This window comes from Mytilus trossulus, chromosome 3 (assembly GCF_036588685.1).
Source record: "Mytilus trossulus isolate FHL-02 chromosome 3, PNRI_Mtr1.1.1.hap1, whole genome shotgun sequence".
Lineage (NCBI taxonomy): Eukaryota > Metazoa > Mollusca > Bivalvia > Mytilida > Mytilidae > Mytilus > Mytilus trossulus.
In genome coordinates, this window is record NC_086375.1 from 57,980,844 (window position 1) to 58,220,576 (window position 239,733).

General features: G+C 31.4%; 2 protein-coding genes across 9 annotated transcripts; one reads left to right on the forward strand and one right to left on the reverse strand.

Moving 5' to 3' along the window:
- The first annotated feature begins 7,412 nt into the window (after nt 1-7,412).
- On the forward strand, nt 7,413-104,711 carry LOC134711964 (sodium channel protein para-like). 5 transcript variants are annotated; one of them, XM_063573024.1, is made up of 31 exons: nt 7,413-7,716; nt 32,739-32,813; nt 56,389-56,719; nt 57,178-57,296; nt 58,981-59,070; nt 61,677-61,805; nt 64,163-64,263; nt 67,170-67,388; nt 67,897-67,957; nt 68,260-68,404; nt 68,928-69,092; nt 69,728-69,748; nt 71,456-71,614; nt 73,248-73,703; nt 75,351-75,447; nt 76,191-76,241; nt 76,690-76,931; nt 78,488-78,661; nt 79,347-79,715; nt 80,382-80,497; nt 81,261-81,496; nt 83,735-83,781; nt 84,063-84,416; nt 85,428-85,601; nt 86,010-86,150; nt 87,550-87,825; nt 88,830-88,883; nt 89,560-89,700; nt 93,158-93,265; nt 96,791-97,061; nt 98,494-104,711. In XM_063573024.1, the coding sequence occupies exons 3-31, from the start codon at nt 56,429-56,431 to the stop codon at nt 99,585-99,587; spliced, it is 5,901 nt and encodes a 1,966-aa protein (XP_063429094.1). In that variant the 5' UTR covers nt 7,413-7,716; nt 32,739-32,813; nt 56,389-56,428; the 3' UTR covers nt 99,588-104,711. The 5 variants fall into 5 exon arrangements, with proteins under 5 accessions (XP_063429094.1, XP_063429092.1, XP_063429091.1 ...); XM_063573022.1 differs by lacking the exons at nt 7,413-7,716; nt 32,739-32,813; nt 56,389-56,719; nt 57,178-57,296; nt 64,163-64,263 and adding an exon at nt 64,320-64,411 and having other exon boundaries at nt 58,986-59,070; nt 76,855-76,931; XM_063573021.1 differs by lacking the exons at nt 7,413-7,716; nt 32,739-32,813; nt 56,389-56,719; nt 57,178-57,296; nt 64,163-64,263 and adding an exon at nt 64,320-64,411 and having other exon boundaries at nt 58,986-59,070; nt 73,248-73,670.
- An 11,410-nt stretch (nt 104,712-116,121) lies between these two features.
- On the reverse strand, nt 116,122-204,379 carry LOC134711966 (1-phosphatidylinositol 4,5-bisphosphate phosphodiesterase beta-4-like). 4 transcript variants are annotated; one of them, XM_063573027.1, is made up of 35 exons: nt 204,226-204,379; nt 198,355-198,458; nt 193,552-193,662; nt 184,612-184,692; nt 181,553-181,618; nt 175,450-175,587; nt 172,333-172,412; nt 161,963-162,016; nt 161,082-161,163; nt 160,251-160,351; nt 154,953-155,013; nt 152,325-152,433; nt 150,783-150,993; nt 150,033-150,126; nt 147,696-147,775; nt 145,488-145,572; nt 145,070-145,160; nt 144,171-144,284; nt 142,997-143,086; nt 138,199-138,335; nt 137,541-137,685; nt 136,328-136,412; nt 132,379-132,451; nt 130,729-130,832; nt 129,307-129,409; nt 127,871-128,035; nt 127,232-127,331; nt 126,334-126,438; nt 124,883-125,092; nt 121,471-121,705; nt 120,977-121,043; nt 119,961-120,136; nt 117,711-117,812; nt 117,031-117,175; nt 116,123-116,467 (listed from the first exon to the last, which is right to left on the reverse strand). In XM_063573027.1, the coding sequence occupies exons 3-35, from the start codon at nt 193,633-193,635 to the stop codon at nt 116,399-116,401; spliced, it is 3,642 nt and encodes a 1,213-aa protein (XP_063429097.1). In that variant the 5' UTR covers nt 193,636-193,662; nt 198,355-198,458; nt 204,226-204,379; the 3' UTR covers nt 116,123-116,398. The 4 variants fall into 4 exon arrangements, with proteins under 4 accessions (XP_063429096.1, XP_063429097.1, XP_063429095.1 ...); XM_063573026.1 differs by lacking the exons at nt 136,328-136,412; nt 198,355-198,458 and adding an exon at nt 133,636-133,720 and having other exon boundaries at nt 116,122-116,467; nt 204,226-204,372; XM_063573025.1 differs by lacking the exon at nt 198,355-198,458 and having other exon boundaries at nt 116,124-116,467; nt 204,226-204,372.
- Between the last annotated feature and the right edge of the window lie 35,354 nt (nt 204,380-239,733).

The following is a 239,733-nucleotide window of genomic DNA, read 5'->3' on the forward strand; positions in this document are numbered from 1 at the left end:
CAAAGCCGAAACAGTTTAAAAGCAACATTTCCAAATACGACCTAAAAACCAAATCCATATAAGTTTGACTTAGCTTTAGGGAGTTGATATCTTACTTTCTACAAATTTCAAATGTACTAACAGATATGAACATTGTTGGGTGTTGATTACGTTCAAAGAGTTGTTACCAGTTTTTACAGTTGAAGGGCTTTTTTTTTTTACCAAATATGGCCTACAAAAATAGCCAAATTCATCTAAGGTCAATTTTGCAACAGGGGATTGAAACCTTAGTTTCTGATAATCAAATTAAGTACTGACTTTCATGATAATGATACCCCCGTTGACTGATAGTTCACCAACAGAGGAAACGACCATGAGTCTTCAAATGAAAACAACATGTTATAGCCTACATGCGTCTGCAGCGCTTTTCTACATTTACTTTCATCCGAAACTTTCAAAGTCAAATACTTGAAAGCCAACAACATAGATGTATCAGAACCGTAACAATTTTTAATTTCTACTAATTTCAAGTTTATTAATCGTTAAGGATAACTTTAGCAACTAACAATTTGTTATAAATCATGTAAGTACCGAGGTACTGACTACTGTGCTGGTGGTACGCTCAGAAAAGGATAATCCACAAGCAGAGGTATCGACTCAGAGCTATAATAGTTATCAAAGGTACCAGGCTTATAATATAATACGACATACGCGCGTTTAGTCTACATAAGACTCATCAGTGACGATCAGTTCAAAATAGTTAGAAAGCCAAACAAGTACAAAATCAAGTTGAAAAGCATTGATGACCCAAAATTCCTAAAAACATTGTACCAAATACGGCCAGCATATACATGAAAACAACACTATAAACATTTCATGCGTCCGAAGCGCTGTTCTGGATTTACCTTCATCAAGAACGCTCAAAGCAAATATGGCATTAGAAGATTACTGACAAGATTCATGACTAATCATTCCATATCAACTTGATATTAGCAAAACATCATGTTCCATAAGTAGAACACGAACTCTTCATCCTAATATATTGATCACGTTGCTGTCCGGTTTTTTTTTTGTTTTTTTGTATAAATAAATGCATATTTAAATATATTTTAAGAATACAAGAATTAATTAAACTTAAGTATGTTTTTCAATGCAATTTTGTTGTCCACTCGGTTGCAATTGTAACAATAATATATAATACTATTATTTATTAAATGCCTTCATTATTTCACTAAGCGATGGCGTAACTTGTCAGTGATTCTGTCTTGTATCAATTTGTAAAGCGACTATATATTACATGGGAGGTAACTCTAATGATCTTAATAGATTACAAAGAAATGTGAATTTGCTTTTATTTTAGAAAACGCTGTATTGAAATAGAATGAAATATTTTAAGATATCTCTACCTTTTTCAATTGATGTTTTTTTTAATTCTCATATCATAACAAGAAAACTGATCAAACGAAGTTTAAAGCAATATATAGAGGGCCCAGTATCTAAAATGATAACTGAACACAAAGAAAAAAGACGAAACGCGCGTCTGGCGTATACACTAAATTAAGTCCTGGTATCTATTATGAGTTTATTTATAAGAATACTAGTATATATTAGCTCTTTGAGTAATTTATCAAACAAAACAAAACAGAGAACTGGCAACAAAGATACCAGAACAAAAAATACGTTATACACTTTTTATAAAATTGACAGTTGACACTCTAGGGGAATAAGAATAAGTGCATGTGGTTACTATTGAAACAGTTTAGTCACACCTTACACAAAGTTAACTTACGAAACAAAAAGACAATAAAATTAACGATCGATTTTTTTCCGCATTTCGACAATTGATGTCTCTTAATTAAATGATGCTCGATGCATGACATAAATTGTGTAAGGCTTTAGTGTTTGTCATAGGTAAAACACATTTCAATGAATATCCCCTTGTTGTCACCTTGTTGTCACTATCACAACTCCGTTTCTTGATAGTATTGTGCTTTACCTGTCCAAGGGTCAATTGGAGCAACAATTTTACCTGTCATTCGTTATGTGTGCAATATCAAATAACATGGCTGATAATAACGGCTGTGTCGACTATTTCTAGAGAGCGGAGGATTTTTTTTATATCTCAAATAAGCTACGAGCTATTGTGACTCAGAAGAAAAAGTTTCCAACGGATTTTTAAAGGTGAAAGGAAGATAACAATAATAAAACAGACACAGAAAACACGTGAACTATTACATAGTGTAGCCAACAGCAAGGTTTACTCAAAAATACAAAATTGTCACCTCTACTTCTTAACTCTTAATAGATATAGGAAGATGTGGTGTGAGTGCCAATGAGACAACTCTCCATCCAAATAACAATTTAAAAAGTAAGCCATTATAGGTTAAAGTACGGCCTTCAACACGGAGCCTTGGCTCACACCGAACAACAAGACTAAAGGGCCCCAAAACTACTAGTGTAAAACCATTCAAACGGGAAAATCAAGTTCATAAAGAGACTTATTTCAAAACTGGTGTCTTTTTATTTGCTATATTACATAGAAGCGTCCGAGTGGCATGGACACATGCATTTAATTTCATCGCTTGTAAACAGAGAGTGTCGTTCTCTTTGCAAGTAAAGAAACATTGCAACAAGTTGGATAGGCAAAGTTTCTTACCTTGCCTAATGAGCATCTTTTTGATTGCCCCCTCAACTCACACGGTCACAAAATACAATCGAAGCAATTAATCTAATTTATTGTGCTCCTGTTTTAGATAACGATTTTTGAAAATTGGAAACAGTTCTCTCTTCTATCCTGTGTTGATTGAATTCATAGTTAAAGTTTTACAAACTTTTAACTTTATATTTTCTATAATAATTTACCAAAACAGTTGTAGGATATTCATTTACTAGACGATTCACTTGACTTGTAGTAAAGCTTATTATTATGGAATTAAATCCAGATAAACTATCTCAATAAAACTCCATGTCGTATTATTTTTATTTAGCAATTCCAGCAAAATATATAATGTTCCAACACCGATCAACACGTCACAATAAAACACATTTTCAAATACCTTTAAAACATTACATTCTATCTGTAATTTCCAATAATTGGTAGTTCTGTACATTTATTTCTTAGCATTGATCAATATTTCTTTGAAGTACTTCATCTATGAAGACATTTATATTTTATACAATACTGAAGCAGGTCGCTGTTTCATATATGTATTTACATAATTGATATGGTAAAATTGCTGTCTATTGTCAGGAACTCATTCAATGATCACGGTGAATATAATGTCCCAAAAGATACATTATCATGCAGGTTCTACGAGAAAACACGATATAAGCTCGATTCTATTGAACTATTGATCAGGTTATAAATGTTTTGGTTCCAGCTCGACTGGAAGGGAAGCGTTAGGGGAATAGGAAATACTCTTTACGTATGGAAAATTATATTTAATATGGAAGGTAACAATAATAAAGGAGTGTATGAATGATTAATCATTTACTCAGTGCTGAAACGATAAGGTCTCAACTTCATAAACATTACAATTAATAACGCGATTATGTATATGTATGTGTGTCTGTATGTATGCATGTGTGTGGAAGAACAAAGTTAAACTTTTAGTGTACATTTACCTGGGCTAGAACTTTTTCCTATTACTTAGATAACAGGCTAAAAAAAATATGACGCGCCTTTCTAAAACTAACGACTCATCTGTGACGCTAAAATCAAAAACGTTATAACTACCAAATAAAGTATTGAGTTAAAAAAAACATTAAGACCCAAATTCCTGTGGAAGAACATTTTCAGTATATGTCATATCTATATCCAGCCTCAAATCTGGTCTTTTTAAGAATCCCTGTCCCACCAAATATTGTGTCATATATGTCATAAGTATAATTTCCTTTTTTTGAAATGTATGTTCCGTTCATGGACTGTCATGTGTTGCGTTACAAACGTCAGAAACATATGTGTATGGACACTTATAAATGAATGGCTCTATTTGTCATATTTTTGACAAACAACAAATTCGAGGCTGTACATGCGTTAACTGCAAGAACTTTTACTTAGACCAGACTGGAAAATAGAATGAAATGGTCCGAATTCACAAATTCTAGCTAGTAGGTGTTTTGTATTTGGTGGTTAACTATGAACGGATCACGATATTTTGTTTAGCGCTATTTGTGTTTCCAATCTTTTTTTGAACAATTAACACTGTAAATGTATTTTGGTACAAGTTTTTAAATGTTTATTGTTTACCGCAGTTTTACCAAGGTGTCAATATTTTTACAGTACAATTGAAAGCAATACCATTATTATAATTATTATAATCAAGCTTATCTATGATAAAGGTTAACCTAGTAATCCCTTTAAAGATGACGTATTAAAACATTAAACTTGCTTAATTTCAGCTGTTGGATTCAATCTGAAAACAGTGAAGATAAATGGTAATGTCAAAACTCAATAAACATTTCGAATGGTGGCGTACTTTACAATTACTGTTGTCTTTTCTGAGTGTAATATAAACATATTTATGTCCGTTTTGACGTGTAAAGTCGCTTTTAGAATAACGACGTTTATGTCATTTATCCGTTTATCTGTTTAAATTATTTAGAGTTGTTTGTTGTTAATTTGATTAGATAGTGTTTCAGCCAGTAAATCAAACTGCTGAATGTTTCAAGCCATAAAAACCATAACCATTTACACACTTCCTGCAATTGTCTTGGTGATTTTTGAATTTCCATATTTCAGTAAAATGTCAATGGTGGCATATATAGTTTTGGTCCTTGTTTCGAAATAAATCAAAATGACGTCACAAAGCTACGGGTTATCATTCAAATTATCGTTATTCCCGTGATGCCTTATTTCAATATGTTTGTCTGTCTTAATCGATAATGCGCAACAGCATTATTCAAAGTCAAATGACATTGTAATTTATACCTTCTTATTTGTGAAAGCGACAGTAAAATATTCCTATTTTATAACCAAGCACCGTTAGGGAGTTTCCTAGTAAACTATTACTTGGAAGCTCTTAAGGAAGCTGGCTTGTCATGTTTTTGATTTTTTTGTCAGATTTTCGTAATCCTCTGGTTTTATCCAATAGAATGCCTTTAAAAAATTTGCCCGGTGACACCCATTTTTCTTTTTATAAATCTTTTACAAGTATAATGATAAGCCATCTGTAAAATTCATTTTCATTACTTTTTAACAGTTTTTGATAACTTCAACTTGTCAATGATAAAGTTTTGAAAAGTCAAGAGAGAATATTTTCCCGCCAAAATTTCAAAGGCTTATATTTCGAAAACAAGCACGGCGACCTATATATTTGTTTTGCTCTTTGGATTCCTTTATTAATCCCCTTTCTATATAAACTAGTGATTTGATAAGTTTAAAATCACTTTGAAAAGGAGGAGCGAGCTCCCTTAATCATAAACTATAAATAGGGATCCCGTATTTATAAACTGTATCTATCGAGTTCCCATAATTATAAAAAGGAGCTATCGAGTCCTTACATGTTTATGAATAGTAGTTATGTAATCCCTGTTTATAAACAGTAAATAGGCGATGACGTTTGTGCATGTAAGCAATTATAGGTACATTGTAACCGTAAGTTTTATTTCAGAACAAACTGTTGGTTAAGTTTAATTATGCAAACACAAACAGTGTTTTAAAGTTATTATCTAAAATCTCTTTTGAATAAATCTAAGTTTATACGATTTACCTGGGTTGTTTTGGGTTTTTTTTTTGTCACAAAGAAAATGTATTATTGTTGCGCAAAGAATATATGTTTTGTGGCGAAAATGAAATATAATTTGGAGCAAAGGCAAAGCATCGGTTGGCTAGTGTTGCAGTTGCTGTCTGCCATAATTTTCTTTCGTTTTTTGTTCCATTAGCTTAAAAACAGGTCATCAGTTGACGCTTTTGTAACGTTTCGCTATATAGGGATTGTTTATTGCTTTATTACGTATGTAAAATGATTTGTTCATCACCGAAGTTGGTATGGTTATCTCTTTAGTTATAACAATGAATTTTTCTACGTTCTTTGTGGGAAAGTTTCATTGGCAATTATAAAACTGTTTTATATTGTACTATGCACTACATGTACATTGTATGTCTTATATATTGAATTTTGCAGCACCAACGATGGATGAAAATCTATAACGATTTTTGGTGATATTTACTCCCAGTTTCTGTGGGGTTCGTGTTGCCTAAGTCTTTAGTTTTCTTTGTTGTGTCTTGTATATAGTATTTTTTCCCATTTATCTATATCTTTTTTTAGCCATGGCGTTGTCAGTTGATTTTCGATCTATGAGTTTGACTATCCCTCTGGTATCTTTCGCCCCTCTTTTACAGAATATAAGATACTAATTATTGGGTGTCAAAATATAAATGAAAGAGTACAATGAGCGAAATTATAGATAAAAAAATAAAGAAACGATTTACACCCATTCAGATCCTCACCTCAGCGATTGAATGTTTTATTGTTAATAATTAACTACAACAATTTTAAAATATTATATTCAAACTCTTTATTGGAAATATTAACACTAGAATGTTTTGTAAAAGCATCCAAAGTTAAAGATATTCTGTAATAAAAATATTGGATTAACAAAATTATCAATAAGGCTTAATATCATTATGGTCGTATTTTTCCATCGATTTGTTGTAAAACCGATTGTCTCCCTTTCTATCTATCAACTTATAAATTATACATTACACAGACATAAGAACGAAAGAATGAAAGCAAACTTAGTAGGGTGTAAAATAAATCGACTTAAACTATGATATATCAGAATATTTATTATCGTTTCAGACAAAGAATATTTCGGTTATGAATAACAAATACTAAAGTATAAAAAGAACGGTCTACAAAACGTATTACGAATCTGTCATGTCATTGATAAAGTTGCAAATACAAAATTAAAACCGATGTTCATCAGTTTCATATCTGTGTCATGTCATTTTTTTATATCTTAATCACTAAAAAAATATATTTGAAAATCCAAGTAGAAAATTGAAAAGGTAAATTTTGTTTAAGAAGTACGAATTAGATCATATATACGTGATCATTTTGATAATGCTGCAAGAGAAGAAAAAACTTCGGTACCAAGAAACATTTTTTTTTACTTAATAGTGAAATGATTGGAAACTACGCATACTTCAAAAGCAATCATTATTTGATCATGTTTTCAGAAAAGGCAGACATTTCAAAATTTCCAATACATATTTCGTTATATTGTTTTTAATTTTATCTATAAAAGAATGGAATAAATAAATATTGCTAATTTGTTAAATGATAATGGCTGATGTTATTTATTTGATCGCCGGACCGGAGTCGTTGGCAATATTTATACAATTTGTTGCATTCTATCCACCTTACAACAACACAGTAGAAATCGATCAATAGATAGCTCATTTAGTATGCTGAATAAACCTAGTACAGTCCTAGAGAATTCCGAGTACAACAATGCGTCCAAAGGAATCACATCCTCTCGTGTGTAGATATTCATAAAAGGTGTACACTATAGGTTCCTTTTTTTGACAGAAAAAGAAACTCATTTATAAATTCTTATTGTGTCCATATAAGCAATTATTAGGATGTAGTCGATTTGTTTAATTCCATATCGAAGCTGGTGGAAATCAATATGGCTGCCGAAGGCTTAAGATCGACGGAATAAATGAAACTGTGTGTTAAATTGAATATTTTCTGTACAATTACGAATAAATGTAGGAAAACACATCTTAAGGTAAGACTTATTTTTGCTTATATGATTGTATAAAGATCTAGTTAGGAAAACGGCATTGGGAGGAAATGTGTTAATAACGCTCATATTTTTGAAAAAAAATTCCACATGTGTATTTACATAAGAGGGGGGAAAGGATTCACAATGCCTCAATTTAATACATGGGTAATATGAACGTCGATGTTTATGTTCATGTCATTTTCATACATAGAAAACACGCTTGATCGCAATTAAAGTACTTATCTCAAACAATTGAAAATCGTAGTAATACTATATTTACGTTTGAAATATTCCCGTTTGGTGTTCCTTTTAATTTTTAACATTAGGATTAAGAAAAGCTTTATAAAATGATGAAATATAATTATAATTCTTACACAGAAGCAAATATCCCAAAAAGGCTTATATGTTTCTATGCTTTTTGTGGTACTTTGAAGATAATTTAACATGTTAAAGCTGGATTGAGGTTTACTCCATTTGAACATCAACTTGAAGAATTTAAAGCAAAATATTTTCCAAGTATTTTTTAATGCCAATTATTACTTTGTACTACAGACGATGTATATGAATAGGAGATCCATCGACTGATAAAATATGTGTTACACGTTTTAAAATGTGCAAAAGAATTATGGTTGATCGTTTTACGAATACACGTAGTTGCATATTCTTGAACCTTTTAATTTCCTGAATGCTTCATATTTGCTTCCATTAATTATTGAATTTGTTCTTTTAATACCAAACACAATGATTCATATAGTTTCCCTTAATATCATTTGTGACACGAACGGCACTTAATACTAAATATTTAATTTGCTATTGGAATTTTATTTCATAGGCTTATTCTATGAGTAATTAATCTGTGACTTTACCCATTCAATAATATATGTAGCAAGCAATCAATGGAAATAGCCTGGACTATTGACAGGCCAATATTTCCTTATTTTTTCATGTTCAGGAACATTCTATCGCGTTTATACAAACATCCAACCAAAATTGAGTTAGTATCAACTCACGTGGTACAGATCCCATGGGTTTCATATTTCTAATGTATTATATTATACAATACAGTAACAATAATTTACATATACATATATATTGGAGTCAAATTAGAGATATTCGATTTTCGTTGACGTATAAATCGATGCATCTCATATGACATAATTCAATGTTCGTAGCTTGTACTTAATATGATTGCCTATTGGCAAAACTAACAATGATGCCAATTTTGAAATTACTATAATATTTCAAAACTTAGACATGTTCGCAGCTGCGGTGTAGGTGTAATTATTTCTAGAAACTGACATAAAATTGCGGATTTGAGTCACGTTCTCATTATCTGATTTCATTTATCACTTTGTTGTACATCCATCATTTGGAATCTTTTGAAAGATTTTATCTATTTTTGAAGGGGATATTAATTTTTGTTAACATAAAAAGACGAAGACAATAATATTGATTAATCAATATGGACAAAATCTTTCTTACATGTATAAATCACTTATATTGAAGTTATAAGAATATAATGCTTTATAAGGAGGATTGTCTGTTTACCGACTGTTAGATATACATCATTCCATACTGCATGCCTGTGGTTTGAAGAAAGACTCTAGAACGACAACCGTCTGTCTTCTGAATGTAGGACATAAATTATCCCCCAATAGATGACTGTTGCTAGAAGGTCAAAAGCTCTATAATAGAGATAAACTTTTGTCTATTGAGTGTAAGATATAAATATTCTCTGACTGTACGGCTGTTGGTAGAAGTGAAGCTCTATAATGACAATCGTCTGTCTTCTGAGTGTGAGATATAAATCATCTCTGACTTGACGGCTACTGGTAGAAGAAACTTAAAGCTCTATAAGGACAATCTCCTGTCGAGTGTGTGCAAGATTTATATCATCTCCCTTGACTGTACGACTGTTTTTGGGAGTAAAGCTGTATATTAAAGGACAACCATCTGGTCTACTGGATGTTAGATATAAATCATCCGTGAATGCACGACTGTAGGTAGAAGTAAAGCTCTATAAGGACAATCGCCTGTTTACTGAGTGTTAGATATAAATCATCCCTGACTAGACGACAGTTGTCATAAGTAAAGCTCTATAAGGACTATATGAAAATTGTCTGTCTACTAATCATCAACTACTGCACAACTTTTGTCAGGAGTACAGCTCTATAATGATAATTGTCCGTCTACTAATCATCGGCAATTGTCTGGAGTAAAGCTCTGTCTACTAAAATAAATCATCAACTAGTACACGATTGTTGTCAGTAGAAAGATTAGTTAGCTCTACAGAGTGTGATATCTGAATCATCACTGATTGCGAGACGTTTCTTAGAAGTAAAACTCTAGAATTACAACTGCTTCCTAACTGGAGTGTCAGGTCTAAATCACCCTTACTGCACTACTGTTGTCAGAAGAAAAGCTGTATAAGGTTATTGTATATCCATTATCGAAAGGGAGCTTGACATACCAAAGAGATACTTTTTTAATTTTAAATATTGCCTTTTGATATCCGTTTTAGGTACAATGATATAATAAATCTATTAAAACAGAATCGTTCGTAGCAACAACATATAATTCATTTTTAAAGTTCTAGGATGGAATTTGAGAAGTCGCTATTTAAGTATTTTATATTTATTTATAGATCTTTTTCATAAAAATTTAATTGATTGAAATTATAAATATTTCAAAACAGCGGTTTTTTTTTCTATATTTAGTTTCACGAGCTCTTTACAACTGCGATAAAGTGATTAAAAGACAATACAACCAGTACAATCCGGTATAAAACCAATTATAATTTTCAGTAATATCCTAAATCCTACTAAAATAGCACACTCCAAAAATACTTCTAGCACAAATATGAAAAAACTAACTTCTACTTTTGCTATTCTGATTTGCAAAAGATTTAAATTATTTTTATAGCATCATAAAAATTCAAATCTCTACTGTATACTACTGTAAGCAAAGATTCAATTTTAATTTGTTCTTTTGGATTATACAGAAATTAAATTCGTACTGTTACATAATAGTTTAAGGGTTAATGGACGACATGTGATACGGTGATAAATACTCGATTAGTACACGATTATGGCAACCATAAAACTTTCAAATTTCAGTGTTCGTATTACGTAAATATGTTAAGCCCACTAATAGAAAGTTTACAAGAGAGAAGATAAGCAACTACAATGTATTTAAAGTTTCGCACATCATCAAAGCTCAACCTGTATTTGTGATTCAAACATGTCTACGTTGTTTAATATTGATCATGATATTAAACAATTTTTAAAATTCAGCCAAATTATTTAAAACTACGATGGAAAAGATAGAGATTGACGAAAAATACCATAAAAGGGCATTCAAACTTATAATTCGAAAATAAACCGACACTCCATGACAAAATACGAAACTAAAAAGAAAAAACAACAGTCTTCAGAACACAACATAAAAAACTAAAGACTGAGCAACACGTATCGAACAAAAAACTCGGGGTTAAGCTATGTAAAAAACGAGGCTTTGTTCGAAATTTATATACATGTGATTATCTTTCAAGTCTGTTGCTTAAAATGCAATGGTATGCATTATCTAGATATTCAGACGACAACATGTCAAATTAACATTGTAATACAATATTAGGTAGGTTTTGAGAATGCGGTGAATATGGACTGTCACTGTGAATACAGGTTATAATGGATAAGGCAGAAATTTTGTCTTGCGCAAAGGACACCTTCGGCTTCCTTAGAGAGTTGCCGATTGCTCTATGGCACATCAAAGCAAAAGGCTACATTGGAGAGTGTTTTAACATACATAGGGATCGTGGCAAAAAGAATCGACATTAACGTTCCTATTTCAACCGAACGAAGGTGCTTATTTATAAATCAGACACAAGACACAGCCAAATAGACATGTCAAATAGCAAAGATTTTTACACCAGGTCGATAGAAGCACAGAAAGGACCATATTTTCATACCACAATCAACCGTTGTAGTCTAAAGTTTATACAACAAGCTTTTTCGAGTAAATTATCAATACCAACTGTTGTCATATGATTCAATAGACCAGAATATTTATTACATAAATTACTACATTGCATTTTTATCATTGTCGACGTCAGTCATTGATTTACTGCCAAATATTTGGCTTTCCAACGAACCTTAAGTGGATCTTGAAAACATTTTCTACTATAAAATCTTAAATTGATGTAGCCATAACTTCTGTAATTGATTTTAAACCGTGACTGTTAAATGCATTTTGGAATAAACGCAAACGTTTGCTGCACTTGCAGAGCTTTTATACGGGTAAACGTGGATTTTCTCCAATCAGAATCATGACTGCAATCAGAGACTTGAAAAACGTTTTGCATTAGAATATAATATCATGGTTGAACTTGGTTCTAATCCAATGTGACACGTAACGCCTCTTTTTGGATAGTTTTATAAATTTAATTTAGAGTTAACGGTTAGGCTGAATGGGGTCATTAGCTACAAGAGCATTCCAAGTTTTCGGGATACTTCAACTTTTTTTAAAATTTGATTATTTTACGATAATTGCTTTAGAAAAGGAATAACAGAATTGTTATTGAAGAGTTTGGTCGCCAGTAGAACCTATTGACAAATTCGATTCTTCAAATGCAATATAAAATGTTATTCTCTAATTATATTGTCTTTGTTTTAATGCCTTTTGAAATAATAACATTTTATTAGTATCGTCTGGAGAATGAACATCTGAAATAGTTTGCTTTATGGTCAATAACAAATATGTTATTTTAAAAATTCAATGCGGTTTACGTCCTGGTGCCTTTTATCATTAATAATAGAATTTTGTTTACTGCATGATTTTAATTGCTAAAGTGTATGAAAAGTTCCCAAAAAAATTACAATGTCAAAAGACATGTTTGATTAGGTGTCATAGTATAAATCAAGCATGCATGTACTATGCATTGTTTTCAGTATACCCAAATAGCATAACTTTTATGTTTCAATGTAATTTCAAAACATGCACTTATTAATGGAAAGAGAAAGAAATATGGAAATTAATTATAATGGTCTGTTATTTCATATGTTAGTTTCATGTCACTGGTTTTGCATACAATATTATTTTAATATTATTATACCAGTCTTTGGTATAATAATTGAATATTCGTACTGTGGTCTAGAAAATAAAAGTAAATTAACTTTTATAAATGCTTTTGTGCGCTAATTATGCAGGCATTGGAAAAAAATGTCGTACAGTTTAAGATATTGATTACAAAAAAAAAACATAACTAAAAGCTGATGTATATAACTCCGTTCTAGCAGTGGGCTTATTAGCATGGCCTCCATGGGTACTCTGAAAAAAAATGACTTCATTCAGCCGTTTAACAGCTTTTACGATTTGACAAGCACCTTCGTTTCTGATGGTTTCTTATAATCTGAAACAAGAGTCAGGGTTGCAAAAATGTGTCCCAGCTATTGTTATTTAACAAATATTATCCAAATAAAGTAAACACCAGTGAGTACACCACCGATGGAAGAAAAGCGATGTTGTTAATCATGATGCGTGTGCTATGTTTGGGTACAACAAGAATGTGTCCACAGTACACGGATGCCCCACTCGCACTATCATTTTCTATGTTTAGAGTGCACCGTGAAATTGGAATAAATTCTCTAATTTGGCATTTAAATTAGAATGACGTTATCAAAGGGAACATGAACACTAAGTTTCAAGTTGATTAGACTTCTACTTTATCAAAAACTACCTTGACCAAAAACTTTAACCTAAAATTTGCACTAACATTTTCTATGTTCAGTGAACCGTAAAATTGGGGTCAAAACTCTAATTTGGCATTTAAATTAGAAAGATCATACCATAGGGCACATGTATACTAAGTTTCAAGTTGATTGGACTTCAACTTCATCAAAAACTACCTTGACCAAAAACTTTAACCTGAAGCGGGACAGACGGACGGACGAACGGAGGCACAGACCAGAAAACATAATGCCCCTCTACAATCGTAGGTGGGGCATAAAAATGCATATGATAGTGTTTCTCGTTTCTCCTTTTTAACACCGTTGTTTTTCCCGTTTGAATGGTTTTATACTAGTAATTTGGGGACCTTTATAGCTTGCTTTACGGTGTGAGCCAAGGCTCCGTGTTGAAGACCGTACTTTTACATATAATTGTTTACTTTTACAAACTGTGATTGAGAATTGCCTCATTGGCACTCACACCACATTTTCTTATATCTATACACCTCGCCAAAAGTTAAGCAACACCTAAATGTTTTTGCTTCTATTTTTGTTTTAAAGTTAAATTTGATACTGCTTTGATTCCATATATTTCGTAAATCTATTGTTAATCGACAGGTAGGAATTCAGGTACAAATTCTATTCCTAGGTACCTTAAAAAACAGGCTTTATAAAGCTACATACAAGTTTTATCGTTGCAAGTTTCGTGTAATGATATGTAACGGTTAATCGCAGACTAAATTGTGTCAATTCACGTGCCCGTAGACCAGTCAAAAGACCATTTCTGACTCGTAGGCATCGTCAATCTCCACATCAGTGGCCCCTTGGTCACTGCAATTGGATTTTGAGATAGTTGCGTTACGTCCATTGGTCTGACGAGAGAAGATTCCTCCAACATCATATTGATGAGCGCATGCGCGTATGGCGTCCTCGGAATAAAGCATATAGGAAACAGCACATTTATGGAAAATACAACGTTTGGTGGTAAGGTTTTGACATTTTGGAGATGCTTTTCATTTGACCGCAAAATGGACCTTTATGTTCTGGATGGGACTATGACGTGTCAAAAATATCGCGATAACATACCCGAGATATCGATGTGCCACATTTTGACTATCACAAACTAGACAAATATTCACTGACGATAATGCTAAGTCACACAGAGTATGGTTTCAGATTATTTACGCAAGGAGGTAACTGACACTATTATTCCTTGGCCACCCATGTCACCGAATATGAATCCCATTGAGCATGTCTGGGATGATATTGGTCGAAAAATCAACAACAGGATTCCTGCTAGTAAGAATTAACAGGAATTACGAGCAGCCTTGATTGAAGAATGGTAAAGAATTCCTGTTAGAACATTACGACGCTTAATTCAAAGCATGAGACGATGTGTAAATGAACTTGTCCGGAAGCGTGAAGTTTACACTCGCTAGTGACCTAAATTTTACTTTAATGTTTTCACAAATTGTCACTCTCGAGTTTTAAAAAGAATTTTGTGTATAGTGCAAAGCAAATTTTCAAAACACGTCAGTATAAGTTGAAACTTTATCTTGTATTTTATTTTGCCATTTTACAACCATTGCCCCAAAATAAAATGGTAGAAAATTCAATCATGAAAACAGTTCAAACTTGCACTTGTCAATCAATATGATATATGTTATCTTATGAAGACACATATTTGATTAATTGTACCGATATTTCGATAAGTTATGGATTCAGTAAAAAACATCCTGGAAATTTATCAGGTGTTGTTTAATTTTTGGCGAGGTGTATATATATGATAGACATGGAATGACCAGAAAATACTGTATATTTGTAGAGCCACTGCTAAAAAGGGATATTTTGAAATAAACCCGTTTGCATTTCACATTATTTTAAATCTTTGGTAGGTTTATTTTGATTTTACAAATTGTATGATAACAGGATTAAAATATTAGATGTTTACCTTTAATTGTATTTCATATAAATAAATCGTAGGGATGACAACTAACTAAAACGAAATCCAATTTTACTTGTGTTTATTTTATTCTAAACGTAGATTAATGTTAAATTAAACAGGTGTTACTGAAACACACTGGACAGTACAACAGACAACATAATCTTACAACATGATCAAGCAATAATGGAAAAACTGAAGAAAACAAAAACACCGTAAATAATGAAATTCCAAAATATATCTGCAAAACATCCAAAATTACGAGGACTAAACCACACATACATGAAACAACCATAGATCTACAAAAAAAATGGGCACAAGTTCGAGTTGAAATATATTTTGTTAACATTTAAATCAATGCATGATGTCAACGAAAAATATTGCACATCACTTTAACATTGATTGTTTTACAATTTTGCCGTTGCAAAAAAAAAACCAAGGCTTTTCCTTTGGTTATAAATGCTTTCAGTAAATGATTCAAAAATAAACTAGTGTCTTTATACCGTTTCCATATGTAAACATCATATCAACGTGCTTATGAAAGTTTTCAATAGAAATAGTTTATCCGGGATTGACTGCGATTCCTCAAGAATTTTCAAGATAAGCAAAAACAATAACAAATATTTATGAATTTAAAAGTCTTTGAGCTAATTTCCAATTTAATATGGTTAAAACTACACAAGTGACATATCATTATAATTACAACTAGAACACACCCGTGATATCGCGGGTCCGTGACTGAATTAAAGTATATAACTATGCGCAAGCCTTATTTTAGTATTAGTATTGTCATCTGATAAAGTCATGCCGATTATAAGATATACAGTTTTCTCTGCTTTCAAATCTTTCTGTTTGAACCCGTCGAACTGGAACTTATCAATTATTGGTAATATTAATTATTTGGAAAACAAAAGGTCCTGGAATGGAGTATTTTTCAATCAACAGCATTGTCCTATATTAGTTATAAATAAAGTTGAATTCTTTGATTCGCTGTGTTACGTCATGCCCGCTAACAAATTGAAAACTGTACCTATACGCCTTATTTTAAGTCCAGATTTTTAGTATTCGTATTGTTATCTTAGAAAGTCTTACTGATTAAAATACTACAATAGGTAACAATTTGACAATTTAGTAGTGTCAACCCTGTGATTATGACCCATGTATATAGCATATTAATGCTGAATACACCGTTTGTTGGTGCGCCGGCCAGATGCGGAACGTACAGATAAGGTAATGGGCCATTCCAGTTAATTTCTGACAGGTGGGGATGGATGGGGAGATTTTATTTTACACCTATCAGATAAAAACATCATGAAAACTACCTATCAGATCTATAAATTAAGACCTATCAGATGTAGAGTTTCTGTTCATATTGGGTGGATGGGCTTTCATGGGAAAAATTGACCTATCAGAATTTTTACTGCAAGGATTGTACCCATCCGAACTTTAAATCCAATACCAGGAAATGCATAATACGAAACTGTCGACATTCCAAGGCACCCCTAAGATATGAAATAGGTATTTTTTGTAACCCCTAAGATGTAATTATATTTAATTATTTACTGTTGCAAGACCCCTCAGAAATTGTTGAGTAAAGTGTACCTGTCAGATGAAAAAAACAAAAATTTCACCCCTAAGATGTATAAATTGTACACCCCTCAGAAAGGACCATCCATCCCCCATTATCAGATATTAACTGGAATGGCCCAATAGGTAACAGGTGAATATACTATTGGTATCGGTATCGGACTCGACCCGGAACGTCTTAATTATTGGCAACATTAATTACGTGGAAAACAAAAGGGCCTGGAGTGGTGTAATTTTTAATCTACACCTTTGTACTATATTAGTTATATATAAAGTTGAATTCTTTGATTCGTCGTTTTACGTGATGACGGCTGACAAATTGGACCTCGTAATTTTAGTATTATAGATTCACATTGAAAAAGTCGATAGGTAAAAAATAGATCAGTAATAAGACAATTGATTGAAAATGGAATGTAATCGATGGGTCTTTTTGTAAATTGATAATCTTTTTTGGAGGTAATTTGTGTAACTATAATATTTAAATTAAAAAAAAAAACATAATAAAGAAATGAGACATAAACTTTGTAAAATAACGACATTCTCTTATTATAAAAATGCAAAACTACATTTCTCAATTTATACCCGACTCGAGAACTTTTGATGCTTTACACAAACACAGTTCTACTATTTTCATATTCATTTTAGATGTATAAGGTTTATGAACCCTTCTGTGGCCTGTGAATTATGAACTTTTGGAACTGCGATAGTATCAAAACAGCAAATATAATTTAATAAAAATAGGCCACAGACTGGTTTATGTACACCTTCTGTAGCCATTTTTGTACGATTTTTTTAAACATTAATTGTATCAAAACTACAGATATAATAAATAATAGAGACAGGCCATTTTGAACATATACTAGGGGGAAACTTGATGCAAAGCATTATTATTTACTGTTGCATTGCATTTAATAGAAAAAGAGTACTTTGTGGAAAATAAATCAAGATTTTTATAGAAAATCCACAGCCTTTAATACAGAGATTTTTATTATAAAATTTGAAACATAGATTACTCACTTGCTTTTCTATGATGTGCTAGTGTTTATTTTTTGCAAAAGGTTCTAAACAACTTGTAAATTCCAAAATACCTCGTGCTGAGTCATTAAAGTCGAGCGCACCCTAAAAGGTATACTTGATTTGGTCTATATTTTTATTTGTTCTAACCAATAGCTACATTGATAAACTTGTTTTAAGGAAATCAATGCTAGCACTGCATGCAATAATCCTATATCTATTGGTCATTAAATTGCCAAATATGATAGAACAAGAATAAAGGCTGTGGATTTTCTATAAAGTTTCCATATGTTTAGCATTGAAGCAACACAAGGGTACATAATCCTTAAAGTACAAGGATATTTGTTATGAAATTTGAAACATAGTTTAATACGCAATTGTTTTTCTATGATCAGCTAGCGTTTATTTTTTATAAAAGGTCCTGAATAACCTTTAAATCCCAAAGCACCTCGTGCTGAGTCACTTAAGTCGAGCGCACCCTAGAAAGTGTACTTTAATTAGTCTATATTTATATTTATTTTAACCAATACCTACATTTATTATCTTGTTTTAAGGAAATCATTGCTAGCATTGCATGTGATAATCCTCTATATATCAAGTTTCGAATTGCCAAATGTGAGGGTACAAGGGAACGACTGTGGATTTTCTATAAAATGTCCATATGTTTAGCATTGGAGTAACACAAGGGTACATAATCTTATTAGTAATATAATTTAAAATACTGTCCATAAACAGACTAAATCACAGTTGAAAAGTATTTAACAAACATATTTGCTTTTTAACGACAATCGTTCATTTGTATCATGACTATGTTGGTTGGTTATGCCTTCTGGTCTACTGTCCAATATTTACAGTATTTTTTATTGTTGCATGACTATTTTGTCTGTTGTACTGTCCAGTATTTTCCCTGATTTCTATTATCCTTTGTATGAAGAACTATGAAATTGATTTACCTGTATTGCAATCCATTCCAATTGCAAATATTTTTATTAATACAGGAAACAAAAAACATATTTACAATATTTATAAATCTCTGCCTTTGATACAACAAAACATTTAGGGATTGTTCACATAACTTTAACCTTTTTAAAGGACATGGCAATGTCATTTGTGTTTACAGAGAAAAGTCAGAATCGATCATACCCATTGATGAGGATCATTTAGTCACGTGAGGATCATTTAGTCACGAATTTCACATTGATTGTTATGAAAAACGTGTGTGCAAATATTAATTCGTGTTAAATTTTTGGAAAGAAAGAAATATATCTATATAATTAAAAAATGTTAAAAATGTCAACAGAATTTAATATTGAAAAAGTCATGTAAAGTGTTAATTTTATATCGATTATATAAGAAAAAGGTACGGTACACCTACATGTATATATGATTTCTCTATGAATGTAAACAAAATCCATTGAAGACCCTTTTAGTCTACTAATCAGCAATTCGCATGGTTACTGCTTATAAATTGGAAATATCTGCAATATTTATTTAAGCTGATCTTATTATTAAAATTCTTTCTTTGCTTACTTCTTTTCTATGGGAGAATACGACTTGTTTAAGAATTGAATACACACACCACTTGAGCTTGTAGTTAGTAATTATCAGAATTCCTTTGCTGTTATATTCATGGAAGCTATATATGCCAAGACATGATATGTTTTGTTTAAGTATTGGAAAATTTAATAAATACTCTAATTCATCCTTCCCCCACATTTTTACTCGGATGGCCGTATCCTTTTATACATTTATCATATTATCACACATCATGAATTTCAGTAGTTCGATTAATTTACGCATTTTTAAGCATTTCATGTTGTAAACATTCCATATAAAATGGGATTGATTGCAGTTTACTCGATAATTGTTTTCTGCTTCTCATAAAATAGTCGACATTAATCCTAGGCTATTTCATCTACTTCGATGGCTTATCTGGTTAAAGAATTCCATCAGAGCATTACGTATTGGCTCGTTCCTGTATACAATATTCAGGTAGGCGTGCAATCAATAGACAAAAAGACAGGTTTATGAACACCGAAGGAAATTGTTTAGCTTGCTTTTTACAATGACTAATGCCTGGAAATGTTTCACCTTTGACTTACAGTAATTTCTGTAACCAATAAAATTCATATTGATCAGTCTGCAAAGAATATGACGCAATGGAAACAACAGGTTCGCAATAACTGTTCAAACTGATATTTAATTAAATAGTCAATAGAAATCAACACAGATACGCAGCACTAAACTATGTTGACAAAGATAAGAGAAAACCAATTGCTTATTGTTTTATACCCATGTCATCTATTTCCTGGTCCTAGGTAACCTAATCTGTCAATCTAAAAACAGCATTTAATCCATTAAATCTGACTGGCTCACGCGAACGTAGCAGTTGCTGTAAGTGGAATGGCCGGAACAACATAAAATATCAAAGTTAAAACACTAAAGAAAAAATACATATTGTTAAATACATGGACGAAATAGTAAATACAAATGTTATTATAATCTTTAATTTTCGGTTTCAAATAAACGTATTTTTCAAATTCTGTGTCTAACAATCTTTTTCTTTGAACACCATAGTTTTGAAATCGTACATCTCATCAATACATAGTCAATATATGTATCCAAATATCTGAAAGATTAAAAAACACACAAGTAAAATGAAAATTTTGATATAATTTATTGAAAATAAGATGCTTGTGACCTATAAATGTTTATGTTTCACACATTGTGACTTGGAAGAAGAACTGTCTTATTGGCACTCGTAACACATCTTCATATTTATATTATATATTTATTGTAATATCAGTCTGTGTGGTTAAGATTGTGCTTACAGTCAGTGCCTCGTGTAAAAATCATATATAAAGAATTGAAAACGTCATCTCTGTGACAACAATTACTGTAAGGAACATATTGATTACATATCGTTCAACGATACCGAACGTTTCACTTTACATTAACATTGACGTGACATTGGAGATTATGATCCTTTCTCATCTGACGTACAACTTTTGTCTGATTTATTACAGAAATGTCCACAAAAATCTTCGATCTTTGCAATTGTATCCATCTACTGTCCAAAACTGTAATATATAATTGTGTGTGTTTAGGAACAATCAATAACGTACGGTGATATGTTTTATCATTAATACATCAGAATACAGATATTAATTAATTAATCTATGTTCAGCGATGACTGTTTTAAGTAAATATATTTATTTGTTTTATAATAGATAGAAAAATATCAAAGTAAATTGAAAATCAATGCACCTGTATCAAATTAAACGGTAAATATAATAGTAAATCGGTCCGTTATTGTATTCTGTGTTCTGATCTGTTTAATTGGTCTTAATGGTCAACTAGAATTACTTCAACAAGTGTGCCATTAATATTTCCAAATAACATTCAAGTAAACATGTATTTTAAATTCAATGATTCCACGTGTAGTTTACCACAAACTTTGGCGATGTTTTGATGTTCCTGGATTATTTTTTTAATCTCGTGCCATGCATTTTTCACCACATACACTTTTATGTTCCTTTCTAATTCAGTGTCCTTCAATAACTTCTAAATTGTGTTTAGATCAGAATTGTGTAGCAGCCTTGCTTTTCCCTTCAGCAAATATCAATATTGTCAATTTATAACTAATAAGTATTAAAAATGACTATCTATTGATGGCAAGGGGATATAAGCTGCAAAAGTTAGGCCAATTGAATTTATTCGAATTGTTTACTTAATTTGATAAATACTTAAACTTATTATCAAGAACAACAGAAGTTCCATAGAAAACAATAGAGGTCTAGATTAATTTTGAAATATTAGTATTCCTGACTGGACGCCATCTGACCCATCAGAACTGTCGATGGACATGTGACACCAATATAAACAGACCTTAAGTCTGTGAGACAGACAGTAAAACTTAAAATAAAACAGATAGGCAAGCTTATACAACAGCATAAGGTAGATTTTCTTAGTTTAATATTATCTCATTTCATGAACAAAATGTTATATCCATTTCATACATATTCTATTTTTTCCCAATAATTAATTATCCGTAATGGTGTGTGCAAATAAAATGTATAAATACGTTCATTTAGAACGTAATTATATTTATGAATTACCAATTTTAAGCATCGTAATCCATATTTTATGTGGCAATACTCTTTTATAGTTCTTTTTGGATTATTCTGAACTTTCATACTATATATGTCATTTTGTTGACGTATTCATTCACCCTATCCACTGATCCGTCAGCCATATTGATTTTTTATCTAGATTATTGATGCGTTTGGAAGGATAGTATTTTTATGCTATTCATCAATGTCAATAAGTACTTATTTGTGATAACGAGAAATTCATGGACGATACAAGTTGTTCCATTTTCATTATATTGTCAGACGAAACAACAATTTGCACATTAGTGAAATTACAGCATAATTTTGGCCATTTTTATGTCCAGAACACATTAATATCCATTAGGCCAAAAGTCAATCTAACTGATGTTACGAGATTTCTAAACTAATATTGATTGTAACTACAAAATACACTTTATACTAGTGTTTGCATATTATTATTTTTTTGGAAGTACGTCTCTTTGCGATGAAACGTTAGAAATCTATAATTAATCGTTATTATAACAACCAAATTGAATGATCATTTGCAATTCTTGTATTTCATGTTAGTGTATTTTCATTTTTATTCTGTTTTGAGCACCAATGGTTTCAAAAGAATTTAGAATTCCCATATATACGCATAATTCAGTAAGGAGAAACGTGATCAGAAATACTTCCAAACCACTTAACAATTCGATGAAAATGCTGAATTCTTTCGGCACATATTAATGGTTGGAAGGGTTGTCTTTAATTTCTATAAATTCTTTTGAATGTATTTCTTCTAGTAAAACTATTTTGACTGTTTATGTTGCAGTCTTGTAATTGAAAGCGCCATAGGCTTACAAGCAAAGCAGCTCTTCTTCAAATATTTTTTATTGAACAATGCTACATGGAATTTTGTTTTAATGTACATTAAGACAGCATTAGATAATGTTATACTATGATTTTAGGCACCATGCCACGAAAAACAAGTTAATCTATCTCGAAGTAAAATCTTATTTTCTCCTTTCTTTTTGCTGTTTTTATCCGATCCCTCAATTAGACCAACATGTATTAACCAACATTTTCTCATTTTTCCTGTATTTCATTTCGCTCAATCATATCAAAATAAAATAAGTTATATATAATTGTTAGTGTCGTTATTATTTTTCGTTTTAAATTGTTTTACTTTTTTCATTTCGAAGTATTTAATAGCTGATTATTGGGAATGAGTTTTACTCTTTGTTGAAGGACTTCTCTTGAACTGAATTTTAATGTGCGTATTGTTATGCGTTTACTTTTCTACATTGGTTAGAGGTATAGGGGGAGGGTTGAGATCTCACAAACATGTTTAACCCCGCCGCATTTTTGCGCCTGTCCCAAGTCAGGAGCCTCTGGCCTTTGTTAGTCTTGTATTATTTTAATTTTAGTTTCTTGTGTACAATTTGGAAATTAGTATGGCGTTCATTATCACTGAACTAGTATATATTTGTTTAGGGGCCAGCTGAAGGACGCCTCTGGGTGCGGGAATTTCTCGCTACATTGAAGACCTGTTGGTGACCTTCTGCTGTTGTTTTTTATTTGGTCGGGTTGTTGTCTCTTTGACACATTCCCCATTTCCATTCTCAATTTTATCTATAGTTATCAAGGTACCAGGATTATAATTTAGTACGCCAGACGCGCGTCTCGTCTACATAAGACTCATCAGTGACGCTCATATCAAAATATTTATAAAGCCAAACAAGTACAAAGTTAAAGAGCATTGAGGATCAGAAATCTCCAAAAGTTATGCCAAATACAGCTAAGGTAATCTGTGCCTGGGATAAGAACATCCTTAGTTTTTTGAAAAATTCAAAGTTTTGTAACCAGGAAATTTATAAAAATGACCACATTATTGACATTCATGACAACACCGAAATGTTGACAAATGGGCTGGTGATGTTGATTTCTGTGTCATCTTGTTGTTTTTTTTTAGAGTTGTCTCATTGACACTCATACCACATGTACATCTTCCAATTTTATATGACATATTTGCAACTGGAAGTTTAACAGTCAACAATCAATCAATCATATAGTCTTATATTCCGATATAAGAAGTAACAACCCACATAGGAAGAAAAAACTACTCATGTAGAATTCAACCCACATGATTTATTATATGATAACTTATATTTTCATTTTATCTAAAAAGACAAATCCATTATTTTAATCTCTACGACAAGAATGTTATAAGATTGGATTATTCTTGAACGTAATACTTATGTAAGAGTTATATTGATTTCACTCACCAATCGGTTTACCACACGTCTATTACAATCATTCAATGATACATTTTATCTCATTATAGTCTGATCAATATCATACGATTACAGAGAAACAAGTTAATAATTCCCTTTTGTAATACATATACATTGGATCGTGGTTTTACTTCTTTTGGTCTCCTTTATGTTACTTGGTTCAGTATGGTCGTAAAATATTATAACCTGAAAATGTTTGGAGTAGTGAGTATGCGAATATATGAGTTAAATTGAGAATGGAAATTGGACGTGTGGCAAAGAGGCAACAACTCGCATTAAGAGCAGACATCAGCCTTGGAATATATGAGTATGCCCATGCAAAATGCGTGTAATATCTGGCTTGAAAAATTACCTTTAATATTACAAATTTTCTTTAGTATGGCGGACAGTTCGAGTTGTCATCTAAAATAGTTTCTAAAAACCGATTTAATTATTAAAATCATTACGACCGTCAAACAAGTGAGAGATTTATCTAGCTATAAAAAACCAAGTTCAATCCATCATTTTCTACATAAGAAGAAGCCTTTACCAAGTCTGGCATATGACAGTGGTTATATATTCGTTTGATGTGTTTGCACTTTTGATTATGTCATTTGATTGCGGACTTTCCGTTTTGAATTTTTTTCGGACTTCGCTATTTTTGTTATTTTACTTTTGGCCATCACTGTTAACTGATTCGTTTAATAAAGTTACGATAAAGATTCACAGAATTTTACTAGAAGTTGAAATGTAACATGAAGTAAACACATTAATACATGGGAGGCTCTACATGGTAATGATACAGTTGTCCTTACGAATGACGACTTGGAAAGATAACTTCAAGGCATTTCTAAACGGATTGCATTGAAGTCCCATTGATGGCATTCGGCTGTTGTCTGCTTTATGGTCGCGTTGTTGTCTCTTTGACACGTTCCCATTTCCATTTTCATTTTTATGTCCATCATTAAGACTACTATTTTACTAACAGACGAAAAAGTGAACAGGATTAAGACACTTTTACACTAACTGAGACAAGAACATTCAGATTAACTGAATTTTAAGACGAATTACGACAAGAAGGTGTGTCGCATATCATTGTTATTTTGCATAACTTTAGTACATTCAGTATATTGCGCAGGATTGAAAGTGAACTTGACCTTATGATTTTATATTTGATTTTGATGCGTGTACGTAATTTTTTAGTCATGTGTATTTATGAATGCTAAGGTGTCTCCGGAAATCATAACCAACACTCTTATATCATAAATCGATTAATATTCAAAATACATCAAATCCCTTTTCATCAGCCGTATCTATTCGTAATTGGCATGATAAATTTTGCCTAGTGCACAGTGTACTTTTTTCATAATGATTATGCACTGCCGCCCCTTTGTTTCTTAACTTGTTTAATAAACCAATATAGATAATATTTTGACCAATAAACTTAATTCCTACTTGCACCAGTACCACATACATGTATGTGTGATGGGCCTTTTTTATTGCTGTGATTTCTGTGATTGAAAGGGAGACATATGTATATACATGTATGGTTTGGTTCACTAAAAGAGTTCATCCTAGATCTGGATAGTAACTTTACAGACGTGACCGTCCGTATTTCAACCTGGTCAGAGAAAACAACTGAATTCATTAAGACATAGGTTCAGACAATACAAGATATATTAATGAAACCGTTTTTGTTATCTATGCTGGACAGTCTCAATGTCCTTAGAAATAATGGATGGGTCAAACACACCCAAATATATATGTTTTGATTTTTATCTGCCCAACGACTGATGTAAAACATTCAGTGTCATTTTCTTGAATTATGAATATATTTTCATTTCAGTCGCTTTATAGTTTCCGAAAAAGAAAGAGATTTTTTTGTATGTATAATCATCGATTCTTGATTGAATGCACACGATTTTCAGTATAAATTAAATTAGTTATCTTAACGTTAACGTAACCCTTTATCTATAAAGGTATATAATGTCAGATATCTGTTTGATCAATTGTCAATGAAATCAATCGTCTTTTTGTTAAATTTTGTTCATTCGTTTAAAGGATATTAAGTCTATGCTTTGTTCTAAAAGGCATTGGATATCAAAGTTTAGTGTTCAATTTCATATATTTAAAGTAGTTTAGCATATTCTTTTTCGTTCTATTTGTTCCAAAATATGTATGGACAAAAGGATTTTTTAATGATAGAATGCTCTGAATCGTATCTGAGCCACGACCTATTCTCTTTACACAATCATTTAACTTATTATTTATGAGTAATTAACCGTTATGTGTTGATTAACTACTCCAGATTTTGACTTTTATAGTCAAAATTTTTTATTTCATACGTACGATATATTGACGTAACTGGCTTACCCTTTCACAAAATAAGTTCAAGTTCAAACAGATGACTTCATACTGATATTAGTTTTGCTGGTGTACTATTTTTTGAAATTGTGAAAAAAAACTTGGAATACTCATTCTTTTCAATTGTTTGCAACACGGAAAAAAATATATAAAATTGTGTTTAAACAGGTATGTAAATTCGTATGCCTCAATTAAAGATAATGGTGCATCAAACATTTTTGACAGAATAATTCAATCAAAATGAATATTCTTTTATTAGCTTTGCATGTAAAAACCTCACAGATTTTAGGTCAATTGACAAATAGAGAGAACCGGTCCTAAAAATAGGCCGTTCTTCTGTTTCCTGTTATTCCCTGCAGATCAATTTTATGCTGAATAGACCATGTGTTTTCTCCTATCTATTTCAAAATGTCCAATTTTACAATTTTAAATTGTAAATAGAAAAACATTTATAAACCATTTAAATGGCAGAAAACACAAAAACTAAATATAGTTAACGTATTCGAATGGCATATTAGAAAACAAACCGTTTGACAATGACACAGAAGAAAACGCCTTGAGAACCAGTTACATTAAAATAAGCTGCAAGATAAATTTGGTTCATATTTGGGTGGTTTTTTTTTGTATACGCACTGCAATGAAATGTTCCTCGCTTAAAATGGATGTGAAATATTTTGGGGTGTTTTTTTTTAACATAATCAGAGACATGTCTTTTATAGTAAATTGGCAATTCTGGAGGTGGTTTATCTAAAACAACGGAGTACAAGATTTTGGTATCACTTTGAAATCGAATATTGGAACCGAATAATTCTTAAAATTAATCGAATACAATAGCGTCGGTGTGTTAAAATCAGCAATTAATTGTTCACGAAATACCTCATTTTCAATGCAGATCCTATTTAATTACCATTTCAAAAACGTAACCGAAGATAACGATATGTATTGCCTTCTACGTGTAATCACACAGCATCATTGTCTTTGTTTGAATAAAGCCATCAATATAATTTAATTTTGAAACGACAATTGTTTGCATATATCATACAATTCCTAAATGTAATATTTAGGAACAATATATATATAAATGTTTAAATAAATGGCTACCTGTTGTATCGCCTGACACAGAAACCATCCAGTGTACTGTAAGTCAGACTCAATGTCATGTTCGGCTGTTACGGTTACCTCCTACAATACTATTTAATTTAACCCTAAAATATCGTTTAGGAGTATGTCAGCAATCAATTATTGTTAAGCCAATTTCGGAATTCAATGTCAGTACATTCTCAAGAGGGATGAATGACAATTTCCTAACAGAAAATAAAACAAGAAAAATCAGCCTTTGTCCGAAATATACCACTATACCTAACATGTGTAATACTTTGAAAATGAAATACGATTTTTTTTTACGCTGTTTTGTAATATTTTGTTAAACGCTATATACCTATAATATTGAAATGCGAGATAAATGGCTTTGTTATAAAAAAAAAAAAAATCAGAAACAAAGTTCATGTTTCTGTTCCTTTTATGGTGCATCGAAATACAATTTAATGCTTTAAAACGAAAGGGACTATCCCTTATTTCCAGAGATATATATACACATAATTATATATAAAGTGCCTAGAAAATCAACCTAACGATGTTAGAGTAGATGTAATTCGTAACTTTCTCCCCGGCGCCGGGGCTGGAACCTGTACTTTTTATTTCTAACTTCTATATATATATGTCTCTGTTATATCCAATACAATACTTTTTTGCAAAATACAGAACTGAACTATAATAGAGTTAACAAAACTGTGCGAATACACAAATTAATCAATATATATTGATTTTTTCCTTATTTCCAAATCCGAGGGTGGATGACCTTTTCTTCATGTATATCCCAAGAGGAGTTCATCTTTTCAGAACCTTCGGAAGTAGTAGCAATCGATACTGACAGATAACGTATTTTCGCAACAGAAAAGCGGGATTATTTGCCTGTTTGTAATCTATTTATTCTTTAGAGATTTCACGAACTATATTATATAGATATAAATTGAGGGAGATACGTTAATGAAATAGCATCATAATGACACACAAAAATTAACAAGAATGACAAATCTAAGGGTCAACTATCGGTCTTCACAAATTGACAAAAGTTTATACAATATTCCCAAGCAATTTAAAAATAAATCTAATAGAAAATATCATAGTAATACCTTCACCACCATCAAATTTCTCCGAACGAACATTCTGGCTTGTGGAGGACTCGCAAACATGTTGTAGTATGATTATAGTCTACTTATTTTTTACTTCGACTTTTCAGTTTAAACCTCGGTAGGCAGCGCACAACTAAAAAAAAATTTTATAAAGAAAGCACTTAATTATTTATGTTATTTACAAAACATATACATGGAAATAAAAATATTCTATTTTATACACAACATATAAGAACAAGCAACAAATACTTAATACATTCAAAGATTGCTATCAGCTAACAAACGTTTTCTCAAAGTGCTGAACCTCCATATAGAATGCATGCTGTCATAAACTCTTATGTGGCGACAGTATTTCGGACCAAGGTAAATCAAATTCAAAATTCCAGCTGGCTAAGTTAGTATAAGTAGGCGCTAGAGAGTCTATGACATAGTAGTATCACCTTTACTATTTTATTACATTAAGTTTCAAATAACAGAAACTGCTAAATTATTCATTTTGCTATAATTGATAAATAACTTATTTCTTCCCTTTACTGTTATATTGTATTATGTAAGAATGTGAATATCATATTTTTTAATCAAGGTTGCTGTATCGATTCGAACAGGTAAATCAAATATAAAACAAGGCGGGGTTCGTTGTGTAACTGAATGGGACTTTTATATTTTAAATTATATAATGTCTGTCTGACCGTCAGTAATTTGTTACAGTTAACTACCTACTACCATGCCAAGTACTTGTATGATGTCTTTTTCCGAAAGAGAGCAGTTTATATCTTTTTTTTTCAAAGACCAAACGGTCACACCCGAATGCACCATTGTCTCAAAGTCAGTCAATAGTCGCACACTTATAATTAATATGTGAATGTAAAAAAATAAGATGACTTTTTATGTATAGCATCTGTTTTAGTGACGATTTGTTCAATTTAGAAAAAAATGTCCAGTTCATATGGATTGAAATAGTGAGAAAAAAAATAGTTCAAGCATAGCTTAAAGTGCATTTAAATGTTCGTTATAGACAATAGTACAGTCAACGCTGATTAATTGATTGATCGCAGGAACGGGGAAACCCTGGTTTTCTCCCGATCATTTTCTAAAAGAAAATGTATTATATATTGTTGAATGCATAATAATGATATTAAAAGATGGAGAGTTGTCTCATTGGCAATCACACCACATCTTCCTATATCTATATATAACTATATTAGGCTTTACTTTAATATACTGACGTTCCAAATGTCTAAGCATGTAAGCGTATTTTAGTGAAAGTGATGGACTTCTGGCTATCAAACTACACGTAAAAAGGGATGGACTTCTGGCTATCAAACTACACGTACAATCTAATAAATTTTGTGTGTTTCATCCAAGAAGCATCAAATCAATAGAGTTTTGTGTTTGATGTTATATATCATTTATGTTTGAATGTCAGTTCGCAGCTTTTGAAGCTGATTGCGTTGAATTATAACAAGTAATGACCCGGATCCTTTGGCAGATAACAATTTATATTATTTATTAGTATAAGAAAACAATTTTACTAATAGGTAATTATTGCTTTGTCTCTTTCCGAGATGTCATTATCAATATCTTTACACTTACAATCCTATAAACCGACAAAGATATCTAGTTTTAATATGGAGGTTATAATGCTTCATTAACTGTTGGTTTAGATCATATCACATATGCTCGGTTCTATAGTTACAGACAGCCATTGTAGATGGGATATTGATCGGAAAATACATAGCAATGTGTGTGTTTAACTTTTTTTAATCAGCATACAGTTATTAAAGTTTATCAAATGTGCATCAAAGAGGTTGCATGGGCAACAATGCATATATAATTCGTCTTGTAATATCCTCAGTATGTTAAATCCATGTTCGCAGAAAAAATGAATAGGTAAGGATGTTTTCTCCTTCATGTTGATCAAAAAAGGTTAAAATCAAGTATTTTGTTGTCACTGTTAGTTTCAATTGGGTCATTAAATGTTTTGTAGCGGGGAAAAAAGGTTTACCAGGTACACAGTGTAATGTGAGAGATACACCCTGTTTGTCTTCTTCAAATTATAGGTCAGTGAGGGTGTTTTCTTTCAGTTCAGTTTTTATTTTATTTACTATGTCATCTGATCAATAATTTACATCCAAGTATGTAATCGGATTTATCCTGTAATTAGGCAACCATTGTACAAATAACAGATAAATTCTTGTACAAATAAAATCTCCTCTTACTCCGCCTGTATATTGACCAAACGGTAATTGTGAATATTTCAGATTGTGTGAAAGTTATTTGTTGGGTCCTCTTCGCGGTCCGCGTTTGAACTATGTCTATTTACTTTCTTTGAAAAGTTAAAGAGAACTATTTGGATTTAAACAGCTAAACATTGAAGTGCTGGTTGTAAATTGCAGGATTAAAACAAAACATGTACATTGTCAAAAAAACAAAAATTAATTTATGCTCGCTTCGACACAGGGGAAAAGCTCGGCTAGTTTAGTTTTTCGTCCTGTTTTTAAAGCTCTTCCTAATAAAGTATGTATCAGCAATGCAGATACACGTTCATCATATTATTATATTTGCCGATTTAAACATATAAAGGATCTTAAATATGCTTGTATCAATCATTATCTACTCAATTACTGATAATTCAGATATCTAAGTGTGGTCTACAGCTTTTGGAGATTTTGCGATTTAGTTGTATTCTGTGACATGAATCCGTACACATAAAGGTCTAGTTGTCAAGTATCTCTCAATACAAACTTAGGATACGTCATTTATCGCGATGATATCAATAATATTAAATCATTAATGTTCGAATTAAAACCTTACATTAATATGTCATGCCAACTTATTCGGAGCAAATCTAGCTTCAAAGAGTTATTTGTTTCAAGTTACCTGTATTGAATGGTCTACCTATTGTCACCTGATAATACCGATTATACAAAAAAGATAATGAAATTATTTATATAGTCTTCTCATTAATTTTGCAAGATATGAATCAATACCCCTACTAATTGATTATAGTCTCTCTCTTTCTACCTGGAAGATTAATACGTTATTTTTGTTGGAAAAAATCTTCTTCAGCTAAATATAAATATATGGAATTCAAAAATGAAAATCAAAAATGTAAGTTATTCTATGTGTAATTAAAATGCAACTATTATTTTAACGGCTACAGACTATGTGAGGAATATTTTGGTTAAGAGTACATCGCATGTTGTTTCGGTTGAATACGATAAAGGAAAAATATATTTGAGCAGCAATTTAATGTAAACTTGATTTCCTTATTTTCATATTGAATCTACGACCAAATTCACGATACAGCATTATATACATTTCTATAAATTTTTTTTAATTTTTTTAGCGTTCAAAATTTATTTGCCTTTTTTGGAATATAAGAACATGTATGAATGACTTGCATTAGCATCAGCATTATACAAGCAGGGAATTCAGTTACCAACCCCAAAGAGATCATATAAGTGAATGGTCATCATCACTTTTTCTTTTAACTGGAATGACCAAAGTATCGGTAGCAAAGTGGAAACAAGTTTGGGTGCATCAAAAGTATGTTTCCATCAAAATTATCCTGAGAGAGTTGACTGTCGTCAGGTTTAGGTACACATGTTTTTATCATTAGAGATGCACGTAATGTCAGTACATTACATGCACGAACAAACCCCAGTCAAAAACATGAACTCCGGTGCTCCGAGAGGTATTCATTATTGCTCCAATAGTTGCACCCTGTCAAAATCCGAAAATGACATAAGTACGTCAAATTTAGTTTTCATCAAAAATTACTTATAATCGTGAATTGCTGGATGACATTATTTCAAATATTTCTCCTTTTATTTTAGATTATACCATGGGATTTATTATGTTATTGGATTATTTTTCATCGAAATGTTAGTGCAGAGCAATAGAGAAAGAAGGTAAGCTATATATATCAATAATTCATTGTTTATATTGCAACTACTTTTATGTCATACTAAATAAAAATACATGTACAAAGAACAATAGTATATATGTGGTGTCTATTGGGACATGGCTTGTACACAGAACAATAGTATATATGTGGTGTCTATTGGGACATGGCTTGTACACAGAACAATAGTATATATGTGGTGTCTATTGGGACATGGCTTGTACACAGAACAATAGTATATATGTGGTGTCTATTGGGACATGGCTTGTACACAGAACAATAGTATATATGTGGTGTCTATTGGGACATGGCTTCTATTGATTGTTTTACACCTACATTTTTTTGTATCAGACCAATACATAACCATCACGAATCAAGTTTAGACTGAATCGTGTGTGTGTTAAATAAAAGATTAAATAATAATAATGATGATTTTGATAAGTTTACCCTCATTTTTTTTATTATAGTACTCATAGTAAAAATCTTGTTGCTGCTCTCGTTGCCTCGAGTTCGAGTTCCAAAGGAATTGGTATTCGATGTGTCTGTGCTAACTTTAATAAGCGACGAGAAAAAAAGGCAAACAATATGCGTCTAGGTCGAAACCGGAAAGTAGATATATTTCAGTGTTGACTTGTGACTATAGCATGCTAACCACACTGACTTGCATGTCGATTTAGTACAAATTTAGGCTCGCAGTCATTTCTTGTTTACATGGAATCTGTTCTGAGTATCTATTTAATAGTTAACAATGGTCATTTAACAGTCATTCATCATTCAATCTAATGGAAGCGAACGTTTTTTTTGTCCAAACTTCAAGGTTTCTGAAAACATCAATATTCTCTAAAACGGAGAGAGAAAAAATGTTTTTCAATTAATTACTGTAATTTTTGGAAATAATTTGTACACTATACTTTATACAATGGAAAACTATCAACATTTGAGAGAGTGTACAGAGATAGGAAACACAAAACTATAAATATAATGATAACGTTGATTTGAGGTACTAGCTTTTCTATTAAAGAATTATTAACTGAACAATAAAAATGTTTTGGATTTTTCCTTCAAATAATTCGTCTGAAGCGATCATTTAATGTACCCTTCTCGCCCTGCTGATGCCGTGAACTTAAATGTACTTAAATAATCTGTTTAGTATCTATAAAAGTATAATATATCACATTTTAAATGAAATTTTAGTAAAGAATGATGATCACTGATGTGTGGTGTTGGTCTTATCATGGAAGTATTATATAGTACTTTCATAATCATATGATACTTCCATTTCTATGGTCTTATCAAGTATGCACCAGTCTACGTTTTCATTGCAAACAATGACATGTTGTTATAAATCTTTCTTCCAATTATACAGTTAAAAAAACATGCTTGTTTGGACTTAAAAGAAAAAGGATCGTGCCGTAAGCTTATCGAATTCATAATTGTCCATATTTGTACTATGCTGAAGAATGTTGGGTAAAGTTCAATTTCTCGAGTCTTCTCTAGACCTCATGTCAATGTCACGTTTTGTTTGTATGTTTAATACTTTTTTCGAAACAGCTGATTGCTTGTTTTATCAGATTTCACATGTAGTACCTGCATGGGATGGTACAAAACAACGATATAGTCTGAAGAAAGATTTCAAATTTCAAATGTGTAAAATAATATTATTTTTTTTATACAAATGTGCAATCGAACAGGAACATATCTTTGGAATCAGCGCAGAACTTGTAACTACATATATACATGTATATTAGCAGTACATTTTTTTCTAACAAAACATACAAAAGGAACACAACACATGATAATACATTAAAATTCTAGACGAAACAATAATCGTATTTGATTAATTTTATTAATTTATAATGACACATCATATGAAGAAGCAAATGAAATCTTAAGTTTAAAATATCCTCGTTTGTAGCAGAAACCGCATATATTACATTAATTAATGGTGGTCAAAGTAATCTACTGTCATGTCATGTTTAGGTCAAAGCACGTTTGAATTTGAACTCTGCATATTGCATGAAACTTCGCACGATGATAATTGTCAAAAACTTACTTAATATGTCGTTCTTTCAATACATTTTGAAATTGAATTCCGATAACCTTTGCCTTTATTTCTGAAATCAATAACCGCATCCTTTATCTTTTTCAGTTTATTGACACATTTGACAAAATTTTTAAATGCATTCTTTAAATAAGTAGTCTGTCATATAACCTCTGCCATTGTGCAGTGTGTATACTTTTACATGCCATGTACTTAATGATTAGCATATGCATTGTATATTTTATTGCACAGACTTAGAATAAGTACATCTTTAATCTTTTAAGACGTATAGTGACAATATATATTCATGTAATCATTACATTATTTTTGGAAGAATATTGAGTCAGTCGTGAGAATTTGGTAAGTGTTTTTATCATGCAAACTTCTCATCATATTGCCAAAGATCAAATTGATAAATGATGTCTTGTAGACGCAACCATATCTTATTTGCATTTCAAACAGACACATTCTCAATCATTGAGTGTTTCGAGGAATATGCCAGCAAGCGCGACGCAAAAAGACGGGAAAACAATAAACGTATAAACCATACAGACCAACTGAGAAATGGTATAGTAAATCTGCCTAAATGGCTGGAATCTATTTTTTTCCATAAACATTACATAAAATGTACAGTTATAAACAGTTTTGTTTTTAGGGGGAAGGTTATTCACACATTAGATATTTAATTTGAACATATTTAAGACAATACGTAAATTTAAATCATTTATGGTCTTTTGTTGAACTATTAAAAACGTTTGGTGTTGAATAGTTTGTGTTCGATCGTGACATAGCCCTAATGGTGTGAAGCTTTTGTTTCCAATTAATCTTGCTGTAACGAATTACAAAAATACACAATGTGTTTAATTTTGTTTGCGGTGCTCAAAAATGAATGCTTGAATGTACCTGTTAAAATTGTGTTACCTAAAGCAGAATTAACACCTCTTATAGTTTCTGATATATATAAAGCGTGAAAAAGAATTACAAATCGGAAAATAGATAATAGACGGAAAAAAGATAATAGACGGAAAATAGATACATCTAAAGACCAACCTCACAAGACATGGTCCAGATCAACAGTTTTTATATAAAATGTATTTCTAACGTGTTAAACCTGCTTTACAATTAAGGTGATAGTCTGCACTTAAACTAAAGTCGGAGACAATTAGCAATGAATTTTAAATGAGTTACTGACTCACAACAATGTTTCCAATTAATAATAAATATATTGTAGACAGGATTTTGATTGACTCCAGATGGGTCTGTGTTAAAAATACATGCAAAGCAATGTTACGTTAGTGTAAATCTATGAAACTCTAGTAATTGAGAAATTCTCCTTTTATTTGAATTAGTTTTCAAATTGCGTTTTCAGTAATGTTTTTTTTAGATCCTTTAAAGGTTCGTGTTGCTTACTCTTTAGTTTTCTATAAAAAAAAAAAAAATTGTTGGGAAATGTATGTCTTTTCGTCGTTATGTGGTTTTGCTATTGCCTAATCCATTCTATAGGTTCCTTTGATATAAGTTCAGCTATTTTATTACATTTTAATGTCAAATATTTACTGATTATTTCTATTCTATAAAGGCTAGAAATCCATAGCAAAACATCATAATATAAAATTCCCCATTTACATATAAGTAGTTACATGCCCTTCTTCGGAAGTGACTGTAGTGCGTTGACGCTAATGAGATAGGCGTACAATGTACATGTACGTCTATCGTCATTTCAACTGTAAACCTTGGTCTTCTTTATAAGACGAAGTAAATACGACAAGATTTTCATTAATATAACTGTCCTTTAAAGAGTAGGATTACGAGAAAAGACATACAACACACGTAGGGGTGTGTTCGTCAACTGTTATACTGTAATACTGTCTACTGGACGTTAAATCAGCACCCACTAACGATGAAAAACATCCTTGTCGTCAAGTTAGCTTTAATAGGCTCCTCCTATAAACTTAAAATATATAATTCAACAGAGACAAATAGTGTAAAGGTATGATATACATTTTTGTAGCTTGCTGTTCGGTGTGAGTCAAGGCTCTGTGTTGAAAGCTGTACTTTTACAAATGTACCTATAATGGATTACTTTAACAAATTGTGACTTATATAGAGAGTCATCTCATTGGCACTCTAATCGTATCTTCTTATATCTATAGCATTTCATAAGTTTTAGAAAAATACCATAAGTGTTAAATTTTTTTCATGTGAAAAAAGTACATTGGTACTAAGAAGACCCATGATTGACGACCTTTGTGTTTTGATCTTAAATAAATTTGATGGATGTTGCGATAATATTATTTTTCGCAAAGTCAAACATTTAACAATAATGTTTACAATGAATATGTGGTAATGAGGCGAATTTGATAGGTTCAACATTCAATAAATGTTTTGCATTTCAAAAACTGGAAAGAAAAACATAACATGACATCCTTCTTATTTTTACCAAAATGCACATCCGTTAAATACTTCATGCAAAGTCCTCCAACTCAGATATTTTGTCAATTTCGTATAAATGTAACAAATAATTCAAAATTAAAATACTAAAAGATGGAGTACGAAAAAAAGTGCAATAAATTAAAGCTTTCCAAAAACTGTAGTCCTAAAAACAATTGAAATAATAAAAAAAAATGTAAATGCAAACAGATGCTTCATTATCGAAAAGAGGCAATACTAATTCATTTACATGTACAGTTTATGTAAAACAGTTGCTTTAAATAAGCAATTGTAACTTCAGCAACATAGCTAAGTACATTTCCTTTGTCTAGTCCTTGTGACTGACATGATGACCGTCATTGATTGACAGTTGTAACAGGTAGATAAAATGTCTATGCATGATGAAAAATGTCACAATGTGTCAATATTTAATGTTTTACGGTAGTCATCTGGATTTTTACAACTTTTGGAATATTCAAAGAATGAGTGAATCAATTTGACTGGAACTTCGATCGATTGGTATGAATTGTTTTATTTGAGTTATTGTTAGTTGTATCTTTACTCTATAATTGACCCTCATTTGTTTTGTTTAATTGTCTATGAAGCCTTTACATTGACAGTTGGTTATTTTCACTATAAAAAAAAAGTAAGCAGCATTTGATGGAAACTCGTGACATGTTTCTCGTATATCCTGGAGTATCTGATTATCGTTATTATTAATATTTCGAATTCAAATGAGATTTTAAAATGTAAGCAAAATATTATTGTAAACACTGGTCTTTAGCTAACAACATTCAATCAAGTGTTATCAAGAAGTAAAATTTGGTGTCCTAAGAATATATATTGCATTCATATCGATATTTACATTTCTTGCAGAATAAATAGGTTGTAAAATATGAAAGCCCAATTTGATACAGCAATACCCTGAGATAAATACAGACCAATAATTGTATGGTGTGAAATTATACGAACGTTTAAGATGATAACACATTATTGACTGCTGTACCCCTATTTTTGACATTTTTACTCTTGTATGTTTGTTTTGTTCATTCATCGTTGACAATGTAATGGAATTTGATGCGACTTTCATAAAAGTGAGAGGTTTAGCTAGCTATAAAACCAGGTTCAATCCATCATTTTCTACATTAGAAAAAGGCCTGTACAAAGTCAGGAATATGACAGTTATTATCCATTCGTTTGATGTGTTTGGACTTTTGATTTTGCCTTTTGATTTTTGATTTTCCTTTTTGAATTTTCCTCGGAGTTTAGTATTTTTGTGTTTTTACTTTTATTAAAATAATCAAATGATGCACGTATTTGTTTCTATTGTTCAATGTACTTGGAGCATTCTGAATTACCTATCATATACGACATTCTCCATTTAATTTGTTCCGGATGCCCTCGGCAAAATCTAAAATAACACGTAGAGGGAAAATGAATATGATAATTCAATTGGTTTTGCTCCTGAAATCGACACAAAAAGAACTATTAATCTTTTAAATAACTGCTGCTGATTCTTTTATGATATTCAGTCATATATCAGTATTTATATATCATTTTGATTTTTTGTCGATCATTTGCTTCTAGCATTCAGAAGTCTTGCAGGAAAACAGCAAATAATGCAGATCAAATATCAAATATAATTCTCATAATAAAAATATCATATATCTATTAGTTTATGTCTTAAGGACATAATTATGAGAAGGATATATAATTTCATATATTTTAAAAGTTCAAGGAACTAAAAAGTGGCCTTGTATTACTCTCTCCCTATGGCTCTTATCATATATCATGCTTTGCCATGATGTCCTTGATATCAAAATTGCCTTAAAAAGCATTGAGTGGTGTTTAATATTATTTGTGTTTATTTGAAATAAATTGTTTACAAAATTCGATTGTTAGATATTCGCTCCAACATGTTTTGATTTCAAATATTGTTAAGTTTCATCAAACTTTTCGGTTTTTAATAAATCAAAAAAAGTGGGGGCCTTGACGAACCAACACAATTATATTTTGAACAAGTGTAGTCTGGTCACTTGTTCATGCGCCTGCCTGTCCGTGATTAAGAACATCGTCAGTGATAGTATTTATACCCTCTTCCCCTAAAGGTAATTAAGTGTAAACTGGAGTATTTTGGAGAATTTTAAAACTTTCGTCTCTCTAGAGTAGATTCAGAACGTTTTAGAGCTTGATCTATATTGCACAGACACCTGTCTTTAAATGAAGACGACTTGCTGACCTCCGGATGAGTCTTTTGACTTTTACGTGTCAGCTGCATTTTTTGGTGTATATCCAATATTTCATTCATTAATACAAGAAGTTTCTCTAAACTGTATACTAGTATATGAGCAGTTAAGGCCAGAGTATTTATGATTTACCGATAGAATTGATGAACAATAAAATGTGTGCAGCTTTTGTACACATTTGATTTATGGCGACTAATATCATTATTTATACCAATTTATCGCTTCCAAGATTTGGCATCGAAAAATAAATACCTTCTACTCGCTTCACACTGCTGTAAATTCTGTTGAGTAGATTTAGTTCCATAGATGGTTCCATACTTTTGAAGTACTCTGAAATTAGGCCTAGTTACAGCTATAGGGCTTTTAACAAAACTCGATCTAATGTATCGCAGATTCCAATTGCACATGATTGATGTAACAAGAAGCTAATTTCGTTTTGAACCTATCTAAAGAAATAATAGATTGTGTACAAAAATATATTTTTTTTTAATAAACTAAGAGGTTACGTAAATTGTGTAAGTAAACCCAAAGACTCAAACACCAACAGACCTCTGAAGATAGAGATGAACAATGTTTTAATGTGTTTTATTATAGGCAGTTTACATATCTCTAGGGATTCATGACGCCCCTTTTCCTCCCGACTCTTTTCTGTATTTGAACGAGCCTGGCTTGATACAGGATATGTTAAAATAAGGCTAATTTAGTTGTTTCTGGTACTAAATCTTTTAAATTGTTTCTTATTCTGTCATGGCTAGACCTTTTATAGTGGACTACTTGTATGGGCTTTGTCTATTGTTGCAGGTCATATATGACCAATAATTGTTTAAGTATATCCGCTATTTCAAACAGTTGTTTAATTTGTACCACATTTCTGTTTTTCTATATCTTAAAGTGATGACTCAAGTAAATGGAGTAATTGTTTGCAGAAACGTTTCGGAAAAAAACCAAACTCAACTAGTTTATTTTTGAAAACAAATAGATTACAATATACTGAATTGATCACAATTGCTTATGCAGTTATATTTTAAAATAGATACTAGTAAAGGGATTGTATATAAATGTTTAATTCCACTAAACATATAAATTCGATATAAAAAGAATCATAGATAATTATGTTTGATAATGTTTTAGAAAAATCTGTCATTATGTTCTTTTTCACTGATATCTTTGTGGCTACATATTTATTTGGCTACCAGTATCTTGTGAAAATTTACCCGAAAACTCATTTTCTTCATGTAGTTACATTGCTCCTTAAGAACCTCAAATCTCCTTGTATTCATAAATGATTGGAACAAAATTGACAGCAGAACAATGCAATACAACATTTGGTGATATATTGTTTCATCTGTTCGAAGCATTATATTAATGGGATAATGTTTTGGTTTAGCTATATTATTTATTACTTCTACCATTTGTACAAATAACAATAATATAAAAAGACAAAGATGTGTTATGATTGCCAATGAAACTAAACGAACAGCGAGCAGAGCACCCAAAAAGATAGTTTGCCTCCAAATTAAACAAATGATCCTAGCCTGCATCCAAATAAAACAATGGTAAAGTCAATGATATATTTAGAGAAATCCCCAAACAAAACATGTAATAAGAGATGCATAATAACATTGTACAAAAAATAATATATTATATTTTAATACGAGGTTTAATGGAAGTTACTGAACAATTGGAACCCCAAAAGTAAAGCAACAACAAACAAAAAAAGCATGCATGGTTTGCTAAAGCAAAACCTAGAAAAAATATCCGATAAAAAGTGGGAACAAAGTGCAATGTAGTTTGCAATACGACAAATTATATGTCATTACAAATTTAATCTAAAAATCATTGGGATGAACAAATGAAATAACAGATGCAAAAGTTCACCGAGTGAGTAAAAATATATGACAGTGCATGATATACGAAGACAAACGAGTTTTATAACTTGCAAGTATCCATCTTAAATGAAGATAGTATTATGGGGCAATATTTCGACCTTCGCAAAGTATTATAAATTTAAAAACTCGTTGCAGTTTTAGACATATAATGAAAGAATGAATACTTTATTGCAATCATACCATATCATATACTCGAACCGTTTTATTCGATTAAGTCGGTAAGTTTTGCTTTTGAGATTTAACTCGTTTGCGCTGACAGAAATGATCTCACACTCCCATTTTACCTTCCCTCCCCCACCTCGAATGAAAAAAAGAAGCTGTGAATAACGGAAGTGTCGACAACCTTCGATGATCCTATTAGATATATAGTTGCAAAATTTTACTAAATTCTTACGTCGCCGTTGCATACATGTACAGGTTTTGAATAATTCCGATTTTCTTCATATCATTTCAGGTAAAAATTGCAATGAACAATTCCGTTTTTTCTTCATGTTTTTATTGATTCGTTTCAATGTTTACTTACTAGCTGCAAAACTGTGCACTTTATGAGACTTCTAGTTATCGATTAAAGTGCTGGAGTGTCTTAATGTAGTATAAAAACCACTCGTTTTGGTTTTATATCCCTATATGCATATACCGACAATTCCACGTGATGTCCCCACTAAGTGAATACATAGTTACGTATTACTAAATAAATTAATATTACAACTCTAAATACAATAAGATGACATTTTGTGTTTATCTTATTCGGCTATCTGTCTATTATTTTCTAAAATCCATTTTACTGGATTTTTCCTATTAAGTTTAGTAAGTCACAAGAGGCTACCTGCACATACTAATTAGAAACAGTGGTTGCACAAGAGAGCATCAGTAGACATACCAATCCAATATTATATTAATGATAATGGATTATCGAATACATTTGTGGAGTTCTACAGTGAGACGATTTAATGATTTTGTAAGCAAATTACCGTTCCAGTAATGACTAGTGTTGACTTATTATGACACTTATTTGACTTCACGAAACAGTTGATTCAAAAATTGATTTCGGATTAATTCGGGATTATGAAAGACACGATCAAATGAAAAATGAAATAATTAAATTATTCCAAATTCTCAGATTCGACCATGCTTGGTTTTTGTTATTTTATGCGAGTAGTCTGGTGTTAGTGTAAGTACTTGCATGTTTTATAGCTTTTTGAAAGTTTCGAATGTTTGCTCCAGTGTTCTAAACAATAAAATGTCACTCAGGACGTTTTTAGTACTATTGAAAATCATACATTTGCATACTGAAACGTTTTAATATGCATAAAGATATTTTATCCATTTTCTTATCAAGTCCGTTTCTAATAAATTATTAAGATATAAATGGAATTTAAATTGAAGATACTAAAACTTATGACAAAAAAGGCAGATGTTTGTTCCTTATTGTTATTTTTCCTTTTTTTACGTTGATGTTCTGTCGGTATCTTTCTTAAGATGTGTGAATTTTCCCCAGATTTTATAGATTTTAATTAACTTGATATACATATATGCATCTGGTCGTTCGTTCTTCGATGATTATATATATTGGCTTTGCATAAGGTCAGGTATTTTTAGACAGCTTTCGGTGTTTTAATATCAAAAACGTTCAAGGTGAACTGATTGAAAATTTTGATTATTTCTAGATAAAAATAAGGCTTTGACCTAGCTTTTAGTAACTTCAGAGTAATCTTGAATCGGTACTTTGTGTCATTTATTTGTTGTTTTGCCGTGTGTCGATCTGATAAGGAAAGCCTTTCCCTAATGTTTTTTTTTTGTTATTCTCTATGTTGTTTTGTTCTAGTATTTTAGAAGGATAAAGCAAAGAAAAAAAAACCTTGTCTAACCCTTCTGCATGGTTTGTGAAAGCATTTGGTTTGACCTTCCCTTTGCAGACAATAACGAAAAAGCGGTTCGGCCGATCCAGATTTATAACGCGTTATCTTAATTTTTCATTAGCTTTTTGATTGTATACATTTATATATGTCATAATTAAATATTTAAAGCCGGATACTAATAGTAATACGAGATAAAGCATGGGAAATGTCATTTCAATTATCATTTGTCAACCACTTTTCAAGAGATATTCCTCTTACGTTTAGATCTCGTGTATGAGCACATATGTTTTCAAACATAGATGTGCTCTAGTACAGGAGTGCCATGTGTTCTCATTGATAAGAGTATGTATGACACACATGCAGATAAATCATCCTTAATTGTGTGATAATTGGATACTAATTGCGGGAAATGTGTTATTAATTTATCCTGTACATTCGTTCATGGAATTTTCATAACTCAATCTATGTTCTGACAGATTAATAATATATCATGTTTCTGTAGTAAATGGACGGATACAAGTGTACTATTAATGTGATGATATTCAATTAGCACATTTAATACGCTGATGGATCATGATTGCGCGCATCATATTTGAGTCACTTCAAGGGTTGACAGAAACTTGAGTAACTTTTTCAGGATTGATAGAAACTTGAGTTACGTTTAAGAATTTACAGAAATTTGAGTTTCTTTAAACTTGAGTTACTTTAATAATTGACATAAACAATAACGTGCTTAATAAATTGGTGACCAAAATAACCATATTAATTTATACTATTTTCGTCTTCTTTTTTTAGGGGGTAAAGGGGTTGGTGTGGATAGGGAAAAGGGATTCACCACATGATTGTCATACTTGGAGGATGATGTATTATATTAAACCAAGTATTGCCATACCATTGAGGATAGTCGAACACAATAAACTATGATTATTTCAACGATTTCCGTTCTGAGTAGAATAGTCTTCCATAGTTATTTCTATATTTCACAGTTAATGATTTTTGTCTAATGCTGTGACATCCGTGATCTATAAAGTCCAATTGTTTAAGAAGGAACTACCCATTTATCAATGCAAACTTAGTTTAAACTTAGTCGACTCTTAAGTGGTGATTGTCTCCAAGTTAAGCATAATTTATTATTTTTTTTAGTTTTTTTACATGTATTTACCAAGCAGCAACCACGACCAACAAATGCTTTTTGATTTAATGAGCTTAACAAGATTGATATAGGTGCCGTAGGGAAATTGTATGAAATATCCTTGTTACTTATATTAATGACTGCGACTCGTTTACATGTTTGGTGTCATTTATGTGTTGTAAAGATTTAATGGGCTGTTTTCTGGACTTGGTAATTTTTTATTATATTGAGCGAAAAACAAGTGTTTTTTACTTCTATAAAAAGATGCACAAAGTATTGGCCTATATGTATATATTTTTCTATCAATCTATATTTAGTCTATCACTAACAAATAATATTTGTACTTCCAAAATGAAGAATACTTCAGGTTTACTTCACATTTTCAATTTTCTGTATGTCACAAAAGTTCTAATAACAGATATAAAAAAAAGAAGATGTGGTATGATTGCTGATGAGACAACTCTCCATAAGAGACCAAAATGACCTAGAAATAAATAATTATAGGTCACCGTACGGCCTTCAGCAATGAGCAAAGCTTATACCACATAGATGTCTATTTTTGTCGAGGAAGAAGGTTGATGTTATGCTTAGTCTGGAGTATTGTCTACAATTATTGTTCTTTCTATTATAATGTTATGCATATAAAAAAAAAGATGTGGTATGATTGCAAATGAGACAACTCTCCACAAGAGACCAAAATGACACACAAATTAACAACTATAGGTCACCGTACGGCCTTTAACAATGAAAAAAGCCCATACCGCATAGTCAGCTATAATAGACCCCGATATGACAATGTAAAACAATTCAAACGAGAAAACTAACGGCCTTATTTGTATAAGAAAAAAATGAACGAAAAACAAATATGTAAAACATTAACAAACGACAACCACTGAAATACAGGCTCCTGACTTGAGACAGTCACATACATAAATAATGTGGCGGGGTTAAAAATGTTAGCGGGATCCCAACCCTCCCCTATCCTGGGACAGTGCCAGTGGTATAAACCCTTTTTGTCATATATATACTAATACAGCTTAAGGACCATGACTTTATGGCATATTAATATTTGGTAACATGCTAGAAAACATGGTTTCTATCCACATGACGAAAAGTAACCATGCTCGGACACCTTATATTGTTTCTAGTCTTAAATTCATTCGTTTAACCTGGCCGGGGATCAAATATCACCTTCTGCACGTGAGGAAGGCATGCTACATGTACGCCATTACCACGGAGATGTGATTCGATTACGAAAGAAACTTTAAACTCATTATTATTTGACATTTATCATAAAATAAAGAGAACCGGTGTTTCCGTTTTGCATTAATAATCTTTCTTTATAAATTATTTTGTGCATAAATACGAATTATTTCAAGTAACTTTTTGAACTGTCTCAGGATCTCAAATTTATAGGAAATTTTCACCACTAACTTATAGCATGGATGTTACATGTATCATAAGTATTTTAAATGATAACTATCACATATTTAACGATAATATAGTTCAAGAACGAAAATAAGGTTATACTAGATATGTCCTATTCTTTTAAATATTTCATATTTTATGACAGCTTGTAATACTCAGTTTGACATCATAAGAGTTTATACAACCGTTTCGACTCGTAACTTTTATTTTGTGTGGGTTTTTTTATCTCTGGTCAAAGGTTATTTAACTTAATAAAAGATGTGCGAAAGATACCGGAGTAATAGTCAAACTCATAAATCGAAAATAAACTGACAACGCCAAGGCTTAACATGAAAAAGACAAACGGACAAATAATAGTACACGACCAACAACATAGTCAAACTAAAAACTGAGCAAGACGAACCCCATCAAAAACTGGGGGTGATCTCAGGTACTCCGGAAGAGTAAGCAGAAACTGATCCACATGTGACACCCGTCGTGTTGCTCATGTTATAGCAAATCCGGTAAATAGTCTAATTCGGTAGGGCACATTCATGCAAAGGTCAGGGGATTCTAGTTACGACGTAAGTAACATATCCGATATCATCTGTGAAACGGTTATTCCATAACGGTCAACTGACTCGTGATGGCGTCCGTAAAATTTACGAAGGGATAATTTCATCTTCATCATTTGGAACTCTTGGTTTAATAGCTTCCCTGTGAGAATCAACCCTCAAACAAGAATATCATGATAGAAAATGCAAAAAGCGCGGGAATATCGTATCAATTGGGAGAATTATACTCCGTATGCAAGCGCTGCTGGAATGTTGCTACATAGAAATGAAAAGTTCACAATTGGGGAGCTGAAATCACCTTGTTTGTCGTAATGGTTTTTTTAACCAACCCTCATTGTCAATTTCTAAATAAGCTGGCCAGTACTTTTTGTTTGGTACAGATGTTTAAGTTATATACATTATATATGTAAATAAATGGTTTGAATAGTTTTTACCTTATATCAAATATATATTACATACATGTATATCTGCGTTGTCGTGCGAACATACACGTTTCAAAGTTTTTATGTTTATTTAGCCTTTATCTGTGGTATTATTCATACATTTGATGAGGCAGTGATAAATATATACCTAGATATTGTTTTATGTTAACATTGATGGGTAGTTTACAACAGGAGAAGGACTATTATTGATAAACAAGCACAACATTATGTTGGATATTATCGCAATCTTGAAACCGCATCAATGTCTTACACTTGTTCGATTCCAACTTACTTATGATAATAAGATATTAAAAAAAAGTACAAAGGAAGTAATCAAAAGAAAATACTTTATACGTTGGATTTATCTTTCATCATGGTAGTAAAACACCCATCTATGGTAATGATGGTGTTGTATTCTATCAGTGTAAATATATATATAAAAAAAGGGAGAATACAACTAGAAATTTTTACTTACGCACACAATTTGAATTCTCAAATATTTATTTTTTGTCCACACGCTTATTCTTGTAAATTATTTGCTTCATGTATATATCATCATACAGATTTAAAAAGACCATTCTGTATCATGGCATTTTGCGTTAGCTGCTGTATTGTCTAGTAGCGATTTAGGTTTTATTTGACAATGTTATCTTGACACGATATCAATGTCTACCAAGTACCCTCTGTATGAATGAAGTATTTTTTATAATTGATACCATATTCTCATAGCAAGTAAAGTTATACTCTGTCGCTTGTTGATTATATAATTGATGCCAATGGTCTTTAGAACATTTGATCAGAAAAGCGTGAAACAATCGTTATATATCAATAAATCTGAATGAATTTCTCCCACATAAGTTTTATGATATTGTTGAAGTTTTGTTTACATTATTTACAAATCTATATCAAACCAAATGAAATGTGCTGTATACTTGAATAAGACAGCAAACAACTGGACACAAAATCCAAAACAAAATGAAATTTACTGTATACTTAAATCCATCAGGACCCAAATTGTAACATTTCAATCAGTTGAAATATGGTCTTCAAAAATAGAAAAATCTCTTATCATATGTCGTGCTCTTAATTGCACAACTCTCGACAAATATGAAGGAGAAACAATAACAGAGACTTTAACATTATCGATTATATGACATTAGCACCTATTTTCTTAGAGATGCAACCCCATTTAATTATGTAAATTGGGGACATTAAATAGCATAAAGTAAAAATCAGTTAATTAAACTCTGATATTAAGGACATCAAAACAATATCATATGTATCATACTGCACCAAAGAATAAAAAGTGCCCTTTTCAATAAAAACATCTGTACAGCTTTTAAGATGTTTATAGAACGGCGGTAGGAACCGTACGGGATAACCTTGTGAGATAGAACAACTTACTAAAAGTCTTTTCTCAAACTATAAGTATAAAAATTGATCATAAAGCTATTATCAATCAATAATATCCTGTATATTGGTATATGTTTTGTAGGTTAAGTCGTTTACATGGTTGCTCAATTTAAATGTTAAATGATATGACCTTTAAATGCTGGACGTGAACTACCATTTTTATTTAATTCCTGCAGAAAGTGAAATCGTACCTCACAACCAAACTTTCTATTTCACCAATTCACAATATCTGTACTCATGTCTTTTGTGAATGATTTTTTCAGTAATTGAAACAAAGCATTCAATGATGCCACTGCTGATGAGTTCATGTACAACCACTGGGTCCGTGACACTGCTGGTGAAGTTTGTTCTCTCGGAAGGTATCACCAGCCCAGTAGTCAGCATTTCTGTGTTGAATCATCATTGATATGGACCAGGTCATAGTTAACCGTTTATAAAACTTAAAAGTTTTGAAACACGAATTTTTTTTTCTGTCTTAGGAATAGATAACATTAGGTATATTTGACAAAACTTTGAAGAACTTTTGGTCCTCAATGCTCTTAAAGTTCATACTTTATTTTGGCCTTTATAATTTTTTGTATTCGAGCATCATTGACTGATCAGTCTTTTGCATCTACGAAACGCGTGTCTGACGCTAATGTAAAATTGCCAATCCTGGTATATTTTACCTTCTGGGGTCCAGTGTAGTGCTGTCTTTGTGATATTCCCTTGATATTTCCGTAGGACATAGTCAATCCACACCCAGCGTCTTCTCATTATAGTTATGGCTATATGTTAGCATCTGCAAAAAGGTTCTCGTTTGAAACTTTTTGTGGCCAACATATTCTCAGAATCCCGGTTCTCAAACTTTTGGTACAGACAGCTTGTTTTGACCGTGTTCTGTCATCCTCCAACATTCTGAACTATGCAAAAGTACAGGCAAGACACAGCTGCTGTAAAGTTCGAGTTTTGTGCAAATGGTATATTGTTTTATTCATGTGTTACTGTTCAGCATTTGCAGACGAATAGCACGTCTGGTGTACAGAATGTTAAGCCTGTTATCTATGATGAATATATTTACTGCTTTTTATGTTGTTATTGAATACTAAAGTAGTAGAAGATAACGGTTATGTATAATCATATGCATAAGATATTTATTTAAATGTAATAACTAGTTTTTGTAGACCGCCGTTATAAAAGGCAACTTAATCAATAAGTTTGTAAATCTTTGTACCTGAATTCTTCTATCTACTTGTGCACATTTATATTATGTGTCATGCACATTAAATGTAATGGGTCATGCACATGTACTTCTTAATAATTGATAGCTATTTTCTATAGAATCATTGGACATGAAAACCACCAAACAATTAAAATAATAACAACTGTTTGTGGACGGAGTAATATAAGAGGAAACAGCTCTTAAATTATTGCCGTTGAAGGTTCTTAACAAACACGATTATTGATTTATATATTGTCTCTTTTCTTTGAATATGGTACTAACTAATGGTAATACACACTATTTGGCGAATCCGGCTTATTCAACACGAACAAACGAAAAAAACAGACATAGTAAAAGTTTACACGGGAAATACAAGTTCAAAGTGACGAACATAAACATCATATTTAAGAGCTTTAATGTCACAAATTAAAATGCGTAGTAATTTTTTTTATATCATTTCTATTGGAAGAAAAACTTTGAATTCAATCGTAACTTTATCCAGAATGATAAAAGAAATAACTATAACCCAAGCAATTGATAACATGAGCGCGCAAATAAATTGCATTGTCTATGCTGTTATGGAAATGATTCTATATGCGGACTGCAAGAAGAATGTATGGAACGGTCACATATTACCAAACATCATAAAAGACGCAATGAATTTTATGATATACAATTTATCACATGCTCAAAAGACAGTACTCTGATAAATGACATTAATATCATATTTAAATTTTAGCTTCTTCTTTTTCTTTAAAAGAAGGACGAAAGATACCAAAGGGACAGTCGAACTCATAAATCGAAAATAAACTGACAACTCTATGGCTAAATATAAAAAAAGACAAACAGACAAACAATAGTACAAATGACACAACATAGACACTAAAAAATAAACAACTCGAACCCCACCAAAAACTAGGGGTGATCTCAGGTGCTCCGGAAGGGTCAGCAGATCCTACTCCACATGTGGCACCCGTCGTGTTGCTTATGTGATAACGAATCCGGTAAATAGTCTAATTCGGTAGGTCTCATTCACGAAAGGGAAGGGGATTGTAGTTACGATGTAAGGAAAATATCCGATATTATTTGTGAAACGGTTATTCCATAACGGTCAACCAACTCGTGATGGTGTCCATAAAATTTACGAAGGGATGATTTCAACTTCCCCATTTGGAACTCTTGGTTTAATAGCAAGCACTGAAATATCGTATAAATTGGGAGATATATACTACGGAAATAAACCCATCATAGATAAGCAGGTGCTGCTGGAATGTTGCTACTAAGAAATGGAAATTTTACAATTGGAAAGCTGAAATAATCTTTTTTGTCGTAAAGTTTTGTTTTCAAACGACCCTCATTGTTAATATCTAGATGTAGGTCAAGATATAAGATTAACTGTATCTGTAGTATCCTTTATATCTAGTTCGATGGGATAGATGCGTTCCACATAGTAACCAAATTTTGAATCATTTAGTGAAAGAATATCATCTATATAGCTAAAAGTAGAGTCAAAGGATATCGCTAACTTCTTATCTTTCTTCCTAAGCAGTTCCTGCATGAAGTCAGGCTCATAATAATAAAGAAACAAGTCGGCAAGTAGAGGTGCAAAATTTGTAGCCTTTAGAATGCCGACAGTGTGTTGAAAAACACGTCCTCCGAACGTAACAAATATGTTGTCAATCAAGAAACCAAGCATTTTGATAATATCAGTTTCAGAGAATTTTTTGTTTGAATCAGAGTGATCCTTTACAAAGTAGGATGCATCCCTCCCCAAGACCAGATACTTATATCTACATTGGACATTCAATTTTATGAAATTATATGTTATACCAATTCTTTCAATTTGTCTTTTAGTTTGGAATGTGGAATACATGTATTTGTGTAAAGAGTAGAAAAGTTATTTTTTAATACTATTACAAGATGAAAGAGAGTTAGATTGTATGTACTCTAAAAGATCTTTGGAATTTTAAGTATCCACATCTGATTCACGCCAGCTCTAGAATAGGCAGTTTCACAATAACTTTGAAGTCCGTCTTTGATTGCTGATAAAATAGATGTTAATAATTTAGAAAGAGATTTCTAGCTTACACACTTGTTGAGAATACGTTATACTGCATAAAACCATATCATATATACATCTATGGTTTTACCATTTGCGTTTCATTTGTAAAGTTAATATATGTCACTACAATATAACCTCAGGTGCGTTGTTCATCGCATTAGTGATACAGATAGCTAACCCCAGAATAATTCTATTTCAGACATATTTAGTTTTTGGACACTTAATTAAAATGCAAGTCAACGTGGTATCTTTCTCAAATTTTCAATACCTTTTTTTTTAAATTTGCAATATAATCTGATTTTTTTATTGATTTACATAACATCAACTGTTTTCACATACAATTTCTTACTATGTTTAAATTACATTTTAGTTACGCTTTCTATCCGAGTGCATATAATTTATCACCAAGACCAAGATGCTAATAGATGGTGTAAAAACTTCTTTTTTTTACACAAAACAGCTACAGCACAGCTACATAATTGATTTTATGACTGTTGGAATGTCGTGTTCGATCGACCGATGCTGTGTTTTATGTATTGAATATTGGTAAATTGTGTAACAAGTGACTGTGATGTATTGAGGAAGAATTTCCTACGGCTAAATCAATATATGAGTCAGATAACGTTGCTATTAGGGTATTCTCAATAGATTAGGGAGGCACCGGTATACACATGTATCTGTCGATGTATACGGTATCATGCAATATAATTGGATCGATACGACCACGTGTATTTCTCTGTCTGTTGAGTAAGGACAATGTCATGTGTTTGTAAGCATGGGCTGTTTTCTGTTCTGTCAGAAATTCATAAACTTAGAAATTTGCTATATTGTGTAATATCTTAATTGGATTCTGATATTTTTTTCCAAAATGAAAGTTTCTTTCTCGTGATGTACATCAAATGACTAATTGTTTTGTTGTCGTATTTCTTTTAATATTTTCATTCTCTTACACTAAAATCTTCTGACTGATTTCAATAACGTAACGCTTTATTTCAAGACATCTCAAATATTAAAAAAAAATGCATCGATTTTTAGCTAATAATCTTAAGAAATCTTTGTTAATGTGTCATGATTGGGGAAATCTTTAAATGTAACCAGTTTGATTTATTGCGGGAATTTAACCTTGTTTCATCAGGCACTTCTAAAAGATAAAAGGAAAATAACAATATTGCAATCATTGCAATCAAGTCCAGTCCAACTAATTCAGAAAACTCAATGATAAAAAAACATAAGAAATAAAACGTAAAAAACATTGAACAATAATAACAAAACTCTACGCAGAACACTATGGATTTGCAACAGCAAAGTCACCACAAACTTTGGTAAACGGAGGTGATGCGCATTGGTGAATAGTTCCCGTGTTAATAACAACCGTCGTGTCCGATCAATTCACAATCCAGAAAAGCAACAGGGTTAGGGTTCTGACAAGCAAAAGGATATTTCCGATGTCCTGTGACACTTATATCTCATATACAAAGAAGATGTTTAATTTTCGAAAGAATGACATGAACTTTAGCATTTGGAAACTGTGGTACAATATCTTCCTGGTTAGCAGCAACCCCTACCAAAAAATCATGATAAAAATCGCAAGCAATGGGATAGTGTTTCAAATCAATATGTTGAATATTTTGTTAACAGTTTGGACGCAACTTCAAATATGAGTTAACGTTGAGACCGGAAAAATCAAAAATTCCCCCAAAAAATATTCTGACAAATATGGCTTACGCACCTTTACCTAAATGTAGAATTCTTTTTTTTTGAAATAACTGAACTTTTACAGTCTAAAAATTACAGTAAAATGAACATACATGTAGACTACTGGGCGGGTAATACCCTTAAGAATAAAACGTTTACCAGCAGTGTCATCAACCATATACATGAACATATGTAGTCTAGAAATCAAAATTTTTCTATATTTGTACTCATATTTTTATCATGAAAGTACTAATTTGCACCATTAATCGTTTTGAAGATTTGTTTAAAAATATTTTATTGTTCAAAATGACAAATGAATTAGACACAAGTTCAACTTTTCAAAAGAATTGAAATTTGAAATTATTTTTAATTACATTTGTCTTTTAATTACGGTTGTTTAACAGTGCATGGTAGGCGACTTCTTGTTCGTGAAAAAATGTCAATTGTATTCTATTGGTTCACTATTCTGTGTATTGCTTAGCAACTGTATTTTGCCTCTATTTGTGCTCATCTTTTGTGGATTTAGGTGCAGTTACAGCACAATAGATTACGATGTCTGCAAACAGTTTTTCCCTGGCGGATTATCTGCTTAAAGTAATCAATTTACTCTAAACATTGTAAATGACCATTAAGAATTTCTCCATTACGTAATTTTATTGTGCAGAAAATCAATTTTATGGAGTTAATGGTTGAAATAATGATACTTTGATACACTTTAAATGGCTTTTTCCTGGTTCATTTATGTTCAGTTTCATTACATTTTATGTAATTATCCTGTCAACGTTACGAGTGAATACATATATACGCATTGTTTTAATTGGTGGCAAGCCTCTGAGTATATATTCAGTTTATTAGATAACCGTTAGTCTTCTATGGATAAACTTGTTATTGGTTCCTTGTGTTTCTGTCTGGTACTTAACATTGCTTTAAACACCTATAACACATACAAGTATATATTAATAAAGTGTTTTCCAAAGTGATTCAACTATTGTCACTCCGGTTTAAATATTAAAGGTTGTACCAACAAGATAATCATAATGCATTACATATTGGATCTACTGCGGGCTGCTACTGCATTGAAACCGTATGTTCTCTTTCTTTTTTTTTCTTCGTGACATAAGTTTATAATATTTTTAAAGGAGGCGTTACTTTAGTTCTGTTGTGACAATCACAGTGCTCCATCAAAAATTTGGCCACATAAATCTTTTTACAAGAAATTTTGATCAAAGTATCTGATGAATCAGAGAAAATGGATCTAATTGTCCTACAGAACTACTGCATCGAACTTTCACAATTGTGAATAACCACTGGGATAAAACGAATAAAATCGTACATGAATAAAGGCAACAGTAATATACCGCTGTCATAAATCCATTGGGTGAAAAAAAATCCATGAGTGGGAAGAAGAGGGAAAAAAGCTGGTTGCTTTAAAAAAAAACCAAAGAAGTACACTCAGCTCTTAAGCTCGGTCGAATTATTTTATAATGGACTAAGTTTTATTCAATCTTTTTCTTGGTTTCGTTGAATCAATAATCAGTTGGTTTTTTTTTTATAATTCATCCATTTCAATCTACGCCTAGTAATTTTCTTTAACTCTCACTGGAATTCATCTTTCTTTTCTCCGCTAATTTTGACTGTTGCTCTTGTTGTGTTAAACATGTTGTATCATTCCTGCAATATGATTGTCTAATTGAAAGGAACTAGTGTAAAGATATCATAAACAGCTTGAGAAAAGCATGACCATGTGCAATGTCAAAATTTGAATATCAATACGATAAAGGCAAACAAGTTTTTATAGCTGTATAGTAATTCATACTAAGTAATGCATTGATCTTTTGCATACAGAATCGGTGTAAGTAAGTACAACACTTGCTTCTTATATCACATAAAATTGACCACTTTTTATCTGAAACAAAAAGATACATCTTACCAAATATTCTTTCCATTCGAACATAACGAAACAGAAATTGCCTTTTCCCACTTCTCTTAATATAACTTGACTGACTTGACATTTTCTCTAAATCTACTTGATTTGTTTCCCATCTGATCTTGATATGACAAAGGGTCTGTCTTTTCTCAATTAGAAAATTGTGTTAATAGGTTAGAATACGCATAAGATGAGATGTTGGAATCTGTGTTTTGTCATCATAGACATATAGACATCCTAACCATATTATGACCGTGACATATCTGGACTTAATTCAACTACAGCACTACACCAGTGGAAATTTTCATTCACAGCTATATCCGTCTTACGACGAACTCAAACAATATGTATGAATATGATAAAATATGCTAACAAATCAACGAAACATCCTACAACCAACACAAAGAACCGACAGACATTTTGAAAATATTACGATATTTATGCATTTTCTCTCTTAACTTAGTATTTTACAAACCCGTATAGGAGGAACTTGATATTCGCATTTATGATAAAAGTTATAAAATAAGCTTGTATTAAACGCTTAGTTTGACTATCCCTCATGTATCTTTCGTGCCTCTTTTATGTTCTCGGACTATAATTTGACAGTGAAGATCTGTTTTATAACATAACTGAAAGACAAAAGGGATGACTAATATTTCTGAACATTGCTTCATTTTAATGTACTTTTTTTCTAACAGTACATGTATCGTAATTGATACTATGCCTCTGCATTGTTTTCATCATATATATTCATCATTTGAACACACGTTCTAGTTTAAAAGTATGGACCATTTTGTAGAACATGGGTTTTCACATCTTGTTTTGGTTCTTGTAGGTAATTTTGTGACCATAAACATTATGATTTCTCGTTTTTAGAAAGTTGCTGTTATCAACGTGAATCTCCATTCTATTTTTTTATATGATGATTATACGTATTCTAAATGCAATTATACATAGAATTCACAAGCAGATCCTTCAAGGCAGGTACATTTATGATCTGTTGAGAATGTATTTACTTTGCTGTTTTTCAGACCCATTTGTTTTGTTGAATCTAAATTATGATTTAAATGAACAGATACCATTTATCAAACATAATAAGTAGACAAACGAAAGAGTTTGAAATACAAAAATGATATGGAATACGTAAACTTTCAAATCTATTTGTTGGTTTTTGAATTGTTGCCATTTAGGCTTAAACTTATTGAAGGGAACTAACAAAGATGAAAATTATAAAATAGCCAAATTAATGCTCATTTGTTTGTATGCCTTTTTGCATTTTTCAGAAAATGTTGTAGATAACGGTAGGTCAAACTGACATTCAAGATGGATATGTTGGAGGAAGAAGAAGATACGGCCCCTTTCGTCCTCTTCACCCCCGAATCTCTGGCTACCATTCATGCCAATATAAATGATCTTAAGGCGATCAAAAAGGCTGATAAACAGGCGGCTGAAGAGGGAGAGGAGGAGGAATTACCTCACCATGAAGAAGAACCAAAACCAGAACCTAAATTTGAGGCTGGCAAGAAACTACCTAGAGAACTGATTGATGACTTTCCTCCAGAATTTGTCGGTAAACCAATAGAAGACCTTGATGAGTATTATGATCCACATATGGTAAGGAATATATAGTTTAAATAACATTATTCGGTATTTACATATATATGTAAAAGTAAGATGTTATGTTATGATTGCCAATATGATAACATTCAATAGCATACGCGAAATTTAATACAAATAAAACAAACAATACAATATATGCTCACTCAAAAAAAATGAAACCAACATGACAGGCAGCAAACACAAAATGGTTACCACAAAATTTCATATTCCTGATTTGGGACACGTAAATAAAGAATATTGTTAATTAATAAACATCATGTTTTAATGTTAAATCCTCAAACTTATCTAGGACAGCGATATAACAGCACAGTTATACATACGAACAACTTGTATAAATCATATAATTTGGGATTGATTCCTCAAAATGGCTTGAAGCACAAAATACAATTATTAAAAAGACAAACGAATTATTATCTGCATTTCGACGTTTCTTATTTTTTTTTCTATTTCAGACATTTTGTGTAATAGGAAAAGACAAAACCATATACCGATTTAGTGCTACAAATGCCCTGTTTCTCCTGAGTCCTTTCAACCCTTTCAGAAGAATAGCTTTATATTTATTAGTTCATCCATATCCTTTTTAAATATAGTATGAAACACGAAACATCAGAAGAATACAGCCATAAGTGTATAAATTATTTAATTACATTACAATTGTATCTGATTCAATAGATATAAGAAGATGTGGTATGAGTGCCAATGAGACAATTCTCCATTCTAGTCACAATGTGTTAAGCATAAACAATTATAGGTCAAAGTACGGTATTCGACACTGAGTCTTGGCTCCTATCGAACAACAAGCTATATAATGGGCCCCACATGACAAGTGTTTAACAATTTAAAGAGGAGTCTAGATCCTGATATAAATAGCCGTCTTTTTACATTGTTGCAATCAGTTCTGTTTCAAGCAGAGCCATCACAATTTCTCTTAAAACACGAAAAAAACAAACATTGCGAGATTTGGAGAGAATTAATCACTCTAACTCTTTGTTCAACTTTCAAATGAAAGTTTCCGAATCATTATATGCAGTGGATACAGCAGCCAATTTAACATTCCAATGCTTTATGTGATTAATTTAGATACAATACAATTTGAAAGATTTTTAGCGTATTGTACAAAGCGTTAGGAACGAGCTGATCTAATAGTATTGTATATATTTTATCATATCACTTCGATCAATGCAAACTTACACAGTCGTACGATATTTGAGTTGACATTTAACTGAGTGAGACGCATTCTTTGCTAATATAGTTTATCATATTTGGAATCAAGTCTACCAATATCGATTTCCTGTAGGATGGCGCTATAAATAAACCAGTCGTTAACTTTAAATAGAGGTTGCGTCAAGGAAACCGATATCATCGTAGAAACTTAATAATGCTTGAACGACCTAGCAAATAAAAAATACAATTTTAATCTATTTTTCCAATACATTTTAACATAAACTCTTAGTGATGAATGCAGTTGTAATTTTCATATTAATTACAATGCACAACTTAGTATTACCTAGATGAAAACAAGGGTTAAAAGGAATGTTATTCTCTTTCAGATGCCAAAAAGGAATAAAAATTATAAAAATTCACAATCTCATATTCTATCCGTCAAACAAGGCTAAGTGAAAAAGTGAAACTACTAATATCAGATATGACATATTAATATATAGTTTTTATTGATTTTTGCATTTTGATTAGGTTTTCATTTTCCCTGGGAGAGCTCTTTTTTCCATTATGATACGTTTCAAGTACAAACAATAACTTGGAAATGTGTATGCATTGTCCTACAACTCCTACAAACATGTTCCTTTTTCATAATATATATATAGATATAGTTTTCCTGTAGAATTCCGCATATGTTTGCATATTTTATACATATTTTCAGGTGATGATGAATTTGTATCATATATATACACATGTGATGCTGAAACTTAAAAACTTAAAAACTGGAAAGAAACGTTTATCACGTATTGTATAACACATACTTTGGCCAGTTCATCATTCATGAATGTCATTTCAAAACGTTTATGAAATGCATGTGCTTATCAAACTTGTGAATATGTATTAATCATTGAATTGTATATTATATAATACTTTTTAGTGATGAAATGATTATTTCTCCTTGAATATTTTCATTTTTAAGGGACGAGCGTTTTCCATAATGCGTTGAGATGGTGTGTTGATATACCCAAACTCTTTAAAGAGCAAATAATTATGTTAATGTGTGACTTCCTTTTGAATGATTTCCTTAACTTTTTTACTCTGTTTAATGCCCTTGTGATTATAACCATTATTGTCAACTGTGTCTTCATGGCCATGCCGGAGGATAAAAAGTACGGAGATTATATTGAGTAAGTATGATATTTTTTCTATATATTCGTGCATCCTAAAAATAGAAGCTGGGGATACCTAGGGGAGATTTAAACAATCGCACTACCAGTTGCACACAAACAAAATCATTTGAAGCATGTATACATACACATGCCAAAAGATGACAAATTATACCAAATATTGAGTGATAATAAGGGGATGGAGAGCGGAAACTTTAAAAACTTCTTAATTGGGATGTTTTATCGAATATGTTTATATGATAATGGAAAAAAGATAAAACATTGGAGTTTAAAAAAGTTGAAAAGAAAAAGCAACTTTACCAAAAAATGCTTGTTTGTCATGTTAGTTATAGGCTAGATGAGAAATGTTATAACGCAAATAGTTATCAAAGGTACCAGGATTATAATTTAATACGCCAGACGCCCGTTTCGTCTACACAAGACTCATCAGTGACGCTCAGATCCAAATAGTTTTACAGCAAAGCAAGTACAAAGCTGAAGAGCATTGAGGACCCAAAATTCCAATGAGTTGTGCCGAATACGGCTACGGTAATCTATTCCTGGGATAAGACCATCCTTAGTTTTTCGAAATATTCAAAATTTATGAAACAGAAAATTTATAAATAAAGACAGCAGTAGTATACCGCTGTTAAAAACTCGTAAATCTATGGACAAAAAACAAAATTGGGGTAACAAACTAAAACTGAGGGAAACACATTAAATATAAGAGAACAACATTAAAATATAACACACACAGAATTGGACTAAGCATTAGACAAAATCCGATGAGAATAACAAATATAACAACAAAACCAAATACATTAATTTGGGATAGAAAAGTACCGTGACACGTCTTATAGTAATGTGAATTCACACTCAAATATAAGAGAAAATAAACGACACAACGTTAAAATGTAACACACAGAGAAACGAACTATAATATAACAATGGCCATATTCCTGACTTGGTACAGGACATTTATAAAGTAGAAAATGATGGGTTGAACCTGGTTTTGTGGCATGCCAAACCTCGCACTCTATTGGTAATATTATATATAACATTAAAATTACAACATAATATTACAGGACTACAATACGAATAAATAGGAGAACATATTAAACAAATAATAATAGCTAAAAAAAAAGGCATCAGGTTATAAGAATGACCATATAATTGATATTCATGCCAACACCGAAGTGCTGACTACTGGGCAAACTCTGTCTTTCGCTTTATTTAAATTTGTTTTTTTTGTTGTCCGTTTGGCTTATGACTGTACATGGGGGTCATGAATTTTGAGTCGAAATGAATTTTCATATATCAGGAAACTGTAAAACAAGTTTGTTGTTGTCTCTTCGACACATTTCCACATTTCCATTCTCAATTTGATTGCTTGAACTAGATTGAACAATGTTTCCAATGGACACAATGCTATACCTACTGTTAGTATTGACAATGGTAGTAAACGATCATTATCCGATACAGAAATCAGATGGTTATTGCATATTAAAATAGTAATAAATCATTTAGTGTTGTTCAGAATGGTTTTAATAATATATATATCTGATACAAACATTTATTTAATGATATTTTGATGATTGTTTTCCATGATATATAGGTAATATAGCGTTTAATAACTGTCACATGGGTCACCGTTGCAATCAAACACAACGTAGATTTGATATTGTTTGCCAAATATAAATACTATGTGAATACCAAAGAAATGATATTGGTGATAACGTTCATAAGTGATTGTCTGGTTTTTAACGTTTGCAGACATACAATCTGTGGTATGATTGCCAATACGTCAAGTATCAGTAAAGACAAAGATGAAATATAATTACATATTTTAATAGAGACACTTTGGTTTTTAAAAATAAAAATAAGGAAGGTTGAATATTAGATATATAAGACCATGCATCTTTTAAGAGTCAATAATGGTATTTGGTCAACAATAACACGCATTGTTTTGTAAAAAATGTCGTTACTATATGTTATTGAAAATTTATTTGTGCTTTTACACTTTGAGCACGAACATACGTTGAATGAACAATGCCTACTATAATTTAAGCTTTCCAAACCTTGGTTCTCCCTGTAATTGTTAATGTATTTCCAGAAACACTAGGATATCACATCGTTAACACATTTGTTCCTGTTACAAATTTGAAATCGTGTTAAAGAAAAAGAGGTATGAGTGCCAATGAGACAACTCTCTATCCAAGTCACAATTTGTAAAAGAAATCCATTGTAGGTCAAAGTACTGTCTTCTCAACACGGAGCTTGGCTCACACCAAGCAGTAAGCTATAAAGGCTTCCAAAAATGACTAGTGTAAAACGATTCAAATAGTAAAACTAACGGTATATTCAGTATAAAAAACGAGACACGGGAAACATTCATGAACCACATCAACATACGACAACCACTGAATATCAGATTCCTGACTTAGGACAGGTGCAAACAAATGCAGCCGGTTTAAAAGTTTTATATGCACATTGCAAGGAGTTATGCATATACAATGTAACATTATGGCAATCAGATCGCGTTATTATTGCCGTTTCTAAATATTGTCATATCTAAGATTAGGGTTATTAAAATAAGCATAAGAACGTGTTGTTTTTTCTCATTTCAGATATGTGTTTACAGGAATTTATACAATAGAAGCAGTTGTTAAGATTACAGCAAGAGGTTTTATTCTTAAACCTTTCACGTACCTTAGAGATTTGTGGAATTGGTTAGATTTTACTGTTATATCTTTAGCGTAAGTAAGCTTTGTGTACCTCCGGGTGACGGATTTTTTCGCGTGGTTGAAGCCCCATTAAATGCCTCGGGATTTTTTCTTCACTATGGTCGAGTTGTTGTCTCTCTGACCCATTTCACGTTTCCATTCTCAATTGTATCTATAAATGAAGGTCCTATTCCGTAGATAAAAGTAAAACTTTTCTTCTAAAAAAACAAGGAATATTTTCTAAATTTTGCTTTAATAATATTTTGTCTATATTAATAAGTATTCTATAAAATATTTCAGTTTGAACTCTTATATTTCAAGTTAAACTAGTGACAAAAAAAAACAATTCTAACATTTTTTCAAGATGTTTTCTTAATGATAATACCGAACATTTTAGTGGTAGTATTTATAGATTTTAAATGTTAATAGACACACAACAAGCATTCGCGTTCTCTTACATGTACATGTAGCAGGCCAGAAATTTTTTACTTCCGTACAGTTAAAATTAATGGAACAAATAAATTTCACTTGTCGCGTGTATTTATCAGAATATTTAAAAAAAAAATTAAAAAAAATAAAACAATATACCTCGTGTTATTCATATGGTATGTATATATAAGTTGTTGATATATTTCATATCCTTATAAAATTGTATCTTGAGCTTAGATTATTAGGTGATAATCCATGTATCTATATATATATATGCTGCTGTTCAAATGCATGTGTATGTAATCATAAAATTTGTTTCATTATTATACTCATCATTAGTTTGTCTTATATTATGCTTATTTAAAAGTATGTTTGAATTGATTGTTAATATATTTTGCTTCTTCTTTACACTTTTGATGCAATATTTTTCCCTATTTTTTAAATTTTAAATGAGTTAAAGTTTGATAAGGGAATGATGTATACTTTCTTCGAGATTTGGTCTTTGTCAATTCATGATATTCAATACGATAAAATGGACATCAGCCTGTTAATCCTTGATTCAAATATTCGCCGTGGAACCTTTTATATATTATTTCATCAAAAACTGGATATGAACTTTGGTGGTCGAGAATGTCATCATTCCTACTCCACTCGATTCTGATCTTGATTTAAATACTCTTAGCAAATATAATATTACTAGTGTATCCATGATTAACACAATGCATTAAGACGTCTTATGTCTTCTGTCATGCTGCAACTATTGTAGACTATTTTTTTCAGTTGGATAGTACTGTCATAGATATCACAATTTCATTATAACATTTTTTTTTATGTATCACTGTTACCATACTTGTTAACTAATTCCATGAATGTAGATAGGCTGACGCTGTGGTACTGTTTACAAAACAAAGCAAGGATTAAGAAGAGGGACTATAACTAAACATATGTTTAATGTGTAAACAGCCAACCTATCTTCTTATGCTTTATGCCATTTTTTCTCTTCTTACATATAAGCTTTCAACCTTGCACATTCAATCAGTTTGTTTAAATATATAGCATCATAGACTCAAATAACTCAAATATATTGACTTTACAACTTGTTTGTAGCAGTTCAGATTTCAGTACAATTGTTGTTGACTGATTCCAGTCACTTTTTTCAGCATGTAGTATAAACATTTACGCATGTATTCTTCTTTCATGTTATGTATTTGTTTTTGTTATGTTTGGATTTCTATTATAAGCTTACAAAAATCGTTTTGTAAAATCACTGGCAGTTTATTCCTTTTGTAAAATCCCTTAAATTTGAATCTAAATGTTACGTCGCTGAAAATTTCTCAATACTTTGTAATTTCTTTTAGGCAAGGGAAGTTCTGTGATATTTTTACTGCTATTTCAACGTTTATGCACAGATAACAAAAGTTGTTGATACGAAATCTGTTCAAAAGTTTTTTTTAAAGGTTTTTATTTGCTTTGTCTTTTCTCCGGTGTTCAATATTTCTTTATTGAATGTATCTTTGTCTTCAAAAGGAACTCTAAACTAAAAACTATACTTGTGGACTGCGCCATGTGCCATATATATTGTATGCAACATTTTTTTCAAATAAAACATATACTATACAATTTACATATAACTTTGATGCAAGATTTTAAAATTACAGAAATCACGTGTCTTCTAATGATAAATGTTCACTTTAAAATTGTTGAATCTCATATAGAAGAGAAATAGTCTATTTTTTTGTTTTATATTGTTTCAAGCCAAATATGAAATTTAGATTTCAGTCAATTTGTAAAGTCTTTGATCAAAATAGGAAGTCATAAAACATGTTTTTCTTACTCATTATACAAAAACTTGGATTTTCTTAAATATATTATGTTTGATTTTTAAAGTAGCACATTCACACAGATGGTTTAGTTATTTATGTTTTTTATTTCCTTATTAGCACAACCTAATTTTGTTTCAGATATGTTACCATGTTGCTTCCAAAGGACCTTATAGGTAACCTTGCCGCCATTAGAACATTTCGTGTACTTAGAGCTCTTAAAACAGTGGCTGTAGTACCAGGTATTTGTTTTGTGTCTGACAAAAAATTTAAATATGAAGCATAATCGTTATTTCAGATATATAACCATGGGTGTTGACCTAGGTAACCTTTCAGCACTTCGAACATTTCGAGTTCTCCGAGCTCTTAAGACTGTTGCCGTGATACCAGGTATGAAAAGATTATCTGCATCGTAACATGTGCAAAAACACATCAAATTGGTTTTCTTAGAAAAGACATTTTTCTAACAATTAAAAAAAGAACTGATTTGAAATGAATGATGTAAACTTTGCACATTTTATGACTCAGATGTGTGATTGCACCAACAGTTAGCGTTTGCAAATTCATATCCTAATAACAACGCCTAATTTGTAGAACAGCACCAGAATTAGATTTATATTATTTACTAAATACCCACGGCATGCATGTGATTTCTTTCACTAACAGTTTGCTTAACAGATTAACAGAAAACATAATTACTTGTTACACTTATTTTAACTTTTAAATGTTTGTTTTGAAACACAATATAATACACAATTTCACATTATCATTTTTTAGCTGTTTTCATTTCATTTCAAAGTTATATCTTATGAAAGGTATTTTAACGCAAATTTGACTTCATTTGACTGAACTGTTAAAGAAGAAGTAGTGTCCCTGTACATTCTTATTCGTATTCTACACTTTGTTTCGTTGCACGTTTATAACATGATCCCTTAAATAGTCTCATATTATACCATAAACAGACGAAAAGAAAGGACAATGTACGATAAGGCCTGTTTTTGGCCCCCCTATTTTCTCATTTTTCAAATTCTGTTTCGGAAAGCTACTTATTACGTTAAAGCATTCCCTGAGGTTTAAAGTGTTTTCGAATGAACTACAAAACCACTTATTTTCGCAATTGGGAGCGGTAAGGGGGAGTAACTTTCTGTTATCATTCAAATATTGTAATTATTATTCATTTTGCAGGTGATTTAAATCTTTATTATTTAGTGCCTGCGCCGACGTGACCCAGGATTTTTTTTTCCAAATGTCTTGAGAACTGTTATTGCTGTCTAAAACGGCATATTTTTTCTGGGTCACGTAGGCCCACGCTATGATATATTACAAGAAATAATTGCCAAAAATCGTAATTTTTCCTTCTTTTGACGTTTTTGATGATCTTTTACCCCCATTACCTCACCAATTTTCTAAAGTTAAGGATTTTGAGGTTCACCCAAACAAACTTCAAACCTAAGGGAATATTTAAACGTGACAAGTAGCTCTCCAAAACAAAATTTAGAAAATGAGAAAATAAGGGGGCCAAAAACAGGCCTTATCGTACCTTGTCCTTTGTCAAATTAACCCAAGTCTCATGGACAACTTTATTAATATGGATAAAATGGGATAGCAAAGATAACGACAATATGACCAAAAAAATCAACGTTTACATGACGTAAGAACATAGAGGTAAAAGTGAACGACCCAGTTTATATATTGAATAGTTTTTATAAATCCAGTCACACAAAATTAGTGAAATTTTTATCATTTTCATGTTTGTTTTACGATAAGTTATGGAGCATGTTCATTAAGATACGAAATTTCAATCACAAATTTTAATTCAAGAAAATTAAAGAAACGCTTTCCACCTGCGATTCTAAAATTGATATTGTAGACATTTTTCTCTCGTGAAAACCGAAAAGAAAAATTAATGTAAAAATAACAATTCGGGGAGCTTCATTGTGATCAGTTAACTGGAATGAAAAAAAAATCTTATTATATGTAGAATGTGTATTTATCTAAATTAACCACTAAAACAATTATCCATCTATACCTAGAATATAACTTGCTACAAATCCCCATGTTTATTGACCATGCATACGTTTTGTTGTTCAAATGACCTAGATTTCTGTTACATTACTTCATGTCAGTAGTACAGTAGAATCAATTTTGTTCGAGGGTACCAATTAACGTGGATTGAAGAATAAATTCGTTTTGTGGATATTTGATTCCTTTGTTATGATTAGACTATAGAAAATGTGTACAACGTTGAACATTTTATTTCCGGGTTTACCTATATCCATGCAAATTGGTACCAAACGAATAATATTGAATCCACAAAAAAAAACTTCTTAAACATTATACGTTGATTTTTACAATCTTTCATAGAAATATTTCTCATTAAACGAGACTTGGTTGCTGTTTAGATGCATTGTCATTGTGTTTTGTGGGAAAGTTCAGAGATCCCTGATGTCATTTGTATTGTCTATATTTATTAATCTTTTTCTTTCGTTTATAATTGAAATATTCACAAAGTTTAAATTGATTTATTTTAACGAACAGAACATTGAATCTTGTGAAGAAAATATCAATAAAAAGAAAAATCATGCAGAAAAGATTAATGATTTTTTTGAAATTTTGTCAAAAACAAATTCATTTGGACATTAACTTTATTCGCTGTTAATATTGTACATTTATGAACTAAAATCAAGGATTCGGTACAGTTTATGTGCAGAAATTGAGACAATCTTTACTCAAACCACTTACAAAATAGTTTAATCAAATTTGAAAGTAAATTCAAATTAGGTTGAAATAATGATTAAAAAAAAATTGTGAAGCATTTCAGGAAACCAGATATTTTCTCCAATGTTCGGAGTCACGTGGCTCATAATACCAAAAATTCACTTTTCATGCTAAATTGATATACACAATTGTCATTTTTGTTATTATCATTATGCACAAACAATTGATTCTTTTTAGCTATTGTATTATTGTTAAACGAGTCACAGGCGCTAGGGGTATAGAATAAAGGGGTTCATTCCCTCAAGCGCCTTTGAAATGATTTGAAGGAAATTATAAATAATTGTTCATGTGCAACTGTATTAAAATTATGTCGTTTTTATTTTATTTTGATCATGGCACCATTAGATTCATTGAATAAATCTATTTACAGGGTTGAAAACCATTGTGGGTGCCTTACTTGAGGCCGTTAGGCGGCTACGTGATGTCATTATACTTTCAATCTTTATGTTATCCATTTTTGCCTTGATTGGAATGCAACTTTACATGGGAGCATTGCGTCATAAATGTGTAAAATTGGCTTTAAACGAAAGCGGTGCACAAAACACGAACATGAGTGATACTGAATACGATAATTGGGTGATGAACGAAGGTAGGGTTTCCTCTCTTCCAATTTTTTTTTTTAAATGAGCAAATGTTTTCAATTAATAGACATATCATTCTAAGAGGTCTAAAGACAAAAACAGCAAGTTTTGTTACCATTTTCAAGATTTATAGTTTTAAATACATGTAACTCTTTTATTGATTGAAAATTTCAATCTGTAACTTAATATATATTTGTTTGAAAAAGTGTCACAACATCATTTAGTTCTCGCTATAAGAACATAGTAAAACTTGTAGCAAAAAGTTTTCCTTCTTTTTGCTAGTTGCAATAAGTTTTGTGATAAGTTCTTAATTTTTTTAAATGACCTCTGAGTTCATTTATTATTTGATATTTTAACTATGTACATTTAATACAGATGTAAAAATATAATTATTAAGAAATGAATATTTAATTTAAGAAATGATCGAAAAAATTGCGTGTTTTAGAGCCTGTTTTTGTTATATTGTCAAAAAAGAGCACTTTGAAATGAAGTATTTTAATGATTTTATTTTTGTAGAAAACTGGGAAGTAAAAGCCGGTGACGAGTTTACAATGTGTGGAAATGCCACCGGTGCTGGGTATGTGATATTGGATTGCATTAATTTCTTTATAGTTATAATTTACATATACATGTCAATGAGACAACTCTTCAAGAAACCAAATGGCACATAAATTTACACCATACGACCTTCAAGCATGAACAAAGCCCATACCATTTAGCTTTTTATGTCTCCAAAATCAAAGTTCAACGCGAAAATTTTCCTACACGTAAGATAGGGAATATATATCATAGCAAAAGAAAATCAGATACATCAGTCTTCCTAAAAAAAGAAAATAAAAAATGTAAAATCAATTAGGTGTAGTTCTTTATTGTTTTTAGAAAATGCAAGGACGGATTTAGATGTATTAATGGCACACATTCGAATCCAAACTACAACTACACTCATTATGACAACTTTGGAGTGTCACTGCTGTTATCCTTTAGACTGATGACGCAAGATTACTGGGAAAATTTATACCAACTGGTAAGTTATACTCCCTTTATCTGCCTTGATGAATTTCAGTACTAATTTATTAACAGAATAAGTTTTAAACTCTCTCAGACAAAGTTGACAATTGATGCATTTAGTTATTTTCGGTCATACAGATTTTCAACTGTTTCACTTCTTAAACGTCATCGGCTTTCAAATATTTGACCTTGAGCGTTCCTGATGTAAATCCAGAAAGGTGCATCGGACATATGCATTTGATAAAGTGTTGTTTCCACTTTTTAACAATTTCAATATATCATTAATATTTTTGTTATTCTAAAATAAATAGAATCAAACTTACTAGTATTTATCAGACCAATACAAAAAGTGATTTTGATTATGCTATTGACCAAGTATGGTGAACAGAGAGTCTTATATTTTTTTTTTGCTGTGTTAAAGACCAATTGGTCGGCTTCGAATGTTTTTGTTCTTTGGTCAGATTTGTTTTCTCTTTGACACATTCCCCATTTCAATTCTATTATTGAAGACATTTACTTATTTTTTCTGTTTATTGTAGATTTTGCGAGCAGAAGGTCCTTGGTATTGTCTATATTTCATGATAGTGATATTTCTAGGATCGTTTTATCTCGTCAACTTGATTTTAGCTATAGTAGCTATGTCGTACGACGAAACACAGAAGCAAGATCAAGCGGATGCAGAAGAAGAAGAAGAAGGGAAAAGGGTACATTTTTACTTTTTTCTTCTTAGAATTGATAGATTTTCATGCGGTAGTTGACGAATTATACCACAAATATAAAAGCATTGTAGAGTGTGAGTGAAAATATAGTAGTATTCACTATCGAACTTTTTGTCATAAGATATTCTTTTAATTTTTGTTTTGTTTCAATGTATCCAAATCTTGTTGTATAAAACGAAAGCAATACAGCTGTAACGACAAATAGAATGGACAGACTTAGTTAAAAAAAATCTAAAATTCAAGGTAACAAAGATAATAAAGTATTACGAAATTTTATTCACATTTTCTCAGAAACACCAAGCATCACAAATACAGAAAAAGATTGATCAGGTATCTCATTCTTTATACAAATAACACACAATTGATATTAACATGCTCGTAAATTAACTGATTTTATATAATCATGGTTTGCAGGCTTAAATGATTTAACGCTATTTTGAAACAATTGCTTTAAATCTATTGATGATAGCTTCCATTCGCTGCTTTGTTGTTTGTAACCAAAATGAGAGGTTTACCATTAGTTGCTGGACAGTTCCGATGTTTTTTGTTTTGAATAATGCGGTGTCTTTTGAATAATTCTTTTGTCTTATACTTAATGTTTTAATCATTTGAAATTAAAGGATGCCTGTTTATTGAATACGGTAAGTTGTGGGTAAGGCGTTTGAACCCATCTATCCATTCACTTGCTTATAAACCTTTCACGTGATAAACCACGTGGTATGTATCTTGAACCAGTTCCCACAACATGGTTTGCTTCTTCAGTTCTAACATATAAATAATACACTATTAACAGTTTACTTTGAAATAATGTATGATAAGATAGTCTTATTGTTTCGCTCACATAGGCTTTAGTTATTGCTTGATATTAGCTTCAAGTATAATCCATTCATTTAGAAAATGTTTAACATCTTCAGCAATTTCTGGAAAAAATGGTTTATTTCAACTTTTAATAAACAACTTATGACTATAAAAGTTTTGTTTCAATTGAAATTGGTTTTTCGAATGAATATGGTTCTGTCATTGTCTCATTGACATATATCCAGCTTCTAATTCAGCAGAATACTAACACAAAAATAATGCATTTCATGAAATACACTTAATTTTTAAGTACGGGATACCCGTATAACTGTAATTTCACAGTTTATCATATTAACATAATCTAAGCTATATCGTATACTTATATCTTTACTTAATAAAATGATGTGATATGATTGCCAACGGTACATGTATCCATAAATAACTTTTAAGTATTTAGAAAAATACTATGTAAAGGAAGTGGACCATGCTAAACCAATCTTCTACGCAAGAATTGGTTAGTTGTTCAAAACTGTTTAACATGTTTTATTATATCGTGGATTTAATTCAATTATAACGACCTTTTTAGGTAATTTTATTATGTTTTTATATAAGAATTGATCGCCTTTTTTTTAATATTAAACGAAATGAAAACAAGTGACCATCACATTTTGCATGAATCGTGGCAATCAAACATTCAACACATAGGTCAGGATAATCTTGTCAACTTCTTTTTAGATCAATATGATTTGCCTTTTTCTTTTAAAGCACAATCATTTGTGCGAAGTATACGAACAATCCAAAAAAATAGTGTCGATTAGGTGGGTAGAGCTGTTATGCTTGGGTATGTGTTGCTTTAAGTCGTCATCGGTAGGTTTCATACGGTTTGTTTTGCATTCATTGGGCATATGTTGCTTCCTACAGACAACACGAAAGCTTATGTCATAATCAATTGATTTGTCTTGCAGCCAATAAAAGATCAGCATATCTTGTTAATATCATAGGCTACAATATGGCGTATATATAGGTATTGTGTATTTGGATATTGTCTTGTTTCTATTTTATTTCCTGGAATTGTTTTGCGGTTTTTAATATGTCCGAAAGTTGACTATTATCTTGGTCAATTTTTTCCCTCAAAATTATGTTTCGATTTCAAAAGCTCACACTTTACTACGTTTTTGTCCATTTTTAGGCGGTCATAATTTGGTAATGTTTAAAAAAAAAATCATATGAATGAGATACTGCAAATTAAAAAAAAAGATTATAGGTTGATTTTGAAATAGGATATGCATAAAATAAATGCAGATTAAATTGGCTCTACCTCTTTACAAAATTGAAACAAATTTATGAAAGGGTTGTAAATATTTTTATAGATATTAACTTCCAATCTCTCTTTCTCTCCATAAACCTGATTTCATGCTAAAAAATAAAGTAGTATAAATAAAGTTATTAAGTTATATCGAGTGTTATGTTATTCTAATTTAGTATTTATATGCAATAAAGTAAACGTAAAATTAATAGTTACCAAACATGTATCATTCTACTGTATTTAGCTTGAACAAGAAAGACATGAACACGACAAAAGAGAGCTCATTGAGATGCTTACAAAGGAGCCGTCGGATATTACAGGCAGTTTGCATGATATAAATGACGACGAGTCTATCAAGTCAGAAAAGCCAACTGCAGTCGAAAATCATTTAAGTGTAACGAAGGTAACTGCTATGTGTGCTTTTACGAATGATATTCACTTTTTGACGAAGTTTTATTGACTTATGTGATTGTTTGTTCTGCTTTAGCCTAGGTACAAAATCATTAAAGTGTATCGAAGATTATATATGTGTTTTGAAGACTGTGTATTTACTACTGGACGAAGTTTTAACGACTTATGCAATTGTGAGTTCTGATATAACTTACATAAAAATTGTATATTTTGCAATTTATTGGTCATTTAAACGCATTCATAACTTTTAAATAACATGCTTCGCAATACCGTTTAAATGTTATTACATATAGCCATACGTATTGCCTTTGCTGAGTTTATTTCCTAATATTTCCTAATAAACTCGTTGATATATAGGTGACTCAGTAGTAATGCTTTAAACATTCATTGAATATCTACATAATAAACAGAAAAATACTGTGTTGATTAATCTATTCGCAAAGATGTCATTTCTGCTTATGGTAGCTTTTTGTTGCAAGAGGGCTTGCTTCAAATGCAGAATGTTTATTGTTGCTTTTGATTTTGTAGAAGATTAACTTTTTATAGAAACATGCAATGTCTGTCAAAGATATTTGAGAAATGAAGCTTCATTCCATCTTTATGTTTATATGATTGTTCTTTTAAGTATCCAATAATAAGTCATTTCCTTTTTTCAGCTAAAACTGATTTGAGTGTCTAACATTTTGTAGTTCTTTTGATTTCTTTGGCACCACAGTTATAATTATCATGATATAAGTGTTAATGAAAACCTCAATCAAGAGTTTTTCTAGATAAATGTTTTTTACTGTTGATATATATAGATTCTTTATTTTATTTTATTTTTCAATTCGAACTAATTTTTACTATCCCCGAAGTGTTTATTATTCTATTTTTATATTCAAAAGTATTTTCTCAGTTCTACATTGGTTAAAAGTAAATAAATACAACCCAAATACCTAACTATCCTTACGTTTTTTTTGGGGTATGCCCTTGTGATGTCCCAAAAAAGAGAAATTGTCTGATGACATCTGGAAATCACACATTTTTGTAGATTATTGAAAAAGAACTTGTTTTGCAACATAATTTAAAACAATTATCCATGGATATGATATTACAATAGTATTGACATTTCAGAAACCAAATGGTTTAAACCGCTTTTCATTTGACTTTCTACTCTATAGAGTTATATACACATATCTTTTATCGAAATATTTCATTTAATTTTCATAATGTTAATATATTTTAAATATTCCTATATTTAGACGAATAAATCATGTATATACATAATAGTTTGACAACAATTATTTGCATGTTCAGAAGCAATATACCTATCACCCATGATATTAAGCTTTTGACTAGATTAGGTTTGTGACCATTTATGTAGCTTACAGTTTATTCCTTTCGAAAGTTACACACGAAATAATATTATGGTCAGCAAGAAACATCTATACGATATTTTTAATGATTACAGGTGTGCATAGTTGTTCAAAAAGATTCAATGCTAGGTTTTTAAACTATTTTGTTTTACCAATTAGGAATAAACTAAAGTTGTTTACTCCTCTTTCTATTTTTCAGTAAGTGAAGTATTATTTCGTGTGTGACTTTGTCTAGACCCATAGTTTTATGAGTTGTCAATTTCATTTCAGCCATGTTCAAGCCTTCCTAGTTCTCCATTTTCTCGCCGCAGCAGCTGGAGGATGAAATATGCCAAGCACTTACCACCTTCACACCCAGACCATCAACCCCTAGTGCCACCATTTTTAGATATTCGGAACAACCTACCTTACGCAGATGATTCAAATGCAGTAACGCCAAACTCTGATGATCTATGCACATTACCTATTAACAAACAGTTTTTGACTGCACGAAGAAGTAGTTTTGCTTCAATAGGTCGCCGTTCACATGGTGGTGACCCACGGGCGTCCTCGAGACGCAGCAGTTATGCTTCACTAATAAGTAGGGCTTCAAGAGCAAGCATACGTTCCCGTGAACACCCCCGATCCCCAAAAGATAAAACAGCCAAATTGTTAGAACGTTGGGCAAAGAAACATCCACATCTGTTACCTGAGGTAATTGTGGATATAACTAAATCTGCTGAAAATGTAAGTTCACCAACCTTCAAACTGAAAACTTAAATACATGTTTTTAATTAATTTTTGGTTATATAATAAGTGATGCTTTCGAAAAAAAGAATTATAAACATTTGGCAAATAAACTGTAAACAATATTTTTAACAGAAGTTTGAAATGTGTAAAAGGTTGGTTACTCACTTTTTGTACAATTTAATGCACCTTTAAAGTGATAATTTATTAGAAACTATTTAGAACCGGCATTTTTTATGAACACATTCCAGCATGTTTAAATTTGAGAATCAGATCGATATATGAAAGTGTGCATGTTTGATTTAAATTTCGTAAATAACATCAATGCCATATTCTACCAATGACAAATTTTTGCGTCAATTTGTTTTATATTTTTCGTTTGGAACATTTTTTATTCCTCATTTACCTTGTTTGGGACCCTATTTATTTTCTGTATGCTCGTTCAGAAGTCAATAATATACTAACAATGAAATTTAAGACAATACACGTGTGAAAAGATTTATGTATATGTAAAACGCCCAATGTTTTGTAGGGTGTTTTGAGATAAAATAGCTTTTTAACTATTCTGACAATAAGGGATTGTATACGAAATTCGTTATGTAAGTTTGAAGATCATAAATTCTCAATAGATATGGTGCATACACAAGACGGTCAGATTTCCGACTATTTGAAAGTGGATTGATTTTGTTTAGATTTCTGTGGATAAAACTTGGATCTAATCCTTCATTATATATATACACAAATCTTTTCAACGGTGATAGCTTGCTTTAATCTTAGCATACTAATTGTGTTACATGTAATTTGCTGTGTTCACGGAGCTTCAGTGTGCATCCTCTAGTATCAATTTGTATAGACGTTATTCTGTAAAATGCTCAAATGACAAGATATATTAAGAAAGATAGCTCATATGACAAGATGTATTAAGAACAATAACTCATATGACAAGATATATTGAGAACATTAACTTATATGATAAGATATATTAAGAACAATAACTAATAAAAAAAAACTATTATCTCAATTATTATATAACAATGAGTAAAGTTGATTTTTTTAGTATAACAAACAGTAAAGCTATTTGATTACTAACAATTACAAATGTATTAACGTGATTTGTTTACTATATACTAGTAACAAGCAGTAAAATTGGTTGTTTACTATAAAATTCAATAAAGCTTTAAAAAGAAGTTAATTTAATTGTGTACTATAAAAGCAGTAAAGCTATAACTAACAGTAAAGTTATTTATTTAATCTAACTTTAAATACAACAGTTAAACGGTTAAATGTTTAAAAAACTATATAATAATCAAATAACCAAATTTTCAACGAAAATATTTTAGAGTATTTATTTACTTTCTGACAATTTTCGGTTTATGTTATTTGGTACTAAACGTGAGCCATATGTTCATGATGTAAATACGAATTATTATACAGAAACAGTTGTGGAAATCGTTATTTATTAATATATATACAGATAAGGCATGTAAAAAGTAAAATCACAAAAATGTAAAGGCTTTAAATCTACATTGTCCCCATTTCCATTCTCAATTTTATTGAACATATTTTTTGATTTTCAAACTAGATCTGACTTTACTTAATGTTTAGGAGGTAAAGGGTTTCTTTTAACACTTAAAAAAATGTTTGTAGGATTCCACTGCAGGATCAGAATATGATGGAGAAAAAAAGAAGGCAGACCACAACACTGTTTGTAGAACTTCTAGTGGGAGGACGGTTGATGTACAAGGTATTATCATGTTTTAGCACTGCATCCGTTAGAAAACATTTTTATTTAGTTTGGAAAGGTTAAGTATGAAGCATGATATGTTCATTTATTTGTTTTCGTTACTAAACCTTTCCTACATTCTCCGTAAATAAATCTCTTGTTTTGTTTTCAATAGAGATCCAGAGTTGTGATAAAAGGATTGTGATCCTTATTGATAAAGTTATGCTCATCCGGTCTCTAATTTAGTTACCGTTTACGTCTGTAGTCTCTACAAAGATATGAAAAATGGTTTAAATCGTTGCTTTTACGCTATTCTCTTGATATATATCGTGTACAGATAGTTTAAAAAAAGTGTTTTAATGATAAATGCAGCCTTGCGTTTTTCAGATTTTAGTTGTTCGCGCAGGGTCTTTGTCAAGTTTATTCCACGGATATAAATGGAGAAATGCAAGCTTTCTGGTTGTGAAATCACTGCAACATTTGAACAAAAGTGATATTGACGATACGTTTTGAATTAAAAAAAAAACCAGTAACCTTCAAAGATGACTGAAGTTAAAAAGAAAATTCAAACAATGAATTGATAATGATGTCTTGACAATGGTAGTTATCTTTGTCCTATTTCTTATAAATCGTTGTCTCATCGGCAATCATAATATATCTAACTTTTAATTTAATAATACTTTTAATATCAAACCGTTTGAAGACCCTCTTCGAACAAGATAACAGATAACGAATATATCTTTCATTAATCTCTCTCTTTGTAGATGTAATGGTATTGAAGGAACTTCTAGAGCATGCATCAAGTCACAGACCAAGTAAGAACATAATTATAGTGCTATCCCAATAAATTTATCTGTTTGCATAATCCACTAAAAATTGTCTTGAATAACAATAAAAACAAGAACAAATATAGCAATAATTGAATTACAGGCTACTGACTTGGGACAGACACATAAAGAATTTGACGGAGTTAAACATGTTTTTTGAGCGATCCACCTCCCCCTAACATGTGACAGTGGTGTCACAGCACGGCATAAGAACAAAAACTCAACATCAATTTTTATGCAAATATATTATTGTTACTAGGTTTAATTGATAATTTTATTCAAAGAATAACAAATAATTTATAAGTATTTCATAATCTTTTTCTATTTGATATCCGTTTTCTTTTTATATTCGTATTATTTAGAAATGTAAAGATCGTCTTAGAGGAATATGAAAATAATTTAGTGTTGCCTAAACTATTTTGATTTGGTTTTACAGGTATATTCAGTGAAGGCAGTTTTGAAGAAGAGAAAATGATAAAGAAATTACAACGTATTTTCTGTAGTTGGACATGCTGTCCTCAATACCTAACATTTCAGAAGATTGTTGCACTTTTCATCTTAGACGCCTTCATTGATCTGTTTATTACTATATGCATTTTAGTTAATACAGGATTTATGGCTGCGGATCACTATGGAATGTCACAAGAGCTGAGAGAATTTTTGGAAGCTGGAAATTATGTAAATTGCTATTTATATTACTTTTTAAATGTTGTTGTAATTGTTTTTAGTGGCAAACGATGCTCATTTGTATTTTATCCTCTCGATCTGGTTAAAGGACGACGTGAACCCTTGGTTGCTGGATCCAATCTATAGTCAAATTTACCAATTATGTGGATTCAGGTTGTTCACTTACTTAAGTCGAAAAAAACGGAACTATACATGGCAATCATACAAGTGGGAGGTTAAGCTATGTGTGAAACGAGGTTTATTACACCGTTTTGTTTTCTTCACAAAATGAATTTATCTAGTCAAGAGTATGAAATTATTTTTCATTCGTTCAGTTCGTTGATATTGTCGATCGTTTATGTTTGTCAGGTTGATGCATTTCCACCTTTTTTAATTTCCCTTGAGTTCTATATTTTTGTTTATAATATAGATAAGAAGATGTGGTATGATTGCCAATGAGACAACTGTCCATAAAAAACCAAAATAACACAGACATTAACAACCATAGGTCACCGTACGGCCTTCAACAATGAGCAAAGCCCATACCGCATAGTCAGCTATAAAAGGCCCCGATAAGACAATGTAAAACAATTCAAAAGAAAAAACTAACGGCCTTATTTATATAAAAAAATTAATGAACGAAAAACAAATATGTAACACATAAACAAACGACAACCACTGAATTACAGGCTCCTTACTTGGGACAGGCACATACATAAATAATGTGGCGGGGTTAAATATGTTAGCGGGATCCCAAAACCTACCCCTTACCTGGGACAGTTGTATAACAGTACGACATAAGAACGAACTATAAAATTCAGTTGAAAAAGGCTTAACTTTTCAGATAAATGAGGCTTTGGGTTTTTCATATTATGTCACAGGAAAAGGAAAGCGAAAAAGCTCTCCCGTTCACTGTTGACCTTATAGTATTATCAGAAGATAATCTAGAACAGGTTTGTCATTTTCTGGTATTGTAACTTTTGAAAAGTTTTGTTACTTTTGAAAACTCGATATAAATTGTGGTCCCTCATCTTTGTAAAGTTTCAGGGAAAGGGTTGTCACTTAATTGTCCACGGACATCGTCATTCGTCGGTAAAGTTCTTAAGTTTTTACCCATCGCCCTTTTGAATTTAAATTTCTTTATAAATCTGTTCGACGCATTTTTCAGGGAACTTAAATATTGTTTTTCTTATTTGGGAATAGGAGGATGATCATATTAAAGTATAACGTGCGTACATCAGGCTTTGATATTATGCAACTATTTGAATTAACACTTTTGCTTTTATTTGCCCAACAATTCTATATCCTTCTCTGTTCGTTAAAATTAAGAATACCTTGTAGGAAAAAACGTGTTGCCTCTTTTTGAATTTTGTATAAGAAATATCCCCCATTCTATCCCCTACATATTGACCAGCACTTATTTTTTTTATAACCTAGTGATGTTTGCGCATACGATTTTATAATGTTTTATTGTTATTTTTTGTTATATTGAAAATATTGTTATCTTTTAAACAAATACAGTTTTAGTTCACAGATTGTTTATTTAAATCATTTATGTTCGGATATAGGTATTCACTGGAATATTTGCTGCTGAAGCCTTCCTAAAAATAATAGCCTTAAACCCCATGGAATATCTCAAAGATCGCTGGAATTGCTTTGATATAGTAATAGTTATTTTGAGTTTCGTGGAGTTGGCACTTGAAGGTGTTAAAGGCTTATCTGTACTGAGAAGTTTTAGATTGGTATGTATTTTATATGTGTTGAATGTAAATGGTAAATCTAGTCGAAAAAAAAAGACGACATAACACATAACCTCAATGCCGTCCAATGATTGACACACAAACACACTCTTGACATAACTTATATTGATATCGTGCAATGTTGATCAGATATTTGGACATCATATAATCGTTTGGAATACCTACTTTTATGACATTACTAAAATATTTACACGAATTTCGACAATTTATGAATGATTATGAGTATGACATTAAGGTGAAATTCGATTTTAATGGATTTGACAATAACCATTTAAGACTTATTCTGATAAGTTTCCTCAAGCATAGGGGTATTTATTCTAAAGATGATGATGAAAAACTGTTTGGCAATTGTCTTTTAGATTTTGTGTCAGCATGTTATATAGTATATTACCCTTTCTGATTTATAACTCATCAGTTGCCCTTTTACCGAATACCCTAAGCGAGAGTTTCATTAGTAAGTCATTGTTTACAATGCAACTTGTATAAGAATGTTTATGAGTGAAAGTTTCTAATATATCAAGATGACATAACTCTTAATTTTGTTTTGATATAAAAATGATAATTTCAGATTGAAATGAAATTTTGTAATTTTTACACACTTCTTATAAAAAGAAATTGAAAGATTTGAACGATAAATGCATTTATTTACTCTTATTACACTTTGCAGCTTCGTGTTTTTAAACTAGCGAAATCCTGGCCTACTCTTAACATGTTGATAAGTGTAGTGGCAAGAACTATGGGTGCTTTAGGAAATCTTGTATTTGTATTGGGAATAGTGATATTTATATTTGCTGTGATGGGTCAGCAGCTGTTTGGGCAGAGCTATGAAAGATATGGAAATCAAAATGAAACCGTTGCTAGTTTAAGAGATTCAGAGAGACCTAGATGGCATTTTATGGACTTTTTGCATTCCTTTATGATTGTTTTCCGTGTTTTATGTGGAGAATGGATTGAATCAATGTGGGGTTGTCAGCGTGTTGCAGGATGGCCTTGTATTCCCTTTTTCCTACTTACGTTTACCATCGGTAATCTTGTGGTGAGTACTTTATTGTAATTTAATTTGATATTGCACAAAGAAAGGCGAAAGTGATATTCGAAGTCATAAATCGTAAAACAACTGACACTGTCATCGCCAAAAACAAATAAAAATTACTACTAAAATAGTACACAAAACACAATATAAAAAGCTGAAACTTAGAAACAATAACCCCTCTAAATCCAGAGTGGTCACAGGTGGTCTGGAGGAGTTTGAGTGCATTCCATTGGCTGATTTTTTTAGAAATAAAAAAAAATATGGCTGTTTACTAGAAAAAAAGGGAAATAATGAATTGGTTTAGGATATTAAAATTTAGGTAATCAACCTGTATTCAATAGTACCAACATCACGCATCTGATATAAATTTACTACATTAAAGTAGTTATCAAAGGTACCAAGATTATAAGTTTAGAAACGAAATATTAGCACATATTTGAAATGTGATGAATTGTTTACATACCTCTGAAACCTGCACACAAATGACAAGTTTTTATTTATGTTTCCTCTAACAGTAAAAAATCATAAAAGTTTAAAGTATGACCTAAATATTAAACACAAACTTTTTGATTTATTTTGATATTCTAAAATCCTTTTTATCCTAGAAATGCCATATATTTCTAATGTTACGAAATCAATGTAAAACATACAATGATTCATTTTTTCTAGGTATTGAATTTATTTCTTGCTTTGCTGTTGAGCTCATTTAGTAATGATAACGTAGAACCAAGCACAGCAGAACCAGAACCCAACAAATTGGCAGAAGCAATAAGTCGTTTTGAAAGGTTTGTACAATTGTGGAGAAAACCTCATTTTGTTTTCTATCAAACAGTATATCTACAAGGAAAACGATAGTTTTTGTTCATCGACCATAGACCACAACATAACATCTAATTAAATTTACCATTTTCTTTAATGAAACCCTAAAATATAACAGCTTTTTGTGATAAAAATAACTTATTGTTCTGTTTTAAAAATTAATTTTAAATAGTGGCATGGTCATCTCCGAACAGAGCTTGTATATAGTTTCCATGACCATCGTCAATTAAAATCAATGTCAGGAAACTTTTTAAGCTTTTTTTAATAATTCTCTCGAAACCATTTCCCTTTGTTTAGAACTGCTTATTGCAACTATGCATACTGCATTTTTTTATATTATAATAAAAAGATGTTTTACAAACATAAAATTAAGGAGGAGACTTACCATAGAAACAAAATATTTAAAAAATTGCTGGTAATCGTGTGGCCTTTTACAATAAGCAAAAAATATACCGTAGGTTTAACTACAGATTAAAGTGACAAAATGTGAATCGATATAGACAATAACGGCTTCATATATACTTCAACAATGAGCAAGTATAACACACAGCAATCAATACAAAAAACTACATAACAAGTTATATCACAGATAAGTTACAACTGTTGTGACTCTTAACCAGACTCATTATGGGTTAATGTGAAAATTGGCATTTACCCGTGTTTCTTTTACAAATACTTGATAAATAAAAGTACCAAACAATTTTTTACTTAAATTTTTGTTTACTTTAGGTTTTTCAGATGGATTAAAGTGAAAACAATAGTGATTGCAAAAAGTATAAAAGGTCGGTTGGTGACAAAACCTAAACCTCCAGCCTTGCCGCCATCATCACCAGAAGTATCCCGTTTTGATATGAACGGAAAAGACAGCATGGTTGATGGTCATCAAGTCATTGGTATTAATGGTTCCATAGATCCTCAGAACTTTGATGACCATCCCAAACTAACAATACAAGACACAGTGACAGGTCATTCTCTAACACACTTCCTTACGTCACTTCCGTTGTATCTGTCTTTTGTAGCTTTTTTTACCAGCACTATCTCTCTCTGTCTTTATATATGATTGCATCTTCAAATTGACCTATTTGGCTAGACTAAACAGTTCTAATACCGACTCAAGTGCATACTCATATTTATATCAAAATTGAAACTCTGTTGACATAACTAATGATTTACCTAAATAAGATAATCTAAAACAAACCAATGATTTACCTAAATCAGATAATCTAAAACAAACCAATGATTTACCTAAATCAGATAAACTAAAACAAACCAATGATTTACCTAAATAAGATAATCGAAAACAACAGAGAAAGCACCTAAGGATCAAATAGAACAATAAGTCGAAAAAAGACAAACGACTATGACCGTAGACAAATCGAATAGAAAACAAATAGACCACAAACTACTACATTGAGATTTAGACACTCGAATGTCACCATGAAGGTTAACCAATATTTGTATTTCCAGTTTCGTATCCCCTTGAAATATATCTAAACTTTAAGATCATTCTTTTCCTGTTGTATTTAAATCGAAAACATTAAATCATTACTAGATCAAAGATTAAACTGAACTGTGTTAATTCAGAAAAGTAGATATAAAAAAAATTGTCATAAAAGATTCCCCAAATGTTAAAAAACCCATTGCCAATTACTTTTATGAATAAATTTATATTGCTGTCAAACATAAATATAAAAATTACAAATGTATACGCCGGACACGCGAGTCGTCCTCAAAAGAAAAAAAGAATAAGAAATGTGGTTTATTTTTGGCGACAGTGGTATAAATTGTAAAATATTGAGAAATTGAAATGAAATGAAATGAAAGATCTCATATCCACATTTGTTTAATGGTTATTCTTTATTCGTATTCGGTTCATATACTTCGAGATAATTATCCGGATTTTATGAAGCCTCAATGATTTGTTTATCATCTGTTTATGTGGTTAAAATTTAGAGTAAAATTTAAACATTGAAATAAAAATAAACTGTTAATAACACTCACTGTATTTAAAGTGTTTCTCTCAACCTATTGCAGTTAATTCAAAATTCTAACCAAATAGCAGTTTACATCATCAAAACAGACTGATCAACTGGTCAGACATCTTAACGTATTAAATATATATGCAATGTCCACTCGCATAATACTTTACTGCCCAGTGTGTTTTCTAGCTTGAAATATTATATAGTTTCACTGATTTCATCTGGAACCACGTTTCATTTTGTTTCTTTTCATATTGAAAATAATTGTACAACTTTTATATAAGTTTCTTTCTTTGAATTTGGCGGCCTTTATTCGACTAACGGAATACGTCTGATCTAATCAATCAAATCTTGCATTCCATGGTAGGTAGTTAGATATAGGAAGATGTGGTGTGAGTGCCAATGAGACAACTCTCTATCCAAATTACAATTTAAAAAAATGTAAACCAGTATAGGTCAATGTACGGCCTTCAACACGGAGCCCTTGCTCACACTGAACAACAACATATAACGGACCCCAAAATTACTAGCGTAAAACCATTCAAACGGGAAAACCAACGATCTAATCTATATAAAAAAAAACGAGAAACGAGAAACACGTATATATTACAGAAACAAACGACAACTACTGTACATCACATTCCTGACTTAGGACAGGTGCAAACATTTGCAGCGAGATTAAACGTTTTAAGGGATCAACACCTTCTCCTATTTTCTGAAACAATAGCATAACATCACAACATAGAAAAACACACGATAAAATATCAATTTGCAGACTTAACTCAATCAAAAAACGTAAATAAATACATAATAAACGAAAATTTGATCTGCGATATCTAAACGAAAATGCACAGTTAATAAAATATTAGAGACAAACATTCAAGACCAAAAAGGGCATACATAACAGGATACATTTGCCATTTTGATACATTTGGTTTCGCCATGTTGATACATTCGGTTTTGCTACGTTTCGATTTTATGCGATTTCACCTGGTGATATTTTCTTTGTTTGTGAATTTAAAATAAATTTATAAGGTTGGGTTTGTTATACATAAGAAACATTTTTTATTACTTATACGAATATACAATGTTCTTTGGTAATTGTTTCATTCGCGTCTGGCGTATATACAACATTTAGTCCTGGTATCTAAGATGAGTTTATTTGTTATTGACTATTTCAAATAAAAAAACTAGTAATATAGCCATTTCTATCACTATTTTTAGTTGAAATAATAAATGGCGGAACTCCTGATACCATTGAAGGTGATAATGTAAGTATACACAATAATCATGTAAATACAAATCAATTTAAATAAAATAGGAGCATATAATGATAAAAAATATCAATTGCATTTAATGCAATTTATAGAACATTTTTTTATTTTTTATTCTTTATTTTCATTATTTGAAATAACAAAAAATATTTTTTAACCTAAAAATACGTCTTTTAATTGTTGTTGAGGATGAATATTGCAATACAGTTTACAATTGTATTATATGTTCTTATTCATTCATAGTGTTTTGACTTTCATATGTATTTTGTATACCATAGACTTCAACAAAATCTGCCAGTCGAGCCTCTTCCATCAAAAGTAAACATTCAGATGATTCTAAAAGTCTTAGTAGTAGTTCAACATCAGATGACGAAGACTCTAAGATAAGCTTAAAGAAAGTAGACGCAACAGGTGAACCAGAGATAAACGATGTCGAGGCTGTTTTTGCTAACCAGCCAGATGAATGTTTCTGTAGTATCTTTAGAAGGAATTGTGCGTGTTGTATTCGTTGTGAACACACAACAATTGGAAAGAAATGGTGGTCCCTTAGATGTAAAGCTTTTGCTATGGTGGAACATAAGTATTTTGAAACATTCATCATAACAATGATCCTTGCAAGTAGTTTAGCCTTGGTAAGTAAAATGGTCGATTTGTTTTGATTTATTCATTTTCTATTTCATATGCTGAATTTTATATATTTTAATCAAATAAATTTCAAAGAATTAAAAAACTATATAAGAAGATGTGGTAGAAATGTCAATGAGACAACTCTCAGTCCAAGTCATAATTTGTAAAAGTTAATCATTATAGGTCAAAGTACGGTCTTCAACATGGATCATTGGCTCACACCGAACAACTAGGTATAAAGGGCTACAAAAATGACTAGTGTTAAACCATTCAAACGAGCAAACCAACGGTCTAGTCTATACAAAAAAAACGAGTTACTAGAAACATTTATGAACCACTACAACAAACGACAACTACTTAACATCAGATACACTCAAGACATGTGCAAACAAATGCAGCGGGTTGAAACGTTTTGATAGGTACCAACCTTCACCCTTAATAGTGTAGCATCTTCACCCTTAATAGTGTAGCATCTTCATCCTTAATAGTGTAGCATATCCAAACTTAATAGTGTAGCATCTTCAAATTAAATAGTGTAGCATCGCAACATAGAAAGATACAGCTCTTCATGTGTAAAAGACGAATAACATCTATATACATTAAACTGCGGTATCAATGTTCTGAGCTATTGTAAAAAAAAAATGAAGATAAAAGTTTTAATAAATTCATATGACTTCATGTATCAATAAATTTCCTCATTAAATTTCGACAAATGTGTAAAATAGAATATTAAGGTCTTTTGTTCTCCTTGTGTATCATAATACAAAAATGTACAACAATGAAGAAATTCTACAATAGTACGATTACTGTTTCGACAGTACATGTCAATATATTATTAGTAATTTGCGATCAAACAGGACAATATAATTCAAGCTAAGTACTACGAATCGAAAATAAGTTGGAATGGTAGGCTCGCCTTCACTTTTTGCACGCATTCTTTTGAACGTTATAAAGTGAAGATGCATTAAGTAATCTAATTTTATAAGAAAAATAATTTTATTTATCCGTTATTTCAGGCTCTTGAAGATGTATATCTGCGTGAACGTCCAGTGCTGAAGGAAGTTTTGAATTACTTTGACAAATTTTTCACAGTCATCTTTATATTAGAAATGTTGCTAAAATGGGTTGCATTTGGATATAAAAAATACTTTACAGATGCTTGGTGTTGGCTGGATTTTGTTATTGTTTCTGTAAGTATGCACTCTTTTTCTTTGAAACGGAATACTATTCACTTTTAATACATATGTGTTCTACTTCATTTAAAACGAGTTTGGACATTGGTTGTTTTCTATGCAGTTGTTTTTTCTCCTCGATGATGTTTGAGAACATAGTGTTATCTTTTAAATTAATTAACTTCATAACGGGTTTTTAATAACAACTTATTTAGTAGTACATTTATTTATGTTTGTTTATGAGAACGCAGTAGTCAGTAAAGGAAATAAAATTCACGGTAACTATTTTAATGCACAAGATGCGCATATCGGCAATAAATGTCCCTTTAGTGATGCTCGAGGCTAACATATTTGATAATCCAAAGTCGCCTTTTGCGTCATATTATACACAGGTAAATGAAAATAATTTTGTATACTTCTTTATAGATATCTATCATTATGTTAGTTATTGAGAACTTGCCACAAGAGCCGGGACAAAAAGGTGACGGTGTAGGTTCTTTAAAGGCCCTGAGAACATTAAGAGCGTTGCGACCACTCCGTGCTGTGTCTAGATGGGAAGGAATGCGGGTATGATTATAGCTTTCATTAGAATTGCGTATGGTTTTATTATACATTTTATAAAGTATATGTACATGTTTTTACATATATTTAACAGTCTATACAAAAAAAATGTTCGTGTAAGATCTTGGTACTTATAAATGTAAGTTAATATATGTTACACAGCTTCTTTTGCATAGGTACTATTTCTGTACTAAAAATCATTTGTACTGGAAATTCACTTTTAATATTCAGTACATTTTTGTTACTTTAAAGTTATTGTAATATTTAGGTACCTGTATTTTACAGTACTTGATTTGACTTGAAATTTAGGTACTACAGATTTTCGGTTACTACCGTTACTTTTTCAGCATTTTGAAAGTTTTTCTATTTCAAATCTCTTACAATTAGGTTATTCAAGTACTGTAAAATACAAGTACCTAAATAGTACAGAAATAGTACCTATGCAAAATAGCTGTGTACGCATGGATACAACCCAAGGGTTCTTTATATAAATTGACTGCACTTTTGTATTTATATGTATAATGCAATGCAGGTTTTCATTCCGTTATTCATCAGTTTGTTTACTTTTTCGAAACTTGTAGATATGGAATTTATTATAGCACGTTAACTGAAATAAAAAGAAAGTTTAAATAGTGTCATGTTTCTTGTTTTTTTTTGTTAATTTCTACTAAGATAACAAATTAAACGTAATTTTTTTAAATAGAATTCAACGTACTTAGACTTATGACAATACTCCGTCTACATTTTTCATATGAATCTGATAGTATACACGTCTGTGTATAAATATTGTTGGCATATCAGGAAATCTCTAAATTTCTGTAAAGATTCCAAATGACAGGATATTGAATATACTTTGCAATTATACCCCCCCCCCCCCCCCCGGTTATCTCTTAGTCTTTTAAAGCTTAATTTTTTATATAATATAGACTTTTTGTTCTTTAATAAAAGGTTTGCATATTATCAGCACATGCATGTATGTGTTTTTCTTTATTTTTACTTAACATTTGTCAAAGAATTGATCTGAGGAATTTTCCCCTCTGTGACGTAAAATCATATAGTTCACCTTTGTCTTCTCACATAAAACGAAGAAGTATTTCTTTTAACCATTTTGTTATCATTAAGGAACATTTGAGAAATTAATATTTCGGAACTATATTCACTAATAACAGTTGCTTGTTAAAATGACTTTTACCGTCAGCGAAGATTTTTTTCAAACATGTAAGAAAGTATGAAGTTTGCAAAAAAAAATCAACAATATATATTCCACGTACTAATAAAGAAAAAACAGATATATAATTATAAACATAAAAAGTTACACATATATTTGAATGCTGTTTTAATCGTATTCGTGTCTTTTTTATATCTGTAAAACGATCTGGTAATGTTTTGTTTTGTTTTGTTTCAGGTCGTGGTGAATGCATTGATAAAAGCTATCCCATCCATTGCAAATGTGTTGTTGGTGTGTCTTGTCTTCTGGCTGATCTTTGGAATAGTTGGTGTCCAATTCTTTAATGGAAAATTTCACAGTTGTGTTGATGCAAACGATACCAGAGTATCACGGAACATAGTAGCTCATTATAATGATTGTATTAAAAATGCGAATGAAACTGGCTACAAGTGGGTCAATCCAGATGTCAATTTTGATACTGTTTATAATGCATATCTGGCATTGTTTCAAGTGGTAATTTTTTTTGGTTTTTTTATAATTTTTCGTCCTCTGATTTTCAATATTATTATTATTATTATTATTATTATTATTATTATTATTATTATTATTATTATTAAAGTTTTCATTAAAAAAATTAAAAACAATGATACATTCAAAAGAAACTTAGAAATATGGGACGGGGGTTTATAGAACTTCTTGGCCGGGTTTAGCTCCACTATAGAAATTTTTCATTTTCATAATAGTGCATTTCGTAATATCGAAATTTAATTAAAAACAATAATAAAACTTAAGCATTACAAAATTGACTTCGATAGCAACTTCAAAATCTTTTAAACATTTTAATATACTGTATTACCAATGTTATTTCAACTGATCGGGCGGAGCTTCCGTTTTAATTTGCATAAGGACAGTCTATTTGAAGATGTGTGTGATAAGGATGATTGCCGTTATAAATATAACTGATTTCTAATCACCTATCAGTGTCATCAAAGGAATTTACAAAAGAATGACTGGACACTTCATTGATGAGTTTATACTTAAATACCTATCTATAGATGGACGGGTTTATTATGAGCGAACCGATTAAACTCCATCCAGTCAAGTGAAATAAATTGAGTAATAAGAGATTATAAGAAAAAAAGACAAAAAACATAATAAGAATAAACAACATAAAACAACAGCGTTGACTACAAAACATACAAAAAGAAAAGAACACATCGATATCATTCTACACTTATGGCATCAATCAGGAAGCTCGTATAAATGATATAATGGGTGGTATTCGTTGATTCGTTTGAAGGATGACAAAGTAATGGAATGTGACTACGACATATTTTCAGATTGAAAAAACGAAACATATAAGACAGACTTTCCCAATGTAATTTGATTTTCCATTCCAGTTCGTTTATGCAACTTTAATGATTTGAATTGATGTAACGGCTTTGTAGATGAATTTCTATTGATGTTTCGCATGTGGTATCGTACACTGTTCAATATGATTCTTTCATTTTTGACAGGCAACATATAAAGGATGGACACTTATTATGGATAATGCCATAGATACTCCAACAGTAAGTTGATTGTTTTGAACAATATACAATAATTCTTTTTATAACTTACATTCCTCCAAATCAATTGCCCAATTCAAAATCTGAAAATTTTCATTTCAAGTTTATTCGTAGGTTATTGTGTTTTAACAAAAAGTTGTATACAAGGATGTCATCGACTGCAATCAACATTTCTTTCAAAACAGGCGTTAGATGACCTCCTTCGTCAGCTTTTGTTTTTACCTGCTGTCATCGCAACTTATCTTTATTTTAAGTTCTGCCATGTTTCAACTTCTGATGACTGTCATTTTGTTTCTTTTTGGTACAGGCAAGCAGAACTTAAATATTTAAAGAAAACGACTCTTTAAATTGTGATATCGGAATATAATCACAAGACCCGTTACAATACAACCACCTATAAATGAAAACTTTGTATTATTGGTTTTCGAAAGTAAAACACGTAAATTCAAATAAGCCAATCAGGCTCTTTATAACCATAGGTTGTTCAACGGAAATGGAAGAAATTCTATGTAACACATGTAGGAGACAGATATAATACAAAGGATAATCATCTGTCGACGGTTTGTTTTTGTCAGATTTGCAGTAATATTTTTAGTATTGCATAATTATTTTGGGAGTTTGAAGCCATCTTTATAAATTTGTTTCTTGATTATAGATAAGACAATTTTATTTTTTTCAGGAAATCGGCTATCAACCTGATACTGAGATCAATGTCTATATGTACCTGTATTTTGTCCTGTTTATAATTTTTGGGTCATTCTTCACATTGAATCTCTTTATTGGTGTCATCATTGAGAATTTCAATCAGCAAAAGAAAAAGGTATGATAGAATGTCGCCAATAGTATAATAATTTGTAAACAGACACTCAGTTGTCTAAAAACGCCAATTCAAAATATTGCTGCTTAATTATTTCCCAGTTCACCCAATTTATTTCAGTACCATTTAATAATTTTGAAAAATAATTTCTGAAAGATTGAACAAAATTATTATTTCAGTCATACCCAACTATATATTTTAAAACTAATGTAAAGTTTTCCAAATGTATTTCGACATAGCATAGAGGATAATTTTGTTCTATGGTTCTATATGTATTCATAAATATTATCATTGATTGCATTTATTCGTTTGCCATGTAAATAGCAGTTAGTCTAAAAATGTTCACCTGTACCCTTCGACAACTATTGATTTCCTAGATAGACAAATTTTTATTGTGATAATCCTATGACGATATTCCCGTTACACAGGTCGAAGGAGCAAGAGATTTTTCTCATGTTTTTATTCTAACTTTTTTTTCTTTTTGTTTGGGCATAACACAATTATAACCTTTTCTTATATATGGCCACTTTTTACCAACTGGAATAATGCATTTCAAGATAAAAAAAAATCTTTAAAAAATACTAATTTTCAAGCGAAATTAAGAAAAAAGTATATGCTTTTAGGATTCGTTGTTGGTTTATACGGCTAATTTTCGTAGGACAAGGTTTTGATTCTCACGAAACAACATATATCGCAACTTCATAAAATAGTCAATCTGGACTAAGCAGGGCTTATCTGCAAAATGTATTGCGGACAAAAATTGATTAAACTTTATGCGCGTTGATACTTAATAGAAAGGTTGAACTTTCATCACAATTCTTTTTCACTCATGCTCATATTTTGTTTCATATTTAACATTCAATTATTTTGTTTTATAAATCATTGTCTTATAGGAGAAGGTACAAGTATTGTTTTATCATACTTTTTTTTTTACATTTGCACTATTATTGAAATGTTTGTATCCCGAAAAAGGATGTTTAGAATACAATGAAATTATGGGCCAATAAAAGAGTACATGTTTTATTTTTTAATTTTGAACATGTTTGTTAAAAGCATAATTGAACATTGAAAAGAAGAATAACAAAAATACCGAACTTCGAGAAGAATTCTCATCAGAAGACCGTAATTGAATATTTTGAATTAAAAAAATGAAAATATGATTCAGATTCAAAAGAAATAGTTATACAATGTATTATCAAAAAAAGTCGGTTGTAATGGTCTTACTGTATATGACTATACGAATTGATGATTTTGACATTTTTTCATTACTAATCTAAGTACAAAAAACCCACACCGGGGAAAAACTTTGTTTTTATCGTATTATAAGGAGATCTACGTATGTATGAATTACACATTGTTAATTTGATTTTTATTTTTGTCGAATCTGAACAAATAAGGTGATAATAAATTAGAAGTTGCAAAGCTGTTAAAGATTATTTAATTTTTAGAACAAAATTAGAGTAAACAAAATAAAACGTGTTCTGATCCCTAAAATGTTTTTAAAAAAAGGTAGCTTCGGATGACAAATTAAGTCTATATATTTTATTTTTGATAACTTGTGACCAGTTTTAATTTCCTATTTTATTCAGTTGCAGGTACGTAAATTGGTTTTGGAAGCAAAGTTCATATTAACATGCTGTTTCTCGTTTCTCGTTTTTTTTTTACATATAGATTTGACCGCTGGTTTGAATGGTTTTACACTAGTCATTTTTTGGGCACTTTATAGCTTCATACACATATTCTTATATCTATATCAGGATTCGGATAATTTTTATCGGTCAAAATCAAAATTTACAAATAAACCATATACAAACATAGTGATAGCTTTAATTATTACATTGGTTGCAATGAATTACATTAATTTCCCAGTGAAATAAAAACCGATAATTTCACATGGGGAAAAAAACGTGTTTTTTTTCATTCTTCTGATTTCGAACAACAGTAGACAATTTCCAGACGTCGGATTAAAACAAAATGTGAATGCATAGAAAAAAATATAGTTCCTTACATTTTATACATAAAAAAAAACATTTGCCAATGTGATAAAAAGAATTACAAATGTAAAATGCATATTTATTTAAAAATAATTGATTTAAAAAATAAAATGAAATCAGGTGAGATTATAACTGATGTTCTTTCATTAAATCCAACTATCAAATAATACATGGAAACTTTTCTAACTAAATCATTCCAGGTGATATAATTTGAAGTTAAAAAAATATTAGAAAAAAAATAATATTAAATAAGACATTATACTACTGTTTACCAAAGTCTTCTTTACATATATCAGTTAACAGTTTAAAAACATTGTCAAAATGGTTTGGTACGTTCAAAATACTTCGTAAGATTTTTACGAACCTTGTCGTCGTTTTGGATGAGAGGAGCTTAACGATGGACTATGCTAAAACAGAACACCAGTAAATATTTTGAAGATAAATTTACTGTGCTTATCCAGTAACCCTTGTTGTATCACAATAGCAAGTTAACAGTTTACCAAATTGCAGTGTGGATTCTTTTTCCCCAAACTGATCAACTGGTAAAATATTTTAATAGATTGCTCAAGTGAATGGTTTAGTATGAAGTAAGTGCTGTGAAATAAACTTCAATTTAGTAAACTGTTTTAGCCATTGCTATTGTGATACCACAAAGGTTACTGGATAAGCACAGTAACCAAAGAGAAATTAATTTAATTCATTTTATTTAAAATAGTGCTACATTGTACCTTAAGGATAGATTCACATTGAACTAGTGAAATTTCTTTAGAAATAAATATATACATGGAGTTCACGCTTAGTGACATCAGATACTAACATACATTTGAAAAGACCCTAACATATTTTCACTGTATTGAACAACGGTATTGGGTTGCAGTTTTAGACATAACATTCATATAAGCAAAATGTGTTATTGGTGCTCATAAATGTACACATAATAAGAAAATGCAATGCAGTCTGCTTCAAAGAATTTTGTAGATATTGGTGCCTAAAGTAATTTTTTCAATGGATTATAAAATAGTTAAATGAAAAATCTTGTCCAATGCAATTTGACAGATTGGAATCCAATCAGCTAATTAAACACCTTTTTCATACTGTTGTCATTCACTAAAAATGTTCAGGTTATGGTTGTCACCTTACATAGTAGTTATTAATAAACAAAGCACAAATCGTTTATGTGTTGTACAATTTCATTAACACTTTAACATTATTTATTTGTATAGGAGTATGATAACTCTTTGTTAATAATCAATTAAAAATAATCAAACCAAGGAAGAAAGTTGAATTGGCACCTTCTTTAAATAAGTTATTACTATTTATTTTATTCCATCTCAATATTTTATTTTATTTCATTTCATCAGAAATTTATTATGTTAAGTCATTCATAAAAAAAAAACATTTATTTTTATGTTAAGACGTATTTCATTTTGTTTTTCAATTGTATGTATATTGCATGTTGTTAATAGGCTGGAGGATCGTTAGAAATGTTTATGACAGAGGACCAGAAGAAGTATTACAAAGCAATGAAGAGAATGGCCAGCAAATCACCACAGAAGTCTATTCCTAGACCTGATGTCAGTGTAAAAAGAGTGTTGCCCTCTATTAGTGCTTTCTCGGCTTATCTACTTGGTTTTCCGTCTTTCATTGTTTGATTGGTCTGAATGCACATTGTAAAATGTCTTTTAAATATCGTTTGATTTCATATAAAAATTACTGAAATACATTGATGTATTTAAGCCTATCAATTGAAAAAGGAATAACTGAGTAGATAATTGCTTCTAACCCTGTGGCTTCAGTCTTTGTAAAGCTCAATGGGGTCATTCTTTGTGTGCTGGACCATTTACTGATGGAATAAAGTATAGAATCAGATGCAAATATTTATGTTATAAAACAATATTTTATAAATATGCTATTGCAATTTCTTATTTGACCAATAAGTATGATTGTTTTCATATACTAAAATGAGTTTACTGCTCAGACTGTACTTAAATCAGTGAATGGTCCAATTATTAGTAAGCTGGTTTGTGGTTTGGTACTATCATCATCACATATTATCCAATGTTAACTTCTTTACTTCAGGCTGGAGGTTCTCTAGAGATGTTTATGACTGATGACCAGAAAAAGTATTACATGGCAATGAAGAGAATGTCATCAAAGGCACCCCAGAAATCAATTCCTCGGCCAACCGTTAGTTTTTCTAACTGTTGAATCACCAGAACTTGGAATGATTTTTGAGAAAAAATTTGTATCTCCCATTTTCAACCCGCACTAACAACTGAATGATAATTTACAAAAAAAATAACCAGAATGAATGAAACCGGCATGCAAACCATTATTTAAAGGGAATTTGAACCTTTATTAAATTTAAATCAATTGACATGTTTTTATCTTTTCAAAGAACGCATTCAATTTCACAATTCAACTGGGTTAAAAGATTTATTAAAAAATTAGTATAAATTTTTTGTTGTCCAAAGTATATTGAACTGATATCATTTTTATATTAAGAAAAGCTAAAAACTGTTAAATTAAACTCAAAGTAAAATAACTTTTGATAATTGTAAAAATTTAAATGAAAATCTAAATCTATTTGTTCTCATCTTTCTGCGAATGCTTTTCCTTTATAATTAAATAATCCTCCTGTTTATGAACCAAGTCTGGTTGTTTTCAATAGATTTTCCTTTTTATATGCACCAAGCACATTTATATGGTTATGGCCACCTTATTAACACTTTAGCTTAGTTTCCAGTTGGTGCAGATCTCGGATAGTTTAGTATCTGGACGTTGCCTGCTATCCATCCATATAAATTTGATATTCTTCACTCTCAGAAGAATTTTTGTCGTACATGTTCAAAGCTTTTGAAATATTTTTCAACTTTATTTCAAGTGGTAAAAAAGTATATAATTGATATTAAATTGTAAAAACAGAAGCCATACCAAACTCTAAACAACTGAATGAATCTTAACATTTTTATGACCTCTGATATTTTGTGCATTTATACCCATGTTTGCTTTTCATTCAAAAATCTTAGCATTTACCGTACCTAACAAGAACTTTATAATATCTTCGAAAAGGAATAAGCCATTGGCATTTGAAATGCAAGCTGCAAATATCAATGCTACATTCAACTGATATTGTATTTGTTGATATACATGTACATTATGTTTTACCTTCCCTTATTTCAAAATATGATGTGTGTTGTGTTTATAAATATGCGGAAACAGTTGAGGAACCTCCTCTAAGATTTAACGTAGTTAATGTTGATATTTAGAAGCACAATTTGAAACATTATGTCGTTTAAACATGACTAAAAAATAAAAGTACTTTCGTTATGGTAACTTTCAAATAAGGGTTCCGGCCAACTGTGATATCTTATGGAATATTTATAAGTATCATTAGTTATAGGGGGAAAAATAAATTTGAATTAGTGTGGTACCCAACACCTTCACTAAAATTAATTGCGCTCGTTTAATTTTCATAAAATTTTGACAAAGTATTTAAATTGACCCTTTGACAAAAAAATATAAAAAAATAAAAAATTGAACCAACCGTTTGACAATAAAAGAAAATATAAATATAAACTGATAAGCACCATACTGGTGGATTGTTGACAATGATGTATTACGTATAATTACATTTCTTCAAATGTTCGTTTAGTTTAAAGACAAAATAATACTGACATTTGTGTGATAAAACCAGGCAGGCTAGGTGGTTAGATCGTTTACACGACTTATTGCTTTAAATGTTTTTCTATAAAATAATAAAACTATTTAGCTTTGAACATTTTACGACAATTATTCTATGGAGCATGCTTTGTGGTGATTGTAATTTCATATTTTTTTCCTTAAGTGGGACACAACAAACTTATAAGATATAAAAGTTAAATACTTTTGTTGTCGGGTTAAAGTGAAATGAGGTTTAATGCCATCATACATTATATATAAAGTATTTCATTTGATCATGATACTTCATTACTGTTTGTTAAATACTTGTTAGTATATCACAAATGCAAGTTATATATCATTTGTACTAATATACACTTTTGTGTTGTATGTTGCATGTTTACAAATTTCTCTTATATATTTTTTTACAGTTTATACATAAAAATAAATTTCACTTTAAACGTTTTGTTATACAGTCAACCCTGTTTTAAAGGACCACTTACGGGAGAGGGTAAAAGTGGTCTTTTAAGATGGGTGGTATTTCAATACAGATTTAATTTATATGAAATGTACTAAAGAGGGATCTGAAGTTGGTGGGCTTTTAACACAATTTTTGGCTTAATATAGGTGGTCTCTTTAGCAGGTTTGACTGTATAGCCTTTTCCAACTATTATTTATATGTTGTGTCTCACGTTATTTGTATTTCATTAATATGGTATATTATATTACTCATGATTCTGTGTGTATCAATATTATTATCATTCGAATCTTATAGTAACATTGAAATATCATTTCGACTTTGTTGTATGATACATCAAAACAGAACGTTGAATCATGCACTCATTTCAACAATAAATAGTTGCATCACAAGAAAAGGTGCGAGAGAATACATAAATGATAAACAGCATACATTAAAGAACAGATAAACGTAGTCTACGAAGAAACAAATAAAACAATAATAATGTCAATCTTAGTAATTCGTCCATTTTTTAGACAAAATATGACCATTTGAACAGGAATATATTTACTTAGTGCTGTTTGTTCTAACAAAGGTTAGTCAGTCAAATCAAATAACCATTAACTCTTTTAAGTATTTTGTATCATACTGAAAATAGGAGTATATGCGCTAATGAGTAAGCAATACAACACAAATAAAAAAATGCAAGTTATAACTCTAGAAAATTCAAAATCCCTCACCGGATATAAATAATATATTACCGAATACAAATAATGTATCAGTACAGTAAATTATTATTTTATCAGATTGTTGCAGATGCTTCATCGGTTTATTATAGTACATACATTCAACCAATTCCAATACCGATACAAGGTGCATAATATTTATTTGATACAAATACTCAACTCAATTTTCAATAAGAATATCATTGCTACCATGTGCATATCTGTCTCTTCATTCATATTTTTTATACATTTTTCAGTTTTGGCCACTGGGAAAGATGTATGATTTGGTTACTAATCAAGCGTTTGATATTGGAATCATGATTGTGATTATGTTAAACATGCTTACAATGACACTAGAACATCACAACATGACTGAAACGTTTTCGACCGTTTTACAATATATAAATATGTCATTCATCATCGTGTTTACCGTAGAATGTGTGCTCAAACTTTTAGCTCTTCGCTGGTTTTACTTCAAGGTTCCTTGGAATGTGTTTGATTTTGTTGTAGTTGTTTTATCCATATTAGGTGAGTACTTTAAAAAAAAAAAAAAATTGAGAATGGAAACGGGGAATGTACCAAAGAGACAACAACCCGACCATAGAGCAGACAACAGCATTTTCATTTACATCATATCCACTGCTTCTTTCACTTTACGGTTTTACGGACGTATGATAGTAGTTAGCAAAGGTACCCGGATTATCAAATGATTCATTGCTTGACATCAGCCTATGTATTTACTGTTGTTTTGTTTTCTAGAATTAAGACACCTAAATTCAGAAGCTATTTAATGTGTGTTTGTATATTTAATTCATTCAGTTTGAATATACTATCAAAAGATAAAAAGAAAAAAAAACACTCCAAGGAAAATTCAAAACGAATAGTCCCTAATCAAATGGCAAAATCCAAAAAGTCCAAACACATCGAACGAATAAAAAAACAACAGACATTTCCTTATGTACAGATATATGGAGAACACCTTGGTATATAGCTAGCTAAACCGATCACTTGTATGATAGTCTTTTATAATTCAATTACATTGACAACAATGTATGAGCAATCAAAGACAAATCAGTGAAAATGACAACAGTTTAGGTACAGCAGTCAACAGTATGTTATAATCTTAATCACTACAAAAAGGAACAAAAGTTACAAAAAAATGGCATACAGACACTCTATAAACAAACCGCATAATAAAAATTGAAAGATAAAAATACAAAGAAAAAAACAAAGCACATTTATACAATGACGGAAGGTATGACTCCCTTTCAAACATCAAGTTCATGTATGTATTATTTCGCAATCATAGGTTTGAACGTAGTTTTCAATTTAGACTCGTTTATATTATTTCTTTAAATATATACACTAAATCATAAGACAAGTTTGCAAGTATTTTTTCAATGCTTGTATAGTTTTTTCAAAATAATTTTAATGTGTAATTTGAAAGCGATAAATTTAATGTGTATACGGACATGACATTGATATGTGTGCAGTTCCTGCAACTTCCTGAAGACAAGCATCAGCACACAAAAATGGTATTGATAAGTTAGCAGCAAGGTTGCAATCGTATTTGCATAAATATGGCTGCCGCAAAAATACTGCAAGATTCATTTGCATGGTAATATAGTTGCTGCTAGTTTTCTTTTTTAAAAGTTTGAATTGAAAAACAACTTTAACTAAGATAAATGAACTTGTATTTGAAAAACAAAATCTGATATACATGTACTTTTAATTTGCCAAAACAATCTATAAAACATGCACTTTAGAGCTTTCTTAACACGTATAAAATACCCCAGAGTGAACAGGGAACATCGAAACTGAGAATATTAATAAAGTTAAAGGTATCCCTGGTATGAAATAAATCCTGGGAAAATAAAATTATTATGTGAATAAACTTTTCTTTTTGCAGTAAATATATTGTATATACTTGTTGAATCTTATAATTACTCTTTTTTAATAGGTGTTGCAATCAAGGATGCTATGGAGGCTTTACTTGTACCACCGACTTTACTTCGTGTAGTAAGAGTCTTCCGCGTTGGTAGAGTTTTACGATTAGTTAAATCTGCCAAGGGTATTCGAACATTATTGTTTTCATTAGCCGTTTCTTTACCTGCACTTTTCAATATCGGCTTATTGCTATTTTTAGTGATGTTTATTTATGCAACGTTTGGAATGAGCTTTTTTATGAATGTAAAACATACTGCAGGCCTAGATGATACATTTAACTTTGAAACATTCGGGCGTAGTATCATTATGCTTTTTCAAATGTGTACATCTGCAGGATGGAGCGATACCCTAGCAGGTTTAATAAATGAAAATGTAGGGAATAAAACTGATGATTGTAATCCTAATGCTGACCCACCAAACTGTGGTTCTTACGGTATTGCTGTTGCTTATTTAGTATCTTATCTAATTATTAGCTTTTTAGTGGTTGTTAACATGTATATTGCCGTCATATTGGAAAACTTTAGTCAGGCAACTGAGGACGTACAACACGGATTAACACCTGACGATTTTGATATGTATTATGAAAAATGGGAGCATTATGATCCGAATGCAACTCAATTTATTGATTTGGATAAATTATCGGATTTCGTTGACTATTTGGAGGAACCTCTACGACTTCCTAAACCAAACCATTTCATGTTAGTTAAACTTGATATTCCAATTTGTGATGATGATAAAATGTATTGTAGAGATATATTAGACGCATTGACTAAAAACTTCTTAGGTTCGGAAAACTTAGATAATACAGACATGGGAGTTAATCCGTTGCAACAAGATAAAGCTAAAGTGGAATATAATGTTGCCAGTTCAACCATGAAAAGACAAGTAATGAATTATGCAGCAAGGGTCATTCAAAGAAGATGGCGGAAATATCAACACGTAAGAGGGGATTTACCGCCTCCACCACCATCCTACAACGAGGCGACTCAAAATGTTTCTCAGGAAGAACAAAAGGATGAACAAGCAGAAAATGATATAGAAATAGTTATATCACCATCAGAAAACAGAACAGTAGAATTAGGACCTGACAGTGATGTAGTTGCGTGATCAGAAATGTATTCCTTTTTTACAAGCCCGTTAACTTGTACAGTTATAATTCAAACTTGTGTCAATATGAAATATAACAGGAATGCTGGAATTCTTTTTCGTCATGCGGTGATTGTGTTTTATGCAGTGTAGATAGATAATTTACCAAAATACGTGAAATGATTGTCAGAGCAATTAATTGGCATAAATTATACTCATACACTGAACGTCTTTCCATTAGCCTGGTACTGGGATGCAATTTATTAATTATTATGTACATAATTTTTTTTCAAATATTATCTCTTATTTGCAACTAAATAACGTTAAATCTTAACATTCTCAGAACTGATTTCTGTTACTGCACCAAAAGTAAGTCAACATATATACAAGTCCCATTTCCCTTAAAATCCTATTTATAAAAATAACAGATGTATTCTAACAAAAAATACATGTTGTTCGTGGTGATATAAAAAAAAGTGAAAATACTATATACAGTGCAGCCAATAAATAATTTTACTGCTTTGTTAATTGGAACTGATATCTTTTTATTGATTTAGAAATACAGAGAGAGCGAAACCTCTATATCATACATTTACTCCAAAACTTTTTGAATTAAGATAATAAAATATAAACATAGACAACTCTACATCTGAGACCAAACGACATAGAAATAAGCTTGTTTTATTTGTGAAGCGATTTAACTAAGAAATCCGCAGAATTGTGGAGTCCCAAATTAATTTTCATTATCTGGGAAAATGCATATTTTTAATAACATGACTTCTTTTTGTATTTCACTTTTAAAAGCTTTGAGCAATAAGCGGAGTTTGATTTGTGACCTTCAATTTTTTTTGTTTGTTTATAGAAACCAGTTCTGTGAAATTCTATAGTAACATTAGTTGCAACTTAAGGTGGTACCTAACACTTGAACTAAAATTAATTTGGCTCGTTTAATTTTCTTAAAATTTTGACGAAGAATTTACTTTGACCTTTTGACAAAAATATAAAAATTTCAAAAAATTTGAACCAACCGTTTAATCAGAAAAATTACACTGGTTATATAGTAGTTTGACAAAAACTTATTTTGGTCATTGAGAAGCTTAATATTCCCTTAAAAACACAACGTCATTAAAACGTTCTGCTGATTTTACAGAGTTATCTCCCTGTAGTGTTAGGTACCACCTTAAATGCTTATTGACGTTTCAATATTCATCGAATGTATGTCATGTTTCAAATAATTCTTACTTAGATGTGTCTTATGTTATAAAATGTTAGTTTTTTAGCAAATAGATACTTTTTCTTGTTACATTAGATAAGGATTTTTTTAGCTTATATTATTTCATAACTAATGGAATTGTTGTTTGACTGAAATCAATATATAAATGAATATTGTCGTTTTTTCAATTTTTTTTTTATATTGTTCGCCGTTTTGAAAATAAAACCATTCAGCTTGAAACGGTCAGAATTCTTTCGAAGCCATCGTTAAAAGTACGTGCTGTATGCCAATCTCTCAACTTGACAAGATATCGTTTAACCGTGACTGCTTTTTTGTATGAATTTTCTTGCAAGTGTTAAGGTTGTACATAACAATGATATTAATATTAACAGTAGGTGACAAAAATGCTCAGGTACAGATGCTCAAATTATGTTTCAACTACTAACGTCTTAAAAAATCAAAGTAACATGATACGCCGATAGTTACAATGAGAAGGGACTAACAAAAACCTTTTTTTTTCTTCTTCAAAATGATTATATTGGTTCAATAAAAATACTTACAAAATGGTTTCAAATTACACTATATCAATTCAATATTGATTTCTTGTTCAGAATATGTCTATAAAATACTCATCAACAATACCAGATGTTTGATTTGTTTTACTTACGCCCATTTCGTCTCCAATATTGTGGAAATTGAGGTTTTGTTAAATATGTAATCGCCCGTTTACGTACCTTTAACCTGAAATATAAATAATTGTCAGTCTGAAATTTTGTTTTTAGTAAAAATGTACCAAATAGTTATCAAAAGTACCAGGATTATAATTTTATACGCCAGACGCGCGTTTCGTCTACATAAGACTCATCAGCCAAACAGCGTTGTAGATTAATTGCAAAAATATTTATCTATTCCGATCGTCTGTTTAGAAATTATTGGATGCGCTTGCAAGAAAATTTGTCCAATGTGAACTGCAAGTTCGTGATACTCGTACAAAATTAATATTTAAATGAATTGTACTTATGTACTCATAAAATGTTTCTTATTTTTAATTCTTAACTTTTAATATTTATATATCTATATATCTATATTAAAAATCTATAAAACAAAAATGTTTCTTTCTATTTTCCGTCCATGATTTATGGTATTAATTTAGTTTTTAAAAAAAATTAATAAAGAGGCATGTTTACCAAATTATGTCGTAAGTAATAGTATTATCGATAGATTAGGTGTTTAGAATTTCACGTGTCACGATTTCTAGAAATGAAAATACAAATTTAAAGAAAAACGATTTCTTCGTATTTATGCAATGACTAAATGATAACATACAAGTTTATATTAATAATGATAATATAAAAGTGTACATCGATTCGATAGATAATAAAGCCAGTACATAACAAGAAACCAAACAGAACACTAAATTCATTATTTTAAACAGCAGATTTTCGTTACAAACCTCACTTTCATTTAGAATTTAACCTTAGTGCTTGCCATAATTTGCCAGTTTTATTTTACTCTGATCTTCCAATGTAAATAATTTCCACATTTTGATTTTGAATGTTTGTATTTTCTCTGTTAGACCATGAATTAAAAATTCTAATCCAATGCTTAAACAAAATTTGAAGGCTTAATGTTTTCTATCAAGATTCAGTAGGATTTGGTTTGTTCGTATTTTTATGACTTGTAAGTCTTGAATTAATAAGTTGTTTCTATCATTTAAAATGTATTTGAATTGAATTTTGGAGTTCTTCTTGTTATTAAACAGTCATAATATATTATATAATTTTCAAAGATGTGTTACGAAAGAATGTGATTTTCTTCAGTTGTTATTTTCTAACTGTGATAATTTGTTATATATTTATTTAACCACAACTTTTGGGGTAAGCGCTATAATACAATTTGTTCTTATCCTTTTATTTTAGAGAATTCCACTTTTGAATGTTCCTGTCATTTTGTGTATCATTTATAGATATTGTTAGTGAAATTTATTGATACGATGATGCCTAATTTTTTTTAATTACGTTTTGAACCAGCAGAGAAACATCTTTGTTGTTAAAAATTATAATGAAAGAGTAGGAAAAAAAGGTCTACAAATAGAGCTCTGATTATATAATTTCGTTGGAATTTATGACATTTGAGGATTTTGTAGATAGAATGTTAAAAATTGGGAGTGAAAAGTGAAAATTGGACAAAACTTCCACATGTGTCACTGGGGGTCAATTGCCACTTTTCTAGCACACTGTCTGTGGTTTCGTCTACCATGTTGTTTTTTATTATTATTTTAACTGAATTGAACCGTGTTATTTCTTTCGCTTTGCTACAAAAATTGAGCTTTTGATTTATTATAAGGTATGGCATCACAGTCTTTTAACCATATAAACTTGTGTAAACTGTATGAATATATGTATTTATTTTTTTTTTGCCCAATAATTCTTTTAAATGTGTTATAAATATAGCCCCTACAAGTTGGTGTGATATTTCCTCAATTGTTGGACAAGCTTTATTTAACAACCGCCTTCATACATATTTCATGAAAAGGTTGCGAGAAGCGCAAGATTAATAGTCCAGCAAAAATAAAATATAGACTTATGGGTGTATTAAAACGAGGCAAAAGTTCAAACAAATATTTTGATAAGGTTACATAATGTTTTTATCGAAATCCGAATACATTTTGAAAAAATATCCATTAAAGGGCGACTATCGTATATGCAAATTTTCATTTTACTTTGTAAATACTAATGAAAATACTGCTCAATAAGCACAGTAGATTATATAGTATTATTAGCACTTTTTATGAATGTGAGAACTTGTATGTCTGAAAATGGACGAATAAATGGTAGAACCGGTTTACCCAATAAAAAGTTATGTACGAAGCAAAAAAGCGATGCATGTACATGTTAACATGACCAAAAATATTACTGAAAAGTTCCTATGCAAAAGGGAAATATATATGATATATATAACTGTTAAAATCTTGAAATATTCATACCACCAAGATAAAACCTTAAGCATTTCAAATACAGATACGTTTAATTGAATTTTTTTTTCATAATAGACTTAACTGCAAAGAGTTGTTGCTATTAGTATTTTGCATTGTATCAACAATCTCCATACTCCAACCATCAATTGTCATTGTAAAATATGACAAATGCTAATGAATAACAATATTACATATGTGTTACAACTTTACAAATAATACAATTCTAATATTCCCAATGAAACACCATTTGCCATAAACTTTATTATGTAACCTATGTTAAATGTTGCAGAGAAATTAAATTTCTTGTATTTGTACGTGTTGAACTGTGGTTTTTCATCCAATGCACATTTTTTCTATTTTTATTATATATAATCGTCACTTATGAAAATATTGTTTATGGGCCAGTTGAAACTACTTATTTCGAAATCGTTTTGGTAATAATGATATTTTTATCTTTGGCCCACTTAGCTTTATTCAAAATTAACGAGAATAACGGTTATTTCTATGAGGATAAATATGTACCAAACTTTTTATGAAATATTAAATATGAATTTACATGTATATTTTTCATTAGAAAAGAAGTAAAATTTGTGTTCATTGTATTTAACAAGAATTACAGATAAGAACTTTCAACTGGCCTCTAATGTATAAATCATTGTGAAAATATGTTAAAATAAACCAATAACGTGTTGTCATTGTGACATGCTTTCTTATCTACACCAATGCATTTTGTATGTGTACAAGTATCTGACATTCTTCTTTTTTATATATATAATTAATAATAAATGCTCAAAAATGGTATGGAAAGATTGAAGCTTTCAATGTGATGAAAAGATGTGGAATTTTATGCACATTTAAACAATTTGTCAAATTGTCATTTATGCTTTTGTCATTTTCACATTGTTCATTTCTTCTGTAAATAAATTTATTACACAATAAAAATGATTTTAACCAACATGATATACTTACTACTAAAGATACATGATGTTAATAGAGTTCCTGAGCTATGTCGTCAATAGATTGAGAATGAAAACAAGAAGTGTGTTAAAGAGACAACAAAACTGTCGTCGGACTAGAAAATTATATATATCGTTCATTTAAAAAAAAGAGACAGTACTTATCGTCTTTTGAAGTTAAAGATGCAATTTTAACAATGAGTGGAACATCAAAAACACGATTATAATAAACATATAAAGAGAACTCGAACTTTAAAAAAAGACATTCAAAACAGGCCGTGCGGTGTTCAACATTGAGAAATGATAAATTGGGAACCAGTTTGAACGATAAAAAAGTAAAACTGAACTCTGGCAATTTCGAACCGGAGAGTTCATATTCAAATGGCAAAATCAAAAGCTATAACACATCAAACGGATGGATTACAACTCATATATCGACTTGATACAGGCATTTTCTTATGTAGAAAATGGTTGGTTCATCCTAGTATAATAGCTAACTAAACCTTTCACTTGTATGACAGTTGCATCAAATTCCATTATATTGACAACGATGTGTGAAAAAACCCAGACATAATAGGTATAAATGTCAAAAATAGGAATACAGTTGTCAACATTTTTGTTATAATCTTAATCACTATAACAAACAAATATGTAACAAAGAAGCACAAAAAGGCATATAGACAAAAGCACATTAATAAAAAAAAAAAAAAAAAAAAAACAAGAATACAAAAATTTACAATAGCACAATAACGGGATTTATAAGTACAGAGCCATGTCATATGTATCAAAGAAAAACAAAAAGGCATATAGACACAGCACATTAGGAAAAATGAAAGACAAGAGTACAAAAAGTATCATAGAACAATAGCACAGTGACGGGATGCATAAGTACAGAGCCACGTCATATAGATTAAAGAAATTCAAAAGTCATAGAAAAAGCACATAAGTAAAAATTAGAAAAGAATGCAAAAAGTATCATAGAACAATAACACATGACGGGATGTATAAGTACAGAGTTCCGTCAAATGGATATCACCAAAAACATACTAAACAGTAAAACTAATATTCATCAAGAAAATTTAAAGAATATGCATGTGATGTCATTAAAGCTAAACTAATAGTTTATTCGGTTGTCCTTGATGAAAATGACATCTTAAGTAATATTGATAGACGGATGCCTAGTGATGACTTCAGACTTACATGACATGTTAGCACATATAGGGGACGACGAATGCCAAGTGACGCCCCTTACACATTATATGTGATCCTAATTACTGATGTGCCTTATGATTACCTTAAGTTTGAGGATCCTTTATAAGATAGTTTCCTTGTGTGTTGCCCTTTAACCCTGGAACAGCTGGTGGCAAATCATACTCATCATAAACATGTACATGTATATACAACATTGGACCAAATGCTAGTCTCTCGGCTAGTCCTTAAGATGAAGAACCCCAATTACTGACCATATAAAAACCAGAACCAGCCAAATGACTAAACATAACGCAATTACTTCGACAAATTGATAAGGCTGTTGATAACAAAGGCTTGTTAAAGTTTCACTTTTATTATAATATAAGTTTGCCCTTTGGGAGTAAGTATCTCAGCTGGGAAAACTTTGCTCCATGTCCTGTCGACGACACTTGTATAGTGGGTAGCCAAGCCCCAGCGGACATGGACACTCCGCCAATCAACTGGAACGCAGGGTTCTAAAAAGGGGATGAAGCGATGCTTCGTCTCGTAGCAGGGTGCTACAAAAAGGGTTTGAATTAACGGTGGAGAGATGAAAAATAGTTTATTGCTTGGGGATAAGAAGAGAAATTAACCAGTGGTGAATTTCGTAATGGTCATTTATTAATAAAACACCACTGGGTTGCTGAGAACTGTTCCCACATTCAGTGAAATATTGAAGGTGGTAGATTGGGGATGGTGGGTGAAATTGAAAACTTATTCCTTTAGAGTAAACGTCCTTTGTATTCAACAGCCAAATCAAAAGTGAAAAGCTGGCAGCCTGCAATTGTAACATGAGAACCAAATCCCTGATATCAGACTGACCAAATAAGGCACGACCTTTGATCTTACAATGGAATCAACTGTCCCATTTCATTGAAGAAACCATTCCATCTGAATAAACAACACTTATACTCTGCATAAGTTTCAATAAAAAAAAAACGACAAATATTGCATGTAAAAACCACTGAATTAGAGTCGTGTGACTTTGGGAAGGAACAAAATAAAATGTGGCAGAATTAAACATGTTTAAAGCACTTTCCCCTTTTTCCCGCTTTACCTGGGACAACAGCTCAAATTAAAAAAAAAGCAGTAGCAAATAGCTTAAATAACCAGATTGACGCAAGCACAAACTGAATTTACCAAACTCTTACAACTAAAGGGTCCAAAATCAAAAGTAACACTAGTAGCCAAAATCAAAAATGTCTTAGGGTTCCGCGGAACCCAGTGTCTCGCCTACTTTTGATGTAAATCGCAGGCGCAACAAAAATGAGGAAAAAGATCAATAAAAATATTCCTTTTGATACAATCTTTTGATTGTAAGAAGCTACTGTCCAAGTTTGGTAATAATCCAGCATAGTTTATGAATCTAATAAATGATTTAAAAACTTTAACTGTAGACTTTTAATACACGTATGTAAGGTTAACTGAAAGAAAATGTAAGTCCATTTAAAAGTAAAAATCCGAAAAAGTAGATTATTTTTTTCTTCAAAATTTACTTCTGGATACTATCTTATGATCATAAATAAGCTTCTGTCCAATTTTGGTACAAACCCAGAATAGTTTAAGAAAGTTATTAAAATTTTAAAAACTTGAACCACAGAGTGAATATTTGTGGACGCCGCCGACGACGACGCCGACGATGGAATGTAGGATCGCTTAGTCTCGCTTTTTCGACTAAAGTCGAAGGCTCGACAAAAATAACACTAGTAGCCAAAATTAAAAGTAACACCGGTAGCCAAAATACTGATAACATAATGCAGACATATCTATAACAATAGTAAAATTTTGGTTAACATCCTGTAGCAACATAACGTAAATCAAAGAACGAAACTGCGGAGTAAATTGAGAAACGAACTAGCTATTAGACGGCAAAATCTTTATCAACAGATAATGGATAAATCGAGTTATTTTCACAGACTTATAAACAGGAATCGCAGCATCGAACAAACCTCTACAAATCAGTTGATTATGTTTACGATGTTTTGCAGCATGTGTTTCAAGTAGAATTTATATGACAAAAGCTATCTTAAACTTTGAAAATACCAGTCAGCAACTATAGGAACAACCTGGTACCATAGAGGCACAAAAATAACAGAGACAGAAGTTATTAAAAGGCAAATTGGTGAGCTCAATACTATGAAAAGGGATGATGAATAAGGAATATCTGCAGCGCATTTTAAAAGTATTTAACATCATTCTACTGAATAGAGAAGTAGTAGGTTGTTGATAACTTAAATGTTGCAAAACACCTACTCTAGTACAAATATTTTATTGTCCCCGCAGAAGTGTATATCACATTATAAAAACTGCTTCATAAATAACCATTTTCTCTTAAAATGTCCTGTATCAATTCAGGAATATGGCAGTTGTTATCTAATAATTTGTTTTTTTTGTACGCTGTATTGGCGTTTGTTTTTGTTGTTTCGTTATTTTTCCTGTTATAGTTGATGTGTTTCCCTCGGTTTTATTATGTAACCCGGATTTGTCTTCTTTCAATCAATTTAGGACTTTTGTACATCAGTGTACTACGGTGCCTTTATTTGAGTATTGTTTTGGAAACTCAACATGTACTACCCTGTAGAAAATCATGGATAATATAGCTCTGTTCTATGTTCCTTGGAATTTCAACCAAAAAGTCAGAATGGACCTTCCTTCGTTGTATTGGATACCTAAACTACATATTATTGTATCTTTACAAAATATGTTATATTGCTGGATCTGCCAAGTTCTCAACGAAACCTATTTCCAAGTAATTAACACCAATTTGTTGTGTTCATAGAGTGTCTTTATGCCATTTTGTTTTTCTTTGTTGGCATAATTGATTGTTTTTATATAATCGTGATGAAGATTACAACATACTGTTGACTGTTGTATCCAAAATTTTGATTTTTTACCAATGTGTCTGCTTATTTTACTCACACATTTATGTCAATATGACAGAATTATGAGACTGTCATTCAAGTGAGAGGTTAAGCTAACTCTAAAACCAGAACTAGTTGTCAGTAACTGCGAGTACTCCCAGGCCCTTACTTTTCATCTAATATGTATAGTTTGATCTTTCGTTGTGCTGTTACATCACTGTTCCAGGTTTGGAGAGGGTTGAGCGTTCACAAACATTTTTAATCCCGACACATTATGTATGTGCCTGTACAAAGTCAGGAGACTGTAGTTTAGTGATTGTAGTTAGTTTATGTATGTTTTAGTAAATAGTTTTGTTTTTCATTAGACCGTTGTTTTCTTAATTGAATTGTTTCATATTTTTATTTCGGGCCTTTTATAAACGACTATGCGGTATGGTTTTTCTCATTGTTGAAGTCTGTATGGTTCCTTATACTTGCCAAAATCAACTTCATTTGAACTTTGGTGGATACATGTAGTTGTCACTCGGGCAATAACACCACATCTTATCTTAAAATCTATGACAGAAGAATTGATTCCAGCATGAGTTAAATACTGGTCTAATACAAAGATAAGTGTTTTCTGCTGAAAAAAGCATTCTTTTGTCATGTCTCTACTTGGATTATTCACAGACAAGCTAAAACCAGCAGCCCTTTCCGAAGCATGTATAAATTCATGCAAAAAAATATGATTTCAAGAAGGAGAAGGAAATCATTTACAGATGCAATTCACTATCTGTATCTAAAAAAAATACATATAACATAAAATATCTTAGCTATATTCTTTCAAATAAAAGCAAGGAATATGATTCATCTTTCCAAATATTGGAAACAGATCTATAACACTTGTCCGAGTGAAATATAACAATTGATATCAAAACTAATGTTATCATTTTTTTATTATTTTAAAATCCTAAAAATGAAAATGTCAGATGAAAGCCAAGGATTTCATGTAACAAGCTAAAACACACAACTAATTACAATCACATTACCATAAAGCTATGAATCAATGTAACTCTTTTCTGTAAATATCTTTAGATTTGAAACTTTGAAGGACTATACAAATTGAAGTAGCTTGCATCAATAAATACTTCAATTTAAAATTATGATTTGATGTTGTAAATGATCAATATATTGTACTCTGAAAATCCAATAGAAACAGAAAACACATTTACAGTTATTTAAATAGAGTAGCTTACATTTTATATTTTTTGTCCAAACTGATGTCTACAGGTGCGAAACTACAAATAAAACAATAACTGTAAAGAATGACTGATTTTCTAAGCAAACAGTGTGTTGTTTGTTATTCATAACTTGTTTTTATACCATATAAATACAGTAAAACATTCTATAAACTTTGAACTTTATCTGTTCTTACTAGTCATGGGAAAATACTATCCTAATCATTCGTTATACATAATTTATATTTAAACAACTTCAAATCAAAGAATATCAGTTACACAAACCAGACATTATCACTAATAGTTTCAAAATATTATATCTAGTATTTGAGAGATCAAATACAAAGCATCATAATAATAAGTTGTAATGATCACAAGTACATAATATCAATAACCTATTCAAAGTAACAATGTAAAGTTTTAGAAACAAACTGACAAAATCTATAAAGGCTGTTCCAACAGTCATAGAAGCATTTGTAACTTCATCTACAGATAAAGAACTGTTTTACTAACAAGTTGGGAGTTAATACCTTAATAATGCAGTAACATAAAATGTCATTTGGAAAAACTTTGGAATAATTTTGCACTTATAAATCTTAACTAAAAAAAGAGTTATCGTGTATAAGTCAGGACACCAAATCCCTATATGAACTTGAAATAACCTAAATGCCAAGGAAAATCTTTTAACATTGTTTTTCATCTGAAAATAACAGTGAAACCTACAACACATATCCTAATCCCACACCTCACTGTAAGTTCAACACAGTATGTAGCACCATTTTGAGCAGAATGTAATATATTGCTAAATGTCAATCTGTGCATAGAGCACAACAGATAAAAGAAAATATAGAATGTAATTCAAGAGAAGAGATCTTACAGATAATATCATTACTTGTCTTGAAAATTTACACAATCAGATGGCACATCAAAATATTTGATACAAAACTTGGCATGAAATAATGCACTAATGGGAATACTGCTACAGATGAACTGAATAGCAATTTTGATAAATATATAGACCCAGTGAGAACAATCAGTACACATATCAGAAGTTTTCTTCAATAATTAATGTGTCATATCTGTTAAAATATCACACATCTTGAGCGCATGTAAACTTTTATGATTTCCTCACAGTGCTAAAGACAATGTTAGGAAAACGAAAGGGCAAGACTAATAAGTAAAAAGTTATTCCAACATTAAAACAGCATGTGCTCTCATTACCATAATATTTACCAGTAGGGGTATTTTACATTGTCACTTAAATGTCAGGTTCTCTTTACTATTTTTATTGGTGTTATTTTTCACAAATCACATCTTACAAAATTTTTAATACCACATACCTGCCAACTTTTCAAAATGCCAATGGGAGTTGTACATGCAAGATGGCTCTTACAGTTCTACAAAACCCTTCAAGTGGTACTTGATTATATTTTGTTTTACTCTTTATACTTTAAATGCCTGTAGCCATTGTAAACATTAATAGTTTTGATTGAAATTGTGGACAAAATTGCTCTTTTAAAATTTCAATTTGAGAGCCTCCATGGGGAAGTCCACCACAAGCAGTGACAGTTGGCATGTATGATACCATATTTTGTTAAAATGTTTAAACACTAAGCAGTAATTTGGTCTTTTAAAGCTGCTACCCTATAACTTTTACAGGAAAAATATGCCAATACAAACACTAATTTATTGAGAGAATGTAAAGTGCATCACCTATTTAGCTCAATATCCCATATGTCTAAATGGAACAGCCTTTAATATTTAATACATTTAAATGGAACAGCCTTTACTATCCAATCTATCTAAATTGAACAGCCTTCAGTATCCAATATGCCTAAATGGAACAGCCTAAGTACTAATTCATCTTCAAATCTAACAGATTAAAACAAAACACATATCCTAAATGAAACAGATTATTTAAACAGAGACAGATAATAAATACAATTGCATATTAATATTTATGAAACAAAGAAAGATTAAAATGCACAAAATCTTCAGTTGTTTGTATTAAACTGCACACAATTTTACAACAATGCAAATCTAGTAAACTCAATTTTATTTACAAAAAAATATCTCTATCTCCTCAGAAATATAATGGCTTTCAAAACTCTGATGACTTCAGTCTCTTTCAATTTAAGAGATTCAATGTATTTTGCTACTTCAAATAAACAATTATAAAGCAACGTTTCTTATTAAAAATAAACATAAAATCGTTGTCAATAAATCATATATTTTAAGTCAGATGTAACATATGAATAAGATTAGTCCAAAAGTAAATATTATTGTGTTAGATAACTAATTCAAATTTCAAATGTGTTACTGTCAATTTTCTAGCATTCATTGATCTTAGACTTATAGCAATAAATTAAGTTGAAAAAAAACATCTCCAAATATTACATTTTGATTGCTTGTAAAAGGGTAAAAAAATTAACAAATAATCAGTATAACTTAAAATACATTTTTTGTTTTGATGCACAAAAAACATTGCACTTGGGTCTGCCAGCAGATATTTGATTTTACAGAATCTCAGTCCAAGTTCAAATGTTTATTTGACACCATGTTCATGTCATTTTCTGGAAGTGGGTGCTCCAATTCTTCCAGTCATATCATGTAAAAATGTTAAAAATCTTTTACACAATTGGATTATTTGAAGTTAACTATAATGGACACAGATAAAACATTAAAAGAAGTCAAAGTCATATTGTATTTTGACTTTGGTGCCTATTTATTCTATATCCTAGGACTATATTCTGACTTTGGTGCCTTTTTATTCTTTATCCTAGGACTATATTCTGACTTTGTTGCCTATTTATCCTATATCCTAGGACTATATTTTGACTTTGGTGCCTATTTATCCTATATCCTAGGACTATATTCTGACTTTGTTGCCTATTTATCCCATATCCTAGGACTATATTCTGACTTTGTTGCCTATTTATCCTATATCCTAGGACTATATTTTGACTTTGGTGCCTATTTATCCTATATCCTAGGACTATATTCTGACTTTGGTGCCTGTTTATCCCATATCCTAGGACTATATTTTGACTTTGGTGCCTGTTTATCCTATATCCTAGGACTATATTTTGACTTTGGTGCCTATTTATCCTATATCCTAGGACTATATTTTGACTTTGGTGCCTATTTATCCTATATCCTAGGACTATATTTTGACTTTGGTGCCTATTTATCCTATATCCTAGGACTATATTTTGACTTTGGTGCCTGTTTATCCTATATCCTAGGACTATATTTGACTTTGGTGCCTGTTTATCCTTTATCCTAGGACTATATTCTGACTTTGGTGCCTATTTATCCTATATCCTAGGACTATATTCTGACTATGGTGCCTGTTTATCCTATATTCTAGGACTATATTTTGACTTTGGTGCCTGTTTATCCTATATCCTAGGACTATATTTTGACTTTGGTGCCTATTTATCCTATATCCTAGGACTATATTTTGACTTTGGTGCCTATTTATCCTATATCCTAGGACTATATTTTGACTTTGGTGCCTGTTTATCCTATATCCTAGGACTATATTTGACTTTGGTGCCTGTTTATCCTTTATCCTAGGACTATATTCTGACTTTGGTGCCTATTTATCCTATATCCTAGGACTATATTCTGACTATGGTGCCTGTTTATCCTATATTCTAGAAGTATATTTTGACTTTGGTGCCTGTTTATCCTATATCCTAGGACTATATTTGACTTTGGTGCCTGTTTATCCTATATCCTAGGACTATATTTGACTTTGGTGCCTGTTTATCATATATCCTAGGACTATATTTGACTTTGGTGCCTGTTTATCCTATATCCTATGATTATATTTTGGATTTCATATTGTTTTTATAATCCTGTATTTTTGGTTGCTGTCTAATAATTAAAATTATAAAGTAAAACTCGAAATTGTTCCCATGTCATGCATGAAATATATTTGAAACTCATCAGCCCAACACAGCATGCACTAGGTAATAAGGACAGTGCTGTATCATGCCATGATACATATTGGTCTTTGTAACATCATATGCTACACCAAACAAATATTGATTGATCTAGGAAAAAGAGGGGGAAATAGTGACATTGCTCATCAATAAATTTAATTGTAGGCAAGACAAAAGACAATTTTATAACAATAAATCTTTTAAACAAAAGAAAAATAGACTGATTATATCAAAATACTGTTCAGTCTAAGTTTACAATTTGCACTGCAGTCTACCAATTTTAGCACTAGATTGTTTATTTTATTTGCTTCATACTATTGGTATAAAAAAAGAGACTATGATAAGGTATGGATACTTTCTGTATCCATCCAAAAAAGGGAGAGTCTTATAAGTTAAATAACAGATAAATGAGAAAAGAAATGAGAAATAAAATGGCTATACAGAGTTTTTAGATGTTTCTGAATTAAAATCAATTTGTAAATAAGTTAATTTAATGTTATTAAGTGATTAAAAATCTGTATGAAATTTGGCACCAAAGGATGTTTTACAAACTATCCTTCTAAAATGTAATGCCCACAGTAAATGCCATATATCACTTTTTCAACCAAGGCATTCAATATTATAACTAGAGATTGCGTAAAAACTCAGTGGATGTAAAGAATTCCCTTAACAAATAACAAACAAAACAAAACCAATAATAAAATTCATAAAAACAAAACACTATTGCACATGAAAATGAGATTAAAGCTTGTAATAAAAATAGTAATAAACGGAAGCTCAAGGCTTTTAAATAATTTATACATAAAGTTCATAACTAGCAGTAAAAAAAAACCATGAGACAACTTTCCACTAAATCCTCAGGATCCTTTCTATCATAGTACTATTGATTGTTTTAAAAGTTATGATAAGGGCAAAAGCATTTCTTGATAACCTCTTCATGTATGGCATGAATTAAAATGTGTTCCCTTCTTGGAATCTAAAAATAGCAGTCACTTGAAATTAACAACATGCAATGTGCTAAAGAGTTAGCTTTGAAATTTACAAATTAATCACTGTTGAATACAAATCTATTTTCTAAAGAATTGAAAAAATTGAATTTCCATTAAACATTTTTATTTTCTTTTAAAAAGTACATCATAAAATGATGACTCCCCACCCTGCAAATATTTCTTCCATTAAAATGTTTTCAGAAGAAAAAAAAGTTGAAATTTATCTGTCTTTTCAATTTGATCAAAATTGAAACTTACATGATGGCTTGAAGTCAACAGCAGTATGCAGTGTTTATAAAACATATATTATTGCAAAAATGGCTGGTGATGGTAACTGGTCTTTGTCAATAAATAAAGTTTTTAGTTATGAAAATATCATTTAAAATGGGAGACAAATCTTAAGGTTTTTCTATTAAAATGGATGTGGGTCAGTACTACCAAAATGTTAACAATCTGTTTTGAAATAAAAATTTGCATACATTAAATAGACATACAACCCTTAATCAATAACAACCAATGTCTTAAAATAAAACTTGTCCTCAAATCCTCCAATAATACCACATACATTTGAATAGCTTTAAGTGAATAAAAAATGATAAAAAAAGCGTTTTAAGCAGAATTTGATATAAACTCAATAGTCTGATAGATTAAAATAGTGATTTAATTCATAGATCTTTGGTATCACATCACATGTAAAGGGACATATTTATTTAATGGAACAATTTAATTCAATGATCATAATTGGATTTAGGATTTCATAATGATGAATTAAGTTTTATGAGCACAAAGACTAGTTTCTTACTGACATAGAAATATAAAGATTTAACATGATTAGTTTAAAATATATGTATAAAAAAACAAAAACTAAGATTTTCCTTAAAAATAAAAGGTCTGCAGCATATCTAAAAATGTTTATAAAACATTAAAATAGAGCAGAAAAAGGATTCAATGTTTATCATGATTATGCTTGAATAATGTGAGACCAGGATACAAATAAATGCCTGAACTTTTAGTGTTTATTGTGCCAAGTTTGATACATTATTATTAAATTTCTAATTATCCAATGTAAGTAAAAGGATACACCATTTCAAAAATTTCAAAAAAATAGTAAAACATTCAAACATTATTTTGAAACAAGTTCAGAAATACACTAGATAAAGAGTTTTTGAATGTGATAGTTTTAAAAGTGTACAATAAATATTTCAAAAGCACCAGGAATATAATATTTTCATGAAATTCATTTCATATAAAACAAATAGTAGAGATTTAAACTAAAAATGTTCAATATTAACATTATATTGAACATTATTGCACATAGGTAAACACACTGTTATGTAAAACACATGACAGCTAACAAAGCACTGAGATCTAAAACTGTACACATATATTGGTCACTGTACATATATACACACAATTTATTAACACTATACATGTGTGTGTCATACATCAGTCTCAGGCTTACTAGCCAATTTGGCTTCTTTATGAATCATGTCACACTTCTCAAGCTCCTACAAAAATAAAATAGAAGTAATAATGTGTTTGTATTTACAATCTCATAATTAATAGTAAAACCATTAAAATTACAGACATACATAATGAAATAGTTTCTGGTCTGGTCAAATACCATTCACTTATTAAAATAGAAAAACAAAGGATATGTTCATGCACAGCAAAAAACACACAAAATACAAAGAAACAGCTCTTTCCTTGCTGTTCTACATATCAAAGTATGTTTCAAAAATTTTCTTGTTTTTTTATATAGATTAGACCGTTGGTTTTCCCGTTTGAATGGTTTTACACTAGTAATTTTAGGGCCCTTTATAGCTTGTTGTTCGGTGTGAGCCAAGGCTCAGTGTTGAAGGCCGTACATTGACCTATAATGGTTCACTTTTTTTTTTTTTTTATTTGGATGGAGAGTTGTCTCATTGGCACTCACACCACATCTTCCTTTATCTAATCAGTTTATCCTTGTATCTTAATCATAATTTAAAGTTAGTCTTAACACCTTATGATGTTCATAAAATTATATGAATAAAAAGTAAATACTCCTTAATGTAAATGATTACCATACCTTTTTATTTTCCTGTGTTAATTTCTCTAGTTGATTGGTATGATGAGTTTGTAAGCTGCTCATTTGCTTTCCTTGTTTAATTTTCTGTCTTTTTATTTCATCTATAAACTTCTTCATGTTATTTTCATTCAGTTCTTTTATTCTCCTTTAATATAATATTATATGCTCAGTTGTTGTATAAAATGTATTACTAACAAAGATGATTTTTTTCAAGACGATTACTAACAGGTCTTATAAGTTTAAGATATAAATCTAAAATTCATGTATTTCATGTTTATTCAAGAGTATATCATTAATGTAATTTGATAAAAGCATGACTTAATGGGATTTTTGTTATGTTAACACTGTACAACTGATATTTGAAACCTGCAGAAGGCAATAAAATTGTATTTGTCAACAAGTTCTCATACCAAAAGCTTAAGAATAATCCTTCACATTTCTGAAAGACTATAATATACCTGGAGATGTACCATAGAATGAGAGTGGAAGACCATGAATGACACATGGGGAGCAGTAGAAAAGATCACCAAAGTGAAAGTATATGTCAAAAAGTTTCAGTGCAATTGGTCACTTTCATCATTTTTATCAAGAATTATAACATGGACCATAAAATCTAATTTACAAAATAATTATAAATGCTAGAATATGTTTTCCCCTATATGAATTTCAACTTTTCTTACCTTTCTCTTTCCATCTTGTTTTTGATTGTTTTATCATTCTGTACTGCCTTGCTTGATTCCATTGACTGTTTCACTTGTATAGCCTTCAGTTCTTTCTCTTCCCTAACAAAATAGACTTTTTTTTAATGAGACATTTCCATTCTCCAAATTCTGAAAACTGTTAATATTTATATTCGCATTGATTCTTGCTCTTTGAAATTTTTCTTTAGCTATTATATTTTTTTGCTTATAATGCACAAAAAAAAAGGTCAAAGTCCTCATTTTGGGGAAATAACTTCTATAAGGAGTTGACTAGATCACTAGACAAATAGACTACCTACCCAAAGAATGTTTGTAGCCAAGTTTGTTCAATTTGGCTTCGAAATTTCAGAAAACTAGAGGCTCTAAAGAGCCTGTGTCGCTCACCTTGGTCTATGTGAATATTACACAAAGGAAGCAGATGGATTCATGACAAAAATGTGTTTTGGTGATGGTGATGTGTTTGTGAATCTTACTTTACTAAACAGTCTTGCTGCTTACAATCATCTCTATCTATAATGAACTTGGCCCAGTAGTTTCAGGGGAAAATGTTAATAAAAATTTACAAATTTTATGAAAATTGTTAAAAATTGACTATAAAGGACTATTACTCTTTAGGGGGTCAATTGACCATTTCGGTCATGTTAACTTATTTGTAAATCTTACTTTGATGAACATTATTGCTCTTTACAGTTTATCTTTATCTATAATAATATTCAAGATAATAACCAAAAACAGCAAAATTTCCTTAAAATTACCAATTCAGGGGCAGCAACCCAACAACGGGTTGTCAGATTCATCTGAAAATTGAAGAGCAGATAGTTATTGATCAGATAAACAATTTTACCCCTTGTCAGATTTGCTCTAAATGCATAGGTTTTTGAGTTATAAGCCAAAAACTGCATTTTACCCCTATGTTCTATTTTTAGCTGTGGCGGCCATTTTGATTTGATGGCCGGGTCACTGGACACATTTATTTAACTAGATACCCCAAAGATGATTGTTGCCAAGTTTGGATTAATTTGGCCCAGTAATTTCAGAGTAGAAGATTTTTGTAAAAGATAACTAAGATATACGAAAAATGGTTAAAAATTTACTATAAAAGGCAATAACTCCTAAAGGGGTCATCTGACCATTTCGGTCATGTTGACCTATTTGTAAATCCTACTTTGCTGAACATTATTGCTGTTTACAGTTTATCTTTATCTATAATAATATTCAAGATAATAACCAAAAACAGCAAAATTTCCTTAAAATTACAAATTCAGGGGCAGCAACCCAACAAAGGGTTGTTCGATTTGTCTGAAAATTTCATGGCAGATAGATCTTGACCTGATAAACAATTTTACAACCGAGTCAGATTTGCTCTAAATGCTTTGGTTTTTGAGTTATAAGCCAAAAACTGCATTTTACCCCCATGTTCTATTTTTAGCCGTGGCGGCCATCTTGGTTGGTTGACAGGGTCACGCCACACATTTTTTAAACTAGATACTCTAATGATGATTGTGGCCAAGTTTGGTTTAATTTGGCCCTGTAGTTTCAGAAGAGAAGATTTTTGTAAAAGCTAACGACGATGGACGACGAGGACGGACGACGACGGACGCCAAGTGCTGGGAAAAGCTCACTTGGCCCTTTGGGCCAGGTGAGCTAAAAATGACATCTGATCAGAATGACGACAGACGTCACATGAAATCAATGGCTCACACAGGCCCCAGGTAAGATTAAAGGGAACAAAAATGATTCAAAATAGTCAGAGTTTTCAATTTGGTAAGGACAAGAAAATCCCTCTGCCTGAAGTTTATTTGAAAGAGAAATCTCTTGGTTTGAAGATTTGAGATGGTGATATCTGCATTTATAAAAACAAAGATTTTCTAAACACAAATCCACACCAACTTAGCAAATCAAATATTCTTGAGCTAGAGTGGGCTATGTTTATAGCAGGCCCTTTCAAATATTGGTTCATTTGATGCAATCATTTGTAGACACTTATTTTTTATACAATAATACACATCTAACCAGACAGGATCACAAACGGTTCATTCTTAAATAGCTCAACTATATAATGATTCTTTCCAAAATGACTTTAAAATAAAAAAATAATTTAGTCCTGTAATCAAAACTATACCTCCTATGACTTTCATTGCAGACGGACTAAAGAGTTTCAATTTTTTTATTTATTTTTTAACTTGAAAGCTTTATACAATGTTTTTTGTAATCTGTGTATAAACCAACCTTTCATGTCTAGCTTCTAACTCTTTGATTTGCTCTTGTTTGACATCATCAAACAATTTCTTCAGTAAATCATTCTGTTGAGTTATATGAAGTTTTCTCATTTCGTGTTCTTCATTTAATTGTCTACTACCCATATCAGTCCATTCAGTTGTTTGGTCACATACCAGTTCTGATAACTACAAAATATTATTTCATACAATGCTTGCTTAGGAATGAATCACCAAAATGCATACTTATCTGTACAAATGATTCAACTTGATTTCTTTTACACCACATGAAACATAAAAGATTTTGGAACAGTTTTTGAAATCCATGTAGAATGCATACTTCAAATTATTCAATTACAGAACAAATTATAAGATTATTTGAGGGATCCAGAATTTAAGGTTAACAGGATCTTCGTTTAAAACTGTAGATGTTTTTTGATAACACATAACTTGTACCTTCTTACATAAATTTTGCTAAAAAATGACTAACTTCCAAAGTCTGAAGAAATTTCTCATACAGTTAACTTCTACAAATGTGTAACCTGCTGTTGTTTTTAAAGGATCTTAGTTCATACTGCAGGAAGAGTGAATTACAGAAATTAGGTACCCAATTTCCCTTAAAGCCATCCCACATCACCATACAATAAGCTGGTTTTGGACTTTGTTTAACCCAGCCAAAAATAGCATTTATAATAACAAGACTGTGTCCATCTCACACTATCATTTTCTATGTTCAGTGGACTGTGAAATTGGGTTAAAAACTGTAATTTGGCATTTAAATTAGAAAGATCATATTATAGGAAACATGTGCACTAAGTTTCAAGTTGATTGGACTTCAACTTCATCAAAAGCTAACTTGACCAAAATCTTTAACTTGAAGAGGGACAGAGGATTAGACAGACTGAAGGTCAAATGGACACACAGACAGACTAAAACATAATGCCCCTAGGTGGGGCATAAAAATACTAGGTTTTATTGCAGTTAAGTCTGGTATTCATTTTTTTCTTCTTTTTACATTACCAAACATACCTTTGACTTGTGATCATTCAAAAGAGAAGAAACTTTCCCTTTTTCTTCTAAGCTTGCACTGGAATCCCTGAAAAAGTGAATTTAAAAATTTGCACTGTATTTAATTAATGAAACATAGCATGCAACTAACATATATGTTTATTGTCATTCTATATTTTTTAGCTGCTGATATGATTAATGTGGTTAATTATAATACAGCAGTTATGTCCAACATTAACAAACAAGAATTCTACTGACAATATGGGTCAGCTTATCTGATATATATCCAGAGATGAACCACAAGAGACTTTATTTTACTTATACTTTCCTAATGCATTTAGATAAAGATAAAATTGTTTTTAAATACCTACATCATACAAAATTCATGTGATAATATTGGTTAATGCATGTGTTGTTTGCAGTATAAAACTTCAAGCAATGCTGATGATTATGTGTAGTTGTCTGGAGGAGATAATCTCTAAGAATAGACATTAATAGTAATAAGACCAACATACCCTTTCCTTTTTAACTTTTTCTCTATCGACTTTTCTGTAGCCTGTTTTTCTTTATCATGTTTGATCATCAACGTGTCCACGACCATTGTATGTTGTTTATTCATTACACTTTTTTCTTTTTGGTGCTTCCTTTTTAATAAATCCATTTCTTTTTGTTGTTTTTTAATTAGTTTTATCACAGATTTATCTTTCATAAGTGTTTCTCTGTTGATCAGATTAAAGTTGAGCTCATCCCCTAAAATGATAATAATTTGTTTATATATCATGCCTCAGGTAGAACATAATGGTACAGAAAATGCTGCATTCTACAAAACTTGTTCATCTGTAGTAAATTGTAATGCAGAAAAGCATACTGCTTTAAGACAATTTATTCCTGCAGAAAAGCATCTTGCTTTAAGACAATTTATTCCTGTTATTGAAATGTTGTTAAGGACTGTAGTGTAGTTTTGTAGCCTTGTGTCCTAAACTCTGACAAGTCAAAACATACTGTCAATCCCAGCAGAGTTAAGATTTATTGGAGACATTTCTAACTCAATGGAGTCAAACTGGATTGGTCCAAATCTCAGTTAAGGGGGCTCCTGGGTATAAATGATTTTTTTTTCCTAATATAGGATTTCGCTATATTTTTTCATAAATGAACTTTATCATATACTTGAAAGAAAAATGAAATAAAAAAATGGGGTCACCGTTCATTTAAGCTAAAATCTGCCTCTGGAAGAAGCATACATTTTTGTTAATGTCCTTTTTTTCTGTTGAACTAATAGGAGAAAAAGAGGAAATATCGAAATAAAAAAATAACCTAATATAAGAAATCACTTAAATTTTACAATTATTTAGTTTATGTACAGCTTATTTGAAAACAATAATAAAAATTATAGGTCACCGATGAGTTAAAAAAAATTATTCAAATTTAAGGCCAAAAAATGGCATTTTTGCACCAAAGGGAGATAATTTGGAGCTTTTTAAATTTTTAAAGTCATCTGGGGCCAAACCAAATAATTTTTTTGGGTTGTTTTTTGTACCATATCATAAAGTAGCAACTAATAGTGTAATAAATAAAATTTGTAATGAAAAAATAAAGGTTTAATTTTTTGCTAAAATTTTTGTACTCATGAGCCACCTTAACTCGATTATATTTCGAAGTAAATTTTTAAAGTCATCTGGGGCCAAACCAAATAATTTTTTTGGGTTGTTTTTTGTACCATATCATAAAGTAGCAACTAATAGTGTAATAAATAAAATTTGTAATGAAAAAATAAAGGTTTAATTTTTTGCTAAAATTTTTGTACTCATGAGCCACCTTAACTCGATTATATTTCGAAGTCCACTTGATAAAAAAAAATAACCTCAATTTGGGAATTTTTTGGAAGGATGAGCAAATATCAGTTTGAAATACTTATTCAAATATTAAATCACGTTTTTATAATTCATCAAAATGACTTTCCTTAGTTAGTTCTAGGTCATTTCATTTTTTTTTATAAACAATCAGAATGGCATGTTAACTTTTTGTTTCTAAACAACTCTGTCCATTAACAATCAGTTACACTAACCTTCCTTCCTAGGCTGGCCTAAAGGAGTAAGGGAAATAAGGCCCGTATTTGGCCCAAAAATTACTGCAAATTTAAAAGTTATCATACATATTTTCAAATTACTGAAAAGTATCTAAGGTAAAAAGGTATTCAGAAAAATAAACCAATTTTGGACATTGAACAAGTTACCATGGCAACAAATCATGACGTAATTTGCATATTTTGTAAAATTTTGTGATTTTCCTTACTTTTCATCAAATTTTTTATGTCTATTTTAGATTGAAAAAGTATGTGCGCACCCAAGAAACAACTTTACATCTGGTGATATTTTGTCAATAGTTATAATAAAGCTTATGTTAAATTGTTTTGTTGTTTCTTGGCTGTGCACAATGTTTCCACAACAGAAATAAAGATAGAATACTGCATAAATTTTGTATTTTTCCTCGCTTTTGTGAAAACAGTACATATTATTAGTGTTGGATAATCGGTTGAAATTACCAACCGATTATCTATTACAATTGGTTGACAGCAACCAACCGACTGTCGGTTATAATCGGATCATAATACCTTGTCCTCTTTTTTTAAAGGAAATCATGCATTTAGTCTCATTGTACTTGTCTAATGTGTATATCAATATCATTGCAGAGTTTATATATTCATATTTGATCTTTTGTTTCCTTTTCATATTCTGGTGTACTTACTACTAAATTATAATTCTGGTACTTTTGATAATTATCTATTTAGAAGTTAAGACAATGAATTAATAGGAATCAAGATTCATATTGAACATATTTTATCTCATAATTACAAAATCAGTTACCAACAGTGACACTTATATTTCTAAATTTCAATGGTGTAACTCACAAACAAATTTCAATAACATGCTTAGAATTAGGAAAGATATATAAAGTTTTTTAACTCTTAGAAATTTAAAATTAACAGAAAAAAATAAAACAATACATTTGCATTTTACAGTAAACATGAGTATTAAGCCAATGTCTGTTAATTCGTGTAGAACGCTTTTATTACTTTTGTAATCATTATTTTCTTTCAATTGTGTCATTCGTGCGTTTGAACTTATAATTGCAAGAATGCAGAATTTTTTCATAGTTGAACCATATCTGATGCGTGATTCTTATATTTATAAATGGCGGACAAATTTCGGAAAATTTACACAAGTAAACGATGTTTGGCAAGCAATTTGGGAAGGAATATGACGTTTTTGATGCTACAAATGGATAACACATTAATAAAAGGAAACTTGCAACACGTTCTAATGAAGCAACAAATTATTTTGTCTAAAATCAGAATTATTTGTACACTCTCAAGTAACAAGTACCAGTATTGAAAGAAAGTATTTCATACAAAGTTATTAATCTTAAATACCATTCCATCAATCTGCAAATGCTTTTTGTCACGTTTATAAAATTAAGAAGGAAATTAGTTATTTCTTTAATTATAGGATGTTTGACATTGTTACTGTCATCAACTGATATTTTTTGTTAATATTGTTTGACTGCGCATATGAAATGCAAACAGTAAACAGACCGGAAGTTGATAAGCTCAAAGTCCGGAAACTTTAACGACAATTGATTGAACAAAATCCCAATCGATTATCGACATCGCCAGGCCCAACCAACTGATTTCCGACTTATTCCGATCATAGGAACAACACTACATATTATGACGTAATTGTGACATCATCACATAAGAACCTTAAATGTTTTGCATTTATATTTCTTGACCCTATGCATTTCTAAACATTATGTGCCAATTTGAAAAAGTTATTAAACATTTTATTGTCTTAAGCCAAAACCAGGCCTCAATGCCCTACTCCTTTACACTAGCAGCTTGTATTAGTTCTGGTTCCCCAGTAAACTTACCTTCTTTCCTTGGTTGACCATTGTTTACACTAGCAGCTTGTACTGGTTCCCCAGTAACTTGTCCATTAATATTTGCACTAGAACTAGGCTTGGCTATAGGTCTTGTTATCGGGACATCTGTAATATCCTTAGGACTGATTCCTAACTGGGTCAGTTGACTTGTCACCATGTCTTGTTTACTTTTGGGATTCATCAAATCAACAACAAAAGCTAAAATAAGTTTGAAAATTTAGGTTAATTGTTCTTCTAAATTATGTTACCTCATTTTAATGTTTAAGCTTAGAAAATTACCAACCAAGAAAAGTTAGAATGTATTCAATTGATAGAAGTCAGACAATGAAATTGTTTGTTAGCACTGAAGGGTAAAGCTTGTTCTCCATTAAGATTGTGAATGTAAAACTGGACATTGTAAGCAAATAGGCATATTTAGACAGTATTTGCTCCCTTTTTTTCTATAATTGTAAAGAGGAAATAGAGATTTACACCTAATGTACTACTTTTCGTACACATTATGTGATTTTCAATCAAATGATTTTAACAACAATTAAAGAACATTAGTGAGCGCACTCACATACCCCTTGTCCCTACATTGTCACTGGAGAAATAAAAAAACTGTAAGAAAAAAAAAGTTATAAGAAAAATAAATTAAATGATCAATCAAAATTTATTGTCGATATGCATATCTACATAGTATGTCCTTATTATCTACAAAGTTTCATGATTTCTGTTGTGTGGTTTCAGAGGAGTTGCGATGATAAACTGTTGCAGAGGGGTATTGAAACAAATAAGTTCAAAGGAGTGAATCATAACTTTACTTAGATATGTACATCTACATAGTATGTCCGTATTATCCACAAAATTTCATGAAATTCTGTTGTGTGGTTTCAGAGGAGTTGCGATGACAAGCTGTTACAGTGGTATGTTCAAGCAAATAAGTTCAAAGGGGCGTAACTCCTAGTAAAAAATTTAATCATAATTTCCTTTCTGTATGCACATCTACATAGTATGTCCTTAATATCTAAAAAGGTTTCATGAATTTCTGTTGTGTGGTTTGAGAGGAGTTGCGATGAAACGAAACAGGACTGACGGTCTGATGGATGGACAGACAAACAGACAGACGGGTCAAAAACATTATACACACAGCAACTTCTTTGCATGGAGTATAATTATGGTATTACAAATATACATTATTTTATAAATGTATATGCTATTACATGTACTAAATTTCTTGACATGTGTAAGGGTACCTACATCTACTAAATGTTTACTCATCTACAATATTTGTGTGCACCATTTCAGTTTCTAGGATTACATGTGTAAGGATACCTACATCTACTAAATGTTTACTCATCTGCAATATTTGTGTGCACCATTTCAGTTTCTAGGATTACATGTTTATGAATCCATTGAACAGTTTCAATCACTTGAAAGGGACTTTTTTAAGTACTTACTTTCCTTTTCCTCTGGAACATATGTATTGAGTATAATTCTACAGAATACAGTAGGTAGTGATAATGGAAAGTTTCCTTCCGTCCTCAGTGATATGTACCTGTAACCTACAATCATTTACATCAAATTATATAACTTCATTTAAAAGTATATACTGCTACCCACATTTTTGTAAGGGTTCCACGGAACCCAGTGTCTCACCTTCTTTTGCTGTTAATCACGTACTCAACAAAAATGAGCAAACAAAATTCATAAAAATATTCCTCTTGATCATGTCGACACTATCTTTTGATTGTAAGAAGCTTCTGTCCAAGTTTGTTAAAAATACAGGATAGTTTATGAATCTAATAAATATTTTAAAAAAAACTTTAACTGCAGACTGAATGTAATGTTAACTAGATACTATCTTATAATCATAAAAAAGCTTATGTCCCAAGTTCTGTACGAATCCAAGATATTCTAAGAAAGTTATTAAAATCTTAATTTTTTTTACCACAGAGTGAATGTGATGTTTCTGCAGAAAAACTAACACCATTTATAAGTATAATACAGAAAAACTGGATTTTTATTTTACAAAATTTACTTTTGGATACTATCTTATAATCATAAACAAGCTTCTGTCTCAGTTTGGTAAAAATTCAGGATAGTTTTAAGAAGGAATTAAAATTTCAAAAACTTCAGAATATTTGTGGATGCCGGTCAGAATGTAGGATCACTATGTCTTGTTTTTTTGACAAAAGTTGAATTTTTCAGTATTAAAAGATCATTTGGTGATTTTGTTATTTGAGAATCAATCTAGAAAAGCAATTTTCTGATTATTCTAACTAGATAGAACTGTATTTGAATTTAACAAATAACAGAATACAGCAACCTGTATCTAAACAAAGAATAAAAATTTACCTGCTTGTAAGCCATCTAATGGAAGAATTCGCTGTCCTATTAATTTACCCGTTTCTTCATAAACAGCAATTCTTAATACTGCAAGATCTGGAAGAACTACCTGCAAATAAATTCAGAATTGTAAATATTGTCAGAAATCAGATATAAAAAGTGTATCATTTTCATCATATTAATTATGTTTATAATTTATTTTCAATTTAAAGAAGGCACTTTAACAGTGAATCCCAACTTTTTAAGTGCCTTTATGTTGCAAAATTATACCTAACACATCTGTACTAGAGTAAAGGTGAAGCAAGAACTACATTGTGTACACCTGAAAATAACTCACAAACTATTATATGTTAATTTCATTCATTCGTAAATTTGCATACTTATAGTAAATCATTTAGTGTAAATGTATTACACACTCAATCTAAAATGCTGTATGAAAAGTTAATCAAATTTGATATTCCTAGTAATTTAGTGAAGAAAAACAGACAAGCTGACTATGGGGTATGGGCTTTGCTCATTGTTGAAGGCCATACAGTGACCTATAATTGTTAATGTTTGTGTCATTTTGGTCTTTTGTAGATAGTTGTCTCATTGGCAATCATACCACATCTTCTTTTTTTCTATTTTCACTTAAAATATTGCACAAACCTTTCTAAAGACAAATGGATCCTCATTATATACAGGATTTAATCCATTGGCCGGAACAACCTTGGTACGGAATTCTTTACGGATAGTGTCTGTAGGTAAACCATACATATCAACTTCAACATAAGTTCCAATCTTTTTATCAGACAAAAACTGGCCAGAAATAACCTGTTAAGAAAATGTATAAGTATATTTTTAGGAAAACATTCACCAAAGATGCTTACTATATATAATATGTACAAAAATTATAGATAAAAAATAATCAACAAGTCTTAGCCATCTATCATGAAATTTAAAACAAAATTTGCATGGTACATCTGTTATGTCTGGATATTCAATCTCATCAAACTTATGTTAAAACTTTGAGTATTGTTTCATTGAATGTAAAAAGTATTACTGTAAAAAGCTTGGCATACCATACAACTATAGTTTAAAAACATCATAATTTCATCTGTTATGTCAAGATACCCAATCTCATCAAACTTATGTTAAAACTTTGAGTATTATTTCATTGAATGTAAAAAGAATAATTACTGTAAAAAGCTTGGCATACCATACAACTATAGTGTAAAAACATCATAATTTTGTGTAGGTAATTGAGATTCTGGAGAAAGTTATTCATTACATGTATTTGGTAATGATGTATAGAAGATTAAGTAAGAAGTCAAACAGGGTCAATGGCAGTATATTTTATTTGAAATAAATAGGGAATGTGTCAATGGGACACAGATGATAATAATATTATTTATTTAGGTAAAGGCAATATATACAATTACATAATACAACTTTAATATATCAATGGTTGTTACATATATGTACCACTAATGCCTCAACCCAAGGATGACCCATGATAGCAAACAAGCTTATTTCTAATGGGGACCTTTTAGTCTTGATAACAAAATACATAGGTATCAATCAATTTTACAGCAATAAATAGTATCCATGAATCACAGTTAAAATATTTGTATTAAAATAATCGAATAAAATATCAAATCTGAATCTGACATTGACCTGAGTTTACTGATAAGGCATTTTTACATCATATTTAAAATTTAGTTTTGAATTCACATGAATACCCTTTACATAATCTGGCAAAACATTCCAGTTTTCAAAACCACTAAAACAGAAACAAGAAGATTCTACACCTTTGACATTTGGAACATAAAAATTGTACGCAGTTGTTCTAGTATTCCTATGAGGCAAACTGAAGTGAAAAATTCATCATTTTTTCCATTTGTAATGGAGAATATAATTCAAGAACTGTAAAAGAGACGCCACCAATATTTAAACTTGATCTGTGTTTTGTGGTATTAGCATTGTGTATAAATTTCATAATATTTGTTAGAGGCAAACTAAAGTCAGAGAATGGAAAATAATTTTTAGAGGTATGAATGTACAGTTGGACAAAGGTAAAATATTTTCCTTTTAACCAAATTTACCTGAACTGAACAATGCGCAGGAATTATTCCATCAACTGGACTTTCTGAGAAAGGGTCAAAGGTTCTGTCTGGTCGTCTCATAAAATCTGGCTTCAATAAATAACTGAAAAAGATTGTATTTTTTTCAAGCATACTGTAAAAACAGTTTACAATTAGAAAGTAAAGCATTTTCACTGATGTCATATCAAGGAATGAAAATGTTTAAATATAATAATTTAATGTATAGAGTAACAATTCATAGTAAAATTTTCTTTGTACAATGAGTGTGGTAAAATTTTAAACTAGGCTAACACAAAAGGCTGCCTCATGCAGCAAGAAAAATTTAATGGCTGAATTTCAAAACAGACATTTTTTGTGTCTTTGTAGATAGATACTAACAGCCACTTACACATTACAAGTCACCATTAATAAGCTAGCTGACATGTTGAGCAGCGATAGACAAATGTGTGATAAAATATATTAAAGTTCATTAAACCTATTGAATTTTCTGAAAACTAAGATAAAAGATTTCAGACAGATCCAAAAAATTCTAACATTTTACAACTCATGCTAACGTCAGATGGACAGAAAAGGGGAATGTTACATCACCACCACTCTAAGAGTAGGTGTATGAAATTAAATTTGGAAAAAAGCAAAATGATTTTTCTGAACATAATATACTTTGTAGTTCAATGCCCTAAGTTACAGCGCAAGATTGGAGGATTTCAATACATGGCAATCAAATTAATTCGTTCATAGTGTGTTACATTTACAATTTTTGTTTGAGTTAAGGCTTCCAATTGATATTTTATCGTGTGTTTTTCTATGTTGTGGTGTTATACTATTATTTCAGAAAAAGGGAGAAGATTTGGAACCATTAAAACTTTTAATCCCACTGCAAATGTTTGCACCTGTCCTAAGTCAGGAATCTGATGTACAGTAGTTGTCGTTTGTTTATGTAACTTATACATGTTTCTCGTTTCTCAATTTTTTATATAGATTAGACAGATGGTTTTCCTGTTTGAATGGTTTTACACTTGTAATTTTAGGGCCCTTTATAGCTTGTTGTTCGGTGTGAGCCAAGCCTCCTTGTTGAAGGCTGTACATTGACCTATAATGGTTTACTTGTATTAATTTTTATTTAGATGGAGAGTTGTCTCATTGGCACTCATACCACATCTTCCTATATCTATAAACACATTTTGTTAAGTACTTTAAGCCTGATTTCAGTATGTGAAACCAATTCTTGTTGTATTATTGTTAAATTTTTATCTTTGTTTTTATCATTTCAATATTCAGTCTTTGGACAATTGTGTACCTTTTGTTTAATTATCTGATAGGGATTAAAGATTGAAGTTATAGAGAACAACAGAACCAGACAGAAGATTAAGGATTGAGGTTTTAGAGAACAACAAAACCACACAGAAGATTTTTTTGTCTTACCCACAGTTGCCATTATATTCAAATTTTCCCTGATTAAGTTGCATGGCTAAATCTGGAGTCTGGAAATTGAGAGCTACCATCTGACAACCAGCATTCCAAAATATCTGAAAATTTATAATCTATAATATAAACACCTAAAACTTCAATAATTTCTCACCAATTTATGGGTCAAATTAATGCATCCCATTTGCAGAATATATCTATAGGTTTCATCTATCAAGATATAAATGAGATGCGTCTAATTTTTTTCTATTTTATTTTCTTAAATCTACCTCTGAAAACAAATCCCCTGGCAGGAGAAAATTTGTAATATTTCATATTTTAAATTGTGTTTCAAAAACATATAGAGCCTATATGTAATCAAGAATATCCAAGCAACCTACATGTTGTTCAAGTGAATTAAATGTCATTCATAATAAAATTGAGAAAGGAAATGGGGAATGTGTCAAAGCGACAACAACCCAATTATAGAGCAGACAACAGCCTGCATAAATAAAATTCCAACTTTGGAGAAAATATCTGAAATTTCTTTCCAGCCCAAGATCATTTTAAAAAAACTTGAATACTTTAAATTCAGAAATTATTGCAAGGTTTTAATTGTTGCTAATAATGCAAGTTGTTAAAGCAATAATTAAACTTGCATTTTGTAATATTTTATCTGAACTAAGCAGAATTTTCCTCAAAATCTTAAAAATTAAAATCGCATTTTAGTTTTTAAAAAGACACAGTGGCAATAATAAACGCATGCAAACATTTCTGAATTTACAGTATAAAAAAAAAACATGCAAAAAAGGTCATCATTATGGAATTTAAAACATGGTGTGCTATATAAATAAGCCAAAATATACAGTACTGCACCTTTTAATAGGATTTGTGTAATGATTAAAAAGTTTATGGTCATATTGATAATATGAATAAAATAATAAGTTATATGACCTTTTTTTATTACAAAATGACTATTTCATATAGTTCTGTAACAGTTGTGGATTTATATTGTTTGATATAATGCCAACAATTTTTTCCTCTGTTGTCAAATTGAATATAATTTTTCTGTACAGTTTCATATAACTTTGAATTGATATCAGGTAAGTAGTGACTTTTTTCAGATTGTTGAATGTTCAAATTTTCCATACTTTTTTCTAAGTTGTAAATTTAAGCATGTGGGGTATATCTACAGTCAGAGATCAAAAGTATTTCACCACTCAACAATTCTACTATGCATGTGTATTCATAAAACAGATGGTCTGATTAGGATTAAATTTTGACCGTTCAACTCATAAATTTACTGTCTTTTTGTAATAAAGTTATGCAATGCTACTGTTTACAAATGTGGCACATTCTTCTGTTATGTGAAAATAACACTACAGCAAAATGCAATGAGTGTGTAGGTAAAGGTAATATGTTTGATTAGCTTCCTTGTTAGCTGAACTGTGAAGTCATTATTAGATTACCAGTAGGAATAAATGTACAACCCTCCTTCAAGGGTAGACTACTTCGACATATAATGTATCTATCTGTCTGTGGGACAAGACTACTCAGAAGGGAGGGTAACATAACAAACATTATAATGTCTTCATTGCATGCTAACTAAACATATAACCTTTACCTACACACTCATTGTATTTTGCTGTAATATATTTATTGACCTACCTGTGGCAAGTAGTTGCTTGAATCCACCCTTCCACCTCTGGGGTATATTCTACTCATCTGCCGCTTATTATAACTTCACAAGTTAAGGATTTTACTCTTTATGTAATATGTAATAAACTAAATTTATGCTCTATTTTTTTGTTATAAAAAACATAAATCTGAGTTTTCAGACATGCATCATAAACCAACATTCATATCATTTCAGTGCAATAACATATTATGATATCATATAAAATTAGCTAGTGTTAGAAAGTTAATGATGTAGCACAAGTTGACTAATATGTACAAAAGCCTGTTCATGAACAAATTTTCCTGTCCAATTTTACAAGTGGCTAAAGTTTCAAATCTTTTTGGTGGTATTTAGTTATGCATACAGAACTCTTTTCTGTACACGTTTCCATCTTATTCTTTTAGCATTGGCCTGGACCTTAGATCTTAAACTTAATAGGGATCTGCCTCTTATCATAGCTTATCATATATACTGTAAACCAGCCTATTTTAGCAGATACTTTATTTCACAGTTAGCCTTTTTTAGCTCACTTTGTGGCCTTTTAATTTTGTGATTTTCAAATAATAGATATTGCTTGTATGTAGTATTTGGATTCGAATCTGGAAAACAACTTTGCGGCACAAATTTCTGTGTTAATTTAGTAACTTTGAAGACTTTAGACAAAGTGACAACAATATGGATAAGGCTCTTCCTCTCTTTTCATTTTACTGATCTCTCTCATTATATGTAACCTATATATCCAAGTATGGATAAAAACAAATTTAAAGTATTGGAGTTATATTCATCCATAAACAGATAAACAGCTAATGCACGTAAAAAATCCATGAAACCCCAGGGTATGATACATGGGAATAACATAATGTTACTCCCTAGTGAAAAGATTGTACATGTTTGGAGGAGGACATTTAAGTCATGTAGGAGCAGTTAAAACAGACTGTGACCCCTAGGTGTTGACTGACAACATAGAGTGATATTTTTTCTATTTTAAATTGACTGACTGAATGACTGACTGATTAAATTGCTTTTACACTTTCATAGTATTAATCAGAGAAAAAAAACCTTTTAATTGTCATACACTATATTCAGAAAAATTACAATACATTCAAATAAATTGATGCATAAAAGAAACAATTTAAAACATAAAAAGAAGGATAGAGAGCAATTGAAAGAACAAAAAATATTAGTTTGTACTGATGCATTAGAAAACAATTAGACACATAGTAAAGAAATAAATAAACTAAGGATACTCAACAAAACACGTGCAGGCTTGTTTAATCAATCCAATGGCTGTATGTTCATTGAAAGAGGACATATGACAAGACATTCGATTAGCTGAAGGATAAACATGCAACATTTAATACACAATACATGCATTATAAACATAAAAATATAAAATAGATAAATTATAAAGTGCTATGGTATAAGTTTGTGGATACAAAACCCCAAAAATATCACATAAGTTTGGACCAAACTTACACTGTGTAGCAAAAAAAAAAATTAAAATAAACCTTTTTTTTTAATTTCCTGTCAAAATATCAAAATACAAATTGTGCAGGTTACATTGTAATTTAACCCCAATTTCTTGATTTTTATTTAAAAAATACCTACAGATTAAACAAAGCCAAAATTAATAAAAATAACCAAAATAACTTAAATGACCCTGTGGCTTATGAAGCATTTTGTGTATTGCAATTCTATTACACTTATTGACAATGGCTTATTTTCTTATCCTTTTTACAGGCTTTTTAAATTTGGAAACAGAATGATCTTGCAACACTGCATCTTATTTGTACTGAACATATTCAAGAATAGGTTCTGAGAAAAAGTAATTTATTTGTACTGAACATATATCAAGAATAGGTTCCCAGAAAAGGTAAGTTTCAACTCTTATCTTTTTATTGGTTAATCCTTATGTTAGATTACTGATGAAATGTGAAAAATGCCAAACCTTATAAATGCCATTGCCAAAAAAATTATGACGGAAATTCACATCTGAAATTTTTAACAATCAGCAAACAGTTAGTGGCTATGTAGTAGATGTTAAAATCACTACAAATCAATAGTACCCAGCTGCAGACCAAATATGTAATTATTCCCCTCTATAGCTGAGAAACCATTGACAAATGTACAATCAGGGTTATAAAGATTTCCAACCATCAGCAGTTTTTTATAATACCCAGTATTGCCCAGTATTACCCACTAAAACCCAGTAAAACTCAGGTTTTATGAGTATTTCCCACTGGGCTGGGCAATACTCATAAAACCTGGGTTTTTGCCAACCCTGACAGCAGACAGAAAAAGGCTGTATGGCTGATGTTAAACTGCTTACCCAGTAAAATTCAACAATAGATAATGCAGACTAAATATAAGATAATTCCTATCCATAGAAGCCAAGAAATTTTTAATAAAGTATTCTTCAGGACTGAAGACAGAGTTGAACAGTTACTAGAGTGCTAGACCTGCTTATACTGTAAGTGATGTAGGTAGAAGAACTCTATTCAATAAAAGGCACTGACAATCCCCTTGTCAGAATGGTAAAACTGTTGATTCAAACACCAAGAGGTTTCATTAGAAATGTTAAAGTTAGTTAAAGCCAAGTGAACAGATCAAACACACAAAATAAAGCTAACCTGTAAGTCATTGCTGTCAAACTTTGTTTACCAAAAAGTGTTTAAAACACCCTGTCAACCTATTTCATATAAGTAATCTCACTCTTGAAACCATGAGATTCTTCTTCTCATTAGTATTCATATTTGATATTAATTTTGACTGTAAGAGTTTGATAGATTCACAGCCTTTATCCTGTTTTTGAACACTTAACCTATTTAAAAATAATTTGTGGTGAAATATTCCCAAATCATGTGGTTATCTCCCCTTACCAAATAGGTTTGTTACTTATAAACTATGATGATGAGATTACAGATACAAAGATCATTCATCTCTACAGAATAGAAAAATACCATCTGTTTACAAAACAAAAGTAATTAATCTTTAGCATGTTTAGATTGACTAATTTCACCTACTCATGTTCATATTTAAATATTTGTTCATAGAAATCAAATATAACAATAGTTATAACAAATGATATAAAGCTTAAATCGGTTCTAAAGCTTAAATCTTCCAAAAAGTTATTTGTTTGAGATATGACCTTATCATTAAAAAAGTTTATAAATGTGCAATTAAATGCATCAATAGAAATATAACTTCAATGCAATGAAAGATAGAGCAAAGAATTGTCATTCTATGTTGTACCATTAAACATGTATTGTATGTGCAGGAATGTTGACATGAATGCTACAGGTCAGATTTATATAGGTTAAAACAGAATTATTGTTTACTTGAAGTCAAATATTAGATATATTATTATATTCCAAAGTGTGAATTTGTGTCAATAAGAAAGAAGTTCTATTAAGCAGAGTGTAAGATATGTTCAAATGACTGCAAAGCTCACCTTATCTAAAATCTGTAATACAAACTCAATATAAACTAAGGCATGCAACATTACAAGTTAAATAAAAACAAAAACAAGTCTAACAATATTGATGGAAATAAAAATAATGCACACTAAACTCTTTTACAACATGCATATGACAAATAAAATGTAAATTTAAATTAATATCTTGCATATCATAACTGCTTTATGAATGGCATTAGTGTTTTTCGTATCATTTATGTCTTCATATTTAATGTTTTGTTATTGAAATAATAAAGGTGAGATGTCCACCAGGATGAATGGAAATTTCAATGAGGGCATGATGGATAGGGGCAGACATTGTACCTTGATATAATGTATGTCACTTCAATGACTTGTTGACACACAGACATAGTTAAGAAAAAGTTGCTATTACTCCAATGTCATTAAAGAAAACAAAACAATAAACAAAAAGAACCCCTAGAGTATAAAACACTGATAACTTCAATGTTAAGTCGTAAGGATACTTGACCAGTTCTATAACCTGAGTTTTAAGATAACCCAATCCAGTGTTTTCATTAAATGATGACATGTGATAATGAACGTTCCTTTCTGTGAAGAAAAAAATGATATAAGTATTACTAAAAGTTACTGTTAATTGACAAAAAAATTAATTGAAAGTAAAAATACTAATTTTATCAAACAAACTTGGTGTCAGTTAGTCCTTGGAAGCTATATTTCTACAAACCAGTTAGATCAAGTCATATAATCAACTTATGTTTCTTTGACTATGAAATATAATAAGAGATGATAAACAATCATGTCATTTTTATCAGAGTTTACAGTATAAACAATTGATCCTTCATTTGGAAAAATCAAGTTAGCAGTCATTTGGAATAATATATGTATACCTAGCATAGTAAATCTACAATAACAGCTCTAAAGGAAGTGGCATAAGGACTGTCCCAAAATCAGGTATGGAAGAAAGAGGTCATTCTTTTTTAAATCAACAACCAATATCATAAAATTTTCTAAATTTCTTTCACAAAGAAAAATAGTTCATAAGTTTGTATGAATTAAGTTTTTGACCCCTTTTCTAACATTCATTTGTGAAACAGCTCCAAAGTAAAACTTTTAAAGACTATTTCATATATGTTATATAGTATAATGACATAGATGCCAACCCCTGTTTGACACAATCAGTAACAATCTTTCAAATTTTCTGTAATTTTGAAAAGTTTTCAGTTATCATTCAAAAACGTGCATTTACCAAAAAAACTACTGATGAGTGGTTCCAAAATGATCTGCACTAACATGTTTCTCTAAACATGTTATCTGTAGTACGTTTTCCATTCATTAATTGATCAGACGTTCTCAAATCGTACATTTCGTTTTGTCAAGCAGAAGTAGAGAAAGGGGGAAAGCTACTTCATAAATGCAAGTTTGCCTCTTCACAAGTCAGTTATTACCAAACGATAGGTCAATAACTCCAGAGAAACTGGAAGCATTACATTGGCATTTTCTAAATACTGAACCAGGCTGGACAAGTAATGATTAAAATCCGCGTTTTACAAAATTGATTGGGAATCTGTAACTATTTGACTATAATCGTGTAGTTTTGATTGCAAAATCAGAAAAATTACGGAACATCGTAATGGTTGGCATCTATGTAATGATACTAAAGTGATGAATGATGATTTATCTAGTTTAATTTGATGTAAAATATGCAACTTTACAAACCTTCTGCTACATCAAATCCTTGAAACTTGACAGGCTGTGCATAATTAACCATTGCTGACAAGTAAGGATGTATGTTTGTAGTGGCTCCAATGTATTTATAGTTAGACATCAAAGCTATTTCTTCTTCAGCTGTCAAATTTCCACCCTATAATTCAAAATTGTCAGGTTAATACAATGGTGACCTTTGTAGCATAGAATAGGAAGAGGTCATACTAAGAAGACTTATAGAAACAACCACATTGACAGTGAACACTGAGAGATGTTAATTGAATCACTGCTCAACAATAGGGAGAGTCAGCTTCAAACAAAAGTAAAACCTAAACCTGATTTCACATCCCCCTTTTTACTCATATGATTCATATATGGTTTTCTTCACAAACAAAATAATAACACATATTTAATTACACACCTATGGACAGAAATTTATAAATCTACATGCCAAGTCAAGTTCATCCTTCCCCTTATTCAGTGTTAAAGAAATATGAATGAGCTGAAGGACGCCTCCATGTGCAGTAAATTCTAGCTACATTAAAAACCAGTTGGTGACCTTCTGTTGTTGTCTTTTCTATGGTCACATTGTTGTTGTTCTCAATTTTATGATACAAACAGTAGAAGATTAATTCAAGTTTATCCTGGATAATCTCTTCTTTTTGTTTACCTCGTCCTCTTCTTTTTTCTCAAATGAATCTGATCTTTTCTTTTCCTCTTCATCTGGGTCATTGGTGTCTATAGACTGACATAACTTTAACTCAGGATGGGCATCAGTATCTATGTTTGGTGTCGTAGGATCCAAATCTGCAAATACATATTTAACCATCATAGTTAATATTATACAACTCATTGTATCTAGAAACAGGAAAGTTTAGTAGTTTGTTATATTCTTAATGATATACTAAATGATCTTGCTGTTTAATTCTGTACTTGAATAGTTGATACTATTACAAAATTCTCTTTATACTAATTTGACTGGATTACATTACTTTTATGGCTTATTTGTAATATCAGGTTATACCTTGACCAATATATGGTAGGCTACTACAATGTAGTTTACTAGTATTAAGTTAAAATAGTGAAATGTAGTCTTTATTCCAAAAGATTTAATATTCATAAAAGGGTAGCAACAAAATTTTTCAAATGGTATTGTAATTTTATCTCTTGAAAATTTTATATTATAAAGGAAATAACTTTAATTTTGTTCATTAAAACCAAAACATACAATTTTTTAAAACACTCTCTACCTAAAAATACAGCACATCATCAATTTGAAAGAATTAACATTCAGAAAACACAGAGTGTAAAGATACCTTGGTTTAGGTGTTTTACGAAGTTTATACTGAAACAAGGAAAAATAAACATATTAAAGGCATCAACATAAGGGATTTCATCCCTTTAGACTTGCATGTTCACATTTCAGATTACAATTTCTGAACATTGTCTACCAAACACTACAGCAAAAGCATGTACAACAGCTCCAAGTCAAAAGTTATATAACAAATTAAGTGGTTATGATCCTGCAAACACATTTTTTTTAATGAAAATGAATCAATCTATTGAATATTTATATTTAATTGAATTTTTTTTAGTCCTCTTTCTCTTTCAATATTATACACAAAGTATCAGTTTCAGAGATTAAGATCTGTAAACATGCAAGTTTCTGAACAATATACATGGTTGTGTTGAGAACTGAATATAACCTTTGATTAGCATTTCCAAATATCAGGGATTTTTGATCAGAAAAAAATGATTTATTGATTAGAATTTGTCAAATCGATGACAGTAAATATCAAAGTTAAAAGTATTTGAATAGGAATATAAAAGGAAAATGTATACCTATCAATGTGAGAGAAAACAAATGACACCCCTCCCCCAAAAAAACCCTTTGTAGTCACCAATAGACCAATGTCCATAAGATAGTTAAGCTGTAAATAAACCAGAATCTAAAATAGTTGTTATGTTTAGATTTGTTAAGATAAAAGTAAGGTTACAGCTTATTCCTTAAAAATGATGCCTGTTTTGTAAGCAAACGCAACTCTTATCATAGTGAATCATTTCAGAAAATGTATGATTTTGCTATATTTATAAGGTTATGAAATAATATGCAAATGTTCTATAACCTTACTATTGAGGCTTACTGATAACAATACATTTTTACTTCAGTGATCACAAAATGGGATGCTGTGTTGCCAAAGTTAGCAAATTAAAAAAAAAATTGACAAATATCAGTAGTAATCACACAAATTCAAAAATGTTGAGCTCTGAATTATATTTTTAAATATTTTTGCAAGTTTAGGTTTTTTTCAGATGTGCTATGTAGTGTGATTTATTGACCAGACAAAGAAGGGACATGTCTTAAAATGACCATTTTTATATGATTTCACCATTCAAAAGTTGAAATGACTTTAATTAAGGGAACATGCCTGATTTCAACTGGAGACATACTAAATAATTGTGGAAGGTGTCACTGGGACACATATGCTAGCCTTGCTTGCATATCATATAAAGTTATAAAGGGATACATGTATAACTGTAGAAAGGTAAAAGTGAAGCTATACAAATATTTGAAATTATACTTGATCTGAGTTTTGTGGTAATATGTTTTTTGTATTAGTCTCAAACTGAAGTAAGAGAACTGAAAAGAATAAATTCAGCAATATTTCTATTTGTAAAGGGATATAACTCTAGAACAATAAAGTTGACAATCCTAAAATTCAATGTTGATCTGTATTTTGTGGTAATAAGCCTTGTGTATAAGTTTCTTAGCATTTTGTATAGGCAAACTAAAGTTATAGAACTGAAACAAACAAAATTTGGCAATTTTTTCAATTGAAAAGGGCATAACTCTAGAACAGTTAAAGTGAGGCCACCAAAATTCAAACTTGATCTGTATTTTGTTGTAATAAGCATTGTGTATAAGTCTCATACAATTTATTTGAGGCAAACTAAAGTTAGAGAATGGAAACCAACTTTTGGAAAAGTACATACAGACAAGGGCAAAACTTAATGCCCACTCTGCAACGGCATACAAATAATAATTTTAATATAGTTCAGAAAGACCACTTTCAGTTGCAGATCCCAGAAAAGCCAAAAATAAAAAAATATCAAAAATGTCTTGATTTTTGGTTGAAATTGGCGTCCTGTACTGTTTGTCAAACTCATAGTAGTTTCCAACACAGCTGAATAATTCTGTGATTTCTTTGTTCATTGGTGCATAATCTTCATACAAGCTACAGAAAACTACATCTTTCAGTCTCCCTGTGTCTTGCAGATTAAGAATAGGAAAGCACAATCTGCAAAAATTGTGTTTTGAGCACAAAATGGCAAAAACAAATTATTATAAAAATAAGGAAATAAAAAGTGAACTTCACACAAACCAAAATATAAATTAAATTTAAAATTTATAATGATATCAAAAGTATTTATTATTCAACAAAGTTTCAAAGGTGATTAATAATACATTGTGTAGCATATTTCTATCATTTTGACATTTATTTATGTTATATCTCTTTTGACATTTATTTATGTTATATCTCTTTTGACTTGGCGTATTCAAACTGAGAAGACAACAATCATTCCCAGCTCAACTACATGTTCCTGGTCAATAAAACCAAACATTAATAAACAGAGTGACAGAAACATCGGTTTGCCTTTGTAAATACTTCATGACACTATAACTAATCACACAAAACCATACATTTTTGTCTTGCACTGTTTTCTCAAAGTAAGTTGTGTGTTTGAATGCAATACATCCAGACATTTCCATTTATTCAATGCTGACATCCTACTCAACAGTAAGGGGTTTACTTATTGACAGAAGCTGTATGGTGACCTAACATTTATCTAAGTTCTTGTTCATTTGTATTTCATGGATAATTGTTTAATTGGCAATCCTATCACATCTCCTTTTTTCATGTTGTAAAATCTAACTTGTAAATATGCAATCTTCAAATTATTGTTTTAGACATACTTTTGTTTATTGGAAGGGTTCTTATGCAAATGGACTAACATACTTTACTTGTAGTGGTAAAGATATAACAATCTAGAAGTTTTTTTTTGTATATTTCAGATTAAGAATAACATAGATATTTCTCTGTTTGTCTTTACTATTGTTTTGGAATGTTTATAATATTATTATTTACTGTTGATTGGTAAACCTCTTCATAAATCTTATAGTGTCTATATTAAATTTTCTCATTTTTTCAAAGGTTCCTAGATTAACTGTCTGATACATATGATCATTTATATACTAAAGTATGTGTCTTTAAGACATATATGCCAAGTCTTAAACAAACCATGAAAAATACTATAAATTAGGTCATTATGATCCATATGTTCAATATTTATAAAAATAAGCAATAACAGTGGAATAACTGAATGAATGTCTATAATTCAGACAAGAATAGGAATTAAAACCAAAGTTCCAAAAGCATGAAATACTTGTGTATGGTGATGGCAATGCTAAAAAATTATGTAACTATAAAATAGACTTGTACAGTGAACTACACAAATCTGAAATATAGACCTAAACTTTTAAATAGTCATTTAAGCAACATTATCTTAATGTCATAATGACTTAAATGTTACTGAATTACAATGAAGTAAAATTGAGAAAAGAAATGGGGAAGGTGTCAAAGCGACAAAGTGTTTAAATGTCATGAATTACAAGGTAACATTTTATGTCTGAATTACAATGTAGTGTTTACATGTCATGAATTACAATGTAGTGTTTATATGTCATGAATTACAATGTAGTGTTTATATGTCATGAATTACAATTTAGTGTTTACATGTCATGAATTACAATGTATTTTTTTAAGTCTGAACTACAATTTAGTGTTTTTATGTCATAAATTACAATTTAGTGTTTTTATGTCATATATTACAATGTAGTGTTTATATGACATATTATACTATGATGAAGTTTCAATATATCATGAATATCAATGTATCTATTTCTTGTGTGTGTATGCATGTATGTATAAGTCTTCATATGTCATGGAGAGATGAAAATCAAACAATATCAAAAGCAGTACACTTATTCATATTCTCTTGTGAAAAAAAAACTGAAGAGGAAAACGGTTGTAACTGAAAGTGTTCATGCAAGTCTAGGGATGAACAAAATTAAAATTGTTTGGAGGCAGACAAAGTAAATGATTAGATTATACAGATATATATGTATATAACTATCAAATCTGTCACAACAAACCATGACAACTTATACAACACAATTATATCAAACCATTACAACTTGTTAGCTTCAAAAATTCTACAATTTCAAATGATTGACCATTTACTTTAAAATTCTAATGACCATATATTATCATTCAATGTAAAATTAGGTCGAAAATTTTGGTTTATAGTATATTTTTTTCTTGGCTCTTAACACACATGCTTTCAATAATTCTGAGAAGTTGTCAATGATTTGAAGACACATTTAATAGGGAGGGAATGTTTTGTACATGATGCCTGCATTGGACCATTGGTTATCTTGGGTTTGTTTTGTATAAGTTCTTCTCCAGACATAGTATCACTGGAACTGCTGTCATCATCTACATAAAAAAGACAAGATTTTCTCCAGTTTCTACCTGTAAACTCAATATATTATCTACGTTATATCATGTTATATTTGTGCAACTTTTCATTTCTATAAAAAAATTGGATCTATTTTCTTGGATTTTTTTTATTCATAATCATAATGGTACTCGATTTTTTTTAACATTATTTAAAGAGGACACCTCACTTATATAGCAATTATAAGATTTACACAAAATATTCTATGGATAAACAGTAATAGTCCTACTAGTAAAGCCCAAGTAATTCATTTGTCAACATTTGCCATTTATCTTTAAAAGTGTGATTTAGGGGTCTTGTAAAAGAAAGACTATTTGTACAAAAAGTTAACAAATATTTATACAGACACAAATAACTACAAAGGACAAGCACCAAAATTGTGCAAGGTCAACACATTGTGCAGTTAACAATACAATATGAAAACTTTTGTTTAAAAGACAAATATTAACACTAATACAACAAATGGTCAAGACTACTGTAAGAGCACTGTATCAGTTTAGTATAGGGAAAACTTACACAAATTATTTGGCCTCTTATTTTATGGTCTTTATAAGAAAATATAATTAGAAATAGCAACTTGTTCAAATCCTAAATATATATTGTTTTCAAAGACAGTAAAAATTATTTATTGACAAAAAATCCCATCTCAAAGAAACTTACGTATGGTGAAGATACCTTGTTATTTTGACAATGGTAAGTCATTTTTTTCAACTATACATCCATACAAGAACTTATTACAAGCCTAATATACTGATATGTAAGGTCTAGGCTGCTATTAATTAAGGCCAACTTGAATAGGTGTCTTTAAATTAGTAACAAACAAGATTTTTTAAGTGCTGCCCCTCCTTCAGATTCGTTCCCTGCTCAATACCAAAGAGTTGATAAGACTGCCGTATATCAGAACGTTGTTAATCCAACAAAAGATAATCAAAATTGAAATCTAATTTTGTTTCTAATAGATATAACATTTATATGTGATAAAAGTTCTAACAAATATATAATAATATGTGTGAAAGTATGAAAAAATATATAATGAAATACATATTATGTAAATATACCAACCATTGAGGGGTCCCTCTTCCCCATCTACATTTCCCACAACACCACTGACATCAAACACTATCTCAAGGTCATCATTTTGTTCCTGTTGACCTTTCATAAACAACTCTAAACTTCCTAAATAATGAAAAATGTCCAAGTCTAATTAAAGTACTTACAAATAAGAACAAAGAACAGTAAATAAACAATTTAGCTATAAAATAGAAGGTATATCAATAATAATAACACTACCGACGTGTGAGGGCTTTATAGTCAGTGACTAAGTCAACATGTTTATGGATTACAGATTACTAGTAAAAAAAATCCTGTAACCTGTACATAGAGTTTCAATCAAAATCTGTGTTCTTAAACATATATATCATTTTATGGAGGGGTATTGTCTCAGGACCAAATTTCCCTTGCCTGGTGGTTTGAAAATTTCACAGTCCCTCGACTGATATTTTTCATAAGTACCCTTAATAACTTGATATATCTGTTCAAGATACTTTTAATTCTTTATTTATTTAAAGAGGATTGCCAACAGCCAGAGGCTACGCGTGGATCTCCTCAACATAGATATATACAGATTCACAATTATCAAAGTTTTGAATACAAACATGTTAAACACAAGACAAGACAATATGTACAGGACAAGACATACAAATACTACACACCCATCCAATCACTCGCTCATTCTTACTCACATGCACACGAATTAACAAACATGTATGATTCAGTAATTTAAAATAGTGATTATGGAAAGACAATTTTGAGCACAATCAGGTCAAAAAAGTTCAAGATACTTTGGAATTTCTTTTTATATATTTGCTTTTGGTAAAAGACTTAAGCACATTGCATTAATTTAAGATTGTTCATTATACCATTATAATAAATGCTTATATATAGCAATGATTAGTACTTACTTTTCTCTACTTCTGGTTTGAGCCTTTTATTTTTGATGAGTATTCTTTGTTGCAGCTGATTGGGTGGTGGAAGGTACATGCCAGGTTCAAGCTTAATTATAAAACAAATATAATGTGTATATGATGAACTTTGGTGAAAAAAAAGCATTATTAAATAAACAATTAAAAGGGAATTTTTTTTTCCAAAATAACAACATGAATTCAGACCAACTTATCATTGTGGTATCTTTTTTATTCATTGATAGCTATAGGCTATAATAGCAAATGATCTTTAGACCTTCCATTCATTTTCCCTTATTCCTTCCAAGTTAAAATCAAATTGGTCGATCAAAATTAAAGATTATTTCTTGTGCTTAGTTTTTCATTCAATCAGAACAAAATAGGGAATATCTATTCACAAACTAATATTTCCACTCACTGGTATTAATTCTAGGGGTCTTTTCAACAAAAGGTCGCCTAAAATATCTTCACAATATTTGGCCATTTTATATTGCTGAGCTTTACTGAAATAGAAAAAAAACATATTAAAAAGTAAATATCATGTGATGTTTAAACAGTTAATGCTTGATTTGTTAACAAGAGGCTATCAAGAGTCTGAATTGCTCACCTAAATTTTTTGGCATTTATCTTTCGTTAAGAGTTTGTGTCCAATTTAATCGTAGTTTGTTGTTTTGGTTAGATTTAGCTGCGGAACCGTAGCTCATAGGTCCTTATGTTATTTTTTTACTATTAGCGGACCATAGAGCTACAGACTTTTCCTATTTCAAAACTTGCGGAATTGCGACCCAGGTTCAGGTCGCATTTATTTCCCCAAAAAATATTCTTTATAATGTTTGCTAAGCTTGTTAATATATCTAGTTCGTTTCGTTATATATTTTTCTAGGATATGACGTACCTATTTATGTTTGAATATTCATTTCCTTAACACTATTATCTTATTATTGCCATTTGTATACATTCTCCGCCTATTTTGTTCGGCCATTGAATCTAGTGTTGACGTCACGAAAATCAAGATGTCATGAAAATAAAATAAAAGACAGCGTAAACAATCTGACATGTGTTTTCGTATAAGAGTTATCTTTTCTTGATTTTCGTGACGTCACCACGAGATTCAATATGGCCGAACAAAATAGGCGGAGAATGTATACAAATGGAAATAATTAGATAATAGTGTTAAGGAAATGAATATTCAAACATAAATAGGTACGATATATCCTAGAAAAATATCTAACGAAACAAACTAGATATATTGACAAGCTTGGCAAACATTATAAAGAATATTTTTTGGGGAAATAAGTGCGACCTGAACCTGGGTCGCAATTCCGCAAGTTTTGAAATAGGAAAAATCCGTAGCTCTATGGTCCGCAAATAGTCAAAAAATAACATAAGGACCTATGAGCTACGGTTCCGCAGCTAGGTTAGATTTAGCATATTAAAGAACCTAAAAATTAAATTTTGATGAAATCGAACAAAGTTTAATTTTAATTTTTGAGATCTTACTTTACAGTTTATCTTGATCATTAATAATACTCAAGATGATAACCAAAAACTGCAAGATTTCCTTAAAATTACCAATTTAGTGGCAGCAACCCAACAATGGTTTATTAGATACATCTGAAAATTTCAGGGCTGTAAGAACTAGACCTAATAAACACTTTTATCCCATGTCTGTTTTTCTCTAAATACTTTGGGTTTTGAGATATAAGCCAAAATCTGCATTTTACCTCTATGTTCTATTTTTAGCCATGGTGACCATGTTTTGGACGAAACAGAAAATAAAACACAAACTTTATTCTAGACACTCTAAGGATCATTCAGCTTTAGTTTGGTTTGAATTGGTTCTATGGTTTCAGAAAAGAAGATTGTTTAAAGTTAGAAAACATGATACACAAATTGTGTAAAATTGTCCTTAAAGGACAATAACTCTTTGAGGGGTCAATTGAAAATTTTGGTCATATGAACTTATTTGTAGATCTTAATGCTTTGCTGAACATATTTGCTGTTTACAGTTTAACTTTATCATCAATACTATTCAAGATAAGAACTAAAAACTGCAAAATTTTCTTAAAATTACCAATTTAGTGACAGCAACCCAACAATAGGTTATCAGATTCATCTAAAAATTTCAGGGCTGATAGAACTTAACCTTAAAAACACTCAAACCCAATGTCAGATTTGCTCTTACTGCTTTGGTTTTTGAGATATAAGCCAAAAACTGCATTTTACTCCTATGTTCTATATTTAGCCATGACTGCCATGTCTTTTGACGAAACAGACAATAAAACACAAACTTTATTCTAGATACCCTAAGGATCATTCAGCTTCAGTTTGGTTGGAATTGGTTCCGTAGTTTCAAAGGAGAAGATGTTTGAAATAGTTTACACCAGACGGACGACGACGGACACCAAGTGATGGCTGAAGCTCACAGTTCCTTCGAATACAATTTTCAAATTATTTTGATTTCATTTTTACAAGGAGTTGTGGAAAAGTGTTTTTCTTGTTGAAATAACAAGTAAAGAAATACCATTTATGATTAATTTATTGATAGAATGCAAAATTTTTCTCCATAATGTGAAATATATGTTATTCAATTTTTATCTTAATGCAACTGTAAATGCAATTATACCTGCAGTGATTTTCAAAAGATAATATAACAGGCATCTGTGATGTTACAAATGCTGTTTCTTTGATTGCTTGTATAACATCCTGAAAATGAAAATATACTATTATAACTTCAAATACTTATTTCAATCTGTTCATATATGAAATATAATTATGTCTATAAATATTACTCTTATGTTTTGCAGCCCCTTATGTGGACAAGGTGGCATTTCCTTAGTCCATTTCTGTGTGTGTAACATTTTAATGTTGTTTCGTGGTTCTCCTCTTATATTTAATGCTTTTCCCTCAGTTTTAGTTTGTTACCCCAATTTTTATTTTTTGGCCATAGATTTACGATTTTTGAACAGCGGTATACTACTGTTGCCTTTATTTTCTAAAACTATATATAATTTGACATCATGAATGAAAGAAAGAATTTTTGCAAATGTTGTAAGTTATTTCATATATTTGCTATAAAGAAACAAATTTAATTCCAATAATTGTAGATAGATTTAATTCACAAATTTTTCTTAAAATCTGGAACCTAACAATATTTGTCTTTTGTTATATTTATTTATTATACTTCACGTTAAAATGCCATGCTTGGATTGGCTAATATGAGGGTGCTAATTTACTCTATCAAATGGTTGAGCGGGTGACAATTTTTTTTAATGTCACCCTCTCGGTTAGACCAATCAAAAATCGGTAATTTAAACATCAATGCATTGAATTTACATCAAGTTATTAAAGACAACACTTAAAGTTCTAATTTACTATACAAATAAGCGTGGAACAACTCAAACTTATTTCTTTTACAATTGTTGGAAAAACATATTTAACTTGTTAATATATTTTTCCTTTAAAACCTATAAATCCTTATGTGTCATGCTTATTGTTGATATTTTATTCGCATCCATTCACCACGGATAGGTTTCAAAAGGTGATGTACATTTCATCATGTTCATTTGATGTCTATTTCTCGGCCAGATATGAGGCCTTTTGAAAGGGGGGTTTTCCCCAAAATTAAAATCAAATAGATAACAATATCAAAATAACAACAATTGAAAAGATTTTTTTTTCTAGAGAGCAGATCTTTTTCCCTGTTTTGGGCCGAATCCTTATCGTTGATATGTCAAGTCAATGCACTACTATTGTCTCAAAAAACCAGTTGTTGGCATGACACAGATTATGTTCTTCTCATATATGTTATGATGGTATGATACTAAACCCCTCACAGGAAGGATTGTGTCTGATGTTCATATGATGAAATCATAATCTTTCAGTCAGTTTAATTGAAGTCTGAAGCTGGCATGTCAGTTAACTGCTAGTAGTCGGTTGTTATTTATGTATTATTGTCATTTTGGTTATTTTCTTTGGTTACATCTTCTGACATCAGACTCGGACTTCTCTTGAACTGAATTTTAATGTGCGTATTGTTATGCGTTTACTTTTCTACACTGGCTAGAGGTATAGGGGGAGGGTTGAGATCTAACAAACATGTTTAACCCCGCCGCATTTTTGCGCCTGTCCCAAGTCAGGAGCCTCTGGCCTTTGTGAGTCTTGTATTATTTTAATTTTAGTTTCTTGTGTACAATTTGGAAATTAGTTCATTATCACTGAACTAGTATATATTTGTTATGGGGCTTGCTGAAGGACACCTTTGGGTGCAGGAATTTCTCGCTACATTGAAGACCTGTTGGTGACCTTCTCCTGTTGTTTTTTTTTTCTATGGTCGGGTTGTTGTCTCTTTGACACATTCCCCATTTCCATTCTCAATTTTATCTATTTACTTCACTTCTGTTGATTTTCCTAATACCCTTAATGCTGTTAAGAACGTCACTAAAATACTTTGAAATATAATTCAACTGTTAAAGACAATAATAGTAGCACATTCAGTACAATGAATTAAAAACACATAGCTGAGAGGGTGATAGAGCAGATCGGTTGACAATGTTTTTTCGGGTACCAATCTGCTCTATCCCCCTCTCAGCTATGTGTTATTTATACAATATTATTTGTCCTTCAAAGATTTTGTTTTCATGTTACATCTTTAAATAGTCTCTGTCTGACGAATCCACCAATTTTCAAGACTGCACAAATTCAAGATTTACCTACTCTATAGACAATTGTCTGCTGTTGAAAACTATGTTAAAGATAACATAGAATAATGTGCAAGCAATAAAAATGTAAAAAGGGTTGAGTGAAATTGTGTGTCTTGCATTGGATTCTGTTCACATTTTATAAAATTTCATGAAAGTTTGACAAAGTTTTTTAAGTTAAGCCACTGGCGATACCTAAATTTTCTGTCTTGGCCAACTTAGTCCATGCATACATAAATAAAGCACATTTATTGCAGTTATACCTTAAACAGTATATCTGTACACATAGCTTTTCCATGAGTGATGATTGGTTCCTGGTCTTCTCTGGTTCCATCCCAACAGTCCAATTCTACACATCTAAATACACATTATATTACTACTTAAATACCAATAAAAAGCAGGAAAATTAGTTATATTATTCTATCTCTTGGTAGCTTGCAGTTAAATCATTTCTTGTGCAAGTTAAGCTCAACCTCAGTATATTTTACACAAAGTTAACAAATTTCTTGGGCGGTTATATAATTACAAGACATTTTCTTATTATTACTTAGCTTTGAAGATATATTTCAGTAGCTTTGAAGATATAATTCAGTAGCTTTGAAGATATATTTCAGTAGCTTTGAAGATAAATTTCAGTAGCTTTGAAGATAGATTTCAGTAGCTTTGAAGATATATTTCAGTAGCTTTGAAGACAGCTTTCAGTAGGTTTGAAGATAGATTTCAGTAGCTTTGAAGATAGATTTCAGTAGCTTTGAAGATATATTTCAGTAGATTTGAAGACAGATTTCAGTAGCTTTGAAGACAGCTTTCAGTAGCTTTGAAGATAGATTTCAGTAGCTTTGAAGATATATTTCAGTAGCTTTGAAGATAGATTTCAGTAGCTTTGAAGACAGCTTTCAGTAGCTTTGAAGATAGATTTCAGTAGCTTTGAAGATAGATTTCAGATTATGATATATCTACCCTACATCATTTTCTGCACATTCAAAGATTAAGAAAAGATTATGTTTTCCTACCTGCAACCAGCCAATAAGGTCTGTCTATACATTTCTACAGAAGACCTGCCACCAAACTGACGTCCACTTAAGTATGTATTATGTGATGAGTTTATATAATAATGTGATAATGGCTGATCCATATCCATATATATGTCTAATCTATCAAGGAATACAGGAGCATTTTCATCGGACATTAAATAGCGACAAAAACCATCTAGACTTAACCATTCTGAAATCAAATGAATAAAAACATTTAAATTCTGATATTCTTAAGTTTACTACACACTAGTAGCAAAATTATATGTAAATAAACGACACTGAAATACTAAAAAATATTTTCTTCTTTTAGAAAAAAACAAGAATGTGTCCCAAGTACACGAATTCCCCACTTGCACTATCATTTTCCATGTTCAGTGGACCGTGAAATTGGGGTAAAACTCTAATTTGGCATTAAAATTAGAAAGATCATATCATAGGGAACATGTGTACCAAGTTTGAAGTCGATTGGACTTCAACTTCATCAAAAACTACCTTGACCAAAAACTTTAACCTGAAGCGGGAAAGACGGACGGACGAACAGACGAACGGACGAATGGACGAACGGACGCACAGACCAGAAAACATAATGCCCTCCTACTATCGTAGGTGGGGCATAAAAATAGTTCAGAAAGATCTACTTATTTCCATTGTTTGTTGTTAAACCAGAATTGTAGTTCATTGTTGGTCCATCAGGATTATGAATTTGGTCATTTGTCAATAAGAAGCAGAGCTATGCGAACACAAGTTGTTTAAATATAGATATTTTTGAAAATATGCCATGCTCAGGATTTTCAACATCTTGAAAACCTAAGAATTTATAGAAATATAAACTTTAGTATTTCAGTTCTATTTTTTTTAATTATTTTTTTTTTTTTTAATGTATACTTGTATAAAACACGGAACAATGTTTTTAACAAAATAGTATATTTTCTTGTTAAATATTGTCTTTTTGCCCCTCCATCAGGAGCAGCATTAGTTACATTTCTATTTTTCACCATAAAGTATAGGTACAACCTACAGCCTTTGTACATAAGTTCTACTCATATTTCATATAAAAAGTAAAATCACAAAAGTACTGAACTCTGAGGAAAATTCAAAAAGAAGTCCCTAATCAAAAAACAAAATCAAAATCTCAAACACATCAAACGAATGGATAACTACTGTCTTATTCCTGGCTTGGAACAGGCATTATCTGACATAGAAAATGGTGGATTAAACCTGGTTCTAAAGCTAGTTAAACCTCTCACTTGTATGACAGTCGCATCAAATTTCATCATATTGTCAACAATGTGTTTCAATCAAATACACCATGAAGTTTTTAATTAGATTTTGTGTAATCATTTGTAAAATTGTTTTAAAGCAAATTGTACATGCAACTTTTTATTAGTAATAACAGCAATGGGTCTTTTTAAATAGAAGTAATATGTATGAGGGTAGGTATGCCTTTATGGTAAGGGGTCAAAAAATCATTTTTCTAACTACCATTAGATCACAAAATATGATGTAATGCATCAAGTATACCTTGTTTTATATAGTCCAGATCCTTTTCGTATGTATTTATTATTTGTAAAACCCGTTTTCTATTGTAGTAAGGAAAAAGAATCTCATTCAATCTTGGATCTCTTTGTCTCTGGAATAAAAATATTAAATATACTCTAAGTCAGCTGAACTATTTGATCTGCTGATAAATTACATATGTTTGTATCAGAAAGAATACATTTCTGTGACATGAACCCATGATATTCCAATTTCAAACTAGTATTCACAGTATTTAATTAATACAGGACTGTTTTAAAAGTCTAGTTCCATGTCCCAACCAGATGCTCCGCAGGGCGCAGCTCTATACGACCGCAGAGGTTGAACCCTGAACGGTTGGGGCAAGTATGGACACAATATTCAAGCTGGATTCAGCTCTAAATTTGGATTGTGATTAAATAGTTGACACAGCATAGGTTTCTGACACAGAATGAATGTGGTCTAATGAACTTTCAAAAAAAAAATTGCCTTTGAGCAATTCACTATGCTGTTGAATATTAATCCTCTCAAAAAAAGAAATTTTCTTTTTATTTATGAAATCTGAAATGAAAAAAATTGACCCCCCAATTTTTTTTTCACATCCCCCTTTCCCTTATTTCAAAACTGATCTCAATTCAAATTTCTAATGAAGTTTGCAACAATAACTTCTCATTTAAATACATCATAAAATATTAAAATGTAAAAAAAGTGCTTGTTATCACTGAATGGTAAAGATTGTTTGAATCTATCAGTTGGTAGTAAAAGTGAATATACATTGTATATTGTATAAAACAATGATTTAAGTTGATTCAACTACTATTCTGGACAAAGAAAGATAACTCCAATTGAAATTTCTTGCTATTGCACAATATTGCGCAATTAGATATTTCTTGCTATTGTGCAAAACTGTGCAATTGAAAATATTTGCTATTGCACAATACTGTGCAATTGAAGATTTCTTGCTATTGCACAATACTGTGCAATTGAAGATTTCTTGCTTTAGCTGAATACTGTGCAATTGAAAATTTCTTGCTATTGCACAATACTTAATATAATAATTTTGGATCCTGATATATATTTGGACCAACTTGAAAACCGGGCCCATAATCAAAAATCTAAGTACATGTTTAGATTCAGCATATCAAAGAGGCCCAAGAATTCAATTTTTGTTAAAATCAAACTTAGTTTAATTTTGGACCCTTTGGACTTTAATGTAGACCAATTTTAAACGGGACCAAAAATTAAGAATCTACATACACAGTTAGATTTGGCATATCAAAAAACCCCAATTATTCAATTTTTGATGAAATCAAACAAAGTTTAATTGTGGACCCCATTTGGACCAACTTGAAAACTGGGCCAATTATAAAAAATCTAAGTACATTTTTAGATTCAGCATATCAAAGATCCCCAAGGATTCAATTTTTGTTAAAATCAAACTAAAGTTTAATTTTGGACCCTTTGGACCTTAATGTAGACCAATTTGAAAACGGGATCAAAAATTAAGAATCTACATACACAGTAAGATTTGGCATATCAAAGAACCCCAATTATTCAATTTTTGATGAAATCAAACAAAGTTTAATTTTGGACCCTTTGGGCCCTTTATTCCTAAACTGTTGGGACCAAAACTCCCAAAATCAATACCAACCTTTCTTTTATGGTCATAAACCTTGTGTCAAAATTTCATAGATTTCTATTTACTTAAACTTAAGTTATTGTGCGAAAACCAAGAAAAATGCTTATTTGGGTCCCTTTTCGGCCCCTAATTCCTAAACTGTTGGGACCTAAACTCCCAAAATCAATACCAACCTTCCTTTTGTGGTCATAAACATTGTGTTTAAATTTCATTGATTTCTATTTACTTAAACTAAATTTATTGTGCGAAAATCAAGAATAATGCTTATTTGGCCCCTTTTTTTGGCCCCTTATTCCTAAACTGTTGAAACCAAAACTTCCAAAATCAATCCCAACCTTTCTTTTGTGGTCATAAACCTTGTGTCAAAATTTCATAGATTTCTATTAACTTAAACTAAAGTTATAGTGCGAAAACCAAGAAAATGCTTATTTGGGCCCTTTTTGGCCCCTAATTCCTAAAATGTTGGGACCAAAATTCCCAAAATCAATCCCAACCTTCCTTTTGTGGTCATAAACCTTGTGTTAAAATTTCATAGATTTCTATTCACTTTTACTAAAGTTAGAGTATGAAAACTAAAAGTATTCGGACGACGACGACGACGCCAAAGTGATAGCAATATACGACGAAATTTTTTTCAAATTTTGCAGTCGTATAAAAATTGAAAATGACTGAACACATAGCAATTTTCATATCTGACTTTGTATATATTTCATCATTTTGATCTGAGATGTAAAATACAGAAAGTGAGAGCAAAATAAAATTTAAGACAGGCTATGGTTGACTTCTGTATTTGTATAAGAAACCATAATTGCCAATAATTAGCCAAGATGACAGATTAACAACTACAATAAATATGTCGCATAAAAATAACTAGATTTATAGTGCAAGATACACAATTCTTCCATCATATTACAATAGAAGATTTTTCTATAAGATTTCAGGAAATTATTACATAAATTTCAACTAAAATGGTTTTACATTATTTTGAGACTTACATCATTAAAGAAAGGTACAAGCTGAGGAATGGTCAGATAGGTTCTGTTTGTTCCACCATTTCTACAAGTAACAATTATATAATACACAAATACTGATTTATCATTTAGATTAAAAGAACATGTCATCATAAGCTACATGAAAATGATCAGTTATCAAGTGTGCAGATTTCTAAACTGACTGTTTTATGTATTTATAATTTCTGTTAATTGTGCCACATTTTCATTCTGAACTTCAAGCTACCTCATTGAAGAAATGACTCAAAGATTAGTATAATACAATGTATTTTGATATAGATAAAAAACATATTTTGTAGGGCCTTGGTGGAAGAAGGGTCTAAGTAGTCAAACTACTGCATTACTTGCAAGTCAACACTGACGTTGTGAGAATAAATTCGTCACAGGTCAGAAGTACTCCAACCTTAATTGACTAGGATTGTCAGTTTTCCTGCTGAAGGTCATGGTCAACATGGGCGTTGTGAGTATAAATCCCTAACAGGGCAGATGTACTCCAACCTTAATTGACTAGGATTGTCAGTTTTCCTACCAAAGGTCATGGTCAACACTGACGTTGTGAGTATAAATCCCTCACAAGGCAGGTGTACTCCAACCTTAATTGACTAGGATTGGCAGTTTTCCTACTGAAGGTCATGGTCAACACTGACGTTGTGAGTATAAATCCCTCACAGGGCAGGGGAACTCCAACCTTAATTAACTAGGATTGTCAGTTTTTCTACCAAAGGTCATGGTCAACACTGACATTGTGAGTATAAATCCCTCACAGGGCTGGTGTACTCCAACCTAAATTGACTAGGATTGTCAGTTTTCCTACCAAAGGTCATGGTCAACACTGACGTTGTGAGTATAAATCCCTCACAGGGCAGGTGTTCTCCAACCTTAATTGACTAGGATTGTCAGTTTTCCTACCAAAGGTCATGGTCAACACTGACGTTGTGAGTATAAATCCCTCACAGGGCAGGGAAACTCCAACCGTAATTCACTAGGATTGTCAGTTTTTCTACCAAAGGTCATGGTCAACACTGACATTGTGAGTATAAATCCCTCACAGGGCTGGTGTACTCCAACCTTAATTGACTAGGATTGTCAGTTTTCCTACCAAAGGTCATGGTCAACACTGACATTGTGAGTATAAATCCCTCACAGGGCAGATGTACTCAAACCTTAATTGACTAGAATTGTCAGTTCTTCTACCAAAGGTCATGGTCAACACTGACGTTGTGAGTATAAATCCATCACAGGGCAGGGGAACTCCAACCTCTATTGACTAGGATTGTTAGTTGTCCTACTGAAGGTCACGGTCAACACTGACATTGTGAGTATAAATCCCTCACAGGGCAGGTGAACTCCAACCTTAATTGACTAGGATTGTCAGTTTTTCTACCAAAGGTCATGGTCAACACTGACGTTGTGAGTATAAATCCCTCACAGGGCAGGTGTACTCCAACCTTTATTGACTAGGATTGTCAGTTTTCCTACTGAAGGTCATGGTCAACACTGACGTTGTGAGTATAAATCCCTCACAGGTCAGGTGTACTCCAACCTTAATTGACTAGGATTGTCAGTTATTCTACCAAAGGTCATGGTCAACACTGACGTTGTGAGTATAAATCCCTCACAGGGCAGGTGTACTCCAAGTTTAATTGACTAGGATTGTCAGTTTTCCTACTGAAGGTCATGGTCAACACTGACTTTGTGAGTATAAACCCCTCACAGGGCAGGTGTACTCCAACCTTAATTGACTAGGATTGTCAGTTTTCCTACTGAAGGTCTTGGTCAACACTGACATTGTGAGTATAAATCCCTCACAGGGTTGGTGTACTCCAACCTTAATTGACTAGGATTGTCAGTTTTCCTACCGAAGGTCTTGGTCAACACTGACATTGTGAGTATAAATCCCTCACAGGGCAGGGGAACTCCAACCTTAATTGACTAGGATTGTCAGTTTTCCTACGGAAGGTCTTGGTCAACACTGACGTTATGAGTATAAATCCCTCACAGGGCAGGTGTACTCCAACCTTTATTGACTAGGATTGTCAGTTATTCTACCAAAGGTCATGGTCAACACTGACATTGTGAGTATAAATCCCTCACAGGGCAGGGGAACTCCAACCTTAATTGACTAGGATTGTCAGTTTTCCTACGGAAGGTCTTGGTCAACACTGACATTGTGAGTATAAATCCCTCACAGGGCAGGTGTACTCCAACCTTAATTGACTAGGATTGTCAGTTTTCCTACCGATGGTCATGGTCAACACTGACGTTGTGAGTATAAATCCCTCACAGGGCAGGGGAACTCCAACCTTAATTAACTAGGATTGTCAGTTTTTCTACCAAAGGTCATGGTCAACACTGATGTTGTGAGTATTAATCCCTCACAGGGCTGGTGTACTCCAACCTTAATTGACTAGGATTGTCAGTTTTCCTACCAAAGGTCATGGTCAACACTGACATTGTGAGTATAAATCCCTCACAGGGCAGGTGTATTCCAAACTTAATTGACTAGGATTGTCATTTTTCCTACCGATGGTCATGGTCAACACTGACGTTGTGAGTATAAATCCCTCACAGGGCAGGTATACTCCAACCTTTAATGACTAGGATTGTCAGTTTTCCTACTGAAGGTCATGGTCAACACTGACGTTGTGAGTATAAATCCCTCACAGGTCATGTGTACTCCAACCTTAGTTGACTAGGATTGTCAGTTTTCCTTGTGATGGTCATGGTCAACACTGACGTTGTGAGTATAAATCCCTCACAGGGCAGGTGTATTCCAAACTTTATTGACTAGGATTGTCATTTTTCCTACCGATGGTCATGGTCAACACTGACGTTGTGAGTATAAATCCCTCACAGGGCAGGTGTACTCCAACCTTTATTGACTAGGATTGTCAGTTTTCCTACTGAAGGTCATGGTCAACACTGACGTTGTGAGTATAAATCCCTCACAGGTCAGGTGTACTCCAACCTTAATTGCCTAGGATTGTCAGTTATTCTACCAAAGGTCATGGTCAACACTGACGTTGTGAGTATAAATCCCTCACAGGGCAGGTGTACTCCAACCTCTATTGACTAGGATTGTTAGTTGTCCTACCAAAGGTCATGGTCAACACTGACGTTGTGAGTATAAATCCCTCACAGGGCAGGTGTACTCCAAGTTTAATTGACTAGGATTGTCAGTTTTCCTACTGAAGGTCATGGTCAACACTGACTTTGTGAGTATAAACCCCTCACAGGGCAGGTGTACTCCAACCTTAATTGACTAGGATTGTCAGTTTTCCTACCGAAGGTCTTGGTCAACACTGACATTGTGAGTATAAATCCCTCACAGGGCTGGTGTACTCCAACCTTAATTGACTAGGATTGTCAGTTTTCCTAATGAAGGTCTTGGTCAACACTGACATTGTGAGTATAAATCCCTCACAGGGTTGGTGTACTCCAACCTTAATTGACTAGGATTGTCAGTTTTCCTACCAAAGGTCATGGTCAACACTGACATTGTGAGTATAAATCCCTCACAGGGCAGGGGAACTCCAACCTTAATTAACTAGGATTGTCAGTTTTCCTACCGAAGGTCTTGGTCAACACTGACGTTATGAGTATAAATCCCTCTCAGGGCAGGTGTACTCCAACCTTTATTGACTAGGATTGTCAGTTTTCCTACTGAAGGTCATGGTCAACACTGGCGTTGTGAGTATAAATCCCTCACAGGTCAGGTGTACTCCAACCTTAATTGACTAGGATTGTCAGTTATTCTACCAAAGGTCATGGTCAACACTGAAGTTGTGAGTATAAATCCCTCACAGGGCAGGTGTACTCCAACCTTAATTGACTAGGATTGTCAGTTTTCCTACTGAAGGTCTTGGTCAACACTGAAGTTGTGAGTATAAATCCCTCACAGGTCAGGTGTACTCCAACCTCTATTGAAGGATTGTTAGTTGTCCTACCAAAGGTCATGGTCAACACTGACGTTGTGAGTATAAATCCCTCACCGGGCAGGTGTACTCCAACTTTAATTGACTAGGATTGTCAGTTTTCCTACTGAAGGTCATGGTCAACACTGATGTTGTGAGTATAAATCCCTCACAGGTCAGGTGTACTCCAACCTTAATTGACTAGGATTGTCAGTTTTCCTACCGAAGGTCATGGTCAACACTAATGTTGTGAGTATAAATCCCTAACAGGGCAGGTGTACTTCAACCTTAATTGACTAGGATTGTCAGTTTTCCTACTGAAGGTCATGGTCAACACTGACGTTGTGAGTATAAATCCCTCACAGGGCAGGTGTACTCCAACCTTAATTGACTAGGATTGTCAGTTATTCTACCAAAGGTCATGGTCAACACTGACATTGTGAGTATAAATCCCTCACAGGGCAGGTGTACTCCAACCTTAATTGACTAGGATTGTCAGTTGTCCTACCAAAGGTCATGGTCAACACTGACGTTGTGAGTATAAATCCCTCACAGGGCAGGTGTACTCCAACCTTAATTGACTAGGATTGTCAGTTATTCTACCAAAGGTCATGGTCAACACTGACATTGTGAGTATAAATCCCTCACAGGGCAGGTGTACTCCAACCTTAATTGACTAGGATTGTCAGTTTTCCTACTGAAGGTCATGGTCAACACTGACGTTGTGAGTATAAATCCCTCACAGGGCAGGTGTACTCCAACCTTAATTGACTAGGATTGTCAGTTATTCTACCAAAGGTCATGGTCAACACTGACATTGTGAGTATAAATCCCTCACAGGGCAGGTGTACTCCAACCTTAATTGACTAGGATTGTCAGTTGTCCTACCAAAGGTCAGGGTTCATTAATGGCACTCTGGCTTCCTCCGCCAAAAAAAAACAAATTTCCATTAAATAGCACACACACAATAGTATTGAAAGTGGTGTTAAACACTAATTAATCAATTGTATTTTGGAAAAATTCTAAAAAAAACAAAAAAACAAACCTATATATCTTGCTGCTGATATTTTTATGAGAGAGAAGATGATGACAAGGTTTTTAATAATCAATGAGTGTATTCTTACCATTTTACTGCCAAAAAACTTTCTGATGTTTGGGTTATTTTAATCATTGACATGAGAACTATCATGGTAACGTTGTAACTGAAGTTTTATAAGCAAAGATGATTGAATGAAATCTTTTTAATGATTAGCTCATATATTCTTTGTAGTTTAAAAACTTCAGTAATGGTTAAAACAAATACATTTTCTGATACATGAATTGGATTTCAATATGTCTTCTTATTAACAATTATCATTCTTATACTTACAGTTCTTTAAATAAATCTTCAATATCTGTCCTAGGGCATATCTTGTGATAAAATTCATAAAATTTTTCAAAAGTGAAATCAGCAGGTTCTATTTCATCACACTAAAAATAAAATCAAAATGAAAAATAATTAATTTGATCTCATTCTTTGGTTTAGTTTCACTCACATACCTAGCAGCATGCTTTGATTATATAACTAGATATATTATCTGTAAATTTATTTATATCATTATCGATTTTTTAACTCATTTTTTTTAAAGATACATTTTTCTGTATTCTTGCTAGGAATCATTTTAATTTTGTAGGTAATTTAGGTTCCATTTTCTAACTGTGTCTTTCAGCTATGTCAATACAAACAATACTTTGCTAGATTTGTTAATTTATTTTTTATATTACACAGGAAGATACAAAGACAGTGAGAATTAAAGGGAATAAGAATTTGGAATCTACAGTAAGTAATTTGAAGTAGTTTAAATAACTAAATGCATTCTCTTTGTCATTGTTAAAAGAACAAACTACAACATAAATATTGGATACCAAATTAAAAAGTGTAAGACACAGATATCTACAAGAGGGTCCAGAGCGTATATATGGGTTACCAGACACCAATATTGTCTGTCAGCAAAAGATCAGTACAAATGCTTTTACGAAGTCTACGTTAAAAATATGTTCCAATTATTATGTTTTGCATCTGATTCGATTAAAACAATCTTTGATATCGAATGTCAATAAAATATCAACAATAAGTATTACTACAAATGACAAAACCTAAAGCGGTGTTAAATAGGTAAAAATTAAGTACAGAAATTTTCCAGACAAAAAAAAGAATTACCTTGCCTCCTGGCAAACCAAGATCTTTTAAACATTGCATAATCATCTTTTCTGTTCTTCCAGAGGCAAATGTTCTTGTAATGCTGAAAAATATTTGAAGCAACTTATCAAAAAGTGGCAGTAAGAATACTTTATTAGATTAATGGTGTTAAAATCAATCAACATGAGCAGAGTGAAAATATGAGGATTAGTTCAGCTAGACAATGACATAATAAATGTTACATGAAAGGTTCTATAAATAAAAATAAATTCAAAGGCAGCTTCACATTTGGTGAGAATTTTAAAATGGATAAGGATTGCTTTCATTTTGCAATTGTATCTAAAAATTAAATATTGCATTGTATTAAGCATCTATGAATTTGAGATTTCTGTATATTGGCTTAACTACAATTATGGCTGAAGGAAGATAACTTCATTTCTTATTATAACTTTAACAAAGACATTGTTGATATTTTTAGAATCATACACCATGTACTGTACTTACTATTTCCAATACTTATGGCATTTATATGTTCTGTAATCACAAGTTACCTTTCAGGACCAGATTGTATTAACCACCTCATTTAATAGCGTACAAAAATCATTTACTGTCATTTTTAAGCTATCATTAGTATAATATTCATATTGTGATTCATAAGAAGTCTCAAATGATTATCTCTAACCATTATTTTAGAATGAATTTAACGTGATTTCTCAAAATCAGTTGATATTTTTTTATCATCGCAAAGAAAATGTACATTTTATCATTATGCAACAAAAAATACTGTTAACATCATTTGGAAATATTTTTTACCTTTATTCGTCATAAAGATATATACCTCTGTTGCAACCCTCATTTATAAATGGAATTACAATAAGAAATATAAAGGTTGTGACACTTACCTTCTGACTGGAATTTTTCCACTTGGATTCACCATTAAACATAATTTCAGCCAACTGAAAAGGAAACAAATCTTTTAGTATTGATATCTCAGTATCACCGAAATGTTACTTTTCTATTCTTTTCTATTGTTTTGTTACTTTTAATGTGTTTCAAATCTGACACATACTCTGGTCATAATTCCTGTTCACAGATTTGTTTTAAATAAAACTGAGAATGGAAATGGTGAATATCTATTTAAAGTCTATTTTGAAAAAAGTATCAACACCATATAAACCTGTGTGACAGTTTTCCATGAAATTAGTAGTGCTTTCCATGGAGATTAATAGTATAGAAGGAAAACAATGGTAGGTGATTCCTGTTTCTTATAAGCAAGAGTCACAAGATATTATTATTGAAAACATGAGATATCAATTGTGACTTACATTTTCACAACAATCTAAAAACAAGAGGGTAATGCTGAAATGTCTTCCTTAATTTACTGATCAAAATTAATTCATGTTGAAATCTTTGATACAGTTTTGCTACAAGTATCACATAAACAACAAGTAATTATCAATATCAAAGAAGTCAAGGTCAAATACAGTCCATCTAATTACAATCATTAAATATACCAAATAGTAAAATTGAGAAAGGAAATGGGGAATGTGTCAAAGCGACAACAACTCGACCATAGAGCAGACAACAGCCGAAGGCCACGATTGGGTCTTCAATGCAGCGAGAATTCCTGCACCCATAGGTGTCCCTCAACTGGCCCCTAAAAAATATGTACTGAACTAGTACACATTTTAATTTTGGGGCCCGACCAACCTCCGGGTGAAAGATTTATTTGCAGCCTTGAAGACCCTTTGGTTGCCTTGGACTATTATCTTCTCTTTGGTCTTGTTGTTGTCTCTTTGATATATTATCCATTTCGATTCTCAATTTTATAACCACAAAAAAATTTAACATTGACCAATGCACCATTAAAATAATGTCGAGTTCAGATGAACCCTGTTAAACAAAGATGAAAAGGATTCTACAATGACATATACATTTTAGTACCAAATATATTTATCTTAAAACTCATAATGAATGCGACATTAATTCTTAAGTATTGCATTCCAAGCTTATGAAATATGATATACTGTGGGGGAATATTACTCAATGTTAGTATAAAAAGCCTAGTTTATTAAAGCTCAATTGGCTTGGGTGGAAGCAAAGTTTAAGGTGACATGGTATTTTCTTTGACAAATGAGTATGTCTATGCATTTAAAAGAACAATCAATCATTATGCCAGAAATTAGTTCACTTAGGCAAATAAAATGAGAGAATATAACATGAATATCATGGGATTATAACAGACATATATGAAGCTAAGTCAAAGCTGATGTCCCTTGCTAAATATTCAATAAATCTTAACCAGTAGGAAACAGTGATTAACTAATGTCTTTTTCTTTGTGTATTGATTACTCTTTTTGGTCAAATCTTAAGCTAAATTATAAAGAATTTTACAAATGAAAACCGATACTGTTTCCTGAATCAGTTTTATGTAAATAACAACATCAAAATACATAATATTCCATAAGCTTTAATGAACTTGAACTTTAAAGAGTCCTGATAAATTAAATTCTAAACTTTACACAAATACTTAAATTTTGTAAAGACATGTCATTTCAATTTACTGCTTTGAATTCCTTAAAACAAAATAATATTATACAGCAGGAAAATACGACTGACAAATCATTAAAAGTTAAATTTCCCTATAGTAAAGGCAATTCAAATGTCACAGCTTGGTGACAACAGCAAATAAAATCTGTAGAATAATGAAAACATCAAGGAAATGTTCATCCTCTGACATTCTACAGGTTCTGGCAAAGACATGCAACAGGGAAAACTTTATTTAATTATCCATACTATTGTTTACATGATTGTAACACCAAGAGAGTAATGCCAGCTTTGTAAGAATATTATTTACAGTTCTCTATTGAGGAACGTTTGGTATGAATGGAAGGAGAGATTATCTTACTTTATTTGGTATCTAATACTTTTGTTATGGTTTATACTCTTGTTTAATCCATAATTCAGGGTTTTCCGAGCTTTCTCTAAACATCATTTAAATAACACCAAAAAAATACACAGAAAAATTGAGTCATTTGTGGATTAAGTCCATGATCTGTCATTTCAATTTTAAAAGACACTTTCTCTCTGTAAGATTAGTTAAAAAAAAAAGCATAACAAACTTAAATGCAGAAATATGGTACTAGCTACAACAAATTAGTTGGGAAAACCACAAATATTGACATAGTAATATCTACCAAGTGTATGTGAATAGCAAGGTTGGACAGAACATCATTTTATCATCAAACTATAGTACTTACAATATACTAGCTGGGTCATAAAACTAGTTTTTGTGCTCTTATGGTCTTATACCTGAATGTAGGAAGTCCACAATAATAATCTAGAGGCTCTCAAGAGCCTGTGTCGATAACCTGACTTTTTGGAAATCATGTAAAAATAGATAAAAAGCATAACAGATACCCAAATATATTGGTTTAATATTGGCCTAGCAATTTAATAATAAAAAAATCCTGTTTGCCATCTTCAACAGTAAATCTGTAACAACGTAGCAACACTTCATCAGCACCTCATATGGATAATAATGCCATGTTTGGTTTAATTCCATTCAGTGGTTCTCTAAAAGAAGACATTTGTATGTATTTCCCTTAGGGTCCTAATGTTAAACTAAGTCCCCCACTGGGGGCTATCTTGAATGATGGATCAGTTTCAAAGTAACCACATTTGGTCAGCAGCGTATAGGGAACATGTATGCCATGTTTGGTTCCATTCCATTCAGTGGTTATCCTAAAGAAGACATTTGTATGTATTGTCCATCGGGTCCTATGTTAAACGAAGTCCCCCACTGGGGGCACCTTGGATGATGGATGGCCTTCAAAGTAACAATGCTTGGTCAGCAACTCATTAGGAACATTCATACCATGTTTGGTTTTATTCCTTAAGTTCTTCTCTTAAAGAAGTTCAAAATGTAAAAAGTTAACCACAGCAAGAATGGACAACAGCTCACTCAGCCCTTCAGGCCAGGCCTTACGGTCCTAAAACTTTCCAGTCTGTTTTAAGTACTTGTACTCGAAATCAACCAATTAAAACATTGGATTTCATATTTCGACATGATTTTTGTGCTCCAAGCATTTAGCATAGTTTTATTACTTCAACCCCAGGTGATCTAAAAATAAAACCATATAAAGCTTTCATTTTTAACAAGTGAACATTATACTTCAAATTTTTCTACAATGCAATTAACAATGGGAGAAAATAACTCTCAATATATAGTAAAATCATTTGAAATTATTGTTTATTTGTAAAATCACCTGGGAAAAATCATTTCAGTCCTGTTTAACTCCCGTTTTCTATTTTGAAAGGGAATGCATATTGGTTTGGAGTCAGACTCATCAGACATTGTGCTGACATATTGTTTTTCATTGATGACAGGCAATCAGTTCCATTGTAAACACTGACACTAATTAGTTCATTCACAGAGGAATACAAAATTAAGTGACCATTTTTATATACTGACGTTATAAAGTTTATTTTTGTTAGATTTAACGCTGGATGTTTATAGTGAACTGATTTATAAGGCTATATTTTGACTGTGCTTACCTATACTTCACTGAATTTTTCTATTGAAGAAAAATATTATTCAAGTATTTAAAATAAATTGGGAATGAGTCCTTGGGACACAGATAATGCCCCTGTTAGCATATCATATAAAGTTATAAAGGGACATTAATAAAGAATGTTAAAAGAAACTCTACCCAAATTTGTATTTTATCTAAGTTTTGTAGTAATAAGTATTGTATATAAGTTGCATCCCATTTGGTTGAGGCAAACTTAAGTTAGAGAATGGAAATGAAATATTCAGCAATTTTTCTATTTGTAAAGGGGCATAACTCTGGAACAGTAAAAACAAAACCACTATATTTAAAACTTAATCTGTATTTTGTGGTAATAGGCATTGTACATAACTTTCAAAACATTTAGTTGAGACAAGTTAGAGAACGGAAACCAACATTTGGTTCAGGCAAGTTAGAGAACGGAAACCAACATTGGGAAGTACTGATGTATGATTAGATGGATTGAAAGAGTAAAGATGGACGAGGGTAAAACTTAATGCCCCCTCAGCTATGGCAGGAGCATAGAATAGTTAAATATGTCTTATACATGTATTATTGATTAACTTATTTTTATATAAAACATGTATACATGTACTTTCCTTTTATAGTTATTCCTTTATCTTCAGAAATGTATTGCTATTGAGATCAATCTTCCCCTAATATAATTTCATAGACAGTTTTTCCCTATGCAAAGACTATTAAAATGAGACCCATGGTTAGAAATGTGGCAACCAAACAGAGAATGTGGAGGTAAAAAACAGCATGAGAGCAAATGGGTAACAAACACAGAAGTCAGTGCTAATGATTCGAAAAGAAAAAAAATAATACACTTAATCATTAAACAGCTGTTATGACAAAGTTTAATTAACAAATGGAAACTCATGGAAATTATAGCAAAAATATATATATATCTATATCTTGTAAATTATTTTTCACCTGCTTCCTGATTCTCTGTTGATTGTTTATCAACTTCAAGGTAACCATCAGTGGACTTTGTCACCAAAACCCTTTAGTTAATTAGCAGTAATTTTGTTATCATCATTTCCCTAATTAAATTAAACTTTGTTGATTATATGTTATGGCTTTGTAATAAATTTAAGAAAATCTTAGTTTAATGCATATAAGCATGCATTGGTTCAATAATTTTATTAACATTATTATCACCAGAAACTTGTTTCAAATGACCTTTATTAACATATCGCTATAGGAATCTTCATGTGATATCAATCACAAAAGCAAGTACTTAAAAGTGTTTTGTATAATAATAAGCAGTGGGGGATCCAGAACTTTTCATAAGGGGGGCCAGCTGACTGACCTAAGGGGAGGGGCCTGCTCTAGTCATGCTTCAGTGATTCCCTAAATAATCAACCAAAGTTTTCCAACGAAAGGGGGGCCCAAGCCCCCAGGACCCCTGGATCCGCCTTTGATAAGTTAACATTTAAACAGGGTATATGTTCCAGAGATACTGAAACATGAATAAGTAGCACAGTCTCCTCTTCCCTAAACTGATATTAAGGGCTGCTTATAGAAATGTTGACATAAATCAATTGTCTACTGAAAGGTATTTCTTAATGCTGCAACTGTATACCAACGGTACCAAAAGAGTATGAAAATATTAATAAACTTGTTACATATTTTGTTTTATTCAACTTAAAGATAGGCTCTCTCACACATAGAAAGTTAACTGTATTTTTTTACATTCAGTAATGCCTTCTGTTCATATGCTGTTATTCACATTAAAATTGAGAACTTAAAAAAACAGCAGATCTTTGAAAGTCAGATTTCAATTATCAATGCTTTTCCTCATAATGTTCCTTCATGTCTGTTTATTTTTCTGAAGAGAAGCAGGTAAATAATGTCTGTGGTTTCTAATCAGACTTTACTAATCTGAGTTCAATCAAAAGAAAGAAGTCAATTATTCTGATCATTTTACATACATCAATCATTAAGGTCAACTTTTCTCTATCTATAGGTTCCCATCAACAGCAGATTGAAATCTTTCTTTTATTTACCAAACATTGTCAACAGAATAGTAGGAAATTCAATTAGAAAAACATTCTCCCAATTAAATAACACTGGCCACACCAATCTATTTTTCTTCTCAGAATAATATTGTGTACGAACTTTATGTCTTTCATGATCACAAAAAATCATTAATTCTAAAAAGGTTAATTTAAGCAGCAAGGGTGTTCATGCAGCAAATAGTATTGATTAGTGCCTTGGTGCCTTGATATCTGATGGTACAGTATCAGTGTGACTTTTATATATCCCTAGGGATAAAAATGTAAGCTACACTTAAAGGAGAAACTATTACAAAATACCATTTACTACAGACAATCTAATGAAATGTGTATTAATCAATTGTACTTGTTATCATATTTGATACTGTTCCCAATCTTAAATGAAAGTGTAAGAATTCATTATATATCTTACAAGTTCATTGTCCGTTTACAGAGAAGAAATACTTGTCTAAAATGTTCTAATCATCTGACCAGCATTTACAATCACTTCATTTAAACTCTGGTGGATAATTGTTTAATTGACAATCATACCATCATCTCCTCATTTTTATAATATATACTGCATGCTTAATTACTTATTTTTTTTACAAGTTATTATTTCAATATTTAAACAAGCATGGTTAAAAAGAGCAAACATGTGTTTTTGGTAATAGATATCTTTGCTTAGAGTAATTTTTACGGACTAAATATACTGACCAATGTTTGCACACCTTAACCTTGTATCTTAATGTTTCTCCTACTTTTACCTAACGGAAAATATCCTTTAACTTTCTGTAAGTCCATATTCTATGGGAAATAGAGATTGAAATTATACCTAATATACTAGCGGTTTGTCTATACAATCACTCCAAGTTATAAGGAGTCGGAGCAAACCTTACAAAACGATGACCTAATTGGAAATGAATCTTCTCAACACAAAATGAACTTTTGTCAAATTATTATTTGTTAATCTCTCTTCTCACAATTGTTCTTTTTTTTTTACTGTGCTTATCCAGTGACCTTTGGGGTATCACATTAGCAAAGACCAAAACAGTTTACCAAATTGCAGTCAGATTTCTACTCCAACTAACTGATCAACTGGTAAAATATTTTAGCAGATTGCTCAAGTGAAATGTTGTTAGTTTGAAGTGAGTGCTGTAAAATAAAAAAGTTATACTTACCATCGGATCCAGTCAGTTGATACCTTGGTCAATCATTTCTAACACAAATAATATCTTACTATAGTATGAGTCACTGAATAAAATGGTCTAATTTTAACATGGAAACTTCTATCATAAATAAATATTATAAATGAATAGTTCAAAACATTGTTTTGTAGGTGTATATTCTATAGCTTTGTCTTCTAAGATGAAGTTATTGTGCAATTGTGATTCGAATAACATTTTGTATACAAATTACTGATCTGCTGGCAATAAAGGGAAATAATTTACATTACAAATAATCAGCAAAATTTTGTTCTGTCTGACAAATATCAAATTTCCCCATTTAATTTGTTGTAACATTATTTCTGTTATTATTTAACTTTTATCCTCTGTTCTAAAACCAACAATGAAACTTATTTAATGATGAAAGACGATTAACAGCTGTTTTGCAAAATGTTGAATTGTTCAAAGTATAAAGGATTGTCTACCAAGGAGTACAAGATATCTTATAAGCAGTATTTTGCAAAACCTTTCTAATTTGTGTTTTACATGCCCTTCAATTTCATACTAATTTTGCATTTCATTTTTTTTTTATGAATCTTTTGTAGGCAAAATCATAAGCCTTGTATCATTGATTAAATTTTATGTGTACATTTGAACTCAATATAAATTATTTCCCTTTAATGACAGCAGATCAGTAATTTGCATAGTAAATGTTATTCGAATCACAATTGCACAATAACTTCATCTTAGAAGACAAAGCTATAAAATATACACCTACAAAACAATGTTTTGAACTATTCATTTATAATATTTATTTATGATAGAAGTTTCCATGTTAAAATTAGACCATTTTATTCAGTGACTCATACTATAGTAAGATATTATTTGTGTTAGAAAGGATTGACCAAGGTATCAACTGACTGGATCCGATGGTAAGTATAACTTTTTTTATTTTACAGCACTCACTTCAAACTAACAACATTTCACTTGAGCAATCTGCTAAAATATGTTACCAGTTGATCAGTTAGTTGGAGTAGAAATCTGACAGCAAATCGGTAAACTGTTTTGGTCTTTGCAAATGTGATACCCCAAAGGTCACTGGATAAGCACTGTAAAAGGTTCAAATATTTCTTCAATTTTTATTTTTGCTATTAGATAAATAAGTTCTTTCTGATACAGGAATGATGCAGTTGAAGATAATAGTTGTAGTCTTGATAGATTAAGTATGATCTTAGATTTAGATGTATTGATGTGTTCTCATTGAGAATACATGTTTTTAGTCAGGAAACTTGGCCAAAGGAAAAACTCAAAACTAGAAAAAAAATCAACATTAGCCAACAAAATAATTCTTCAAACAACATTTACTTCTTAATTACAGTAACAGATATAGCTAAAGATCATGGCACCAGAATTAAATATTATCAATAAGAAAGATATCAAGCATGGCAATACATGTGAACATAACTGGGTATTCAATTCATCATTTTACCATGATGTCATCTAATTTGATTATTATCCTTTATCTCATGTATAAGGAATATAATTATAGAGGAACTAATCATTTATCACTCATCAATTCTGACATACTAAGGAGTTTACTGTGACAAATTCTTTCCTCTTAAACAAAATGGATGGTACAGTGACATGTCTAAAGGAATTGGAGGCAATAACAAGGAATTTCTCTACAATATTATTTGCAGATTTGTGATTGCAATGAGCAGAAAGATGTTTTAATAAGTTATTATAATAGAATTTCATGACTTAAGCTCATTACTCTTATAATATTTATGAGACTAATACCTATTTATCTATATATTTAGGGACACATGTACCAGAATTATAAATTTCGTCATTACTTCTTTAGTATATGTGAAAACAAGGGAATGTAAGGTATATGAGACAGCAATGTTTAAATTTAGCTTTAAACAGCAAGGAGCTTACTATATGTTATTCTGGATAAAATAAATAATTTTGATACAATGGGCAATGATAAAGAGTCGAATATATGTAATGAAAACACATTACCTTTCCACTAACTTCATAAAAGGACAAATTAAAAAATCTTAAGTATGTGATGGAGAAATACATCAAAGATTTGTACTAAGATAACCTTATTAAAATGTTGTTATATCACAAGTAATATATATATTTTAGTAGGGATGTTATTAGAACACAGAATATGTTTTAAATATATACTGAACAAAACAGTTTTATTTAATATTCAGACAGCACTCTTTTCATTCTGCATGACTCGTGAAATACTGATAAATTTTTCAGGATGATTTAAAAAGTTTCATGTCCTTAGGTTGAGTAACATCATTTTACATTAGACTAAAAAGGTTTTTTGACAAATGTTCACTTATGCATCATTGCTAGTGGAAATGAACCTTAAATGCTTTAAGTTATATGCACAAATTCTTTTGAACATAAAATGTCAAGCACAATCTACCACTACACTGAAACATCCTCAAAGAAATATATATTGATTAACAATCTCATTTTCACTGTAAATTTATCACATTTTAACATTATACAAGCAACATTTTGCCAATATATTTTTCTGCATAAATACCAGTAGATGGGACATTTATGTACATCATGCCCTTTTAAAATCCTAATAACAAGTCTCAACAAACAAGTTATTGGACTTAACTAAGTATTAGGTGTTAACGACTAAGTAAATCCATTTATTATGTAAAAAGCAAATCACCTTACTAACTACATAAAATTTATTCTAAATTTCATAGATGAGAATTCTTATCATTTGCAATATCTGAATTTAAAAAACAAGAATGCGTTTTCATGCTTTTTTCAATGTAGAATAAACAACAGAACTATGTACATGAGAAGAAGATCAGGAAATGTGATCTCTCACAGAGTTCAATGGGAACCTATTTGTTATCATTGCTGCTATGCATTCTTCAATCAGCAAAAAGTGAGGAATCTTAAGGTGTCCATAGTACATGGATGCCCCACTCTCACTATCATTTTCTATGTTTAGAGAACACTTGCACTATCATCATGATCATTTTCTATGTTTAGAGGACCGTAATATTAGGGTCAAAAATCTAGTTTGGTATATTACATCTTCTTTTTTATATACAAACGGACTGACTGAATGGACAAACGGACACACAGACAAGAATACATAATGCCCTATTACTATCATAGGTGGGGAATAAACAATCATCACACAATAAACATAAATAGGATTATAAATTTTAAAATTACACATAAAATTTTGAAAAATGCTTCAGACATTTTTTAAGATAGTCTGCTTATGAATGAAATTATTCTTCAATCATGTAAGAGTATCTGAGCTAAAAAATAAGGTCAACATTTTAACAATTTCACCAATCAGTCTTATAGAAAGAAAGTTCTGTTATCTATGGATGTTTCTCAAATTTTCTTATTTGTTATCATAAATGTTAACAAATCATTGCACTAGTATCTATTTCCATTATAACTACCAAGTTCTCTGCTAAAATAAACTACAAAATACCATAAGGTTCAACTGAAACTTAATAATACATACTGTTTTTTCAGTGAGGTCATAGGACATATGTTGTTGGCCTTGGTATTAGGTGTAAGTTGTCTCAGACCTTCAAACCATTCCTGTATGTAACAAAATAGCATTGTTAGTTCAACATATGTTCACAAATTTTTTAAGGAACTATGATTATGATATATGACATAGAACTTAGCAGTGGAATTAAATTTTATAGCATGTCATGCATATAACACTTATTTTGAAATGTTATAATCAAAACGATTAGAAAAATCCTTGCATATCATACTTTTTGTCAATTTATGAAAATCTGTATCAAGTAAACAGTATCATGAGGTCAAAGTCACCATACAGGAATGTACACTTTACAATCATTTCATATACTAACCATAGTTTAAACCTATTGCTTGTCATATATGAGAAAGTAACCTACCATGGAAAACTAAATGTTGACCAATGAACCATGAAAGGAAATCAAGGTCAGATGAACACTACCAAACAGCACAGCATCTAATTAGGAAAACTTACTCTTTACCCCATATCAACCACAACCATGAGGTAACGGTCAGATGGACCCTTTCTGATAGACATGTACACCACACAGTCAATAAATACACCAAATATAGATGACCTTTTGATAAAAGTATCTGATGAATAGACCTAGCATTGACCAATGAACCATAACATTGAGGTCACAATCAGATAAAACCTGCCACATGGACATTACACGTTACAATCATTTTCACATGTGCAGATATATATATTCATAAATTAATTAGTAAAATAAGTAACAAGTTAACAGTTCCAGTTCAATTGATTTCATCCTTCCATTGGAACTCTTCAGGATAACTGATTTAGTGCGTAATATATATATATATATATATATACTGGTAGTTGACCTATTGCTTATAGTATCTGAGATACAGATGTGAACCCAAAAATATAACCTTGATCTCTTTTCTATGAAATGAGGTCAAGGTCTTTCGAACAAACAGGAACAGTAACAACTTTTAACATCACAAAATGTTTACCTTAAATGATTTATAGTAGAAACACAAAGCCACTGTTGGATTGTAGAATTCTTTAAGCTCAACAGAAAGTTCATAACCTCTCCAATGACTGCTTCTACTATTTCTAGTTGAAAACTTAATTAAATAAGATTTAGTAATATTGTGACTGTACTATTCAAAACTTATTTTTTTATTAAGTTCTTTTTAATTACCCCTCTGAAGAAAACATTTTCCAATTCAATATCAAAACCTTTTATTTAGATAATCAATAATTCAGTTCCCAATGGAGTCTGCTCTGTTAATTGTTTGAAAACAATTTGAATATCAAATCTTTTACGTTACAAAACACCTAACAAGAAACCACATTTATGTGCAATGACATAACCAAATTTTCTTGCACATCTCTTATTCACACTAAAAACACTAATTATAATGAAAACCAAAAGCATGACATATCAACTAAATACAAAATATGATTTCAATTATTGATTCTAGTTTTTGTTGGACTAACCGTAACCTGCAAAAAAAGGACAACATTACAGTTGAGCCTTTTATAAAAATTATAACATATCAACTTGTAAAATGCTTCGCTGAGCACAGCCTGATATGATAACACACAAGTTATTGTCTTGAAACTAAGAAAACACTTGTTTTTGGCCCCTTTTTGGCCCTTAATTCCTAAACTGTTTGCCCAATAACCCTTAAATGAATCCCAACCTTGTAATTGTGGTATTAAACAGTGTGGTACAAATACGAAGCAATAAAATACTTATACACAAGTGACAAGTTAATATATTCATGAAACTAAAAACTGCTTGTTTTGGGCACTTTTGGACCCCTAATCCCTAAAACAGTTGGGACCATCATCCCCAAAAGCAATCCCTTTTGTGGTATTGAATCTTCTTAAATAATTTCATAGAGAACCATTCGCTTAAACTAAAGCTATTGCCTGTAAACCAATGTGTCTTCCGATGACAACTATGACAAAGACATCATACCATTATACGATCCAAAAACATCTTTTGTGCCCGTAAAAAAAAAATTAAAAAATGAATGGATAATTTGAAACTTATAAATCCATTATCACTGAACTAGTAATCAAGATACTGTACATCGCAACAGCAAGTGAAAATAGTACCTTTTATTTATTGCCCAAACTAGTACATTATTTTAATCATTATATCTTTTGTAGCTCTGTCTCCAGCCATATAAAGCAGCTTACTGACTGGAACTTAAAAAAAAGTTTCAAGGTCATATTTTGACCAAAAAACTAAAGAACTCTTTATATCAGAAACCTGGTAACTTCTGAGATGTGCAAAATGCAAATATCTTATTTCATTCTTACAAGCTACTTTCTATGGTAAGTTTTCAATTTCATATAAACCTCAAACTTCTTATGTCAAAAAAGTTAAGAGGCTGTGTTAAAGCAAAAAGAAAAAGAACTTGCTCCATGTTAAAACATGACAATAGAGGTAAGCTTATCAAATACTTCATGTTGTAATTATTTAACTTCTTGTTTGGATACTATATCTTATGTTAAAAGAAAAAAACAAACCTTGATACAAGATAATAATTACATTAGATGTAAGTTTCATTATAATACGTTATTCTGATTGGCTAACTGCACATCACATGTTATTCCGTAAACAGTTGCATTAGACAATAAAATTTATCATGCATGATGACACGAGGTCCCACGATAAAGTGCACAGGTGAATTAAATGAAACTGGATAAAAATCTTGTTTTCATGATCCTAGCTACAAAAATGTAATTATAAGTATTGAATGCTTCTTTTTGTAACTTTATAGGGTTGTAAAAGCGTTGACTGTGCGTACACTTTTAGAATGAAGCGCTTCCGCGCTTCATACAAAATGTACTTCGGTCAACACTTTTACACCCCAATAATTTAACAAAAAGAAGCATTCAATACTTAAATGAAAAGTTCATACAGTGTAACCTGTGTTATCCGACACACTGGGAGACCAGAAAAAAATGTTGAATTAAGTAGAATGTCCAAATTCTCAGGCTTTTTTCTGCAAGGAGAGGTATATTTTGGGATCAAATGTCTCAGATAAAGCAGGATGTCACTCAGGTGTCAGATTGTGCAGGTTACACTGTTTCTATAAATCTTACCCTTGACGTGTCTACATCAGCAGCTATTAAAGGTGTATAGGTTATGTTTACTAAGTCTAGACCACTGCATATGGTAACAGTTCGCCATTCCAATGAACCGTTCCCTTTTACTTCGATTTCAGCATAAGTCTTAGGGTCCTGAAAAATATTAATTATCTGCCTTCATACTTTCATCAATTAAAATTAGAAAATATAAGTAACATTGAGTTGATTATTCAATTACAAAATAAAATGCTATGGGAGCGCAGCTAGATACGACAGCAGAGGACAAATCCTAAGCAGTTGGGGCAAGTTTGTACACAATTGTAAAGCATGATAAAGACAGCTCTGAATTTGTATTGTGGTTAAATACTTGAAAAAGCATAGGTTTCAGACACAGAATGCTTGTGGTCTAACAGTACCCTCAAAATCAATTCCAAGCCTACAATTTTGTGGTATGAAACTTTGTGGTAGTACTATTTCATGGAGCTCCACATACTTACACTGATCGATGTTATTGTCTTGAAACTTAATGCTTTAGGACCAACACAATGACAAAGTCAAACCATAATGTGATTGTCATATTTTTGCAATCATTTTTCTGTGTCAGGTTTAAAGGGAGAATGCTTCTCCCACTGAACATTACTTAAACAGCACATTCTTCATAAGCTTGGAGTAAAAGTGAGGTAACTTTTAATAAACGGTACATAATCAATGGAAATGGGATATTATTAGAAGACACTTCTTCTTTTATTTACAAATCAGTAGAATTATCAGAAAATTACAGAAATATATGATAGATTCTGATATTTATTACATACTTATGGCTATATAATGTGTATTAACGAGAGGAAAAACTTGAATATTTAAATCAATATGACTTATCATTTACCATTAATACAATGTTTAAAACCAATATTTCAAAGGAGAAAACATAATGTACAAACAAAAACCCATTTGGATTGAACCAAATTCTATTTTTTGTTAAAGCTAGATATTAAATATTGTTAAGTAGATATAAGAAGATGTTGTATGAAAGCCTATAAGACAACTCTCCATCCAAGTCACAATTTATAAAAGTAAACCATTATAGATCAATGTATGGCCTTCAACATTGAGCCTTGGCTCACACCAAACAGCAAGCTATGAAGGACCCAAATATTACTAGTGTAAATCAATTCAAACCAGATGCTCCGCAGGGCGTAGCTTTATACGACCGCAGAGGTTGAACCCTGAACAGTTGGGGCAAGTATGGACACAACATTCAAGCTGGATTCCGCTCTAAATTTGGATTGTGATTAAATAGTTGACACAGCATAGGTTTCTGACACAGAATGATTGTATTCAAATGAACTTAAAATTTTTGTTTTCTCTTAGAGCAATTCACTATGCTGTTGAATATTAATCCTCTCAAAAAAATGTTTGAAGAAATTTTCTTTTTATTTTTGAAATTTCAAATGAGAAAAATTGAACCCAATTTTTTAATCACATCCCCCTTTCCCTTATTCCAAAACTAATTTCAATTAAAATATTCTAATGGAGTTTGCAACAATTACTACTCATTTAAATACATCATAAAATATTAAGATGTAAAAAAACTGCTTGTTATCACTGAATGGTAAAGATAATTTAAATTTATCAGTTGGTAGTAAAAAGTGAATATACATTGTATATTGTATATAACAAAGATTTAAGTTGATTCTGGACAAAGAAAGATAACTCCAATTAAAAAAAATTCTTGCAGATATTTCTTGCTTACTATACTGGACAAAGAAAGATAACTCTTAATTAAAAAAAAAATTGCTATTTCACAATATTGTGAAATTAGATATTTCTTGCCATTGCACAATACTGTGCAATTGAAAAGACTTGCTATTGCACAATACTTAATATAATAATTTTAGATCCTGATTTGGACCAACTTGAAAACTGGGCCCATAATCAAAAATCTAAGTACATGTTTAGATTCAGCATATCAAAGAGGCCCAAGAATTTGATTTTTGTTAAAATCAAACTTAGTTTAATTTTGGACCCTTTGCACTTTAATTTTGACCAATTTTAAAACTGGACCAAAAATTAAGAATCTACAAACACAGTTAGATTTGGCATATCAAAGAACCCCAATTATTAAATTTTTGATGAAATCAAACAATGTTTAATTTTGGACCTCGATTTGGGCCAACTTGAAAACTGGGCCAATAATAAAAAATCTAAGTACATTTTTAGATTCAGCATATCAAAGAACCCCAAGGTTTCAATTTTTGTTAAAATCAAACTAAGTTTAATTTTGGACCCTTTGGACCTTAATGTAGACCAATTTGAAAACGGGACCAAAAATTAAGAATCTACATACACAGTTAGATTCGGCATATTAAAGAACCCCAATTATTCAATTTTGATGAATTCAAAACAAAGTTTAATTTTGGACCCTTTGGGCCCCTTTTTCCTTAACTGTTGGGACCAAAACTCCCAAAACCTTCCTTTTATAGCCATAAACCTTGTGTTTAAATTTCATAGATTTCTATTTACTTATACTAACGCTATGGTGGGAAAACCAAGAAAAATGCTTATTTGGGTCCCTTTTTGGCCCCTAATTCCTAAACTGTTGGGACAGAAACTCCCAAAATCAATACCAACCTTCTTTTTGTAGTCATAAACATTGTGTTTAAATTTCATTGATTTCTATTTACTTTAACTAAAGTTATTGTGCGAAAACCAAGAATAATGCTTATTTGGACCCTTTTTTGGCCCCTAATTCCTAAACCGTTAAAACCAAAACTCCCAAAATCAATCCCAACCTTTCTTTTGTGGTCATAAACCTTGTGTCAAAATTTCATAGATTTCTATTAACTTAAACTAAAGTTATAGTGCGAAAACCAAGAAAATGCTTATTTGGGCCCTTTTTGGCCCCTAATTCCTAAAATATTGGGACCAACACTCCCAAAATCAATACCAGCCTTCCTTTTATGGTCATAAACCTTGTGTTAAAATTTCATAGATTTCTATTCACTTTTACTAAAGTTAGAGTGCGAAAACTAAAAGTATTCGGACGACGACGACGACAACGACGACAACGACGACGACGCCAACGTGTTAGCAATATACGACGAAAATTTTTTCAAAATTTGCGGTCGTATAACTAGTATCAGTCAGCTTGATACAGATAGAAGGTTAAACTAGAAAAAAAAGTATCAACTTCAATAAGTTGGTTTACAGTTAATCAGTTGATTCCAGATTAGACCAGACCCTCAAATTAGACCAGATAAGACCAGATCCTCAAATTAGACCTAAAATTAGACCAGATCTACCTGGTTATACTTTAATTTCTGTTTAAGGTACAAATTTTTACGCTTTCCTATGCGACCGTAACAAGTCATTAAACAAAACAGCATTGTAATCCATATCAGCTAACCTTTATGTCAATGTTAGCGAAATTTAATTAACAAAGTTAATTAACTCATTTCATTAACAAACACAATGAAGTGATTTGATTATTACATTATAAAAACATCACGTAACATGCCAATAGCGATGAACGAGCTTTATTTTAACTGTTAACTAGTACAGTAGCTGTATGCCACAAAAATCTGTTGTTTTTCAGGTAATAAAAAATAAAACTCAAACTTTGGACTATATTTGTAACTGATTATAGGAATTTCATGTTATATCAATTCATGTCTGATGAAGTCTTGATCAATAATATACACCAAGCACTATTGTCTACAGACACTATACTAAAATATGTCATTGATCATACAATTAGTCCTTCATTCTTCTAGACCAATAAATTATCAGTGCAGGTCATTGCCACAAGAATATAGTCTTTTTAGACTTCAATTAAATGTAAATCTTGTTTTTGTTGAACTGCATTTCTCAGGGGGTATGGATTAAAATCTGAAACAAAATGATGTATGCTGATGCTTATGCAAAAGCATTACAAATATCAACTTACAAAAGATTGATAATTGGGCACATATGTGACATACATGTTTTCATTTTAATCAAAAAATTAAATGGAAAGTGCCCAAAAACCAGCAGGTTCTGCAGATCTTCTGTAATCCAGTCATAAGGTCAGAGGGAGTTACAGATACAAATGCAGCTAAAAAGGGTGACTGCAAACTAAATAAAAGTGCACAGGTTCAAATGTCTCACCTTATTGATTCATTGATTGACCGATCATTTGTTTGGGTTTTTTTTTAAACGTAATGGGGGAGGGGGAGGGGGGTCTAACACACTTTCAGCACTACCGCCTATTTCATAAAGCCAGATTTTTATTGTTGATGACAGCCAGAGTGCCCAGAGAAAACAATGGCTTTCTGAAGAAAATATGTTATTCCTGTGAATTAAGATAGAATTGTACACACCTGCCACTTGCACGTTTAAACTCAAGATTACTGTGTTGACAGGCTTGATATAGAGTAAATCAACAACTAAGACCACTTATCCACCAAGACCCAGCTCAATATAGTTGACCAAATGCTTATAGTTTTAGAGAACCAGATCTACCTTAAAAAAAACTTAGCATTGGCCAAGAGTCGTTAAAGTAATAGACCATGTCATGAAAGCTTAGGGCAGTATGAACATTGAACCCTAAAGAAGGAGGTCAAGGTTAGCAAATACTGTCGCTGTTGCCTCACTTTTGACTTTCATTGCAGGCCATACAAAAATCATATTGAATTTAGATATTAATACATATAACAGCAACAAACAATAACTCAAATATAATTGACCCATCAGACTCAGAGATACTGACATTAACTTGACAACTGAAAAAATGAAAAAAAAGGACAAATTCAGATGACAATAACCTCTTTACAATTTTCTATTACACTAGAGGGATAATATATTGACTTTTTAGCATATTGTAAATGCTGCCTCTTAAGTGCTTCCAATGTTTCCCCTTCTGTGACACATGTTGGTGGCATGGCAAAAATCATTTGCAAAACAACTTGTAAGCAGATAATTAGCATCTACTGTAATATGAAATAAATTAGCATATTTCTCAAACTAAAAACCAAAGTATTCCCAGCTGACTTCATCATTATAGTGAATATTTAGTACAAGCATCTAGTATTCCAGTTATTCAAGATAACCCACAAGTAATTACCTTGTTAACACAAACATAAGATAGGACTCTATAAACCCATAAATGTTCTCAATATCTATATCAAATCTATAAGGTATTGATTCATGTTCCATCAAGCTAATTAATGAAACTCATTGCTTGTCAATAAAACAAAGAAATTGTGAATTTTTTATTCCATAACACAACAATTTCAATCTTAAAAATGTTTTCTAAAAGGAATAACTATTAGACTGGATTTGACGATTAACTTAATATTTCAAATCTGCTTATGCTGATACAAGCTAAAGATTTTACACCTGTAATGTAAAGTCAATTAATATTTCTGTGGTAATGCGACACTAAATATGGCAAATAATCTTTCTGTGTGATAACTTTAATCATATTTTCTTAAATAAAATCCAAATATAGAATATAGATCATAAAATTCCAAATATAGAATTCTCTTTCCTAAATACAGAAACAGTAAGTACCCAAAGCTGGTAACTTCATAGCTAATATCTTTCAATTATTAAATATATAACTTTATTTCCTTTCTTTTATTTCCATATTAAAACTAATAGCAAATTTAGTATCTCAAAATAGTACAATGAGGACATGATTTAGATATATATGTACTTTGAATATAGGAACAAACATCTGATGAACAGTTATTGTCTGAAAGCTATAGTGACAATTGTATTTTCATCAAACCATTTCGAAAAATTGCAGATGTTGAAAACAAAAGAGTCAGCAAAAGTTAGATATAGAATAGTTTTTTTTTTACATAATTGTTTGAAAAGAAGATTTTACTTAAAATGGAACAAAAACAAATGCCCTCCAACTGAGCCAGTATCATTGTTCTTAATATTGTGGAAGATCTCCTCATTTTTCAACATCATTAAAACAAGAATCTCCTATTTTAATAATTTTGAAAACAAATATATATATACTGATCACATGACATTTTTATTGCCATCAAATCAGAACTAACAACAAATGTTGATATAAGAATAGTCTTTGACCAGCAAGTTTTATACTAAGCTGTGATTTAGTACTTACATTTATCTTAGGCGCCAGTCCTAATCTGATATCATTCACCTGGGAAATTTCACGAACTTGTCCTTCCTGCAATACAATTTTTTTGTAAAATTAAAAACAATAGAAGGCAATAGTAATGAATCTTTTTATAATGTCATGACTATAATATCATGACATGATACTCTAAAACTATGAAATGAAATTTTTTTTGGCTTTTTAGTGAAAACTGCATCAATCCCTGTCCAAATTTAAGACTGTATGTTGAGCTGTTTTCTTTTGTCTCAACTCAAAACAAGATGGCAAGCTGTTTATCACCTGTCCAAATTAGAGACATTATAATAAGCTCTATATCTCTGTTCGCTGTCCAAACTAAATGCTAAGCTATATATTACTTGTCAAAGTCAATTCTGCAAGCTAATAGTAGCATGCCAAAGCCACATTTTCATGTCTATATGTATTACCAGAACCATGTCAAAGTATAAACATGCAAAGCTTTATATCACCAGAACCATGACAAAGTCACATACCAAGCTCTGTATCACCTGAACTATGACAAAGTCACACATCAATCTCTATATCACCAGAACCGTTTCAAAGCCACATGCCAAGCTCTGTATCACCTGAACTATGACAAAGCCACATGTCAATCTCTATATCACCAGAACCGTTTCAAAGCCACATGCCAAGCTCTGTATCACCTGAACTATGACAAAGCCACATGTCAATCTCTTTATCACCAGAACTGTTTCAAAGCCACATGCCAAGCTCTGTATCACCTGAACTATGACAAAGTCACATGTCAATCTCTATATCACCAGAACCATTTCAAAGCCACATGCCAAGCTCTGTATCACCTGAACTATGTTAAGGCCACACATCAATCTCTAAATCACCAGAACCGTTTCAAAGCCACATGCCAAGCTCTGTATCACCTGAACTATGACAAAGCCACATGTCAATCTTTATGTTACCAGAACCATGTCAAAGCTACATGTATGTCAAGCTCTACATCACCAGTTCAATGTCAAAGCCATGTGAAGCTCTGTATAACTAAAACCATGTCCAAGCCACATGCCAAGCTCTAAATTACCACTGCCATGTAAAAGCCCCATGTCGAGCTCTATATCACCAGTTTAATGTAAAAGACACATGTCAAGCTCTTCATCACCAGTTTAATGTAAAAGACACATGTCAAGCTCTTTATCACCAGTGCTTTGTCAAAGTCAGAAGGTCAAGCTCTATATCACCAGTTTAATGCCAACGCCGCTTATCAATCTCAATGTCACCAGAACTGTGTCAAAGCCACATGTCAATCTCTATGTCATCAGAACCATGTCAAAGCCATATTAAGCTAACCATGTGAAAAACACATGTCAAAGTCTGTATTTCCAGCACCATAGTCAAAACTATAAGCCAAGCTTTTTATCACCAGTAACATGTCAAAGCCAAGTGAGCAGTTATAGTTGTTGTGCAGCTTGAGAATTCAAAAATATTTCAACAGGACAAAGATCATTTTTACCATAAGAGAAAAACATCCAACATCACCTGATAAACGGATATTGCTTGATATCAACTCTCATAGTTTAATTTAAAAGGCTTGTTTATATTTACAGGGAAACCAAATAACTTAAGTTCATACCAAGTGATAATGAGAGATATCCAATGCTCACTCATTACAAAATCTATTATTATCACTCATATTGTGTCATTTTTATTTAGCTATTTCGCTTTTCTAAATACTTGCCAGAAGCCTGTTTGATTGCTCGGTCAATGTATATATTTACAAATTAATTAATTATATACAAAACCCTACGGATACATAATTTTTTTTATCATAATGCTTCATTTAGACAATATAACTTAATTACATTATCTATCAGGTATAATATGACAATCACGAATCAAGAAATCCAGAACCTATATAGAAAATGGTAAGAATTATTTGTAAGGACAGCTAGGTGCAACCATTTTTCTAACTATATCGAACTTGTATAAAATTCCAAAATACATTCAGTCACAGACCCACAATGAAGCAGATGTGTTTAAGCACTTCCTCCAATGGAATATTATCTTACAAAATTAGCAACAGGAAGAATTATTATGTCTTGTATCACTATCGTTAGGTGAATGTCACTAGTGGAGCAATTGAGTTCACCTTTTTTGGGGGGTTTCTGTCCTGTATCAGTATCATTAGGTGGGTGTCACTTGTGGAGCAATTCGAGTTCATCTTTTGGGGGGTTTCTGTCCTGTATCAGTATCATTAGGTGGGTGTCACTAGTGGAGCAATTGAGTTCACCTTTTTGGGGGTTTCTGTCTTGTATCACTATCATTAGGTGGGTGTCATTTGTGGAGCAATTGAGTTCACCTTTTTTTTTTTTGGGGGGGGGGGGGGGGGGGGGGGGGGGGGGGTGTTTCTGTCCTGTATCAGTATCGCTAGGTGGGTGTCACTAGTGGAGCAATTGAGTTCACCATTTTGGGGGTTTCTGTCCTGTATCAGTATCATTAGGTGGGTGTCACTAGTAGAGCAATTGAGTTCACTATTTTGGGGGGTTTCTGTCCTGTATCAGTATCGTTAGGTGGGTGTCAATAGTGGAGCAATTGAGTACACCTTTTTGGGGGGTTCTGTCCTGTATCACTATTGTTAGGTGGGTGTCAATAGTGGAGCAATTGAGTACACCTTTTTGGGGGTTTCTGTCCTGTATCAGTATCGTTAGGTGGGTGTCAATATGAGGTCACCTTTTTGGGGGGTTTCTGTCCTGTATCAATATCGCTAGATGGGTGTCACTGAAAAACCACAGGGTTGGGTCTATGTCACTCAATCTTCAATAGTTTTCGGTGTGATGGCTATGCTGTGTGAAATGCTCTATTTTCATGCTTTTTCATTTGACATTTTTTTCAATTTATTACTTTGATTTTTCTGTGATATCTTCTGCTCCTATCAGTTTAAATTGAGGATCTTTTCAAATGTGCCTTTCTGTCTCCGACATATTTGCAAGCTTAAGAAATTGTTGAAGCAGTACAGAGATTTTGGTCTTTATCAGGAAAAATACAATTTAATAACTTTTGATGTTCAATCTTACCCTGCCTTCACTCTTCCAGTAAATGAAAAATCCATTTTCATCTACCTTAACCAAGCATTTAGGTTCCAATGTACCTGATTCCTGTAAACAAAAAAATAAGTAAATAAAGATTTGTAATAAAATATTACAAACTGTAATAAATGTTTTATAACGGGGCCTACATTTATGTCTTCAATTATATCAAAGCTCATTTTTCTCTTAAAAATTTTGCTTGTTTGTCACTATTTATTCTTTTTATTTAAGCACCCCACTATTCTCTATTTTCATTTATTTTTATCTATTTTTTTCTGTATTATTTATTTGTACTGCCTATTAGAACTTTAAATTTAAACCCCATCCAGACGATACTCAATGGATATGGCTGAATTTTTTTTATTATTCTCATATGAACAATAATGTCATACTTTTTTAAAAGGTATGACATTTACTTTCATTTTCATCATTATTAAAAATAGATAAATCAAAATGGTCCGAGTACACAGTTATCGTCCTTTGATTTTCGTTGTTCACGAATATAGTCCTTAATGTGGACAGTGTGTTACTTGCCAATTTTTGTTATACCCCTTCCAAATTTAATTCTCCATGTTTTATGCCTCATATAGCAAGATGGGGGGTGAAATGACACTGTAAAAAAATTTGGGTCATAAATATTTAGGTAAAGTAGTGATTAGGTCCAGCTGAAAAAGGTCAAAATTTAGCACTTCGGAAGCTGTCAAAAGATTTCAAGACCCCCTTAACACAAAATTGTCCATATTTTGAGTTAGAGCTGATGAAGTTTTCTATAATTTTGATATAATTTGTCCCAAAAGTAGTACAACACACTGTAAAAATGTTATTGAGAAAGCGCAGGTGGGATTTTTTTTATTTACATTTATTGTCTAAAAGAAATGCACTACGAAATAACTGTGTACTCGGACCTAAGAGGTGAAATCAGGAAATATAGAATCTGTACCTTGGCAACTTCCCTGAATGATTTGATGGTGTCAATTTGTCAAATAGCATAAAACTAAAGGATTTAAACTTTTATTTGATAGAATTTCTGCAAAAATGACCAATTTTGGCATTATATGGTCAAAATAAGCATTTCATAGCTTTTTCAATGTTGATGCATAAGTGGCATTTTGACTTTCTATCTGACATGTTTTCATGTGTCAATTTGTGTGTTTCTATGATTTAATTTAGTTGTATTACTCATTTGTGAACTCTGAATTTACAGAAAAGAAGATTATCTCAGACAATATTAGCAAAGTGTGTTGTATAAATGACCCTCATCTAATGCCCTGTTTGAATCAAGTTAAATGTGAGGAGCATGGTTCATAAAAGTTGAAGTCCATAATAAAGACCTCACTAAATTTGTATAAAAAGCACTTAACAATGTCTTTTGTACCTGTTTCATTTCACATAATATCTTTCTTTACCTCTGTAGGATACCATGGGGTTCAAATATAAGCCTGTTGAGACTAAAATTGCATGCAAGTATTTCACTAAAAAGTGAAAAATCTTTGTATCAGACCATACTGTCTGCTCAAAAAGTTGAATGTAAGAGGCTTTTTGTGCTCAGATTCATTGTATCATGTCACCTGAGTATAGAAATGATAGAAAAGACACAATTTTTTATTTCCTATAGCTTCAATATGCATTTTTAAATGTAAATATGTGCTACGGCCTAAATTGACCCTAAATTATTTTTAGTCATACTTGGCCTAAGACCCTTTTAAACTAATATGATATGTTATTTGTAAGTTTTCTTTCCATGTAAAGTACATTAAGTACATATGTAAGGATCATTTATAATCAAAAAGCTTCACAAATTTAAAATTGCTGGAAAATATTACATCTTCATGTAAGGCTCCCCTTCATTGGAAAACCTTCATTTTTAGGCACAGGCTCATATAAATTTGACTTTTGAAAAATTATGCTAAGTCTGATATATAAAATGAGTACTCTATTGCTTTAAATACATGATGTATTATATATTAAGGCATTGTAAAAGTATTTTTTTGCAATATTTTAATTTTAAAAGCCCCAAATGTTGATAGTTGAAATTTCTCAATTTTAACGTCCAAATTTAACACGTAAAGTTGAATATAGAATTAATCATAGTGTCTATAATATATATCCTATTGCTATGATACGTTGTAAGCAGTCTTATAATATATTAGGCTTGTGTCATACCAAGTTTTATAAGGATTGGTCAACTTTTTCTATCCTATTAGGTCCGAGTACACAGTTATCGTCCTTTGATTTTCGTTGTTCACGAATATAGTCCTTAATGTGGACAGTGTGTTACTTGCCAATTTTTTGTTATACCCCTTCCAAATTTAATTCTCCATGTTTTATGCCTCATATAGCAAGTTGGGGGGTGAAATGACACTGTAAAAAAATTTGGGTCATAAATATTTAGGTAAAGTAGTGATTAGGTCCAGCTGAAAAAGGTCAAAATTTAGCACTTCGGAAGCTGTCAAAAGATTTCAAGACCCCCTTAACACAAAATTGTCCATATTTTGAGTTAGAGCTGATGAAGTTTTCTATAATTTTGATATAATTTGTCCCAAAAGTAGTACAACACACTGTAAAAATGTTATTGAGAAAGCGCAGGTGGGATTTTTTTTATTTACATTTATTGTCTAAAAGAAATGCACTACGAAATAACTGTGTACTCGGACCAAATGAGAGAATTATTTGTAATTCATATAACATATAAATATAATAAATTCAGGCAAAATGTGAATGTATGTGATGATTTTAATAATACATGACTGAATAGTACATGAATGAAAGGACAGTTACTGGTATATATATTGTTAGAGAAAATCTGACAAGGGCAAAAATGTCCAAAATGTTGAGCTCTACCAATTGTTCACATTCATCAAAACTTTCATACAACTTCTTATAGGAGTTATTGTTCTAAAAGGACAATTATTATATTTTTTTTGCCTATTATCTTAAAAACTGTAAGAAAGGGAGAAACTTTTAATTTGCCAAAATTATAAGTTAAACAAGTTCTACAAAAGACAAGTGTACATGGTCGAAAATCGTCAGTAAACTCTGTATTAGTGTTATTGTGCAATGATGACAATTTAACATTTTTATGCAAATTATAATAATAAATAAAAACTTAATTAGTAAGGAAAAATGATTAGCAAGACAATTTCTTCAATTCACCGTTTCAGAATCTAATGCATCCTGGGTACAAATTTCAAAAGTGTACACCAAAATGTTGTGATATGTTAAAAATGTTATAAACAATGGAAATTCAATCAATGATGTGACGTTATTTTCATTTTGGAGTCTGAACAATAAAATTACCCATGATTCTTTAGATTCTGAAAAGGCCAATTTATACCACTAGTCCAGTCAAACTAAGATTTAACCTCAAACTAATTGCAACAGATTTTTTTTTAGCTCTAATCTATAGCATTATGCCCGTTATATACACAGAAAAAAGTCCCATAAAATCTAACTTTAAGAAAACTCAAAATCAGCATTTCTAATTTCCTATGGAAATTAACATTGGAAGGGGAGATAAATCTTGCAAAAAAGAGTCTTATTTGGTCAGTTTTTGGTTGTTTTTCTTGAAATTTTTAAAGTATGATACCTACTTTGATATGGTTATAAGTTTGTATTTGACTAAATCATATAAGCTTTTGCTCATGAAATGTACAAAACCGAAGTGGTATGGGTAGTTTTATTTTTTTCATGCATTTTTCATGAAAGAAATTGCAAATTGAAAAATTGTAGCTTTGTAACCATTTTGAAAAAAATACTGTGAAAATTTGGTATTGCTTATATCTGTATATGATATTTTTTCAGCAACTTACTTTTCTAACGAAGCTTTAAACCACAAAAAGAAGAATACATGCTGAATTATTTTTATTAAAATTGAGATTCTTTACCTTGACACGTTGAAGAATTCAATAAATGGTCAACTAATGAATTACGAAATCTAAATTATAGCTTGATAAAATATATCAAGAATCAATCCATTCTGATGAATAGAAGTGGTAAAGTTATTATTACTGATATTTCTGCCTTTTTTGCAAGAGTTATCTCCCTTTTCAATGCAAATCTCCATAGGAATTTTAAATGGTGATATTTTAAGTCTTCCTCAAGTTAGATTTTATGGGACTTTTTTCTGTGCATATTTGGGGTATAATGCTAAAGATTAAAACTTTAAAATCTTCTGTTGCAATTACTTTCGGGTTAGGGTAAAAAAAATTGCTAGATTGACTGGACTACAAATGGAGGAAATCATCTCAAAACTCGTCATTGGAGGTATTGCCCTTGAATGAAAACTATTTCCAATTTTTGGCATTTTGACTTAAATGATATTTTTTTTTAGATGAATCGATGCTTCAAATCACAAAAATTATCAGCAAGGCAAGATCTACAAACAAGTCAAATTCTGCCAATACAGTTAGTAGACTGTCACTCTTTGTAGGAGTAATTGCTCTCAAATGAGTATTTTTTTTACCTTCATGTGCGTTATGTGCAAAAACTAAAGAAAATTGAGAGAAACTAAACAGACTAAATAATGAGTAATACAAGATCAACAAAACAGATATTTTTGTTATGTATTGTATTCTTGCCTATAATGTTGGAGAGTGTCCTTTGTTGAATATGCATATAGACCAAGTTGATGGACATATATTCATCAATAATTTTTAAAGAACTTGTTTTTGATTTCATGAAATGTCATTGAACAGATGAAAACTTAAAGGGCATGAATCTTTTTCAAAATTATAGTTGAAGCATTGATTTTAGATATTATTCAGGACATAAGTCACTGACTACTGATTAAAACCTTTAACAGAATTTTGTTAAAAGATGGGCAAAACATGTATGGGGCATAGCTCTAATTGGTTGATCCACACTGATTTCTTACTTGACCAAGTCATTGCTGATATGTACCTTTTGTATAAGTTTGATAAAAAATCTTAAAATTATTTTTAACAAAAGAGACCACTAACTAAGGCCTGACTGATGCCCATTATATCATTGCACAGATGATAATAAAAACTAGATTTTATACTAATGAGGATGACATGAGGAAAGTAATTTGTTCTACTTTACATGTTCATTAAAATTTCTCTTCTATTTATGAATTTCATTTGCTTTCTCTTATAACTGGCAGCTTATGGCTTAAGTTTGTTTCAAGAATTCTAAGCCTGCTTTAGGATTATATACCCTAAATAATAACTAGATTGAACTGAACAATGGTATATCAGAGAAATTTAGGTCCTGTCTCTTTTTAAATGAAAGTATAGCACACTTTTTTTTCTACAGAAACTCTTTTACACAATTATAACTTTTGAAATCCGGTATAATTAGACAATCCTCAAAGAAAACAAGTATAGTAATATTTCCATCATGTTGACCTATATATTTTAAGCACACTATCTCGTAATGATCAGAGCTCATCAACTTTAGTATGTTCTCACATGACACATTTAAGATACATGTATGTTTAAGAGAGCAGTATTACTATTTATTCAATTTACACTTTAAAATGTCATGTTTCATTATTTACACCAAGATATCGTGAAATGAAAATTGGATACCTGCATTTATAATGCTTTTCGATAACATATGAACAATTTGCATAAAGACCCAAGGCCCTCCAAAATTATTCAAACTATCATTCTGCAGTGACAATAACATAATATTAGTGTAAATTAGATACACCTCATTCGGGCTTATACTCTCAAGGAGTATCTAATACGTATTAAGTCATTAACCCAATCTTATAATAAATAAACTAACTATCTGTTATTATGGAAACTTAAAATCAAGCAATTAAAGGGAGTTTTATCACACCTTTGACAAAATACTGGAAGTAGAATCTATACAAATTTCCCTTGTTAAACCATTATCTTGTTATCCCTAATTAAATCTGCATAGAACATATTTCTTAATTTTGTAATACAGTCTTCTATTCCTTGAAAGAAAAATTACAATAATCTGACTTATTTGGCTGTATATTTGATGAAATATTCCCAAAAGATATGGAATGTGTAGAAAATCAATATAATTAAGTGTAGGAACATGACAACAAAGGCACCATTTAAGTAGTAAAAACAGGTTTCAATTATATAAGATCATATTCTTAGACTGGCCATGTGTAATGATTAAAAGAAAAACAACCACAATTCCTACAGCAGTCCTTTTCAAAACCAAAATAACTTTAATTACAGCGATATTGTCTGTATAACGTGTTTTATAATCATGTGACTGGAATAGAGACTAAAGCAGTGTTAAGTGGTCATTAGTTTCACAATTTTTCAATGTCACATTTGATAAAGGAGATGTAAAAATATATTGAAAACTGTATAAATCATTGAAAGGAGGGCTGTCAAGTCTACCTTCTATCTATAATCAATGTTTACAGGCCAAGTAACAGTCTTTTTGGGGAATAATGGGTCTTCCTTTTGAACCAGGCTATTGGAGTGTCTGGATATATAAATTACATGGTTTCTGGACATTTTATCTATTCAACTAATTTTTTAAGTTTCAACAAAGTGCATCAAAGTTATGTATGTACCGAGATTGCATAGATCAGAGCATGATAACAAGAGGCTCACCTAAGCCTGTTTTTCTCACCTGGTAAAAAGGTGCCAATCTGCGTATGTGAGGATCTATAAATTGCACATAATAGTTACATTTTTGTGTTGATGGTAATTTTGGGCATGACCTCGTTTAACCTAGCTTCTATAGTTTGTCAGATATATATACTTTAAACCTTGCTCCTATAACACTCAAGATACAAATAGTAACTGCTTGGAACAGAAAAATTAGTCAAAATAGATATTTCAGCCCATTCCGGGGCAAAAACTCCAAATTGGTGGTCTGGATTTTTCAGATTTTTAGGGAAGATACATTTCATTGTACTGAACATTTTTACAATTGACAAATGGCAATGGAAGACAGGGAGACTGAATTGTGTGCGAGATGAGCTAAAAAAGTGATTTCTCACATGACATTGTTTCCATGTATCTGGCATAGCTGCCACAATGTTTAATATTAAAAAAATTGATGAACTTTATTTGTGATTTTAACATGACGTCCTTCAAACGCTTTGAGTACATACCCGTGGTATTATATGAATATATTGTTTAGGCTGTTCTGATGGTACTCCCATGTCATATGTATTTATCAAAGTTGTACAAAAGTCAAACATGTAAGAATGTTGTTGTTGTTTATAGTTAACACGGGTTTAGTTATTTATAGTAAGGTCAGTTTGAATGGGGTTTAAAGTTTCATGCACAAGTAAATTCAGGTAGTTCAAAGTCATTCAAGCTGTTGCAGTTAAAGTGACCAGTAGCACTTTTCCAAATAAATAATATAATAATTTTATATTATTTATTTTCAGATTTGTTGACTTTTAGTATGCAGTAACCAGTACCAGCTGAGAATGTTCGGTGTATTTACACAAAAACATTGATTTCATTATACATATACGAACAATAAAATGTGCAATTGGCGTCTCCCATGTGAGAGTTTGTGGTTATTTGATAAATATTTTATATTTGTTTGAATTTACGAATCAGAATTTAAATACTGTTTTTAAATGACCTTCCTGACCTCATGGAACAATGGACATAAGAATATAAGCATTTTATAGAAAAATATACATTTGTGAAACTGAAAATCATCACAACAAGTTAACATAAATAAGCGATGCTAAAATGTGGTATAAGCCATTTTTTTTTATATACATATAAGACCTAAAGTAAATTATCATTTAAATTCATCCAAACCTATCTAAATACGTTATTGTAAATAGTTAAAGCATGTCACTAATTCAGTTTGCTCCATTCTACTACGTCAATTTAGTAGTGCGATTATTTGTGGGAACAGCAATTATTTGCCTTCATCAAGAGCGCTTGGATCTAAAAGAATTGCCATATTTGTCCTATAGAAATCGAAATATTTCATAGGGGCTTGAATTTATACTGAATTAACCACGGGTTGGCCATTTATGCCCATATTTTACCCCTGGCTGTTGCTCATGGTAAAATATTTAGCATAAAGGGCCAAACTGTCATGACTGTGGTAAAATCAGTATAAATTCAAGCCCCATAAATTATTTCTTAAATAGTAGCCCAATCCTCATTCCACTATGCATCGTTTATCAAAATATGAATGAATTGACTAACTTTCCATTCTATTACTAACTATTGATACTTCAGATACAATACCGTACAGCGAATTGTTTTCACGGGTGTAAATTTTTGTGATTTTCATTGAACAAGATATACGAAATATTTTGCAGGTTTTTATTTGGGTGGATTCAAAATCTTATGAATGCCTTTGAATGTGCCGTTTTAAATTGGTGGAATTTATTTTGGCAATTTTATTCTTATAATCCGTGAAAATAAGCGAAAATTTACCCCCTCTCTCCCCCCCCCCCTTCTGGCGGAAATAACCCGCTATACAGTAGGTACATGTAATAGCTCTTTAAGATCTATAGTATAGGTTAAGTCAACTACCTAATTCAGGAGTGTAGCGATTTGCCCAGGTTTTGCTTACTTTTGGTCCTTAGTGGTTTAATCAACTTTTCAACATTCTATTCAGTTTTGATCTTCAAATATTTTGTTATCACGGAGGAGACATGAATTGTTGAAATGTCAATCTTATGCTGTGAAATCGATACCATTAATAATATTATAAGGTTTATTGATCACAAATTTATTGTTCTTCTAAACATACAGATGATTTCTTATACAATGTCGCTGTAACCCCTACTTGTGTTTGTCATTGAAACCAAAATAATCAAAGTGCATCAAACATAAAAGAGGTGCACAAAAGACTTTCTGTAGAGTAGAGGAGCCAAGTCAGAGTGAACTCAGAATATCTGTAATGTTGAAAGCTAATTGCATTCAATTTTGAATTTTTATTTTCATACAAAGATGTTCATTTTAATTATTTCTTGAATCTTACCTCATCCCAGCGATCAAATGTAGCACCATTTTGTAAATATTCTGGCACTGGAATCTGCCACTGGAACTCAAATTGCTTGGCCATCAAGACCTCCCACAGATAACATCACATCTGAAATAATCAAGAAAATGCTACATACTGCAAACAAAAAGGACTTTCTCATTCAATTTGTTGTTCAAAATATACTAAATAAAACAAATTCACCATGTACATTGGGTTTTTAATTGGAAGCCAATTCTTATACATGACCTTGTTTAAAAAAAACTGTATTTTAGAACATCAGTTTTCAACTCATTGCCAATTGCAAGGGCAAACTGACACAATAAACTCATAAACTCTTAACTATCTGTTAACATGATACAATATCTTGAAATTTTATAACTAAAAATACACCTCCTGTACTTTCTCTTGATGACAAATCTATATCAAGTTTTGATAAATTTTCTTTTAATATTCCCATGGAAGTAATGATAGTTTATTGAGTATATATAAATCTTACAATGTCTTAGTAAGAATTCCTGATGACAGCTGACTAGGGTTTGATAGGAAATTCGATATTTGACGCTATGTGACGTCAATGCTCAGTGATCAACATCTGCTCAGCGAGTAACAGATCAATTTATAAAACATCATTCATAACTTCCAAAGTTTCATTAGAAATCAAATCATCTAAATAAAGCCATCATCTCTTCTTTTATAGTGATTTGAAATTAATATATCATGATTGTTATTGAATTTCGTATGCTAATTTTTTTAGAATAAAATTCCCAAGTTGCATTATTAGGCTAATCATTTAAGGAAATTTGCATTTGATTATTCTCAACTTTATTGTCAAATTTTTCAATATCTATGCTACAATTCCACAGTAAATAACAGCTTTAATGAGTAAATTTTGCTAAAATAAATTAATCGATATTGAATTTGGTTAATATGTTTTTCCTCAGTAGCTTTCTAAGTTTGCTTTGTATATTTATGATGTAATAAAATGCCATTTCTAACACAACCAACTCCACAAAGATAAAATTTACTTTATGGCAGGATTATCAGTCAATTGTGGCAGTGAGAAACAACCATGATCAATCAGTCAGACAGTCAAATGGTCCAAATGATAGCTTACCCAAAAGTATGAATGTCTCCTAGTACAAAATATTGTTGGTACAAAGATTCTGTATTCAAACACTCTGATTTCAATATAAATAAGGATTACGAGAATAACAAATGTCCAATTTGATTAAAAGACAAACAAAATGTGAATCAAATGATAGCTTACCCAAAAGTATGAATGTCTCCTAGTACAAAATATTGTTGGTACAAAGATTCTGTATTCAAACACTCTGATTTCAATATAAATAAGGATTACGAGAATAACAAATGTCCAATTTGATTAAAAGACAAACAAAATGTGAATCAAATGATAGCTTACCCAAAAGTATGAATGTCTCCTAGTACAAAATATTGTTGGTACAAAGATTCTGTATTCAAACACTCTGATTTCAATATAAATAAGGATTACGAGAATAACGAATGTCCAATTTGATTAAAAGACAAACAAAATGTGAATCAAATGCATGTACCATTTAGTTACACAAAGTAATGAAAGTGTTACCCCAGTCCTCACGCTTAACCACAAGTCCTACGGCCATGGCTTGTAGAATTGCTTTCTGGCTTGTGAAATTCTTCTCTACAAGCCAACAGAATCCAACAAAATTTTAAGTAAAATGAGCTTTGGGCTTGTGGCTTCAAAAGTTTTTTATCGTGAAAACTGTTACCAGTAAAAAAAGCTTCACATTATTAATACAGAATGGTACAATGTTCATGTCTTATGGTTTTTTATGCCATTGAAAGTTATCTACATCTTAACTCCTATTCTAAAATACTAAAGATCATACATTTTTGTACATCATCAATGTAACTATTATTCATCTAATTAATTACCAGAAGTATTTTTAAATTTAATATTTTGTGATATTCAAAAAACTTATGATACCTGGCAAGAATTTACATGTGAAGATATGATAAGTGTTAAGCTAAAACAAGAGATCAAAACACTTCAAGTAATGGTAGATTCTTGATGCCAGATGGAAAAACAAACTAGGAGAAAAAAACCTGTATAGTTAATTAAACATATCTGTTGTTTTTATGTCTTCAGTTAAACTTCTCTTTCCACAATCAGATCAAACATTAAGCTTAAATCCAGTAATCCAAAAAGAGGCAATCACTGCCAATCAGGTCTGTCATTTATCTGGTTTTTTTTTAAATTTCATTCTCATACTAGAGGCATGCATACACTGTCCATAAATAGTAAAAGACTGCATATGACTACAGGCCACCACTGTAGGTAGAAAGTAAACTCCCTTGATTACAGGCTTACACTGTACATAGGTAAACTGTAAACCACTAAAACTATAGGCTTACACTGAGGGTAAATAATAAACCACTGCATACTACAGGCCACCACTGCAGGTAAAATAAACCACCTTGATTACAGGCTTACACTGTACATAGGTAAATTGTAATCCACTAAAACTACAAAGCTACACTGTAGTCTGTAGGTAAACTGTAAACTACTATAACGAGAGGTCAACACTGCAGTGAATTTGTAGTCTGTTGTTATTTATGTATTATTGTCATTTTGTTTATTTTCTTTGGTTACATCTTCTGACATCAGACTCAGACTTCTCTTGAACTGTATTTTATTGTGCGTATTGTTATGCGTTTACTTTTCTACATTGGCTAGAGGTATAGGGGGAGGGTTGAGATCTCACAAACATGTTTAACCCCGCGCCTGTCCCAAGTCAGGAGCCTCTGGCCTTTGTTAGTCTTGTATTATTTTAATTTTGGTTTCTTGTGTACAATTTGGAAATTAGTATGGCGTTCATTATCACTGAACTAGTATATATTTGTTTAGTGGCCAGCTGAAGGACGCCTCTGGGTGTGGGAATTTCTCGCTACATTGAAGACCTGTTGGTGACCTTCTGCTGTTGTTTTTTTTTTTGTCAGATTGTTGTCTCTTTGACACATTCCCCATTTCCATTCTCAATTTTACTATGACAAGAGGTCATCATTGCAGGTAATTTGTAAACTACTATGACAAGAGGTCAACACTGTAGGTATTTGTAAACTACTATGACTACAGGCCAACACTGTAGGTAAATTGTAGACCACTATGACAACAGGCCTACACTGTAGGTAAATTGCAGAACATGATGACTACAGGCCTACACTGTAGGTAAATTGCAGACCACTATGACTACAGGCCTACACTGTAGGTAAATTACAAACCACTATGACTACAGGCCTACACTGTAGGTAAATTGCAGACCACTATGACTACAGGCCTACACTGTAGGTAAATTGCAGAGCATGATGACTACAGGCCTACACTGTAGGTAAATTACAAACCACTATGACTACAGGCCTACACTGTAGGTAAATTGCAGAGCATGATGACTACAGGCCTACACTGTAGGTAAATTGCAGACCACTATGACTACAAGCCTACACTGTAGGTAAATTGCAAACCACTATGACTACAGGCCTACACTGTAGGTAAATTGCAGACCACTATGACTACAGGCCTACACTGTAGGTAAATTGCATACCACTATGACTACAGGCCTACACTGTAGGTAAATTGCAGACCACTATGACTACAGGCTTACACTGTAGGGACATTTGTACATGGTAAACCACTATAGACCTAAGGTAATGTGCATATTAATCCACAATAACACACACCTAACATATAGGTAATTTATAGTAAAACCACAATGACTACACATCTATACTGTAGTTAAATGGTAAACTACTATGACTATTGTGGTCCTACACTGTTATATGGGGTCAATGGAAAACACCTATAAATGTATTGTATTAAACTGTTAGGTAAATGGTGAAAAGGTAAACAAACGGAAGATTACAGCCTTGTGTAATTAGTACCGCAACAATAATTAAAGATAGCAGTTTGATCATTTTCATAATTTTCTATTTCTGAAATTTAAATGACAAAATTAAGAAGTGTTTCAAGCACTTATTCAAAATAAAAATAAAACATTTTTTTTTAAATTTTGGTTGTCCATCTTTCTACCAATGAAAAAAAATTGTTTTGCTTCTAATGCTCCAAAATGACATTTTTTTTATTATTAACTATATTAGCAACATGTGATTTATTTTAGCATGTTGTTATTAGCAACATGTGATTTATTTTAGCATGTTGTTATTTCAACATTGTAATGAAGTTTCATACTGTTTCTAATGAATGCCTTGTGACTACTGACCTTTAAATCTTAGTTGTAAGACATTTCAATTTCTGTATTTATCAAATATTTTCACTTTGAGGTGTGCCAAAAAAATAACTAAAATGAATCTTTTAAAAATTATCCTTTGCCTAACAACAAAAATTAATTCTGGTTGCATTGATATTTAAGTTTAAATGTGAAGTAGGTTTATTGACATTGGCCTATTTATATTTCACTTTACTACAGATTTAGCAACTTTCAGTTGATATACAAATATTGAATAGAAATCTATGACCACATGCACTTTATTTTTGGTATGTAACTATATAGTATGATTAGTGATAAGTAAAGTCGTCTTATTACCAACAGATGGAAAAATATTCAATACAGATCTCCAAGTTACGTAAATAACCTAGGAATTTTCTAAATTTATACTGTATTGGTACCAACAGAAAACGCTAATCAAAGCATGGTAAAACTTTCATAACGAGTAATCATGTTAATCATCGCATCACTACAGTATAATTGTATAATGAAAATCTCATCTTGGGAGTCAATCACTTACTTAATCACTGCTTTGATAATCAGGCTAGGATGCTACCACTCACTGGAAATAACAATATATCCAAGAACTATCATTCACCTCATCTGATACTATCCTCAAACAATCTAAAAGTAATAACATTCACATCTGACACTATCCTTCAATAATCTTAAAATATTAACCAATAGAGGTCACCCTGGTGGTGTCCCATATAACTCATATAACTGGCATAAGAAAGTATAAAGGGTTTATATCACACTTCAAGTGTTTTACAAGTATTTATATACAAAGATATAATTGTTTTTCTACAACTTGCAAGTGTTGTTATAATTTATTGGAATTATCTATACTATGTATACTGTGAGGCATGTGTAAAACACTTCAGAATTTAATATGAGACAATTAAAGATTAAGATACCGGTATATGATTTGGGACCGCCTGTCTTCACCTCCATATTTAAAGGTGCAAAATACAATTTGCTGAGCAATCATGAATGTGAACATGTCCCTATGTATTTACCCTTCACATTGTATAATGTATAGAATGGGGCAGAATTAATGGAAGGAGAAAGATCAATGTTGTCATGTTTGAAAAAAATCCTTAACCGCAACATTTTAGATATAAGTTTCATGCTGATTCTTGGTGAAGAATCTATTTTTTTCAAGAGCACAACGCTTGCTAGACCACCAAGAACTCAATTTTCAAATCAGAATTGGTTTAAACTAGTACTTGTATAACAGTCTTTGACAACAAGAAAAAATATTGAAAATAAAAGATGAAACGTAAGAGGACACTGACTAACTCTAGACTTTTGCTCTACTAGTATAATACATTTGTATAAAAAATTTTTGTCACTACCTCTAACAATATTTTCATTCTACTTCTATGCCACTGTATTTTCATTTCCATTCAATATAATTCAGCATGTTTAATATGAAGACTTTTACTGTTGTCAATATTCACACTGTAAATGACAGCTATCAACGTTACAGTTTTTTTGGACAAAAGAGAATGCTTAATAAGGTCAACTGTTTGGCCCCTTGAGTTTCAAAATCAATAAGTATCATCAATCTATAAAATAGCTGGCTTAAGATGTTCAAAAGGCTATGTCACTCAGATTTAAGAATTATCTGATTTTTATTTTTGGATTGTATATTACATATTTGCTTTAGGGTTACCAACTTTTTACATGTGAGCAAAACTGCAAATCCTGCTAAAAAAGTCTCACTATGAGATCTTGACAAAAGTTGTCGTTAATATTTAAATATGAGCCAGGACTCCAGTGGGGGATTACGTTGGGGGGATTCCTGGGGCTGGAATCCCCCCTTTATATATTCAATGGGTTTGGAATGAAACATACATGTATGCTTGGAACAAACCCCTTTATCCTAGGTTGGGAATACCCCTCTTAAAACTGTATGTATCCCCCCCCTGGAATTACTATGTACAAAAAAAAATGTACATGTACTTCAAAACATATGGCTACATGTATATACAATGTCTGTCTTAAATGTAAGTTTATACATGTACAAAGATCATTATGTGGGTAAAATATATTTCTAGGGTCTGATCTTGGTTTTTAGATTTAGTTTGATAAAACCAAGTTAAAAATTGTCATTTCATGGCAAAAATGTCAATTTCAATAATTTTGTAAAGTTGTTCAATGTAATGGCCTTTCAACTGACAGTTTGTTTATTTGATGTCCAGATAATATCAATCTATTCATTTATCAATAAAACTAACACAGTTTCTTGTTTCATTTATTCTTACAATGTATTTCAACTTCTTGTTTGAAAATATATTCCATAATAGAAATTACAGTGTCCATCTGATACCTCCAAAAAATTAAATGCTTTGCTGAGTGCAGCCTAATACAACCGCAGAGGTAAAACCCTGAAAAGTTGGGGCAAATTTGGACACAATTTTCAGGCTTGAACGGTTGGGACCCTCATCCCCAAAATCATTCCCAACCTTCCTTTTGTGGTTTTGAACCTTTTTAAAAAATTCATAGAGATCCATTCACTTTAACTTAAGTTATTGTCCGGAAACCAAATGAGTCTTCAGACGATGATGCAGACATGGACAATGACCACACCATACATGCCATAGCATTATATGAATCCAACAAATGTTTGCGGACGTATACAAATGCTTGATTTTGGTCCCTTTGTGGCCCCTAATTCCTAAACGGTTTGTACCATAACCCTCAAAATTCCAACCTTCCTTTTGTTGTATTGAACCTTTTTGATCTAAAGTTATTGTTCAGAAACCTACATTGTACTTTGTCTTTTGATGACGACAAGGCAGACGACAATGACATCATAGCATTAATTATACGAAACCAAAAAACATGAATGTGCCCCAAGTACACAGATGCCCCATCCACACTATCATTTTCTATGTTCAGAGGATCGTGAAAATTGGATAAAATCTCTAATTTGGCATTAAAATTAGAAAGATCATATCATAGAGAACATGTAACTGTTAAATAAGTTTCAAGTTGATTGGACTTCAACTTCATCAAAAACTACCTGGACCAAAAACTTTAACCTGAAGCAGGACAGACGGACAAATGAACAGAGGAATGGACTGACGGATGAACGAACAGATGCACAGACCAGAAAACATAATGCCAATAAATGGGGCATAAAAATTTTGAGGTCCTATAAAAATTGAACAAGGGTTATTGTGAAAATAATAAATACATGCATGTACTGCTAAAAATACTGTTTACCGGTAGGAGAAAAATAATAAACAGAGTTCCAATGTCTCCCATCTTGCACATATTTTATCTACATATATATCCAGGGCCAATAACAAATTAAAAAACTTTGGTTGTCCAGTCTGTCAAGGACCATATTTAACTTTATTATCCAATGATGGGAAACAAGGAACATTTCAATATCAAACTTGACAACCATTTTTTCATACGTAACAGCATATTAAAATCTCAAAGCATTGGTTGAATGGTTCATAAGTGATTGCATGGAAACTACAAAAAGTGCAAATTTTTAATATATATATCAAGAAATCGAATCATAAATCTTGGACAGCAAAATTGAAAAACACCAATATTCAATTTGACCTCCATTTTCACACCAGTAACAACATATTAGAATTTTTATAGCATTGATCAAGTGTTCATAAGAGATTGCATGGAAATCGCATAAATTGTCAGTTTCCAATAAATCAAGAACCATATCACCTTAACCTCTTTAACAGTCATGACAGTTAAAAGTGAAAATCATCATAAATCAAACTTGACCTGTAACTATTTTTTTAAGGGATCACGATTTCACACTAATCATTAACAATCTTCAGTGATCATGATTTGACACTTATCATTGTTATTTTTTTATTGATCCTGATATGACAATAATCATTGTTAATTTGTTTGTGTTCATGATTAGACATTAATTTTCAGTGCTCGTGAAAAAATTCGTATATACCTAAATATAACACAAGGTACTTAACTATTTTTTTTTTAAAATGACACCCAGTCCCGAATTCCCGTTATTTTTTTATTTCTCGGTTGTCAAACCTACTTAAACTTAATATGCCGTAAATCTAAATTAATTAATCTACACAATGGTATATGACACTACTATCATTGTTGTCGGGATCATTAGTAGCAGGCCTCAGAAGTCGGTCAACGGGATGTTTTTTTGCATTCGTCTCAAACTTTGGCAACACCCAGCCCGCAGTGATTGAATTATTATAAAAAATTATTAAAATAAAAACTGTCAGTTTCCCTCTGACTATAAATTATTATCTTTATTGTAAATTCTTTACAGATTATGTGAAACAAACCCAAATAAGTTTGTTATGAAACACACGTGTACACAACGACACTAGTGTAGAGTTGTAAATTGACCAAAATTTCCCACATTTATTTTCAGCCAGACGATTGACCATTGAGAAACCAGTATAAAATTACATGCGGAGGACTGGGTGTTGCCAAAGTTTGAGACGAATTTAGATTTACATGTATGGCATATTAAGTTTAAGTAGGTTTGACAACCAAGAAATAAAAAAATAACAGGAATTCAGGACTGGGTTTCATTTTTCAAAAAATTTAGTTAATTACCTTGTGTTATATTAAGGTATATATATATAGGAATTTTTTTTTTGAGACGAGTGCCTGTGCTGATCAGATGCCATAGAAGTTAAAGGTAATTTTATGAAACACCAATTATCAGGCTTGCATGTCAAAAGTATTTGTGTAAACTGAGTTTTAAAAACACACCTTCATTGCTAATCTATGGTTCAATATGGATTGTAAAAAGGGTGGTTGCTGAATAAAAATTCTTTCTCAAAGGTCAGAATGGAAATGTGTTTGATTCAATTCACTTCATAAAAACAATATACAACATACATACAGTCATGTAGCATCTTGAGGAAATATTTATTATATTATTTAGTGGCAAAATTAATAAGTTACATGAAATGGCATAGTCATCATACTAAATGACCAGGGCTTCCAGATTTTTATAGCCAGCCGGACGTATTATATTTTATCCCTGTTTTAATGTTCTGATTTAAACTGTTTAATTGGCAGTACATCATTTGAAGTGTGCAAGATCAGCGTACTAATGTCTGCCTTATACTTCTTATTTGTGCAAATTAACATTGTCAAACACTTTAATTTTGTTTTTAAAAGCAGATTTTCGTAAGTACTAATGTAGACTTAACCACAGAAGAATATGTAAACTTAGTGTACATTTCGCAGGTACTCTTTCCATGTTATTTCTTCAAGAAAATACTTAAAATAAATGTTAGATAAGGTATCAATGATAATTTAAGCATTTTTGAAGAAATTAGGATCAGATAATTGTAAGTAGCATTGAAGCTTAAGAATGTTCACGAAAGTAAGATCTACAAACACATCACCGTCGCCAAAACACAATTTTGTCATTAATCCATCTGTGTCTTTTGTTTTAATAAGCACATACTAGACCAAGGTGAGCGACACAGGCTCTTAAGAGCCTCTAGTTTACAGTGAGGATGAATAATTAAATTTCCCAGCTGTGCCAATGCACACACATGTACTAGTTCAAACAAGGCTGTTCTGACGATTTTTCAGTTTCACCTTTTTAAATTTTTCATCAAATCATATTTATAAACGTAGATCTGATAATTTTAATCTTTTTTAGAAAATAAAATAGATGCAAACAGGTGAAATGGTTTCACAGGGGAGAGTCCAGACATTTTTCATAAAAGGGGGGGGGGGGGCACCCAGAAGTACATGTAAGGGGGTGTTCCAACCATATTTAAAGTAGCCATTCAAATGCAATGATTTTTCAAAAATGGGGAGTTCCAATCCACAACCCCAATCCCCCATAACACTTCCCCTAAATGTGCCACTGCAGTTGGGGGGACATATTTAGTCTGCGTTCTGAATTTTTTTGGGGGGCATTTTGTAGCTTTGCCAAAATCAAAACTTCTATTTAATATGGTTTTTTTTTAATCTGAACAAAAACAAAATGAAAAACACAGAACTAAAATTAATATTAAGTACTATAGTCGCCTATTCAAATAAATATTTCCTTTTTATACCTTGTAACTTAGTTTTTAGAAATCAAACTCAGGGGAGATAACTGGAAGAATAATTTTGGAAAATTTCTATGCAGCTTTACAATGAAACGATTGCCTTGTATAAAAATGCTAACTTCTCAGAGATTCTTTTCGACTGAATATTGGTTATATACCGGTGAAAAAAAATAACAGGTTTTGCATATATAAATATCTAACATCTCAACCTTAAAACTACTATAATTTACACAAATAGTAATCTCGGTCTTACCGATAAATATAAGTGAGGCATTTGCTTTACATGTGTATTAGAATGCGCACCTCGGCTGCACACGACGGTGTATAAATTGAATACCTACCAATATGTACTAGCTATATGTTCACTTGTAATCCTTCAATTATTTATTTCACAGTATAATATACTTGTGAACATATATACTGTATTCGACGAACTGCCATTTTCTTTCGATCATATTTAATGTTGACATTGATACCCAATCGGTTTCCTTCCACAGGTCACGTGAGATCAATTTAACATCAGCATCTTTCTTGCATCAGTATAATAATCGATATGGAATTTTCAATAGATATCAATATTTTGGATCAATCACACCAATCATTAACGTCTGATACGTAAAACGGCAACATAATATGAAAAAAGTGTGTGAGATATTTATTCATATTAATTTGTATTGTTTTTTTTATATCCTAAGTCTCCTAACTCTGAAACTAAATGAGTACACGGTAGAAAGCTAGAAAAATAATTAATACATTGAATCGTTATTTACCTGGTCTTTACTAATCATAATACAGTAAAAAAATGTATATTCTTCTCCCCCACAAGTTTTATTGTTTTAACTGTACATTGTATTTGTATACAGATAAATTCAGATGTTACTGACGAATACAGAAATTGCATGGGGGACAATCTCAACATGGGATTTGGGGTACAGCTGGGATTAAAAAAAAACACCCCTATTTATAATTTATATTTCACAGAGATATTACAACCCATTCTTTTACTATACTCTAGTGGGTACATATTATTAATTGTGACAGTGTAATAAAATGTGATCAATAACAAAACACATTGTGGACATTTTAGGTTACAAGGAAGTAATTATTTACATAGGCGACAATGGTAGCCTTATTTGGTCCTGCCTTTTCACTATCAAAGATCCATTAAAAAAAAAATCGAATTCTGAATTATCAACACCTTTGGGTGTAATTGCAATGGTCAAACACATATGGTGCCGCAGCTTTTTTGATAGAAAAATGGCATTTTTTAAGGGTACTCAACGGTTCCGGAATTTTCGAAATAGTATGAATGAAGAACACCCCATGCTTAATTTGGCACAGAAAATCTTGCTAGTCTTAGAGAGTTTTCTCTAAATTTCTCGCTATTTCTACACCAATGGCCAACACTCATTTCTCACTATTTCAATTTTAATTTCTAATCACCAAGGCAGCAGAAAATAAATTTACTTCTACCTATTACCTTGGATGTAAAATCTAGGTGGCGCCAGCGATCTATATTTACTTCCTTTTAACCTATACTGACACATATTGAAATAAAATCGGACAACCTTTACGTTAGTCGATTACTATATACTACTGCTGCTTAAGTTCAAAATTTTGGATTAAAGAGACAATTATTCACCATTTAAAATGACTTTCTTTACAGGTACCCCCCTTTACAGAAAACGTTACTTTTTACAGACTTGGGACCATTGACCAGCTCATTTTGACTGTTTGGTTATATTTAAAACGCGGTTTTTGATTAATGAAGTTCGATTGGGGTCTATTAAAGACTTTAGGCTGATGATTTAATAACTGTGTCCAAATTATATGTTTTTATCGCGAATATATGGACACCGTTGCATAAGAGTCAAAATATTTTATGAAATAGACTATAAAAATGCTGAAACTAAGAATTCATCATTGCTGTTATGTGTTTTATATGAATTGTGTTCAGAATATTCAATTCGACGATACTAAGGAGAAACATGTATAGCCTTTGATTTTTTACCTAATTTTTAATATTTTACGGTCATTTTGGCACATTTTAGCCATTAAAAATACAAAAAAATCGCTAATATGAGCAAAAATAAGCCCCCCTTTTTTTAGATATGCATAAATACATTCAGTGTTATCGAGGATGAGGAGAAATTATTAAAGACAGAGTCCTTGACAGAATTCTCGTTTTTACAGTAGCTCGATGAACCCTACCCCTGAGAAAGAAGAACAAAAAAACAGTAAAAATTTGATATAGACTATAGTTTCACGGCGATCAGCAATTTTCTTCTGATATAGTTAATCACTTAGTACCTTATTAATTTACCGATCCAATTTCTAAAATATCTCGAAAAATACAGTGATGCGCCAGAAATCGTCATTTTGCTTTAGGTTACAAGGAAGTAATTATTTACATAGGCGACAATGGTAGCCTTATTTGGTCCTGCCTTTTCACTATCAAAGATCCATTAAAAAAAAAATCGAATTCTGAATTATCAACACCTTTGGGTGTAATTGCAATGGTCAAACACATATGGTGCCGCAGCTTTTTTGATAGAAAAATGGCATTTTTTAAGGGTACTCAACGGTTCCGGAATTTTCGAAATAGTATGAATGAAGAACACCCCATGCTTAATTTGGCACAGAAAATCTTGCTAGTCTTAGAGAGTTTTCTCTAAATTTCTCGCTATTTCTACACCAATGGCCAACACTCATTTCTCACTATTTCAATTTTAATTTCTAATCACCAAGGCAGCAGAAAATAAATTTACTTCTACCTATTACCTTGGATGTAAAATCTAGGTGGCGCCAGCGATCTATATTTACTTCCTTTTAACCTATACTGACACATATTGAAATAAAATCGGACAACCTTTACGTTAGTCGATTACTATATACTACTGCTGCTTAAGTTCAAAATTTTGGATTAAAGAGACAATTATTCACCATTTAAAATGACTTTCTTTACAGGTACCCCCCTTTACAGAAAACGTTACTTTTTACAGACTTGGGACCATTGACCAGCTCATTTTGACTGTTTGGTTATATTTAAAACGCGGTTTTTGATTAATGAAGTTCGATTGGGGTCTATTAAAGACTTTAGGCTGATGATTTAATAACTGTGTCCAAATTATATGTTTTTATCGCGAATATATGGACACCGTTGCATAAGAGTCAAAATATTTTATGAAATAGACTATAAAAATGCTGAAACTAAGAATTCATCATTGCTGTTATGTGTTTTATATGAATTGTGTTCAGAATATTCAATTCGACGATACTAAGGAGAAACATGTATAGCCTTTGATTTTTTACCTAATTTTTAATATTTTACGGTCATTTTGGCACATTTTAGCCATTAAAAATACAAAAAAATCGCTAATATGAGCAAAAATAAGCCCCCCTTTTTTTAGATATGCATAAATACATTCAGTGTTATCGAGGATGAGGAGAAATTATTAAAGACAGAGTCCTTGACAGAATTCTCGTTTTTACAGTAGCTCGATGAACCCTACCCCTGAGAAAGAAGAACAAAAAAACAGTAAAAATTTGATATAGACTATAGTTTCACGGCGATCAGCAATTTTCTTCTGATATAGTTAATCACTTAGTACCTTATTAATTTACCGATCCAATTTCTAAAATATCTCGAAAAATACAGTGATGCGCCAGAAATCGTCATTTTGCTTTAGGTTACAAGGAAGTAATTATTTACATAGGCGACAATGGTAGCCTTATTTGGTCCTGCCTTTTCACTATCAAAGATCCATTAAAAAAAAAATCGAATTCTGAATTATCAACACCTTTGGGTGTAATTGCAATGGTCAAACACATATGGTGCCGCAGCTTTTTTGATAGAAAAATGGCATTTTTTAAGGGTACTCAACGGTTCCGGAATTTTCGAAATAGTATGAATGAAGAACACCCCATGCTTAATTTGGCACAGAAAATCTTGCTAGTCTTAGAGAGTTTTCTCTAAATTTCTCGCTATTTCTACACCAATGGCCAACACTCATTTCTCACTATTTCAATTTTAATTTCTAATCACCAAGGCAGCAGAAAATAAATTTACTTCTACCTATTACCTTGGATGTAAAATCTAGGTGGCGCCAGCGATCTATATTTACTTCCTTTTAACCTATACTGACACATATTGAAATAAAATCGGACAACCTTTACGTTAGTCGATTACTATATACTACTGCTGCTTAAGTTCAAAATTTTGGATTAAAGAGACAATTATTCACCATTTAAAATGACTTTCTTTACAGGTACCCCCCTTTACAGAAAACGTTACTTTTTACAGACTTGGGACCATTGACCAGCTCATTTTGACTGTTTGGTTATATTTAAAACGCGGTTTTTGATTAATGAAGTTCGATTGGGGTCTATTAAAGACTTTAGGCTGATGATTTAATAACTGTGTCCAAATTATATGTTTTTATCGCGAATATATGGACACCGTTGCATAAGAGTCAAAATATTTTATGAAATAGACTATAAAAATGCTGAAACTAAGAATTCATCATTGCTGTTATGTGTTTTATATGAATTGTGTTCAGAATATTCAATTCGACGATACTAAGGAGAAACATGTATAGCCTTTGATTTTTTACCTAATTTTTAATATTTTACGGTCATTTTGGCACATTTTAGCCATTAAAAATACAAAAAAATCGCTAATATGAGCAAAAATAAGCCCCCCTTTTTTTAGATATGCATAAATACATTCAGTGTTATCGAGGATGAGGAGAAATTATTAAAGACAGAGTCCTTGACAGAATTCTCGTTTTTACAGTAGCTCGATGAACCCTACCCCTGAGAAAGAAGAACAAAAAAACAGTAAAAATTTGATATAGACTATAGTTTCACGGCGATCAGCAATTTTCTTCTGATATAGTTAATCACTTAGTACCTTATTAATTTACCGATCCAATTTCTAAAATATCTCGAAAAATACAGTGATGCGCCAGAAATCGTCATTTTGCTTTAGGTTACAAGGAAGTAATTATTTACATAGGCGACAATGGTAGCCTTATTTGGTCCTGCCTTTTCACTATCAAAGATCCATTAAAAAAAAAATCGAATTCTGAATTATCAACACCTTTGGGTGTAATTGCAATGGTCAAACACATATGGTGCCGCAGCTTTTTTGATAGAAAAATGGCATTTTTTAAGGGTACTCAACGGTTCCGGAATTTTCGAAATAGTATGAATGAAGAACACCCCATGCTTAATTTGGCACAGAAAATCTTGCTAGTCTTAGAGAGTTTTCTCTAAATTTCTCGCTATTTCTACACCAATGGCCAACACTCATTTCTCACTATTTCAATTTTAATTTCTAATCACCAAGGCAGCAGAAAATAAATTTACTTCTACCTATTACCTTGGATGTAAAATCTAGGTGGCGCCAGCGATCTATATTTACTTCCTTTTAACCTATACTGACACATATTGAAATAAAATCGGACAACCTTTACGTTAGTCGATTACTATATACTACTGCTGCTTAAGTTCAAAATTTTGGATTAAAGAGACAATTATTCACCATTTAAAATGACTTTCTTTACAGGTACCCCCCTTTACAGAAAACGTTACTTTTTACAGACTTGGGACCATTGACCAGCTCATTTTGACTGTTTGGTTATATTTAAAACGCGGTTTTTGATTAATGAAGTTCGATTGGGGTCTATTAAAGACTTTAGGCTGATGATTTAATAACTGTGTCCAAATTATATGTTTTTATCGCGAATATATGGACACCGTTGCATAAGAGTCAAAATATTTTATGAAATAGACTATAAAAATGCTGAAACTAAGAATTCATCATTGCTGTTATGTGTTTTATATGAATTGTGTTCAGAATATTCAATTCGACGATACTAAGGAGAAACATGTATAGCCTTTGATTTTTTACCTAATTTTTAATATTTTACGGTCATTTTGGCACATTTTAGCCATTAAAAATACAAAAAAATCGCTAATATGAGCAAAAATAAGCCCCCCTTTTTTTAGATATGCATAAATACATTCAGTGTTATCGAGGATGAGGAGAAATTATTAAAGACAGAGTCCTTGACAGAATTCTCGTTTTTACAGTAGCTCGATGAACCCTACCCCTGAGAAAGAAGAACAAAAAAACAGTAAAAATTTGATATAGACTATAGTTTCACGGCGATCAGCAATTTTCTTCTGATATAGTTAATCACTTAGTACCTTATTAATTTACCGATCCAATTTCTAAAATATCTCGAAAAATACAGTGATGCGCCAGAAATCGTCATTTTGCTTTAGGTTACAAGGAAGTAATTATTTACATAGGCGACAATGGTAGCCTTATTTGGTCCTGCCTTTTCACTATCAAAGATCCATTAAAAAAAAAATCGAATTCTGAATTATCAACACCTTTGGGTGTAATTGCAATGGTCAAACACATATGGTGCCGCAGCTTTTTTGATAGAAAAATGGCATTTTTTAAGGGTACTCAACGGTTCCGGAATTTTCGAAATAGTATGAATGAAGAACACCCCATGCTTAATTTGGCACAGAAAATCTTGCTAGTCTTAGAGAGTTTTCTCTAAATTTCTCGCTATTTCTACACCAATGGCCAACACTCATTTCTCACTATTTCAATTTTAATTTCTAATCACCAAGGCAGCAGAAAATAAATTTACTTCTACCTATTACCTTGGATGTAAAATCTAGGTGGCGCCAGCGATCTATATTTACTTCCTTTTAACCTATACTGACACATATTGAAATAAAATCGGACAACCTTTACGTTAGTCGATTACTATATACTACTGCTGCTTAAGTTCAAAATTTTGGATTAAAGAGACAATTATTCACCATTTAAAATGACTTTCTTTACAGGTACCCCCCTTTACAGAAAACGTTACTTTTTACAGACTTGGGACCATTGACCAGCTCATTTTGACTGTTTGGTTATATTTAAAACGCGGTTTTTGATTAATGAAGTTCGATTGGGGTCTATTAAAGACTTTAGGCTGATGATTTAATAACTGTGTCCAAATTATATGTTTTTATCGCGAATATATGGACACCGTTGCATAAGAGTCAAAATATTTTATGAAATAGACTATAAAAATGCTGAAACTAAGAATTCATCATTGCTGTTATGTGTTTTATATGAATTGTGTTCAGAATATTCAATTCGACGATACTAAGGAGAAACATGTATAGCCTTTGATTTTTTACCTAATTTTTAATATTTTACGGTCATTTTGGCACATTTTAGCCATTAAAAATACAAAAAAATCGCTAATATGAGCAAAAATAAGCCCCCCTTTTTTTAGATATGCATAAATACATTCAGTGTTATCGAGGATGAGGAGAAATTATTAAAGACAGAGTCCTTGACAGAATTCTCGTTTTTACAGTAGCTCGATGAACCCTACCCCTGAGAAAGAAGAACAAAAAAACAGTAAAAATTTGATATAGACTATAGTTTCACGGCGATCAGCAATTTTCTTCTGATATAGTTAATCACTTAGTACCTTATTAATTTACCGATCCAATTTCTAAAATATCTCGAAAAATACAGTGATGCGCCAGAAATCGTCATTTTGCTATACTGACACATATTGAAATAAAATCGGACAACCTTTACGTTAGTCGATTACTATATACTACTGCTGCTTAAGTTCAAAATTTTGGATTAAAGAGACAATTATTCACCATTTAAAATGACTTTCTTTACAGGTACCCCCCTTTACAGAAAACGTTACTTTTTACAGACTTGGGACCATTGACCAGCTCATTTTGACTGTTTGGTTATATTTAAAACGCGGTTTTTGATTAATGAAGTTCGATTGGGGTCTATTAAAGACTTTAGGCTGATGATTTAATAACTGTGTCCAAATTATATGTTTTTATCGCGAATATATGGACACCGTTGCATAAGAGTCAAAATATTTTATGAAATAGACTATAAAAATGCTGAAACTAAGAATTCATCATTGCTGTTATGTGTTTTATATGAATTGTGTTCAGAATATTCAATTCGACGATACTAAGGAGAAACATGTATAGCCTTTGATTTTTTACCTAATTTTTAATATTTTACGGTCATTTTGGCACATTTTAGCCATTAAAAATACAAAAAAAATCGCTAATATGAGCAAAAATAAGCCCCCCTTTTTTTAGATATGCATAAATACATTCAGTGTTATCGAGGATGAGGAGAAATTATTAAAGACAGAGTCCTTGACAGAATTCTCGTTTTTACAGTAGCTCGATGAACCCTACCCCTGAGAAAGAAGAACAAAAAAACAGTAAAAATTTGATATAGACTATAGTTTCACGGCGATCAGCAATTTTCTTCTGATATAGTTAATCACTTAGTACCTTATTAATTTACCGATCCAATTTCTAAAATATCTCGAAAAATACAGTGATGCGCCAGAAATCGTCATTTTGCTTTAGGTTACAAGGAAGTAATTATTTACATAGGCGACAATGGTAGCCTTATTTGGTCCTGCCTTTTCACTATCAAAGATCCATTAAAAAAAAAATCGAATTCTGAATTATCAACACCTTTGGGTGTAATTGCAATGGTCAAACACATATGGTGCCGCAGCTTTTTTGATAGAAAAATGGCATTTTTTAAGGGTACTCAACGGTTCCGGAATTTTCGAAATAGTATGAATGAAGAACACCCCATGCTTAATTTGGCACAGAAAATCTTGCTAGTCTTAGAGAGTTTTCTCTAAATTTCTCGCTATTTCTACACCAATGGCCAACACTCATTTCTCACTATTTCAATTTTAATTTCTAATCACCAAGGCAGCAGAAAATAAATTTACTTCTACCTATTACCTTGGATGTAAAATCTAGGTGGCGCCAGCGATCTATATTTACTTCCTTTTAACCTATACTGACACATATTGAAATAAAATCGGACAACCTTTACGTTAGTCGATTACTATATACTACTGCTGCTTAAGTTCAAAATTTTGGATTAAAGAGACAATTATTCACCATTTAAAATGACTTTCTTTACAGGTACCCCCCTTTACAGAAAACGTTACTTTTTACAGACTTGGGACCATTGACCAGCTCATTTTGACTGTTTGGTTATATTTAAAACGCGGTTTTTGATTAATGAAGTTCGATTGGGGTCTATTAAAGACTTTAGGCTGATGATTTAATAACTGTGTCCAAATTATATGTTTTTATCGCGAATATATGGACACCGTTGCATAAGAGTCAAAATATTTTATGAAATAGACTATAAAAATGCTGAAACTAAGAATTCATCATTGCTGTTATGTGTTTTATATGAATTGTGTTCAGAATATTCAATTCGACGATACTAAGGAGAAACATGTATAGCCTTTGATTTTTTACCTAATTTTTAATATTTTACGGTCATTTTGGCACATTTTAGCCATTAAAAATACAAAAAAATCGCTAATATGAGCAAAAATAAGCCCCCCTTTTTTTAGATATGCATAAATACATTCAGTGTTATCGAGGATGAGGAGAAATTATTAAAGACAGAGTCCTTGACAGAATTCTCGTTTTTACAGTAGCTCGATGAACCCTACCCCTGAGAAAGAAGAACAAAAAAACAGTAAAAATTTGATATAGACTATAGTTTCACGGCGATCAGCAATTTTCTTCTGATATAGTTAATCACTTAGTACCTTATTAATTTACCGATCCAATTTCTAAAATATCTCGAAAAATACAGTGATGCGCCAGAAATCGTCATTTTGCTTTAGGTTACAAGGAAGTAATTATTTACATAGGCGACAATGGTAGCCTTATTTGGTCCTGCCTTTTCACTATCAAAGATCCATTAAAAAAAAAATCGAATTCTGAATTATCAACACCTTTGGGTGTAATTGCAATGGTCAAACACATATGGTGCCGCAGCTTTTTTGATAGAAAAATGGCATTTTTTAAGGGTACTCAACGGTTCCGGAATTTTCGAAATAGTATGAATGAAGAACACCCCATGCTTAATTTGGCACAGAAAATCTTGCTAGTCTTAGAGAGTTTTCTCTAAATTTCTCGCTATTTCTACACCAATGGCCAACACTCATTTCTCACTATTTCAATTTTAATTTCTAATCACCAAGGCAGCAGAAAATAAATTTACTTCTACCTATTACCTTGGATGTAAAATCTAGGTGGCGCCAGCGATCTATATTTACTTCCTTTTAACCTATACTGACACATATTGAAATAAAATCGGACAACCTTTACGTTAGTCGATTACTATATACTACTGCTGCTTAAGTTCAAAATTTTGGATTAAAGAGACAATTATTCACCATTTAAAATGACTTTCTTTACAGGTACCCCCCTTTACAGAAAACGTTACTTTTTACAGACTTGGGACCATTGACCAGCTCATTTTGACTGTTTGGTTATATTTAAAACGCGGTTTTTGATTAATGAAGTTCGATTGGGGTCTATTAAAGACTTTAGGCTGATGATTTAATAACTGTGTCCAAATTATATGTTTTTATCGCGAATATATGGACACCGTTGCATAAGAGTCAAAATATTTTATGAAATAGACTATAAAAATGCTGAAACTAAGAATTCATCATTGCTGTTATGTGTTTTATATGAATTGTGTTCAGAATATTCAATTCGACGATACTAAGGAGAAACATGTATAGCCTTTGATTTTTTACCTAATTTTTAATATTTTACGGTCATTTTGGCACATTTTAGCCATTAAAAATACAAAAAAATCGCTAATATGAGCAAAAATAAGCCCCCCTTTTTTTAGATATGCATAAATACATTCAGTGTTATCGAGGATGAGGAGAAATTATTAAAGACAGAGTCCTTGACAGAATTCTCGTTTTTACAGTAGCTCGATGAACCCTACCCCTGAGAAAGAAGAACAAAAAAACAGTAAAAATTTGATATAGACTATAGTTTCACGGCGATCAGCAATTTTCTTCTGATATAGTTAATCACTTAGTACCTTATTAATTTACCGATCCAATTTCTAAAATATCTCGAAAAATACAGTGATGCGCCAGAAATCGTCATTTTGCTTTACTGACACATATTGAAATAAAATCGGACAACCTTTACGTTAGTCGATTACTATATACTACTGCTGCTTAAGTTCAAAATTTTGGATTAAAGAGACAATTATTCACCATTTAAAATGACTTTCTTTACAGGTACCCCCCTTTACAGAAAACGTTACTTTTTACAGACTTGGGACCATTGACCAGCTCATTTTGACTGTTTGGTTATATTTAAAACGCGGTTTTTGATTAATGAAGTTCGATTGGGGTCTATTAAAGACTTTAGGCTGATGATTTAATAACTGTGTCCAAATTATATGTTTTTATCGCGAATATATGGACACCGTTGCATAAGAGTCAAAATATTTTATGAAATAGACTATAAAAATGCTGAAACTAAGAATTCATCATTGCTGTTATGTGTTTTATATGAATTGTGTTCAGAATATTCAATTCGACGATACTAAGGAGAAACATGTATAGCCTTTGATTTTTTACCTAATTTTTAATATTTTACGGTCATTTTGGCACATTTTAGCCATTAAAAATACAAAAAAATCGCTAATATGAGCAAAAATAAGCCCCCCTTTTTTTAGATATGCATAAATACATTCAGTGTTATCGAGGATGAGGAGAAATTATTAAAGACAGAGTCCTTGACAGAATTCTCGTTTTTACAGTAGCTCGATGAACCCTACCCCTGAGAAAGAAGAACAAAAAAACAGTAAAAATTTGATATAGACTATAGTTTCACGGCGATCAGCAATTTTCTTCTGATATAGTTAATCACTTAGTACCTTATTAATTTACCGATCCAATTTCTAAAATATCTCGAAAAATACAGTGATGCGCCAGAAATCGTCATTTTGCTTTAGGTTACAAGGAAGTAATTATTTACATAGGCGACAATGGTAGCCTTATTTGGTCCTGCCTTTTCACTATCAAAGATCCATTAAAAAAAAAATCGAATTCTGAATTATCAACACCTTTGGGTGTAATTGCAATGGTCAAACACATATGGTGCCGCAGCTTTTTTGATAGAAAAATGGCATTTTTTAAGGGTACTCAACGGTTCCGGAATTTTCGAAATAGTATGAATGAAGAACACCCCATGCTTAATTTGGCACAGAAAATCTTGCTAGTCTTAGAGAGTTTTCTCTAAATTTCTCGCTATTTCTACACCAATGGCCAACACTCATTTCTCACTATTTCAATTTTAATTTCTAATCACCAAGGCAGCAGAAAATAAATTTACTTCTACCTATTACCTTGGATGTAAAATCTAGGTGGCGCCAGCGATCTATATTTACTTCCTTTTAACCTATACTGACACATATTGAAATAAAATCGGACAACCTTTACGTTAGTCGATTACTATATACTACTGCTGCTTAAGTTCAAAATTTTGGATTAAAGAGACAATTATTCACCATTTAAAATGACTTTCTTTACAGGTACCCCCCTTTACAGAAAACGTTACTTTTTACAGACTTGGGACCATTGACCAGCTCATTTTGACTGTTTGGTTATATTTAAAACGCGGTTTTTGATTAATGAAGTTCGATTGGGGTCTATTAAAGACTTTAGGCTGATGATTTAATAACTGTGTCCAAATTATATGTTTTTATCGCGAATATATGGACACCGTTGCATAAGAGTCAAAATATTTTATGAAATAGACTATAAAAATGCTGAAACTAAGAATTCATCATTGCTGTTATGTGTTTTATATGAATTGTGTTCAGAATATTCAATTCGACGATACTAAGGAGAAACATGTATAGCCTTTGATTTTTTACCTAATTTTTAATATTTTACGGTCATTTTGGCACATTTTAGCCATTAAAAATACAAAAAAATCGCTAATATGAGCAAAAATAAGCCCCCCTTTTTTTAGATATGCATAAATACATTCAGTGTTATCGAGGATGAGGAGAAATTATTAAAGACAGAGTCCTTGACAGAATTCTCGTTTTTACAGTAGCTCGATGAACCCTACCCCTGAGAAAGAAGAACAAAAAAACAGTAAAAATTTGATATAGACTATAGTTTCACGGCGATCAGCAATTTTCTTCTGATATAGTTAATCACTTAGTACCTTATTAATTTACCGATCCAATTTCTAAAATATCTCGAAAAATACAGTGATGCGCCAGAAATCGTCATTTTGCTTTAGGTTACAAGGAAGTAATTATTTACATAGGCGACAATGGTAGCCTTATTTGGTCCTGCCTTTTCACTATCAAAGATCCATTAAAAAAAAAATCGAATTCTGAATTATCAACACCTTTGGGTGTAATTGCAATGGTCAAACACATATGGTGCCGCAGCTTTTTTGATAGAAAAATGGCATTTTTTAAGGGTACTCAACGGTTCCGGAATTTTCGAAATAGTATGAATGAAGAACACCCCATGCTTAATTTGGCACAGAAAATCTTGCTAGTCTTAGAGAGTTTTCTCTAAATTTCTCGCTATTTCTACACCAATGGCCAACACTCATTTCTCACTATTTCAATTTTAATTTCTAATCACCAAGGCAGCAGAAAATAAATTTACTTCTACCTATTACCTTGGATGTAAAATCTAGGTGGCGCCAGCGATCTATATTTACTTCCTTTTAACCTATACTGACACATATTGAAATAAAATCGGACAACCTTTACGTTAGTCGATTACTATATACTACTGCTGCTTAAGTTCAAAATTTTGGATTAAAGAGACAATTATTCACCATTTAAAATGACTTTCTTTACAGGTACCCCCCTTTACAGAAAACGTTACTTTTTACAGACTTGGGACCATTGACCAGCTCATTTTGACTGTTTGGTTATATTTAAAACGCGGTTTTTGATTAATGAAGTTCGATTGGGGTCTATTAAAGACTTTAGGCTGATGATTTAATAACTGTGTCCAAATTATATGTTTTTATCGCGAATATATGGACACCGTTGCATAAGAGTCAAAATATTTTATGAAATAGACTATAAAAATGCTGAAACTAAGAATTCATCATTGCTGTTATGTGTTTTATATGAATTGTGTTCAGAATATTCAATTCGACGATACTAAGGAGAAACATGTATAGCCTTTGATTTTTTACCTAATTTTTAATATTTTACGGTCATTTTGGCACATTTTAGCCATTAAAAATACAAAAAAATCGCTAATATGAGCAAAAATAAGCCCCCCTTTTTTTAGATATGCATAAATACATTCAGTGTTATCGAGGATGAGGAGAAATTATTAAAGACAGAGTCCTTGACAGAATTCTCGTTTTTACAGTAGCTCGATGAACCCTACCCCTGAGAAAGAAGAACAAAAAAACAGTAAAAATTTGATATAGACTATAGTTTCACGGCGATCAGCAATTTTCTTCTGATATAGTTAATCACTTAGTACCTTATTAATTTACCGATCCAATTTCTAAAATATCTCGAAAAATACAGTGATGCGCCAGAAATCGTCATTTTGCTTTAGGTTACAAGGAAGTAATTATTTACATAGGCGACAATGGTAGCCTTATTTGGTCCTGCCTTTTCACTATCAAAGATCCATTAAAAAAAAAATCGAATTCTGAATTATCAACACCTTTGGGTGTAATTGCAATGGTCAAACACATATGGTGCCGCAGCTTTTTTGATAGAAAAATGGCATTTTTTAAGGGTACTCAACGGTTCCGGAATTTTCGAAATAGTATGAATGAAGAACACCCCATGCTTAATTTGGCACAGAAAATCTTGCTAGTCTTAGAGAGTTTTCTCTAAATTTCTCGCTATTTCTACACCAATGGCCAACACTCATTTCTCACTATTTCAATTTTAATTTCTAATCACCAAGGCAGCAGAAAATAAATTTACTTCTACCTATTACCTTGGATGTAAAATCTAGGTGGCGCCAGCGATCTATATTTACTTCCTTTTAACCTATACTGACACATATTGAAATAAAATCGGACAACCTTTACGTTAGTCGATTACTATATACTACTGCTGCTTAAGTTCAAAATTTTGGATTAAAGAGACAATTATTCACCATTTAAAATGACTTTCTTTACAGGTACCCCCCTTTACAGAAAACGTTACTTTTTACAGACTTGGGACCATTGACCAGCTCATTTTGACTGTTTGGTTATATTTAAAACGCGGTTTTTGATTAATGAAGTTCGATTGGGGTCTATTAAAGACTTTAGGCTGATGATTTAATAACTGTGTCCAAATTATATGTTTTTATCGCGAATATATGGACACCGTTGCATAAGAGTCAAAATATTTTATGAAATAGACTATAAAAATGCTGAAACTAAGAATTCATCATTGCTGTTATGTGTTTTATATGAATTGTGTTCAGAATATTCAATTCGACGATACTAAGGAGAAACATGTATAGCCTTTGATTTTTTACCTAATTTTTAATATTTTACGGTCATTTTGGCACATTTTAGCCATTAAAAATACAAAAAAATCGCTAATATGAGCAAAAATAAGCCCCCCTTTTTTTAGATATGCATAAATACATTCAGTGTTATCGAGGATGAGGAGAAATTATTAAAGACAGAGTCCTTGACAGAATTCTCGTTTTTACAGTAGCTCGATGAACCCTACCCCTGAGAAAGAAGAACAAAAAAACAGTAAAAATTTGATATAGACTATAGTTTCACGGCGATCAGCAATTTTCTTCTGATATAGTTAATCACTTAGTACCTTATTAATTTACCGATCCAATTTCTAAAATATCTCGAAAAATACAGTGATGCGCCAGAAATCGTCATTTTGCTTTAGGTTACAAGGAAGTAATTATTTACATAGGCGACAATGGTAGCCTTATTTGGTCCTGCCTTTTCACTATCAAAGATCCATTAAAAAAAAAATCGAATTCTGAATTATCAACACCTTTGGGTGTAATTGCAATGGTCAAACACATATGGTGCCGCAGCTTTTTTGATAGAAAAATGGCATTTTTTAAGGGTACTCAACGGTTCCGGAATTTTCGAAATAGTATGAATGAAGAACACCCCATGCTTAATTTGGCACAGAAAATCTTGCTAGTCTTAGAGAGTTTTCTCTAAATTTCTCGCTATTTCTACACCAATGGCCAACACTCATTTCTCACTATTTCAATTTTAATTTCTAATCACCAAGGCAGCAGAAAATAAATTTACTTCTACCTATTACCTTGGATGTAAAATCTAGGTGGCGCCAGCGATCTATATTTACTTCCTTTTAACCTATACTGACACATATTGAAATAAAATCGGACAACCTTTACGTTAGTCGATTACTATATACTACTGCTGCTTAAGTTCAAAATTTTGGATTAAAGAGACAATTATTCACCATTTAAAATGACTTTCTTTACAGGTACCCCCCTTTACAGAAAACGTTACTTTTTACAGACTTGGGACCATTGACCAGCTCATTTTGACTGTTTGGTTATATTTAAAACGCGGTTTTTGATTAATGAAGTTCGATTGGGGTCTATTAAAGACTTTAGGCTGATGATTTAATAACTGTGTCCAAATTATATGTTTTTATCGCGAATATATGGACACCGTTGCATAAGAGTCAAAATATTTTATGAAATAGACTATAAAAATGCTGAAACTAAGAATTCATCATTGCTGTTATGTGTTTTATATGAATTGTGTTCAGAATATTCAATTCGACGATACTAAGGAGAAACATGTATAGCCTTTGATTTTTTACCTAATTTTTAATATTTTACGGTCATTTTGGCACATTTTAGCCATTAAAAATACAAAAAAATCGCTAATATGAGCAAAAATAAGCCCCCCTTTTTTTAGATATGCATAAATACATTCAGTGTTATCGAGGATGAGGAGAAATTATTAAAGACAGAGTCCTTGACAGAATTCTCGTTTTTACAGTAGCTCGATGAACCCTACCCCTGAGAAAGAAGAACAAAAAAACAGTAAAAATTTGATATAGACTATAGTTTCACGGCGATCAGCAATTTTCTTCTGATATAGTTAATCACTTAGTACCTTATTAATTTACCGATCCAATTTCTAAAATATCTCGAAAAATACAGTGATGCGCCAGAAATCGTCATTTTGCTTTAGGTTACAAGGAAGTAATTATTTACATAGGCGACAATGGTAGCCTTATTTGGTCCTGCCTTTTCACTATCAAAGATCCATTAAAAAAAAAATCGAATTCTGAATTATCAACACCTTTGGGTGTAATTGCAATGGTCAAACACATATGGTGCCGCAGCTTTTTTGATAGAAAAATGGCATTTTTTAAGGGTACTCAACGGTTCCGGAATTTTCGAAATAGTATGAATGAAGAACACCCCATGCTTAATTTGGCACAGAAAATCTTGCTAGTCTTAGAGAGTTTTCTCTAAATTTCTCGCTATTTCTACACCAATGGCCAACACTCATTTCTCACTATTTCAATTTTAATTTCTAATCACCAAGGCAGCAGAAAATAAATTTACTTCTACCTATTACCTTGGATGTAAAATCTAGGTGGCGCCAGCGATCTATATTTACTTCCTTTTAACCTATACTGACACATATTGAAATAAAATCGGACAACCTTTACGTTAGTCGATTACTATATACTACTGCTGCTTAAGTTCAAAATTTTGGATTAAAGAGACAATTATTCACCATTTAAAATGACTTTCTTTACAGGTACCCCCCTTTACAGAAAACGTTACTTTTTACAGACTTGGGACCATTGACCAGCTCATTTTGACTGTTTGGTTATATTTAAAACGCGGTTTTTGATTAATGAAGTTCGATTGGGGTCTATTAAAGACTTTAGGCTGATGATTTAATAACTGTGTCCAAATTATATGTTTTTATCGCGAATATATGGACACCGTTGCATAAGAGTCAAAATATTTTATGAAATAGACTATAAAAATGCTGAAACTAAGAATTCATCATTGCTGTTATGTGTTTTATATGAATTGTGTTCAGAATATTCAATTCGACGATACTAAGGAGAAACATGTATAGCCTTTGATTTTTTACCTAATTTTTAATATTTTACGGTCATTTTGGCACATTTTAGCCATTAAAAATACAAAAAAATCGCTAATATGAGCAAAAATAAGCCCCCCTTTTTTTAGATATGCATAAATACATTCAGTGTTATCGAGGATGAGGAGAAATTATTAAAGACAGAGTCCTTGACAGAATTCTCGTTTTTACAGTAGCTCGATGAACCCTACCCCTGAGAAAGAAGAACAAAAAAACAGTAAAAATTTGATATAGACTATAGTTTCACGGCGATCAGCAATTTTCTTCTGATATAGTTAATCACTTAGTACCTTATTAATTTACCGATCCAATTTCTAAAATATCTCGAAAAATACAGTGATGCGCCAGAAATCGTCATTTTGCTTTACTGACACATATTGAAATAAAATCGGACAACCTTTACGTTAGTCGATTACTATATACTACTGCTGCTTAAGTTCAAAATTTTGGATTAAAGAGACAATTATTCACCATTTAAAATGACTTTCTTTACAGGTACCCCCCTTTACAGAAAACGTTACTTTTTACAGACTTGGGACCATTGACCAGCTCATTTTGACTGTTTGGTTATATTTAAAACGCGGTTTTTGATTAATGAAGTTCGATTGGGGTCTATTAAAGACTTTAGGCTGATGATTTAATAACTGTGTCCAAATTATATGTTTTTATCGCGAATATATGGACACCGTTGCATAAGAGTCAAAATATTTTATGAAATAGACTATAAAAATGCTGAAACTAAGAATTCATCATTGCTGTTATGTGTTTTATATGAATTGTGTTCAGAATATTCAATTCGACGATACTAAGGAGAAACATGTATAGCCTTTGATTTTTTACCTAATTTTTAATATTTTACGGTCATTTTGGCACATTTTAGCCATTAAAAATACAAAAAAATCGCTAATATGAGCAAAAATAAGCCCCCCTTTTTTTAGATATGCATAAATACATTCAGTGTTATCGAGGATGAGGAGAAATTATTAAAGACAGAGTCCTTGACAGAATTCTCGTTTTTACAGTAGCTCGATGAACCCTACCCCTGAGAAAGAAGAACAAAAAAACAGTAAAAATTTGATATAGACTATAGTTTCACGGCGATCAGCAATTTTCTTCTGATATAGTTAATCACTTAGTACCTTATTAATTTACCGATCCAATTTCTAAAATATCTCGAAAAATACAGTGATGCGCCAGAAATCGTCATTTTGCTTTAGGTTACAAGGAAGTAATTATTTACATAGGCGACAATGGTAGCCTTATTTGGTCCTGCCTTTTCACTATCAAAGATCCATTAAAAAAAAAATCGAATTCTGAATTATCAACACCTTTGGGTGTAATTGCAATGGTCAAACACATATGGTGCCGCAGCTTTTTTGATAGAAAAATGGCATTTTTTAAGGGTACTCAACGGTTCCGGAATTTTCGAAATAGTATGAATGAAGAACACCCCATGCTTAATTTGGCACAGAAAATCTTGCTAGTCTTAGAGAGTTTTCTCTAAATTTCTCGCTATTTCTACACCAATGGCCAACACTCATTTCTCACTATTTCAATTTTAATTTCTAATCACCAAGGCAGCAGAAAATAAATTTACTTCTACCTATTACCTTGGATGTAAAATCTAGGTGGCGCCAGCGATCTATATTTACTTCCTTTTAACCTATACTGACACATATTGAAATAAAATCGGACAACCTTTACGTTAGTCGATTACTATATACTACTGCTGCTTAAGTTCAAAATTTTGGATTAAAGAGACAATTATTCACCATTTAAAATGACTTTCTTTACAGGTACCCCCCTTTACAGAAAACGTTACTTTTTACAGACTTGGGACCATTGACCAGCTCATTTTGACTGTTTGGTTATATTTAAAACGCGGTTTTTGATTAATGAAGTTCGATTGGGGTCTATTAAAGACTTTAGGCTGATGATTTAATAACTGTGTCCAAATTATATGTTTTTATCGCGAATATATGGACACCGTTGCATAAGAGTCAAAATATTTTATGAAATAGACTATAAAAATGCTGAAACTAAGAATTCATCATTGCTGTTATGTGTTTTATATGAATTGTGTTCAGAATATTCAATTCGACGATACTAAGGAGAAACATGTATAGCCTTTGATTTTTTACCTAATTTTTAATATTTTACGGTCATTTTGGCACATTTTAGCCATTAAAAATACAAAAAAATCGCTAATATGAGCAAAAATAAGCCCCCCTTTTTTTAGATATGCATAAATACATTCAGTGTTATCGAGGATGAGGAGAAATTATTAAAGACAGAGTCCTTGACAGAATTCTCGTTTTTACAGTAGCTCGATGAACCCTACCCCTGAGAAAGAAGAACAAAAAAACAGTAAAAATTTGATATAGACTATAGTTTCACGGCGATCAGCAATTTTCTTCTGATATAGTTAATCACTTAGTACCTTATTAATTTACCGATCCAATTTCTAAAATATCTCGAAAAATACAGTGATGCGCCAGAAATCGTCATTTTGCTTTAGGTTACAAGGAAGTAATTATTTACATAGGCGACAATGGTAGCCTTATTTGGTCCTGCCTTTTCACTATCAAAGATCCATTAAAAAAAAAATCGAATTCTGAATTATCAACACCTTTGGGTGTAATTGCAATGGTCAAACACATATGGTGCCGCAGCTTTTTTGATAGAAAAATGGCATTTTTTAAGGGTACTCAACGGTTCCGGAATTTTCGAAATAGTATGAATGAAGAACACCCCATGCTTAATTTGGCACAGAAAATCTTGCTAGTCTTAGAGAGTTTTCTCTAAATTTCTCGCTATTTCTACACCAATGGCCAACACTCATTTCTCACTATTTCAATTTTAATTTCTAATCACCAAGGCAGCAGAAAATAAATTTACTTCTACCTATTACCTTGGATGTAAAATCTAGGTGGCGCCAGCGATCTATATTTACTTCCTTTTAACCTATACTGACACATATTGAAATAAAATCGGACAACCTTTACGTTAGTCGATTACTATATACTACTGCTGCTTAAGTTCAAAATTTTGGATTAAAGAGACAATTATTCACCATTTAAAATGACTTTCTTTACAGGTACCCCCCTTTACAGAAAACGTTACTTTTTACAGACTTGGGACCATTGACCAGCTCATTTTGACTGTTTGGTTATATTTAAAACGCGGTTTTTGATTAATGAAGTTCGATTGGGGTCTATTAAAGACTTTAGGCTGATGATTTAATAACTGTGTCCAAATTATATGTTTTTATCGCGAATATATGGACACCGTTGCATAAGAGTCAAAATATTTTATGAAATAGACTATAAAAATGCTGAAACTAAGAATTCATCATTGCTGTTATGTGTTTTATATGAATTGTGTTCAGAATATTCAATTCGACGATACTAAGGAGAAACATGTATAGCCTTTGATTTTTTACCTAATTTTTAATATTTTACGGTCATTTTGGCACATTTTAGCCATTAAAAATACAAAAAAATCGCTAATATGAGCAAAAATAAGCCCCCCTTTTTTTAGATATGCATAAATACATTCAGTGTTATCGAGGATGAGGAGAAATTATTAAAGACAGAGTCCTTGACAGAATTCTCGTTTTTACAGTAGCTCGATGAACCCTACCCCTGAGAAAGAAGAACAAAAAAACAGTAAAAATTTGATATAGACTATAGTTTCACGGCGATCAGCAATTTTCTTCTGATATAGTTAATCACTTAGTACCTTATTAATTTACCGATCCAATTTCTAAAATATCTCGAAAAATACAGTGATGCGCCAGAAATCGTCATTTTGCTTTAGGTTACAAGGAAGTAATTATTTACATAGGCGACAATGGTAGCCTTATTTGGTCCTGCCTTTTCACTATCAAAGATCCATTAAAAAAAAAATCGAATTCTGAATTATCAACACCTTTGGGTGTAATTGCAATGGTCAAACACATATGGTGCCGCAGCTTTTTTGATAGAAAAATGGCATTTTTTAAGGGTACTCAACGGTTCCGGAATTTTCGAAATAGTATGAATGAAGAACACCCCATGCTTAATTTGGCACAGAAAATCTTGCTAGTCTTAGAGAGTTTTCTCTAAATTTCTCGCTATTTCTACACCAATGGCCAACACTCATTTCTCACTATTTCAATTTTAATTTCTAATCACCAAGGCAGCAGAAAATAAATTTACTTCTACCTATTACCTTGGATGTAAAATCTAGGTGGCGCCAGCGATCTATATTTACTTCCTTTTAACCTATACTGACACATATTGAAATAAAATCGGACAACCTTTACGTTAGTCGATTACTATATACTACTGCTGCTTAAGTTCAAAATTTTGGATTAAAGAGACAATTATTCACCATTTAAAATGACTTTCTTTACAGGTACCCCCCTTTACAGAAAACGTTACTTTTTACAGACTTGGGACCATTGACCAGCTCATTTTGACTGTTTGGTTATATTTAAAACGCGGTTTTTGATTAATGAAGTTCGATTGGGGTCTATTAAAGACTTTAGGCTGATGATTTAATAACTGTGTCCAAATTATATGTTTTTATCGCGAATATATGGACACCGTTGCATAAGAGTCAAAATATTTTATGAAATAGACTATAAAAATGCTGAAACTAAGAATTCATCATTGCTGTTATGTGTTTTATATGAATTGTGTTCAGAATATTCAATTCGACGATACTAAGGAGAAACATGTATAGCCTTTGATTTTTTACCTAATTTTTAATATTTTACGGTCATTTTGGCACATTTTAGCCATTAAAAATACAAAAAAATCGCTAATATGAGCAAAAATAAGCCCCCCTTTTTTTAGATATGCATAAATACATTCAGTGTTATCGAGGATGAGGAGAAATTATTAAAGACAGAGTCCTTGACAGAATTCTCGTTTTTACAGTAGCTCGATGAACCCTACCCCTGAGAAAGAAGAACAAAAAAACAGTAAAAATTTGATATAGACTATAGTTTCACGGCGATCAGCAATTTTCTTCTGATATAGTTAATCACTTAGTACCTTATTAATTTACCGATCCAATTTCTAAAATATCTCGAAAAATACAGTGATGCGCCAGAAATCGTCATTTTGCTTTAGGTTACAAGGAAGTAATTATTTACATAGGCGACAATGGTAGCCTTATTTGGTCCTGCCTTTTCACTATCAAAGATCCATTAAAAAAAAAATCGAATTCTGAATTATCAACACCTTTGGGTGTAATTGCAATGGTCAAACACATATGGTGCCGCAGCTTTTTTGATAGAAAAATGGCATTTTTTAAGGGTACTCAACGGTTCCGGAATTTTCGAAATAGTATGAATGAAGAACACCCCATGCTTAATTTGGCACAGAAAATCTTGCTAGTCTTAGAGAGTTTTCTCTAAATTTCTCGCTATTTCTACACCAATGGCCAACACTCATTTCTCACTATTTCAATTTTAATTTCTAATCACCAAGGCAGCAGAAAATAAATTTACTTCTACCTATTACCTTGGATGTAAAATCTAGGTGGCGCCAGCGATCTATATTTACTTCCTTTTAACCTATACTGACACATATTGAAATAAAATCGGACAACCTTTACGTTAGTCGATTACTATATACTACTGCTGCTTAAGTTCAAAATTTTGGATTAAAGAGACAATTATTCACCATTTAAAATGACTTTCTTTACAGGTACCCCCCTTTACAGAAAACGTTACTTTTTACAGACTTGGGACCATTGACCAGCTCATTTTGACTGTTTGGTTATATTTAAAACGCGGTTTTTGATTAATGAAGTTCGATTGGGGTCTATTAAAGACTTTAGGCTGATGATTTAATAACTGTGTCCAAATTATATGTTTTTATCGCGAATATATGGACACCGTTGCATAAGAGTCAAAATATTTTATGAAATAGACTATAAAAATGCTGAAACTAAGAATTCATCATTGCTGTTATGTGTTTTATATGAATTGTGTTCAGAATATTCAATTCGACGATACTAAGGAGAAACATGTATAGCCTTTGATTTTTTACCTAATTTTTAATATTTTACGGTCATTTTGGCACATTTTAGCCATTAAAAATACAAAAAAATCGCTAATATGAGCAAAAATAAGCCCCCCTTTTTTTAGATATGCATAAATACATTCAGTGTTATCGAGGATGAGGAGAAATTATTAAAGACAGAGTCCTTGACAGAATTCTCGTTTTTACAGTAGCTCGATGAACCCTACCCCTGAGAAAGAAGAACAAAAAAACAGTAAAAATTTGATATAGACTATAGTTTCACGGCGATCAGCAATTTTCTTCTGATATAGTTAATCACTTAGTACCTTATTAATTTACCGATCCAATTTCTAAAATATCTCGAAAAATACAGTGATGCGCCAGAAATCGTCATTTTGCTTTAGGTTACAAGGAAGTAATTATTTACATAGGCGACAATGGTAGCCTTATTTGGTCCTGCCTTTTCACTATCAAAGATCCATTAAAAAAAAAATCGAATTCTGAATTATCAACACCTTTGGGTGTAATTGCAATGGTCAAACACATATGGTGCCGCAGCTTTTTTGATAGAAAAATGGCATTTTTTAAGGGTACTCAACGGTTCCGGAATTTTCGAAATAGTATGAATGAAGAACACCCCATGCTTAATTTGGCACAGAAAATCTTGCTAGTCTTAGAGAGTTTTCTCTAAATTTCTCGCTATTTCTACACCAATGGCCAACACTCATTTCTCACTATTTCAATTTTAATTTCTAATCACCAAGGCAGCAGAAAATAAATTTACTTCTACCTATTACCTTGGATGTAAAATCTAGGTGGCGCCAGCGATCTATATTTACTTCCTTTTAACCTATACTGACACATATTGAAATAAAATCGGACAACCTTTACGTTAGTCGATTACTATATACTACTGCTGCTTAAGTTCAAAATTTTGGATTAAAGAGACAATTATTCACCATTTAAAATGACTTTCTTTACAGGTACCCCCCTTTACAGAAAACGTTACTTTTTACAGACTTGGGACCATTGACCAGCTCATTTTGACTGTTTGGTTATATTTAAAACGCGGTTTTTGATTAATGAAGTTCGATTGGGGTCTATTAAAGACTTTAGGCTGATGATTTAATAACTGTGTCCAAATTATATGTTTTTATCGCGAATATATGGACACCGTTGCATAAGAGTCAAAATATTTTATGAAATAGACTATAAAAATGCTGAAACTAAGAATTCATCATTGCTGTTATGTGTTTTATATGAATTGTGTTCAGAATATTCAATTCGACGATACTAAGGAGAAACATGTATAGCCTTTGATTTTTTACCTAATTTTTAATATTTTACGGTCATTTTGGCACATTTTAGCCATTAAAAATACAAAAAAATCGCTAATATGAGCAAAAATAAGCCCCCCTTTTTTTAGATATGCATAAATACATTCAGTGTTATCGAGGATGAGGAGAAATTATTAAAGACAGAGTCCTTGACAGAATTCTCGTTTTTACAGTAGCTCGATGAACCCTACCCCTGAGAAAGAAGAACAAAAAAACAGTAAAAATTTGATATAGACTATAGTTTCACGGCGATCAGCAATTTTCTTCTGATATAGTTAATCACTTAGTACCTTATTAATTTACCGATCCAATTTCTAAAATATCTCGAAAAATACAGTGATGCGCCAGAAATCGTCATTTTGCTTTAGGTTACAAGGAAGTAATTATTTACATAGGCGACAATGGTAGCCTTATTTGGTCCTGCCTTTTCACTATCAAAGATCCATTAAAAAAAAAATCGAATTCTGAATTATCAACACCTTTGGGTGTAATTGCAATGGTCAAACACATATGGTGCCGCAGCTTTTTTGATAGAAAAATGGCATTTTTTAAGGGTACTCAACGGTTCCGGAATTTTCGAAATAGTATGAATGAAGAACACCCCATGCTTAATTTGGCACAGAAAATCTTGCTAGTCTTAGAGAGTTTTCTCTAAATTTCTCGCTATTTCTACACCAATGGCCAACACTCATTTCTCACTATTTCAATTTTAATTTCTAATCACCAAGGCAGCAGAAAATAAATTTACTTCTACCTATTACCTTGGATGTAAAATCTAGGTGGCGCCAGCGATCTATATTTACTTCCTTTTAACCTATACTGACACATATTGAAATAAAATCGGACAACCTTTACGTTAGTCGATTACTATATACTACTGCTGCTTAAGTTCAAAATTTTGGATTAAAGAGACAATTATTCACCATTTAAAATGACTTTCTTTACAGGTACCCCCCTTTACAGAAAACGTTACTTTTTACAGACTTGGGACCATTGACCAGCTCATTTTGACTGTTTGGTTATATTTAAAACGCGGTTTTTGATTAATGAAGTTCGATTGGGGTCTATTAAAGACTTTAGGCTGATGATTTAATAACTGTGTCCAAATTATATGTTTTTATCGCGAATATATGGACACCGTTGCATAAGAGTCAAAATATTTTATGAAATAGACTATAAAAATGCTGAAACTAAGAATTCATCATTGCTGTTATGTGTTTTATATGAATTGTGTTCAGAATATTCAATTCGACGATACTAAGGAGAAACATGTATAGCCTTTGATTTTTTACCTAATTTTTAATATTTTACGGTCATTTTGGCACATTTTAGCCATTAAAAATACAAAAAAATCGCTAATATGAGCAAAAATAAGCCCCCCTTTTTTTAGATATGCATAAATACATTCAGTGTTATCGAGGATGAGGAGAAATTATTAAAGACAGAGTCCTTGACAGAATTCTCGTTTTTACAGTAGCTCGATGAACCCTACCCCTGAGAAAGAAGAACAAAAAAACAGTAAAAATTTGATATAGACTATAGTTTCACGGCGATCAGCAATTTTCTTCTGATATAGTTAATCACTTAGTACCTTATTAATTTACCGATCCAATTTCTAAAATATCTCGAAAAATACAGTGATGCGCCAGAAATCGTCATTTTGCTTTAGGTTACAAGGAAGTAATTATTTACATAGGCGACAATGGTAGCCTTATTTGGTCCTGCCTTTTCACTATCAAAGATCCATTAAAAAAAAAATCGAATTCTGAATTATCAACACCTTTGGGTGTAATTGCAATGGTCAAACACATATGGTGCCGCAGCTTTTTTGATAGAAAAATGGCATTTTTTAAGGGTACTCAACGGTTCCGGAATTTTCGAAATAGTATGAATGAAGAACACCCCATGCTTAATTTGGCACAGAAAATCTTGCTAGTCTTAGAGAGTTTTCTCTAAATTTCTCGCTATTTCTACACCAATGGCCAACACTCATTTCTCACTATTTCAATTTTAATTTCTAATCACCAAGGCAGCAGAAAATAAATTTACTTCTACCTATTACCTTGGATGTAAAATCTAGGTGGCGCCAGCGATCTATATTTACTTCCTTTTAACCTATACTGACACATATTGAAATAAAATCGGACAACCTTTACGTTAGTCGATTACTATATACTACTGCTGCTTAAGTTCAAAATTTTGGATTAAAGAGACAATTATTCACCATTTAAAATGACTTTCTTTACAGGTACCCCCCTTTACAGAAAACGTTACTTTTTACAGACTTGGGACCATTGACCAGCTCATTTTGACTGTTTGGTTATATTTAAAACGCGGTTTTTGATTAATGAAGTTCGATTGGGGTCTATTAAAGACTTTAGGCTGATGATTTAATAACTGTGTCCAAATTATATGTTTTTATCGCGAATATATGGACACCGTTGCATAAGAGTCAAAATATTTTATGAAATAGACTATAAAAATGCTGAAACTAAGAATTCATCATTGCTGTTATGTGTTTTATATGAATTGTGTTCAGAATATTCAATTCGACGATACTAAGGAGAAACATGTATAGCCTTTGATTTTTTACCTAATTTTTAATATTTTACGGTCATTTTGGCACATTTTAGCCATTAAAAATACAAAAAAATCGCTAATATGAGCAAAAATAAGCCCCCCTTTTTTTAGATATGCATAAATACATTCAGTGTTATCGAGGATGAGGAGAAATTATTAAAGACAGAGTCCTTGACAGAATTCTCGTTTTTACAGTAGCTCGATGAACCCTACCCCTGAGAAAGAAGAACAAAAAAACAGTAAAAATTTGATATAGACTATAGTTTCACGGCGATCAGCAATTTTCTTCTGATATAGTTAATCACTTAGTACCTTATTAATTTACCGATCCAATTTCTAAAATATCTCGAAAAATACAGTGATGCGCCAGAAATCGTCATTTTGCTTTAGGTTACAAGGAAGTAATTATTTACATAGGCGACAATGGTAGCCTTATTTGGTCCTGCCTTTTCACTATCAAAGATCCATTAAAAAAAAAATCGAATTCTGAATTATCAACACCTTTGGGTGTAATTGCAATGGTCAAACACATATGGTGCCGCAGCTTTTTTGATAGAAAAATGGCATTTTTTAAGGGTACTCAACGGTTCCGGAATTTTCGAAATAGTATGAATGAAGAACACCCCATGCTTAATTTGGCACAGAAAATCTTGCTAGTCTTAGAGAGTTTTCTCTAAATTTCTCGCTATTTCTACACCAATGGCCAACACTCATTTCTCACTATTTCAATTTTAATTTCTAATCACCAAGGCAGCAGAAAATAAATTTACTTCTACCTATTACCTTGGATGTAAAATCTAGGTGGCGCCAGCGATCTATATTTACTTCCTTTTAACCTATACTGACACATATTGAAATAAAATCGGACAACCTTTACGTTAGTCGATTACTATATACTACTGCTGCTTAAGTTCAAAATTTTGGATTAAAGAGACAATTATTCACCATTTAAAATGACTTTCTTTACAGGTACCCCCCTTTACAGAAAACGTTACTTTTTACAGACTTGGGACCATTGACCAGCTCATTTTGACTGTTTGGTTATATTTAAAACGCGGTTTTTGATTAATGAAGTTCGATTGGGGTCTATTAAAGACTTTAGGCTGATGATTTAATAACTGTGTCCAAATTATATGTTTTTATCGCGAATATATGGACACCGTTGCATAAGAGTCAAAATATTTTATGAAATAGACTATAAAAATGCTGAAACTAAGAATTCATCATTGCTGTTATGTGTTTTATATGAATTGTGTTCAGAATATTCAATTCGACGATACTAAGGAGAAACATGTATAGCCTTTGATTTTTTACCTAATTTTTAATATTTTACGGTCATTTTGGCACATTTTAGCCATTAAAAATACAAAAAAATCGCTAATATGAGCAAAAATAAGCCCCCCTTTTTTTAGATATGCATAAATACATTCAGTGTTATCGAGGATGAGGAGAAATTATTAAAGACAGAGTCCTTGACAGAATTCTCGTTTTTACAGTAGCTCGATGAACCCTACCCCTGAGAAAGAAGAACAAAAAAACAGTAAAAATTTGATATAGACTATAGTTTCACGGCGATCAGCAATTTTCTTCTGATATAGTTAATCACTTAGTACCTTATTAATTTACCGATCCAATTTCTAAAATATCTCGAAAAATACAGTGATGCGCCAGAAATCGTCATTTTGCTTTAGGTTACAAGGAAGTAATTATTTACATAGGCGACAATGGTAGCCTTATTTGGTCCTGCCTTTTCACTATCAAAGATCCATTAAAAAAAAAATCGAATTCTGAATTATCAACACCTTTGGGTGTAATTGCAATGGTCAAACACATATGGTGCCGCAGCTTTTTTGATAGAAAAATGGCATTTTTTAAGGGTACTCAACGGTTCCGGAATTTTCGAAATAGTATGAATGAAGAACACCCCATGCTTAATTTGGCACAGAAAATCTTGCTAGTCTTAGAGAGTTTTCTCTAAATTTCTCGCTATTTCTACACCAATGGCCAACACTCATTTCTCACTATTTCAATTTTAATTTCTAATCACCAAGGCAGCAGAAAATAAATTTACTTCTACCTATTACCTTGGATGTAAAATCTAGGTGGCGCCAGCGATCTATATTTACTTCCTTTTAACCTATACTGACACATATTGAAATAAAATCGGACAACCTTTACGTTAGTCGATTACTATATACTACTGCTGCTTAAGTTCAAAATTTTGGATTAAAGAGACAATTATTCACCATTTAAAATGACTTTCTTTACAGGTACCCCCCTTTACAGAAAACGTTACTTTTTACAGACTTGGGACCATTGACCAGCTCATTTTGACTGTTTGGTTATATTTAAAACGCGGTTTTTGATTAATGAAGTTCGATTGGGGTCTATTAAAGACTTTAGGCTGATGATTTAATAACTGTGTCCAAATTATATGTTTTTATCGCGAATATATGGACACCGTTGCATAAGAGTCAAAATATTTTATGAAATAGACTATAAAAATGCTGAAACTAAGAATTCATCATTGCTGTTATGTGTTTTATATGAATTGTGTTCAGAATATTCAATTCGACGATACTAAGGAGAAACATGTATAGCCTTTGATTTTTTACCTAATTTTTAATATTTTACGGTCATTTTGGCACATTTTAGCCATTAAAAATACAAAAAAATCGCTAATATGAGCAAAAATAAGCCCCCCTTTTTTTAGATATGCATAAATACATTCAGTGTTATCGAGGATGAGGAGAAATTATTAAAGACAGAGTCCTTGACAGAATTCTCGTTTTTACAGTAGCTCGATGAACCCTACCCCTGAGAAAGAAGAACAAAAAAACAGTAAAAATTTGATATAGACTATAGTTTCACGGCGATCAGCAATTTTCTTCTGATATAGTTAATCACTTAGTACCTTATTAATTTACCGATCCAATTTCTAAAATATCTCGAAAAATACAGTGATGCGCCAGAAATCGTCATTTTGCTTTAGGTTACAAGGAAGTAATTATTTACATAGGCGACAATGGTAGCCTTATTTGGTCCTGCCTTTTCACTATCAAAGATCCATTAAAAAAAAAATCGAATTCTGAATTATCAACACCTTTGGGTGTAATTGCAATGGTCAAACACATATGGTGCCGCAGCTTTTTTGATAGAAAAATGGCATTTTTTAAGGGTACTCAACGGTTCCGGAATTTTCGAAATAGTATGAATGAAGAACACCCCATGCTTAATTTGGCACAGAAAATATTGCTAGTCTTAGAGAGTTTTCTCTAAATTTCTCGCTATTTCTACACCAATGGCCAACACTCATTTCTCACTATTTCAATTTTAATTTCTAATCACCAAGGCAGCAGAAAATAAATTTACTTCTACCTATTACCTTGGATGTAAAATCTAGGTGGCGCCAGCGATCTATATTTACTTCCTTTTAACCTATACTGACACATATTGAAATAAAATCGGACAACCTTTACGTTAGTCGATTACTATATACTACTGCTGCTTAAGTTCAAAATTTTGGATTAAAGAGACAATTATTCACCATTTAAAATGACTTTCTTTACAGGTACCCCCCTTTACAGAAAACGTTACTTTTTACAGACTTGGGACCATTGACCAGCTCATTTTGACTGTTTGGTTATATTTAAAACGCGGTTTTTGATTAATGAAGTTCGATTGGGGTCTATTAAAGACTTTAGGCTGATGATTTAATAACTGTGTCCAAATTATATGTTTTTATCGCGAATATATGGACACCGTTGCATAAGAGTCAAAATATTTTATGAAATAGACTATAAAAATGCTGAAACTAAGAATTCATCATTGCTGTTATGTGTTTTATATGAATTGTGTTCAGAATATTCAATTCGACGATACTAAGGAGAAACATGTATAGCCTTTGATTTTTTACCTAATTTTTAATATTTTACGGTCATTTTGGCACATTTTAGCCATTAAAAATACAAAAAAATCGCTAATATGAGCAAAAATAAGCCCCCCTTTTTTTAGATATGCATAAATACATTCAGTGTTATCGAGGATGAGGAGAAATTATTAAAGACAGAGTCCTTGACAGAATTCTCGTTTTTACAGTAGCTCGATGAACCCTACCCCTGAGAAAGAAGAACAAAAAAACAGTAAAAATTTGATATAGACTATAGTTTCACGGCGATCAGCAATTTTCTTCTGATATAGTTAATCACTTAGTACCTTATTAATTTACCGATCCAATTTCTAAAATATCTCGAAAAATACAGTGATGCGCCAGAAATCGTCATTTTGCTTTAGGTTACAAGGAAGTAATTATTTACATAGGCGACAATGGTAGCCTTATTTGGTCCTGCCTTTTCACTATCAAAGATCCATTAAAAAAAAAATCGAATTCTGAATTATCAACACCTTTGGGTGTAATTGCAATGGTCAAACACATATGGTGCCGCAGCTTTTTTGATAGAAAAATGGCATTTTTTAAGGGTACTCAACGGTTCCGGAATTTTCGAAATAGTATGAATGAAGAACACCCCATGCTTAATTTGGCACAGAAAATCTTGCTAGTCTTAGAGAGTTTTCTCTAAATTTCTCGCTATTTCTACACCAATGGCCAACACTCATTTCTCACTATTTCAATTTTAATTTCTAATCACCAAGGCAGCAGAAAATAAATTTACTTCTACCTATTACCTTGGATGTAAAATCTAGGTGGCGCCAGCGATCTATATTTACTTCCTTTTAACCTTTATTGACAAAGTGTTTGGGATATTCAGTGAAGAGTGTTCTGAAAAAGTATGATTATAGTTATCAAATGTACCAGGATTATAATTTTATACGCCAGACGCGCGTTTCGTCTACACAAGACTCATCAGTGACGCTCAGATCAAACAAGTTAAAAAGCCAAACAAATACAAAGTTGAAGAGCATTGAGGACCCAAAATTCCAAAAAGTTGTGCCAAATACGGCTAAGGTAATCTACTCCTGGGGTAAGAATTGATATATATCACAATTGGACAATTCAGTACTAAAATGAATATACCAGTGTAGTTGCATGTCATGACCAGGTAGTAATATGAGCAACTCCCTGGTCGGAGTAGCGGCAGCGCGACAACAGTTTTGCTATTGTTAAAAAAATGCCAAAAAATTGAGGGGGCAAATTTTAAAATGCATATTCCGTAGTGTAATATGCAGATGCTTGTAAGCTTTTTAAATTCTCTTCCGGTCTTTTCAACTAACATTAATTTAGTTTACTAAAAAAAAGAAGATGTGGTATGCCGGTTGTATCCCAGGCCCCATTGTAAGCTGAAAACACTCCAAATCTTAATTAACATAGATGCAAATAAGAAAGGAACAACTTCCTTATCAATGGTTTGATAAATACTGCTTTAACAATTTAATAAAATCTGGGACAAAAAGACAAATGAATTACGGTCCCAGATAAAATAGTCAGAGAACACATAACTATTAATGATGGAAACAAATCCAAATCCAGATTGTCTCCATACCTATTACATAAAGTGTTAACAATATTATATAGAGTCGAAAAACTAAGATGTTTCATGTTGGCGCTTTGCGCGAAGGAAACATTAGACGGCGTGCACAAAGATGAGTCCACAAACGTAACGTCTTCAAATAGCTAAAATCATTTACGACGTCGTCATTTTCCCCCAGAAAACGTAAGCGTAACAAATACACTGGACACGTAGTTTGATCACATGATTTAAAAAAAAAACGTTAAACATGTTTATTTTTTTCGAACAACAAAGTACAGCAAATGCACATTCTGAAAATCTAAAAAAATACATGCTAAGAGGAATGGTGTAAAGGAAATAATAAGCGACTATGTCGTAGACCCTCTTCAGAAAATAGCATTAAAACGTAATTTCTTTAGACTGTAACATAATCGTTGGACATTTAAAAAATTCAGATGTTCAGCCTAAACTATCGAATCAATCATATTTTGCAGATTTTTTTAAACCTCTATTTATGCACATTTGGAATATCGAGTCATTTCGAAATAAGAAAATAGCAAGGTACATATTTTTTTCACCGATTCTTCCAGTTTCTGATATTAATCCTTCCAAATTACTACTTCTTACACGTAACCAACTACATTCTAATCTCATCCACAATGGCCAATTTTTTTTTTTTTAGATGAAGTTCGTATGACGTCATAGTCCGAATTCGGAAAAAAATATTGTATAAAAATGCAGGAATATACGTTGAATTTGTTCACATATCAGGTCAAAAACTCTATTTTATGTTTATTTAATGTTACTAGTTACACAAAAAAGTCATATTTTTGCCGTTTTTAGCTCACCTGGCCCGAAGAGCCAAGTGAGCTTTTCTCATCACTTGGCGTCCGTCGTCCGTCGTCGTCCGTCGTCCGTCGTCGTCGTCCGTCGTCGTTAACTTTTACAAAAATCTTCTCCTCTGAAACTACTGGGCCAAATCAAACCAAACTTGGCCACAATCATCATTGGGGTATCTAGTTTAAAAAATGTGTGGCATGACCCGGTCAACCAACCAAGATGGCCGCCACAGCTAAAAATAGAACATAGGGGTAAAATGCAGTTTTTGGCTTATAACTCAAAAACCAAAGCATTTAGAGCAAATCTGACATGGGGTAAAAATGTTTATCAGGTCAAGATCTATCTGCCCTGAAATTTTCAGATGAATCGGTCAATCGGTTGTTGGGTTGCTGCCCCTGAATTGGTAATTTTGAAGAAATTTTGCTGTTTTTGGTTATTATCTTGAATATTATTATAGATAGAGATAAACTGTAAACAGCAATAATGTTCAGCAAAGTAAGATCTTCAAATAAGTCAACATGACCAAAATGGTCAGTTGACCCGTTTAGGAGTTATTGCCCTTTATAGTCATTTTTTAACCATTTTTCGTTAATTAAAGTAATCTTTTACAAAAATCTTCTACTCTGAAACTACTTGGCCAAATTAATCCAAACTTGGCCACAATCATCTTTGGGGTATCTAGTTTAAAAAATGTGTGGCGTGACCTGGTCAACCAACCAAGATGGCCACCACGGCTAAAAATAGAACAAAGGGGTAAAATGCAGTTTTGGCTTATAACTCAAAAACCAAAGCATTTTGAGGAAATCTGACATGGGATAAAAATGTTTATCAGGTCAAGATCTATCTGCCCTAAAATTTTCAGATGAATCGGTCAATCGGTTGTTGGGTTGCTGCCCCTGAATTGGTAATTTTGAGGAAATTTTGCTGTTTTTGGTTATTATCTTGAATATTATTATAGATAGAGATAAATTGTAAACAGCAATAATGTTCAGCAAAGTAAGATCTTCAAATAAGTCAACATGACCAAAATGGTCAGTTGACCCGTTTAGGAGTTATTGCCCTTTATAGTCAATTTTTAACCATTTTTCGTTAATTAAAGTCATCTTTTACAAAAATCTTCTCCTCTGAAACTACTTGGCCAAATTAATCCAAACTTGGCCACAATCATCTTTGGTGTATCTAGTTTTAAAAATGTGTGGCGTGACCTGGTCAACCAACCAAGATGGCCGCCACGGCTAAAAATAGAACAAAGGGGTAAAATGCAGTTTTTGGCTTATAACTCAAAAACCAAAGCATTTTGAGGAAATCTGACAGGGATAAAAATGTTTATCAGGTCAAGATCTATCTGCCCTAAAATTTTCAGATGAATCGGTCAATCGGTTGTTGGGTTGCTGCCCCTGAATTGGTAATTTTGAAGAAATTTTGCTGTTTTTGGTTATTATCTTGAATATTATTATAGATAGAGATAAACTGTAAACAATAATGTTCAGCAAAGTAAGATCTACAAATAAGTCAACATGACCAAAATGGTCAGTTGACCCGTTTAGGAGTTATTGCCCTTTATAGTCATTTTTTAA

Bases quoted from the DNA above. Each gene is read 5' to 3' on its own strand.
- LOC134711964 (XM_063573024.1), top strand. From the start codon at position 56,429: ATGGATATGTTGGAGGAAGAAGAAGATACGGCCCCTTTCGTCCTCTTC. The intron at 83,782-84,062 runs GTAAGTATACAC...TGTATACCATAG, and splicing joins ATACCATTGAAGGTGATAAT to ACTTCAACAAAATCTGCCAG. The intron at 89,701-93,157 runs GTATGATAGAAT...TGTTGTTAATAG, and splicing joins TCAATCAGCAAAAGAAAAAG to GCTGGAGGATCGTTAGAAAT.
- LOC134711966 (XM_063573026.1), bottom strand. From the start codon at position 193,635: ATGGCCAAGCAATTTGAGTTCCAGTGGCAGATTCCAGTGCCAGAATAT. The intron at 160,352-161,081 runs GTAATTCTTTTT...TTTTATTTTTAG, and splicing joins TTGGTTTGCCAGGAGGCAAG to TGTGATGAAATAGAACCTGC. The intron at 120,137-120,976 runs GTATGTTTGGTA...AATATTTTGTAG, and splicing joins TGAATGATCACAAGTCAAAG to TTATCAGAACTGGTATGTGA.